General features: G+C 37.2%; 1 pseudogene; it reads right to left on the bottom strand.

The window, feature by feature from the left end:
- Nucleotides 1-78930: 78930 nt before the first annotated feature.
- Nucleotides 78931-216167, bottom strand: LOC122739319 (annotated as a pseudogene).
- Between the last annotated feature and the right edge of the window lie 72191 nt (nt 216168-288358).

The raw sequence follows: 288358 nt of genomic DNA, 5'->3' as shown, positions 1-288358 counted from the left end.
AAGCAGAACTGAACACAATATGCTATTTATAATCCGGCCAGGCAAGAAGACAGAAAAAGTATAACCTCCTGATTCATGAATGCTATTAATTTCAATGGAATCTATGATTCTATTAGCTTTCTTTTCCATCTGATCATACTGATGACCCATATTAGAAATCTGGTCCTTTAGAACCTCTAAAGCATTTTCAGATGAACTGCTACCTAAATGTGCCTCCTCTGTCTTATGCTTATAAAGTTAAATTTTTGAATCCAAATATAAGACTTCATTTAGGCTTATTAAATTGAAGCTTACTCCATTCAACCCAGTTGACATTCTACTCTGCCAAGATCTTTTTCAATCTGGCCAACTAGAAAAACCTGGAAAGACTTACATGAACTTATGCAAAGTGAAATGAGCAGAACTAGGAGAACATTGTACACAGTAACAGCAACACTGTGCTATGATCAACTATGATTGACTTAGCTCTTCTCAACTATACAATGACCAAAGACAATTCCAAAAGACTTATGATAGAAAATTATATTTGCATCTAGAGAAAGAACTGATGGAGTCTGAATGCAGAATGAAACATACTATTTTAACTTTCTCTTTTTCCATGTTTTTTAAAAAATATTTGCAAATTGTAATTGTTTTGCAAACTTTTTTTCTTTCACAAAATGAGTAATATGGAAATAGGTTTTACATGATTGCACATATATAACCTCTATCAAATTGCTTACCATCTTGGGGGGTATAAGGATGGAGGGAGAAAATTTGGAACTCAAAATTTTATTTAAAGAAAGAATGTTAAAATTGTCTTTACATATAATTAAAAATAAAATACTAATAACATTGTTTTTTTTTTGTTTTCTTTTCTTTTTTTTTTGGTGAGGCAATTGGGGTTAAGTGACTTGCCCAGGGTCACACAGCTAGTAAGTGTTAAGTGTCTGAGGCCGGATTTGAACTCAGGTACTCCTGACTCCAGGGCCGGTGCTCTATCCACTGCACCACCTAGCTGCCCCAATAACATTGTTTTTTAAAAAAAATACAACTGGCTAGGTAGCACATTCAGTAGAATGCTGGACCTGGAGTAAGGAAGGCCTGAATTAAAACCTAGCATCAGATACTTACTATGTGACCATGGGCAAACTTCTGTTTGCCTCAATTTTCCCATCCATAAAATAGGAATGATTATGATAGCACCTACCTCTCAGGGTTGTTGTGAGGATCAAAAGAGATAATAATTGTAAAGCACTAAGCATAGTGCCTGGCACATAGTAGACTCTATATAAATGCTAGCTATTATAACTATAATAAAATTATTATTCATCATGTCTCTGAAATCTATTCTGTTTGTTATCATTCCCAGCTTTGTTTTTCAACTTGAGTAGAAATGTTACCTATGCCTTCATCAAAATCATTAATAAAAATGTTAAATAGTATAGGGCCAAGAACAATTCTCTACAATATGGCACCAGAGGAGCTTCATGAAGGAGATAGAACCCAATCCGGAAAACTGTCAATAGGCAGAGATAAAGGGGTAGTACTTTTAAGGCATTGGAGAAGGAAATAGCAAACCACTTCAGTATCTTTGTCAAGAAAACCTTATTATGGGGCCCTTAAGAGTCAGAGATGACTGAACAAATGAACATTTCCAGGCATAGGTGAAGGCATATGGCCATAGAAAGGCATGGAATGGTATAAGGCATCAACAAGCCCTTCATATTTGCTAGAATCAGTTAATAAGTTTTTATTAAATGCTAACTATGCACCAAGCACTCTGCTAAGTGCTGAGGATACAACACAGGAAATATAGCACTATGAGATAAATATGGAAAGTTAAGTTGAAGCCTATTGATGGAAGGACTCAAATGCCAGGCTTTGAAGTTTGTATTTTATTCAACAGGCAATGAGGATTAACTGTAGGTTTGGGGGGGAAGGGGAATGGTGTAACCACACATGTCCATTAAGGAGAATGCTTTGGTGGAGCTCTTAAGGATTCATTGGATTGGGGAGGGGATAGAAACTCCTAGGCTCATGGATTTAGATTAGGAAGGGACCATAGATGCTATTGAGTCTAACCCACTCATTTTACAGATAAGTGTTAAAGCTAAAATTCTAGCTAAACTGTCTAAAATATCTAAAGTGGTCACCAATAAATTATAAGTTTTAGCAAGAGTTAGACTTTTAAGAATTTATTAAGGAGAATAAGAATTTGGTAAAGAGAGAAAGAAAGGCCTACATTCATCTATCTATTAAAGGGAGAGTGCATTTCTAGCTCTGCTCTCCACCAGAGTCCACAGGAAAGAGAGTGAGTCAGAGCGCCAGGCTCCCCCTTCTTCCTCCCACAAGCCAATGTCACTTCCTGATGCCAAAGAAAAGACGCATGGTCTTGCCCTCAGAGACGTTCACCTCAGAGTGGAGCTTTTCTACAGTAAGTCTCCAGCAGGTGGCATCATTCCAATCGTTACATAAGAAAACAGACCTAGAGAAGTCCAACAATTTACCCATGGTCACACAGGCAATAATATTAGATCTGTGATTTGAATCACGATCTTCTGACTCCAAATTTTATACTTATTCTACTCCCATGCTTCCTCCCTAGCAGGGGGACCAGTTTTGAGGGTATTATAATGATATTCATAATGAAGACCTGAACTAATGTGATAACAATGGGAGTGGAAAAGACATTTTGAAAGACATATTCAAATGACTGTTTGGGGCAATTCATTAGATAACATGGTAAGGGGGTAAAGAAGATAGTATCAATGGTTGTAAAATGTATTGGTGGAGGGGTTACCCATATTAATAATGTCAAAGATCCATTAAATTCTCTAAAGTCAAGTAAGAATAATTCTCCAAGTTTATACTTTCCTCCATCAAGGTGGATTGCCAAAAGCTGCTAATGTATTAAATGCATATTTCATAAATTTACATGGAATGCTTGAAATTTTGCATGAATACATTCAAAACACACTTTCACAATATGTGTATTAAAGTCATAAAAGCTGAGCAAAATTAATTATCATGTAAACCATTTTCTTTTTCTTTCTTTTTTTTTTTTTGGTGAGGCAATTGGGGTTAAGTGACTTCCCCAGGGTCACACAGCTAGTAAGTGTTAAGTGTCTGAGGCTGGATTTGAACTCAGGTCCTCCTGACTCCAGGGCCCATGCTCTATCCACTGCTCCACCTAGCTGCCCCTTATGTAAACCATTTTTGAACACACAATTGTCTATTTCCCTGTTGCTTCTACTTATTGGTGTTCGGTTATTTCAGTTCTGTCTAACTCTTCATGACCCCATTTGGGATTTTCTTGACAAAAATACTGGAGTGGATTGCCATTTCCTTCTTGGGCTCATTTTACAGATGAGAAAACTGAGGCAAACAGATTAAGTGACCTGCCCAAGAGTCACATAACTAATACATGTCAGAGGCTAAATTTGAAGTCAGGTCTTCCTGACTCCAGGCCCAGTGCTCTATCCATTGCTCCACCTAGCTGCTCTTCCTTTCCCTTCCAATACCCCAGTTCTGACTCTTATTATCCTTTGACTAAGGTATTATAAAAGATAAAAGAGAATAGAAGGGATTTTCTAGATGGGGAGGTCCTACCACAAATTAAGTTTCAGATTTTAATGTGGTGGAATAACCTTCACAGTGAGAAAAATATGTTGGGAAAAGAAATATTTGCCTTTGTGGTAGAAACAGTGCCTAGGTCCATTCTACAGAGTTCAGGAGTCCTTGATATACTGCAGTCCCTGCAAAGATATTTTACTTTGCGATTTATCATGTAGTGATATTTATAATAGAAAAAACTTTTAATATTAATGTTTCAAGTCTTTCCTTACACTAGTCCATCCTTTATATTGCTACAAAAATGATTTCTTAAAATAGATGAGACACCCTATCTCCGACTTCAGGCATTTCCACTGACTTTCCCCCCATTCCTGTAATGTTCTTCCTTCTCATCTCTGCTTCCTGGCTTTCTTCAAGTGCCATAGAAAATCCCACTTTCTAGAGGGAGCCTTTCCTGATCTCCCTTGATGCTAATAATTGCTAGAACATTGGGCAAACCATCTTTGACTGAATTTATTTCATGTAGCAATTTCGTGTGATTTTATTCGATTTCAAATTTGAATGGGGAATGAACTCTTCAGGAGGAACACAGCTTCAGAGGAAAATATGTCCTGGGGAAAGAAAATAGGATTATTGCTTCCCGAGCCCCACCCCACCTCTGCCCTGCCCCACACTTTGGTATTGTCTATCTCTATATAACTATATATAGAAATTTGAACCTTAGGTGCATATCTTGACATCACACACTGGAAGATTAGGTGAGATGGCATGCATGCCACTTAGCAGGTAGGTTTCTTTTCCTGTCCTTCATGACTGGAAGATCACATTGACAGCGATCTGTTGGATGTATAGGGAAGGGTATAGAGTGGTGGGAAGTCAACAATTTTCTATGTGTAAGAGTAGAGCTCCATTAAATCTGTCAATCATCATATTCCATTTAAGAGTAACTACCTAGGGGCAGCTACGTGGTACAGTGGATAGAGCACTGGCTCTGGAATCAGGAGGACCTGAGTTCAAATCCAGGCTCATAAACTTGACACTTACTAGCTGTATGACCCTGGGCAAGTCACTTAACCCCAATTTCCTCACAAAAAAGAGTAACTACCATAACAAGTTGAGAACACTCTAATTAATCAATCAATAAAAGGTTTTACTAGGCAGAAAAGCCAATGATCAGTTTAGAAGGTCTTAAAAGTCACTGGATGAACTGCAGTAATTATATACAAAAAGTATATTTGCATGGGTGGAGGAGGCTTGGTTATACACTATTGGACTTCTAAAAAACCAATGACCAGTTTTAGAATTGAGAATTTGGGTATGTGTCGCACTAGAGTAAGACTCTTAAGAAAGCCACTGAGAAGAAATTACTTGGAGAGAGGAGGAAAAGAACCCCCATATATGTCTCTTCCTTCCCCTTGGCAAGAGGAAGACCTTGTGAATTTTGAAGTGTTCAGAAGTTTTAGCAGTTTCCCAGGAATATCTGAGAGCAGTTTCTTCCTTAAACAACACAGACATGCTGGCTTGATGTGATAAGGAAAATCAGATTCAAGGTTCCACAAAAAGCCTAGTAAAATTGCTACACTATACCTAAGGGGAACATTTTTAGCACTCTATAGAAAGGACTTCTAAGATCTGTTATCTCCTTTGCCACATGTCCTCTAAGCTTGAGCCCATTTTCCTCAATAATTTATATGTACTGGTGAGACAGTATATCAGGGACTTTGGGGAGGATGTTTGTATAAATATAGCACTACAATTTGTATCCATTTTAAAATTTAATTGTGGGGCAGCTAGGTGGCACAGTGGATAGAGCACTGTCCCTGGAGTCAAGAGGTCCTGAGTTCAAATCCAGTCTCAGACACTTGACACTTACTAGCTGTGTGACCCTAGGCAAGTCACTTAACCCCAATTGCCTCACCCTAAATAAATAAATAAATGAATGAATAAAAATAAATAAATAAAATTTAATTGTCCTGGCCAGCTAATTGCTATCAACTATTGATCATAGAAGGAGCACACTAGTGGGGGCTTATAAGCTATAATATTAGAACCACCTCTTTCCCTTTCCCTTTGAATTTCTCAAAGATACCACTAGACACTGAGAGTACCAAGAGCCATTTGTGCCCAGGGGGACCCAACCTGTCATTTCAAGTAGAGTCTGGGAGATTAGCCCTACACCCTACTGTGATAATCTTGGAAGGGCTGGGCTCCATTTTGTTGAAGATCCACTAATGAATACCAGGAAGTATTTGGGTTAATGGACAGCAACCTCAGCTTTCCTTGTTTGAGTGAGAGTTCTGGCAGGAACCCAGAGTGTGCTGCATTGTCTATGTGAGATCAAGCACAGTTCTGAAGGGAGCCAGAAATGACAAATCCAAGGGGAAGGGAGGAGTGTAAGTCAAACATAAGCCAACTTGATGTGACACCTACAGGAGCAGACAAAGCAGACATGAAAACCAAGATAAAATGCCAGTGGTCAAAACCACAAAGAAACTAGAGGGTAAGAAATTCAGTTAAGAGAGAATTTCCATAGCCCTATTTGGATGAAACAGGGGAAAGGAAGAAAGGGAGGGGTGAAGGTAGTAGTAACTATATAAACCCTTAAATGTTAAAGGCAATATCTTAGAGAACTTTGAAGTCCTGAAATAACAACAAAAAATACATTGTTAAATAAATGATAAATAAAAACTATGATTTACCATTTGTGTTAAATCACTTTAGATGTACCTATGTCATTTGCTAATTGGAATAATTATTATCTGTTCATTTGTATTTCTCTATTAGATTTAATGAACATTTCACTTTGAACTGCCCTTTTTTAGATGAATGTAAATAAAAGCACATCTCAAAAACAATACAGTAGAATAAATACTTTTCATTCTCCTGGCCTGGCTTCTCTATCCATTAAAAATTAAAACAGTTTGAATCAGTGAGAATATTTTTTTTTGGATTTGCATGCTTGCTTTTGAAACTGTTCAAGTTTATATTATTTAATATGATAAAAGTCATTTCAACATGAAATCATGTGAAGCAGAATCAAGATTCTGATTTCCCAATTGATTTTTGTACATTCTTCTTTCTGCTGTGTTAGCTTTTCTGCACCTGTGTTTGAGTTACCTCACGCCTTCAGGGGGCATTTGAGGGATTGTTACAGTACAGTATTGAAAAATGCAGTGAATAAACAGTCATATATCTAGTTAATTGCATGCCCGCCCTAGATCAGGAAATAGGATGCGTAAGCAGAGGCAAAATGGCATCTTTGCTGCACAAATCCATTGAAGGGCTATCACCTCACTGTGAGGCACTGGCATTTAGAACCCTTTACTAATGAGGCTTCTGTCTAATTATTTTTCCAAAATATGAAAGTGAAGGGGCCTGCCAAAGACAGGCTTCTTGACACTGAAGTCGTGGCCCAGATAACTTTAAAGTTACAGAATGTTAAAAACATACAGAGTGACTACAACAGTGTAAATAGAAAGAATTAAAAAAGAACAAAACTCTAACCTCTGTGTAATTATAATGACCAAGAATCTTGGCCCTGAAAGAATTGGGAAAATACAGTTTCTTTCCTTTTGTTTTTTTCTTCCAGAAATAGAGAACTATGAATGTAAATATTGCATATGCTCTTATACCAAGTTGATGAATTCGTTGTTTTTTTCTGAACTGCTTTTGTTCTACTCTTTTTAAAATTGTTTGTTATAGGGATGACCTATCGAGCAAGGAGGGGAAGGGGGAATCTATTTAGAAATGAAGATGATGTAAAATCCAAATATATCAATTAGTAAATAAACATAATTCTAGTAAATGTTGGAAGGGACCACCTAGTTAAACCCCTTCCTTGTATGGATAGAAAGTTGGAGTAAGCAAATGAATTTACCAAGGTCTTACAGCTAGGAGTGGCAGGGTTGGAATTAGAACCCAGGTCTCCTCATTTGGGTTTAGTTAGTGCTTTGTCTATCCGGCCACTCCTTCAGATGTTTTCAGGTGTGATTGTAATCACTTGGCTCAGGAGTTCATGCACAGGCCAGAGATATGGAGGCTTCTAGCCAGAGCCCTATAAGCTTTATTAAAATCATGGTGTCCACCTTGGAAGCATATTTCCTGAAATACAGAGGCAAGCATGCTGGACCTGGACTTAGAAAACTGGAGTTGTATAATTTTGATCAAGATACTTAAATGTTCTGAGTCTCTGTTTCCTGAGACTCTTTCAAATGAGGATATCTGTAGTAACTGCTTCATAGCGTTGTTCTTAAGTTCAAATGAGCTAATGAAGGTAAAGTGTTTTGAAACCTTTAAAGAATAACATAAATGTAACTTAGCATTATTTTATTATTGATATTACTGTTATATAACACATGGCCTATCATCTCAGGCTCTGACCAAGATCAACCATTGGGGGTTGCCACTCAGATGAGATACCACTCTCTAGTTTGTTTTGTCTCCAGCCAGAATTTCCTTTGGGAACTACAGAATAGAGTTCATGTCAAGGTATCACTGACATGAGTAAATGAGTATCCAATTCCTGTGTGAGTACTCAGGGAACAAATACTACATAATAGGGCAGTATTTATTTCATACTATAGAAAATACAAAATAACACAAAAGATTCACAGTAGTCCTTCAACAGTTAAGTCTTCCCCTTTTGGTGAGTCCAGCTTTCACTATGATGAAGTATATAATTCAAATTTAAGGGTATAGATTTTCTAAGGTAGAGAAATAAATTTGGTATTGCTAGAGAAGCTCTTCTATTCTCTTCAGTCCTGTATCACCCGAATAACCGTCCTTGGGCCCCTTTATTATGCCTCTTTTTGTGAAAAGTAGTGTGGTATAGTGGCTAGAGAAGTGGCTTCAGAGTCAGGAAGACCACGCAAAAAGAAAAGAAAAGAAAACAAAAACAAAAACAATGGGGCAGCTAGGTGACACAATGGATAAAGCACCAGCTCTGGGTTCAGGAGGACCTGAGTTCAAATCCAGCTTCAGACAAGTCACTTAACCCTCATTGCCCTGCAAAAAAACAAAACCAAAAACAGAGTCAGGAAGACCAATGTTCAATTCCTACCTTAGGTCATAATGACTTTGTGACCCTAGGAAAGTCACCCAATCTTTCAGTGCCCCAGGCAATGTTCTGAGACTGATATGAAACTCAATCACCAAGCTACATCAACAGTTTCCTTTACATCAATCAAAAACTTAGTTTAGCTTAAGAAAAAAAGATATCCTGGCTCAATCTTTTGTTCCTCCAGCTGCTAGGACATATGGTTGATCCTCAGTCCAGGGACTCTTGCCAGTCCTTTAGCAGGTGAGTTTTCAGGAACTCTCCCTACTCCCTCAAACGGCTATGGTTAAGGAACTTTCACACTTTTCCATATTGTTCCCCTTTTCCTGGGACCATGAGGTTAAAGCATGTACAACTACAACATCTTTCTGTTTATTTTCATGTCAATGCTGAGTCAGATCAATGGAATCCAGGAACTTTTGCTACTATACTATTGTCCCTTCATTACCTGGGCAGAGAAGTTATATATACTGCTTCTTCACTGCTGTCATATGGTGTGGTCTGGTTGTTCGATAGAGAGTTGTGTTGATGTGGAAGCTTTAACCTTCTTACATCTCCATCCTCCAAACCTACTGCTCATAGTAGCCAGACTCTGCCCTCATTGACCCCCCCCCAGGACTCACTGAGTTACTCTCAGGTAAAATCAACAAACATTTAGTAAGTACCTACTTTGTGCCAATCATTGTGCTAAGCCCTGGACTCTCCTTTTCATAGGTCCTATTCAAAGAAGTGTCTCTGAGTCATGATATCCCAGGCCATTCAAATCATCCTCAGATACTGAGACTTATTCATACTCCATGAGTTGTCATTGGGTAGAAAAGTACCCAAACCTAAGAGATGTCCCCAACTCAATGTAGTATTAATGATAATATCCAATTTCTTTTTTTGTAACTTCATCAAGTTAACGCATCTTCATAGATCAATGCTCACCAGTTACATTAGCTAATTCACATGGTTATTGTAAGGATAAAATGAGATAATTTATATGAATTATTATATAACTAGAACGCACTATATAACCATGAATGACAGGAGTAAATGATCATTGTTGTTGTTACCATTATTATTGACTTAGTGTTGAAGGGCATGGTTGATGGGCAAGACAAAAGAGAATGACAATCATTTCCTAAGAGATGGATTTGTAGCCTCCATCTCCCCAAACTCAGGATAACCAAGGGAGGAGAAAGGGAGAGACAGTCAGAACATTGAGAGAGGGATATGCAGAAATAGGCATAAAAAACCAGAGGATATTTGTTGTGATATGTCTTTAAGTGGGGAGTGCATGGCTAAAAGTTGGTGGTCACAGCAGCACTGTTGGATAATGTTCCTCAGACGGAGGCATTAATTTTCAGTTCTGACAGCTGCATAAGAAAATCTATAGTGAAGGATAAACATTGAGGACAAAGCACAGAATGGAAAATCTGTACAGACAATGTTCTCATTCTTGGGGTTTCAGAGTTTGTTATAGTTGAGTGCTTTTCAAAGAGTATCACATCTAAGTCATAGATGTCAGGAGATATTCCCAACATCCTGGTTTAGGAGAAAAAATACTTGGTCAGAAATCTGGAAACTTGGGGCAGCTAGGTGGTACAGTGATTAAAGCACCAGCCTTGGATTCAGGAGGACCTGAGTTCAAATGTGGCCTCAGACACTTGCCACTTACTAGCTGTGTGACCCTGGGCAAGTCACTTAACACTTATTGCCTTGAAAAAAAAAAGAAATCAGGAAAACTTGACTTCAAGTGCGAGCTTTGTCCTTAACTGTGTGACGTGAAACAGATCAAATGAGAGATTACCTCTAAGGTTTCTTCCAGCTCTATAGTGATATGCTTTTTGAATGATGAATATGGTAGCCTATTTGTAAGTAGACTGTATGCCAGTTAGATTCTCCATGAGTGGTCTTTTGACATAAAGTCTTCTTCAACCTCATTCACTTTATTCGGGGAGGGGGGGTGCTTTTATAGACCTATAATGAGATGGAGAAAAGTATGGCTAATGGACAAGAACAGCCCTCATGATGAAAAATGCAGAATGTCTAAGACAAGTTTTGAACTTAGAGAGCATAAAAAAGTATAGCTATGTGCAACAATAGCAAAGTACTTACCTTTCTGTGCTCCAATCAATTTTTTTAAGTCTATAGGCTATACATAAATTGCTGGTATGCATTAGTGGGAAATTTCCACAGAAAAAAATTGCTTGAATCGATCAAATATATTGATATCTTCCCTATCCTGACCTTCCCACAAAAAATAGAGTTGAATTAAGAGACACATTGCTAAGGAAACATTCTATTACTAAGTAGGTCTTGACATAGCTATACTTTTTATGCTCTCAAATTATTTTGATGGTGGTGGAGGTGGAGGTAGTAGTAATGAAGAAAATAGGGATTATGGTAATCATTGGATTGCCTTAGGTCTAGCCCTTTGCTTGCTGTTGTGGAGTGTATGAAATAAGTTCTGTCCTCAAGGAATTCACAATATCATGGAGAAAAGACATATGCATGAAGCAATTAGAAAATGACATCCAAAGAACCCTAATACAAGATGGTTTATGTAGAATGATGAACTAAATTGAATAAGATCAAGTGACAAAAAGATAGTAGTTGGAATTTGTGTTTATTTTAGAACTAGATAAATTGAAACCCAGAAAAGTTAGATGACTATTTAAAGACACAAAATAAGTCTGTGGCACAACCAGAAATAGGACTTAGGATAAACATCTGTCTTGGACAGTTTAATCATAGACCTGTTGGAAGTTGGGGGATTGTTCTCTATATATTGCATACCAGCTCTTGGACTCAAGGATCTTATAATTTCTTGGTTTTGCCTGTTTGTTTCTCCTCTGGCACCAGTTCTTTATCATGTTGCAAATGAAGGGAAGCCAAAGAAAAAGGAGGGATGGAATCTCAACTCTCATACCCACATATGTTTCCTTCATGTTTCGTGTGAGTATTATATACAACTTAATTAAAAATTCTATCATAAGCTGAAGATTCTCAGGCCACCTGAGGGCCATATTTCATATGTATGAAATCATAGCTGTGAAATGGAACATTTTTCCCCAATGTGGGAAAGACCCAGAACAGCTGTTATAGTGTTTGTAACAATCTTGTAGGAGAAAGCAAACAACTCAATTGATGTCATAATGTTACCTCCCAAGAATCAGCTTTGTGTTACCATTTTTTAGGGAACTGCTAGTTCAAAAAATGGAGTTAGGTAATCTTTTTCTTCTTTACCTTTTTTTTTGGTTTTCTTATGCCCCAGAATCTTATTAACAAAACAAAACAAACAAACAAAATCTCACACAACTCTCAAACCACCAAGGAGGCAAAGGAAGGTATTATACATGATTTGAGTGAAAATGGAATCTAGCAATCAATCAATAAGGTCATGAGCATTTCTTGGTAAATTCTTGTGACAGTGTTCAGATCTATGAAATATAAAGGCTGTGTCCATGTCATCAATCCTTCTCTCTTTATTTTCCTCCTATTTGCAAGTATTGACTCTTTGTTAGGAGAATCTACTGGTTGGATCAATCAATTTAAAGGCTGAAGACAAACTAGCTCCCTTTCTTTAAAGTATCACTGGGAAAAGAGATGTAAATGACTACCACTTTGAAAAAAAATCAAGTGGTCCTGAATGTTCTTATTAAGATAGACCCCTTGGGAAGGCAAGAGAAATGATATTTTACTTCAATTGTTGAAATACTATTTTGAATCTTAACTATTTATGTTTCTTTTGTTCAAACCCCACCCTTGAAACAGTTCTACTGATATAACTGGGCACAGGAGATCAGAAATAGACCAGAACTATGACTTTAATCCCTAATGTTTTTCTGTCATTAATAGCATTTTTTTAACTTCTCTGTGCTAATTTCCTCATATGCTAAATAGGAAAGACAATTCTGATCTCTTAATCCAAACTCTCAATCTTAATTCAGAGTTTTAAGAAGTCATTATACCTTTCAAAAGTGTATGAGTGGCTGGGTAGCATTGGGGAAAGGGATATAATATAGGAATATGTAATCTTTAGAAAGACAAAGAAAAATAATTCATTATGCAATGTCACTAAATGCAAACTTCAAAATTTTATTTATTTACTAATTTTCAAGACAGTATTAGAATTTAAAAGATGAATTACTATATGACAATTGCACATGAAAGGAGAAGAGAACCTTTGGACAGATTAAAATCATTATACTTCTTTCAAAGTAGGAGTATTGTCCTTTCATATATATATATATATATATATATATATATATATATATACATAAATACAGATTTAGACATGCACACATATGTGTGTATATATCTTTCTACTATTTTACCTTTCTTTTCTCTTCCTTTACCTTTCTAGTCTCACCTACTTCTTTTATCTTCCTTTCCCTCCTTCTTCCCTTTACCCTTTTCATCCATTTTAGCTAAACATAGTCTTAACTTCCTCTGTTTTCTGTGCCTTATCAGATTTTATTTTTTTTTTCAGTCAGGAAAAAAAAGTTAGAAGAGTCCCCTGCCCCAGAAAAACTAGGTTAATTCTTATTCTAAATGTGAAGCAGTCAAATTGAATGCTCAGTATAGAAATGCAGATTACCTGACTAAGGACTTCTGTGGGAAGGCTCAGACCCTTCTTTCAGGAGTTGAGAATATTTTAGCTGTATGACTATCAGGATTAAAAAATAGTCCAGATTCAGACCTTTATATGACAACCTAACTTTTTTTTTAATGTTTTCACCAACACACTTTTTCACATAAGCCTGGAAGTTCAGAGACAGCAGATTTAATACATCAGATCAGGTGCAGTGGATAAAGCACTGACCCTGGATTCAGGAGGACCTGAGTTCAAATTTGACCTCAGACACTTGACACTTACTAGCTGCGTGACCCTGGGCAAGTCATTTAACCCTCATTACCATGCAAAAATCCCAGAAAACAAAACAAAACCCCCCAACTTATTAATACATCACATCTCAGAGATGTCTTTAGAGTACACCACATTGTCTCCTATTGGTTACTGGAAGGAACTATGATTTCATTTGTGTGACAAACTTTCACTAACAAAATTCCCCCTACAAATGCAGGTCAGTGATTGTCCTTCAGCTGATAGTATTAGATACTTTCTCGAGACACTGAGTTGTGGCTTACTTGGAGTTACAGAGCTAGTAAATGTCAAAGGTGAGGCTTGGACCCTGGTTTTCCTAATTTTGAGGACTTTCTCTCTCTCTGTCTTTCTCTTTCTCTCTCTCTCTTGCCATTATTAAAGTACAAGTCACTTAAAAATGAAATAGGAATACCAAAAAAATGTGACCTCCATGGTATATAACAATTTACTTTGGATAATTCATAATTATTTTTCACTATGTCTTCATTCTATTAAATGTCTCCTTTGTGGGTAGGGAGTAATGCTGGCTCTCATAGTTTAGAATGATATTACCCTCTGGCAGCTTATAGTCAAAGATTAAAAAACAGTCATAATTAGGTTGACTTACTTTAGTTCAGAAAATTTTTCTAACCTTTTTGAGTAGGAGGACTCTGTTTTTAATTTTGCCGACCAGCTTCCAAAATGATAGTTGCTTTACTAATTACTAATAGAATGAGGTTAGATGTATGATTTCATTGAAATAGAGAATTCTGGGATAAAGAAACAACTTATATAAATGCAGGTTGGCACTTTCCCTGAAACTTACATTCTTTTTTTTTTTTTTGTGGGGCAATGAGGGTTAAGTGACTTGCCCAGGGTCACACAGCTAGTAAGTGTCAAGTCTCTGAGGCTGGATTTGAACTCAGGTCCTCCTGAATCCTAGGCCAGTACTTTATCTACTGTGCCACCTAGCTGCCCCCAAAACTTACATTCTTAAAAGAATTTCCTGGGGTGCTGAGAAATTATTACTTTCTTAGGGTCACATGGCCTATATGTATCAGAGGCAGGACTGAAATCCACATCTTCCTTGGTTTTGAGGCCAATTTCTGAACTACTCTAATATCTATTAATAATTAATCAGACTGAATAGTCAATAGACTTGGAGTTTTGAAAAACCTTGAGTTTGAATATTGTATTAGACACTAATTGTGTGACCTATGGCAAGTCATGTAACTTCTCTCAGCCTCAGTTTTCTTCCCTGTAAAACACGGATGTAAACTGTATGAGGATAGGGACTGTATGACTTTTGCATTTGTATTCTTGGGGTACTGTGTCTGGCATATAGTAGTCCATTAATGTTTTTTCATTTATTCATTTAATATCTCATGCTGTACCTTCTGGGTGATTGTCCATTGGTAATATGTTGCAACCTATTCTTGCCTAAAAAATGTTCTTGTTCTATGACTTTTGGGTGACCCTTGACATTAATACTTCAGAGATGGGTATTCTGTGATTCACAGCTATAATGCATTGATGGAAGAATATTAGTGGTGAAAAGATGGGTCTACATTTCAGGGAGAAGTTGGGGATCATAGACAGGATGCTAGGATAATATCTCCGGAACTAGAAGAGATGTTAGAGACCATGAAGTCCAACCCCACAGTGGGGAAACCAAGACACAGAGAGGTTAAGTGACTTGCCCAGAGTTTCCCACATACACAGAGTATCTGTGGATATGAATAATAGGTCTGTTGACTACAGAGCCAGTACTCTTTCATTGTGCCTTGATGCTTCTAAAAACTCCTTATGATACTATAAATAACAGCATTATTTTTATCATGTGATAATATGATATCAGATAACATTATTGACCTGACATTGGAAGAGAATGGACTATGAATTGACTTACAAGTCATGATGTTGGACTTGATTTATGTATTTACACATGCTTTTATCCCAGTTTGACAATGGAACATACCATTAAGTTTTTCAAAAGCATCTGTTTAGCCCAACTCCATTGTCCCTGAGAGAGAGAGAGAGAGAGAGGAGAGAGAGAGGAGAGAGAGAGAGAGAGAGAGATTTAATGGGAAATTTAGGTACTTGTATTAGAGGAAATATTCTTTATATTTTGTTTCTTATTTTGAACTTGACAAACATTGATAAACAAAACATTTTCATATACAAAGAACAAGAAAAGAGGACCTGCAATGAAACCATGAATGACTATTACATATATTATTTTTAAAGTATATCTTAAATTTAATACAATAGTATCAATACTTACCTTGTGTCCCTTGGAACTTCTTCCTGCTTTCTATAGTGTAGTTCTTGAATAGTGTCTCTCTCTCTCTCTCTCTCTCTCTCTCTCTCTCTCTCTCTCTCTCTCTCTCTCTCTCTCTCTCTGTCTCTCTGTCTCTCTCTATCTCTACCACCCTAATTCTGCTTCGAGAATTCCCCCTTTCAAAGAAAATCTGTTTTATAACATATATGCATGGCAAAGTAAAACAATCTACACATTAGCTTTGGATCATAATATATGTCTTGTCATATAAACACCTTTCATCACCTCTCTGCCAAGAGATGCAAAGGTTGCATATTCTTAGCTTAATAATGAAATACAAATTCAGTATAATCTGTAACCCATCAAACACATGAACTTCTATGAGCTAATCCTAGCTCAGTATAAATATAAAACTATCAGCAATGATGGTCTTATAATAAAAACAGTATCTTAATAATTATCCTAAAAATTTAGGACCAGAATTATTCTTTGAAAAGGAATGCAAGACAAGATGGCAAAGTGAGAAAGGACCCATCTGAAGCCCTCCAAAATTCCCCTCCAAACAGCTAGAAAACCACCTCAGAATTTATCTAGGATCAGGGAAGCAGCTTACCAGCCAGGTAGGAAAGTTTTATCTTACAGGGTTAGGAGGGGAGTGAAGTTCAGGAGCAGATACAGAAGTTACCCAGCCTCATAGCAGGGGGCCTGCAGCAAGGCTCCAAGCCTGGGGAAATCCACCAGGGAGCCCTGCCCCTCTCCCTTGCAAACCAGCAGGCCCCTAGGCAAGTATGCAGTCCATACAGGGCAACAAGGCCCCACACCATAACCCCAACCCCCACAAGCCACCAGCAAGGCTTTGACAGAATTGCTAACCAGTAGTGAAGCCCTGTCTCAGGGCTAGCTAACAGCAAGACCCTGCCCCTAGGGCCTGCCAGCAAAGAGACCCTGTTTCAATGGCAAACCACCAGCATGTTCCATCCCTGGGATAGACCAGCAACAAGGTCCTTGTCATAGGGTCAGCTTAGTAGAATGACTGTTTTATCATAGCAACCCAGTAGCAACACCTCACCCTTGGGCAGACCAGGAACTAAGCCCCCCCACCCAGGGGGAGGAAAACAGGAAGGTCTCATCCCTTAGTACAAGTCAGAAGGGGAAGCCTACCCTCCAACAAAAGCTAGCAACTAAGCCCTGAAGCCCAGTGAAAGCCAGGATTAAGACCCTTAGACCCAGTACAAAAATCTTGGGGACAGTGCAGGATCAGAGCCCAACTCTCACATAAAAATGACAAGTCACAAAAAAGGGGTGTGGGGGTGAGAGTGGGCTCAGAAAAAAATGAAAAAGAAACAAAAAAATAACTTGACTATAGAAAGTGAAAGACAATACTGTAATATGTTGTTTAAAAGAAATCATTTGAAGCAGAGAGATATATACAGGGTAAAGAAAAGGGGCTGGAACAAAACCTATTATGCTTCAGCTGAAGCAAAGAAAGCAGGGGGTAGGCAATCGTGATCTCAGACAAAGCAAAAGCTAAAGTAGAAACTAATTAAAATAGATAAGGAAGGAACTATATCTTGCTCAAAGGTACCCACAGACAATGAAGTCATATCAGCATTAAAATACATGCACCAGGGGGCGGAGCTATGATGGCAGAGAGGAAGCAGCAAACTGCCTGAGCTCTCCTTCTGTTCCCTCAAAAAGAACATTAAATCAGGCCTCTGACAGATTCTGAAACTACAGAACCTGCAAAGGGACAGAGAGACACAGTCCTCCAACCAGAGATAATTTAGAAGACTTCAGGAAAAGGTCGGTCTGACTCAGGCAAAAGGAGAGGCCCAGCGCAGGGCAGCAACCCAGCACCAGCGCAGAAGGGGGTCAGGGCAAGTCAGCAGGAGCGCGGGCCACAGCCGAACAACTGAGGCCCCTGGAACCTGGTTCAAAAATCTGGTGGCCAAGAAGGACAGTGGAAAAAACCTACCTGCACTGGCCGGGAGGGCGACGAATGGGTCAGGCGGGAACGGATGCCAGGAGCAGGGCGCCTGGCTGGCCAGAGCGCACCCAGACAGGAAGTGCAGGGCGGGGGATCTCCACACACCATAAAGGCCTCAGAGTAAAAAGCCGGTCACACAGCACCTATAACCCTGCACAAGAAACCCAAAACAGGGACTCTGGTGCCCCGAGAGCAGACCTCAACTTAAAAAATAAATAAATAAGCTGCAATAATGAGAAGAAGCAAAAAAGAGCCCTCTCCATTGAGAGCTTCTATATCAATAGGGAAGAAGCCAACGCAAACTCAGATGAGGACAATACCCTCAAATTGCCTACATCTGAAGCCTCACGAGGGAAGGTGAATTGGTCTCAGGAACAAAAAGCCTTCCTGGGAAGAGCTCAAAAAGGATTTTAAAAATCAATTGAGAGAGGTAGAAGAAAAAAATGGGGAGAGAAATGAAAGCAAAACAAGAAACTATGAAAAAAGAATCAGCAGCTTGGAAAGGAGGCACAAAGATTGACTGGCCAAATGGAAAAAAAAGTGCATAATTTCACTGAAGAAAACAATGCCTTAAAAAATTCATCTGGCCAAATGGAAAAAAGGTGCATAATCTCATTGAAGAAAACAATGCCTTAAAAAATTCATCTGGCCAAATGGAAAAAAAGGTGCATAATCTTACTGAAGAAAACAACGCTTTAAAAATTAAAATTGGACAGTTGGAAGATAAGGAATCCATGAGACACCAGGAATCAGTCAAGCAGAATCACGAGAATGAAAAAATAGAAGAAAATGTGAAATTACCTCATTGGAAAGACAACTGATCTGGAAAACAGGTCCAGGAGAGACAATTTGAGAATCATTGGACTGCCTGAAAGCCATGAGCAGAAAAAGAGTCTAGATACCATATTCCAGGAAATTATTAAGGAGAACTGCCCTGATATCATAGAATCAGAGGATAAAATCATCTTTGAAAGAATCCACTGATCACCTCCTGAAAGAGACCCCAAAAGGAAAACTCCAAGGAATGTTGTAGCAAATTCCAGAATTATCAGGTGAAGGAGAAAATACTCCAAGCAGCCAGAAAGAAGCAATTTAAATATCATGGAGCCACAGTCAGGATTGCTCAGGACCTGGCAGCTTCAACATTAAAGGACCACAAGGCTTGGAATATGATATTCCGGAGGCAAAGGAGCTTGGATTGGCAGCCAAGAATCTATTACCCAGCAAAAATGTGCATTTTCTTTCAGGGGAAAAGATGGACATTTAATGACATTGGGGACTTTCAATCTTTCCTGGTGAAAAGACCAGAACTGAATAGAAAATTTGATCTCAACATACAAGACTCAAGAGAAGTTTAAAAAGGTTAACAGAGGGGGAGAAAAAAAAAGGTTACCCTATTAGGTTAAACTGTTTATATCCCTACATGGGAAGATAATACTCATAACTCTTAAGAACTGTAAATGTATTTGGGCAGAGAGAAGGATTTTACACAGAGGGTATAATATAAATTGTCTTTGATGTGATGATACAAAAAAATTTTAAGGGGTTAAAAAGGGAGTCTCTGGGGAGGAGAGGAAAGGGGAGGTGGAAGGGGATGAATTAGATCATATGAAGAGTTGAAAAAAAAACCTATTACAATAGAGGGAAAGAAAGGAGGGGGAACATGGTTTCAACCCTATTCTCATTAGATTTGATTCAAAGAGGGAATAACATATATGTTCATTGGATAAAGAAACTTAACTCATTCTTTAGGGAAGCAAAAGGGGAAGGGAAAAGGGGGGGGACTGACTAGAAGGGAGGACAAAGCAAGGGAGAAAAGGGTAAAGAAAAGAGAGGAGGGTGATAAAAAGGGAGGGCAGATTGGGGGAGGCAGGGGTAGAAGTAAAATGTCAGTGAGGAGGAATAGGGTGAAAGAAGGGGGAGGGAAAGTACAAAGGAGGTAAATAGAATGGAGGGGAATAGACAGTCAGTAATAATAACTGTGAATGTGAATGGATGAACTCTGCTATAAACGGAAGCGAATTGCAGAGTGGATTAAAAACCAGAATCCTACAATATGCTGTTTACAAGAAACACATTTGAAGCAGAGAGATACACACAGAGTAAAGGAAAAGGCTGGAGTAGAATATATTATGCTTCAGCTAAAGTAAAAAAAGCAGGGGTAGCAATCCTTATCTCAGACTAAGTGCAGGCAAAAATAGATCTCATTAAAAGAGTTAAGGAAGGAAATTACATCTTACTTAAAGGTACTATAGATAATGAAGTAATATCAATATTGAATATGTATGCGCCAAGTGGTATAGCATCCAAGTTCTTAAAGGAGAAGTTAAATGAGTTACAAGAGGAATTAGACAGTAATACTATACTAGTGGGGGATCTGGAATCTCCCCGTCTCAGAATTAGATAAATCTAGCCTAAAAATAAATAAGAAAGAAGTGAAAGAGGTGAATAGATTACTAGAAAAGTTAGACATGATAGATGTCTGGAGAAAATTGAATGGAGATATAAAGGAATTACCTTTTTCTCAGCAGTACATGGCACATTTTCAAAAATTGACCATGTATTAGGGCACAAAAACATCATAGTTAAATGTAGAAAGGCAGAAATAGTAAATGCATCCTTTTCAGATCATGATGCAATAAAATTACATGTAGAAAGAGCCAGGGAAAAGTAGAATGAAAATCAATTGGAAACTAAATAATTTCATTCTAAAGAATGAATGGGCCAAACAAGAAATCATAGAAACAATCAATAACTACATCCAAGAAAATGACAATAATGAGACAACATACCATAATCTATGGGATGCAGCCAAAGCAGTGCTTAGGGGAACATTTATAGCTCTAAATGCTTACGTGAATAAAAAAGAGAAAGAGGGAGATTAATGAATTGGGCATGCAACTTAAAAAGCTAGAAAAAGAACAAATTAGAAATCCCCAATTAGTCACTAAATTAGAGATCCTGAAAATCAAAGGAGAAATTAATAAGATTGAAAGCAAAAAAACTATAGAATTAATCAATAAAACTAAGAGCTGGTTTTATGAAAAAACAATAAAATAGATAAAAATATCAGGTTAATTTGTTTAAAAAAAAAGAAAGAAGAAAACCAAATTACCAGTATCAAAAACGAAAAAAGGGGATGTTACCACCAATGAAGTGGAAATTAAATCAATAATTAGGAATTATTTTGCCCAACTGTAGCCAATAAATTTGACAATCTAAATGAAATGGATGAATATTTACAAAAATACAAACTGCCCAGGTTAACTGAAGAAGAAATAAAATCCTTAAATAAACCATATTAGAAAAAGAAATTGAACAAGCCATTAATGAACTCCCTAAGAAAAAATCCCCAGGGCCAGATGGGTTTACTGGGTGAATTTTACCAAACATTTAAAGAACAATTAATTCCAATATTATACAAATTATTTGGAAAAATAGGTGAATGAAGGAGTTTCTACCAAATTCATTTATGACACAAATATGGTGGTGATACCAAAAACCAGGCAAAGCAAAAACAGAGAAAGAAAATTATAGACCAATTTCCCTAATGAATATTGATGCTAAAATCTTAAATAAGATATTAGCAAGGAGATTACAGCAAGTGATCACCAGAATAATACACTATGACCAGGTGGGATTTATACCAGGAATGCAGGGGCTGGTTCAACATTAGGAAAACTATTAACATAATCAACCACATCAATAAGAAAACCAATCCAAAATCATATGATTATCTTAATAGAGGCAGAGAAAGCTTTTGACAAAATACAACATCCATTCCTAATAAAAACACTGGAGAGTTTAGGAATAGGGGGAGCTTTCCTTAAATAATAAACAGTATCTACCTAAAGCCATCAGCAAGTATTATATGCAAGGGAGATAAAATTAGAGGCCTTCCCAATAAGATCAGGGGTGAAACAGGATGTCCATTATCACCCTACTTTTAATATTGTCCTAGAAATATTAGCTTTAGCAATCAGAGAAGAGAAAGGAATTAAGGAATTAGAATAGGCAAGGAGGAACAAAACTATCACTCTTTGCAGATGATATGATGGTATACTTAAGGAATCCTCGAGAATCAACTCAAAAATTACTTGAAACAATTAACAACTTTAGCAAGTAGCAGGATATAAAATAAATCCACATAATCATGCATGTTTCTAGACATGACCAACAAAGTCCAGCAGCAAGAGATAGAAAGAGAAATTCCATTTAAAGTAATGGTAGATAATATAAAATACTTGGGAGTCTACTTGCCAAGACAAACCAGGAACTCTATGAACACAACTACCAAACACTCTTCACACAAAACAAATCAGATCTAAATAATTGGAAAGATATCAATTGCTCATGGATAGGCAGAGCTAATATCGTAAAAATGACAATACTGCCTAAATTAATTTACTTATTCAGTGCCATACCAATCAGATTACCTAAAATTATTTTATACAGCTAGAAAAAATAATAACAAAATTCATCTGGAAAAACAAAACATCAAGAATATCCAGGGAAATAATGAAAAAAAATTCACAGGAAGGTGGGTTAACGTACCAAACCTGGAGCTCTACTATAAAGTGGCAGTCATCAAAACTATCTGGTACTGGCTAAAAAATAGAGTGGTAGATCAATGGAATAGGCTAGGCTCAGGAAATGCAGTAGTAAATGACACTAGTAATGTAGTGTTTGATAAACCCAAAGACTCCAGCTTCTGGGATAGGAACTCAGTATTTGACAAAAACTGCTGGGAAAACTGGAAGACAGTATGGCAGAAATTAGGCATAGACCAACATCTTACACCTTATACTAAAATAAGGTCAAAATGGATACACGATTTAGACATAAGAGGTGATACCATAGGTAAATTAGGAGAGAAAGGAATAGTCTACCTATCAGATCTTTGGAAAGGAAAACAGTTTTGACCAAACAAGAGATAGAGTATATTATAAAATGCAAAGTGGATGATTTTGATTACATTAAATTAAAAAATTTTTGTACAAACAGAAGCAATGCATCCAAAATTAGAAGGGAGGCAGAAAGCTGGGAAACAATTTTTGAGGCCAGTACTTCTGATAAAGGCCTCATCACTAAAATATAAAGGGAACTAAATCAAATTTATAAGAACCCAAGTCATTCCCCAATTGAGAAATGGTCAAAGGGTATGAACAGGCAGTTTTCTGATGAAGAAACCAAAGCTATCTATTCCCATATGAAAAAATGCTCTAAATCTCTAATGATTAGAGAGATGCAAATTAAAACAACTCTGAGGTACCACCTGACACCTATCAGATTGGCTAAAATTACAAAAAAGGAAGATAATAAATGTTAGAGAAGCTGTGGGAAAATTGGAACACTAATCCATTGTTGGTAGAGCTGCGAACTGATCCAACCATTCTGGAGAGCAATTTGGAATTATGCCCAAAGGGCGATAAAGCTGTGCATACCCTTTGACCCAGCAATACCACTTTTGGGTCTTTTTCCCAAAAAGATCGTGGAAAAGGGAAAAGGACCCACATGTATAAAAATATTTATAGTGGCTCTTTATGTGGTGGCAAAGAATTAGAAGTTGAGGGGGTGCCCATCAATTGGGGAATGGCTGGACAAGTTGTGTTATATGAATACAATGGAATACTATTGTGCTACAAGAAACGATGAGCAGGAGGAGTTCAGAGAAACCTGGAGTGTCTTGAGTGGGCTGATGATGAGTGAGATGAGCAGAATTAGAAGAACATTGTACATAGTAACATCAACATTGAGTGTTGATCTACTGTGATGGACTATATTCTTCTCACCAATGCAATGGCACAGAAGAGTTCCAGGGAACTCGTGATGGAAGAGGATCTTCAAATCCAGGGGGAAAAAAAAAAAGAGATCTGCGGAGTATAGATGCTAAATGAACCATACTATTTCTTTTGTTTTTGATGCTGCTGTTTTTATTCTATTTTGAGGTTTTCCATTATTGCTCTGATTTTTTTCTCTTATAACATGACTAATGCAGAAATAGGATTAATGTTATTATGTGTATATATATATATATATATATATATATATATATGTAAATAACCTATATCAGATTACCTGCTGTGTAGGGGGGGGGGAGGGAGAAAAATCTGAAATTGTAAAGCTTGTATAAACAAAGGTTGAGAACTATCTTTACATGTAATGGAAAAAAAATAAAATACTTTATTAATTAAAAAAAAAAGAAATAGCAAAAAAAAAAATACATGCACCAAATAGTATAGCATCTAAGTTTTTAAAGAAGTTGAATGAGCTACAGGAAGAAATGGATAATAAAACTATAGTAGTGAAGGACCTCAACTTTTCCTTCACAGAACTAGACAAATCTAACCACAAAAATAAACAAGAAAGAACTTAAGGATGTGAATAAATTTTGGAAAACTTAGGTATGATAGATCTCTGGAGAAAATTGGATAGAAATAGAAAGGAATGTAACTTTTACTTAGCAGTATATAGACAGCAGGAGGCAGATCCAAGATGGTGGGGGAAAAGCAGTAAGTGCTCAGAGCTCCTGACACAATTACTCCAAAAAACTCCAAACACAGCCATAAAACAATTCCTGGAGCAGCAGAACCCACAAAAAGATGGGCTGATATCATTTTCCAGCCAAAGACGGCTTAGAAGTTTAGCCAGAGGGGGCTGCTGTGCCAGTGTGGTAGTGGAGTCCAACCCCAGGTTTGCGCTGACACAGATCCAGCCCCAGGCAGCCTGTGCCACAGAAATTTACCCTGGAGCCTCAAGTGAGCTGCAGCATCAGCATCTTCTGGAACTAAGCTCATGGTCTGGTGAGAGGGCTGAATGGCTGGCAGAGGAGTGACTACAGGGGTGTCTGTAGGAGCTGAAGAGGAATTCAGCTGTCCTACCCCAGCTGGGAACCAGGAAGAAATTTTGAGTGGTGGCAGCCTGGGTGGGGAGGGTCACAGGCTTGTCATAGCTAACAGCCACAGCAAACAAAATGTTGTTGCCTGGCTAATTAGCAAGTTGGCCTGGGGTTATTTACAGACCAGAACATAGGCCAGGAAAATGAAGAACCTGCCCCTCCTTAAATCATACTAGCTGGGATCCCCTGAATCCTGGAACAGTGCAGCCTGGAATCAGGGCCCCCTTTTAAAGAGGAGTTAAAAGTCAAGTAAAAGACAGGCAAGATGAGCAGGCAGAGAAAGATGTGAACCATAGAAAGTTTCTTTAGTGACAAGGATGATTGAAGGTGGACCCTCAGAAGAGGTTAGTTAAATCAGGGTTCCTACATCCAAAGCTTCCAAAAAATATATGAATTGGCCTCAGGCCATAGAGGTGCTAAAAAGGACTTTGAAGATAAAGAGATGTAGAGGAAAAAATAGAAAATGAAAGTGATGCAGGAAAGTCATCAGAAAAAAGTCAACAGCATGAAAAGCCAAATGGCAAAGGAGATACAAAAGCTCTCTGAAGAAAATAATTGCCTGAGAATTAGGATTGAACAAATGGAAGGTAGTGATGTTATGAGAAACCAAAACACAATAAAGCAAATCCAAATGAATAAAAAAATAGAGGGCAATGTGAAATATCTTCTTGAAAAACTATGGAGCTAGAAAATAGATCCAGGAGAGATAATTAGAAAATTATTGGACTACCTGAAAACCATGATCAAAGTAAAAGCTTGGACATCATATTCCAAGGATTGTCAGGGAAAATTGCCCTAATATTCTAGAATCATATGGTAAAATAGAAATTGAAAGAATCCACCAATAACCTCCTGAAAGAGATCCCAAAATGAAAACTTCCAGAAATATTGTAGCTAAATTCCAGATCTCTCAGGTCAAGGAGAAATTATTGCAAGCAGACAGAAAGAAACAATTCAAATACTGTGGAGCCATGGTCAGCATAGCACAATATCTAGCAGCTTCTATATTAAAGGACCAGAGGGCATGGAATATGATATTCCAGATAGCAAAGGAATTGGGATTACAACCAAAGTTTACCTACGAGCAAAACTGTGTATAATCTTTCAGGGGAAAAATGGGACTTCAATAAAAACAAGGACTTTCAGGCCTTCTTAGTAAAAAGACCTGAACTGAAAAAAAAATTTGTCTTCCAAGTACAAGACCCTAGAGAATCTTTTTTTTTTTTTTTTTTTATGAGGCAATTGGAGTTAAGTGACTTGCCCAGGGTCACACAGCTAGTAAGTGTCAAGTGTCTGAGGCCGGATTTGAACTCAGGTCCTCCTGAATCCAGGCCTGGTACTCTATCTACTGTACCACCTAGCTGCCCCCTAGAGAATCTTAAAAAGGTAAACAGGAAAAAAATTATGAGGGATAGTAAAAAGACAAACTGTTTACATTCCTACATGGGAGGATGATACATCTAACTCATAAAAGCTTTCTGAGTATTAGGGCAGATGATAGGAATACATTTAGACAATGGGCACAGGTGGGAAATTTTTATGAAAAGATGATATTTGTAAATCATTTACTTTTCATTTATCTTTGTGTTTGTGTGTGTGTGTGTATGTGTCACTCGAGGTTGAGTAGCATACCTGGAGATGCATAGTTGGTGAATATCTTGTGTCTGAGGCTGCATTTGGGCTCTGGTCCTCCTGGGTCCAGGGCAGGTTCTTTGTCCACTGTGTTGCCTTGCTGTGCCATGATGACATCTTTAGGGTAAAATTGAGGGGGGAGAGTATTGCACTGGGGGAGGGGAAAGGGGAGAGGTAGAATGGGGTGAAATCTCATATGAAAGAAGCAACAAAGGACTTATGGAGTGGGGGGAGAGATGGGAGAGGAGTGGGGCAGTGAATAGGCCTAACACTCATCAGAATTAGCACAAAGACCTTACTCTCATCAGAGTTGTCTCAAGGAGGGAATAACATACACACTCAGTTGGGTGGAGTAATCTATCTAACCCTGAAAGAAAGTAGGAAGGAAAGGGGATAAGGAGGGTGGGGGGAAAGAAGGGAGGGCACAGTGGGGAAAAGGGAAGCCAGAAATAAAACACTTTTGAGGCTGGATAGGATAAAAGAAGATAGAAAATAGAGTAAATATCATGGGAAGGAAATAGAATGGAGAGAAACAAGGTAACAATAGTAATTGAGAAAAATTTTTGAAGCAGATGCAAGAGAAATGTAAGATGATGATGATGATGGATTGACTGATGGATTGATGATGATTGGAGTAAGATGAGGATTGATGATGAGGACTGATTGATGATAATGAGGATTGAATGAAGAAGATGAGGATTGATTGGCAATAATAAGGATTGACTGAGCATGATGGTGAGGATTGATGGATGATGGTTAATTATTGATTGATGATGATGATGGCAAAAGATATGGTACTTACTTTGCTGCGCTATTGTGAAGAAAATTCTTTGCCAAGTTTAGGGTACTATATAAATGTTATCTATGACTGTTGCAATAAAAAAAACTCATGGGTTTATTGTAAGGAAATGTCTCTTTAAAGTACTATATAAATGTAGTTTAATATAAAAAATGATGAGCAGGATACTATCAGAAAAACCTGGAAGGACCTCCATGAGCTGATGCAAAGTGAAATGTACTATATACAAAATAACAGTAATATTGTGAGATGATCTGCTATGAATGACTTGGTTATTTTCAGCAATGCAATGATCAAAGATCTTATGAAAAATGCAATCCATCTACATAGAGAGAACTGATGGTGCTTGAATGCAGATTGAAACATAATTTTTGTTAGTCCCTTTATTGGAAAAAAAATGATGATGAGGATGCCATTAGAAAAACCTGGAAAGACCTACATGAACTGAAGCAGAGTGCAATGTACTGTTTACAAAATAACAGTAATGTTATAAGAAGGGCTGTGTGAATGACTTGGTTATTTTCAGTAATGCAATGATCCAAGATAACTCTGAAGGACTTATAAAAATTGCAATCCATCTATAAAGATCTGATGGTATCTGAAGATAGATTGAAGCATAATTTTTTTATAGTTCCTTAATCTGAAGTTTTGTATTTGTCTGTTTTTCACAACCTGGCAAATATGGAGATGTTTTGCATCACTACTCATGTATAACTTATATTGAATTGCTTGAATTATTGGGGGAGGGGGGGGAGGGAGGGAGGAAGAGAAGTTGGAACACAAAGTTTTTAAAAAATTGATGTCAAAATTTGTTTTTACATGTAATTTGGAAAATAAAATTGTAAATATGAAATACTTAGCAGTATATGGTACCTACACAAAAATTGATCATGTATTAAGACATAAAAACCTCACAACCAAATTCAGAAAAGAATAAACAGTAAATACATATTTTTTAGATCATAATGCAATAAAAATTACATTCAATAATGGGCAATGGAGGGATTAAAATTAATTGGAAATTAAATAATCAAATTCTAAAAAAAAGTGGATAAAAGAACAAGTCATAGAAAAAATTGATAATTTCATTGATAAAATGACAGCAATGAAACAACTTACCAAAATTTATGACATCCAGCCAAAGTGGTAGTTAAGGAAAAATTTATATCTCTAATTACTTACATCAATAAAATAGATAAAAAGTAGAGCAGTGAATTGTGCATGCAACTAAAAAGAAACTATAAAAAGAACAAATTAAAAATTCCCTATTAAATACCCAATTGGAAACAGAGAAACAATTAATAAAACTGAAAGTAAGAAAACCATTAAACTAATAAAGAAAACTCGAAGCTTGTTTTATGAAAACCCAATAACATAGATAAACTATTGGTTAATTTGATTAAAAAAGGAAAGAAGAAAACCAAATTACTAGTATCAAAAATCAGTGGTGTGGGGGAAGCCAGGTGGCACAGTAGATAGAGTACCGGCCCTGGATTCAGGATGACCTGAGTTCAAATCCAGCCTTAGACACTTGACAATTACTAGCTGTGTGATCCTGGGCAAGTTACTTAACCCCCATTGCCTCACCAGAAAAAAAAAATCAATGGGGTGAATTCACCACCAATGAAGAGGAAATCAAGACAATTGTTAAGAAATATTTTGCCAAACTATATGCCAATGCATTTGACAATAAAAATAAAATGAATGAATATTTACAAAAAATATGAGAAGAAATAAAATATTTAACCCAATCTTAGAAAAAAAAATTATAGAAGCAAGCCATCAATGAACTTCCTAAGAAAAAGTCCTCAGGACCAGATGGATCCACAAATGAATTCTACCAAACATTTAAAGAACAATTAATTCTAATACTATGTAAACTATTTGGAAAAATAGGTGGAGTTCTACCAAATTCCTTTTATGACATAAATATGGTGCTGATACCTAAACAAAAAAAAAGAGAAAGAAAATTATAGACCAGTTTCCTGAATCAATATTGATGCAAAATTTTTAATAAAATAATAGCAAAGAGATGACAACAATATGTCACAAGGATTATACACTATGACCAGGGATATTTATAACAAGAATGCAAAGCTGGTTTAATATTAAGGAAACTATCAGCATAATTGACCATATAAATAACAAAACCAACAGAAATCATGATTATCTCAATAGATGCAGAAAAAGCCTTTGACAAAATAGAGCACTCATTCCTATTAAAACATGAGAGACCATAGTAATAACAGAGCTTACCTTAAAATCACAAATAATATTTATCTAAAACCATCAACAAGCATTAACTGTAATGGGGATAAGCTAGAAGCCTTCTCACAACAATCAGGGGTGAAGAAAGGATGTCCATTATCACCTCTATTATTTAATATTACACTAGAAATGTTAGCTATAACAATAAGAACAGAAAAAGAAATTGAAAAATAAGAATAGGCAATGAGGAAACAAAACTATCACTGTTTGCTGGTGATGTGATGTCATACTTAGAAAATTCTAGAGAATCAACTAAAAAACTACTTGAAATTATTAACAACTTTAGCAAAGTTGCAGGGTATAAAATAAACCCACACAAATCATCAGCATTTCTATATGTTATCAACAAAGTCCAACGGCAAGAATTAGAAAGGCATTCCATTTAAAATAACTGTAGACAATATAAAATACTTGGGAGTCTACCTGCCAAGGCAAATATAGGAGCTATATGAACAGAACTATAAAACACTTTTCACACAAATAAAGTCAGATCTAAACAATTGGAAAAATATTGGTTGCTCATGGGTAGACCGAGCCAACATGATAAAAGTGACAATTCTACCTAAATTATTCTACTTATTCAATGCCATACCAATCAAACTATCAGCAATTATTTTATAAAGCTAGAAAAAATAATATTCATCTGGAAGAACAAAACTCCAGGATATCAAGGGAATCAATGGAAAAAAAAACACAAAAGAAGGTGGCCTAACTGTACCAGATCAAATTATATTATAAAACACTAATTATCAAAACTATCTGATATTGGCTAACAGAGTGGTAGATCAGTACAATAGATTAGGTATAAATAAATTATAGTAAATGATCATAGTAATATGATAAATCTAAATATTCAAGCTTTTGAAACAAAATCTCATTATTTGACAAAAACTCCTGGGAAAACCAGAAAACAATATGGCAGAAACAAGGTACAGACCAACATTTCACATGGTATACCAAGAGAAGGTAAAAATGCGTACATGATTTACACATAAAGGGTGATACCATAAGCAAATTGAGAGCATGAAATAGTTTATTTGTCATATTTATTGATAAGAGAAGAATTTAGTACCAAAGAAGATATAGAAAGTATTAAAAAATGTAAAAGAGATAATTTTGATTATATAAAATTTTAAAGTTTTTGTGCAAAGAAAAGCAATGGAACCAAAATAAGCAAAAAAACTGGGGGGAAAATTTGCAGCAAGTATCTCTGATAAAGGTTTCATTTCTCAAATATAAAGAGAACTGAGTCAAATTTATAAAAGTACAAGTCATTTGCAAATTGATAAATGGTTAAAGGATATGAACAGGCAGTTTTTAGACAAAGTTATCTACAATCATATAAAAATGTTCTAAATCACTATTGATCAGAGAAATGTAAACTAAAACAACTCTGAAGTACCACTTCACACCTATCAGATTGGCTAATATGAACAAAAGGAAAATGTTGGATGTTGGAGGGGATATGGGAAAACAGGGACACTAAAGTCACTTTTGGTGGAGTTGTGAACTGATCTAACCATTCTGGAGAACAATTTGGAACTATGCCCAAAAGGCTATAAAAATGTGCATACAATCCAGCAATACCACTGCTAGGTTTATGTACTGAAAACATCCAAAAAAAGGGGAAGAATCTATTTGTATAAAAATATTCTGAGCAACTCTTTTTTGTGGTGTCCAAGAATGAAAAATCAAAGGGATGCCTTTCAACTGGGAAATGTCTTAAACAAGCTGCAGTTATGGAATGTTATTGTACTATAAGAAATGTAATGGAGTATTATTGTACTATAAGAAATGACAAGTAGGATGATTACATGAACTGATACATAGTGAAATGAACAGAATCAGGAGAACATTGTACACAGTAACAGCATTATTTAATGAAGAACTGTGAATAATTTAGTTATTCTCAGCAATATAATGATGCAAGACAATCCAATTCTAAAGGATTAATGATAAAGCTTACTATCCACCTCCAGAGAAAGAATTGATATTGTTTGAACATAGACTGAAGCATGCATTTTTAGTGTTCTTTCATTTTTTCTTTTATTCTAGTCTTCTTATGCAAAGGGACTAATATTGAAACATTTTACATAATTGTACATGTATAACCTATATCTGGTTGTTTACTGTCTCAGGGAAGGGGTAGAGGAGGGAGGGAAGGATAGAATTTAAAACTCAAAATTTAAATAAAAATGTTAACGAATTGAAAACATAAAATAAAGTGAGGATGTTAATTTTAAAAAAAGAAAAGAAAAGGTAGGTAATGGATTAATGATTGGCACTTGATCTTGGCCTACAGGGACAAGCCTTCACATAATCAGAAATCTTAAGAGTTAGTGAAATCTATCTGTATAAGAATCCTTTTTGTGTTTGTTTTTAATTTTACTTATTTTGTTCTGAACTTAAGAACTAAAACAACACTAAAGGAAACTAAAGTTCTGAGATGGGGAGGGAGTAGGAAGATGGGAGGGTGACCAAGGTGTACCAGCACCAGGCCCTTTATAAAGGAAAGCCTTGAGAGGAGGTTAGTGCTCTACCCTCCAACCCTGTAATGAAAGAGGAGAAGCAACTAGGGGTGAGTTGAGAAAGTTTGATAACCTGAGTCATTCTTCATGGTGATGAGATTTCAGGTGATCAGCTGAGGGGGTGTGTATGTTGTTCTAAGGAGGCAAGCACATGTCTAGGCATGATTTCCCTATCTTATACTTGTAAAGTTTATTTTTTTGGAACCTACTTATAATAGGTCACATTTATCCTCATTAAGTTTCATTTTTATCAGATTCAGCTTGTAGTTCTAGCCTTTTTAAAACTTCCTGAAACTTCATTCTATAACTGGGTGCATTAATTGATATAATGGATAGCCTTAACATAAGGCCATACCAATTTGCCAGAGAGAAGAAAGAAGATAAAGACATTTTAAAATGCTGGTCAATTCTCGGCTCTCTCAGAGAACAACCTTCCATTCACCTCTGTCCTTAGAGCAATTCACAAGCTACTCTTCTCTCTGTCCTCTAGAAGAAAAGAGTTGTAGAATAGAGGAAAATCCACTCTCCTTCAGGAAAAGAGAAGGCCAGAGCAGAGTTAAGATCTATTGCTTTCCAGGTCAACCAGAGGGCAAGAGGGAAGGGTTAAAGAGGAAGATCTTGGAAACTCTGAAGATCTTGAAATCTCACCTACAAATTCTGGTCAGATTAGTCATAATTCCTACATGTGTCCTTTATTGTGTAGATCCAAGCCTATTCCTTCAGTTTTCCCAACAAATGAACAAGCATTTATTAAGCATTTATTACTCTCTAGGCATTGTGCTAAGCACTGGGAATAGAAATACAGAAAAAAAAGAAAGAAAAAAGAAAAACAGTTCCAGCTTCAAGGTGTTTACACTCCAATGAGAGAAGACAGTATTAAAAAAAAAAAGGAAGCTGAAAAGTGTGGGAGGTAAAGTACCTATGGTGGGGGAAATGGATATGGTGGAGAAAGGTCAGAGACTCAGTAGTAGAGCCTGAAGAGGAACTAAGGAGTGAACATGGCTAGCCTGTGGCACATTCCTTAAAATGGAGGTTCCAGGAGAAACTGGCCAATTAGAAGAAGAGACTTGAGGCAGAGTGACCTTCCAAGGTGAGAAGGCTCTTAAAAGGGTAGGACAAGATCTTAGTCATCTATACTGAGCTGTGCTACTGAAGGAGAAATTTTTGAATCAAGGCAATCCTACCCTATTAATGGGCAGAAAGTTGCCTCTTCAATATAGTCCATCTGGTTCATTAGGGAATACAGCTTAAAATTAGGAGAGCCCTGTCCCTTAATGAACAGAAATTATAAAATTCAATTTTTGCCATTTCAGGAATGACTTCTAAACTGACGAACCTTGTGACAGAGGAGTGCACTATTTTATCTTACCCCCTTTTCCATTCAACAACTTCAAAATGTTAGGTGTTAACTATGATTTTACCTAGAATGGCTAATCTGGTGATGTCTTATAATCTTTGTTTCACTTCTTTCTATTGATTGAGAGGTTAATGATATCCATCATCATGATCACCACATCATGGCTAGTTCTTAACATATGAGCAAGCAGGTTGTATAATGCCCTATAGGCTATCTATTACACTGAATATTAGTCTGGATTAATATTCTAATAGTAATAGGTAGTCTTCATCCACTTGGTTTTCTATGTATGGTTTGATTTGGATTTCTATGGAAGGAATTTTTTTGTATAATTATGTGTGCATTTAGAAGCTCTTCAATATGCTAGGGTTTGATGTAAGCAATATAATTCTGTCTTGAAACAGGAAAATCTAAAGTACTTTAACATATATAGAAAAAATTTTCTTCTGTTTGGCTTTTGCTCTGGATATCCTCAATGGCAAACACATTTGGCAAGCATATATCACCCAGTTTCATGCCTTACTTGATCTAATCAGAGGACTATAAAACAGTCATCTCTGTTGTTAAATATTTTATGGAACCTTTTAATAATTTTAACATGTATGGGAAACAATTTGTTGGAAAGGGAGACTTTGAGGTGATATTTATTTAACTCTACCAAATCAAATGCTTTAAAGAATAGTCAATGACTAATAATGTCATGGGGCTCTTTTATGATCTACACCTTTCAGTCAACTAGTGTCTAGAAAAGTGAGGTCTGTTGAATATTTTTTGTGAAAGGTTGCCTATACATTCCTTTTTCAAGTGCAAATGTTTATGTCAGATAACTTGAGAATTAATAACTCAACATTGTGTTCATCTCTAGCCATGGACCACTTCTGTGTACATTTGGTCTTACTGTAGCTATGTTTCTGCTTTCATTGTTTCTGAATATCATTTCGGTTTTCTCCAGATAGTACATGAGAAACCTAACTGTATGAATCACAATAGGCATTGCCTCTACTTTTCATTGATAGAATAGTTTGAATAGTTTTACTCAAAGTATCTTTAAAATTTTTCCTGTTATCCTCTATCCAGTTTCATACTTAAATGTTATTTGAATTATCAGACTTAACTAGATTTCTTGGCAAGTCTTTATGCATCTGTTTTTTTTTCCCTTGCTGATGTTTAAGAGATGATATTGCTCATAGTTTTTCAAAATTCTCCTTTGTAATATTTTACATATGAGTCTTTATCCTAAATTCATATTTACTTTTAGAACCTTAATTTTCTTCTTGGCAAGGAGAACTTGTGTGTTGGTTATGGTGGTTTCTACACCTTTTTTTGTTGTTCTCCTGATTGTGTCAATTGATTTACAATGGTTAAATCTCCTTAGTTATAACTGGTGTTGATATTTGTTCTTCAATCCTTTCCCCTGCTCTCTTTTTGGCATCAACAACTTTTAAAAATAGTTTAGCTTGGAGTTGTTTCAATTGCATGTAACATCATTTCATATTTAGTTTTTATTCTGATTTGATATAATTTTGATCTTTGCTCTAACAAGTCAATGGTCTGATTCAGAAATGACTCTCAAATGAGTAAACGGTTATTCCTCTTTGTTAATATAAATGAATTTAATTTTTGATATTATATTTTGTGCTCACTATGTCTGAAGAATCCCAATTCTCTTCTTGAAATATTCATGATTTATAGATATGAAATTTCTGTAAAGTTTATAAACTCTTGACATTTTTATAAAATTCTAATTAATAAGCATTCATTATAAAATATGTAATATCTTATTCTGAGATGCTCAAGGGATTTCCAAAGCCTTAACTCATTTTGCCTTGGCAGGAATAGGTATAATTCTTTCCTTTATTTAGATGGAGAAGCTAAAATCCAAAGATTAATTGACTTGCATTTTAGTCTTAACAAGGTTGTCTGTTTATATAATATCAGTACCTAGCTAGTACAACATTGTTTAGATGTAGTGGAGCTGGGATTTTTGATGGACAGAGAATGACTCCGAGAGTTAAAAAGGATTACATTTTTTTCTTTTAGTCTCATGACTAGGACAAATAAAATTATTTGGAGAGATACAGCATAGAGAATCTGATATCCTTGAAAAATCTAGATAAAGGCTAAACACATTCTTATTTATGGAAGGGATTGTTTTTTACAGTAGTCTTCATAGATTTTTTCCACTTTTTTTTCGGCCTGATATCCATTAAGGGATTTTACAAAGATTATGAATTGTACTTTAGGCATCTTAAAATTTTGTTCCTTGACTCCCAAAATTTTGATAATTAGTTTGAACTTAGGTGAGGTATCTAATGATAAAGGGGATCATAGATTTATATATGGTCATTTCTCTAAAATACAGTGAATGGTCTGACAATGAATGCTATGTGGCAAGTTTTGCCTTCATGTTTATTCAAAGGTAATATTCATATAAATCTCTGCTCAGTTGTGATCTCAGGTACTAGCTAATGACAACATTCAGTCTTCTCTATTATAGTTTTGCTGATATCTCAACTTCCTCCATTTAGTTAAATGCTAAAGCCTTCTCTAGGGAAAATGGGAGAAATGGTGAGGCTTAGAATGTCTGGCTCCTGAGCAGTCTATTGCCTTCATAGAAGAGAAAGGAAAAATAATCGAGTACAGGTGAAAAGGGGAAACCGAACTGTATTTATATCCTCAGATCTTCACAACATGGTATTTATTTTGTCCATTAAGAATTCCAAGAAAATTAGCCACACATATTCTAAAGCAGGAGTTTTTAACCTATTTTGTGTTATGTTACTCCTTGGCAGCCTGGTGAAGCCATGGACCCCTTCTTAGCCTAATGTTTTAATACATAAAACATATAGATTTACAAAGCAATCAGGTTAAAATAAGTTATCGTTATCTATAACTATACTATATCCATATCTACACAAATATACAATACATGCATACATACATGTGTATACACACATAATTCAAAAAACCAAATATATATTCTTTGGCCAAATTTAAATGTCAAATTAACTTTTGTCTGGGATTATCCAGGCCTTTTATTCCCTTCTCAGAAAGTAACAATAATAGTTCCTTTCCTTTTTTTTTTTTTTTTTTTGGTGAGGCAATGAGGTTTAAGTGACTTGCCCAGGTCACACAGCTAGTTAGTGTCAAGTGTCTGAGTCTGAATTTGAACTCAGGTCCTCTTGAATCCAGACCTGGCACTTTTCCTCTGTGCCACCTAGTTGCCCCCAATAGGTTCCTTTCCTTTAATGAGCTCAAAGTACTAAATTAAGCACAATAAAGGCAGGGACTCTTAAAAAAGAAAAAAAAAACCTACCACCACTCACTAGTAGTATAATTAATTATGCTTATATTTAAGGTGGTCCTAACATAACTTTCTATAGTAGTCTAACTCCTCTGTCCCTGAGCATACTACAACATTAAACATTGCATGTATGAGACTAACCGCTTCTGTTTGGATTCAGTTCTCACCTTAGGGCTTAACATTTTATCTTGCCATTGTAAGTAGCTGGTTGAATGATGATAAGGTCTCTTGTTCTTTCTTTTTGGCACCATTTCTTTCCCTTTGAATGCCAAAGGAAGTATAGTTCTTACCAAAATATGTTTCAAACCACAGGGCTTATGTTTATAAACATTCTTTCAAAAGGATAGGAGGAAAACTGTTTTTGTGCAAGTTAGTAAGGAAAAGGGGAGAGACTAAACACCACGTATGTAGTTTTAAAGAAGCAGTTAGGGCTGCCTGGTGATTTGGAACCTTCACTGTTTTCTGCCATAGCCTATCCTTTTCCTATATGTGATCTGAGTATTTACTACAAGAATTAAAGACATATGTGAAAAAGGCAAAGCAATTCGAAATTTTCTAGCCTGAAAGGAGTTTTTTTTTTTCCCCTTTAATTTAATGAGCTGGCGTCTCAAAATGAAGAAGTTACTCCAGAAGAGTAAATTAGGCAATCTGGAAAACAGTATTAATTCTTCCAGGCCACCAAGACACTGCCCTGGAGCATTACTGTAAAATTGACTTAGTCCCTTTCCACAGGGATATATACCTACTTCATATCAAATTAAGTTCACTCATTCTTTTATCAGCAGACCATAATGAAGTTAAGCCTACCAGGATTTTGACTTTGGGTGGGAACATTGGAGAAGAAAGAGACTAGCTTCCATCCTCTCTCCTCTCCTCTCCTCTCCTCTCCTCTCCTCTCCTCTCCTCTCCTCTCTCTCCTCTCCTCTCTCTCCTCTCCTCTCCTCTCCTCTCCTCTCCTCTCCTCTCCTCTCCTCTCCTCTCCTCTCCTCTCCTCTCCTCTCCTCTCCTCTCCTCTCCTCTCCTCTCCTCTCCTCTCCTCTCCTCTCCTCTCTTCTCCTCTCTCCCTTCCTTTCAAACCCAGCTACTTAAGAAGCCTCTGAAATGCAAAGGAGTCCTGGTAAACATAAAAAAGTACCTCATAAACCCAAGATAGAGAATGAATGGAAACTCCTTAATTCAGCTATAGCAGGGTCCCTCAGGTTTTTAGGACTGTCTCCCCAACATTTAGCATAAGGTGTTGTGTGGCTTGAAGGGAGGAAGGAGACTTCTCTAATGTAGACTCTCCCCATGTTTTTCCAGGTGAGGCTGTAATTCCTGACAGGAGTACGAGCAGAAAATTGGGACAGAAGGTTATTTATGCACTCATCAAAGAAAGGTGGTACTGGACTAGAATTATATCTTATCTTCTTCCTCACATGTTATTGGTCTGGGAGATATGATTGGGTTCAATCTAACTGCTAATGATCTAACTTGGAAGGAAGAGGAACCCCAAGCTCTATAATCTAAGGCTTGACCCCTTCCTGCCAAATGCAGTTCCTCAATGAACATACATAGTACATAGCCAAGAAAGCCCATTAATCCAAATCAAATGGCAAAACAGAAACCAGAGAAAGTATACATATGAGAATATATAGCAGACAATACAAAGTGAAGGAGCTCTCCAAATGGGAGTGAGGTAACTCAGCTCAACCGAGAGTCTAAATCTCACCTAAGAGGAAACTCCCCACCTCTACTGTAGCTAGCTGGGAATAGGGACATGGTGGAGACAGTCAGCTCCTCCCATGTCTTCCCAGAATATTGTCTTTCAGCAACCTGAAGTGGGCTTGGCCTTTTACATCTTCCCTCTTGAAGCTGGAATCCAGAAGCACCTTAAGTGACTCAAAGTTGTAAAAGTCCTGAAGAGAACTGGAGGGCAGCAGAAACTCACTTGCTCTACCACCCCCCACCCACCCCCACCCCTCTCCCAGTTCAGGGCATTCATCTCTACCAGTGAGACAAGTCCCATGCCAATGGGCTTTGGGATAGGGACTCCACTTATAGCCTGAACAGTCATACCTTAGGGTATGACTAAACCCATTTCCTGACCTTAAGAAATTTATAATTGACGAATTTCAATATTTACTTCAATACATAACTCTTTAATGGAACTATGATCTCTGAGATATACATAATCCCCTTGCTCATGAAGATCATAACATAAACAGTCAGTCAAAAAGCATATATTAAGTACCTACTATGTGTTAGTAGGCTAGTTAGGTGACATAGTAGATAAAGTACTAGGCCTAGAGTCAGGATGACTTGAGTTCAAATCCAGCTTAGATATTTATTAGCAAGTTACTTAACCTTGTTTGCTTCAGTTCACTCATCTATAAAATGAGCTTGAGAAGGAAAAGGCAAACCATTCCAGTATCTTTTCCAAGAAAACCCAAAATGGGGTCATGAAGAGTTGGACATGACTCAATATGTGTTAGCCACTATATTAAGTGCTAGAAATGCAAAGAAGATAATAACATGGTCCTTGGCCTCAAGGAGCTTTGGATAGGCAAATATGTCATTAAAATTAAATGGTATCAGACATGTCACAACAAGATAGATATATAATTGATAAATGCCTAGAGAATGGTAGGAAATAAAAAGCATAGCTAGAGTTTAGTGGAGAGAGGGAGAACTGAGAGTAGGTATGGTAAGGGAAAATGGACAGGAGGGAGTGAGCAGTACATTCTTGGTAGGGGAATGGTGAGGAGCCAATATGCTCAGGTGAGACTGGATTAGCTATGCTCTGGATACCAACCTGCTTAGAGTGGAGAGGGATACTAGAAAATTATCCAGGGTCTTGGATGCAGAATAAAAGCTTGGCTTGTTTTCCATTTAGAAATAAAGAAGCCTTGGAGATTTTAAGCAGGAAAGTGACATGATCTCAGTGATATTTAGAAATTGAATTCAGTGATTCAATAGATGTTATATTAAGTATCTTCTATGTTCCAGGTATTGTTCTAGGCACTGAAGATACACAGACCCAAAACAAAGAGGCTCTGCTTTTATGGAACTCACATTCTACTATAAGATTAACTGCTAGGAAAGTGCAGGATGGATTAGGGAGGCCAAAGATAGGTCAAGGAATAGTAGTTAATTTTTTCACAATAATATGAGTTGAGGGCATAATAAATAAGAGAGAAATAAGAACACATTATAGGAAGAATTGATAAGATTGGTAACTGATTTCACATAACAAGGAAGAGTCAGAGAAGATTCGAATATGTCTACAAGGTATTTTAAATATCAATAGGGACAGGGACTTTGATTTGTGATGTCTTTGGTAAAGGAATTTCTAGATGAGTAAACTCCTTCTGCCAATACATTTAGAACTTCTGGCCAACTTCTAATATTACTCAGAAGACTGAGAAATTTATGTCACTTTTCCAGACTCACACACAACCAGTATGTGTCAGACAAGGCTTAAACTTAGGCTCCCTTTGGCTTAGGGGCTAGTTCTCTTCTATATTCTACAACAGCCTGTCAGCCATTGTTTGCCAACCCAAGGCCTATGATATGATTCATCATTCAAACCTAGATACCTGGGGACTATTGACAAAAAACCCCAAACAAGCAATAAAACAAACAAATACACACTAGATGGTGAAGTGTGAGACATATAATGAGTTATAGCTTCTTTGCAAGAATTGGACCCAGAAAATGTAAGTTTAGAATATGCAGGTGAAAAAATTAATGTTTCAAGTCCATCTCAAACATCTTAATTTATCTGCCAGGAAATCTGTCATGCCCTTTGTTTGACTATTTCATAACAGTAAGATGAAGCATCATATAAATGACTGTTATCATTAGAAGTTGTAGTTTGTGTTGTCTCCTACTCTCATGGACAAACTGCTCCCTGGAAATGTCAGGCATTTTAGGGACTCTTCAATCACTCAGGTACTTTGAATATCTCAACAGCTAAGTATTTGGACAGACATTTGCATGTTCCATAATGGTGCTCCCCCATGGAAATATTTGGCCATCCTAATGACTTAATGAAAAATGTTTGCTTTAGCTACAGTGATTGAAATACTGGCTTCCTGTAGTAGCAAATTATTTTCTTTTGAACAAAAGATCTGTCTGTTAAAGTAATACCACAGGGCTGCTATCAATGTATTCTTTCCCCCTGCATTTGACTTTCAAAAAAACCTAGAGAAATCTGTAATCCTACTCCTGACTATTTCACAAATTTTCTCAGATTAGTTTTGTATTCTCAAATTCTCTGGAAACCAAAGATGAAATGAATTTATAGGACAAGGAGCAAGAGCTGTGTTATACAAAGTGGAATGTCCACTCTAGGAAAATAGAATTTTGACTACCCTATGTATATTCCAGATTGAGGCTACTATGAAAGTAATTGGATTGAAAAAATAAGATTGTTATTAGGGTCAGTGAGATAGTGGCAAAAGTCTCCAATTCAATGCCACTAAACAATTTGGCAGAAATCACGTGAAAGGGAATCAGTGGCTTTGTATTTAATCTGTATAGATTATCTGTGTTATGTTGTTTCTATCCAGTAGATGTAAGTGTTTGAGGGCAGGACCACTTGCTTTGTCTTCATTTTTCAGAACTTTAGCACAGTGACTGAACACAGTATGTCCTTTAAAATAATTTTGTTAAGTTAGAATTGAACTGTAAATTATTAAGGGAACATTTAAAAAATATATTGAATCCATTGTCATCGATTCCTTTCTCACCTTTCCCAACCTATCTGATATCTCTGATGTTTATAAGGATATATGAGGGTCAACCGTTGAGGACAAAATTTTCAAGATACACTTAAATGTTTCAAAGCAGTTTTCAATTGTCCACCCCTAGTTCTCTCTTTCCCACCAAGTTTTCTTTTGCCTACATATGCAACTGTTGGGTACAGTGGATAGAGAACTGGACCTGGAGTTAAGAAAGTCACAGTTCAAATTTTTCCTCGATACTTTATAGCTGTGAGGCCCGGTGAAGTGACTTCTCTTGATCTGGTTTCCTTATTTGTAAAATAGGTGTAAAAATAAACACCTCCTACGCTTCTTGCACGGATGAAATCAGTGTTTGTAAATACTTTACAAACCCCTTAAAGCACTATGTAAATGCTAGCTATCATTACTATTGTTTTCAGATATATAATTATAATTATATAGCCCATGGACTATATATACAAATACATATACATTACAAACACATACATATTTATGTATATGCAATATCTATATAGTGAGGTGATTGTAATTCTTTTCTGAGGTTATTAGGTTCATTTAATAGTACTTTTAGGGAAAATGGGGCTAATGAAAACTATTAATAGGTTAATAAGACTATTCTTAACTGCATCACAAAGTTGTTGTGAAAATCCATGTGAAAATGTTTTATGATTGTAAAGCATTATTAAATGTAAATTCTTTAGATAGTCCAATTTTAATACTTCATCTCAGGTGCAAGAGATGATCTTAGGGTCATGATGGCCTTCTCTGGAAGTTAATATTTAGAACAAAATTCTCCATGTAGAGTTCTAGTGATAGATTGAACTTGTTACCTAGGGACTAATGTAACTAACTAGAGAAAGGCTCATCCATAGTGGGTTGCCATGACATGATGAATTCTTTTCGTCTAGTATCCCACAAAAACAAGGAAAAACATATATTATGTTAAGTTCCCCTTTATAAGGGGCTTTCAGACCATATGGACCTGTGTCCACCCTGGGAGTCGGGGGTCAGTTTTTCTCTCTGGCTCTGCCCCTATCCCAGTTAAAACTAGAAGGAAATCTCTAAAATAAAATGTTTGCATGGCTCATATCTAGGATTTCAAATGTGGGATATGGGTCCCCTTCTACAGCAGTTTCGCTGTATAATGTGGGCATTTGGTTAGGGATAGTTTTTTATTTCCTCCATCACAGAAAACCACATATGACTCAAAGGACTTAAAGGCATTCACAAACAGATACAGGAAAACAAAAACCCTCAAGTAGCCCTTTGCACCTCATTATACTTTGCCTGGAAGGTAGACTTTCTGTGGGAATGCTATAACAGATATTTCCATTTACTTCAGTTCTGCACTATCTAAATAGTGTATAGTGATTGTCATGGATGGCTGGAAAGTCCAGACTTCATGGATATCCACAATATGGCTTTAGTTTTACACCTGAAGGTTCATATTGTTAACCATCCTCTTCTTTAAAGAAATGTCTGCTACTTTATAAATCTTCTTCCTCTAAGTAACTGCATTACTTTCAAATTTAGGAGATCTGTACCGCACAGGCAACCCCCTTAGTTTGCAAATCTCCAGCTCTCAGGGATGATATTCACTGATTTGTGATCAGAAGAGGAAAAATAAAAGCAGAAAAAGACACTCAGTGCTCAGGAGGTTTAGGTAGTCAAGTCACAGGCCTCTCCTGGGCAAAGTGCCATGTGTTTCTGCTGTCAATCGTCTGTGCTTCTGAGGGTTTTAGCATGCATAAATATCCTTCCCATTTTCCTTGTTGCTGGAAGCTTAAGGAGAGGGAAAACAGCCCTCAAAAAGTTAGAGTAATTTCAATCATTTACTTTTATAGAACACAAATGATGGATTGTATTTCTCCTGACAATCGGTATCCTTTGAATACCTGTCGCCAGTTGTCTATGAAGACCAGTAGTCACTTCAGAACAATCAGGAACCCCATCTAAGCAGAGGGACAATGCTCACGTCTCACTTTCTGTTTCCTTGCTGAGCACAAGTAAACAACTGACAATACTGAGAGACAGACATTTACAGTCTAGAAGTCTAAGGGATGGGAAGCTCTAAAAAAGAATCTTAAGGATTGGCTACTCCTAAAGAACTAGAGAAGGAACTACTTCTGATAAGTATCAGCCCCTCCTAACTCTCAGTTTGAGACAGCCCCAGTCACTGGAGACAACTTAGGAGTTCATTATACTTTTCTCAGTAAAGGGCCAGTGGGCATTGTTCCCTAATCAAAGGGCCAGGAGGCATCTGTTGTTCAATTATTTCAGTGGAGTCTAACTCTTCGTGATCCGCATTTGTGTTTTCTGGCAAAGAAACCAAGTGCTTTGCCATTTACTTCTCCAGCTCCAGATGTGAGAAACTGAAGCAAACAGGGCTAAATGCCTTGCTCAGGGTCACACGGTGTTTGAGGTCAGATTTGAACTCAGGTCTTCCTGACACCAGGCCTAGAACTCTACCACTATGCCACCAGCTGTCCCAACTAAAGTTGGGGCACCAGTAAGGTGCTCACTTATGACAAAGATCCATATCCCATATTCTTATCAAGCAGATTGGGTAGATTTGATGAGATACTCTGTTCTCAGATATAACCTCAACAATTTCAGCTTTGAACCCACCAGTTCAACCATACACAGTGACAGTAGTGGAAAAGGGGACAAAGGGTGCTAAGAATTATACTTTTTAGATTATCTGTTAGCATTAGCTTAACTTTTATTGGCTCTAAATGTGAGATTCTTGTCTATAACCAGTGAGTTACATATCATGGAAGAAATGAATCATATTGACATTAACGTTCTTGAGATCAATGAAACCAGAAGACAAAAGGAAGTTGCGGTATGAAGATAAGTAGATGGGGGTATCAAAACGTAACATCCAGCTCAATTCTTCTCTTTTCCACAAATACTTTGGATGATTTAAGTCCTATATTTTTCTCTTTTCTGAAACTTCCAAAGTACTTTATATTATTTGAACCACACAATTTAGCATTTGATTGTACCTGAGCCTATCAACAAATTTCCTTCTCATCTCCCAAATCTGAAGATAGATAATAATGAGTAGCTGAAATGGAGAGTGGGTTACATATCACCCCTAATAGTTATTTTGGGAGAGAGAGACCTTTCTCATGCAGCAATAAACACAGCAACCCACTCTGAGAAACTATTCAATAATTGTTTCTGGATAATTATAATAGAAGACCTGTTTGCCTTAAAAACAAATAATCAGTCCCCTTCATTCTCTATTATAATCAGTAGAGCAGGTTCCAATTCTAGACTTGAGATCTTTAGAAACTATAGAACTTATCTGTTGTCTCTGTACTTGGTACCCTTGATGCATGTGGACTAAAAATTCCAACTCTCTACTTTTTCTTCTCTAATTTCTGTGATTCAGAACCATTTCCCCCTCTAGAAGCTACACAAAATAGACTTTCCCCCTATGCCTCTTCCTTCGTCATCCCTATCCAGCTCAGCTCTAGCCCTTCCCAGTCCTACCTTCCTTCTTACTCCCATTTCCCTGTGCCTTGTGGTACCCGCTACTATTATTGACAAACTCCCTTTTTATCCTAGATCTCTCCCACTAACATTTCTTCCATATTTTGGGTGCTCACTGAAACCTATATTTCTTCACTATTTCCTGGACAAAGCCTTTAAAGGATGACCTTTTCTTCCTTTATACCTCCTGATAATAAAACGCCAAGAGGAGCGAGCTGATATACTCTCCTTGGTTCCCATTGCTACCTTTAGATACTTCCTCTGAAACCATTAACTTATCACCTTTCCTCTTCCTTTTTCATATTGCTATTATCTATGGACCTTCATGTAAAGATATATCTCATAGGTATGAATAGATGGTTAATATAGAGAGGTAGTGCTCACTCATCAATGGAAACCCTAATGTTATAAATGAGTTTAACCTTAAAGTCACAGTAAGAAGAACTGGTTTTGAGTAGACACTAACTGAGCAATGGGTACAAGAAAGGAGGGAGAGGGAGTGATGGATTTTGGAACACAAAACAAAAAAAATTAAAAATTGTTTTAATGTTATTGGGGGAGAAGGAATATATATATATATGTATATATACACACACACACACATATATATAAGTATACATATATATGTGTGTGTATCTCTCTCTCTCTATATATATATTTATAAAATCTCACACCTAAAAAAACAAAATAAAGGTGTCTATATCTGCTTAAAAAAGAACAAAGGAAAGAAATTTGTGTACCTCTGAAGTGGATCAGATCTCCATACCCTGTGGAGCCTAAGTATGAACACTAATTCTTCTATAATGTTTTAGAGGCTGGTCATGGCAGAGGAAGCAATGAAGAGCTGTAATGATAGAATGATGCTACCTACAGGAGAGCTACTGTAGGAAAGCTCTGCCATGAGGAGAAGGCGTTTGAGGGCAAGCCTGTGGTCAAGGTCCTTGGTGTCAGGAAGTGATGTTTGCTTGTGGGTACTGTCTATCAACGTTACCAGCCAAGCAACTCAAGGAGCCTCCCTTTTCTGGGAGGAAGACACGAAGTAGGAAGTGGATGCTGGCAGAGGGCTTTTTCCTCTTTTGGTTCCTGACCTCGCCATGGCAAGTTGGATGATGGGGTCTCTTAGAAATAGTTACATTTTTACCTTTCTCTCTGATCCTAATGCTCTTTGATACATACTTAAACACTTAAATACTCTTGCTCTAAAGCTTATAATTTATTGGTGGCCACTCCTTAGATTTAGATAGTATAGCTAGAATTTTAGCCCCTTACAGGAGCACCATTTTACACTTGTGGAAGGTGCCTAGTGGTCAGTGTATCATATTTCTGTTCTTATCCACAGTGCTGACTTTTGGCTTGGAGAAGATTCTGCCTACTTCCTTGCTAGGATACACATTCAAGTAGCAAATGGAACGTCCAATATTTGGAACATACAGTATTTGTTATTCTTGTCCCTTTCCTCTCCCCCAGCCAAGTCCCCATGACTATAAGAAGACATAGAAGGTAGCAGAATCATTAACAACCACAACTGATCTGCCTAGAAATTCCCCTCAGGCAAGAGATGAAGAGTGAGACTGAGTTAAAGCCAGTTCCTTATCTATAAAATTAGTGGGTTGGGCTAGATGATACCTTCCCTTGCATCTTTTAAAGTTCTAAAAGAAGTTCTAAAACAGAAGGGAAAAAGCAAGAAAGATGCAAAGGTGTGGGACCATTGTATTGAAAATGCCATTCACTCATTTAGAGTTCTAGTCAAATCAGTTTCACTAGAATTTAATACTTTGGCTATTAGAGAATGAGGCCTCATACTTTGTTTCAAGATCAAGAGATTAATTCTCTGGAAAAATGTAAGGAAAATGTGGAAATATTGTAAAAAAATTGAATTATTTTTTAATTAAAAAAATTAAGGCCATTTTTCTCTTGGCTGATACTTCACAAAAGACTAACAAGAAAACAGTCTACATTACCAGAGAACTATAGTTGCTTGCTACCCTAGCACTTACTATTCCAGCCAGATGTTTTTAATTCTCATTACCTGCAAGTCTTGAGAGTAAGCTTGCTGGGATTGGCTCTCAGAGTGATGAGAAAGGAACAAAGGAAACTGAAGGTGCTCCAGAGTTAGTCTCTGTTCTTGCTATCCTGAATTAGTTGTAATTATCCTCCGGCCTCTTCTCCACTGGTATTTGTAGATGTATTAGTTGGTGTCTATTGAACCTTGTTCACCTGCCTTGGGTAGAAAGTTAAGCTGCAAATTACTGTAGTTCTTTCAGTTTCTTACTTTGAATAGAAATTGAACTTCCTATCCTACCCTATGATACTATGATTCTAGTCTCCCTGTCACTTCCCCAAGAGGCAGATAGGTGGTCCAGTGGATAGAGTGTTGGGCCTTGAGTTGGGAGATTCTGAGTTCAAATCTAGCCTCTGACCTCATATTAGCTGTGGGACCCTGGGCAAGTCAGTTAATCTTTGTCCAGTTTCAGTTTCTCAACTATAAAATGGAGACAATAAAGCACCCGATTTCTTAGGGTCTCGTAAGGATCACATAAACTAATATTTGTAAAAAGTCCTTAGCATCTTGACTTGCACATTAGTAGGTATTTAACAAATGCTTGTTTCCTTCCTTGAATTATTTTGTGGGGCAGAGAGGGAATGGAGCAGCAGAGTAGATAGAGTAATGGAGTTAGAAATATCTGAATTCAAATTCTTCCTCAGGACAGTTACTGGAGGTGTGGTTCTGACTAGTCACTTAACATTTCAGCCTCAGTTTCTTTATATTGTAAAATGGAGATAATAAAAGCACCTACTTTCCAGGGTTGTATATAATGAGTAACATATAAAAGCATTTTACAAACATTAATGCATTATACGAAATGCTAGTGGTTTGTTGCTATTTTTTCTATTTCTTTACATGTTTCTGGCTCATTGCTTCCTAATATTTTAAATTTCATGTCTGTTTTGCTTCCATGATCATTCCTTTCTTCACTAGCTGCTGCCTCCTGTGACACTTATGGAATTTGTGGCTAATAAATACCTTCATAAGGTTGTCCTTTCCAACTAAGTTTGATGGAAAATTGTAACTATTCTTAAATGTTAGACTTGGATTGAAATTGTTCCAGACAGACAATGTGTTTGGCATCTACTCATGTTTCAGCAGACCCTTGTCCCTGGATGACGACAGAGTGGAGGGGGAATGCTTCAACTAAGACATTGTTCAGGTGAAACAATGTGACTGGAAATAAAACCATAGAATCTTATGGCTGAAAAATCCATCTGCTCTGGCTCTAGACAGGTCTTTCCCTAATTCTAGTTCAAAAAGTTAATAGTTTATATTTTCTTTAGAAGGAAATTATATTCTTTGAAGGAAATTATGAAGGCTGGGCAAGTGGGCTGTGCATAGTGCATAGGAGTTCTGGGCCTGGAGTCAGGAAGACTCATCTTTCTGAGTTCAAATCTGGCCCCAGGCACTTACTAGCTGTGTGACCCTAGGCTAGTTACTTAAACCCCTTTTCCCCCCTTAGTTTCCTCCATATGTAAATGAACTGGAGAAAGAAAAAGGCAAATCACTACAGTATTCTTTGCCAAGGAAACCCACAAAGAGTTGGACACTACTGAAAAATGACTAAACAAGAACAAAGGCAGGTCCTTTGGTTTTGATTATTATCAAGAATTAATAACTTCATAATGTTCTTATGTAAGAATCTATGTTCAAACAACAAAGTAGAATTCCTAGACAAACCTGAAGAGCCTAGAAATAAGGAAATCTTCATCTTTTTTTGTTTTGTTTTGTTTTACCATATCAAGTCAAATAAGCCAATTTGCAGATAGTGGAAAGGACTTTAGTTGTATATTTAGAACTATGTTTGAATTCTCATTCTACTGGTTACTAGTGACTTTAGACAAATCACAACCTCATTTGCCGATCAGGAGACCTGCATTCAAGTCTCAGTGTCTTAGTTAACGGGTTTGACTAGAAGGCTACACAGGTCCTTTTTAAGTAGAAAGACTATGAAATTGTAAGAAGGTGGAGGTATTAAAGATGCATTATGTCTCATGCTGCATCCAAAAGAAATTGTAGGAAGTGTCTACCATTTTTTTTTTAGAGCAGAGGTATTAGAAAGAAAACCCAATGCATTTTTGTTTTGTTTTGTTTTGTTTTGCAGGGCTAATGGGGTTAAGTGACTTGCCCAGGGTCACACAGCTAGTAAGTGTCAAATGTCTGAGGCCAAATTTGAACTCATGTCCTCCTGAATCCAGGGCCGGTGCTTAATCCACTGGTGCCACCTAGCTGCCCCCAAACCCAATATATTTTTAATCACTAAATTAATAAAAAGTTTTAATAATAATAATAATTACATTTTAAGGGATTAATGAACACCTTCAATATTTCTTTATGTGAAGTCACCTTTTCTTTGTTTATTTGTTGGATGCTAGGTTGGTTTCTGTTTTATTTTGTTTTACACGCATTCAGTCAAAGGTATGTAGACTTTTCTTTCACAATACTGTGAAGATTTGCAATTTGTCTTTTGGATTCCCAGATACTTTTTCTCTAGTTTTCCTTAGCCCTCAATTGTACCTCTTTGGGCAAAGAGGGAACCTTCTCAAAGAGGAAACTTCCACCTTGCTCATTTTCATGTCTTTGAGAAAGAGAATTACAGTCATTTATATTCACCTTCACTGATTTGTTGCTGAAGTTAGAGTATTGTCTCCATCAAGCATTTTCATTTTGTTTCTATTATAATGTAAAAACCTTTTTCATTTGTTAAAGAAATTTCCAATATTGGTGAGATCTTATGGAAAGTTTCATTCTAGTCCCATTGAAATCCTGGTGGAGCCAAGATAGCAGAGAGAAGCCAGGAAGTTGCCTGAACTCTCCCATGTTTCCCTCCAAAATAACATTAAATAAAGCCTCTAAACATATTCTGGAACTACAGAACCTAAAAAAAAAGATGGAGAGACACAATCTTCTTTCTTCTGATATTTAGAAGACTTTATGAAAGTTCTGTCTCACTTGGTGAAAGGGGAGGGTGGCTCTGCACAGTGCAGCTTGGCCAGTGCAACTCAGCCCAGCTGAGAGAGGCACACCAGGGAAGAGGTCTGAGCAGGTCAGTAGGAGGCTCCTGGACATAGCATAAATAAATTGCTCAGGCCCCTGATTCTGACTCTGAAGGCTGGTGGAATAACTGGCCATTTGTCAGACTTTCCATTCTAGCTGGGGGCAAACTGCTAGCTAGAGAACTACCCCAAAGGATAATACAACTAACCAAGCATCCCAGCACAGGGAGCAAGCCCAGGGCAGTGAGGAATCCAAAAGCCACAGAGGCCTCAGAACAGAAAGCCAGTGACCTCACCCATATCCCTGAGCACGAGAAGCTTACAACAGTGTGCCCCAAGAGCAGACCTCTAACTTTATAAGTTTAAGTGTAGGGCTAGAATATGAGTATGAACAAAAAAGGACCCTTACATTGATAGCATCTATAGTGAAAGGGAAGGACCAAAACACAAACTCACATGAGTTTATTAAAATGCCTACAACTGAAGCCTCAAGTGGAAGATGATCTTGTCTCAAGACAAAAAGCCTTCTTGGAAGAGCCCAAAAAGGCATTTAAAAACCAAATGAGAAAGGTAGAAGAAAAAAATGGAAAAAGAAATGAGAGAAATGAGAGTTACACTGAAAAAGAAGAACAAAAATTGACTGAAGAAAACAATTTCTTAAAAAACACAATTGACCAAGTGGAGAAAAAATTGGCCAAATGGAAAAGGAGGTACAAAATTTACTGAGGAACAGAATGCCCTAAAAATTAAAATTGGGCAGATGGAAGTTAATGACTCCATAGACACCAAGAATCTGTCAAGCAGAATCAAAGACTGAAAAAATAGAAGAAAATGTGAAAACCTCATTGGACAAACAACTGACCTGGAAAATAGATCCAGGAGAGATAATCTAAGAATTATTGGACTACCCTGAAAGCCATGATCAAGTAAAAGTCTAGACACCGTATTCCTGGAAACTATCAAGGAGAACTGCCCTGATATTGTAGAATCAGAGGATAAATCTCATTGAAAGAATCCATTGATCACCTCCTAAAAGAGACCCCAAAAGGAAAACTAGAAGGAATATGTAGCCAAATTCCAGAATTATCAGGTAAAGGAAGAAATACTCTAAGCAGCCTGAAAGAAACAATTTAAATATCATGGTGCCACAGTCAGGATTGTACAGGACCCTGGCAGCTTCAACATTAGAGGATCACAGGACTTGGGATATGATATTCTGGAAGGCAAAGGAACTTGGATTACAACCAATAATCAACTACCCCAGCAAAACTGATTCTTCTCTTTCAGGGGAAAAGATGGACATTCAATGAAATAGGGAACTTCCAAGGTTTCCTGAAGAAAAGACCAGAACTTAAGAGAAAATTTTGATCTTCAAATACAAGACCGAAGAGAAGTATCAAGAGGTAAACAGGGGGAAAAAAGGTGTTCAATAAGGTTAACTGTTACATCCCTATGAGGAGGATATACTTGATAACACTTGAGATCTGTATCTCTATTGGGAAGTTGTTATAAGTTGACTATTGATGTGGTGATATAAAGAAACTTAAGGGTCAGAATAAAGGGAGACTAGGGGGAAGAGAAGGAGGGGAAGGTGGAATGGGGTTAATTACAGTCATATGAAGAGCACAAAAAACCCCTATTACAATAGAGGATAAGAAGGGAGGGGTGAGCATTGTTTCAATCTTTACTCTCATCAGATTTGGTTCAGGAGGGAATAACATATACACCCCATTTTTGTATAAAGAAACTCAGCTTACTCTTTAAGGAAGTAAAAGAGTAAGGGGAATAGGGTGGTTATTAATAGAAGGGAGGGCAGAAACAGGGGAAGAAAGAGGAAAGAAAAAGAAGGGTGGGTGATAAAAGGGAGGCAGATTGAGGAGGCAGTGGTCAGAAGTAAAACACTGGTGAGGAGGAATAGGGTAAAAGAAGAAAAAAAAGAGTACAAACAAAGGTGAAAAAAGATGGGGGAAAATAAACAGTTAGTAATCTTTAAAAAAATTTTTTTTTGGTGAGGCAATTGGGGTTAAGTGACTTGCCCAGGGTCCACACAGCTAGTAAGTTTTAAGTGTCTGAGACCGGATTTGAACTCAGGTCCTCCTGACTCCAGGGCTGGTGCTCTATCCACTGTGCCACCTAGCTGCCACAACAGTTAGTAATCTTAACTGTGAATGTGAATAGGATGAATTCTCCCATAAAATGGAAGTGAATAACAGAGTGTATTAAAAAATCAGAATCCTACAATATATTGTTTACAAGAAACACATCTGAAGCAAAGAGATACACACAGAATAAAGGTAAAAGGTTGCAGCAGAATATATTATGCTTCAGATGAAGTAAAAAAAGCAGGGGGTAGCAATCCTTATCTCAGACAAGGCAAAAGCAAAAATAGATGTAATTAAAAGAGCATAAGGAAGGAAACTACATCTTTCTAGGAGGTACGATAGATAATGAAGTAATATCAATACTAAACATCTGTGCCAAGTGGTATAGCATCCAAGTTTGTAGAGAAGTTAAATGAGTTATAAGAGGAAAAAGACAGCAAAATAATACTAGTGGGGGATCTGAACCTCCCCCTCTTAGAATTAGATAAATCTAACTACAAAATAAACAAGAAAGAAATTAAAGAGGTGAATAGAAGGTTAGAAAAGTTAGATATGATAGATATCTGGAGAAAATTGAATGAGATAGAAAGGGATATACTTTTTCTTCTCAGTGATACATGGCAAATATTAAAAAAACTGGCCATGTATACAGCACAAAAACCTCATAGTCAAAAGTAAAAAGGCAGAAATAGTAAATGCATCGCTTCCTCAGATCATGATGCAATAAAAATTACATATAATAAGACCCATGGAAAGGTAGATTGAAAATTAGTTGGAAAACTAAATATTCTCATCCTAAAGAATGAGCGGGTCAAACAACAAAATCATAGAAACAATCAGTAACTTCATCCAATAGAATGACAATAAGGAGACAACATACCAAAACCCTATGGGATGCAGCAAAGCAGTGCTTAGGAGAAATTTTATATCTCTAAATGCTTACATGAATAAAATAGAGAAAGAGAAGATCAATGAATTGAACATGAAACTAAAGAAAGATAGAAAAAAAAATCCCCAATTAAATACTACATTAGAAATCCTGAAAATCAAAGGAGAATTAATAAAAATTGAAAGTAAAAAAAAAACCCTATTTAATTAATCAATAAGAGCTAAGAGCTGGTTTTATGAAACAAATCAATAAAACAGATAAACTTTCAGTTAATTTGTTTAAAAAAAGAAATTAGAAAACCAAATTACCAGTATCAAAAATGAAAAGGGTGAATTCACCCCCAATGAAGTGGTAATAAAAGCAATAATTACTTTGCCCAATTGTATGCCAATAAATTTGACAATCTAAATGAAATGGTATGATATTTACAAAAATAAAAATTGTCCAGATTAACTGAAGAGGAAATAAAATCCTTAAATAAAACCATTTTAGAAAAGAAATTGAACAAGCCATCAATTACCTCCCTAAGAAAAAATCTCCAGGGCAAGATAGTTTACAAGTGAATCCTACCAAACATTTAAAGAACAATTAATAATAATACTATACAAATTATTTGGGAAATAGGTGAAGAATGAGTTCTCACCAAAATCCTTTTATGACACAAAACATGTCTTTGATAGCTAAACAGGCAGAGCCAAACAGAAAAAGAAAATTATAGACCAACTTCCCCAATGATATCGAATGCAAAAATCTTAATAAAATATTAGCAAGGAGATTACAGCAAGTCATCACCAGGATAATACACTATGACCAAGTGGATTTATGCCAGGAATGCAGGGCTGGTTCAACAATAGGAAAACTATCAACATAATCAACCACATTATAAAACCCTAACCAAAATCATATCATTATCTCAATAGATACAGAGAAAGTGTTTGACAAAATACAACACTCATTAAAAACACCAGACAGCATAGGAATAAGTGGAGCTTTCCTTAAAATAATAAGCAGTATCTACCTAAAACCACCAGTAAACATTATATGCAAGGGCATAAGTAGAGGCATTCCAATAAGATCAGGGGTGAAACAGGGATATCCATTATCACCTCTATTACTTAATAGTGTAACTAGAATGTTAGCTTTAGCAATAAGAGAAGAAAAAGGAATCAAAGAAATTAGAATAGGCAAGAAGGGAAACAAAACTTTCACGTCTTTGCAGATGATATGATGGGATACTTAGAGAATTCTAAAGAATTCAACTAAAAACTACTTGAAACAATTAACAACTTTATAAAAGAGGCAGGATATAAAATTAAACCACATAAACCATCAACATTTCTATACATGATTGAACAAAGCTCAGCAGCAAGAGATAGAAAGAGAAATTCCCTTTAAAGTGAACATAGACAACATAAAATATTGGGCATCTGCCTACCAAGGCAATGCCCAGGAACTCTATGAAGAAGACAATTTAAAACACTTCTCACACAAATAAAATCAGATCTAAATAATTGGAAAATATAAATGTTCTATGGGTAGGCTGAGCTAATATAATAAAAATAACAACTCTACCTAAATTAATTTACTGTATTCAGTACCATACCAATCAGATTACCTAAAAATTATTTTATAGAGTTAGAAAAAATATAACAAAATTCCATTTGGAAGAACAAAATGTCAAGAATATTAAGGGAAACTAATGAAAAAAAATGCACAGGAAGGTGGGCTAGCCACACCAAACTCTGAAGCTATACTATAAAGAAGCAGTCCTCAAAACTATTTGGTATTGGCTAAGAAATATAGTGGTGGGATCAATGGAACAGGGTGGGCACAGGAGACACAGTAGTAAATGATTATAGTTATCTATTGGTTGATAATCCCAAAGACTCCAGATTCTGGGATAGGAACTCAATACTTGGCAAAAACTGCCGGGGAAAAACCTGGAAGATAGTATGGCAGAAACTAGGCATAAACCAATATCTTACACAGTATACCAAAAATAAGATCAAAATGGGTGCACGATTTAGACATAAAGGATGATACATAGATAAATTAGGAGAGGAAGAAGTAGTTTACTTTTCAGATTTATGGAGAGGAAAACAATTTATGTCCAAACAAGAGATAGAGAATATTATAAAATGCAAAATGGATGATTTTGATACATTAAACTAAAAAGATTTTGTACAAACAGAAGCAATGCAGTCAAAATTAGAAGGGAGGCAGAAAATGGGAAACACTTTTTATAGCCAGTATTTTTGGATAAAGGCCTCATTCTAACAATGTATAGGGAAGTAAATCAAATTTATAAGAATGCAAGTCATTCCCCAATTGAGAAGTAGTCAAAGGATATGAACAGGCAGTTTTCAGATGAAAAAAATCAAAGTTATCTATTGCCATATGAAAAAATGCTCTAAATCACTATTGAATCAATAAAATCAAATTAAAACAACTGTGAGGTACCACCTTATACATATCAGATTAGCTAATGTGACAAAAAAGGAAAATAATAAATGTTGGAGAAGCTGTGGAAAAATGGAAGACTAATGCATTGTTGGTGGAGTTGTGAACTGATCCAGCCATTCTGGAGAGCATTTTGGAACTATGCTCAAAGGGCTATGTGACTGTGCATACCCTTTGACCTGGTAATAACACTACTAGGTCTGTATCCCAAATAAATCATGGAAGAGGGAAAAGGATCCACATGTACAAAAAATATTTACAACAACTCTCTGTGGTGGCAAAGAATTGGAAATTGAGGAATACCCCATCAATTGGGAAATGGCTAAATAAGTTGTGGTATATGAATGTAATGTAATACCATTGTGCTGTAAGAAAATGATGGAACAGGAGGAGTTCAGAGAAACCTGGAAGGATTTACATGAAATGATGCTGAGTGAGATGAGCAGAACCAGCAGAACATTGTACACAGAACCAGCAACATTGTGTGATGATCAACTGTGATAGACTTGGCTCTTCTTAGCAGTGTAATGGTCCAAAACAATTTTAAAAAACTCATGATAGAAAATGTTCTCCATATCCAGAAAAAAGACCTGTGGATTCTGAATACAAATTGAACCACACTGTTTCTCCTTCTTGGCTGGTCTTTTTTTAATGAGGTTTATCCTTGTGTTCTGCTTCTTCTTTCACATATGACTAATGTAGAAATATGTTTAATGTGATTGTACATTTATAACCTATCATCAGATTGCTTTCCATCTTAGGGGAGGAGGAAGGGAAGGTGGGAGAAAAATCTGGAACCAAAAATCCTATGAAAACAAATGTTGAAAACTATCTTTACATGTAACTGGTGTAAGGGGCTAAATTCTAGCTGTCTTTCTAAAGTATCTAATGAGTGGTCACTAATAAATTATAAGCTTTAGCAAGAGTTTAGTCTTTTAAGCACTTATTAAGGAGAATAAGAATTTGGTGAAGAGAGAGAGAAAGGCCTAGATTCATCTATCTATCAAAGGGAGAACGCATTTTAGCTTTGTGAGGGTCCTCACAAGAGAGCGTGAGCCACACCTCCTTCATCCCACAAGCCTCCTGTGAAACTGGGAACATCCCATCCACTCGTATACACATCTCCAAGCTAATTGGCTGGTAGCCTTGATTGACAGTACCCATGAGCAAACGTCACTTCCTGACTTCAAGGAAAGATGCATGGCTTACCCTCAGATACCTTCTCCTCATGGCGGAGCTTTCCTACAGTAACTCTCTAGCAGATGGCATCATTCCAATCTTTACACTGGAAAATAATAAAATACTTTTATGATTAAAAAATGAAATCCTATAAACATATTCATTGGCCCTGAATATAAAGATGATTTAAAATTTTGGGGATGTCTAGGAGAGAGGAGCCAGAAGTGTGATCTCTTCCCCCCCCACTCCAGAATGGATAAATACACCAATCCCCCACACATATACATATACATGTTCTCCCCACACATATCCACCCCTTATATCTCAGCCCCCATAGTAATTGACATCCAGCATCTCTGAGGCTGACCCATATGTTCTTGGAGATCTAGTACTAAGAACTATTATTGGTGGGAAAGAAAGGCAAAACAAAACAAAAAACCCTCTGTGTTTCTCACTGACGTCTTCCAGGACCTGGCACCCCACCTTGCCTTGAATATGTCTATCATAAGACTCTCTTACCCTTTTGCTGTCTGAACATTACGGTCTCCTCCCCCACTGCCCCTAACCTTAACCCAACTCCTGCCCTGCCCTCCCTCTTCCCCCACACTACCCCTATATATTTTGTGGTTTCTGGGCACATTTGACACTATTTTAGTTATTAGTTAATTATTTTTCTTACCATAACTCCCCTTATCTGATGTTCTGGAATGTAGTTCTGTGCCTCCTGTGTTATTTCTGTGTCTGATTATAAAGTTTCTGACAAAGAAGCCTGTCTTTGGAATGTATCCTCTTTGTTAACAGAGGTATTAGAATATTTCTCTGAAACATAAATCCATTAACTGCCTATGACACATTTGCTCATGAATTTTCCTATCCCTCTCATTTGATCTTTGTGACTATTTGTTAATTTCCTTATTTTTCTAAGAGTCAGATGTTCAGAAACATTTCCTGAGGGGTTAGGAGCAGGAGTAAAAACTTTAAAAAATACTTGTATAAACCACTTATAAATCTTGACATAAATTCTGTTGAAAGGCAGTGAAATGAATACCTAGTAATATCCTACTGAATTGTTAGCTAATGATGGAAGACAGGAAGTATTTAAATCAAAGCCCTTTCTTAAATGCTTTTATTTTTAATGACTCACTTTCTCCCTAAGGAAATCTTTGTTATCTTTTTTTGGTTTGTTTGCTAAGTCTGGGTCTCCCAATCCCTCCCTCCCAGGATATGCAGGGTCTACTCATTGGCTTGGACACTTTCTGATCAGTATGGGAGCTTTGACTAGTCCTATTTTACCACCTGGGCCAATTCACTCCTTTTTAGGTAACCTACTGATGTCTCCGTTCTGGAAGCTCACCATATGAATGCCAAATTTAGTGAAGATAACCAATTGACTAGCATAAACTGGGCTATTCACAATTCTCCAACCCAAGAGATATGAAAGATTCAGCCTCACATAGCCTCAGTTTCCTCAGTAGCAAGGATGATAGGCTAGTACCACTGTACCTTGCCTTTGTCTTCTTAACTCCAGTATTATTTTTAGTTCACAGAGAATATCCCAAATGAGGGTGAACTATTAAAGGCTTGGGATAGCTTTTTCTGAAATTATCTAAGATCTGGACCTCACAAACAGGAAAGGATACTGGGGGGTCAGAATTGATATATGCATAGAATTGAATTGTTTTGGACTATTGACCTAAATTTTATTTCTATGGGGAAGTTTTTAGTCAGGATATGGTTTTCTCAAATCACCTTAGACCTATTCATTGGCCCTAGATGTAAAATTGAATTAAAACATTTAAGGCAGCTTCATGGAGAGGAATTAAAAAGGTTTGACTCACAAAATTTCAGAGTAGAAAGGGTGCTCAGTGGCAATCTAGTCCATTTTGTATTATAGCAAGAATCCCCTTTATAATGGCAACATATTAATTCCATAGCACATTTAACGTAATTTAATGAAGATTCATTGTGCCTACTATATGCAGGGCATTCTGCTGTCTGCTAGGTTTACAAAGATAACAACATAATATTCCCTTTAAGGAGCTGACATTTTAAGTAAAGCACTTTTTAATCTCAGCCTGTTCTCTAAGACTTCCAATGAGGAGGAAACTATCAACACACACACCCACACACACACACGCACACACGCACATAATAACTTTTGGATAGTTTCCATTATTAGGGAATTTTCCCTTATAGCAAACCTAAGTTTGGCTGTTTTCAATATCAACTAATTATTTCTGGTGGTGTGCTGTGGGACCAAGCCAACAAGATGGTGGATTTTCCCTACCTTTCTAACTACTGTTTGTATTTGATCAGAGCCCGAAGAACTGAATTCAACATCTGTCTCTGACATATATTATTATATGACTAGATAAGACACTTAAACTCAATTCTCCCACAGACAACTTGCTAAATTGCAAAGTACATGGGGATCTACATGAGTAAGGGGAGGGTTTTTTTTGTTTGTTTTGTTTTGTTTTGTTTTTACTGGGAATGTGTTCCTACATCAATAAAATTATAGTTCTCCTACCCCATCTCTGATTATAAAATTCAGTTCTGGGAGAAAGCACAGAGATTACTTAATATAACCACCTCATTTTACAGATAAGGAAACTTAGAGAAGTGAGGTGGCATATGCAAGATCACACAACTAGTTGTCATTGGTAAACTGGACTTTGTACCTTGATCCCTCAGGATGTTTCTTTCAGAGACATGGGTTATCTGAAAAGACCCATCCCTGAATGAGATTAGTAGCATTACATGAGACCTGTGGATCAAGCTGAGAACTTTTTATCTGTTTGAATTAACAAGAGGATGATCCATACATAGAAATGTTTGATGCTTCATGGATCAGCTACTTAGTGGACCTGATGAAATGCTAGGTCCCTTCATGAGATCCCATTCAGTGAGCAAGAAGTAACCTTCAAATCATGTAGAGGTTGCTCTGGGTCAGCACCCACATGCTTGCCTCTCAGGACCATATTCCAGGGGAGACTATGAATTTACATGTGTCACTCTCTGCCATTGAGAGCATCTTGTGAGGTTATTCACCAGACATAATTATAAAAGGGCAAAGCTGAGATATTGATTTTTACACTCAGGGCAAAAAAAGGGAAAATTCTCCTATGCCACCCAAGTCCAAAGAAAACATCAAGTGAAAATGAGCTCTGTAGAAGAGAAAATATATATTGCAATTTCAGTTCCAGTTTCCATGGAAGCTTTTAAGTTTTCCCATTGCTTCAAATGAAGTATGAGTTTTTCCTAATCCTCAACATTTCCTTCTGCATGAAGAGCATTCAGAGAGGGGATTAAGAAGAGTTTAAGGACATGAATAGTCACAATACAGATATTTTCAACTCCCTATTCCTAAAAGAGTTTGATCTTGAAAGATTCAGTTTTAAACAGATGTACCAATGAAGTAGAAAAACCATGGAGACTTTGTAAAAAAAGACTTACTTATCAGGATAATTTTCCATATTTCAACCCTTTAAATTACTTTTTTAAAAGACTTCAAATAGGATTTAATTTGTTTTGGTTTTGGTGTCAGTTTCTCCCAAAGGTTTTTCTTTTTAATGACAATTTTCTTAATGTGGCACCATAGTTCTCCCAGTGTGTTAGTGACATTCACATGCTGCTGACTCTACTCACATCACCCCTGAAATCTATAGCAGGATGTCAGCATTTCAAAACTGATTGTGAAGATTGCATTATGCTACTAGAGATCTTGTGTTCACCTACCAAAGTTTTGACTGGAATAGTCCCTGGTTTCTGAGTTTCCCTCAGTCATATTCCATTTACTTAATAGTAAATAGGAATAGTAAACAGTAAATAGATCTTGTCAAATGAGGAAGTTAGAATAGATGTCTTTCTTCCAGCTCTAAATCTATGATCCACTGATCCTAAAAAACTGAAGGACATCATGCTAAGTGCATATAGATGGTCCCACCAAATTAATTACATACTTCAATGCCTATATCTTTGTGGAAGACTCCTAATTCTTTTTCTCTCTCTAGTCCTCACTTTTTTCCTGAACTACAACCTAATGATGTCAAATTCCTGCCTGATGATGTCTCACCGACAACTTAAACTCATCAGACCCCTATTTTTTTTTGCAATTCTTCCTTTTATCTCCCTACCCACAAACTAAATAAATTCTTCCTCCTGACTCCCATATTTCTGTTAATGTTCTTAGAATTATCCTGGGTATTTAAGTTCAAAAGTATGTACTCCTCTTAGATATCTCCCTACCATTCACCCCCTATTAGGGGAAATCAGCACCTTGGAAATTAGCAAATGCTATAAATCAGGGGTGGATTGATGATTTTGTTGATTACCTAGACTTAAGAAAGTGATGGAGAAAATGTTAATAATGTGGATTAAAATTTAAAATGTTTTGGGCACACCTCCCACCTTCCAGGGAGCTGGTTGTTAAACATTTACTATCACACTTCTGCCCCCCAAAATCCAGTCATTTTGTAAGTTCTATCACTTCTACCTCTGAAATCCATCTTTTTCTCCTTATTCTTAAAGTCCCCACTCTAATTCAAAATCTCTTAATATCTCTTTTCATCTTTAATATCTCTGCTTGAATTCATCTTCCCTTCCCAATGCCAGATTAATCTTCTAAAAATATAACACTTTTGATGTAACTTCTCCACCTAAAAGTATTCAGTGGATCCCCTGACCAACAAAAAAGGCCAAGCTCCTCATCATATGACATTTGAGAAATTCCCTGGTGCTTCTTAATCAATCTTGCTAATTTCACCTCTCATTTCTTAGGAAAATCTTACACTGTAGCTAAAGTTGATTGGTCTCTGGCTTTTATACACCTGTGTTTTCTAACTGTTGTTCTTGCTATTTTCTCCTTTGACATTTGTCTGTTTGAAATCCTATCCATCCTCTAAGGCCCATTTCAAATGGACACTTTCAGGAAATTTCCCCTTATTTTCCCATTTACCCCCACATACTGGATGGGATCTCTCCCTTCTTTAAATGCTAAAGTATTTTTTCCCTTTTAATTTTCACATTTTGTCATTAGCCTTGTTACATATGCATTTATTTTTAATATTAAGACTATACTGTGATTCCTTTCTTACTCATTCTTTTCTTACTCATTTTCATTTTTCTCATACTGCTGTGGCATTTTAAAAGAAGTTCAAGAGACAATTTCTGGGTAATTTAATAATTTTATTAATGAGGCAAGTATTGTCTCTCTTAGACCAAAGACAATCATGGTGGCAGGCTCACAGTTTATAAAGCCTTTGAAGAGTAGGTGTTCTTCAGGAAACCCTGATTGGTTAACAATTAACAAGACAATGAATATTATAATGAGGGGTTAAGAGTGAAATCACATCACCCTTGGACAGAGAGACTATCTCTATACCCAGACTACCCCCAGTACTGGGCAATTTCGACAAAAGGGTCTCTTTCCACCCAAGCTTAATTGGATGGAATTCACCTTAGATGAGAGATTCCTTGTAAGGTTGGTTGGGGTTGGATAGAGGTTAACTCACCCTTTGAACCCTTGAAATTTGTATAGTACAGAAAAAGAAAAAAGATGCTTTTTTGTACCTGAAAATATGAACCTTTCTATTATTCCTATATTAGCTAATTGATTTTTCACATGAGTTTAAAAAGAAAAAAAAATACACAGAAATAAACTCAACCTTCAGAGACTGAGGTCTTGAAAATAGAAAAAGAGGGAACACCTGAATCTCTCCAAATCACTACTTAATAATAATCATTTCTCTCAATGCCTACATAATAATGAGACGAAGTACTTAATCTATATATGTTAAATGTTATTAAATTGACATTGGATCTTCAGAAGTATGAACTAGGTAAAATCAGAAATCATTTTAGGGTAGGGACCAAAGACAAATGCATAATTGGTGGAGGGGTTTTTAGTGGAAATGAGTTCTAGGGAATGCTTGGGAATTCATTTGTTCTTTCATTCAGTTGAAAACGTGAATTTGCCATGTGCTCATATCACCTAGTTAGAGTTATCCATGTGAGGAGATGCTGGGAGACCTGGCTCTGTAAGACAGAAAACTATCCCCATGTTTGGACAGTCTGCATTTGTCTATAATTTGGTTGGAAGCAAACTTTTAGGTCACCTGGGCATTGCCAAACTCTCATTACATATTCATTAATTAATATATCTATTCATTCTTATATTTATGCATTTAGCTTTTCACCAAATATATAAAGATACCAATTCTATAAAATTCCCTGTTAATAGGCAAGTGACTTTTATTAATCTAGCAAGGATTCATTATTTGTTTGTAGATACCATTTCTTCTTTTCCCTCATTTCCAGAACAAATTGAATGAATAATAATGTCTCTTTATAGAGCAGTTTAAGGTTTAAGCCTTATAGCAATCCAGTGTGATAGATATCAGAGCCACCCCATTTTTATTGTTATTACTTAATTAATATATTATATCTATACAACTAATATATAATTCATTTTAATATTATATATCAAAGTAACACAATTACCACTAAAATTACATAATTATTAGATATTATGTGAAATATATTATATCCATTATGCAAATAACTATATAATTAAAAACTATAATTATTTAAAATCCCATTTTATAGATTAAAAAACCAGAGGTGGGGCAGAGCCAAGATGATGGAGGAAAGTCAGTGAATTTCCTAAGCTATCCCTAAGACCCCTCCAAATTCTTTCAAATAATGCCATAACACAATTTCTGGAGCAGCAGAACCCACAAAAGGATGGGGTGAAATACTTTTCTAGCTAAATAACTACTTAGAAGTTTGGCAGGATAGGTCTGTTGTACCAGGGTGAGAGTGGAGTGTAGTCCAGTGACAGAGACCCAGCTCCAGCAAACCAGGACCAGGCCTTGGGAGCCTCTGAATCAGCAGCAGGAGCAACTTCTTTTGGAACTCTTAGCCCACAGACAGAAAGGGGGTCAAACAGTTGGCCAGGAGTTCACAGGGATCTCTTTGCAAGCAGTGAGGCACTCTTTTATTTTGCCCATACTCAGATCTAGGTCACAGTCTTAGGTGGTGGTCCCAAGCTGGGGAGGAGCACAAGCACACCAGAGCTTACAGTCACAGTGTAGCAGGACTTTGTTCATAGTTCCAAGTCAGAAAAGCAGGCCTATGGTTGCTTGCAGACCAGAGCCCAGGCCAGGAGAGTACTAAACATACTTCTCCTTAAATCATACCACCTTGGAAGAACTAAAAACTTATAAATTTATAGAAGTTTCTCTGAAAGCAGCACACAAACCCTCTGAAACTTGGGACAGTGTGCCCTCCCACCCTGGAAGCAGTGCCCTCATTTTAACAAAGAGTTAAAAGTCAAGAAATAGGCTGGGAAATGATAAAACTGAAAAAAAAATCTGACCATAGAAAGTTTCTATGGTGACAAGGAATATCAAAATACATCTTCAGAAGGGAAGATAACAAAGTCAAAATTCCTACATCCAAAGTTTCCAAGAAAAGTATGAATTAGTCTCAGGCCATAGAGGCTCTAAAAAAAGGATTTTGAAAATAAAATGAGAGAGGAAAAAATGGAAAAAGAAATAAGAATGATGTCAGAAAATTATGAAAAAAAGTCAACAACCTGGTAAAGGAGACACAAAAAATACTGAAGAAAATAACACCTTAAAAAACAGACTAGGCCAAATGGTAAAAGAGGCACAAAAAACTGAGACTCAGCCTGCCCATATTCCCACAGCTAAATGTCAAAGGCGGGATTTAAACCCAAGTCTTTCTGAATAAAAATACCAGTACTCTATCAATTATTTCATATATAGGTGCTAAATCATGGTCACTAACTTCATGGTAATTTTTAGCAAGGCCTTTTCTTTGAGGTCTTCATGTTTATCTTCTACCTGGTAGAAATTAATAGGCTGTTTTGTTTGTTTGTTTGTTTTCCTCTTTTTTCTGAGCCTTGTCTTTTAGTTTAGGTATAATAGGTTCATAGTCCAGGTCCCTTATTCTGTGGATTTGTGGGAAATAATGAATTATTCACTCTGGCCAAGGTTTCTGAGGCAAAAATCCAGGGTTGATGTAGCTTTAGGGAATTCAGATAAAAATACATTTACTCACATAAGGATCATGGATAAGAGAGGAAGAGGAGGTAACGATATCTTTTTAAGTTCAGGTTCCTTTCTGTAAACAGATGTGTGCTACTATGGGTTATCAATCTACCACAGAGTTGTGGAATCTAGAGTTATTTTAAGAGCATTGTTCAAATGCTTGACCAGGTAGGCTAGGCCAGGTAGGTAGCAATAATAATTTATATTTATATAGTATGTAGACACATATAGGTATTGGAGGAGAGACATAGAGACTGTGGTGAAAGGTCCCTTGGTATATATGGGGTTTATGTTTTATTTACATTCCCAGCACTTAGTACAGGGCTTGGGCCAGAACTTCATAAACTGTCTCTGTCTCTGTCTCTCTTTTTTGTGTCTGTCTATGACCCAGTGATATTGGCCTCCTTGCTGTTCTTTGAACAAAATACTCTATCTCCTGACTCTACATGTGCTCAATAGCTTTCCCCCATGCATGGAATGTTCTCCCTTATCATCTCCGCCTCCTGTTTCCCTTAGTTTCTTACAAGTCCCAGCTGAAATCCTCACCTTGAGGGGCATAAGAAAGGAAGCCTTTCCTTATCCTTCTCAATTCTAGTATTCCCTCAAATTGTGATTGATCAGTAGTCAGTTGAGTCCAACTCTTTGTGACCCAGTGCACCATCCTTCATGGACACACAGTTATTCATGTTGAGTATATTACCTCAAATAGATAAATGGTTAATGGCTCATGAGGTTAGCACATTCCTGCTATGCTCAGTGATATCCAGTGAGCCCTACAAGTATTCATTTAAATTGCAATCAAATGCTTAAGTAAAGTTTTACAATTCACCACCTTGAAAATTATGCTTAAGATACTGGAGGGGTTTACCATTTCCTTCTCTGGGAGATTAAAGTAAGTGAAAGGTAAATAACTTGCCCAGGGTCACACAGGTAGTAAGTTCTGAGACCAGATTTGAACTTAGGTCTTCCTGACTCTGGGCCCAGTACTTTCTCCACTGAGTCACCTAGCTGCCTCAATTCCCTCAATAGAGAGAAATGAAATTCCTTCTATTGGTTATTTCTTATTTAACTGCACATAGCTTCTTTGTACACAGTTGTCTGAATATTGTCTCCTCCATAAAACGGTGAGTTCCTTGAGGGCAGAGACTGTCTTTTGCCTTTCTTTGCATCCTCAGCACTGAGCAGTACCTGACCCATAGTAGATGCTTCTTATTGATGTTCAGTCATGCCTGACTCTTCTTGATCCCATTTGGGGTTTTCTTGGCAAGGATACTGGAGTGATTTGCCATTTCCTTCCCTAGCTCATTTGACAGATAAGGAACTAAGGCATACAAGGTTATGTGACTTGCCTAGGTTACATGGCTACTAAATGCCTAGGGCTAGATTTGAACTCAGGAAAATGTTTCTTCCTGATTCCAGGCCTGGCATTCTTTCGTTTTTGTTTTTGTTTTTTTTGCAGGGCAATGAAGTTTAGGTGATTTGCCCAGGGTCACACAGCTAGTAAGTGTCAAGTGTCTGAGGTCGAATTTGAACTCAGGTACTCCTGAATCCAGGGCCAGTGCTTTATCCACTGCGCCACCTAGCTGCCCCCTGCAGGCCTGGCATTCTATCAGCTGTGCCAACCTAGCTGCCTAGTGGATGCTTAGTATATGAATATTTATCTCTGACTCTCTTTCTCCTTTCCCCCTAATCTCCTCTTTTCCCTTCTTCTTTTTATATGAGGTTACCTCATGGTCAGGAAGATGATGTGTTGTATGGGAACATAGAGTATGATATTTTTAAGCACTGCGATATGACTACATATTAAAATCACTCAGCATGTTTTTCCTCCGGCTTGAGAGAAGAAAAGCCTCAAGTGAGGAAATCTTGTCACAGCTTTAGCTGCAGTTCACCAGCATGATGTCATATAAATCATAAATGAATGGAGAACTGAATTTGCCATTTGATTCTAACTGACTTCATGGACACACAGTTATTCATGTTGAGTACATTACCTTAAATAGATACAAAGTTAATGGCTCATGAGGTTAGCACACTGCTGCTATTCTCAGTGATATCCAGTGAGCCCTACTGGTATTCATTTAAATTGCAATTAAATGCTTAATGTAAAACTTTACAATTCACCATCTTGAAAATAATGTTTAAGAAATATTACTTTTCCCTATCAAATGATTCCCCCCTTTTTTTGTTCCTAGTGAATACTAACTAGAGCTGAAATGGGATTTTTCCTGGCCCAGCCAATAAATCTAAGTGACAAGAGAGAGCTGTTGATGGGGGTTGGCCTTTTTCCAAGGGAGGTGAGAATTCTTGACATGTCTCAGTTATAAAGCAGATCTCAGGAGCTCTCTCTTGTCTATGGTCCTGGATGTGAAGAGCAGGTCATCTGCAGTGTCTTTGAGAAAAAGGGGTTATTTCACTCAGATGGTGGAAACCCAGTTGAGGTGAGAAGCATCCCTAGCTCAACAGGCTTCTGAAACAGTTTGCCCATCTGGCTCTGGCAGAGCTGATGCTCAATCATCATTGAGAAGTAGGGATGAGAACTCAGCTCTCAGCCCATGTGGCATTTTGTCCTTCAGGGTTTAAACACCAACATACAAAACAACTTGGCATTCAGAATATATTTATATTCCTGAAGCCACATGTGCCTAGGTTTACACACATGAATTAGCAGACATGCTCTACTGGAACATTTTCTCAGGAATGTCTTGCAAATGAGAACCGTGCACTAAATGTTCAACAGATATTTGAAAACTCTGTCAGCAGCCCCTTTTCCTATTCCATTAGGAGTGGGAGCTGTTGATTTTGACTTCTCATCTTGGGGCAACTTGGAAGTAGGAATTTCTCTTTGCAGACTAAAGCCAATGGTGTCATGTGCACAGACCAAACCCATAAAAATTAATAAACTTTGTTAGGAATCTTGTTGACAACATGACCATTTCCTCTCCTTCTTTCCTGCTCTAAAAATATGGACTACCTATTCTTGGGTGTCAGAGGTATTAATCAGATTCCCTTCTAGATTTTTGTCTGCTTCAGGTTAAAAAAATATCTGTTCTTGTATCTTTCAGGAAAAAAGTCATAACTAGGAAGAATGCCCAACTTTATTTATTTGTTTTTGATGGGGAGATGATGATGTGTGTGTTCATATATTCATATAAGCATGAAAGAAAGTAAGCCTTTTATATACAATCTATTTTGGGGTCAAATATATATACATATATATTGTATATTCAATATGAAATTTAATAAGATAGTAGCAAAATTATTCTATTTGTTTTGTTCCCTTTTTGTTTATTTCTGTGTGTTTTTTTCTTTTTAGACTCATGAGATAAATCAACTAGCTAATGTAGGAGTCATAGAAAGGATCATATTTTCATATTATATTTCTATACTATACAAATTTCTGGGGTCTACGAGATTAGGAGTGAGGGAAGTTATGACAGGGAGTTGGGAAATACAGCTAGTTGAAAGGTTGGAGTGGGGAGATAGGAATCTGGGAACACAGGGCTATAGTCTAAGAAGGAGAGGCAAGAAGCAAAGTGACTAGGATATGAGTTGTAATGGGAGTAGAGGTGGCATCTTGGGCATAGTAGCAGTTCATCCAAATGTTCAACTGAGGAAGGCGTTCCATTTAAATTTGACTACCTCTGAGAAGGGACAATTTAAAGTAGTTTCTTTTTTTTTTTTTCGGGGCAATGGGGGTTAAGTGACTTGCCCAAGGTCATACAGCTAGTAAGTATCAAGTGTCTGAGGCCGGATTTGAACTCAGGTACTCCTGAATCCAGGGCCGGTGCTTTATCCACTGTGCCACCTAGCTGCCCCAGTAGCTTCCTTTAAGAAACTATTTTAAATAGTTTAAAGTTAGATTTTATAGGAAATATGATATCTTTGAGATTTCCACATGTCTAATTGGTTGTTAAATTTTTTATCTTTGATGTGAATTAGTGGTTATGAAAACTATAATTTTATAAATCAAAAGAAGAGATAAATAAAAATAATGGATGATTGGGGGAGGGGGGAAGCAAGGTCCAGATCTGTAATTTCATCCACAGACAGCAAATTACCTATAATTTACATCCTTAGAGTTAGTTCTCTGCAGGCACTGAGAGCCTTGATGATTTGACCACAGTTCAGGTAGTTTCCAATTCTTATAGATTATAGTTCTACATCTACCTTCTCTTTACTTACATAGCCACCATCCTAATTAGTGCTCATCATTTTTCACTTTTCCTATTGCAATAACTTCCTAATTGTTTTTTCCTCCTTAATTCTTTCCCCATTCAAATACATCCTATATCCAGCTCCTAATGTGATTTACCTTAAGAATAGTTCTGTTCTTTACTCAATAAACTACATTTGGTCCCAATTACTCAATGGATCAAGTTCCTCTGTTTACTATTTAAACCCCTTTACAACCTAGCTTTACCTTTCCAGTATTCTTATATATTACTCTTGTTCATGAAATCTATAGTCTAAACAAACTGGTCTACTCACTGTTCCCTTACAACAGAGGTATCAAACACGCAACTCAAAATCACACCCCTCCTCATCCCAACCAGATTAAAATGTAACAAAATAAAAAAATAATAATTAGCAATAATAAATAACATGAAGATAGATGGCATTTCTTAAAGCTAAGTCACTATCTGGCCCACAGTGGCCTCCATTTCTGTTTTAGTTTGACAGCATCGTCTTACATAGCCCACTCCTTCTCTCATCTCTTTGTCTTATGCCTGGAATAGATTCCTTCTTTACTTCTCTAGTTTATTCAAAGTTCACCTCAAGCAACATCTTCTTTATTAGATTCCTCAGCTTCTTGTGCCTTTCGCTATGCCCCTCCAAAAAATGCCTTTTCTTTATTTTATCTTTCTATCTATCTATCTATCACCTATCTACTTACTTAATTACTTATCTATCTATCTATTCATTCATTCACTTATTTGCCTATTCATTCATTCATTTGTTTATTCATATATGTTTATTTTTCTATTTATTCATCCATTCATTTATGTATTTTATTTACTTATTTATTTACTTGCCTATCTATCTATCTATCTATCTATCTATCTATCTATCTATCTATCTATCTATCTATCTATCTATCTATTTATTTTTGCAGACCAATGAGGATTAAGTGACTTGCCCAGGTCTGCACAGTTAGTGTTGTGTCTGAGGCCAAATTTGAACTCAGGTCCTCCTGAATCCAGGGCCGGTGCTTTATCCACTGTGCCACCTAGGTGCCCTGTTTATTTTATAAATGTTTTTATCTAACCATGCAGACTCTCCCGTATAGAATGGACGCTCCATGGGAGAAGTCATGCTCTCATTTCTGTTGTTGTATCTCTAGTGTCTATCATAATGCTTGGCACATAAAGTTTTTTGATTGATTGATTGATTGATTTATAGAGTCATTAAGTGACAGAAATAGGGCTCAGAACCATATCTTCCTGACTAATTCTTGCTCTCTGCAGTGTCACACTTAAAGATGAAAGGTCAGAAATGTGAAGACAACAGAAGGAATAGGTGCAGATTGTTCGATAAAGGTTCCCCTAATGGCAAATGTTGACTGAACATTAAGATGGAAAATAATGGGCCAGAGTTTGATACTTGCACCATGGTTGTAGAAAGAATCTGGTAGCCACTGAGTGAAATTTGTGTCCCCTCTACAAAACTTTGCCAATAAGACAAAGCTTCTTAGGAAATGAACTATCATTTCTAGTTGAGAAACCTGTCCTTAAAATAAAGGGGGAAGGACCTGTTTTAGTCTTATTTGTGTGTCCAGAACCTCATGCAGTGTATGTAATATATATAATAGATACTTAATAAATATATATGTGTAGATTTAAGTATTTGAATTTATGTTGTTTGTTTAAAACCCCTTTTATTCTGAGAAGAGTATAAAGTCATCTTGTGTAAATGAAGCTGTTCTTTCTTTTTCCAGTAGGATAGACTTGGGTACACATCACACCTCTTACACTTAGTAGCTTTGTATTCATGGGTAAAGTCATTTAACTTTTCTGAGCTATCATTTCTTCATTTGTAAAATGGGGGTAACAATACCTATAACACCTACCTCACAGTATAATAAAGCTGAGATCACATCAATATGTAAAACCCTTTGCAAACATTAAGACTCTGTGTAAATGTCAGCTATTATTAGTATTTCTATGATGCCTCAAAGTAAGTGAGATAGGGTCATGGGCTAGCGGGAGAACACTGGTGTTAATGGATTTTTAGCAGTCAGGGAAATTACATAACAACTCCTCTTCATGGGTGAGATGCCATGCAATTGCTATTGGAGAAAATAATGATACCTGTCATATATTTCCTCCAAATAAATCTGGTTTTAATACCAAAAATCACTGTTTTCTTCACTTATATTTATTTTCAGTCACTCAAACTGACGCTTGCTGTCAATATCTCCTCACTGTAAGTGTAAGCAGAAGTATTTAAAGAAAGCTGCATTGTTTTATTTTGGGGTTAGCAATTTTCCAAAGCCTACTGGCAGGAGTGCTTAGTGCTAAAGAATTACATGTGTTTGCTTTGTTCTAAATATAGGGCTAAACAGAATACGGCACAGCTTGAAGGCTTCAGACCGAGACACTTAGGACAACCCAAAACTGGGTGAACCAATATCTTACATTCAGAAATAAACAAATAGGCAAAATTCTGCTTAGAATGCAGGAAACAGACTGATGGAAATCAGATTTTGCTCTCAAATCTCCTGCTATTCTTTTAAATTCATTTAAGGCTGGGAAGCCAAAGCTATCCAGTCAACTATGCACCAGCTCATTGCCATACTGGAAAATCACATTTCATATGTGTGTGTGTGGAGTACTCTCTTTATTGTACTTCATTTATTCATTCATTCACCAAATATGTATTAAGTATCTACTATGTGTAAGTTGCTGTGCTAGGTCCTGAATGAGATACAAGAGTAAAGACATCATAATTCCCTCTCTTCCGGAGTAGTAGACAAAGGAAAATAGATGTTTTAATAGTGGCAGATAATGGTTCTTTCTGCATTGGAAAAGAGAGCTGCTGGGCAGATTTGTAACTAGGAGATGAGGATTTGGTCTCGGTCTAAAATTGAGAGGACTGCTGACAGAACTTTCAGTTTTTTCATAGCTTGCAAACAACTGAGTTAAGCATCTTGTGGGCAAGAATAAGTTAAAATGGGACACTATCAGATGGTGGTTTCCCCCTTCTAGCCCCTAGCAAACCTTCCTCACAAAGACTTTTCAGTGTCCTAGGGTCTTCCCTAATTCCTCCAGTGACTAAACTGATTAAATTTATAGTAATAAAAGAAAAACTTCAAGAACTTTGAAAAACATCAATAATTTTATTAAGGGATTGAAAATATTGCTGACATGCTCTTTATACAAATAATGCTGTGACTTTCCATTACTTTCCTATTGAGAGACATATTATAATAAGATACACTTTTCTCTCTGCTCCAAATCTGACCCTCCAGACTTTTCTTTGTCACCACCAGGACTCTGGGGTGCCCTGCTTCCCTGATTGGTGAGTTCCTGCCTGGGTCCACCATTTCCTGAAGTGCCTAAGATCACTTCTCTCCTGGATCTAGTGCTGAGTCTTAGGACTTTTCCATTTTTCCCTCATAGTGCTACCCTTGGAACCCTTCCCCACTTTCTTTCCCTACTTTTCCAGCTCCTTTTTATTTATGGTCTTTCCTCATCACTAAAATGTAAGCACTTTGAAAGTAGTGACTATCTTGCTTGAATATATTTGTATTTCCAGTAATTAATACAAGACCTACCACATAGCAAAGAATAAATAAAATATTCTATCATCTACCCATCTTTCTCTTTCTATCTATCTAATCTATCTATCATATTTGCAGGAAGAAAAAAGTAGTGACATGGATAACCCAAAGGAGCAGATAATACATAATCATTTACATTTGATATAGTTTGTTTGTTTGTTTGTTTTGCAGGGCAATGAGGGTTAAGTGACTTGCCCATGGTCACACAGCTACTGAGTGTCAAGTGTCTGAGGTTGGATTTGAATTCAGGTCCTCCTGAATCCAGGGCCAGTGCTTTATCCATTGTGCCACCTAGCTGCCTTCTACATTTGATATTGAAGAAAGATATTTACAGATGTGTATATAGAATATCTATATATTATATGCAAATAAGATAACCAACATCTACATACATGTTTGACAGTCCATTAAAAAAAAAGACTAAATCCAGAAATATGTTTCTTTAACTATCTGCCTCAAATAATCAGTTTGGCTGACTTTTTAAAACTTTCCAAGTTATTTTCATATTCTAGACATGCATTTTAATATTCATGCTTTAAACATCTTAGATTAATTTCTGCAACTAACAGTTCAAATGCATTTTGACCTGAGTCCAGGTAGCCAGGCCTTCATCTTGGCTTATCTTTGGATACAGAGAGAGGAAATTCATTTTCAAGGGAAAGGGAAGATAAGGAAGAAATTTGAGCATTTTTTTTCATGGTTCATTTTTCAAAGATCTGAGTCAGTGCTGAAGTCAAGAGATGAGGATTTTTCAGTGAGCACATCATAGGCCTTGGCTTTCAATCCCATGTTTTTTTCCCCCTCTCTTTAAATCATGCAGCGTATCCCTTGCAAACTTAAGAGCAAAGTACAATGAATCACCCTGGGTGAAGTCAATGTGCATAGGTCTCTCTCAGAATGTAAACCTGAACGTCTTGCATATTGCCTCGAGAATACTAGAGGCTTCAATGGACCACTGTTCCTGGAGGGAGCCAGGGCCTGAGGAGCTCAAAAAAGCAATGGGATAGTCTTAACATGATTAAGCCACATAAAGACTCACAAATTTAGCACAAAAACAGAAATGTTGATATTGGCACCCCTGCACCCCACCCCACCCCCAACCCTGGAAAAGAAAGATCAAGGGCCTTCTCTCCCCCTGAAATTATTAGCCAGGAGTTTGTTTTCAGATCTTGAATGGAAAGTCGCATTTGCTTTCAAAGTTTTCAAGGCTCACCACTGTGGCCTTATTGTTAGTTGGGTCAGTGGGGCTTCTGTAATCAGGGAGTGCCCTCAGATTTATTTAGCTAACTTTGCTTCTTGGGAAATTTAAGAAGATGAAGTCTGACAGGAAACTGATCGTTTTTTTAAGAGACTAATTTCTTTGAGAATTAGACACTTACTATTGTTTATTGAACTGTCTCTTTGCCTGTCTCCTCTTCCCCCATGTCCATCCTGCTTGCTAAAATATTCCAAACACTGAAGCAGTCCCAATGCAAATCAAAAATGAGATTGTAGTTAAATGGTATATCCAGCTTGTTTCCATTTAGAGATAGTCCCTGATTGAAAATGTGCTTTGCAGTGTCATTTCAAAGATTTCAGTTCATGTTTTGCTTTGGCTGGTAAAAACAAAGATCAGTAGTTGCATATGCAATGTGGTATTTAACTTCTAACGGTCCCCAATCTGGCAGTCATGCCTAAGCTATTTCCCATTGCTATTGGTGTTATTTGGGAACCAGCAATGTGAAAGACATAATTTATTGTTACTAAATAACTGCCTTATCTTATCAAGGTTCCCAGCATAGGAAATGTAGGGAGAAAGCTTGGTTATATCAAAACATGCTTGGCTGGAGCAAAAGAGTCATAAACTAGGGGAAAGAAGAATAAGTAGAGGCTGAATTTTAATGACTTTTTGCAGCTTGTTTGCAATATACCATGGGATTGGATTTCAGGGATTTATTTTATGCTGTTCTGCTTTGACCTTGGCCATGGGATGGTGGGGTGGGTGGGTGGTGGAGTGGAGAAGAATCCCTTCAAATTGGAAGAGTTTCAAAGTCAGGGGAGTGAACATGTCTTAGTCTGGGCTTCCAAAAAGCCCATATGCTGCTAGGATTGGGTGGTGGTGGTGGTAGTAGTGTATATAGGTATATATGAGGACATATAGGCTCATGCACATTTTCACATGGGAGGAAGAAGGAGTTTCAGTCTTATTCAACTATAGAGGCTAAAGCCCACAGATAAAGTTTCAGACACAAAACCAACCAAGGGTTATATACTTTTGTACCAGAGACAGGCAGAGATTTTAAATTTTCTATCAAAGTCCTATATGTTGCTAGGACTCATAGGAATAAACAGGTCAGGAAAAGCCAACCTAATTTGTCCTTAATGTATCCTGATGTTAAAGAAAGATTCTATAGATCTGCTACCACCATTAAGGTCTTCCCCAAACCCTATAATAAGGGAAGTGATTCATATGATTGGGGAGAGACCTCTGCAGAACATACTTGGAAAGTGATACTGATGTGGAACAACCAAAAATGTAAGCAACAGATTCCATATCTGTCATCACACTTCTGTGCTCCTGAATGATATTAACATGGGTATGTGGTGCTTCTACATTGAATTGATTTCTGCATTTATTCCTTGTTAAATTTGGAGATTTTCCTCCCTCCATCTCCACCTACCTCATTTCTCAGAATCATTTTAGATTAGAGTTAGTGGAGTGGAAAGAGTTGGAGGTATAGGGACAGATATCCAAGTCCAGCCTTGTCTCCAACTGTTCCAATATACAAGAGCAACAGGTTCTAATCAAATGGTTCATAACATTATTTCTTCAAATGCCTTCTAGCTTTCTTGCCTTTGCTATATATTTTGGTGAGGCAATTGGGGTTAAGCAGCTAGTGTTAAGTGTCTGAGGCCAGATTTGAATTCAGGTCTTCCTGACTCCAGGGCTGGTGCAATATCCACTGCACCACCTAGCTACCCCCAACACTGAAGGATTTTGATATGCACGCTATATGCCTTTGATATATATGATAGAGGAATGTGTATGGAGCTTTACTATGAAGGAATAGAATGCATGTTGGTCAGATTTGTTGACTGGCAGGTAGAAGTATAACACGGAGATTAAGGATTTCCTAGTTCAAATTTTGTTCTTAAAATAGGAATAGTTCTAGGCAAATATGTCCTACTTTCCTAGTCTGATGCTTTGTTCCTTTCCATGTACTCCATGATTCAGCAACATTGGTCTGATTGTAGTTCCTTGAATAGGGCACTCCATCTCTCATCTTCATGACTTTGTACAGATTGTCTCTTATGCCTACAATGCTTTGTCCCCTCACCACTACCTCTTGGTTTCTCTGGATTCTTTCAGAATCAACTCAAGTTCCATCTTCTGCAGGAGGACTTTCCTGGTTCCCCCAGTAGCTATACCTTTTCTCTCAGATTAGCTCTCATAAACTCTTAATGTTTATCTTGTATGTAGCTAGTCATTTACATGTTATCCTTACCCATTAGAATGTAGGCTCCTGGGGGCAGCTAGGTGGCACAGTGGATAGAGCACCGGCCCTGGATTCAGGAGTACCTGAGTTCAAATCTGGCCTCAGACACTTGACACTTGCTGGCTGTGTGACCCTGGGCAAGTCACTTAGCCCCCTATAGTCCCGAGAAAAAAAAAAAAAGAATGTAGGCTCCTTGAAGACAGTGACTATTTTCTTTTAGCATTTCTTTGTATCCCCAGAGCTTAATTTACTACAAAATACTTAATACATGTCTTCTGTCTTCTTTCTTTTCATGCTCTTATGCCTTAATGCCTCCTGCCTTTGTCTACATTCCCCCAGAGACTTTGGTCAATACTCACTCTGGATCCCCAAATCTGAAAATCTGAAGGGATCTCAGAAGTCATCTAGTCCAACATGTACTTGGACAGCAATCTCCTAAATAATACTATTCCCAAGTAGTCATCCAGCTTTCATGTGAAGATTGTCAATATGTGGAGCTCCTTAGCTCCATAGCATCTCATTTCAGCTTTAGAAAGCAGCCCTTGCTGAGGCTTCTCTTTTTTTTTTTTGTTTTTGTTTTTGTTTTTGCGGGGCAGTGGGGGTTAAGTGACTTGCCCAAGGTCACACAGCTATTAAGTGTCAAGTGTCTGAGGTCGGATTTGAACTCAGGAACTCCTGAATTCAGGGCTGGTGCTTTATCCACTGCGCCACCTAGCTGCCCCCACTGAGGCTTCTCTTAATAGAGAGTTGAAATCTGCTCCTCTGCAACTCAGCCATTTCTCCAAGTTTTCCCTCTAAGGCAAAGAAGAATAAGTTGGTAATCCACATACTTTTCAATACTAAAAGACAGTCATCATCTCCTCTATGTTTTCTCCGAGTTAAAGATTAATGGCTCCTTCAACTGACTTTTACACAGCATGGCCCTCACTCAGCTTACATCCTAGTCACTTTTTTGTGCGTACATGCTAAGCTTGTTCACATCCTTCCTAAAATGTGGTACTCAGAATTGAACAAAGCTCTTTACATGCATTGTTGGGCTGATTAGGAGAGAGAACAGCAGAACCATCATTTTTCATTACCGTATTAGCATTTTTGGTCAGATATATCACAATACTCACATTATCGAGTCACCATGTGAGAGCAAATGACTTTACATTTGGGGAACACCTTAAAGACTATCATGGTTCATGATGACAGGTTGTATTCATGCTTTGGATAGTTACCCTTTTCCATAGCTAGGGACTGCAATGTTGTCTTCAGTCATCTCTGAAGATGCATAATAAGAAGACTACAACATAGCATGCTTCCAAGGAGCCTTGTCATCAGAGGCCTGCTTTTTTGGCTGTCGTTGGGATTATTCATTGAAATTCATTTACTGTTGGAGGTGGAAGGAATTTTAGAGATCATTTGCTATTTGGTGATGACAACTCAGTTTCCTAGAACACTCATCTGAACTTGCCTTTTATAGTTTCTACTCCCACGGCCATATCACTATCATTGTCCCTTTCCAGTATTTATATGTTCTTCTGTCTTTCAATCTGAGATTCAACTAATATGAGAAACTATAATCTGTCCTCATGGGAAAGAGTGGAAAAAGGACTCCAAAACCTTTGCTCTTGCTCCAAGTAACATAGACATTTAATTTAAAGAGAACATATGTTGATTTCTTTTGTTTTAAATATAATCCTAATTTTTGGATAGTTCTATCCACTTCCCCTTCCCAACTAGTCATTTCTTTCTTTCTTTTTTTTTTTTAGCAACAAACATTTATTTTATTTTTTCCAGGTTCATGTAAGGGTAGTTTTCAACATTCATTTTCATAAAATTTGGAGTTCCAAATTTTTCTCCCTCCCTCCCTCCCTTTCCTCCCCCCTCCACAAGATCACAACAAGGTTATATATGTACAATCCACAAGTGTTCTTTTGATCAGTTCTTTCTATGGGGGTGGATAGAAAGCTTCCTCATTAGTTCCTTGGGATTGTCTTGGATCATTGCATTGCTGAGAGTAGTTAAGTCATTCACAATTGCTCATTAAACAATACTGCTGTCACTATGCACAATGATCTCCCAGCTCTGCTCACTTCACTATATATCGATGTTCATTAGTCTTTCCAGGTTTTTTTGGGATTATCCTGTTTGTTATTTCCTATAGCACAAGACCATTCCACCATAATCATATAGCACAGCTTCTTCCATCATTCCTTAATTGATGGACATTCCCTTGATTCTCAATTCTTAGCCTCCACAAAGAGTTGCTATACAATTTTTCTCCCTTTTCCATGATTACTATTGTTGACTGTTTCCCTTCCATCCTATTCGCTTCCCCATGATATTTATTCTATTATCCATCTTATTTCATCCTATCACGTTTCAAAAGGGATTTGCTTCTGTCTGTCCTCTCCCCCACTCTGCCCTTCCTTCTTTTGCCCCTCTTTCTTTATCTCCTTCCCCTCCTAGTTTCCTGCAGGGTTAGAGCGATTACTCCACCCAATTGAGTGTGTACATTATTGCCTCCTTGAGCCCCAACTAGCCATTTCTTGAGACAAAGAATGAAAATACCCTATGTAAGGAATTCTGCAAAATTAATCGACACATCAACTGAGTCTAAAGTATCTATGATGTTTTATATTTATATTTATGATGTTTTACAGATGTCTTATAGTATCCCCCATCTCTACAAAGAAGAAATATAAGTGCATTTTCATGGGGCAAAGCTTGACAAACATGGTTATACAACATTTTAGTTTCTTTATTTCTGTCTGTCTTTCTCTGTCTCTTTCCCCTCTCTGTCTCTGTCTCTTTCTGTCTGTCTGTCTGTTTCTCTCTCTCTCTCTCTCTCTCTCTCTCTCTCTCTCTCTCTCACACACACACACACACACACACACACACACACACACACACATACATTCTCTTGGCATAAAATACAGCCTTACACACTTACTAGCTTTGTGAACCTGGTCAAATCACTTAACCTCTCTCTGCCTCAGGATTTTTAACTGTAAAATGAGATGATAATAGCCCCTACCTCCCAGGATTGTTGTGAGGATCAAATGAGAGACTTTTTTTAGGGGGAGGGGGTAGAAAAGAGGCTGCAGAATACATTTATTTTCACTTGAACATAGAAGGGAAAATTCCACAGACATCTCTAATGCTATAAGCAACCCTTCCCCCAATCCTATACACACTGGTACTTGTGCATGAGATTCTCAGTATGTCCTAATTCTTCTTCCCTTCTTATTGATCCCTAGAAGAGAGTTAAAAAAAAGGTAATTAATGAAGTCAGACTGGAAAAAGGACTCCCTAATCTGGGGTCTCTGGAAGATATTGGGAGGTGGAGAAGAAAGGAAGCACCAGGAATTAGGAGTAAGCAAATGAGGAGGTGAGAGGGCCATATCTTTTTTTTTTAATTTTTTTTTTCATTTTGTCCCTTAAAATTTTAGTATGCTATGGAATGTGGTGGTAAATTTCCATGATATGTCCCTGACTCCTACCCTCTACAGCAAGGTCCCAGAACACACAATCCTTTGGTTTCTCAGGCAAAACAAAACAAAGTCCCAAGGGCAACTGAGAAAGCCTATGACTCCTAAAAGAACTTCAACAGGGACTTTATGGACCACTGAGCTGACTGCTTCTTTCTTCATTGCCCAGGTTGTACGACTGCAGATGGGGGAAGGGGGAGATACACACCATTTTCTTTCTTTCTTTTTTTTTTCTTTTCCTTTAAATAAAGGAGCAGGGGGAGGAAGTTAACTGGAAGGATATGGAGAACTCTCTCCGCCCCGCCCTGCCCCCAAACAGTGTATGAACTCCAGAGGCAGGTGCTGAGCAGAGTCCCAAAGAAATGAGAAAGGGGAGAGGCTGAGGGCAGTGCCTGCCCCATTAGGCTCCTCAGGAATTTCTGCCGTCCCAGCTCGTAGTCTTCCTCGTCCCCATTCACCAACACCTTGATAGCCTCATGAACCACACGACCTGTTTAAGGCAGTCTGTGATGAACACGCCTTTGAGTGCCATCAGGAGGGAACCATTGATGTAGTTGTGCCAGTAGGCATCGAGGTAGGTGAGCTCAGAGAATTTGATGTCACAGATGATGCAACTCAGGTTCTGGGTTTCGAGGCTGGTGTTGGCCTCGCTGAAACGCTCAAACTGACGTTCCAGGGGGTCCTGCTTGTTCGAGAAGAGCCGGCTCATGCGGGCAGTACTCGGCCCTCATCCGAAGCCTGATGTCACCTGTCTCTTTGTCCTTGGGGGGGTGCTGTCACTGATTTTCCACGTTCACGCTGATTCACAAGTGGGGCTCTCCCTCGGGCCGGTGGTGGTTTGCTGCATATCTGTGGGCAGGAAGCCTAGCAGTGCACAGTAGAATAGAGGGGAAGCGTCGATTTAGGGGGGTTGGGAAAGGCTTGGCTTTGGGGGGAGGAGAAGGGGAGGGTCACTTATCTGATTGATGGGTCCTTCAGCTATCTCTCTATAATTTCTGGGCATACCGCCTTCCTCCACTCGAGAGTGACATAGAGCGTCAGGTCATTCTAGTAATGGCGTATGGCAGCTGAAGTACCTGGTCAAAGTGACTTCCATCACACCAGCCCTAGAGCTCCAGCGCCAACAGGAAATCGTGTCCCTTTTGGCTGGGAAGTGTTCGAGATCATCAGTTACATCAACAAAAGGAAGGAGAGGACACGCGCATCTTGGGGGGTTCCCACAATGTCAAACACGTGATTTGGTCTGTAGAGCTCATGCTCTTGTTTTTTTTGCTCCTATGGCCAAACCTGCCTGATCCACTACGTTGGTTAGTCCTCTTAGTCAAGGGCTCAGGACACTCTGCCTGCCAGAAGGCCTCCTCACTTGCTATAAAATCCACTCTGCTTTTCGGAGAGACCATGTTGAATCCACCATTTCCCCTCTCCTGGCCCACCTCGAAGAGCAGCACCCTTAGCTTGGGACTAAAGAAGATATATATTAAACACTTAGTAAGATTCCTGGCACATAGTAAATAAATGCTTGTTTTCTCCCTTTTCTTTCTTTTTTTCTTTTCCATTCCTTTTCTTTCCATTTACATGGTTGTAATTCTTGTGTGGTCAGCTGGGGGCATAGCAGACAGAGTGCTGGACTCAGAGTCAGGAAGACTGAGTTTAAATTCAGTTCAGACACTTACTAGCTCTGTGACTCTGAGCAAGTCACTGCACCCCTGTTTACCTTATTTCTTCATCTGTAAAATAGGGACACACTGGAGAAGGAATGAGAAACCACTCTTTTTTTTTTTTTTTTTTTTGCAGGGCAATAGGGGTTAAGTGACTTTGCCCAGGGTCACACAGCTAGTAAGTGTCAAGCGTCTGAGGCCGGATTTGATCTCAGGTACTCCCGAATCCAGGGCCAGTGCTTTATCCACTGCACCATCTAGCTGCCCCCCAAAAAACACTCTAGTACCCAAGAACACATGGGGTCACAAAAGAGTTGAAAACGACTAAACAATCCTCATGTAAATAAATTTTTAGTTCTGATTTCTCTGCATCAGTGTTTTCCCACTGTATTTCTGAATCATCCTACACTCAGTTGTATTCCACTGCATCATGCATGTTTCATTTATCACTACATGAAAAATGTAGCTCTCTAGAGACAAAGTCATTTCCTTTCACCTAAAGCTCAGCAAACACTTTTATCAGTGGAATCTGTGCTGTGCATGTTCCTTCTGACTCCACTTTTTTTTTTTTTTAAATGTTTCAGGGTTTTCAGTGAGAAGCAGGCTGGTGTAAAGAAATGAAGGAAGGGCATCAAGCCAGGAAGACCTGGGTTCAAGTCTTCTCTCTAAGACACAATACTTATGTGACCAGAGCAAAGAGAAGTGGCCAAGCTGCCTATGAAGAGAAAGTCTACACGGAGTTCCCTTTACTGATAAAGTTATGTGTGCTTTCCCCCCCATCCCGAAAAAAACTTGTTCCCCACAATTTAGCTTTTATCAAGTCCCCTTAATTTCAAAGATTCTGGAACATTACAAGAAATGTATTGTGAACATTCTCTCTCTTTCCACATATACATATATACGTACATACATGCATATATATGTATATAGATAATTGCCAACAGTACTCTCAAATTCTGTTCATTTTAAGGTGAAAACCTCATTGGGAACCTTTTCTTATAGTGGAACTCGATATTAGGACATTTGCATTTTAATAACCAATGTTGAAAATCAGTTTTTTTGGCAAACCAATTTAGATTTCTTCTGAATTTAGCCTACATGAATAAAAAACTATTAAAAATCAATAACCTGAATTTACATACTAGGAGACCTTGATAATATATTTATTCTTTAAACAGTTTTCTGCCAATAGCGAATGAAACTGTAATATGATATAGGATAACTGGAAAGAATCATAGGGAAAAGTTTCCATTCTATACTGTTTAGAGCCAGAAACTTGAGATAATAATACTGAAGGAAATATGTCAGAATATCCTGACTGCTTTGTACTTGCTGATCTGTGATGAGTGAACAATCATCTTAAGCAATATGGCTGCCATTGAACTGCGTTCTTTTCACATTACATGATTTTATAAAAATTGGATTGAAAATTCCCTAGTGCCTTAATCTCAGACTGAAATGGTTTCAGCCTGTAGTCTTCTGTTTTGAAGTTGTAATCTCCAATTATGGTAAGTGGGTCTAGAACTAGGTGTCTCTCTTGAGAGTTGTGGTAGTGATTTCTCCCCCTGGCAACTGAATTTTAGAACTTTTGTTAAACCTATGGACACCTTTCAAAGATAACAGCTCAGTCAGCCAGGATATTTAGTGATCAACTTCTTTTTCTTCTTTATATATTCATGTGTAATTTTAGGTTGCTGTATTGAATATAGCAACTGTCCAAGGAGATATTCTACCAGTTTCCCTTCATCTGATTTCACCTAGATTCAGGCACTTTCTAGAAAAATCCAATAAGAATGCTGTATCAGTGTGTGTATATGTGTATTCTCTCAATTCAAAGAACAAAAATGTAATCCTTTATAAAACTGAAGGATAAGAATGTAAAACCATATCCAGGACCACTGTCTTAGTATAGACCACTCAGTAATACCACTTTATGTTTTTCCTTCTATATCTGGCTGTAATATAGTGTCACGTTTTCTCCTTATCTATATCATTTATATTATAAAGTCAATGATGAATGTGACCAGTTTTGTGTTTTGCATTGTTTTGGACTGACATGTCATATAATTTTTATGGAATTAATTGGTTAATGGCCTCTAAACAACAATATAAACAGCATGTGGAAATTAACTTGGTGAAGCTGGACCTTTTAAATACTTCTTGCATGATCTAGAGTGGTAGGCTCAGATGCAGGGATACTTGAGTTAAAATGTCGTCTCCTTCACTTACTAGCTGTGTGATCCTTTTTAAGGCACTTGTTTTTTTCATGTCTGGAAACTTCCTAGGACTATCTACTAAAGTTGATAGGTTGTGATTTTATGCTGGTGGAGAAAGTTCCCACACTAGGAATTCCCTATTCTGACAAAATCACATACCTTTCTTTTATTTTCATTGGGGTCAACTGTGTCACTGATAGAGGGATTTTTTGTGGGGGGAATTGTATTCAGGATATTCATAAGACTTACTCTCCCTCCCAACATGGTACCAACCAAGTACAAATTGAATGCTAGTCTCAACCCACTGTTGTCTACCAACCTAATTACTTTCCCTCAGCAAAATACTGTATCTTGCCCATGCTGTTTCCATTGTAGCAAACAAAATCTCGTGCTGAGAAAATGACTTTTATGTGGAAACCATTAAAACAATTGGAGGTGAAACTGCAGGCATTTTTGCTCTTAATAATAAAACCAGCAAGGAGAAAAAAAAAAGGTGTTTGCATAGTTTGGTTCATCATAAAACATTATACAAAGATATGGCCATAGATACTGTCTTATATTCTGATGTTTTAGTTTTATTATCACTTGAATTTCTGATTTTCAAAATGGGAGAATAGACACACAGAGACATATATAGACTTATAAGGAACATTCAGACTCCTAAAATTATAGAGATGGAATTCCCAGTCCTGGAAGAGAAAGAGATGAATGAAATTCCCCTCTCAAAATTTCCCATCTTTTCATGTCTCCTATTGCCTCATTTCTCATAAATCTATTCTTTGTCTTCATTGCACCTTCCAGTCTTTTCACCAAGTCCTATAAGTTCACCATCTTTGCTCACCTCACCTTCTCACTTGAATGGGCTGGACCCCATTGTCAACTAGTGCAACAAGACAGTTTCTGCCCCCCCCCAATCTTGATTAATTTGTCTTCTAGTTCTATCATTCATTCATTCAATACTTAAACTCAAGCCATATATACTAATAGCCAACAACACTTTCCTCTATTGATCTCACTTGCATGGTCTAATTATCATTTCAATGGAGATAACTTATAAATTATATATCCTGCCCTTATCTCTCTACTGAATTCTAGTCCCTTCTAATTGCTAGCTGTCTTATTAGCACCTTAAATTATATATGTCCTAAATGGATTGCATCATCCTAACTCATCTCTAAAATTTCCTATTTCTTTCTTTTACCACCCTCTAGTCATCTAGGTTCATAGCCTCATGATTATCACTGAATCCTTCATCTTTTTCATTCCTTTTCACCATTTAATTGCTAAGTCCTGTTGATTAAACCTCCACAAAAACCTTACATTTGTCTTCTGTGAAGGCAAAACATAGTGGAAATAGCATTAAATTTGGAGTCAGAGGACCTGCATTCACATCCTACCTCTATCATTACCTGTATGACTTTGATCAAGTTATTTAATCTCTCTAGGCCTCAGTATACTCATCTGTAAGGTGCATAGGACTGTATGTCTCCAAGCTACTTTTCATACTCTCAATCTGTGATTCTTGTCTAAAATAGCCATGAACCTATTTCAAGCCCTTATCATCTCTTATGTGGATAATGGCAAAAGCTTCCTTATCAATTTCCCTGTCTTCAGTCTCTTCTCTTTCTAACTGAGCCTTCACAAATATTATGAAATAATTTTCCTCAGGATTTTGACCATGTCACTACACTAATCTAAAGCATTCAATGGCTCCCTATGAAGAATTCATATACATATATTACATGTACACATAACATGTAATATACTCACGTATGTAAACACATAAATACATATATATGCATGCATACCCACATACCTATATATGTTTATCCCCTATTCTATTTTTATTTCACTTTACTGCCCTTCATTGACATTATATATCCCACCCAAACTGGAATACTTTTTTTTTTCTCTCCAAAAGTTACTGTCTTTTTCCTGTATCTCCTACATTACTTCCTTTTGCATCTGCAGCTCTGCCCAATTACAACCCCATGGAACAGGATGCCACCATTCCAGGTACCCTGTGAGGGAAGAGACTGGTTTTTAATAAAATGTATTCCCAGTGCATGACACAAAGTAAGCAAATTATAAATATTTATTTAGTTCAATTGAACTGAATTGAAATCTTCACACTTATATCAGCCACTTTACATACCTGGAATACACTCTCTGCTGAGCTTTACCTTTCAGATTTCCTGTATTCCTTGAAGGCTCAGCTCATTTGCCACATTCTCTGTGTAGCTTTCCTTGATCCTTTCAGCTATTAGTGTTATTTCCTCAAATATCCATAGAGCAATTTTGTGATCTCTCTTTTCTTTTTTGTGATCTCCTTTTTCTTCATTAACCTATCTTGTATGGTACTATCTGAAGATATACACTATCTCCCTTGGAATCATGTCAAACTTATGAAGTCAAATAATGTTTTATTCTTTAAATCATGATGAGGGATTTAATGGCCTCTGAGCTCCATCCTAGATCGAAATCTATGAACCTGTGATGTATGAACCTCTGATCTTTCTCTTGTCTTTATATTTCTAGTGCTTGGCACATAGTGGTAATAAATGTTTGTTGAATTGAATTGGATGAAACCACAAAGTCAATCTATTTTCAGGAATACCTGAAAATGGGGCATGAGGTATGAAGAGAATGACTGTCAGACTCCTTAGGAATGGGCTTGAACCAGATTAAAATATATTTTCAAAATGTTTATCAAATAAATAAAAAAATACAACACAAATTAATGTTATTTTGTTATTTTATTATATGTTTGTTATAATGTTATTTTAATTTGACTACACTGCTCTAGATTTTAGCTTATTAAACTGTGGGTTGTAATGCCATATGGGGTCACATAATTGAATGTAAGGGTGACAAAAATTTGGCAACAGTAAAATGTTATGCATACCTATTTTATATACCTATGCACGTGGGGTCATGTAAAAAATATCTTGGGTGAAAAGGTGTTGCGAGTAGAAAAAGTTTTAAGAAGCCTTGCTCTAGAACATCTATAAATGTTACTACAACTCTTGGTATTCTAAATATAAGATCTTTTGTCTCTCTATAAATGAGATTAGAATAACTAAGGAAGTGGCAGCTAAATGGAAGGATATATTGCACGTTCAATGTGAAGGAACAAATAAAGGAGTTTGCAGCTTCAATTTTCATGTGTAGCTAAAGGCAACAAGAAATGTCATTTAATTATATGACCATAATTCATATATTGTAGTTCTCCATGATAAGTATTTGCAAAAATGCCATCATCACATTAAGTGCAGCTTATGGACCAACATCTATTGAAGAGATTAAGGCAGAGACCTTATATGAATAACTGAATTAAAGCTCCAAATTAAATCAACAAATATTTGATACTTGCTGAAATTAATTCAGAATTAGGAATTATGAATGAGATTATGGTGAAAATATATTGAAAAATATGAATCTGGAAGAAATAATTATGGAAACCATAGACTTGTAGACTAAAAAGAAGTCTCATTAATATAATCAGGCATGCTTTATCTGAGAAAAGAATGGGTAGTACAGACTGGAATTGTCATGGGGAGTACCAAATTATATAACAAAATCAAAATTGATTATATTTTAATGTAAAGGAAATGATGTTAGTCATTCTCTGTCAGCTTTCTATGTATTTCAGATCACTGATCTCTTTGAACAACAACCAAAATTAGTACAAAGCTAGGAGAATGAACAAAAATGAGAAAATATATAGAATGAAATTGAAACAACTCAGTCCTTATCTATTCAAATATGTTGATGATGAAAATGGATTATGCACTTAAATTAGTGACACAGAAATAGATAAATCAGTTGTCACATGCAGGAGAGCAAAAAAAAAAAAGCCGAAAAATCTCACCTTAGTAAAAACATGACTTACTATCCAAGTGGAGATAGAAAGATATGGCATCCAAAAGCAACATAGTCTAGATTATCAACTCATTTGTAAAATCTTATGGAGAAGTTTTATGTATGATTATTGGTAGTATCACTTCACAAAATAGAAGTGCTGAAGGATAAAATAAATTTAAAGAAATGTTGCAGAGAGACAAAAATAAGCAAAGTCATTCTGTGGGCAATGAGGGATGAGAGGAGAACAACAAACAAGTGAAATGGAAAACATCTGCAAATAATTTTTACAAACTTTTTTCACCATAAAAAGGCAAACAGATTCACCTGGATCCTAACATCCGGGAATTAAATGTACTTAGAGTTGAAAAACAAAGATGGCTTAAGCAGGTAGATTAGACCAAGTATGCTTACAAGAGATCTATGCTGGAAGCAACATAATTTTGAGAGTATTGAATAGCCAATAATTCATTACAAAAGAGAAAATATACCACTGTACAGGAAAAATTCCATACTTTATTTTTAAAAATATCAAAAAGGTGACCAAAAGAACATCAACAACTTCTGACCTAGACTATTTTCTTCTAACCACACATTGGGAGCTGTTTTGATTAGAGTGTTAGTAAGACATTCACAAGTGATATTCCTCAGTATACCATATCTTTACCAGCATACAATTAACTAAAAGATGTAGAAACTATAAGGATCCCACTTCATAATCAATCCCATAAATCATAGGATTGTTTATAATCAATGATTATTGATAATTTTTTAAAAATCTGATTTATTCCAGCAAAATGACAACTTAAAAAGCTCTTTCAACCAAATGTCTCCTATCCATCTGGAAATGATTCAAAATTCCATAAAAATTGTAACAAAGATAATATGTGCTCATAAATATAGTTGCAGTGTAAAACAAGAAAACATATACTTATGAAAGGTGTTCACAATTGTAATAGAGGAGTTCCAGCATAGAGTCCAAGTTAAAGGATTGTTTTTAGATAGGATACTCTTATTTATAGATGACATTTTACTGGTTCCCTAAATTCTTGGAATATTAAATGATCTCTTGGATGTAAGCACTTAGAGTTTTGCCTAACTATGAACACAGGAAAAACCATACAGATTAAGTTTTTTTGTTGTCCAAATTATGACATGTGGCTGGATAGGCAGCCTGTAGGACTCACTCTGTCTATCTATCTATCTATCTACTATCCATTCATCTACATAATATGTATATCTGTATATCTTGTCAAAACAGTACAATTGGACAAAATCTTGGGCCTAGAATTAAACAGGAGGAGAAGGTTAGGCTGGCTTCAAGAAATCACAAAGTTCCTTTAGCAACCCCAAACTTCTTCCAGGAAAAAAGGCCTATTAAAAATACCAATCTCTTACTGCTATAGTTATATGGCTGTGAGTCACAGAACACTAGTCTCTGAATAATTAGAAAAAGAGTTTTACAAAGGGCAATGGAAAGCCCTATAGTGGATATGAATAGGCTGCAAACATATAACAAGTCAATGAACGAAATTCAAAGAAGAAGGAGAGTAAAGAGAGACACCAGAAAAAAAGTCTGATCAAAAAATGAGCTGGGCACATGCAAGCTAAAAATAGCTGGTAGACAGACTAAATCTTCCATTTGATATCCTTTAAAAATTAGGAGAAAATGAGGAATTCAGTTGGTCTTTTAGATGGGCCTAATGTGGTGAACTTCAGGATGTGGACGAGAGTCCCACATGGTGGTCAGGCATGGATAGATTATAATCTGAATCATCAGAGTGAATGTTTAATTCAAGTAATTTATCAAGCAATACACATTTCCCAAGCACTTACTATGTTCCAGGCACTGGGGATACAGATTCGATTTATGAACCACACCTTACTCTCAAGACACTGACATTCTAATAGAGGAGATAATGTTACATGTAAATATATGTAGAATAAGTATAAATTAGACCAATAAATATAAAGTAAAATATAAGGTAGTATAGTTGGGAGTGTACTAACAGTTGGTGGGGGGGTCAGGAGAGCTTCATTTAGAAGATGGCACTTAAGAGGCATCTTAAAGAAAAACAACCTTTTTGAGAAGTGAAGTGAGGAGATGATCCAAGTATCGCTGACAGCCAGTGTGAAGGCACAGAGATGGAAGACAAAGGTATTGTGGGTGAGAAATGCTAATTTTACTGGATCCAAAGTTTGATAATGATAGTAATGTATAGAGGGGCTGGAAGGATAGGTTGGGGCCAGATTGGGAAAGGTTTTAAAAGCTAAGTAGAAGAGTTAATATTTCATTCTAATAAGAAGCCAATGGAGTTTATTGACACAGTTCAATCTTCACTTAACGAAATTTATTTTGGTAGCATTGCCTAGATAGGCTGGAGTGGTGAACAGATGTGAGAAAAAGAGACCAATTAGGAAGTATTGCCACAACTCAGGAAGAGGTGATGAGAACTTAGACCATGGTGGTAGTTTGAATAGAAAGAAGGGGTCAGATATGAGAAAATGTTGTAGTATTTGAAATGGCAAGGTCTAACATCTGATGGGATATGTGAAATGAGGCAGTGTGAGGGGAAGATGATAATGCTGAGATTGCAAAGCTGTGAGAATTGAAGGCTGGTGGTACATTTGAAAGAATTCATTAAGTTTGGCAGGGAGATGGCAGGGAGAAGTAAGATAATTAGATCACTGTGGGACAAGTCCTTTAGGGTTATATTGGATCATTGCCTTGCTGAAAATACAGTTGCATTTGAGATGTATCCATGACATCCAGTTTGATATTCCAGTCAACAATTATGGCTTGAGGCTAAAGATCTGGGAAGATACTTGGGCTTTAAATAAATATCTGTGAGTAATCTGAATAGTTAAACCCATAGGAACTGATGAGGGGTCCAAAAGAGAATAGTGAGAGAAGGATCAGGGCTGGGATGTAATTACAGTTAGGGGGCATGACATTAATCATGTTTCATCAAAGGAGACAAAGAAGAAAGTTCTAGACAGGTAGGAGAAGAAGTGAGAGAACTGTGTCACAAAAACCCAGAGAGACAAAGAGATATAAAAGGAGAGGGTGATTCATAATGTCAAATGCAGCATATACATAGAGAAGGATGAAGACTGAGAAAGCCCACTGGATTGGCAATTAAAAGATTTTTGTTAACTTTTGAGAAAGGAGTTTCTATCAAGTGATGAGGTCAGAAAACATATTACAAATAGGTTAAGATAGTGATCAGAGAGTCAATGGGGCAGTAAATATAGACAACATTTTCAAGAAGTTTGGTTGTGAAAGGAAGGAGAGACATGGTAGCATCTAGAAAGCCCCTTTAAAGGTTGGATAGATATGGGGCAAGGGCAGCCAGGTGGCACAGTGGATAGAGCACTGGCCCTGAATTTGGGAGAACCTGAATTCAAATGTGATCTCAAACACTTTCTAGCTGTGTGACCTTGGACAAGTCACTTAATCCCAATGACCTTAAACATCTAGGGCCATCTCCAGTCATCCTGATGTATATCTTGCCACCGGATCCATATGACTCCAAAAGAGAGAGTGAAGCTGGTGACTTTGCACAGCCCTTCCTCACTTAAATCCAATTCACTGCAAGTCATGACATCTGTCATGGTCCTGTTTTGAGAATGCAGGACAAAAAATACAACAAGACAGGGCCAGGTGTGAAGGCAGGCCTATAGTATAGGAAGGGAACTATCATATAGATGGGGAAGCTGAAAATTCAAGTGAGAGAATGAGTAAGGATACTTGACTTTGCAATCTACTAAAGAAGGCCAGAGGAGATGGGATCATAGATCCATTTGAATATTAGAGTAGAAAAAATATACTTTTCACATTTCTACTTACATCTCTGGTCAGAGATGTAATAAAATGAATTGTACAAGTTCCAATATTCTTCAGGAAGAATGAAATCATTGTGTATTATAAATAATTTATAATTATTAATAAATATATATTTATATAATATATTTACATTTAAATCTATTTATATAATAAATAATTTAAGTCAGGGCTGAGTTCAAGTCCCAAATCTATGATGGTCTATTTGAATTTAGGCAAGGATTTTTAGTGCTCTGGGACTTAGTTTCAGCATCTGTAAAATGAGGGATTGGAACTACATAAATTTTGCCTAAGGTCCTTTCCAGGCTCAAAATTCTGTTTTCTGTAAATGACATGGTAATATTAAAACTATTTTCCTTTGCTTCCTAGCAGGATGATTCCTAATTCCTCTATAGGTTCACCTTAGAGGGTACTTGAACGTTTTCCCTGGTGCCAAATTAAATGATTTTTATATTTCCATGTATTCAACAGTGCCTATGCAGCTCTGAATCTTTGAAGACTCAGCAGTATTGGTACCCCAAAACTCTAAGTCCAAAGCAGTAGTCTAAAGATGTGAGTACTTGCACAGAAATAATTCAACCCTCATCCTCATTTGTCCTTTTAAAAATGCTATTCATTCATTCATTCATCCATTTATTCATTTGTTTACTTATTTATTTATACATTCATTTGTTTATTTGTTTGTTTTTTGCAGGGCAATGAGGGTTAAGTGACTTGCCCAGGGTCACACAGCTAGTAAGTGTCAAGTGTCTGAGGCCAGATTTGAACTCAGGTGCTCCTGAATCCAGGGCTGGTGCTTTATCCACTATGCCACCTAGCTGCCACTGTCCTTTTTTTTTTTTTTTTAATATAACTGCTACTTATTTTAAAGTCTTGTTGTAAGAAAAGACATTTTTAAAATTGTAAAGCCCTCTCTATAAAAATCAGTTTCAAGACATTTAAAGATCAAAAATCATTTACTTTCTACAGAAAGGAAAAACCATGAAGCAAATATATGAATATGGGCAATTTAAAAGTAAGACTCCCATTCTTAATTAAGGTGATAGGACACAGTAGGGTTGATTGAGCCTTAGAATGAGTTTTCTCTCCACAATATGATGTCACCTGATGAGAAATGCAGAAATTTAACCACATCTGTGACAATTCAAATCTATTTTCATTAGCGTATGGGCACTCCTGGACTTAAAAAGCTCAGAGCATCTTAATTCATGAATTTGCTAATGGTCTTTCCTTTTTTGCAGATGTTAGCCAGCTTTTCTGTCATTAGTTTCTGCTAAAGCACCAGCATGGGGTTCTCATTAGCAAATTAAAAAAAAAAAAGGTTTTTTTTTTTTCTTTTCTTTTCTTTTTTAAGTGAGGCAATTGGGGTTAAGTGACTTGCCCAGGGTCACACAGCTAGTAAGTGTTAAGTGTCTGAGGTCGGATTTGAACTCAGGTACTCCTGACCCCAGGGCCGGTGCTCTATCTATCCACTGCGCCACCTAGCGGCCCCCAAAAAGGTATTTTTAATGATACCACACTATTAAGTTAAACTAAAAATTTTGGAAGGGGAAAGAAGAAGAGAAAAGAACAAAAACTTGAAAAGATTTTTTCAGTCATATTATTCAAAATATAGATGGAGAATATTTTATCTAAACCCAGAAGCTCTAGCCCAGAGTAGACCCTCAATTACCATTTGTTTGTTTTTGTATGCCCAGAGTTTAGCAAAGTGCTTTGGAATAATGTCACTTAATCAAGGTTTGTTGAATTACATTGGAATGGATTGGATTGGATTAGAATTGAGTATAAGAAACCCCAGGACTATTGAATGAGGCTACTCTTGGGAACTACATAGAGCAAGGAATTCTTAGTCTTTTTTTGTGTGTATTATAGAACCATTGGACTATCTGGTAAAATCTAAATAAATAATGTTTTAAAAGGCATACAGATAATATATAGCATTGCCAAGGAGACCAACTGTATAAAAGAGTTATCAAAATATTAAGAACAAAACAGTAAACAAATTCACTGACCCCACATGAAGAACCCATGGGATAGAAGTATACACAGTGATGAATGATTCTAGAAGCTTTCCTGCAGAGATATCAGCTATGGTCAGAGGAAAACTGCTTACTTTCCTGGAGAGGATCTAGAGAATGTCCCGTGCTCCGAATTAAAAAAACAAAAAAGCTATAGGCCCCATTGTTCTGTTGCTACATTCTATTCTAATAGTCACAGTGGCCATGATTGCATACTGGTTGGGCAGACACAGTTAGGCCCTAGCCCACAAGGTCCAAGAAGAGGGTCTGATTTGTAAAGTCTACCAACTGAGAGAAGGTGGTTTATTAGTTTGACAACCTCGTATCACAAGGCCAATGTCAACATCACAACATAGATGTCCAAGTGATGATGTTTAATGTCAGTGTATCACTGTCATGATGTCTGTGCCAATTTCAATCAATCAACAGTTAGATATGAAGAGATAACTAACACAAGACAGTGTATGATAAGTGCTGAAGGAGCAGTACAGATAATAATGAGTAGAGGAGTTCATAGGTTGGACAGATCACAGAGCATGGGACTAGAAGATAGGAGACCTGGTTTTAGCCCTTGCTCTGAGAGTAATTAGTTCTGAGACTATGGGGGAAGTCACTTGCCTCACTTCATAGACTGGTGAACCATGGCCCAAAGAGGGGATTTGGACTAAATGAGATCTAAGGTCCCATGTAGTTTTAAAGTTCCAGGGGTTGTTCATAAAAAGGCCTCTGGAGAAAGAACAATTTCAGCAGGGTCTTGAAAGCTGGATAGCATTTGGCTAAGTGGAGGAGAAAAATTTTGCTAGAAAAGGTTAAGAGGTAGGTACATTCAGTCAAAATATGTTTCATAGATAGTATGATAAATGAAGAATAAATGAGCATGTTTTTCTAGGCTGGTGTTAATTACATGAAGCTACTGATGCTAATGGGGCAATAGGTAGCAAAGTGGATAGAGTGTCAGGCCTAGAGTCAGGAAGACATCTTCCTGAATTCAAAACTGGTCTCAGTTGTGTGAGACCTAGGTAATTCACTTAGCCTTGTTTAGAGAAGGAAATGGCAAACCACTCCAGTATGGTCATCCTTATCCCAAGTCAGAAAGTTAGACATAACTTAAATGACTGAACAACAACAACAAATGATGTTAATGTTGGTTGGTGCTGCTTAAAATTGTCTGCTTAGTATCTAATCAGAATACTTACCCATAACTCCTTTACAGATAGGGAGCACACAGGATACCAGCATACCAATTATCTCCAGACATGTTCATTTATATCACCAAAGGAATTGCTCTTTGCCAAGTAATATTTGGGAATTGGCCATTCCTCTTGAACTATTGAGAGACTGGAATTATTTATTTATTTTTTGTTCATTCAGTAAACCTTCATTGAATATGTATTATGTACCAGACATTGTCTGCATCCATTGAGTCTATGAAAGATACAAAGAAATTATCCTTGCCTCCATGCAACTTACAGTCTAGTATGAGAGGGAGGGACTAAAATAGTCTAAAACAAGAAAGAGTGAAATAAACATTTAAGAGGTACAAAGGGCTATAGATATTTTGATAAAGGAGTGATCATTTTTCACATAGAGGAAAGATAAGGAAACACTTTATGGATGAATTGGCATATGAGCTGATCCTTGAAGGATAAATGGGATTTCAACTGGCAGAGATGTGGAATGTAGGTGTAGGTAATTGGGATCAAAGATATACAAATACTTAATTGGGGAATATGTTTGGGGAATGGCAAGTAGCCTAATTTCATTGGAATGTAGAGTATACAAACCAGAATAATGAAGAATAATACCATCAAGGTAAATTGGGGTCAGATAATGAAGGACCTTGAATGCTTGAGAGACAGGTAGGTGGCACAGTGTAAAGAGTGCTGGACCTGGAGTCAGGAAGAGCTGAGTTCATATTATACCTCAAATTCTTATTAGCTGTGTGACCCTGGATGAGTCACTTAACTTCTGTCTTCCTCAATTTCCTCAACTACAAAATGGGAAAAATAATAGCACCTGCCTCATGGGGTTCATGTGAGGATTGAATGAGATAATATTTGTAAAGCTCTTAGCATTTTTCTTGGCACAGAGTAGGTCCTCAATAAATATTAGTTTCCTTCCTGAGGAAAAAAAATACTCTGAAATCAGCTCAGATTTTTCTTTTATGTCCTTGGCCCTCATAAGTGATGCTATTGCTTTTTCTTTGGAATGACTTTGAATTTTTTTTCAGACCCAATCAAACCTTCATCCTGACAAAGTACATAGATAATTACTTGGTCCCTTTTATCAACTTTAGAAACACATATATGTACTTCTTATTTCCATGTGTCCTGTACAACCCAGACTTCTGCTTTAGCAATGGAAGGACATAGACATTAACTCCTCATTAAGTTACCAGCAAAATATTATAATGCCCCTGGAATTCCCATCTATGGACAATGGCTGGGTGACAGCTTGGTCTCTCAGTTCCTCTTTGTGTTGTTTATTCACCCTCTTGTTGTAAATTCTCAGTGACAAGTGATTTCTCTTGGACTTTACTAATGATATGTTTAATAAGGGAAAGGATGGAAAACAAAGGGCATCGAGGATCACAAATATTTACATCTGGCAGGAGGGTTGGGAGGAAAAATGATTACAGCTGCCTTTGAAAGTTAATGTTATTAAAATGTTCAACATGAAGTTTCTATTTTAAATAAGAAACACTTGAAAGAAATGGTCAGGATTAACAGGAACTTAAATTGAAACCATGTTGGTTGGTAGGTAATAGAATGCTGGAGACAAACACTGCCTTGAATATAAAAGCATTCTTTTGCCCTAAGTTATGCGTTATGCGTGCGGCCCTGTTTAGGCCACTGGTATTTGATTTGGTTTGGCTTTTTCAGGAAACCAGGAGGAGGTCAGCAGCACCCACTTAAAGCCCCTGTTAAGTGGTTTATTCCCTCCTTAAGCCTTTGTGTTGCTCACTTTATTAAACCTTTTTGAAATATTGGTCTGTAAATTTCGTTGATGATGCACCATCCCTATGCATGCCTTTTGGACTGCTTTGCAAACTTGCATGTGATTGGGCCAACAATGGGAGTAATAGAGTCAGCTTACAATTGAGGACCTTGTTAAAAGCCCCAGTTGGTGGGTAACAGCTCATTGTTTGGGCCATAGATTGTTAGCAGAAACACTGAGTGTTCCCATCTGGCATCTCCTTCAACCTGCATCTTTGCTGTCAGCATACTGTAACTTTTCCTGCTGAACCATAATCTCTGGCTGTAATTTTCCTAATGTGCATTGGAGCGTCAGTGCTGCTTATTAAAAAAATACATATATTGTATGACTGTATGCTACCCTATGATGGGCTAGGATGAGCTGGCACTGACTTAGAGACCTTTCAAATTTTTCTACCTATGACTGTATCCTGGCCATTCATAGATGTACTTTGTAAACATCAACACTGTACAGGAACATGGCTTTTATAGAGTTTTGAAGAACAATCCATTTTGTTACTCCTTGCAGTAGATTCCTGGGTGCTGGCTAGGCATTTCCTTTATAGTGTAAACTTAGATCTGGTCATCATAAGCCTCAAATCTCTCTCTCTCTCTCTCTCTCTCTCTCTCTCTCTCTCTCTCTCTCTCTCTCTCTCTCTCTCTCTCTCTCTCTCTCTTGGAAAACCATGATAGGATTGCTTGTTGTGTGACAACTTATTTTTTGGGGACCAATTGAACTTTCTCTGCTTCTCACTGTTTTCCCATTTCTGACCTCTGGGCTTTGTATCAATGCCTCCATGTCTTTCTCCATCTGGTTTGGAGTTGAGTTTCATGACTTCATCTACTTTAACTTGACTCATTTTATGGCTTCTGCTACTCCACATTGTTTTGGCTGTGGCATCTTCCAACTCTCTCAGCTGCCCATGGATCTCCCTATGAGCCCAGACTAGCCTCTTGATGGAAAGTCTGTTCTTTCTTTACCCCTTTCCTTCCTTACTGTCTTCTCATCCCTTAGGGCCTTGGCTTTCATCTTCTATTGGGGAGCTGAAATGCTTTTAAACTTTTTGGTCTCAGGGAGGCATAGAGATGCTCCCTTCTTTTGCTTTGCATGGAAACCTTGGTCCTACACAAACAGAATGCTACTCAAAAGGGCAGCTCACTCCTGTGGCTGAGGAAAATGTGACTTTATGGACAAGGATGATACACTTGTTAGAGGATCCAGCTCCTTCATATCTGAGTAGGTCACATTAACTCTACCCTATCTTTTCTTCCCCAATTATCTCCTAATGTACTAATCTCCAGTAAACTCCTCTGGGTTAATGGATTTTTTTTTCAGTTTTCCTTGCTTAATACTATCTGGTTTTGATTCTCCGGCTCTGGGAGCTAATGTTGGAGGAGGACAAGGTAGGGTTTCTATCAAACCATTTATAAGGGCAGGCCATTCATGATTTACCCAGTATATTAGAGAGACTAGCCCTTACTATACCAGATTGACAAATTAATAGAAAAAGCTCTAGCAGACTTTTGGCAATAGCCTGTAAAAGGAAGTTGGCAACCGAAGATTCAAGCAAGTCCAGCAGGGGTGGGGTTTTCATGAGACTACACCAACTCATGTTGAGTGCTCAGCCAAGATAACTCCTTGGGGGATTTCTTTTAGGAATGAACAAGTCTATATGTAGGCATTAACCACCACGCCTGAGTGAATGACTAGAGCAATTGCTGTCTTTGCTGATATCCAGGATTTGGTCAGCCCCCACACACCATTTTTAGCTACTGCTTTAGCCAGCCCTGCTCTACTTGAGGTATACAAGCCCCAGAAATTAAGAGCTGGGGGCGCTGACCCACATGGAGTGGATATGTCTGGTAGCAGACTTAATATCTACACTATAAATATACTAGCAATTAACCAACTAACTTCCCTGAGAAGAAACGGAAAATCCAGTAGAATTCAAGCACTTCTAATAGAATGTAAGCTTTCTGAGGGTGGTGACTTTTATTCAGCCTTCATATAGACCTCAGCTCCAGTATAGTGTGCAGCACATTCCTATGTGTATTCAATAAATACTTTCATTTTTTCATTCCATAGATAAAGGCATAGATAGATGCATGCTCATCAAATTGACAAATGACACAAGGCTGAGAGGGATAGCTAATATACTGGATGACAGGAGCAGGATCCAAAAAGATCTTGACATGGCAGAAGACTGACCTGAATCTAATAAAATGAAAAGCAATAGGGATAAAAATAAGGTTATTTCCCTCATGAGCATTTTGAAAAAAAAAGTTCATCTGTATAGACCCAACTTTCCATTAACAACCAGTAATAACTATTTAGTTAAGGAGAAAATCTGGAAAAAATACATATGCATGATTTGAGAGAAGTGGGAGTTGGGAGATGGTAGTGGTATTGGTGACCTTCATTCTTGTAAATTATGTAGTGTCCTCTCTCAAAGAAATCTAAATAAGTAGAAATCATTGAATTTTAATGTTTCATTCCACATCTTCTGAAAGAAAAAAGGAGGATGTGAACTATGGAGATACTTAAGGATTAGATAAGCATAAGATAATCATAAACTAACTACTCCAGAATTTGAGCTATGAGGAACTTTTATTTATAAACTTGGAAACACACAAAGTTAATTTCATTTTATTATGGCTTATCCAGGCCAAAACAAATGTTTCATTAGATTTTTGATGGGGTTTATACATCATCAGGGTCAGTATTTGCCTTCAGTGTCCCTCTAGTTTCCTGTCTTTATATTTAGTGCTCGTCAACTTCCTGTATGTGGTACCTATTCAGGACTCTTCTGGCATATTGTTGCTGCTCTTTTGATCTTCAGTGTCGTATGCCATTCATAAAGGCAGTGCCTTGTGCTCTTGACCTTTCTAATAGCCCTCTTTTGCACTTTTATTGGTGGACTTCCTCATCCATATTGATAGTCTCTCAAACTCCCTAACTGCATAGTTCTGTAGTTTCCTTAAATCCCATGACCCATTCCTTCATTCCACTTTAGCAACACATAAATTTGCCATACAATAGATCTTTCCATTACCTATAAGTGTTATACCTCCCTAATTAAAATCTCTGAATTCTTCTTTTAGATCATAATCTATCATTCCATCTCTCTCTATGCCTCACCTCTCCTAAACCCATTTATTGTTCTCATCAAGGTCTTTAATACTATTACTGTTAAGTACATTCTCAGGTTATTACTCATTCTCTGACTTAATTCCCCTCCTTTTCCAATTTTGACCACTTAGGAGCCAATTCCATGCTACATCATTCACTGATTTCAATCCCTCATCCCTCTGTCCAATTGCTGCTTATCCTTAGCAAAACATCAGCCTTGAATTACATTCACCATTCACTCATTCTACTCATCAGCTTCTGAACAGATCTACAGGAGGTGTACAATGATGCAAACTAGGTATATTATAATTTCATGTTATCAAACTTCAACTGTGCTTTCATTGCAACAAGGCGGTACTTTTTCTCTTCCCTTATTTATTCCCAAACTTACTCCCCATAAAAGGTTTTTCAGACTGTCTTCTCTCTTTTCAAGCATTCTATACTTTTCCTTACTCCCACCTCCTGGCAATGGACTTCTCCTATTTATTGAAAAAACAGACCATTCAAAATGAACTTCCTTTTCCCTCTTATCTCTTCATTTCCTTGACAAAACACCACTAACACTTTCCTCTTGTACCCTCAGTCTCTGAGGCATTCTTTCTCTTTGCCAAGGTCAATCCCTCTACTTGTGTCCTCAACTGCACTCCTCCCATCTTCTCCACCAGATTTCAACCTCAAAGTCCCCTCCCCTCTCTTGAATCACTCTTTAATGTCTCCTTAACTCCTTTCTCCTTTCCTATTTTCAATTAGGTTTATATCTTCCCCAACCTTAAAATCTTTTCACTATGATCCCTTCAAGCCATTCCACAACAAAACTCCTAGAATAAGGTGTCTACATTTGTTATTCCCTCTACTCTTATACCTTACTTCTTTGTACACATCTGTCTTTTGACTTCATCACTCAACTGAAGTTGGTCTCTCCAAAGTTACCAATGAACTCAACAAACCTACTTTTCTTAGTCCTCATCTTTGTCCATCTATATACTGCATTTGACACAAAATCACCCCCTCCTCCTGTATACTTTCCTTGCTATGGAATTTTATGACAGTATTCTCTGCTGATACTCTTATTACTTGTCTAGCCATTCCTCAATCTCTTACTGATTCTTCATCCAGATCATTCCACAGCATTTAGCAGAGTGTATCTGTTTCCCCAGAACTAGCTGAGTGGCTGCTACTTCTCAGGTTTTTTTTTTGTATGTGTGGATGTTTTCCAGAGCTCTGATTGTTCCCCTTTATTCTCTCTTGTTCCTTTCCCTATTTGTAACTTCATTAGTTTCCATGAGTCTATACACTATCTCTTGCACACTATGTAATCTCTATGTTGATTACTCTATATATTCAGTCCAAGTTTCTCCCCCATACTTCAACTTCACATCACTAGTTGCCTACTGGACATTTCAAAGTATATGTCCAAGAGATACCTTAAACTCAACATTTCCTAAACAGAACTCATCATCTCCCCCTTGCCCAAATCACCCCCTCTTTAAACAGAGACAGAGACAGGAAAAGAAAGAGAAAGGGAAAGACAGAGAGAAGGAGAGAAAAATAGAGAGACACAGAGAGAGGGACACACAGAGAGGGAGAGACATACAGATAGGCAGAGAGAGACAAAGACAGAAAGAATGGAAGGAAAGAAGGAAGAAAGGAAGGAAGAAAGAAAATAGAAAACGAGTGGAGGTCACAGTGAATATGAAGACCAAAGTTAGAGGTTGTAAGGTAGAGGGAAAGATGGAATGACAAATGCTTATGATCAGATAAAAGAATTTTAGAATTCACAAACATGGAAGTGGAGCACATGTGGTGATAACAGATTCAAGGTTATGCTCATCTTTGTCAGCAGTTCTATGTGTGAGGTAGAATAGTAGCAAAATGAACAAATAGAGGAACTGGGAATTTAGAGTATACAAGGGTGTGTCAGTATGTATGTTAATGTCCTCAACATGAAACGAGGAGTTGAAAAGGAGAGAAAGGCCCATGAGCCAGGTATTATACTCATTGAGGAAGGTAGGAAATATCCTGGAGGTTGGTAGATAACAGCTACCAGAAATCTTAATTGGGTGATAAATATGGATTAAATGAACCTCAGAGCAGGAGAGGTTGCTGAGGCATGTTAGTAGAGCTAGAGTCTGGAAATAGCATTGGGGAGTTAAGGAGTATTCTGACTTGGGGGAAGGGAAGGTGGTATGATCAAAAGAGCAAAAAGCAATGGAAATGAAAACCAGGAATCCTGGTGTCATAAGGAGGGAGCCAGACCTCAATGAATACTGAAAGATGGAAGAAGTAAGAAAGAAAAAGTTTTAAGATGAAAGCAGCTTTGTCACCTATGGAGCACATATCTCAGATAGCACACTGGAAAAGATGGGTAATCTGGAATGGGATATTATGGAGAAGGCAGGTTGAGTTTGATAGGAATAAGGGAATGAGATTTGTACAATGATATCCAAAAGTTCAGAATCACCGGGATAAGAAGATTATGACAGGGTGGCTAATCTTTGAGGAATGAGTTCAGGCAGACAATCATCCCCAGAGGGCAAGGCAATTGGTGTGAGGTAGGACCAGTTATTGTGCAGGTTTGGAGTTGGATTCCAGAGGGTAAGTGAACAGTATAGCTGAAACTCAGAATGCTAGGGTAGATCTAGGTAAGGAAAAATTTCCCCAGGTGCAAGACAACTGATGAGGACTTTGAAAATGGCATTGGATTTGGCTATTGAGAGATCATTGATAAAGTTGGAGAGAACAGTTTTAACTGAGTGATGACATAGTGTGTCAGACTGCAGTAGGATGAGAAGCAAGTATGAGGAAAGGAAGTAAGGGCAATAAGTTTGGATAATTTTTTACCCTGGTTTTTACTGTAAAAGGGAGGAGAGCTAATGGATGATAGCATGAGGAGATGATGATGTCAAGTGAAGATTTATTGAGCATAATGGTTGTTTAGGCATGTTTGAGAGCTGCTGTAAAGGAGCCAATAGATCAAAAGAGTCATACAAAAGAGAATAAACATTAGAAAAAGAGAATGTTGATCTGAAGGGCAATATTCAAGAGGTGGGCTATAGGGAAATGGGGAGAGGAAGGGATGGAATCAAGTATAAATAGAATTGGTCTTGGTGAGAAGGACCACCTCTTTCTCTTTCTGATAAATGAGAAGGAAATAGGTATGTTTACAATAAATGACAAGTAAATGAGAGTAAATTAGAAGAGAATAGGAGATGATGATGAAGTCTTTTGAGTTGTGGAGTAAAGAAGAATAAGGTCTCTGTTCAGTAAGATATCAGGTGAGGTTCTCTGTGGAGAGGGGTGGTAATGGGTGCTTAAGGAGAATTGAGAAATTTTGAAACAGTGAGACTAGTTTGGAGAATTCAAATGAAAATGAAGTCAGGAAGAGTAAAAGGAGAGACCAGTTGCAATTAGAATAAGGACATTTATAGTGTATCCATTTTACAAAGTTGTGTAACTTCTTTCTATAGCACCCAGTTAGCGATGTGTGAATTGGAGCAGAAATGGTGAATGGTACTAGGTGGTCTGAAGTTGGGGTTTGGCAAGGCAGGGCCAGCCACAGGACATATTGAAAATAGGGCCGTGGTATCAAACTCAAATAAGTATGATAAGATGCTAAGGTATACATGAGGATCTCTTCAGGCCACATATTAAGTCATAAGATCACATATCACCAATATCTGTATTCTACTGTAATTGTATTTATTTTGCTAAATGCTTCCCAATTACATTTTAATCTGGTTACTGTTATTTGGAAATATTGTGAGTGTCAATGCTGTTTTGAGGCTGCATGTTTGACACTTCTGGAGTTCAGTTGTGTCCAACTCTTCATGATCCCATTTGGGATTTTCTTGGCAAAGATATTAGAGGGATTTGCCATTTCCTCCTCCAGCTCATTTTACAGATGAGGTACTAAGGCAAACAGGGTTAAGTGACTTGCCCCAGGGTCACACAGCTAATAAGAGTCTGAATACAGATTTGAAAATATGAAGATGAGTCATCCTGATTTCTAGCCCTATGCTCTAGCCACTGTGTCAAGGACGGTCTAAAATTGAGTTGGTTCAATGAGATACTTGGTTTTTTAAAATAGTATTTATTTTATTTAAATAAACATTTTAATTTAAAGTTTTGAGTTACAAATTTTATATCTCCTTCACTCCCTCCCCTCTCTACTCCCTGACATGGTAAGCAATCAGATATAGGTTATACATGTACAATTATGTAAAAAAGTCACCATATTAGTAATTTTGTATAAGAAAACTTGAATAAAAGAAAAAAGGAAAGAAAGTGAAAATAGCATGCTTCAGTCTGTGTTCAATCAATATCAGTTCTTTCTTTGGAGGTAAATATCATGAGTCTTTTAGGATTGTCTTGAATTTCTGAGAATAGTTAAGTTATTCACAATTCTTCAAATGAGATATTTGTAAAAGAACTTTGTGCAATACCTAGCTTATAGTAGGCACCATATAAATACTATTATATTCATTATGATTATTGTTTGATGATGATGATGATATCAGGAATAAGAAAGAAGAAAAGTGATAGGTGATTGTCACAGCAAGTATGGATAGATGGAGGGACTGAGAATCACAGTGCAGATGAAGAATACATTTATAGAGAAACAATAGCACGGTGGTAGAATATCTCTCTTAGGGTCTATAATAGAGAACATAACATAATAATCATTTAACAAATATGTACTGAAAAAATCAAGTTATTGATTGCAATTTATCCTTACCCTTAAACTGATTGATACAAGAATTTAAAAGAATGGATCATGTTTTATATTTATCTGTATCCATAGTGCATTACATGTAGTTTTTCTGTCATGTTCAAAATTTCTGATAAGTATTGATAGAAAATAAGATAGGGACTAGAACTCATGATTTAATTGGTTTAAAGAATTACCAGATAAAGAAACTCAAACAATTCAGTGTAAGAGTCTTCCAAGAATCATCAGCCACAATCTGTAAGCAGTGGGATTTGTCCAAGAGACTGCACCAAACTTCTGAAAACTGAAAGCAAAGTACCATTTCAAAGAATTCACAGATTGCGTACAAAAAACAAACAACACCCCCCCCAAACAAAACATGTTGCAAACTCCAAAACATATAATAGTTAAATTTAACAATTCTAATGACATCTTATCCACAAATTTCCAGGAGAAAGATCTTCAAATATAGAGGAAAGGAAATTTGAACACAAGGCAATAATTATGCACCCACCAGAAACTCCAGGAAGGAATTGGTTATAATTGGAAAAGCAATGGAGCTCAAAATGCAACTTAAAATGACATTCTCCGCAAAACTGAGTCTGATCATTAAAGAAAACAATTGGTCAATAAAGAGGCATTTGGAACATTCCTACAAAGAAAATGAGACATAAGGAGAGTATTTGCATTTTAAGCATCAACATATCAAAGAATCACATGTAACTAAATAAATTGCATCAGAAAAAAAAAGAGGAGAAAAATACTAGAAAGAGAAAGACATGCATGAGGTTAAAAACAACAGCAAGGGCAGCAACAAAATAACAACAGAGGGCCATTGAGAGATTCTCTTCTAAAAGTACACAGACACAAGGGTGAAAAGAGAATGTCAATGGGAGAACAAGAGATAGAACAATAGGCCTAAAATATCACTGTTTAAACATAGCACCTGTGTGTGCAGGACTAATTAAGTTAAAGGTAAAGAATGGAGGGAAAGTAACTCCTGAAGTATCTCAGGAATAAAGCAGTACATGGGAGAATGGGTTATGTGAGCAAAGGAAAAATTGAAACAGAAACAGAGAGATAAAGAAAGGAAGAAATCTTAATTCACTGGTAGAAGAGGAGCCTAATGAAGAATGTAACATGTCAGATATACTAGTTGGGCCAAAAGTCATGAATATTTAATAAATACTCTATTTTTTTGTTTTTATTTTACAGTACCATAGCATCATATAAATATACATCAGAAATGAATTCATATTAAATGTGAAAAATCAAATCTCATAAACGGTGAAATAAAGAAAAATAATTTTAAAAAGTTATTAAAGCATAAGTCCCCTTTGTGACTTTTGGCCCAACCTGTATATTCTATGATGAGAAATGGCAATTTGTTGCTTGGAGGCAAAACTGATTTTGAGAAGGTGTTGGACCTCCATGAATAAGGATCCCATCTCAATGTAAAGGGAATCAGAGGTTGGAGTAATGAACACTCATGACTGGGAAAAACTGAATTCAGAGAGGAAATATCATGGGGAAAGAAAGGGAAGGATGCGATGAGTTTTGAGAGAAAAACATAATCCCAGTATTTAAATAAGAGAAGGATAAAGCACAGATTCATAAACCAATGTCATTATTGAATATCAGCTCAAAAATTTTATGTCATATTCTCTCAAGTAGGCTACAGCAACTCATCCAAGAAATTATTCATTGGAAATTATTCATTATGACCAAGCAGGATTTATTCCAGAGAAAAAAGAGTAATTTAATTCATCATTAGAAAATAAATCAATGTAGTTTACCATATAAAAAACGAAACAACCTAAAACACATGATTATTTCACAAGATTCAGGAAATGCATTTTACACATACAAAACTACTTTATGCTAAAAAAAAAAACCCACATAAACAACAGCATAGTCACAGACTTTTAAAATATTATAAACAAAATACACAGAGACAATAAGATAAAATGAAAGAACAACCACAAACCATCAGATTTATATATTGCAAAATTTCAAAGAAGAAGCATAGCTCCAAAGACATATGAGAAGACTCCCTCACCTCACTCCTTTGCAGAGGTCCACTTATATCATACATTTGTTAAGGGCTAAAATTCTAGCTAAACTGTCTAAAATATCTAATGAGTGGTCGCCAATAAATTATAAGCTTTAGCAAGAGTTAGACTTTTAAGCATTTATTAAGGAGAATAAGAATTTGGTAAAGAGAGAGAGAAAGGCCTAGATTTCTATCTATTAAAGGGAGAGCGCATTTCTAGCTCCCTTCTCCGCCAGCGTCCTCAGGAAAGAGCCCGAGACTGAGCGCCAGTCTCTTCCTTCCTCCTCCCACTAGCCCGCATCACTTCCTGACTCCTGGTCTTGCCCTCAAAGACCTTCCCTTCATGGGCAGAACTCTTCTACAGTAAGTCTCCAGCAGGTGGCGTCATTCCAATCGTTACAGTCCCCCCTGTTGTTCCTCAAGAAACAAAATGTTTCCTTGATGGAACACATTGCATATATTTTCAGTCTTTTTTTGTGAATTGATCAGTTTTGCTGATTTTTTCTCATCTTTTTTATAAATTTTATAAAAAATTATTTGTTATATAGATTGACTTTCAGGGAGAAAGGGAATACTGGAAAATATTGGTGATGTTAAAATAAATAATATATATCTCAAGTATATTTTTTAAATTATCAAACTTATTAAATAATTATTCATTTCTGAACACATGAGCTTTACTATAATTTATAAACTGTTGAAACATGGAATACATTTTATAGTCCCATTTGAACTTTTTCCCAAGGAGTTATCAAAGTACCAAAGTACCAAAAGCCCTCTAAGGGATAGTGATAGGGGTCCTATTGAAATGTTTTTCAAATCAGATAACTTCAGCCAACATTTAAGTTCTTCCTCTATTCCGAGCACCATACTAAGGTCTAGGTTAGACACAGAACTCAAATGTAACACTTCCTATCCTCACAGAGATTATTATTTTAAAAATGGATATTTACATATAGTATAATACAATACACCATAATCCCATAAAAGAACTGACAATTTCTTTTTTTCACAGTGATTTGGGAACTATGAGAGAAGTAGGTATTGATAGAGAGGGTTGAAAGAGAAGTGGTATCCTTAGGGGGAAAGGGTTTCCATTTAAAGGAGGGGGATCCCCCCCTTCTCTCCTTTTCACTCTACCTGGAGGTAGGTAGAGCAAAGATTATGGTTGTGTTGAGTAGGAAACAGACTCGAAAGGTGAATTGGCAGGAAACATATAGTTGAAAAATATAGATGAACGTTGATATTGGAAACTGTGTGCCTAACTTCAGTGCTTTTCCTATTATGCCATGCCATGTTCCTGGCTAGATCTTGCAAGTAATGAACAATATACTTGGGCAGATTGATGGAATTATGAAAGGAGTAACCCTTTGGGAAACTCTAAGTTACACTAGAGGTGAATCTATCTCCTGCTGATTTCCCATAGTTAAAAACAAAGCAATTTGTAGTTGAAACAGCCTTTTAATCTTAGCCATCTGCCTCTCACTCTGTCTTTTTATTCCCGAGGACTACAAGTCCAAGCTTTAACACAGGATTGCAAGCTAGATAAAATGACGTTCTTTGTGTTGCCAAAGTAGGAGAGATTGTGCCAGAGATGTAATCAGGTGGTGACATGGAGGACTAGGAAAAGATGTTTACGGACATGGAAAAAGTACATCTCCAAAGTGCTCAGTGCCAGTTTGCTATTTGCAGTCTAAGTTTCAGTAGCAAAATCAAAAGTTAAAATTCATTTGTAACTGTGCTAGTTCTTCAAAGAGCAGTGCAGATAATGCAAGGTGGAAGGTCCTATAGGAGCCCTGGAAAAGAAGGCTTTTTGCTGGGAAGTTTTAACATCATTTTGCCATTTACAAGCATTCTATAATGAAGAGGGAAGGTCTGGGTTGTTAATGAGTGCCAAGATTGAAACTGGTCTTCTGTTGGTGTACTTTGCATTGCACAATAGCCTAGAACTCCAAGGGCTGGGAATAGACTAGGGATCCCAGACAGAGATACTTTAATTGAAGGCTAAATGTCATTGAATAATCATCATGCTAATCAGGTAGCACAATCTTATTTTAATAAACCTGGGTTAACTGAAACTCTGGATTAAGTTCTAAGATATCACAGGACAGCAATTTAAATCAATCAATTTATTCAACAACAAAAACAATATGATGTTAATTATACCACCTTGCAATCTATATGGTTCTCTACTGATTTTTTTTTAATCTGTCATATGTATTCATTATCTCATTTGACAGTGAGAATTGACTCAGAATATACTGATGTCCCATTGCATCTCTTAGCCTATACACTTACCTTATAAATTTATTATTATAAGAAAAAAATTTTAAACTTTAAAGTACTATTGAGAAAGGAGTTGTTATTATGGCTTTAATCTGAAAAACTTCATAGAACATTCATTTTTTAAAAAAATGTTCAAAGAACTTTGCAATTGTGTCTCTATCTTATAAGCTCCTTGTAAGCTCCGGTTTTTAAAAATTTTCCTGCCTGTGTTTGTAGCCCCAACATAGCACATCAGCTTGCATTTAATAGGTAGGTGCTTAGTAAATGCTTTTGGAAATGTATTAGATGGGATTGACACCAATTTCCCATTTAGGACAAAAAACTTGTGATTGTTTTTGAGTTTCAAGAACATTTTGAATAGAATCAAAGCCTAGTCTAGGATCACAAGATTTGCAATAGAAAGGACCTGAAAAATCTTCATCAATAATCCCATCATTTTACAGATGAGGAAATTGAGATCAATAGAGATCAAATAATTTGCTTAAACTAACATGGTTAGATATTGAACAAGCCATCTTCAGTATCCCATTTCCTGGTTACTAGTACTGTCAGTTTTCCAGTAAACAGATGTTGTAAATTCCAAGAGCTGAATATAGGAATTTTTTTTTGCTTAACTATGTATATTTGTTATTTTTCTTTTTTTTTTAGTTGGGGAAATGGGAAAGAGAAACATCAAAGTTTAATAATTGAAAAATAAAATTAAATTTTTAAAAAGTATAAGGTCTTTTTAAAAAAAACTTTTAAGTAATAAATATTTTCATAACTCATCTTGTCATATTGGGCTTGTATCAATGTTTTGCTGCCAAACAGGTCTCTGGTTCCTACCTGATTGATTGCATTAACTGCCTATGATCTGGGTCCCTAAAATGCATTTGATTTTGCCCATATATGATTCAAATGTCTTTGTATTTTTTCATGACTTGACATAGTATCTTTCTCCAAGTATCTTGATATCTTATCTTTATATATCAATATTATTAAAATCAGATTTTAACACCTAAAGTTCAGGGGCCATGTCTAAGCAGTACTTTTTTTTTTTTTTTGGTGGGGCAATGAGGGTTAAGTGACTTGCCCAGGGTCACACAGCTAGTCCTCCTGAATCCAGGGTGGGTGCTTTATCTAAGCAGTACTTCAAAAAAATCACATGTAATTGGATGCAAAAAACAAAAGCATATCTTTTATTCCTCCACTAGTAAGTCAGGGGGAGGACACAAATAATATGTATCTGTAGTTAAGCAAGGTATGTAACAATCTATTTCATGCTGTCCTTGTGATTGAGACAGAGACATATGGACTAGATACTAGTACACTTTGGAAAACTGAGAACTCATTGAATGACTAGACCTAAAGAGTAGTCAACATCAGTCTGTGAAAAGTTCTTTAAAAGAGCACCACATGGAGCTTCTACTGGCTTAAGGATGTTCAATATGTTTTACTGACAACTTGAATAAAGGGAAAGATAGCATGTTGTACATAAGACTTTCAGATGACAGGATGGATGAATAACACATTGGGTGATGGAGTCAGGATCCAAAAATAATATCATAGGGCTAAAAGTTAGAACCAAATCTAATTACTGAAGATTTAATAAGGATAAATATAAAGCCCTACAGTTGTTTTCAAGAAACAATGTGATGGGGAAAGCATAGCTAGACAGCAATTTATGCAAAAAGATGAGTTATTAGTGTCCTACAAGTTCAATATGAATCAATTGTTCATGGCACAGTAGCCAAATGTTAGCATATATTTGGTCTGTATTAAAATAATCAGTGTTTTGGATAAAATATGATTTCTATTATACTCTGCCTTGGTCAAATCATATCTTGAATATTGTGTTCTAATCTGATTACCACCTATTAATAAAGGTGTTGATCCAATGGATTAAATCCAAAGAAGAGTGAAAAGATGAAGAGAGGTCCAGAGAACATGCTACATGAGAATTGCTTGATGGAACCAGGGACATTTATTCTAGACAAAAGAAGAGTTATTAGAAAAAGCTGTCTTCAAATACTGCTATATGAAGAGAGATTAGATTTCTTTCCCTTCCCTTTCTCTTAAAGGCAAGATCTTAGATCAAAGAGTGGAATTTGGTCCAAGCCAGATTTTTGTTCTAGGTAAAGAAAAACTTCCTGGTGGTTATAGTTGATAAAAAATGTAATGGGCTACCTTATGATACAGTGGGATTTCCTTCATTGGAGATCTTCAAATGGAGAATGAATGACCACTTGTACCAGATGCTGTAGAGGGGACTCTTATTCAGGTGGGGGATGGATATGTGATCTCCAAAGTTCCTTCCAACTTTTTAAATTCTATTTACTTTGGTTCCTCCTTATAATAACTCCCAAATCTAATCAACCCCAAAGTTGTCTTAATACATTATGTACCATGTCTCTCCTTTATATTTTATTCTTATAGCTGTCAACATATTTAAATCCTAATTGTCTCATGCCTGAACTAATATTTCCTATATAGTCTTTCTTTCTATAGTCTATGCTCCTTCCATGGAATGATATATATTGCCACCAGGGAAATAATAAGATTCATTCTATCAAGGAGGGAAATGACCTGGGAAGAATAAGACTGATATCTCCAAAGTAGGTCCGAAAAAGGACAGATATTTTATCAGGGATTCTCTTGCACAATAGTCTTCAAACCTTGACAATAAACATGAACCTGTGTTGGTATTTTAAGATACTGCTCCCAGGACATTGTGAATGCCCAGGTTATAATAAGCTTTCATTTGTCCTAAGTTCATACTTTAGGACAGCTCAGGTGTTTTATAGGGAAGGGAGGGGTCTCCATTTCAGGTGGATTTCATTGACTTTCTGTTCCTAAATTCACATCTGGAGGCACCAAATCACTTAAGAACCTTTAAAGATTCTATCCTGGAATGTTCCTGATATGCAGTAGAGTACAAGTACAAGTACAGGGAGATTCTAGGAAAAGTTCAGGATTGGAATAAAGGCAGTGGGGGGGGGGGGCGGAAAGTAATAGGCAGGAGGATGTGACATGACTAGAGAATAGATAGGCCATTGGACAGATAAAGGCCAGGTGACTTATAAGATACTTCAGGACAGGGACTTTATCATGCTTTTTTGTATATTTTCTATACCCCTTCATATTCAACTCACACCTGTGCCTTCTATCTAAATATACTCTATCCATGTGTAGTTCTTATTAGTTACAAATATCATCTTCTCATGTAGGAATGTAAACAGATTAACTTTTTACTATCCCTGATGATTTCTTTTTCTATTTACCTTCTCATGCTTCTCTAGGGTCTTGTATTTGAAAGTCAAATTTTCTATTCAGTTCAGTTCTTTTCATCAAGAATGCTTGGAAGTTGCCTCTTTTCATTGAATTACCATTTTTCCCCTAAAGGATTATACACAGTTTTGCTGGGTAGGTGTTTCTTGGTTGTAATCCCAGTTCCTTTGACCTGTGGAATATTATATTCTAAGACCTCTGATCCTTTAATGTAGAAGCTGCTAAATCTTGTGTTATCCTGACTGTGGCTCCACAGTACTTGAATTGTTTCTTTCTGGCTGTTTGACCTGGGAGCTCTGAAATTTGGCTATAATATTCCTGGGAGTTCTCATTTTAGGATCTCTTTCAGTAGGTGATCAGTGGATTCTTTCAATTTACATTTTACCTTCTGGTTCTAGAATATCAGGGCAATTTTCCCCTGAAAATTTTTTGGAAAATGATGTGTAGGCTCTTTTTTTGATCATGGCTTTCAGGTAGTCCAATAATTTTAAAATTATCTCTTCTGGATCTATTTTCCAGGTCATTTGTTTTTCCAAAGAGATATTTCACATTGCCTACTATTTTTTCATGCTTTTGGTTTTGCTTTATTGTTTCTTGATTTCTCCTCAAGTCATTAGCTTCAGTTTGCTCAATCCTAACTTTCAAAATGTTATTTTCTTCAGATAGCTTTTGTACCTCCTTTTCCATTTGGCTAATTCAGCTTTCCAAGGCATTATTTTCCTCACTGATATTTTGTATCTCTTTTACCATTTGGCCAAATCTGTTTTTTTGTTTTTTTGTTTGTTTTTTGTCCAAGTCTGTTTTTTAAGGTGTTATTTTCTTCAGGATTTTTTGAGTCTCCTTTACCAAGCTGTTGACCTTTTTTCATACTTTTCTTACAACACTCTCATTTCTCTTTCCATTTTTTCCTCTACCTTTCTTACTTTATTTTCAAAGTCCTTTTTGAACACTTCTATGGTATTTCACATTTTCCTTGGAAGCTTTGGATGTAGAAGCTTAGACATTTTTATCTTTTTCTGAGGGTGTTCTTATTGCCATAGAAACTTTATAGGGTCAGCATTATTTTTTTCTGTTTGCTCATTTTCCCAGCCCATTCCTTGACTTCTAACTCTTTGTTAAAGTGGGGCACTGCTTCCAAGGTGGAGGGTACTATCCCAAGCTTCAGGGGGTTTGTGCAGCTGTTTTCAGAGACACTTCTAGGAATTTGTAAGTTTTTAGTTCTTCCAAGGTTGTATGATTTAAGGGGATACATATTTACCACTTTCCTGGCCTGTGCTCTGGTCTGTAAGCAACCACAGGATTGCTCTTCTGCCCTGGAACTATGAATAGAATCCCACTACACTGTGGCTGCAAGCTCTGGTGTGCTTGTGCTCCTCCCCCACCTGGGACTGCCACCAAAGACTGTGACCTGGATCTGAGTATGGGCAAAATAACAGAGTTCTGCCTCAGTGCTGGCAAAGAGATCCCTGTAATCTCCTTCTCGACAATTGTTTGACCCTATTAGCATCTGTGGCCTGAGTTCCAAAAGCAGTTACTAATGCAGCTGATTGAGAGGAACCCAAGGCCTGCTCCTGGTTTACTGTGGCTGTGGCTGGGTCTGCACTGGGGTTGGGTCTGTGCTGGTATGGCCTGCTCTGGGCTGTGTTCTACTCTCACTCTGGTACAACAGACCTTTTCTGCTGACCTTATAAGTTGTCTTTGGCTGGAAAATTATTTCACTCTGTCTTTTTGTGGGCTCTGCTGCTTCAGGAATTTTCTTGTGGCATTATTTGAAGGTAATTGGAGGGGTCTTGGGGAGAATTCAAGCAAGGCACCGTCTTGACTCCCCCCCCCCACCAGATCTTGATGAATGATGATAGTCAATTCAAGTCAAATATACCAGTATTTATTAAGCATCTACTCTAGGGTAGGCACTATGCTAAGCACTTGGGATACAAAGAAAGGCAAAAGATAGTCACTGACATTCTAATGAAGGAGACAAAATACAAACAGCTACATTTTTTTGCTGGCAAATCTCAGAAGGAAGGAGGCAATCTCAGAAAGAAGGTACTAGTATTAAAGGCAACTAGGAAAATCTTCTTGCACAAGGTAGGATTTTCATCTGAGACTTGAAGGCTGCCAGGAAAGCCAGGAGGTAAGTACAAGAAAGGAGAACATACAAGGTATAAGCACTGGACTTAAAAGTCAGAATACCTCCATTCAAATCATTACTCTTACACTTACTGGCTGTGTTTGTTACCTTGGGCCTTGATTTACTCATTGATTAAATAAGGAAGTTCAATTGGATATCATCTAAAGTCTCTTTCATCTCTAAATTCTCTGATCTTATCATCTATGTTTAGAATTCAGATGATTTATAAGATTAAAGTAGGATTCATGTGATGGTATGTGAGCTATCCCTTATGCTTGAAATGCATATTTTCCATCTCTTCTCTTTTGAAATTCTTGTTTTACTTCTTGCCCAAGCTCAGTTATCATCTTCTCTATGGTGAAATTCCCTAATATTCCATGAATCAGTTTCCAAACTTTGGCTTTCTCCTTTACCCTCATTACAGCCTAGCATGTGACATATTTGTTTACATATATATTATACCTACAATTAAGCTATTAGGGCAGAGAGGGGACTATATCATTTTTCAAATATGGATGCTTAGCACTGAGCACACTGCCATGCACACCACAGGCATTTTATAAATGCTTCCTGAATGTATGACATTTTTGCATATGTATTGACAAAGTCCTTAAATACACACATTCCATTAGCTCTGTCTATTGGTGGCTCTATTCTTTTTCTTTATGGCCCTGGCACCAGAATGAATAATCTAAATGTCATGAAAAGACAAAACCTGATCTTGTTCTTTCTCTGTAACAGAGTGTTCTACATGAGGCAAAGGGGGTTGGATTTGGGGTCAGAGAGCCTGGGCTTGAATGCTGACTTGCTAGCTGCATGACCTTAAATAAGTCACTGAATGTCTCTGGGCCTGTAAAATGAGAGTTTTTGTTCCTAACCTTTTTTCCTTCATAGACCTATTAGAGAGTCAAGTGAAGACTATGGACCTTTTCCCAGAAAAACATTCTTAAATGCATAATAAAATATACACAGGATTATAAAACAATTATACTGAAATGTATAAGATACATAAATATATGCAATGTATGGCATTAATGGACATCTGAACTCTCAAAAGAGTGAGGTGAGGGAGTCTTTTATTATGTCCTTGAAGCTGTGCTTGTTCTTCATAATTTTGCAGATGGGATGGTTCATGCCTTTAATCCCTCTTACTGGGGGAGAGGGGAGCAGAGACTGGTGGACTTTATCTGAGAAGATCTAAACTACAGTGGGTTAAGCTAGCAGGTGTCTACCCTAAGTCTGACACCAATATGATGAAACTCCAGGATGGGAGTGTACCAGGCTGTCAAAGGAGAGGTGAACCAATCTAGGTTAGAAATGGAGTAGGACCTATCAGATTGGCTAAAATGACAAAAAAGGAAGATAATAAATGTTGGAGAAGCTGTGGGAAAATTGGAACACTAATTCATTGTTGGTGGAGCTGCGAGCTGATCCAGCCATTCTGGAGAGCAATTTGGAATTATGCCCAAAGGGCGATAAAGCTGTGCATACCCTTTGACCCAGCAATTCCACTTTTAGGTCTTTTTCCCAAAGAAATCATGGAATGGGGAAGGGGACCCACATATACAAAAATATTTATAGCTGCTCTTTACGTGGTGGCAAGGAATTGGAAGTTGAGGGGGTGCCCATCAATTGGGGAATGGCTGGACAAGTTGTGGTATATGAATACAATGGAATACTATTATGCTGTAAGAAATGATGAGCAGGAGGAGTTCAGAGAAACCTGGAGGGGTCTTACATGAGCTGATGATGAGTGAGATGAGCAGAACCAGAAGAACATTGTACACAGTATCATTAACATTGAGTGTTGACCTACTGTGATGGACTATATTCTTCTCACCAATGCAATGGCACAGAAGAGTTCCAGGGAACTCGTGATAGAAGAGGATCTCCAAATCCAAGAAAAAAAAAAAAGAACTGTGGAGTATAGATGCTGATTGAACCATCCTATTTCTTTTGTTTTGGGTGCTGTTGTTTTTTTTTTTTCTATTTTGAGGTTTTGCATTACTGCTCTGATTTTTTCTCTTATAACAGGATTAATGCAGAAATAGGATTAATGTTATTATGTGTATATATATATATATGTGTGTGTGTATAGATATATAGATATAACCTATATCAGATTACCTGCTGTCTAGGGGAGGGGGGAGGGAGGGGAAGGAGGGAGAAAAATCTGAAATTGTAAAGCTTGTATAAACAAAAGTTGAGAACTATCTTTACATGTAACGGAAAAAATAAAATACCTTATATGTTAAAAATTTTAAAAAATAAAATAAAATAAATAAATAAAAAAAAGAAATGGAGTAGGGCAAAGCTCCCATGCCAAACAGTAGCAGGATTACAAAAGTAAATGATGGTTACCCTTCTAGCTATGATAATATAGGAAAATTGAGTCTGAAAAAAACAATCAACTCTGTGGTAGTGGTTGGTGATACGATGAAAAAAATTGCAACACTCCCTGCCTTTAATATACTCTCATTCATCTGCAATGAAGCTATACATACATAAGTATGTAAATAGAAAATATTTACAAGGTAATTTCAGGAATATTGGTTATAATCAGAAAAAAAAGCCTCTTATGGAACACAGCATTTGACCTGAATCTTTAAAGGACCTAGGGAGATCATTCCAGGAATAAGGATCAGGCTGTGCAAAGACAGTAAGATGGGAGATGGATTATCAGCTATGGGGAGGCCAAATTAGGAGACATATTAGAGGAGGCAATATGAAATAAGGCTTGAAAGTTAGAGATTGTAACCAGATTGTGAAGGGATTTAAATGCTAAATGGAAGTGTTTCTTTTCCATCCTAGAGGAACCAATGAAATTTCTTATTGTTCTGATGCCCCTACACTAAAATAGTAATCATAATTGTTCAAGTTTAAACGTCTCATAGTCAGTCAACATGCACTTATTAATTGTTTGTTATTTGTAAAGCACTGTTGCTATGGTAACTGTGTGTTAAGTTCTGGTGATACAAGGCAAAAACATTGCCCCTGACCTAAAGGAATTTACATTTTAATAGGAGAGACAACATGGAAACAATATATATGTAAGATACATATACGGAGTAAATGGGAAGGAATCACAGAGGACAGAAATTAATGAGGTGTTTTATTTTTGTTTGTTTGTGGGGGCAATGAGGGTTAAGTGACTTGCCCAGGGTCACACAGCTAGTAAGAATCAAGTGTCTGAGGCCGAATTTGAACTCAGGTCCTCCTGAATCCAGGGCCGGTGCTCTATCCACTGCGCCACCTAGCTTCCGTGAGGTGTTTTAAACCTGGGTGAGTGGAAGACTGATGATGCCCTCAGAGGAAAGAAAGAAGTTTGGGAAAGGGGAGAGTCTTTTGGGGAAATATAGTTAATTCAGTTTTCAAAATGTTGAGTTTAAGATGGCTACAGGATATTTAGTTTCAAATGTCAAAATAGGCAGTTGGAATATTGAGCGTGAAGGTCTGGAGAGAGGTTAGGAATAAAGAAACAGAACTGTGAATCACCTGCCTAAAGATGATTCAAATAGTTATGAACTTCTTCTCTTTCCAAGTGTTTACAAATCATACCTTTAATCATACATTCCAGAATTTTGCCAGGAATTGAACTAAAGTCCTAGTTATACATAAGTTGGAGAATCTACTTATTCTCCCTTTCTGAATATCTAAACTTTTAAAATTTATATTCATTAACAATTAGTTACTTTTTTGTGTTTTTTCCTTCCCTATTTAGGTATTCAAATCACAAAAAGGAGTCTGGTGGAGTACTTTCTTTCTAAAATTTTAAAAATATTTTTTGTAAACTTGGGAAGACATATAAACTAAAGCAAAGTGAAGTGAGCAGAACCAGGAGAACATTGTATACAGTAAGAGCAATATTTTAATGATGATTAACAGTGAAAGACAGCTAATCTAATCAATACAATGACCCAAGACAATTCCAAAGGCCCTATGATGAAAAATGCTATCCACCTCCAGAGAGAGAGAACTAATGAACTCTGAATAAAGATTGAAGCATAGTTTTTTTTTTCACTTTGTTCATTTTTCTTTTTTTTTTAAATGTCCCATGGCTAATATGGAAATGTGTTATGTGATTTTACTTGTATAATTAATATAATGTTGCTTGTCTTCTCAATGGATGAGCGAGGGGCAGGAGGGAGAGAGAAAACTTGGAGTCCATTGTTTAAAATATTAAAAATAAAAAAAAATTTAAATAATTTTTATAGTATTGATAATGATTGGTTTTTTAAAAGTCTGATATAATTCTCTGTTAATAATACATTGTTGGTGGAGCTGTGAATTGGCCCAATCATTCTAAGAGAACAGTTTAGAACTCTGCAAAAAGAACTATAAAACTGTTCATACCCTTTAATCTTTCAATATACCTATAAGTCTGTACCCCAAGGAGATCAAAGGAAAAGAAAGGACCCACAATATAAAAATATTTATAGCATCTCTTTTTGTGGTGGTAAAAAGTTGGAAACTGAGGCGATGTTCATCAATTGGGAAATAGATGAAGAAATTATAGAATATGAATGTCATGGAATACTATCATACTATAAGAAATCATGAATAGGATGGTCTCTGAAAAAAACTGGGAAGAAATAGGAACCGATGCAAAGCAAAGTGAAAAGAACCAAGATAACATAGATGACACTCCATCTCCCATCTTATTGTCTTTGCACAGTCTGACCCTCGTTTCTGGAATGATCTCCCTATGTCCTTTCAAGATTCAGATAAAATGCTGTGTTCTATAAGAGACCTTTTTCTGATTGTAACCAATTATTCCTGAAATTACCTTGTAAATATTTTGCCTTTCACCATTGTGATAGCCTTCCTTTAGATGTTCTGCAATTTATCAGTCTCAGTATAATATGGCATCCCAAATAGAGGAGGAGGCTACATAGCACATATCCTGCTAAGTAGGCACTGGAGCTTGGTCAGACATCAAAGACATGAAGGCTATCCACTGTATCCTGGGCCATTACCAGCCATTTTGACTTTTGTCTTTCCATTGGACTTCAATGATCGGAAGAGAGAGAGTGAAGCCGATGACTGCATGCAACTCTGCCTCACTTAAATCCAAATGACTTGCAAGCCAATCTGTCACCAGTGATGTCATTGGTTCTCTTCAAAAATTAAGGATGAAGATGAACAATAACTGTTTTAAGGGTTGAAAATTGCTTTCTATGTAATTCCATTTTATCCTTACAATAAGCTTGCAAGAACATAGCTGGTAAGTGAGGCAGGATTCAAACTGAGATTCTCCTGAAGCTAAATTTATAGCTCTACCTTTCTACAACCAGATTCCAGGTGTGTTCTGCCCAGGGCAGGATACGGTAAAGACTATTGCCTTCAGCCACTGAAAGATATGGCTTGAGAAGTTTGCCTTTGAATAGAGGCTATAGGGTTTCTTTATACATATTATATATCCTTGGACTGAATGCCTCTGCAAAGTGAGGGATAAATGATGCTGTGGATAGAGTATTAGACCTGGAGTCAAAAAGACCTGAGTTTGAATCTAGCTTCAGACACTCAGTAGTTGTGTAATCCTGGGAAAGTCACTTGACTCAGTTTACCCATCTATAAAGCAAGTATAATAATAGCAACTACCTCCCAGGATTGTTGTGAAGATAAAATTATATAATAGGTAAAAGTGTTTTGTAAATCTTAAAGCACTATATAAAGGCTATCTAGTATTAATGTTGTCATCTTCATAGTAGTAGTGGAAGTGTTAGCGTTAGCATTACCATTAATGTTGTTAGTATTAGCAGCAACAGCAGCAGTAACAGTAGCAGTAGCAGCAGCACCAGTAGTAGTAGTAGTAGTAGTAGTAGTAGTAGTAACTGTTCTAATGATTTAGATCTTTGTGAGGATAACAGATACTCTTTCCAGTTTTTTTTGATCCTTTAAGTTTTTTAATTGTCCTTTAAGTTTTCTATTCAGGAACCTATTACTTTTGATTCAAGTTCTTCTTCTGAGTAATTCCAGGAGCAGCTACTTTGTCCTATTTTCTCAGGTTGCTCAATTGGTCTGGGTGACATCTGCCTGTTGCCACTTAAGCTGGAGGGATAACAAGGTAGTTTGCCTAGAAGAGGGAAGGAGGATAATTGCAATGTATTTTTGACTTGTTTTTGCAGAGATCCAGGTGTCTAACCTCTTCATCCCCCAAAACCACCAGACTAAATGCAAGAGTGTTGGCAGATGAGATGGCACAATGGGCAGTCTGCCCATCAGATTATTCAGCCTGCTGTTGATGTAGCACCTGAAAGGCTAGCATAACACATCAGGAATGCTCGTGGTCCACAAACACAGGAGATCTTCCCAAGTAGCAGCAGAATCGAGAGCATGAGTGTCCAGAAGCTCTATTTGGCCTTAGAGTGTGTGCTTTCAGGATGTAGGCCTAAAACCCCATAAACATAAATCATTTCCCTTTGACTAACTTTAACCATGAATTTTTTTTTCTTACAAGTAGTCAAAAATAATTTTCCTGGGCTACAGTCTATTAGCTAGGAGTTTATATGTGAGATTTAGAAAAGTAATCTAGAATATAACTGGTAAGTTGAAAACACAGGTTGGATCTTTTCAGCTGTGTATCTAGCTATCTTTCCTTTCATCATTGCAATATACCTGTTATTATGTACCCTGTTATACAGAACAGAGGCAGAATATGTTTTTTATCACATTGCCTAGTCACTAGCCAAGACCCAAAGATCATGGGGAAAAAACCCAAACAGCAAATCAACATAAAACACAAGTGCAGGACAGATAATCGGGACAATTCCCAGCCAATCAAGAGAAGGATGGCTATGCTCTACTGGGGGAAAACAAACAAACAAACAAACAAACAAACACACAAAAAAACATTGGAATTGAAATCAGAAGATCTGAGTTAAAATCTTAGTGATGTTATTACTCATGTGTCCTTGGGCATATCAATTTAAAATAGTGGTCATTATAATCTCTATTCCATCAGCTTTAGAAAGGGAGACCTCCTGTCCATTGAAAGACTGTGTATGACAAGGTAAAGATGAATCCTGGCAAAGATGCAGACACAGGAGAGATAAAAGCACCAGTATTACAAGTGGAATATGAGAAAGAGACTTGATCACAGTAGATAGAATTACAAAAACACTGTTACTAGAGCTTAAATAGAGAGTGAAATCAGCTGCCATGGCTCTTTATAGTCATTTCTAGAAGAGAATTGGTTTTGGAGTATGGAGCAGTTATTAAATCTTAGGTGAAGTTTCAATGATTCATGTCACAGGAACCTGAGGGCAGGAGGGAAACAGGTCTTGCAATGCGAATTGATCAATAGATATTTGAGTGATTAGTGTGATAATGTGTCAGAAGGGATCAATGCTCTCAAGATATCTACCTGCATAATTAAATAAGTGGCCCAGGACTCCAGCTGGTCTGAGATCTCATGTATATTGCTTATTCCTTCAAAGATGCACATTGAAACTCAACCATGCCTGCCTAGTGCCATGAAGCTCTTGTAGGTATCTCCTGTAAGCCTGTCCCAAAAGATTCATGTAATGTACTAGGGCTCTTCACATTCTCCTTCCTACATGGAGATATGCAGGCTATCCATCAATTACTTTTCACTTTCACCTTCATTTTTTATCAAACATTTCTTTGATAACATTCTTCAAATCACCTTTCCTTTGTAATTCCTTGTTTGAAATGTCTTGTAGCCTATTCCTGCCCACCAAGTGCCTCTCAACTGTGCTTTGGGTGATGCTAAGCTTAACTTCTTCAGAGTCTATAGTATACCATGTTTTTCAATCATGCACCATCACTGGAAAGATAAACTTTGATTTGCAACATATAATTTGATATTGGTTTAAATCAATACAAAAATGGCCATAGATGAGGATGGAGAAATAATATTTGGAAAAATATGCTTGAGGAGTATGGAATGAGAGAAGCCAAAGACTTACACAGAAGCCATACACTTATACTTGCATGAATAATTTCTTCAAGAAAGCAATCAGGGGCAGCTAGGTGGCACAGTGGATAGAGCACTGGCCCTGGATTCAGGAGGACCTGAGTTCAAATCCAGCCTCAGACACTTGACACTTACTAGCTGTGTGACCCTGGGCAAGTCACTTAACCCCAATTGCCTCACCAAAAAAAAAAAAAGAAAGCAATCATAAGGTATAAGACATGAAGAGTCTTAAATAACTGTATAAAAATGAAACTGATTATATTTTTAGAGACAGGAAGTGACTTGTTACTGATTCAGGAGTAGAAGGCTGTCTGACTCTTTCTTTTAGGCCATATTTTGTACTTCTCTTTTTATCTCAGAGATATAGTCAATACATCAATGACCTGTGGTTTTATCAGTGTGGAAACAGCTCACAACTGCTTTATAACTTATGGTGTTATAAAGTGGTATGAGGCTCTGAGAGATTAAATGGCATGCTCGTGGTCATCCATCGTGTTAGGGGTGTGATAAGAACCTAGCTCCCTGCTGTCTCTAAAACCCAGCATCAAGATGCTTCTCTTGAGGAATATATTAAGTGCTTAAACATAGGATGGAACTAGACTTGGTGGCAAGGATATGGATTATCCCTGAGACTGTCATTTAAACTAGTTCTTATGGCTAGAAGGTATTGGACACCAGGTACATGTGTAACAATAGTCTGTTCCTGTCTTTGATATATCAATGAGATTACAAATGGAATAGCATATGTATAGCACTTTGCAAAGCTTAAAGTGTCATAGAAAAGCTAGAAAACAGTGTTGTTGTTAGTAGACCATCAATGTAATATGCTGACTCTTTAAAGGGCTACATAGCCAGGGACTGTTCAATAATCATATAAACTTATTCAAATGGTATTGCAAGGAAATTCTAGCTAAGCCCAGGAAAAGGATTTCTTTGGACTCCTTTGATGGATTTCTTGTAAATGAAATTTGGCCCTAGAACACTTAGATAAATCCTAATAGAGAATTAGAAAAATCACTTTCATTTGTTGGCAAAGCTTCTTGCTTATATGGGAAATGGATGAAATTCTCTTACTTGTAGTTTTCCTCCACCTTTTCCAAGAGAAAGAGTGTATCATGGTCTAAGGAAAATGAGAAGAAAAAAAGGTATTGGAGCAAGATGTAATGTGGGTCATCCAGACAGACTGCTCTTCCTGTTGTTTCAATTTGTGACTGATACAATATTCTGTTTTTTCCCTTTTTCCTCCAGGATGGTAAGAAGAGGACTGTGGAAAGAGCCTTCTCTTCAATTATGAGCCTCAGTGGCTATCATCAGGCCCCACTGACTCTTCCAACTCTTGTGTTCTCAAACACTGATTCAGGTCTTTGTGGGGATTTGGCCTCATGATATGCTCATGTCTTAAAAGTTCAAGGGAGCTACCATGCTGAATATGTGGTATTGAGAAAAGAAACAAAGATGATTGAATTTCCTGGTATTTATCACCTAATAAATGTTTGGTGTTTGCTTGTTTCTGAAAAAAAAAAGTCACCAAATACTTAATTTAAAAAATAGAAAAGAAAAAAATGAACAGTTACAACTTTCTATTGAGGAAGAAGAAAAGGATAAAAATGGAAGAAAAAAAATCCCAGAAAGAGAAATGACAGATATATTAGTTTGTCTGTAAAGAAGGGAAAAAAACCTGGGCCAAAATTATAGAGGGAAATAGACGTGATTGTGATATGTAAAGCTGGTGTCAGTTACTGTACACTGTTAATCTACTCTGTGACAGTGTAGCTCTGTATATTAAAACCTGCATTTGTATACACATACACACACACACACACACACACACACACACACACACACACACACACACACTGACTGTTGATGTTGTCACTTGACCCTTTTCCTTGATTCTAAACAGTGGCTCATATTTTTGATGCTCATTACAATAGGGAAGTCAGAGGTTATTGCTCAGATTACCTCAGCTCTTTCCCCAGGTAAGTAAAAAACAACAACAGATCACTAGTCTCCCTCTTACAAAAGGAGTTGGGATGATTCTTAGTGAGTCACAATACCTCCTGGATGATTAGCGTCTTTTACTTTTGGGGATGAAAAGAGGAATTGAAAAAATAAATAAAATCATGGTATACCTACAGATAGAAGGCATTAAAGTTGAATTAGCCAATTGGAAATTAATTGTTGGACTACTTTGGATTTGCCAGGCAAGTCATTTAACTTCTCAAATGTAGCTCATTTTATTAGCCTGCAAATGGAAGCTGGTAGAAGAGCCCTCTTACCAAAATGCTCAGTGACTACAAATAAGTAGAACATTAGATACATAAAGACTAGATAATCATTTTCAAACAGACTCAACTTGATCAAATGCAGTGTGCCCTTTTACTCAGAGCTTAAAAATAGGTCCTGAACTTGTCTTTGAGATGCATTCAAATGGGTGATATTTGGCTTGAACATCAGCCTTGCCAGTGTGCCCAGAATTCCTGAATTCCTAGATAGACTATGGATCGTACTTGTCAGTGTGCACATGGAAGAACACTCAGCACTTATTGTACACATGGGATATTCCTTAAGAGGAAATGGCAAAATGGCTTGATTAGAAAATTGCTCTCTTACCAGATGTTATGTGTGCAAGATGAAATATTTTCACAAAATGGAGCTGAACATAACTGCAGCATGGAAACAATGTGCTTTTCTGTTGCTTCCCCCTCCCTTTCCCTTTCTCTTTATTTTTTTCTTCTCTTTCTTCATTTCTCTTTCTTTCTTCATCTCTTTTTCCTTCATTATTTCCTTCCTCCTTGCCTTTCTCTTTTTCCCTTCTCTCCCTCCTTTTCTTCTTTCCTTCCCTCCCTCCTTCCTTCCTTCTTTCTTTTTTCCTCCCTCCCTCCTTCTCTCGCTTTCTTCCTCCCTCCCTCCCTCCTTCCCTCCCTCTCTCCCTCTCTCCTTTCCTCCCTGCCCTCTTCCTTCCTTCCTTCCTTCCTTCCTTCCTTCCTTCCTTCCTTCCTTCCTTCCTTCCTTCCTTCCTTCCTTCCTTCCTTCCTTCCTTCCTTCCTTCCTTTCATTCCTTCCTCTTTTCCTCTCCCCCCCCCTTCCTTCCTTGCCACCAATTTATTACTAAGTGGTCTCTATGTTAGAGTAGAGAACAGAAAAGGTTACTGCACCAAAGGTCACTCTACTTTGGTAATTTGAGACTTATAAGTCAGCGAGTTTGGGATAGTGAGGTATATCATGGTCAGTTGTTTTTAAAATAGAGAAATGTAGGGGCTGCTAGGTGGCACAGTAGATAGAACACTGGCCCTGGAGTCAGGAGGACCTGAGTTCAAATCCAGCCTCAGACACTTAACATTTACTAGCTGTGTGACCCTGGGCAAGTCACTTAACCCCAATTGCCTCACCAAAAAACAAAACAGACAAAAAAATCCAAATAAAATAGAGAAATGCTTTGATTAAAAATTTGAGAATTCATATGTATGATGATAAATTGGCAAGATGGTAGTATTTTTTCCTTCACAGGGTATCCCCTCCTTTCATTCACTCTCTTAGCATCTTGTAGATAGTGCCTTGTCCTAATTAAAGTAACAATTAAATTATTATACTACTGTTTCTTTTATATTCCTTAAAAGGTCCTAATCAAGAATTATTCAAGGCATCTTTTCACAAAGCCTGGAGCTTGCTTAACAAACAGGCAAAGGAATTTAGTGAGCACGTTCCTGAAAAATACATCCTGGCTCTAATATCTCATCCACTTGTCCTGATACACTTTGGGGGAGAGAAATACCACACTGTGAGGAATTTCAGAAGAAAAAATGGACCACTTTTAGGCCATTGCTGCCATGCTATTTGGTCCAGGAGTTGTGAAAATGATCCATTGGGTCCTGCTACTCTTATGTGTGTTCCAGAAGAATTTGACTTCTTATAAAAGGGAAAAAAGATTCTTAAAGTTCTTCATAGATTTTCATTGTTCTAAGGTGTAAATTTTCCTTGTTAGTTTCCTCCCTAGCTTTTTCAGTTGTAATTTCTTGTTTCACTTCCTCCAGTTATCCTGCAGGTTACTTGTATCCAAGATATTTTTTTTCTTTGAGTCTTTACCTAGACTTGTTTTTGGGTCACTAATCTCTTGGAGGTTTACCCCATAGGAATTCTTTAAAAACAAGGTATTTCCTTATCATATTTAGAGTTTTCTTTGGTTTGATTATGAATGGGCTGCACTTGGGTCAAGCTCAACTTGACCAAGTATAATGGGCCAGACTAGTTCCTTCCTTACTCCTTTCAAAGGACTCTAGGGCTGTTCTGTTGCTAGGTTCTTCCAGAGGGCTTCCCTTTTGTTCCAGGACTTTAGAGATGTTCCCTTCTATAAGCTCTTCCTCTAAATCTCTGTAGGACCCTTGGGGTCACTCTATTTATTCTTAGGTTGGTTAAGGGAGTTTGGAGGTGATTCTTCCTATCTCTTGGTACAAAAGTATATCTTCAATCCCCAGTGGAGCATTTGAAGGAGACCATAAATCCTAGCATATGTCACTTTTTCACTCTTAAAGTATTCTAGGGAGAATCAATATTGGGGAAAGATGTCATGGGACAGTTGGCTATTAGAGCTAATATTTGTGGAGTAGCTTCTAAAAATGCCATGTTTTGTATATTTGAGGAGAGATAATAAAGGAGCACAGGACATGGCAAAAAAAGAAAAGAACCACTCTTTTTTTGTTTTCATTAATTGTTAATTTAATTAAAATAGTAGAGTGTGAATACTGCCTGTTGGACTGGAAGAAGGGAAGGAAATGGCAATAGTAAGGGCAAGGCGGGGGGGAAGATTATGAGACAAAAAGACCACTAAAGTATCCTTGTAGTCGTAATAGAAAAGTCATTTCAGGAGATTGCTTTGCCAAAGGATTGCAGAACCACAGCTCGATGGACAGATTCCCCAAAGAGACTGTTTCCTTCTGTAGAAATCAATATCCTTTTTAGTGCTCCATGTCCTCATTCCTCTCTCTCCCTCACAAACCAAGAACACAGTTTCAAAGAAAACCAACTGGCATCCCAATGAGTCCTTCCAATTCCTCCTGTTTCACAATAAATGGGAGTAGGGTAACAGGAGGAAACTGACAAATGGGCTATTTTTGAACAAGAAGTTGGCTCAACTGTCAGAAATAATAGCAACCATGTAATGTTTGTGGGATAGCTCACTCATGAAAGATGACTTTATAATTGGCCTTCCAGATTTCTAGGATAAGAGCACATGTTGAAATCAGCATAACTTTTGTGGGTTTTCAACATCTACAATCCAGAGGCTCAAAGAATGTCCTGGTGCATTTTACCCTTAATTGCCAATCTTATGATGGCACTGTTTGCTTACTTTCAATTGTTCTGCACATCTTTATTTGACATTCATTTATTTTCTTGTCCCTGTCCTTTCAGAGATTGAATAACAGATGATAATTCATCATGACATTTCTCCCATGGCATTTATTATTACTTTTACTGTTATAAAATTATTTTCTATTTATTCCAAAACACACCATTTTTTTTTTGAGGCGTGGTATAGAAGAAAAGAAAATTTCCAATTGAGGTGTATCCCACATGGGTCTGTATATTAGCACTTCACTCTTTTTTAAATGAAGATAACTGATTATTCATCTGATTGGGTGTGTCTGTGATTGGATCCAGCTTTTGAAATCCTTTCCCTATCATGAGCTAATAGAGTATTTTACCAAGGACAACTACAGAGGACCAGAAAACATAGCACATTCAATCCAGGAGAATTTACTATCTGCATCATTGAGTATTTTCTTGCTATTTGAGTTATTCTCTGGGCAAATATCTCTAGAGAACTTATTTATGAATCTTTAATGCAAAGGGCTAGATGAAATGTGAATACCCTTTCTTTGCTATAAAGGAGGAATTTCTGAATATTTGTTTCCTATTAGTATTCTTAGCAAGTTTTTACAATCAGGGATCTCATAAATTTTATCTAATCTTCACTTTCTAGGGAGAATAATTTCTTAGCTCTTAAAGTTGATTTAAAACTGGCTTAAATAACACTGGTACAGTTACATTTGGATTACTTTAAGGTTTATGAAGTGCTTTCCTTACAGAAACCTGCTAAAATAAGTAGTACAAACATTACTACCCCCTTTTTATAGTTAACAAACTGAGGTTTAGCAAAGATGACAGGACCAAGGTAGTACCTAAATAGGAAGTGTCAGAACTAGGATTTGGACAATTTTCTTTCTTTCAAGGCCAACACTCTTTCCTCTATCCTGTGCTGCTTTATCCAAAAAAATTTTGCCTTAACCCTTCCCAAAGAGTAACAAGAATCCAGAGCAACCAAACAAGTAATCAAATCACAAGTATTTATTAGGTGCCTCCTATGTGCACAGCACTATGATAATTACTAGGGGTACAAAGACAAAAAACAAATGACCCCTTCCCTCAGAGAGCTTGCATTTACTCTGGCATTATGACAAATAGTAGAAGTGGAAATTAGTGAAAGTAAATTTTCCCTTTCAGATCAGTGTTTTCAGTTGTGTTAATGTACTATTTTATTGAAGCTAAGAAGATTATGTATCAAATTAATATATACATGAGAGAAAAGAAAGATGATTTTTCCTTTCCTTTCAAACTCTCAGTCTTTTTGTCTCTCTGTTTCTGTCTGAATCTGTCTGTCTCTGCATCTCTTTCTGTCTCTGTCTGCTTGTCTGCCTCTGCCTCTGTCTCTGTCTGCCTTTTTCTCTGTCTCTCTCTGTCTCTTTCTGTCTGTCTCTGTCTTTGTCTCTGTCTCTGTCTCTCTGTCATTCTCTGTCTGTCTCTCTGTCTGTCTGTCTCTGTCTCTGTTTCTGTCTCTGTGTCTCTGTCTCTGCCACTCTGTCTGTCTCTGCCTTTGTCTCTCTCTGTCTCTGTCTCTCTGTTTCTGTCTCTTTGTGTCTCTGCCTGCCTGTCTCTGACTGTCTCTGTGTCTCTGTCTCTGTCTCCATCTCTCTCTCTTTCTCTCTCTGTCTCTCTGTGTCTCTGTTTCTCTCTCTTGCTCACTCTCTGTTTCTCTCTCAAAGGAAGAGCCAGGCTGCATTTGTATTTTGCATAGTGCCTTCCTTTATTTCCAAATGATCCTACCTATTTGTTTAAAGGAAGCAACATCAGTAATAATGATCTTCTCTTGCCAAAATACTGAGAAGGGTCTTGAGTAACCAGAACGCTCAAGGGAAAAGGTATTATGGCTATTTTTATTTTTATTTTTTTGTTTAACTGGATGTTAGCCAAAGAACTGTTCTTGTTTCAAGCCTTAGCTGTTAATTTGTTTAAATATATGTCTACTTTTCTGTCTGAGTCTGTACAGAGCACTGAAGAGGACTTAATCTTTCTTTGATAATTTTGTGGCATATGAGGGTCTTTATTCCAAAGAGCAACTTTCATTACATAGGACTAGAAATATGGGTTTGGGTAGTTAGGCAGAGTTCTTAGAGTGCTATGGCATACCCTGAGCTGAAAATATCACTTATTTTACAAGCTTTATTTCCTTACAATTCTATCACATAAAAGCTTATAATAACAACTGACATTTTAGAGAAGTTTAGGGTTTGGGTACAGTGAGAAGTCTACTGGCTCTGAAGTTCAAAACTCCAGTATAAACCCTGACTCTGACAAGTACTACCTGTATGACCTTGGGAGAGTCATCTTATCTCCCTGGGTCTCAATTTCCTCTTTTGTAAAATGAATGGGTTGTGATTATATAGTCCCTCATGTCCCTTATGCTCTAAATATATAATCCCATGATCCTCACAACAAATCTTGAGGTAGGTAGCAAAAGTATTATCTCCATTTTGCAGATGATTTTAATTGAGGCTTTAGAAAGGTGAAATATTAAGAGATAGCATTTATATGTCATTTTTAGGTTTTCAGTGCTTAACAAATATCTCATTTTATCCTCAATAACCCTGGGAGGTATTTTACAGATTGGGGAAACTGAGGCAGAGGGGTTAAGTGACTTACCCAGGGTCATACAGCTGGTAAGTGTCTAAGGCTGTATTTGAATTCAGGTCTTGTAGACTCTAAGCCCTGGGCTCTATTCACTGAATCATTTAGCTTACCTATAGTTACTCACCTAGTGAGTGTCAGTGTTAGACTCAAACTCACATCTTTGAACTCTTTTTTTTTTTTTTTTGTGGGGCAATGGGGGTTAAGTGACTTGCCCAGGGTCACATAGCTAGTAAGTGTCAAGTGTGTGAGGCAGGATTTGAACTCAGGTCCTCTTGAATCTAGGGCCAGTGCTTTATCCCCTGTGCCACCTAGCTGCCCCCTCTTTGAACTCTTAAATTCAATGCTCTTTTTCACTGGGACATGCTGGCTAACTTTGAGTTCCAGTTAAGTGAAGTTTCACTGTTAAGGACAGAATTTTTTTAATTGGTTGAAAGGGGAAGCAGCTGCTCTTGACCCAAGGTTGGCATTTGCTACCTCTGCTGTCCAGACACCTCTTCTCCACCCCATGGAGCAGACAGCAAACTAAAGTACTCAGAGTCAAGGTAGTTTTCATTTTCTTTCACAGAGTATCCCCTTTGGGTCAATGATTTGTCTGCTCTCAACTTTTCCCTCCTAGGCCTTTGAATCCCAACAGGTGTTTCACAAACCTTCTAGAACTAATAGCTGTGCTAATCTTTGCCCTTCACAAATGGATCTTTTGTGCTGCCTGCTGGATTTGGATTTGAGTCTTTCTTTTTCCTTCTTTTTCTTTTTAAATGAACAATGAGAGCAAACAACCTGAGGTGGTGGGGGGAGAGAATGGGTAGGGAGGAAGAAATGGGCAGCTCTGGTTGGTTGATCATGATGACACCTTTTATTTGGTGTAGATGATACAGTACTCAAGGGATGTGATGAGGGGAGGCCCCCCCTTGTAAGGAAATAGTGTGGTTATATGACCAAGGGCTAAGTAGGAGACAGACCACAAGGTATCTGCTACCAGAACAATGAAAAGTTCATGGGTGTAGAGACCTTGGATCTCAGGTGCAGTGAAAGAGAATAGGCCTTTATTGTTAGGACAGGATCAGCACCGGCCTTTGTTCATTTTTTCCCTTGGCACTACTATAATGATATCTTGTCAATCTGGAGACATGTTGGCATAGATCGTAACCACTGATGGATATTTAGCCAGTCAATGCACTAAAATGGCTTGTCCCTGTTGATGTGTGTCTTTGTAGAATCCTTTAATGGGCGTATAAATAACTGAAACCTTCAGCAGTTACTGCATTTCACCATGTCAGCTTTAACCCCTCATCTGCCTTCTCCCTTTGACAAGATTCTATAATCTTAAGAGCTGATAACATTTTTGTTTGTTTATAGAAATTGGAATTTCAAAGTGCCTTTCTTTGACAAAACAAAACAAAAAACTAGCTGGGGACTAAAAGAAAATAAATTTAGGAATTGTCCAAATTCTTAGATCAGTGGGAAATAAGAATATACTACTTTTGTATTTATGTTCCACTGAACCAAAAGACATAGGAAAAGAATAGGAAAAAAGCTTTTGGGGGGCATCATTAGCTAATGGCCCAGCTGGCACAAAGAGAGGAAATTATCATTAAATTTTAAATTATTGTAAAATAACAAAAAAAAATCAGAGAATTAGCTACATGCTTTTCAATTTAATTGCTTCAATGGACTTGTAAGTGATATGCAAAGCTGCAGCTGTGAAATGCCAATACTGCCTTAGATTATAGATTGAGACTTTGTTAAATTTCATGAATCCCTGCCTCCTGTTGTGATTAAGGAAAAGGGGATAGGAGCAGGGTACTACACTGCTCTCCAAAAAGTTGTTTGGGATACATGAAACTTTAGAAAAAAGGCCTGTTGTAACTTGGAAGCAATTTTAAACTTTTTTGAAGCACCTGGTCATTTCTTCCTTTATGTCATGAAGACATAAAGAATATAACATTGGAGTCAATAGAATCCTGTGGATACCCCTCAAGGAGGGCAATGACAATAACTTTTATTGTGACTTCAGTACCGATTATTACTTTGATGCCTCAATGTCTGGTGGTTTTAGCTAAGTGAATAATCTACTGCTTTGGTTTGAACGACCTCTATGTACCCTAGTAGATTGTCTTTATGAGTTTCTGTGGCTGAAAAACAAATCATCATGTGTTGGCCAACCTACTAGTGGTGTACCTCTCTGAACCTAACTCAGCAAGGCCTCAGGAAAGAAGATTTCAAAAGAGTTCAGAGGAGAAATAGTAGGAGCCCATAAATGAAAACTTCTACCAAGAAAGTCAAAACAGGCAGGGTAGAGAGCTCTTAAGAATAAAATTCTGAAAGATATAGAAAAACAATTCTGATGAGGAACAAAATGACTTTGCTTGCAGCTAGGTGGTGTAGCGGATAAAGCACCAGCCCTGGATTCAGAAGGACCTGAGTTCAAATACGGATTCAGACACTTGTCACTTACTAGATGTGTGACCCTGGGCAAGTCACTTAACCCCTGATTGCCCCCCCCACTTTCTCTGTGTGTGTAGATATAGATATAGATAGATATAGACATAGATATAGATTAGATAGGTATAGGTATAGATATAGATATAGATGTGTATGTATATGTATATATATGTATATATGAAATATATATCTATATATGTGAAAAGAGGAGGATCACAGTAAGAAATCTAGAACTATAAAGGAACAATAGAGTTTCCCTTATTTTTAAAATTTAAAGTTATTGTTAACTTATGTTTTTAATATCTCTATTATTTATAAATACATCCTCCCTGAAAGCTAACCCCTGCAACAAAGAACAAGAAATAAAGAGAAAAGAACAAAACAGTTCAGCCGAATACCTTGAAACATTTACTGAGTCTGACAACATTTGCAAAATTTTATACTGGCAGTCTCCTATTGTGGGACCAATTTTTAATTGGGGAGTGCTAAGTGGCTCACCGCAATATTGGGGCAAGGAAGGAGACCAGCAGACTCCCTCAAAACAGAACAAGATTTATTTTAACAAGAACTAACTTAAAAAAACACACAAACAGGATCAGTAAGATCAAGGGAAAGGAAATAAAAATGGGGAAAGGGAAATTATAATACCTGAAAAAATCCCACTGCCCAGGAATCAGCTGAAAATACGCAGCAGAAAGCCTGTTGCTCTCCAGCTTCCACCTAGAATGTCCAATTCTCCTCCCCCAAACCTAGAAACACCCCACACAGCCCCAGCCAATGGGATGGCCGCTCTGACAGTCACATGACTGCCCTCACCAGGCTTCCAATCATTATAATTTTGCCAGGCCCACAGCAGCGAGTGGTGATGACTTGAGGTGCCAGAGCCCTGGCAATGGCTACAACCAGTGGGTGGAGCACTGTGCGGTTTGCGGAGCCCCAGGCCAGTGCGCGCCAAGGCATAAAAACCTCAAATAACAATTAATTCTTTACACTATATAATAATTAGGCCATTTCCCGATTGGTGCATGCTTATGGACTTTGTTGCCAGTTCTTTGCTACTACAAAAAGTGCTGCTACAAATATTTGGGTGTTCGTGATACCTTTGTTTTTTTGATCTTGCCTTGCAGTGGGATCTCTTGGTCATAAGATGGACATTTTAATCACTTTCTTAATACAATTGAAATTATTTTCCAGAATGGTTAGATTAATGTGCAGCACCACCAGCGGTGTTATTGTGCCTCATTTAATTTTTTTTATGATGACCTTTAAATTGTTAAGTTGTTAATTGTGAAATTTTCTCCTTTCTCCTGGCTTCCTTGCTTCCTTTAAGTCTCAACAAAAATCCTGTTTTCCACAAGAAGTCTTGTGCAATCCTGCTAGATATAAATACCTTCTCTGTGAGATTATCTCCAATTTATCCTTTATATATCTTGCTTGTATGTAATGGTTTGCATGTGGTCTCTCCCATTAGATTGTGAACTGCCTGAGGGTAGGGACTTTTTACTTTTCATTGTATCCCCAGTGCTTAGTAGTCTCATAAAAATGTTTGTGTACTCATTGACTTGATCTTAACAAGCATGAACATATACAAGCGCGCGCACGCGCACACACACACACACACACACACATATATGAACAGAAAAATAAATTCTGTTACAGAGCTTGTTTTGAATCACTGTGTGCTAAATTCAAATCTATAATATTGAAGTGGTTTTCATATCTGTTTTTTCTATGTATTTTTAATATTTCATTAACATTCTTGTCTTTCTTTCATTTTTTTAAAATTCCCATCAATACTCCAAGACCCCCCCCCACAAGTCCTCCTTTCTAAGAAAAAAAATAAAATCAAGAAAAACAAATCAACACATTGCCTATGCATTAAAAAAAATCTAATTTCTACATCTGTAATCTATTACTTTTCTGCCAAGTGGTGGAAAACATGCTTCCTTATTGGTCTTCTGGAGTCATGGTTGCTCTTTAGTCAATTCTTAAGTCTTTCACCGTTGTCTTGTACAGAGTTATAGTGACTGTTTCAATTGTTCTCTCGATTCTTCTCACTTCACTTTGCATCAATTCATACAAGTACTCTCAGCTTTCCATGGATACATCACATTCATCATTTGCTATGGGACAATGATATTCCATTAGATTCATATACCATAATTTGTCCAGGCATTCTTTGATTGACAGGCAATTATTTTTCCTAGTTATTTGCTACAACAAAAAGTGCTGCTACAAATGTTTGTTGCACATACAGGTCTTTGTCTTTCACCACTTTGGGTGATTTGTCTAATACTAGTATTATTTGTTCAGAATAATTAAACAATTCACCAATAGTACATTAAAGAATGTTTCCTGTCACAACCCTTCTGACAATTGTCATTTCCCTTTTTTATATTATTTGGCAATCTAATGGGTATGCGATAGAAACTCAAAATCATTTTATTTTCATTTCTCTATTTAATAGTGATGGAAGATTTTTCCTGTATTTATTGATATTCTCTTTTTTCTTTTGAAAATTTCCTGGGGGAACAGCTTGGTGGCACAGTGGATAAAGCACCAGCCATGAATTCAGGAGGACCTGAGTTCAAATCCAGCCTCAGACACTTGACACTTACTAGCTGTGTGACCCTGGGCAAGTCATTTAACCCTCATTGCTCTGCGCATATATATGTGTGTGTGTGTGTGTGTGTGTGTGTGTGTGTGTGTGTGTGTGTGCATAATTTTCAGAAGATGGGAAAAGTGTTAGGACCTAAAGGAGACCAGATGCCCCTCAAGTATTTTAGTAAAAATCTACCAGATAGTCACTTAACCCTCACTGTCCGACAAAAAACAAACAAATAAAAAATCGACCAGAAGTAAACAAAGGAAAACAAAGAGAAATCATGAAAAAAACCCCTTTCATTTAGTCCAATACTGGACAAAAAGATGATCGGCACTGTGAGGAAGCTCTGCTTTAGGGTAGACTGAAGGCAAAGCACACAAGCAGTATAGACCTAGGGATAGAGATGGGGCCAGCAGTCTCCAAGGATGCATAGCAGGAGACAGACAGTGTAGCACTCAGACAGAGTAGCTGCCAAGACTCCAACCTCAAACACAGAAGGAGGCAGCTCTAGCCAGTATATAGACAATAGATCGATCAGGCAGCTCCATCCATGATACAATAGGAGAAATGGCCACACCAGCTGCCAGGTCTAAGCACCTAAGTAGTTCATGTCCAGGCCACAGTAGAAACTAGAATAGGAGAAAGAGCCAGCAAAGCACTCAACGGAAAAAAACACCCAGGAGGCCTGTTACGAGCAAAACACACCATCTGTCAGTCACAGGGGGGAATGGAGTCAATTCCAGATACAGGACTGTGAAAGAATAAGGACACAAAGAAACAACCAAGGCCAAAATATCAGTTAATGAAGAGACTGAGCCCAAATCCAGGAATCCCCAAAAAAGTTGGATCCTAGTTTTAGGCCTCCACTATTTAGGACTATGAGAAGGAACAGAATCAAACCCAAGCACAAAGCCCCAATCCAGAAATTAAGGCTAGAGATTTGAGTAAACAGAAGAAAATGCCAAATATAATGAAGGAAACTATGTACTGAAGAAAGCCCAAAAGATAAATTGAGAAGAAGAAAGTAATTCCACAAGTCCAAATTAGATCTTCAGAGACAGAATAGTCTGTCTATAAGGACTACAAGAATACCTGGAAAAAATAAATGAGATACAAAATATAATGTTAAAGGAAATGACAACTAGGGAAGAAAGAATGGCAAGGAAAATTAATATTATATAGCGGTGGTAAACCTTACCCTAAAATTGAATTTTGTGAGAATTAGAATGTGTCAATTAGAAAGCAATGATTAGGGGCAGCTAGGTTGAGCAGTGGATAAAGCACTGGTCCTGGATTCAGGAGGACCCGAGTTCAAATCCAACCTCAGACATTTGACACTTTCTAGTTGTGTGACCTTAAGCAAGTCAATTAAACCTCACTGCCCTGCATAAATAAAAAAATAAAAAAAGCAATGACTTTGGAACAAAAATAAATATTAAAAGAAAATCAAAAGATTAATAAAACATAAAATGTGAAGTGTACACTATCAAAAGAAACTGAACTGGGTTAAGAGGTCAAGAAGAGATAATCTAAAATCATGAATACATGAAAATCATATTCCTCCTCACCAAAAAGGGGAAAATAAAGCCTGATAGAATATTTAAAGAAATTTTAAACAAAGCTCACTCAGATATATTAGAATCAGAGGGGAAAGTGAAAAATAGAAATAAAAACATAACCCAACCATCCTAGGAAGAAATCCACAAATGAAAACTCTCAGGAAAATAATAACCAAAATCCTGAGGGTCCAGGTCAAAGCAAAAACAACAACACAACAATAGTGCTGCAAGCTGCAGGGTCGGGGAGACAGACAAAAACAGAGAGACAGACAGAGATAGACAAAGACAGACAGAGATTAAAGAGACACACAGAGAGAGACTTAGGAAGGCAAATTAATTGGATCAATTGGGAGTGCATTATATGATGGTGAAGTATTTACATTCTAATTGTGGAAGAAGAAACAAGTAGCTCACAGAGCTTTACTGTCTTCAAGTATCACAAGGAAATTTTAATAAGATCGGCAGAGGGCCCCAGGAATAACTTTCATCTATTTTGATGGTCATAAATGAACAAGGAAATGGGAGGGAAAGGGGAATATACTGGGAAGGAAAGGGGAAGAAACTTATTATCTCACATAATAGAGTACATAAGATGAAAAGTATACAAGCATATAAGAAGTGATGTGAGAATCCCGCAAACCTCATTTTCATCTGAACTGGACAAAGAATGAACATAATCACAAACACGATTTGGCACACACAAATATCTTGGTATACAAGTTTAGTAAACTCAACAGAGAATAGCAGAGCCATGGAGAGAGAAGTTTAGAGGAGGGGCAATATAGGAGAAAGTGTGATCTTTAGAAAGCTTCCTTGTGACCATTTATCTATTTGGAAATAGATTCTGTTCATATTTATTTGTATTAATTCATTATATATCTTCAATAGTAGACTTCTATCAGAGATATTTGTTAACAATATTTTTTTCCACTTGTTTTCCTTCTAATTCTAACTACCATGGTTTTTCTTGTGTAAAAGCTTTTCAATTTTAAATAATCAAAATTGTCCATTTTATCTTCTGTGGCCACCTATATCCCTTGTTTGGTCAAAAACTCATCCACTACATGTATAGTTGTGAAAGTTATGTCTTTTCCTATGCTAATTTGCTTTATGATATCACCTATTTTTTTAAAAAAATCATTTATCCTTTTGGAACTTATGGTATATAGTATATACAATTGGAATAATAATTTTCCCAAACTAATTTCCAATTTTCTCCATACTTTTTGTCAATTAGTGAAGCTTTACTCTTTGTTGGTGTCATTGGGTTTATTGAATACTGTGCTTCCATTTTTGATAGCTTCTAGATCTTATTTAATTTATTATCCTGATCAACTAGTACTAATTTTTTTTATTATTATTACTGCTTGATGTATTAGTTTGACATCCAATATTGATAGATTCCTTTCATCCTACTCCCCCCTACCTTGTTTCCCTTAAGGGTCTTCATTTTGTGTTCTTCCAAATGGATTTTGATATAATTTCATCTAGTTCTAGAAAGTAGCACCTTGGTAGTTTATTATGCCACTGCATCTATAAATTAATTTGGTTAGTGTTACCATTTTTACTATATTAGTATAGTACAATCATGAGCAATTAATCTTTTTTTTCTTTTTCTTTCTTTTCTTTTGGGGGGGGGAAGGGCAATGAGGGTTAAGTGACTTGGCCAAGGTTACACAGCTAATAAGTGTCAAGTGTCTGAGATCAAATTTGAACTCAGTTCCTCCTGAATCCAGGGCCAGTGCTTTATCCACTGTACCACCTAGCTGCTCCCCAATGAATCTTTCTAAATATTTGCCTGCCTTTATTTTTGGTAAAAAGGGTTTTGTTGGGGCAGCTAGGTGGTACAGTGGATAAAGCACTGGCCCTGGATTCAGGAGGAACTGAGTTCAAATTTGATCTCAGACACTTGACACTTACTAGCTGTGTGACCCTGGGCAAGTCACTTAACCCCAATTGCCTCATCAAAAAAGACAAAACAAAAAAAAAACTTTAAAAAAATAAAAGGGTTTTGTTATATTCCTGTAAACTTTGAGTATGTCCTTGACAATACACAATTGTACAGATTTTATATTTATTTTGAATGGAATGTCTTTTTACATATTTCCCACTTTTTTGTATAGTAATTTAGTAATAATATTCTGTGGCTTTTTTTATTTATTCACATTTTTATGTGTCCCCCCTGCCTGACACATAGTAAGCACTTAATTAAAACTTATTGACTGAATGGCTGACCTTCTTTGTTTTCCTAAGACTTAGAACACTGCCTGGAAAATAGCAAGCACTTAATAAATATGAGTTGATCAATTAACCTTATTGTTAATCCTACTACTTTACTGAAGTTACTAGTTATTTCAATTTATTTTTGTTGAATTTCTAGGGTTCCTTAAGTAAATCATTTGAAAAATATTCCCCTTTTTATTTGTGCTTGCTTCCTCACTTTATTTTGTATTATTGCAATATCAAGGATTTATAGAACTACATCAAAGAATATGATGACCATTGGCATCCTAGTTTTGTCCTCAATCTTGTCAAAGAGAGGTCTCTAGAATTTCTCCATTACAGGTTACAGATAGATACTGTATATCATATTAAGGAAAAGTCCATTATCTTTAGCTTTTTAGGTTGTTTTTGTTTGTTTGTTTGTTTGTTATTGCAGGGCAATGAGGGTAAAGTGACTTGCCCAGGTTCACACAGCTAGTAAGTGTCAAGTGTCTGAGGCCATATTTAAACTCAGGTCCTCCTGAATCCAAGGCTGGTGCTTTATCCAGTGTGCCACCTAGCTGCCCCCAGGTTTTTAAAAATATATAAATGAATGTTGTGTTTTGAGCCCGCACATATATAACTCAATTGATTGTTCCCGATTTTGTCATCTTTACCAACTTCATGCTTGTAAAGTATGAACTCAGATTTTATGAAATGCATTTCCTTTTAGTTATGTGAAGCAATATTTCACATGGTTCTCTATAGTTTTCAATTACTTTATTAACTGTTTGTCCATATGTATATGCATATGCATATATGTATTTATATGGTTTTATTAGTTATATGTCTACCTCCATCTATCTATCATCTATATATCTATGTATCTATCTATCATCTATAACTAATCCTTTGGAATAGGATTCTGGGTTTTAAATATTTGTGTTAGTTTCCCATATATCTTGGATGGTACAGCTATTTTGCCTTAAATGACTGCTTCCTTTCTTACCATGATTTCAATGATTTTGTTCATGTACAAGTTTTTCAATCTCATATAATCAAAATTATTCATTTTCTCTTTGTGATCACCTCTTTAATTTGATTTCTAATATTGTTCCCTCCCCCTAGACTTAACTGTGAAAGGTACATGATTTTGTTCTCTTCTACATTTTTTTATTTTTGGTGGGTCAGGGTGGGTATGACCTTTACTATTCAGATAGATGTCCCTTTTGAGCTTATTGTGGTATTTTATGTAAGATGTAGTTCTTAACCTAATTATTTCTGCCAAATTTTCTTTCTAATTTCCTAAATAGTCTTTATCACACAGAGAATTCTTCCACACATAATTTATGTTCTTGGCCTTATCAGAAACACATTATTAAATTTGATTGCTAATTTCTCCTTATTTCTTTATCCCAAATCACTGATTCACTTTTCAATTTTTTTTTACTAGTAGCACCTAGTTTTGATGATTACTGATTTATACTGTTAACTTGAGGCCTAGAAATGCAATTTTCTTTTAATTTCTACCATTTTTGGTCATTATTTTTCTTGCTAAGGGCTCAAATTTTTTCCTTTTAATTTATTTACTTACTTTTGTAAAGAGAATATTTACTAAGAAGACATAGAAAGAACAGAAGAACAAATATTAACTTTCAGCTCCTGGGGACATACTTTCTACCATACACCCTGATCCCTGGAGAGAATGGGCTTATGTTCAAAGTGATTGCTACAAGGTATTTGCCCTACTGAGTTCACTTCTGAATGTGGCATAGCTAATGAAAGAATCACTGTCACTCTCTTTGGCATGCTATGATCTATGTTGGGTCAATCAAGAAACTTGGGACTTCACTCCTCACCATCTCAGCTGACTGAAAAAATTGGTATGAACTCTGGTTCCCAGATTTCTGTTGGCTTGCCATTCCAACCTTTTGTAACTCACATAGCCATGGTTTCCTCCAATCTGAGGTCTATGAATTTTATTTAAAAATTTATTTTGAAAATTATATTTCAGTGTAATTATTTTCCTTGGTAATCCTCTGAATTTTATTTTACACTTTAAAAATCATTATTATTAGAAGGTGCTCCTAGTCTTCACCAGACTGCCAGTGGGGTCCATGGCACAAAAAGGATTAAGAAACCCTGACTTAAAATCAAAAAGAGACAAAGAACTGAAGCCATATTTATGGGCCACATGTTGGCAATAGGTGGGAGGGCTCAGGGTCTACCCCTATTAAGAGGTTCATAGATGTCTCTTTTCTCCTTGAATGCATCCAGGGAGGAAAGAGCAAGACCCTCATTTTAAAAAGTTAAGAACCCTGAGGATTAGAGCAGTCACTTTGTCCATTATCACAAGGTCTAGGTTTACTGCTTCGAGTAGATGGAATTATGGTAACAGATGACAGAAAAAATTCAGAGCTTCTGGTTTTTTTTTCTGCCAAGAGAAATTATTGTGAAGCTGACAAAAGACAGAACAAAAAATGAGCATTCAGAATTTTTTCAATATTTTGAATAAAGGCATGGATTATATATTTGTGAAATTTTACAGATTGCACAAAGCTAGGAATGATATCTAAAATACTGATTGACCAATTCAGGATTAAATATATTTATATCTTTATATATCTTGGAGGCAGCTAGGTGATGCAGTGGATAAAGCACTGGCCTTGGATTTAGGAGGACCTGAGTTCAAATCCAGCCTCAGACACAACACTAAATAGCTGTGTGACCCTGGGCAAGTCACTTAACCCTCATTGCCCTGCCAGGAAAAAAAAAAGAAGTCTTGTACTTGAGTTCCAAAAATTAATCTCAAAAGTACACTATGGGAAAAGTATGCTTTAAAAAATATCTATATCTATATCTATCTATCTATCTATCTATCTATCTATCTATCTATCTATCTGATGATTTTTGTGACTCACAAATGTATTCTGAGTCAATATGAATATGGAAACCAAGAAAAATAATTGTTTTAATCTTCATTGAGAGGCAACATATCTTGGACTAGGGAGGTGATATTATGGCTGTACTTTAGGTGAGAATATATATTCTCTGAGATTATTCATATTTTCTAATAAATAGCTTTCCAGAGGGATATACTGGCTGTTATCATGCTTATCATACTGGTAACCTTTCCAACTTGACAGGACCTTCTAGAGCAAAGACACAATCTTTCTTTCTGTTATTGTCCCCTTTTAATCAATCAATCAATTAATCAATCAATATTTATTAAGCACCTACTATATGCCAGGCACTGTGCTGAGCTCTGGGGATACAAAAGAGAGGCAAAATAGTTCCTGCCTGCAAGGAGTTTACAATCTCCCGGGGGAGATAACATAAAAATAAATTACATGTATATGTGTATATGTATCTGTATGTATGCATGATATGTAGGTATGTGTACATATATACCCACATATGCATGCATACATACAAACACACAGCAAGATGTATAAATAGGAAAGAACAGAGGAAAGGCACTAGAATTAAGAAGCATTGGGAAAGATTTCTTATAGAATATGGGTTATTAGTTGGGACTTTAAGGGAGCCAGAGAAGTCAGTAGTTGGAATGGAAGAGGGAGAACATGACAAGGGGGGGTCCACCAGAGAAAGTGCCCAGAGCCAAGAGATGAAGTGTCTGGGAAACAAGCAGGAGGCCAGGGTCTTTAGATTGATTATTATTTGAAAGGGAGTAAGTTACAAGGAAAATTGATAGGTTAGGAGGGGGCTAGGCTATAAAGGACTCTGAATGCTAAACGAAGTGTTTTATATTTGATCCTGGAGGCAATAAAGAGCCACTACAGTTTATTGAGTAGGGGAGTGACATGTTGAGAGATGGCTTCTTTAGTAGTCTGGTGATGCTTGTGGACATCTCAGAATAATGTTTATAAATTCATAGGATTAGGGGGCAGCAAGGTGCTGCAGTAAATAAAGCACCAACTCTGGATTCAGGAGTACTTGAGTTCAAATCCAGCCTCAGACACTTGACACTTAACTAGCTGTGTGACCCTGGGCAAGTCACTTAACCCTCATTGCCCTGAAAAAAAATATAAATGCATAGGATTACAAAAGAAACCAATTATATTAAAATATAATTATCAAGATATATTTTAAAAACACCAAATTCATAATGCTTAGATAAAGAACTGCTCTAGGGAGCCACTGGAATTATATTCAAGAACTCAAGGTCACTTTTATGTTATGGTGAGGCATCAAAGGAAGACTTGAGTAGAGGTTCCCAATATATATTCACTATTGCAAATAACTTTTTATTTGACTTTTCTACCATGCCCTGGAACTGAGTAACTTCTACTCTGTCTTCTGATTTTCAGTTTCCCTTTCTGTGTTGTCTTCCCCCATTCAGTCGTAAGCTCTTTGAGGGCAGGGATTGGTCTGTCTGTCTTTTTCTGTCTCTCTCTTTGTCTCTCTCTGTCTCTGTCTCTCTCTGTGTATCTCTCTCATATGTGTCCCTAGTGCTTAGCACAGTCACTAGAACTGAACTGAACATTTTGAATCAAAAAAGTACTCAGGCAAAATATTGTAGGTACCTTGTCAGATATGGTCATCATATCACGTGTTTTGTTAATTTATTTCTTTGTTACAAGAAATATATATATATATATATATATATATATATATATATATATATATATATATATATATATATATATATATATATATATATACACATATTTTCTCTTGGAAATATTTGCTGGGAAAAAGACTTACATTTTTTGGGGGGGGGCTGGGCAATGAGGGTTAAGTGACTTGCCCAGGGTCACACAGCTAATAAGTGTCAAGTGTCTGAGGCTGGATTTGAATTCAGGTCCTCCTGAATGCAGGGCCGGTGCTTATCCACTGTGCTACCTAGCTTCCCCCAAAGATATACATTTTAAAAGAAATGTTTAAAAAAATAAAGGAGAAGCTCCTTTTTTAAAATTCTTTCTTACCATGAATTTTAAGACTAGTCTGAGGAAAAATCAAATAACATCTGACATTTCTATCCTTCTATAACCAGGGCCTCCTGACCCTTTGTTCCTTCTTCACCAGCCATATTTCAAGGAAAATTATTACAGAGGAGTTTCATTTTGATTGAGATAGGTTTAGCATTCTGCTTCTGGTAAATTAAATATTTACAACAACAAAGGTTTACATCATTTTCATTTATTTTAAGACAGATGGTTCAAACTATAGCTCAATATCACTCCCTTTTCCTTTACTTTCTATGTCTCCTCTTCCATGTTTTTCTCATCTCTTCCTTAGCCTTCTGTCCTGACTCTTTGCTTTTTTTTCCCCTAAAACTATTTCCACCATCCTATAGCTTTCTCTATTCTAAGATTTCTTAAATCTTGAGGACTGTTGAGGAAATGATAAGGTTTCAAAGTCCAGAGATTTCATCTCCTTGAGGCCATTATTCTACTGAACCAAAATGGATCCTGATTTGATTAGTTTAAAAACACTTGTTGGGCAAAGTCTTATGTAGCATGCCTAACTATTTTGAATTAGATGGTGCTTGGAAAGGCTTTCATGCTGAAGAGTGACTGTTAGAGAATTTAGAAAGGGCTACACTACATAGCCTGTCAGGGGAAGAGATAAAGTTTAGCAATGATCTGACCTCTGGGTCAGCAAGTTAGTCTGGAAAGAGACACTTTAAAGAGTGGTTGAAGAACCACTTGGCCTTTCTGTGCCCTTCTTGAGGTTCCTCTGGATATAGTCATATCAAAGACCAGGCTGAAAGAAGCAAGAATACAATGAAGCTCATTGGCTCTATGCACGGACCCCTAGGGATGGCTGCTTTTTTATTTTTGACCTCATAAGCATACCACCATTCTTAAACCTGTGGATGTTGGGAGAGAAAAGGATTGCTCCACCATCAAAACTGAGGCAGTAGAAAGAGTTAGATCATAGTATCATAGACTGAGAATTGAAAGGAACCTTAGAAGTCATTGAGTTTATGTTGGATATGGAGTCAGAAAGCCCATGTTTGAATTGTTTCTCTGCCCTTTATTAGAGGTGTATAATCCCAGGCACATGACTTCAACTTCCTGGGTCTTAGTTTTCTATAGAATGATAGCATTGGACTGGGCGACCTCTAAAATCCCTTCGAGTTCCAAGTATATGAAGATGGATAAGACAAAGTTTTAATGTGATATTTATAGATCAGTTTGGGACTCTTGAACTCAATTTTTCTCTTACTTAAATGAAATCTGATTTGACTACATCTTATTCTGACATTCAAGGCCTCCTGCCATGTCTCCAACCTCTCTTTCCAAATATCATGCCCTACTGCTTCATGACATATACTCTCCAATTCTAGTAAGACTATTTTCTTCAATGACTCCTGAATAGAACTTGTACATTTTTTACTTTGGTAATTTTCATCATGGGGTTCTCCTAATACTTCTTTTGGGTTGGCTCAAGTACTTGAAGGGCTGGCTCTAGTTTCACATTCTCCAAGAACCCTTGATCCATCCTGCCCTCCATGATCTTTCCTACAAACTGTTCTAACACTTATTTCCTGTATTACCTACATGGCACTTTTAATATAGTTCATTGTATACATACAGGGTACTATAGTGAAAAGAACTCAATGTGGAGTCAGAAAGAGCCTGAAGTTCACATCCTGCTTCCGGCAGCTAGGTAGTACAATGGATATAACACTGTGTCTAGAGTCAGGAAAACCTCACCTTCCTGAATTCAAATCTGGCCTCAGACACTTAACTAGCTGTGTGACCCTGGGCAAGTCACTTAATCCTGTTTGCCTCAATTTCCTCCTCTGGAGAAGGAAATGACAAATCACTCCAGTATCTTTGTCAAGAGAATCCCAAATGATATGAATAGGCAGTTTTCAGACAAAGAAATCAAAGCAATCTATAGTCCTATGAAAAAATGCTCTAAATCACTATTGATCAGAGAAATGCAAATAAAAAGAACTCTGAGGTACCACCTTACCCCTATCAGAATGGCTAATAGAACATATAAGGAAAATGTTGGATGTTGAAGGGATTGTCGGAAAAGTGGGATGCTGGGGGGCAGCTAGATAGTGCAGTAGATAAAGCACCGGCCCTGGATTCAGGTGTGAGGTCCAAAATTAGATATATTGAGTATTATTTGGGTGACTTGCCTTAATATTAGGGTCCCAGAAATATGAGGGACCTTTTTAGGTTTAATCTCCCCTCTGAACTATTCTTTTTAGATATTTCTTCCAGGCCAATAAGAAAGGAGCCTCTTAGCTTTAGTTCACAAAAGAATCAGATTTTATTACTTGGGAATTAATTAAACAACAAAGGTGAAACTAATAAAAATCAAAGATGAGGAAATGGGAAAAGAGAAATATAGATAGATGCTCTTAACTCTAAACTTAGCCTAAGCTGGTTCAAAAGAATTTAGGGTTTTCTGTAAGTAACTCATCCAAGCCTGAACAGCCTGTCAGACCAAGAACCAGCACACATGCCACCACCACCTCAGTCAACCACCGGAGAGAGCATTCTGCATTCCGCCAGTCCGGAGATCTTAGCATACTGGAAGTACCTCACCTCCCTGCAGGTCGCATTCAATTTTTCCTCACCCAAAAGGGGAGGTCCTTCAAAAGCTGTTCATAGAGAGTTCTCCTTCTGACCTCAGTAGCATATATAATCTCAGGGTGGGCCAGGTGTGGCCCCTCTCAAATGATTCAGCTAAAACTTGTAATATTAATCTTTACCACAAATAATTTTTACAACACAGGAGGACTTGAGTTCAAATCAGGCCTCAGACACTTGATACTTACTAGCTGTGTGACCCTGGGCAAGTCACTTAACCATCGTTGCTCTGAAAAACAAAACAAAACAAAACAAAAAAACAAATTAAAAAAACTGAGATGCTGATTCACTATTGGTGAAGTTTTGAGGGGATCCCACCATTCTGGAGAACAATTTGGAATTATGCCCAAAGGGCTATAAAACTCTGCATGTCCTTTGAACCAGCAGTACCACTGCTAGGCTTATGTCCCAAAGGCATCCCTCAAAAGAGAAAAAGACCTATTGGGACAAAAAAAAAATTATAGCAGCTCTTTGTGGTAGTTAAGATTTGGAAATCAATGGAATGCCCATCAATTGAGGAATGGCTAAACAAGTTGTGGTATATGATTGTAATGGAATATCACTGTGCTTTAAGAAACAAAAAGTGGAATGACTTTAGAAAGGCCTGGAAAGACCTATATGAAGTGATGTATAGTGAAGTGAGCAGAACCAGCTGAACATCATACACAGTGACAGCAATATTGTTTGATGAAGAACTGTGAATAACTTAACTATTCTCAGCAATACAATGATAAAAGACAATCTAATTACAAAAGGATTAATGAGGAAGCATACTGTCTACCTCCATAGAAAGAATTCATATTGTTTGAATACAGACTGAAGCGTGCATTTTTCAGTTTTTTCTTTCATTTCCCCCTTTTATTCAAGTTTTCTTATGCAAAATAACTAATATTGTAGTGTTTTACATAATTGCACATGTATAACCTATATCTTATTGCTTATCCCCTCAGGGAGGGGAGAGAGTAGGGAGGGAAGGAGGGATAGAATTTGGAACTCAAAACTTTAAATAAAAATGTTTATATTAAAAAAAAGAAAACCCTGAATGGGGTCCTGAAGAGTTGGACATGACTGAAACAACTGAATAACAATAACAAATTATGTAGCTGTAGACAGGTCACTTGATCTTTCTCAGCCTCAGTTTCCTCAGCTGTAAGATGGGGGATAATAAACCTGTATTACTTACAATGGGTTATTTGCTCTGTGTATCAAATGGGACTATATCTATAAGATACTTTGTAAACTTTATTGCCTCTCTATGTGCCATTTATGATTATGTTGTTATTCATCTTTTCATGTATATGTTATATCTCCCCAGCTAGGTTTTTCCCCCATTACCTGCTTTTATATAATGCTTTATAAGATTATATTCATAAGAACTTTTGAAGTCAGATGTCATTTTTATACTGTTTTATAGCATTTATATAACACTTTAATGTTTACAAAGAACTTCACACTCAATTTTATCCTCACAGCAAACCTGGGAGGTAAATGCAATTATTACTGCATTTTTTTGGCAGGGGGGGGGCAAAATGGAAAGCGGACTGGATTCTATGCCATACAGAATGAAATAAGGGTGTTTAGCCTGAAGAAGAGAAGATAGAGCTGTTGTGTGACCAAGGGATTTAGAACAATTTTGTCTTACCCTGAAGAGCAGAGGTATGAGAAATAAGTGGAAGTTAAAAAGAGAAGCAGATTTCAAATTAACATAAGAAATTTTGCTTCTCTGTTTTTTGAAATTAATTGCTATTGCTATATACACAAGTTTTGGGTAAGTATATATTAATTTATTAACATTATACTGGTAAAGGATTGACCACGTGTCTCCCTAACTTCTCATGGTCACAGGCTGTGTGGTAGAGAAAGCAGGAGGAGAGCTACAGCATACCACTTAGTGCAAGCCAGAGAAAAGTCCCCAAAGACCCACAATGCTGATAGCATGTAGAGAGCATGTGGTCTCAAAAAGACCCAAAAGAACCCAGAAGACCTAGAAAGACTGAGAATACCCAGAAGACCCTGAATACCTCCAAGGGCTTTTTTTTTTTAAACCCTCTTTTGATAGAGGCATTGATCAAATCTAATTAGCATCATTCAGTTCCATTGGTTACATGACTTGAAGGTAGTCTACATTAAAATGAACTCTAGAGATGACATCAGGGGAAAGAATGAAAAAAGACCTTCACTCATGCAAAGTCCATTATCTAGGTGTGGTTTAATCCCATCAGTCCTTCACTGATCTAGACAAAAGAATCTATCTCCATTCCTTTTATTCCCTTGGGTTTATTTGTCTGTAACTTTCTCAAGGAGAACTGGACATTCTAGAGGGCAGGGTAGGGATGTGGGTGAGGACAAAGGACTGAGAAAATGATCTCTGAGTCCCCTCCAGAAATCCATTAATTATCAATAATTATTTTCTAACAATCCCTATCTGATTTGTTGAGAAACTACCATTTTCTCAATTAATCAAACTAATATTACAAATATTTTACAAATGGTTCTTAACTATGGGGCTTATGCTGGTTAATAATGTGAAGAAAAAATATGAAAAAAATATTGAGTGATGCATTGACAAAACTAAAGGGGGAAGTTCCCTTTAGGAGGTAGATCTTACAGATAGTGTAAGAAAAAGGGAAAAGGGAAACAAAAAGGAAAATGTCCATTTAAGTCTCTGGAAGTCTCATCTCCTAAAGATGATTCTTAGTACATCTTGCTGTAGCTCTGTATTCCACGTGTGATCTTGGGTGTGATAATAGAGCAGTCTTTCCCAACTTCTTTAGATCCTCTTCCTCAGCTAAAAATCTCCTAGAAAATTGATCTTAACATAATTTTAAATCACTTTGTCAATAACCAGATCAGATAATCAAAGTTAACCCAAAGCCTTATGTCAAATGAAATTCAGAACTTTTAAAATTAGATATTTTCAAAATTATAGATTATCCAGTTGTTACATATTAAACTCAGATACAAACAAACAAAAAAATTAGAACCCATTTTTTTTATACTCAGCATTATTCAATCCCCCTTTGGAGGATGAAATTCCACAGCCTCCTATTTATAAGATGTACTCAAATACAAAAATAAAATCATGTAATAGTTGCCAGATTAACTTCTGTAATAAAAGATTCAGGGATGATATACAAAAATATATTAAGTAATTAATTTTACAGCAGTGCATATCAAGTAAGTTATAGAAACATTTTCAACTTCTAGACATGTCTAAATGAATAACCACTAACAAAAATGGATGTCTTCTTAAGACATTTGCAAAAGAGACCACAAGTTGTGCGGACATACCCTTCTTTAATACAGGACTGAGATAATTGTGATATTAACTGAGAAACATTCACATCTTGGTTTCACCATACTTTTGCATCATTTGCTTAATTATCCCCATTATGAAAAATTAAAGAATTTCACATAGCTAGTAACAGATGTCAAGGGTAAATCCAATATTGTGTCCATCATATGATTATAGGAAGTTACCACAAAAGAATAAATAAACTATAAAGTAAGGAAAGATACATCTTTCCCTAACTTCATGACAATTCCAGGCAAAAGTTATTCAAATATCCAAGTACACTGAGCCAGGCCCAAAGTCAGCCAGGTGGGATATAGTTTTTGCCAAAAGTCATCCTCCCAACTTTTCCCACAACAATTCCCCTCGCAATTATGCATGTAAAACCCCATAGGCTTGCTGACACCAGGGGCTCATTGGTTCAGTAGTATTCCTTGATGATCATACCTGAAGTCAGACTCAGAATAATATCAGTTAGCAGTCCAATAATGTTTTAAATAGTAAGTTCCAATAAATAAAGCTTCATATGGATTTAACTATCGAGGATAACTATGATAACAAAAAATGTGAATTAGCTTCCTTGACTCAGGATATAGGTGAAATATACAATAATTCCAAATATTACTACAAATATATAATTACAAATCACACATAAATTAAATAACAAATGTGAATGATTAGCTACATACTATCATCACCATATTTCTCTTTTGGCAAAAAGGTATAGCATATCCTAGTACAACAAGTAAAAGCACAATTTTAAAAGAAAAACAATACCCATGATAATAAAAACCCATTTAATTAAAACTATCAATAGATCAGACCCCCATAACCAGGTAAACATGAAGAGGCGTCCCACCATGACCCCTTATCAGGTGTTCCATAGATTTCTTTCATAATTTGAACAATGATAATGTATCTCCAACCTTAAGAATTATGTGGGATTCTTTATTTTGGGGAGGTGAATGGACTGGGATAATAGAGGCTAGGGCACATCAGGTTCTGGGACGATATTGCATAGCCTTTTCCCCTCCACCCACACCTTCAGGCATCACTATTCCTCTGAAAAAATCTAGAATTGTTTTGGTTTTGCACCCTCTGGGAAGTCACCAAATCTCATTTGTCTAAGGTCTTGCTGTCTTCTTCTACACTCCTACAAAATATGCCCTTGCTTATTGCAATAGAAAGAAATTCGTGAAGGCTGGCCATGAGTCCCTGCCACTCAAACTAGATTTCTAGATATTTCCTGTAGGGGATCCAAAATAGTTTGAATTGTATTTGTTTGCTCAGGGGTAGTGGTATTTAACACCTCTTCTTTGTTTTGCACCTCTTTTTTCTAGTTTCTCCTCTATTTTCCTCACTATAATATATCCTATCAATTCTTTCTCTTTTTCTCATGTAAATCTCTCTTGCACTTCCTTTTCCACCTTCTCTCTCTTTCCTCTCACTCTTCCCTGTCATTCCCCTCATATACATATAATGGAATTTATTTATTTTTTCTTTTCTGTGCTCAAAGAATTCCATCCTGGACACTGCCTCTCAAAATAAACTCTTTATTTCTACATTTTTATACTTCTTAACTAAGCGATAGTTACTTGAGTCACAAAGGCCTGAGTTTAAATCTAGCCTTAGACACTCACTATCTGTGTGATCCTAGACGAGATTTTTATCCTCTGCCTGCCTCATTTTCCTTAACTGGAAAATGGGGATAATAATAGCACCAACTTCACAAGGTTATTATCATTATCACCAGCATCATCATCACCATTATATTACGAGTACCTTTGAGAGCCCTGAGAATAGAATAGGCATTTAAATATTCATTGATTAATTAATGGAAAGGGTCATAAATATAAATCGAGTGATAATAATTTCAGCTCATTTTTGTTGTTGTTAATATTGTTCAGTCAGCTCAGTCATATCCAATTCTTCATGACCACATTTGGGGTTTTCTTGGCAAAGATACTGGAGTGCTTTGCCATTTCCTTCTCCAGCTCATTTTACAGATGTTAAAACTGAGGCAAATGGGGTTAAGTGGCTTACCTAGGGTCATACAGCAAGTAAGTATCTGGGGCTGGATTTGAACTCAGGTCATCTTGACTCCAGATATGGTACTCTATCCACTGTCCCACCTCACTGCCTATCTATCCATGCCTAAAACATATAGAATGGTATTTTAATATGACAAGTTTTTTTTGTTTGTTTTAATTGTTCTCTTTTTTGGTGGGGAATTTTGTATGCAGCATAGAATACTTCACAAGTGTACTAGAACACATTCTTATTGTCCTATGGATCTATGTTTATAAGTTATGGGGCAAGAAGACTCCATTTTGTAATTATCCTTGATTTTATTTGTCTGAAATAAGTCAACTTCACTCACTGCATTTCTGTTTCAGGAAATAAAAATGAAATAATAAATGGATACTTCTGAATAAAACAAGTGATTCAGTTTAGTATATGGGAGGTTTTGTTAGATCCATGATGTTAGAACACTGCCCGATGCATGCTCTACTTCCGGTGTGATGAAATGCTTCTTTTTGAGCCTTTTGGTATAGAGAGTAAAGTTATTAAGATACCACTAGGGCACCCATTTAGCTGCACACTAGGGTGCCTCTTCAAGAGAAGGAAATAAAAGAGCTTTTGTCACTTCAAAAAAAAAAAAGATACCACTAGGCCACCATTCTTGTTGTCTATTTTCTTGTCTATTCTTACCTCACTTTGGTCTGCCTCCTTCTTTCGCATTGGAACTTACTTTGGTTCATTAGTATCACCTATGGCATACTGACAATGAGGAGAGAGAGTCATCTCTTCCTTTCTCCACAGATTTTATCTCTGGGATTTGGGGGTTTCATGTGTGATGGGAAAGAAGGGTCCTTACTTTAACTCATGGAGGCCCTAGTATCATTTTCATATCATTGTCAGAAATGATCATCCCAAGTCGGATTTATCTTCTCAGACAAGCTACTCCCAAAGAACTTAGAGAGACAAGAGATAGCAGAGTTGTTGGGGCAAGAAAACTATGTTAAAGGTAGGGGCCTGTGTTAGGCAATCTGTTTTATCCCAACATGAGAAGGTTGTATGAATGCATGAACAAGTCTGGGTCTCACACATGTGCATCCATGGCTCCCTAATGAGGGCACAGTAATTGGTCCTGGAAAGATAGCTTGTGTAAACAAATGAGGCAAGACAATGGGGCTCAGGCTCCATGGAACACATTCACAACAATGAGACAGATGAGCGGTTTGGAAGACACTCAGTGATTCAGAATCCTGGGGCACAGAGGCAAAATGTCATCCTCCAGTACCCTGGTCATTCTTTGCCAAATAACTACCCATGAATCATCACTTGATGACTCACTAATGGAAAGTAGGTCATAGAGGATCAATAAACCCTGCACAGTTCACATTGGAAGCCTATGAGTCTCCCCAGTTTCATGATAGCCAAGGTTTTTACTAATGTTTTCTAGGATGTGATAAGTATTTATTCTTATTTACCTTTGAAAATCACGACTGATTTCTTTACAAATTTTATTAAGGAATTGAAATAGAATTACCATTACTTAAAATGTCTCTAACATTTATTGACACATGATTTCATTGGTTTGAGTGCCCCTCCAATCATCCAGATGAAAACTCTTCTATATTCTAGTAAAAGCTCTTCTTGAGTTACTATGGCTGGAAAAACAAAACAAAATGACGCCCTTTGATTAACTTCCTTAAACAGTAGCTTCTTTCTTTCTCATACAATCTTTTTTTTTTTTTTTTTTTGCAGGGCAATGAGGGTTAAGTGACTTGCCCAGGGTCACACAGATAGTAAGTGTCAAGTGTCTGAGACTGGATTTGAACTCAGGTACTCCTGAATCCAAGGCCAGTGCTTTATCCACTGTGCCACCTAGCTGCCCCCCCATACAATCTTAAAACTGAAGGGGAGCTTAGTCAAGTGCCATTATTTTACAGTTGAAGAAAAAGAAACCTCAAAAGATGAGATAATCTACTGAAGATCACACAGTTAGTAGTAGAACCAAGGCTAGAGCCCAAATCTCTCTCTCTTTTTTTTTTTTAGTAAGGCAATTGGGGTTAAGTGACTTGCCAAGGGTCACACAGCTATTAAGTGTTTAAGTGTCTGAAGCCGGATTTGAACTCAGGTACTCCTGACTCCAGAACTGGTGCTCTATCCACTCTGCCATCTAGCTGCCTGAGCCCAAATCTCTTGATTCTGATTTCAGAGTTCTTTCTACTGCACTGTGATGACTGAGACATGTCATTCATAATCAAAAAGAATCATGAAGGGGGGGTGGCTAGGTGGCACAGTGGATAAGCACCGGCCCTGGATTCAGGAGTACCTGAGTTCAAATACGGACTCACACACTTGACACTTACTAGCTGTGTGACTCTGGGCAAGTCACTTAACCCCCATTGCCCCGCCAAAAAAAAAAAAAAAAGAAGTTATTTAAAAGAATAATGAAGGGGGCAACTAGGTGGTGCAGTGTATAAAGTATTGGCCCTGGATTCAGGAGGACCTGAGTTTAAATCCAGCTTCAGACTTGACACTAGCTGTCTGACCCTGACCCTGGGCAAGTCACTTAACTCTCATTGCCCTGCAAAAAAAAAAAAAAAAAAAGAATCATGAAAGTACCTACAGCAATGATTCTTGTTTAACATTACAATCCTTCAGCACACTTAATCTACCAAGCAACTGGCTTACAAATCATTTCTTCAACTCAGCCAGACATCTCCCACCTTAATGAATGTTGAGTTCCAAGACCAGAATGAATACTCCCCTCAACTCTATCAGACAGAATTTTTGATTTCCTTCAAAGTTCCACCTCCTCCATGTTGCTTTGCCATTGCCTCTAGATTATAGTCTTTCCCCTTCCTCAAATACTCCTAAAATATCTTGCATAATTTTCTTTGAACCCTCCACTGCTTGATTTGCATTACAATATCTTTATGTAAACAAGCATACATATTTTTATTTAAACTCCTTGAGGGGGAAGACTGGGACATTTTGATCTTTGTATTTCTTGTACCTAGTGTAGTGATTTCTGCTCAAAATATCTTTGTTGAATTGATTTTTAAGAATGTCATATTTAAACATTGTCATGGACTATATGTAGAGACTTGTGTTAATGTCTGAGTAAGGTTCCTGATGATAGAGAGAGATAGGATCAGGGAGTACTGAGATTCTTTATACTGAGTGATTCCATGGATCAAAAGTAACCACCTATACCTTGAGATCATTGGGTGTCCATTGCCAGCTTTGGGCAGAAATCTTAGTTGTTTTGGTTGTCTAACCACTTAGGTAGGATAAAAGAATGTGTATGGTAAGACAGCATACTTTTTTTGCCACTGAGTGAAATTTATTAGAATCAATGGCAAGATGGTTAGACATTAATTAGAAATGTCATTAGTAACATTTATAGAGACCTATATACATAGTTCAAGAATTTGTGTTTCTTCTGAATACAAGTGTGAGACCTCTATAAACTGATGTAGATTAAAATACACTGGTGCCTTAGCCATCATGACTTAATATGCCCCATTCGCCTCCAAAAAAAATAGTCATTGGCTATTGGTCATTGTTTTGGTGATGATCCTTCCCTACCTTAGCTAAACTAGTCTTGGGATGGCTGGCATATAATTCATTATCAGGCTCACACTTCAAGTCTTTAAATATAGTAAAGGCTTACTGACACAGACTTTATATTCCCAGGGTCCCTTCCTTATAATGGGCACTCATTGGAAGTAGGATTTAGTGACTGAAGCTTAGAATCTATTGAATTATAAAGAGCAAATATAATGGCCCTAGCACACAGACTACATGGAAGAACAACATAGATCCACAGTGGTACATCAATGGAGTAAATAAGCAGCACAGTTGAAGCCTGGTTTCACAATTCTGAATGTAGGTAAAGAAAGTTGAGTGTAGTCTGTATGGCAATATTTCAATGAATCTTTGATCTCATTGATGAGGACTGGAAGCCATCAGCACCTTCTTATCCAATATGATTTTTTTTCTCCATATTCTTTATTTTTTTTTCTCTTGTGGGGAAATGAGGGTTAAGTGACTTGCCCAGGGTCACACAGCTAGTAAGTGTCAAGTGTCTGAGGCCGGACCTGAACTTGGGTCCTCCTGAATCCAGGGCCAGCACCCTATCTACTGCACCACCCATCTGACACTTTTTCTCCATATTCTACCATAAATTCTTTGCACAGGGTCCATCCAACATGCATGCTGGCAGCCCTCTTCTATAGCTGTTGACTCATGGATGGGTCATGCTTTACATAGTTGGAGGGTATACCTTTATCAATGAACTCACAGATCACTAAATTATTGAAAGAATATAAACTAAGATATTTGCCCTAATTATTGAAGGAATGTGGACTATGGCTCCCCCTACCACAGCATCTGTTATTCTTCTCTCTTTCAGCTTGAGAATTGATCCTTCAGTGTCCTAGACATTTTGCTACGTTTAGCATAGACTTTCTAGGTACATGCTTCTAGTACAATGGATAGAGTCACATACTTGGAGTCAGAAAGACCTGAGTTAAAATCTAGCTTCAGACATTTACTAACTGTGTGACCCTAAGCAAGCCACTTAACCTTTATCTACCTTTTCTCCTCATCCATAAAATTCAGATAATAATAACATGTACCTCTTAGGGCTCTCATGGGGATAAAAATATGATATCTATAAAAAGACTTTTTGGATCTTTAAAGTATTATATAAATGCTAGTTATGATAATGATGATGACAATTTTCTTTTCATTTTTGTTTTCTCCAGTACAATTTTTGTTGGGTACTTCGAGAGTAGAGTCCTAATGTATTGGTCACCTCTGAGAACATGTGTTCAGGCTAACCTATATCTTGGGAACAGTAGGTAACTATGTACTGGGATTTTAGGGGTCTCTTTTTATGTACTTATGCCTGGAATTCCTTTAATAGGGAATAAAGCCATTCATTATGTAACTAGAAAAGATTTAAAGTAAAAGCATATTTGATAATCTAAGTAAAAATATATTGCCTGATTGCCAGTCCATTCCTGAAGGTAAAAGAATAAGGAAGAAAGCATGAGAGCACAGGACACTTGAAGGTGATCAATACCATGGGGGAGGAAAGGTCAAGGAAATAAAGAGGGAAGGGTCTGGCACAACTTTGTCTTGGATCAGCCCTATTCATGATCATAACATAATTATACATACTCTTTGGTCACTCTCCAGGGCCCTTTCATTCTCCTTCCTCTCCCAGATTGACATTTGGCTACTTCTTTTTTTTTTTTTATTGCTCATTAGCAGTGTCACTAGAGCATGAGCAGGAAGAAGAGTGAAAACTGAAACATAGGCAACAGGCTGTTTTAATTCATTTAGTTTCCTAAATGGCTCACAATTAAGCAGAAATATATTTGTCCAAATAAATCTTTTGAAAAAATTAGACTATTTTCCTTTTTGGTCAGCACAATATAAGAAAAATAATTGACTGAATCTTAAATGACTGAGCATCTTACAGGCCTGAAAGGTCATTATTCTGGACATTCACTGGACTCAGGACAGGAGACTTGATGTTCAAGTCCTTTGCCTTTGGACACAGACAAGCTACTTAGTTTGTGTGCGTATAATAGCCATTTAAATGGTTGTTTGAGTTGAATGTAATTAATTTCCAAAGATCTAAATCTCCTCTTATGCAAAATAATCATATTAAATGAGATAATACATAAATTCATTCATCTTTCAGATTTAAATGTTTATGAGACAGTATCTGTTAGTCATTACCAAGCATTTAAATGTAGATATAAGAGATCAAGCAGAATCAGTAGTGACTCTAGGATAAACCTGGGGATATACTGGTAAATACTTAATAACCATCTCTCATGGTTGGGGGGGGATTTACAAACAACATACTTTTTAGTTTAATATTCATTATTAATTTTTCTCTATTACTTTATTAAATAATCTGGATAGTCAACAAAACAAAAAAAATGAAGCCCTAGTTTGTAACATTTGCCTATTTCTAAGATATAAATGCTTACATTAAATATTTAACAATTGTCTCTCTTGAGTCAGTTTGAGGTGACTGCAGTTATACATATCCTAGTAGTCAATATTGTTATTTTGTTTATTGGATCCCTCATATCATCCTGTTTTATATAATTTTATTCTCTCTAGAAAGAGTTTATGTAGGTGAGGAAGAGGGATTCTGTAAAGCATGAAAAGCTGGTTAATTGAAAGATCTTTTTAGATGATCTTTGTTAAGGATCATTTTTGCCTTAGTTTCAAGTAGCTATGTGTTGGCAGCCTCGATTGATGGGGAATGAAATTGTATGTTGACTGGCACTGAGGAATTATCTGTGGATTTCAATGTTTTAAGCCATTATTAATAGTTAGCATTTCGGGGCAGCTAGGTGGTGCAGTGGATAAAGCACTGGACCTGGATTCAGGAATACCTGAGTTCAAATCCGGCCTCAGACACTTGACACTTACTAGCTGTGTGACCCTGGGCAAGTCACTTAACCCCCATTGTTCCGCAAAAAAAAAAAAAATAGTTAGCATTTCTATAGTACTTTAAGGTTTAGAAAACTGCATATATGTTAACTCATTTGATCCTCACAACAATCTTGTGAGTTAGGTGCTATTATTATCCCTATTTTACAGATAAGGTAACTGAGGCTAAGAGCTTATATGATTTGCCCTTGGTGACACAGCCAGAATCTAGTCTGAACTCCTGACTTCCTTACTGCAATGGATAACTGAAAGTTTGCTATGTTTCTCTGATGCAAGCAAGTATCTTTTTTTTTTTCTTTGCGGGGGTTAGGGGGAGATACAAAAATATTCAAGACAAAAAGAAAAGTAAACATACATTGAGCTCTCAGAAGACATAAAATTAAGACAACTTTGGCAGCTCAATCACCCTGTTGTATCAGTCAGTTCAATTTGCCTCTTAGGTGTTGGGGAGGAGCCAAGGAACATTCTGCCACACTAACCATTAGCAGGTTGAATCAAGGTATTCATTAGGTAGGGTATGAATATATGCTACATGAGCTACATAATTGCTTCCAGATACCAGAATTCATGGAGTCTGGAATACCTAAGAGCACATATGTAACTTTCAAAAGATAAGACAGAGGTGGCATGGCAGTGAAGCCCAAGCACACTTAACCCTGGTTAATCTTGAAGTCATCCTCAATTCTTCACTCTCCCCTATATTCCACATTCATCAGTTTCCAAGTTCTCTCAATTCTTTCTCAAGAACATCTCTCATATCCATTTCTTTCTCTACCCATACAGCTGCTTTCTTAGTTCAGGATCTCATCACCTTTCAAAGCATAATTACAGTGCCCTTAATTTGTCTGCTTGCCTCTTTTCTACCTCCTCTACAAGACCCTCTACATATTTCAAGAGTATTCATTTTGGCAGTCATTACCACTTCCTCTTATCTCTTTCCAAAGAGATAAGATTTTGCTTTTTAGAACAAAAAGGGACTTTCATTGCCAAATGAATATTCTTAAAATAGAAAATTTAACCATGTCATTCCCTTGTTCAGGAAACTTCAGTGGCTCCCTATTGCCAGTAGGATAAAATGCAAATTCCTGTGATATTTAATTACTTTCACAGTTTAACTCTAAAATATCTTTCTGGATTGATTTTACATTATTTTTCCTCTTGCCTTCTATGTTCTGGCCAAAATGGCCTACTTGATGGTCCTAATAAACAACATTCCATCTTCTACCAGTGCATCTTTCCATAAGTTACCTTCCATATCTGGACTGCTTACTTTTCTCCTCCAACTTAGAAAACCCTGTTTCCTTCAAAGGCTCAGCTCAAGAGGCACCTCTTATGTGCACCTTTCCTTGGTTTTCCCCCTCCAGTTATTAGTGCCCTCTCCCCCTAAAAGCCCCCTTTAAATCATATCTAGATCTAGATCTCCACATATATATACACACATACATACATATATGTACACATATGTGTACATATACAGCAAATACATACATTACATTTACTGACTTGTGCATATGTTTTTTTCCCCCAATAGAAAATAAGCTCTATGATGACAGGGGGTAATTAGTTTTGGTCTCTGTATACCCTATACTTAGTACAGTGCCTGGCACATGGTAAATATTTAAAGTCTATTTATTGACTTGTATTGAGTCTTATTGAGGTCAAGTAACTTAGCAAAGGACAGTGGCAAAGCCATGACTAGAACTGAGGTTTCTTGCCTTCCTGACTGGGGTACTTCCTGCTATATCATAAAGTTTTCTCACAGTTCTAGCCAAGCTGTCAATTCACTGCTGCTGAAACACACCTAGATGACTTACCAGAGATATGAAAAAAAAAGAGATGTTGCAACTGTAAGCATAACCCAGTGGCCCCATGGAAAAATGGTTGAATGGGTACATACTGTATCTACCAGCTCACTCGCTGTGCAGTCTTTCCATCTTGCCCTACCCTTCAAAACCAACTATACTCATCTGGAAACTATGCATTCATTCTATTCATGGTGTCCCTCCAGTCATCCTTAGGACCAGGGTGATTGTTTGCCTTATTCTGACCATTACACAGGTTTCATTCATTTCTTTGTTTAAGTGAAAAGCTTCATGGAATAATAGAATCAGAACTGGGCTGGATGTCAGGACACCTTTGGTTTTATTTCTAGCCTGTTCATTAACTATCTGTGTTACCCTGGTCAAGTCATTTAACCTTTTTAAGCTTCACTTTCATCCCTGAATACTCAATTTTATGGCATTATGGAGAATTACATATTGGAGCTAAGTTAATGTATGTTTATTGAATTGAATTGTTCTATTTATAAAATAATGGAGTTGTAATACATAATTCCTAATGTCCCTTACCAAAGGGCTTCTTAAACTTTTTCTACTTGTGACCCCTTTTCACCAACAACTTTTTATGCAACCCTGGGTATATAGGTATATAAAATAGGTACAAATAATTTATCATTGCCAAATTTTTCAGGATTCCCACATTCAGTTACATGACCCCACATGGAATTGCCACACACCATTTAAGAAGTTTTGCTTTATAAAATCAGCTGGTGGCAAACTGGTCTTAGAGTCAGGAATACCTTAGTTCAAATTATTTCTCAGACATTTACTAGCTGTGTGACTTTTAGCAAGTCACTTAACCTCCATATGTCTCAGTTTCCTTATGTGTAAAAAGGTAATAAGAATAGCTCTTACCTTATTAAAGTGTTGTTGTGAGGGTCAAATGAGATAATATTTGTAAAAGCACTTACCACGGTGCCTAGAACATAGGAGGCATTATATTAATGTATATATCCTTCCCTTCTTTTCCCTTTCCCATGTAGTTAATTAAAAAACATTTATTAAACACTTGCTATGTACCAGGTACCAGCTGTAAGAATCTAAGAAAGGTAGGGGCAGCTAGGTAGCACAGTGAATAAAGCACTGGCCTTGGATTTAGGAGGACCTGAGTTCAAATCCCACCCCAGACACTTGACACTTACTAGCACTTAACCCTCCTTGCCCAGCCAAAAAAAAAAAATCTAAGGAAGGAAACAGAGGAAGAAATTATGACCTCCAAAATGAGTTTGTCTGTGAAATTGTCTATTTCTTTCCTTTTGGTTCTATACTTCAGAGACTTGCTCGGGTCTTGGGTCCCTCAAGCTTAAAACTTCTTAACCTTTTTTGTGTGTGTTTATGTGTTGTGGACCCAGTAGTGTGCTAGGAAATGTTCAATAACTCCCTCTCCAGGAAAACTTACATATTTGTTGTTTTGTTCATATCTGTCTCTTTGTGACCCCATTTTGGTTTTTCTTGGCAACAGTACTGGTGTGAATTGCCATTTCTTTCTCCAGCTCATTTTACGGATGAGAAAACAGAGGCAAACAGGGTTAAATGACTTGCCCAGGTTCACACGACTAGAAAGAGTCTGAGGCTAGGTTTAAACTCATGAAGATGAATCTTCCTGTTTCCAAGCCCAGTGTTCCATCCACTGTGCCACCCAGCTGCCCCAAACTTACATTTACAAGTGTATATGTATGCATGTATGTATGTATTCATACATATAGTGTGCATGTGTGTATACATGAATATAAATAATGTGCATGTGTAAGTTATACACATACTGTTAATATCTATGTATGTATACATAAACATATACTCTTTTAAATTTAATATGTATTATTAATATTTTTCCTATGCATTTAATAAATCTAAATAATCATCAAAAAATAAATCAAGCCCTGATTTGTAGTTTTTGCCAATTTCTGAGATGTAAATCCTCACACACAAAAATTCACAGTCAGCTTTTACAAGCCAATTGAATCTGGTTCCATAACACCCCTGCATGGACCTCTTTGGTAATCATTTAAAGTCTATGGACCTATTTTCAAGATGATGCTTTTAAATAATTGAAGGAAATGAGAAATTTCATTTAGAGGTTAGTTAAAGCAAAGTTGTAATTTTTTTTCCTATCCAAGTTCACAATCCCTTTGAAATCTACCCACAGACCCCTTGACCCATGGTAAGAACACCTGTCTTCTTAGCTGTTTCTAAATATTACACTATATTGGAGAAATGTTCTTTTGGGGGGAAAAGATTACATAAGAATGGGAATTCTGTTATAATTGTATAAAAAGAAGAGGAGAGTTTATGATTTTGACAGATTGCTAAAAGATATCCAGAATACATTTTTCATGTTATTTTATGTGGTTAACTGTTACAGCTCTGGTTATGTACAGATGAAGTTTCTACTGTGTTATAATGAGGAAGTTATAACTTAGGCAGGTATAAGTAGAATTTTGAGTGGAACACTCGAAGTGATACAGAGATAGAACAGAACGGTGGGAACATATTATTATAGCGTTAGAGACCCTTTTCTCCTCCAATTCCTAGAGTATAGGAAGAAGGCATATTATAAAGTATTATAGGTTTTTTTGGGCTTTGGGACCACATCTGAGAAAATTATATCTCATCAGGAGTAACTTAGGTCTTTTCATGCTCTCATTGTTCACCCTAATAGACACAGGGAATGATTTTCTATCTTCCTCTTAGGGAACCTTTTTGGGTCCATGTTCTTCTTATTCCCTATTCTGAAGAAAAAACAGCTAAGTGATATTTTATATGTCTATATGATGTCAAATAAAATATTTTTTAAATAAGGCAAGCTAGTAATTTGATATTGAATAATAAAAACAAAAACAACAACAAAAAACAAGCCAATAAAATTATATGTTCTTATAAGGAACTAAAACTGTAAAAGCAATATTTTAAATATGTATTGATATAAAACTAAAGCATGTGAAATTTGAGAAGTCTGTAAAATGGTGTAGCCTCCTATGTAATATGGTTTTTAAAATGTTTGATACTCATGTATCTTATACATAACCATGGTCCTTGAAATACAATATCTACAGGAGGCAGTATGAGTCAATGAAAAGAACAATGGCCCAGAAGTCAAAAGGACCACATTCAAATTCTAGTTTGATAATTTATTATTTGTTTGACCTTTGTCTAGTCACTCTGGATCTGTCTCCCCTTTTGTAAAATTATGGTCATGGGAGGAAGGGAATTTGAATAGATGAACACCATTCCATCCATTTATGAGTCATAGAGATAAAGCCAGATAATAGAATATATATGTTCCAAGGCATGTACTAATCTGGTTCCCCAAAATTTAGATTTTTAAAGTATCCCACAGTATAAAAATAGAATTGTTATTAATATCTGGCATTGAACACATTGTGCAACTGATCATTCAACAACACTTTTTTTTTTCTGGTGAGGCAATTGGGATTAAGTGACTTTCCCAGGGTCACACAGCTAGTAAGTGTCAAGTGTCTGAGTCTGGATTTGAACTCAGGTCCTCCTGACTCCAGGGCCAGGGCTCTATCCCCTGTGCCACCTAGCTGCCCCCCCAACAACACATTTTTAAAATGAGTATTAGTATTGTTACTTTAAAATTTAATGACAATATTTAAAGATACATGAGGTAACTATAACCCCTTGTATGTCTGGTCTGCAGTTTTGTGAGTTTTTGCAGACAACAATATTTCATCACCTGTTGTCCAGCCCTCTGGTGATGAGCCTGTTTGACCTTAGATGGACTACTCTTTGGATGACAGGAATAATCTGTCACCAGAGCCAGATTCAAAGCTTTTCCAGCTTGGTAGTACCTGTCAGAGCTTGAATTCTTTGGGATTAGCCTTTGAGAATCTGAGTTTATCTTCATGGCACACCAAGGCAAGAGCTCCCATTTAAAAAGATTAAAACTGCAGTAAGACTTTGGGGACTCCACGGATCCATTAGATTGTGAGCTCTTTGAGGGCAGAGACATCTTTTTATTAATAGTATTCCCAGTGCTTAGCATAGTGCTTGGCACATAGCAGGGATTTAATAAAAGTTTATTGGATTGGACTGGTGCTTTATGTTTAATATGGGGAAAAAACCCACTTTACTCCTCATATTCTTTCATGTAGGTAGTGCAAGGATTAGTATCTCCATTTTGCCAGTAAGGAAGAAAAGCTACAGAGGGGTCAGTTGACTTGCCCAGTGTCACATAAGTTGAATTATTATTATAGTGACTACCATAATGTTCTGAAGCAGTATCCTGAAGGCCGAGTTGTGTTTCCTAAGAATGTTCCTGAAGCTATATCTTTCTCTTGGAGAAAAATAAAAGAGGACCATAGATTTAGACCTGGAAGTAAAACTTCTGGACAAAGCATTCAACACACTGATTTCATAGATACATGATTTTTATAAATATAGAGAAAACTGAAGCAGGGATACATCAAGTGACTTGCCTTGGATCAGACTAATAAGTGTCTAAGGCAGACTTTGAACTCAGTTCTTCCTGACTCCATGCCCAGGGGTCTATTTTCTGCATCGCCTAGCAAATTAGGGTTTACTTTCATCCATGTATTACAAAAGGCTTTTCCCATCTGAATCCTTTATATAACACACAAGCAGAAGTTATTTAGACTTAGCTTAAATATCTTCAGGAAGAGAGATCCTATTAAGAACAGTTCTAATTAGAACTCTCACCACCCCCACCCCCTCCCCCCAAAAACATGAAGTCAAAATCGCCTCTGTGATTCCCATCCATTGTTTCTAGTTCTGCCTTCTGGGGTTAAGCAGGGAAAAAAAAAAAAAAGTCTTGTCATTCTTCCAGGTGACAGTGCTTCAAAGTCTAGGAAGCAGGTATTATATGTTTTCTTCTCTAGGATAATCAATTTTTTTTTGGGGGGGGGGGCATGAGGGTTAAGTGACTTGCCCAGGGTCACGCAGCTAGTAAGTGTCAAGTGTCTGAGGTTAGATTTGAACTCAGGTCTTCCTGAATCCAGGGCTGGTGCTTTAGTCACCTAGCTGCCCCTAGGGTAATCAATTCTAATTAAAAATGTAGTTTAGATTACTGGCTCACTGTTTTTAGGGTGTGTATTCTGGATGCTGTTTCTCCTTCTTTGCTGTGAATATCTACCAAGCCATCCACATTTTCTTGCTTAATGATTATCAACTCACATTTATAAAGTAACTAGCTAGGGATGCATTCCATAGCTATATTACAGAACAATATATTTCACATAGAGATCTAAAAAAAGACTGGGCTGATTTAGTACTGTTCCCTAATCAATTGAATGAATTGACTAACTACAGGTTTGAAACAAATAATCATAATCATAATCATAATCAAATAACTTGGCGTATTGCAAAGTCTTCCCATCATACCCAAAGTCCAAAGAATCTTGAAGTGTGCATATGTTGAAATATCAGCTATCACTTAATCACCAAAAATGTCTTAAGTACCTTCTATGTGGCAGCCACTGAGCTGGATTCTGCCAATACAAAGGCAAAAATTGAACTGCTTTTTTTTCCCTCAAGGAGCTTACTTTCTATCAGGAGAGTGCACTCTGGGCTCACTCTTCAACTGCCAACTCATTAGAGGGCCAGGTGCCAGAAAAGTAAGTGACTCTCTTCCTTTTAAGATTCTAGGGATACACCTGAGGGTTTGAGGTTTTCTAGTATATTTATTCACAAGCACCCATCTGGTAGTTCCTGATTATCAATCAATTAATTATCTTTTAGAAAGCAGAAATAGCAAGTTGTTAGGGATATATCCTTACCCTTCCGACCCGCCCCCCCCATCCCAACTCTGCCAAACATTCTCCCTTTGAACATACAAAGTCCCTGGGGATAATAGGCCCAAACTTAGACAGTACATGTGGCCAAAGGGTGAACTAACAGCTTTGGGATACAAGGATTTATGTCCTTGTAAAATCCTGAAGCTGCCTTTCCTTGGTGCATTTGATTTTTGTTCGTCTCAGCTCCCAATGCAGATTCTTCTGATAGGAACTCAAAGGTTGGTATCTGGGCAATGGTTGTGAAAGGAGGAGAAAAATTCTATCTTCTATTTGTCCCACTAAGTGGCAATTTCCTCTCAGTAATTGTTCGACACAGATTCAACCAATACATGATTGATCTGATGATATTATTTGTGATTTTAAACTAGCTTACTATGTCCCACATAATCTCATTAATGTGTCTGATTCTTCTAGCCAATCACAAGGCATTTCCCAAGTGGTATTATCTTCAAACAAAATGAAAGCAATGAAGTCTTCCCAAAATGACTAAGGACCTTTTTCAAGCTTAGTTTATACCTTTGATTAATCTATTGATTCATTTGAGAAGTCTAGGTCTTCTTTTTTCATTTTAATTAGGGTGAGATTTCTATACCTACTTTTACATAATTAAATACAAAATTCAGTCAAAGTAAATGCAGATGGGTTGCACTAGCACCTCATGTAGGAAGCTAAGCTTGAACTGAGCTTTGAAGGAGGCTAGGGCTTTAAGAGACAGAGGTGAAGAGTAGATATATTCCAGCATAAATACATGGAAATAGGATATGGATTGTTGTGGTATAGTTGACACTGTAACTGGGCCAGTTTGGCTGGAATGTAGAGTGAATAAAGGAGGTTAATGGGTAATTATCCTCAAACCAAGTGGTTTAGGCTTTAGGAGTTTGCATTTTATCCTAGAGGCAGTTAGGGAATCAATGAAAATGTTTGACCAGGGAAATGATGTGGTTGGAACCATGCTTGACAGCTATAAGGAGACAGGATTATAGAAAGGAGAAGAGGGGGGAGCCATAAGAAGACTATTGCAATAGTGCAGTCATAAAGTGATAAACTCTAATGCTAGTGGAGGTGAAGAGACAAATGCAAGAGGTACTATGACAGTGAAATAAATAAGACTTGGCAGCTGACTGGATATGGGCCATTGAAAGGGAGAGTGAAGAGGTGAAGCTGATTCCAAGCTTCCTACTTGGGTGACTGGCAGAACGGTGGTGAACTTGAGAAAAAAAAACAGGAAGAGCGTAGAGGAGGTTTTGAGTGAGAGGTAAAGTCACATTTTGGGCATGTGGAGTGGGAGATACCTAAAGGATATCCCTTAGTAGTTGGTAATGCTTTCATCTATCTACTCCTTTTCATTTTCACTCAGCGTTTCTTGTTTCGGGACTTCATTACCTCTTCTTGTTTGCACTATTCAGATGGTCTTATAAGTGGTCTCTCATCTTTCATTTAGTGCCCTCAAAGCAATCTAATGTGCAGCTGTCAGATTAATCTTCCTAGAGCCCATCACTTCCCTTCACAAAAATTTCTAATAATTTCAGTCCATGTTTGTGTAGCAGTTTAAGTTTGACAAAGGCATTTTCTCATGACAACACTGTGAGGTGGTCAGAATAAAAGAAGGCATTTAAGACCTTCCAAACTATGATCTCAGTAAATCTTTCTGGACTTATTTCCCACTACCATCCTACATGGGATCTCTGCTCAGGCCAAACCAGACCACTTAGGCCCCACAAGGTTCCTTCCTGCAAGGCTTTGTGTATTTCATTTTCCCTGCCTAGAATGTGTCTTTCCCCAACCTCCACTCTCATCCTAGGTTCCTCTTATTGAAATCCTACTTATAGTTTCATGTTTAGATCAAATACCACCTCCTCCATGGAGTCTTCCATAATGCTCAAAACTAATGAGCGCCCAATGTGAATTCTTAGTGAGGTGTTTCTAATTATAGTTAATCATTCTCTGTGTTACACAAAAGTTATTTCCATTTACTTGTGTTATTGTTGTTGCTGTTCAGTGGTATTGGTCATGTTCTACTCTTCAGAACCCCATTTGGGGTTTTCTTGGCAAAGATACTTGAGTGGTTTGCCATTTTCCTTCTCCAGCTCATTTTACAAATGAGGAAACTGAGGCAAACAGATGTAAATGACTTGTCCAAGGTCATACAAGTCATAAGTGTCTGAGGCCATATTTGAACTCAGAAAGATGAGTCTTCTTGATTCCAGGCCCAGGGGTCTATCCACTAATTTCTGCCAAAAGACTGTGTACATCTTTTTCTTCTTTGTTTCCCCTATACCTCTTACATGGTACCCTGAACATAGTAGGAACTTAGTAAGAAACTATCAAAATGAATTAGCTCTGCTCTTCCTTCCACTTACCATACTTGGCCTGGTTGGCTCATGCACTTACTTCTTAATGTGTATTTCAATGAAACAAGTTCTAATCCCAAATTCCTATTAAAGGAAGGGTGCCTGGTGATTATTTATCTTTGTATTCCCATGTAAAAGATCTCTAAGGCTGCCTACATTGATAGACTCTATCTATGTAAACTTCCCTTTCCAGTGGTGGATAGATAAAGTCAAGCATCTACTAATGTACCCGATTTGGGTCCAGATAAGCAGAGGCCTGGTGATACAAAAGCACAGCCATTAGCACCCTCGCCTTGGCAGGAAAAGCCTAAGCAATTAATCATGTACTGCTTCATAATCTGAAACTTCAATTATCCCTGTTTAACTGGAGCTCAGCTTGTCCCACGCCTGCTGAAGTGACGCAGCCTTCTATTAGCCCACATACAGAGAAGGGCACAGAGTCCATACTGGCTAAGAAAAGCTCCTGTTGTCGGCAAGGGAAATGACACCACCTTGGAAGCATTTTATCACAAAGTGTATATGGACGTCTGAAAATTCCCTCATTGACACGTCCATAGCCCCTCACTTTTCCTTCCCTCACCCCCACCTTCCTGAGGTGCCAGCCTGCTTTTTAGTTGGCTCTTGCTTTCTCCAGGATAAAGCACAGGTCCATTTTTAGATGATGTCAGCAGGCTGATAAGCAGGCAGCTGTTAGGAAGATGATGATTGTGGTTAGAAGTTACCGTGGTGCTTTTTGGGGGCTGCTGCTAACTTCAGCTTGGGTGTGTGTGTGTGTGTGTGTGTGTGTGCGCCAGTCTCTACCTCAGGGAAACATTTGATTCCTTTTGATAATAAACCTAAAAATCAGAATGAAGATTCTTTCACAAACTTGGCCATCATTGAATTTCAGAATTGAAAGAGACATCCAGGACCATGTGGTTGAACCCACTTCTGAATGAAATATCTTTTCTCTAACAGATGGTTAGCCAGTATTTGCTTGAAGGACTTCAGTGAGAGAGGAAGCTACTGTCTCCTGAGGCAACCTACCCTACTTTGAGACAGCTCTAATAGTTGACATTTGTTTTTACCCCTTACTGTTTTGCCCTTCCAACCCATTCCTCCTAGTTCTTCTTCCTAAGGTCAAATAGCGCAAATCAATCCCTTTTCTACATGTTAGCCAAACACTTAAGATATCCCTTATATCCTCTCATTTCCCACCTCCCTCAGTCTTCTCTTCTCTGGACTAAATATTTCCTTTCTATCTCTTCAGTTTGGTCTTGTATTTCAACACCCTTTTCTCTTGCTGTTTACATGCCTGTACCTTGATTAAAGCTATTTCTTCCACTTTCTAGCCATCCACCCAACCCCATCCTCCAAACATCTGAATGAATACTACTACTTCTCATCCATCAAGGCCTTTTCAAGTTTTTCTTCCTTAAAAACTCTGTAGCCCACCTCAGGACTCAGTCATTATCTTTTCCACTGAACTCAAAATACTAAGTGGCTTACTTATTTGATAATCATTTTAATAATCCCAATAGTTTGGGAGACCTTATAGCTGTGTGATCCTGGACAAGTCACTTGATCCTCAGTTTCCTCATCTGTAAAACTGGGGGGTAATATTTGTACCTATATTTAAGGGTGGTTGTGAGGATCAAATCAAATATATGTAAAGCCTTTTGAAAAAAATTAAACTACTATTTACTATTAGTACTCATCATTGTTATTAAACTCATATCACTATTTAACTTTTCATGTCTTATTGCACTATTTTTAAAATCATATTTTAAGTTTCTGGGAGGTAGGGCACATAGCTTATAATTGTTGTTTCATATAGGTGAAGGAGCATTTAACATTAGAAGATTGTGTTCTATTCTGCACCTCACCCCCAAGAGGCCCAGTTTTTTTATTTTTAATCAAGGATGTTGTTGCTGTACAGTCATTTCTGACTTTTAATGACCCCATGGGCTTTACTATCTATGGGATTTTATCCAAGATAACAGAGTGGTTTGCCATTTTCTTTTCCCATAGATGAATGCAAACAGAGGTTAAGTCACTTGCTCAAGGTCATACAACTGGTAATTCCCTGAGGTTGGATTTGAACTCAGGTCTTCCTAACTCTAGGTCCAGCACTCTATCCACTGAGCCGCATCATCAAAGATGCTAATGACTCTAATTTTCTTTCTCTAGAATAGGTGGTCAACTAGATTTTTCTTAATTTTAAAGTTCTATAACTAGAACAATGTTTTCAATATTCATTCATTCATTCACTCATTCATTCATGCATCCATCTATCCATTCACCAAATATACATTAAACCTCTCCTATTTGCAAGATATTGTGTGTAATGTTGTCAGCCAGGCAAAAATATATGCTGTATTGATTGGATCAAAAGGACTGATTAGCATTTTAAGGCATTCTAAGATAATCAGCAATAAACCATGTTTTGTTTTGTTTTCTTTTTTCCTTGTGGATAAAAGTCCATTTCTATTTAAACTTAAATATACTTAAACAGAGCTGTGCATTTCATACTTCACATTTTATTTGTAAAAATAAAATTTCTAATATCCTCTTTTGGGGGAGGCAATGGGGGTTAAGTGACTTGCCCAGGGTCACACAGCTAGTAAGTGTCAAGTATCTGAGGTCATATTTGAACCCAGGTCCTCCTGAATCCAAGGCTGGTGCTTTATCCACTGTGCCACCTAGCTGCCCCCTCTAATACCCTCTTTTTCCGGTTCTGGCTGGAATCCTCCATGTCCACCAAACAAAAGGAGTTCATTTTCATAGTTCATCTGATGGCATGAGGAAAACCACACAGGTGTGAGATATCATTGGAAAACACCCTGTGGAGTGCATTTCCTACATCATATAAAAGAGTGAAGAGCAAGCTTCTCTCATTTTCAAATTATTCTCCATGTTGAGGGAGGAGGTAAAAAGCATATTGAAATCCCTTCTCAGTAGCATTATCACCTTAAGGCAGGTTTGCACTGGGAAATGACACATAGATGTCAGTCACTGGATTGAAGATATAGAAAGCCAGTTCATCAAATTTGTAAATGACAAAGCTGAGAGAGGTGGTTTGCTGAATCCAGTGCAATTTAATAGGCATAAAAGCAAAGTTCTATGCTTGTGTTTTTAACAAAACAAAACAAAACAACTTCGCAAGTACAAGATGAGGAAGGCATGTCTAGACAACAGCATCTGTGACAAAGATCTGGAAGTTTTATTGGTCTGTGGGCTCAATGTGAGTCAACAGTGTGACACGGAAGCCAAAAAGCTATTATGCTAGACTGCATTACATAAAGCATTATGTCCAGAATGAGGGAGGAGGTCTTTTTGTGATACACATCTCTGCCCTGGTTAGGCCACATTTATAATGCTGTGCTCATTCCTGGTCACCACTTTTGAAGATATTGATGAACCTCACCCTTTCTTAAAGTCCTTATTATATTAAGGACACCACCATCCTCCCAGTCACCGAAGCTTAAAACCTCTGGTATCATCCTAGACTCTTCACTCTCTCAACTCCTACATGCAAGCAGTGGTTAAATCCTACTTTTCTACCTTCACAATATCTCTTGTCTACATTCCCTCTTTCCCCTGATATGGTTACCACCCTGGTGTAGGTCCTTATTATCACATTGCTACAATAGCTGGCTGCTTGCTTTCTTTGCCTCAAGTTTCTCCCCACTTCAATCTATCCTCTACTTTGATGTCAAATTGATCTTCTAAAGCAAAAGCATTTATCCGACCATATCACACTCCTCCCCACCCTGCTCCCCCTCCTCCCATTCAAAAAATCCCAGTGGCTCCATATTACTTATAGAACCAAATACATAACCTTCTATTTTGAGTTTTTAAACCATTCATAAGCTCTTCTTACATTTCCAGTTTCGTTACACCTTGCTCTTTCTCATGTATTTTGCCTTTCATTAACATGTCTTGTTGCTGTTCCTAGAACAAGACACTCCATATCCTGATTATGACCATTTCACTGGCTTTCATCTATGGCTAGAACACTCTTCTTCTTCATTTTCATCTCCTAACTTCCATTCTTTCCTTCAAGTCTCATCTTAAATACTTCTGCAGAAACCTTTCCCATTCTTCCTTAATCTTACTGTTATCCCTATAAGACTGCCTCCAGTTATTTTATATATATATATATATATATATATATATATATATATATATATAAGAGCAGAGACCATTTTTTTTGCCTTTCTTTGTATCTTTGTATCCAACTTATCATAGTACTTATCACTTAGTAGATTAGCAACAGTGCTTGGTACATTGAAGACATTTAATAAATTCTAGTTAACTGACTAGCTGCATCATAGACAGAAGAGAGTATTTAAGATGATGAGAGAGCTAGAAATTATTCCATAAGAATGAAACAACCCAGAATGTAAAACAGAGAAAATTTAGGAAGACATTTTAGTTAACTATATCCAAATATTTGAGTTTGTGTCATGTGGAAGAGGGAATAGTTTTGTTCTGCCTGGTCCTGAGTGCTAGAACAAGGGGCAATTTGTAAAAGTTCCAAAGAGGTAAGTATTGGCTTGACTTAAGGAGATGGATTCTGAAGTGAATGGGTTGTCTTGGAAGTCGGGGAGGGGATTCCCCTTCATTGGAAGGCTTTCACTGGTTTTCAACAAAGGCTGTTGAGTACATCTTAGTGAGGATTCTTTCTTATATATAGATTGAGCTAGATGAGCTCTGATAACCTAGCACATTTCCTCCCTCCTATCTTGAGAGGAGATCACTAAATGTTTGTTGATTGATTGCTATCCCTTCAGAGTCAGATTTTGTATTTCGTTAAGAAAACTGTCCAGTTGACTAACCTTCTCAATGTCATGTAGCAGAAGCAGTTCTAGAAATGGTCGTCTTTTATTCTAAGTCAAGCCCATAGAACGCCACCTATTCTGCAAATAATAGATACTCTTGACTACAGGTCTAGGAGGAACCAATGTTTAAAATAATGACAGGCATTTTATTAAAAATTAGTAAACAAAAAAAAATGTGGCCTTCCCCTCTGCTAACTTTTGATGGATTGAAAGTCAAAACGTTTGCAAAACAAATGAATCAGACTGGAGAGTACCAGTTTATCTGAGTATAGATGGACATTAACCAAATTGCTGCTTTCTTCTAATAGCAGTTTCATTCTTATATTTAATGGTGGTAGCTCACACACAGCCTTACATCCTGGTGTTTGTTTTATTAAGGAATGTTTGGAACTAAACAGTTGCTCCATTAATTCCTTTAAATTGGCAACAGGTGATCTTAAAGGCTTGTGGGCTTAATGTGAAAATGTGAGCCAAAATGTAGCATGCGAAGGTTAGAAAGCTCGTGCAATGCTTTAAGCCCATACTGCTTTCCTCCCTTCTGTCTGGGAGGTATGTTCCTTTCATCCCTCTTTTCCATGACCTTTTTCTCTCTTACGTCTTCCTATTAGGGTCAACATTTTACCTTTCCTCTTCACTCCTTCAGTCTAGTTATGAAAATGTCAGGCTAGGTGCCTATGGCTCAAAGGCAATTGGACAGCTGCGCCCTAAGGAATTTCATGTACTTGGCCCCTCTCCTGAGTTCTTTTTTCAATTCATTTTCATATGACTCCATGTGTAGAGCTCTGGGTGAACTTTCCATGGGCAGATACTGACATCTGTTAAGATCTATGAGGGAGAAACATGAGAAGGAGATGGAGAGGCAGAGGAAGGTAGAGATGCCATTTGTAAATAGGCACAAAGCCAATATAACTTTAAAAAACACACCAGAAAGTCCTTTTATATACTCTGACAAAAGACATTTGGAGTCAGATAAGCCACCTTGATGTTATTTAACAAATAGGGTTAGAAAGTAGTTCAAATTTGAAAAGATTTTAAAGGCATATTAGTGAAGATCACCAACAAGAAAGATCCAGTTAGTAACTGGCATGCAAAGGGGAACTCGTAGAGAAATGTCAACTTCATCTTAGAATCTTAAATGTAGCCTCCCTCCTCACCTTATGAAAATATCTTGTCAGCAGGGCAGGATATAGAGATTCCTGTTGTCTCTGTGAGAGGCCCAGTTTCCATGTGGATGGTACTGTTTATGCTATGAGCTGATCATGAAACTAAGTCAATAGAGCAAGAGGCTGAGATTGATCAGATCATGGGTGTAGTTTTATTGTCTCTTAGTAAAAACATATTGGTGGTAGGAGTTGGGGAGAAGGGGTGTGTGCAGCATAAGAAATGCTGGTAGATATTAGTCCTGTCACACACCACCCCGTAGAGTGGTAAGGGCATAAGCATCTTCTAGAGAAGAGGGATCATTGGGAAATATTTAACAAAATGAATAAAAATACAATAAAACATAGAAAAAATGACATTTAAAAACTAAATCAATATGTGGCCAGCAGGGATCATTGTATATAGATTAGTGGCCCTTAGTTCTATTTGAGTTTGATGCCACTGTCCTAGAGGACCTTTATCCATTTAAATTCTTTCAGGGCATTTACTAGATGATCCTCCTTGACAGAGAACTAGGGAAAAATAAGAAAAAAGAGTATATTCTATCCCCTTCAACCCTCCACCAACCCTAAGAAAGAATCATCATAGTGGGAGAGAGACAGAGACAGAGAAAGGGGATATGAACAAAAGCAAGAAATCTTAAGTTTTTCTTCTGTTTTTCAAAAGAACCAAGTCTCAAATTTCAATAGTCTGATCCATGTGGTGGGTAATTTCTTCTTTTGCTGTAATGTGGTGACACCGAGCAAGAGCAGCTCTAGAAACATCAGGGCCACAGCAGAGACATTTCTGGCACAGTTAGAAATCCATCATTCATCAAGGTCATTTGTAATCAAATGACTAAGGGATTGTAAGCATTTTGCATGCAACCTGTTCTGGGATCTAAGCTGATCCAAAGGCTCTCTCCCTGTACTACTATCTACTCAGTGTTTCTAAGCCTACCGACCATAACCTTCCCTTTCTTGGGGACTCCACTAGGAGGATGATACCAAATATTTTCCTTCTACAAGCCTCTGCTAAACCTCTTCCCCCTACTTCCACAAGGGCTGGTTAAAAGACTCTTCCTCACTTTTATACAGATAGTCAGGATTGCCACTAAATGTGCTAAGGAATTTTCTTTTCACCATGTAAATTCAAAATCAATATAATTTCTCACCTCTCCCATGCCATCAGAAAGCAGGACATATCCTATAAATTCTAGCCCATGTTCTCCAAAGCCATTTATGTAAAGGAGTTGTCTGACCCACCCAAAGAGAAAAGACATCTGCCACTTGAAGGAGGACTTGAGATATTTCCCCCAAATATACAGAGCCTACTAAATGAGAAGGGATGTTTGAAGCCAGGGTAACTAGAATGGAACAAAGAAAGACTTGAGACTTAAGAAACCATGTCTGAAAGCAGCCTCGAGGTGGGAACCAAAAAAACACTAGACTGAAGACCTGTCTCTTTTTCTGGGCTAGTGTTGATGTATTAAGCACACAGCCCCTGGGAGGTGGGGAACTCAATCATTATAGTCAGGCTAATTGCAAGTAAAGTGATGTTTCAAAAACCTATTCTGATGTTCAACAATTCCAGCTTCCTGCGAATGGAAGGGAAGGAGAAACTGATGTGATAGCAATGAACTCAATCTGAGACCTTCTTTACTGAAAAGCAGGTCTCCTGATCAGAGGAAATTGTGCAGGTAAAGAGCTTATGTTCTGCAAGAGCTTTGATGATTTCTACCGAAGTAGAAGACTTGACTGGAATCACAAAGCCATGGATATTAATTCTAGTAGGACAACCCTCCTGCTCTAGGATTACGGAAGAGGAAATTTGGAACTCAAAACTTTAAATAAAAATGTTTATTATTTAAAAACAATATTATGGAAGAGGGTCAATATAAAAAAAATTGCCAGTTGGAGGTAGGATGAAAATTAAGTGTAATCATGCTATATTTGTAGGCATTCTGATTGACTTAAAGAACATAGGCAGAAGTAGCTGCCTCATTCTTTGTTAGGGGAATTATATTGTCCTGTGCTCACTACAACATAGTATCACCTCCCTCCCCATGTCTATTTTGGCAATGGACTTATTCCCCGGCTTCTACTATTCTCACAAGGGCATTAACCACCTAACCTAGTTCAGCTGAGGGTGTATTTATGATGTCTCTGATAGGCATACCCCAGCAACAACTTCATGTGATGATAGACAGCAGCAATATTTCTCCTTGACCCCAAATGGGAGAACTTTCTATTGTCCAATCCTGTTTTCCCAGGCTCCAGAAACATAGCCACTACTTGGGAGGCAGTGAAGAATGCACCTAGCAGCTTCCACTGGACTACAGAGTACTAAATAAAATCAGCATGCCAATATCTACAGCTATTCCTAACCTTGTCAATATATTGGACCTGGTAATCCAGTCCTTATCTGCCTTGCCTATCAAGGTCTTCTCCCATGCCAGACATGCAGTCCATGGCTCAGCCCACTGGGAGGACTGGACAGGGTTCCCATCCCTCAGAGGATTCCTTGTATTAATGGCTGCTTAGATGCCGTTTTGTATGCCTCTCTCATAATGGGCAGTGCTGTTAGTAAACCAACCAATATGAAGCTCCTCAGGGAGTCAGGTCCTCCTAGGCAGGAGCCAATTCATCTAGTAGAAGAGGTAAAGTGTCCAGACTTGACTTGAAGGATTTAGTGTCTAGCAAAATTGTAATGCATTCATTAGGGGTCCTAATTCCCTAGGAACCTGAGTAAGCTCTTTCTTGAATATATAATTTAACCATAGAAGTCTCGTGACCATCCCCTTGTTAGAGGGCCCATATTATAGCTCAGCTTGTAATAGTCAACTCTGGGTGAAGGACCTTGTATCCTCTGCTCAGTGGCAATTAGGGCCCAGTAGTAGGAGAGTAATTGCTCTTCATGCCATAGCAAGTGGCTGCTTTGGGAAACTTCTTGCTCAAGACACTTACATAATGTTTGTAGGGTCAGGACAACCCTAGGTACATGGTTCAACTCCATCTTATCTTTGTGTACTAAGATCTCTAAAAGCATGGACCCCATAGAGTCATGAGGGCCCAACAGGAGAGACTGTTGGACAGCCTGATTTATATCATCTAAGCCTATAGCCTGTTATGGGTTCCACTTAAAAGAGACAAATTTGCTGGAGACTCAATAAATGGGGGGCCATCAGGATACCCAAGTAGGAATTGTGGGTTCTCTTGAACCCCCCAAGTCTAACAAACCCCTCAATTTCTCTTTGGATTGTTGGAAAGAAAGTATCAGTAGCCTATTATGAGCTGTGTCCATAATCATCTGTGTTCTTCCCATCCACTGTATTCCTCAAAACTTTACTGAGTAGGCTGGACCCTGGATTTTCTTGGCATTAATCCCTTGACCTTTGTCTCTCAAATGAGTCACCATCTAATGAAGTGTGCCATTGCTGCATGATCTAGCATAGTCAACATTATATCATCAATGTAGTGGTGTGCACCAAAGGTCTCAAGAAGTGAAGTCTCTTTCAGGTCCCAGCATACCATACAGTACAAGGGTAGTCCACATTGTCCTGGATAAGGTCAGTGTTCCTTCCCATGTGAAAGCAAACTGTTCTCAAATGATCTTCGCCACAGGAAAAAAGGGGGAAAAAAAACACTGATAAGGTTGATAACCAATACCATTCACCTTGGACTAGACTACCTGGTTCACCACACTGACAGGTCAGGAATAGCTGTAGATATGGCCTAACGATTTTGTTTAGTACTCTAGTCCACTGCGAGCTGCCAGGTACCATCTTCATTCTTCAACAGCTGCACTGGATATTCATAAGGGAAGCTGGAATAGGGAAGTACTACAAATCCCCTCACCCCCATCACTAGAGATGAACTTTATTTTGCTACTTACTCCCTTCCAAGGATATAGTATTTTCTGGCACAGTGTATAACTACACTAGATGGTTTGGGTAGCTCCCATATCCATTTTATGTTACCCAGAATGATCTTGCTAAAGGACAGATGTTGATATCTAAAGGCTTGTAAGGGGCTAAAATTCTAGCTATGATGTCTAAAATCTAATTAGTGGCTGCCTTAAATTAGAAAATGTATAGCACCAATCTTTGAGTATTAAGTATTTATTAAAGTATATTAGGGGTAAGTAAAGAGAAACATATGGTTCGAGTATGAAATTTGCTTGTTCTCCCTATCCTGCCTGTCTCTTGCTCCCCTGCTGAAGTCTCCAACCAAAAAGCCCCCGCTTCAGCTGCTTCTCCATGAAGCCTGCTGAGAAACTGGAAACAGGGTCATCCACACACATCTCCAAGCTAATTGGCTGGTAGTTCTGATTGACAGGTCCCACAGGTGGTTCTATAGATGTAACTTCCGGATGCCGAGTAACTTCAGGATGTTAAAGTCACATGGTTTCTAAATCACATACTTTCTCCTCATGGCGGAGCTTCCCTGCAATGTTTTTCCCAGCAGGGGGTGTCATTCCAATTCTCACAGGCTCATAGTGCCCATTCCAACAAATCACTCTATATGATAAAGTCACCACTACTGATGCACACAGGTGGCCTTCTGCACATTTGGACAAAGATGCCCCTCTAGTGGTTGGTCCTCTAGGGCTTATTATGAATATCAGTGATTCTCTCTGTAACTATTTGTAGTCCCCTGGTATGATGATAACATCCTAGCAGTCTCTTCTATCCTTGAAGTCTGCCCCCTCCCCCCTTTCCAAGTTACTATGACTCAGGCATATAGCCTATCATCTTGAGAACTTACAGTTAAATGGCAGAGAGAAGCCAGGAAGTTGCCTGACCTCTCCCATGTTTCCCTCAAAAACAATATTAAATCAAGTGTCTAAATGGATTCTGGAACTACAGAACGTACAAAAAGACAGAGAGACACAATATTCTTACTTCAGATAATTTAGAAGACTTCAGGAAAGGTCTGTCTCACTTGGGTGAAAGGGGAAGGCAACTCAGCACAGCTCTGCACAACGACAGCTCGTCTGAGAGTGGCACAACTGAGAGTGGTAAGAAGCTTGCAGCAGTGATCCCTGTGCCCCAGGAGCAGACTTCAACTTTATAAGTTTAAAAATAGGCTACAATATGAGTGACTCAGGGTAACCTCAGCCTTGGACCCCAAATTTATCAAGTCTAAATACAGAAATTTGAGTTAATTAGGACTGCCTAATGGTGTGAGAGGCTTAGGGAATGTCAAACTTGGTAAGGATCAAAGGACTAGTGTTGTCCTTGGTTTGAATGTCATAATACATTTTCTTTTTTTCTTTTTCTTTTCTTTTCTTTCTTTCTTTTTTTGTGAGGCAATAAGGATTAAATGACTTTCCCAGGGTCACACAGTTAGTAAGTGTCAAGTATTTGAGGCTGGATTTGAACTCAGGTCCTCCTGAATCCAGGGCTGGTACTTTATCCACTGTGCCATCTAGCTGCCCCCTATCATGATACATTTTCACTGAAATTCTCAAAGGCTGCTGATCAATTGTTTTATCAATCCCATGTTTCATAAATCATAGTCAAGACCCACTATGATATCAGGTCATCAACCTCTGTCCTTCTGGTGAGGTGTGGGGTGGTTATAGGGTCTCTTTTCATCACCCTCAGAGAGCCCTTTGCACTCAGAGCATATTTTCCTTGACTCCTATGTCCCACTCAAATTTCACCATTTGATCTGTCCACACCTGTGTAGTTTTGTGGTGAGGAAGATTGTTGGCTAAAGCCCGGTATCATTTGGGTGAGATCCACCCAGAGGTGGAAGTCTAATTGCCCCAGGGGCAGACCGGTCATAGAGTTTGGTAGGCCATAGAGGTGTTGGATATATCCAATCTATCAAATCCATTCCCTTTAGGAACTTTACTTGCTGTCTTGGAGATCCCCATTGGTGAGCCAGGTGCAATAAAATTTATCTCTATGGGAACAGGGATGAGTCATTCCCCATCTTAGCCACCTTAAAAAAAGGACAAATGTTAATCCCTATCTGGATCTTCTAATTGATTTAACTGACTATATAGAAGTAAATCCTCATAGACCTCTCTAAGCCTATGGAACTCTGCTAAAGAGAAATTCTCTTAATTGCCTCCATTAGACCATGCCCTCAGGGACTATTGTTCCAGTTATTCATCAGGTTAGTCTTTGAACTTTTCTTATAACCTCAAATGTTCCTGGGTGGTAAAAACTGGCTCACCCCCTGCTCCACCAGTGGAGGAAAGCATACCAATAATAAGGTTAGCCCAGGGCTGTCTTACCACCCCTTGCAGGTTCCAGGCTCTTCTTGACTTCCATTCTCATTCTCCCATTTTACAGTTCTGATTTCAGCAGGATGAAGCACAGCTTCAGAGGCAGAGAGACCTTATTTCCATCCCCAGGCCCATGGATTGTTGGTCTTAACCTTTAAGTCCAAAAATCCATTAGAAGATCTCCCTTCTCTTGTATAGTCCTCAACTTTATTAATTTCCCTTAGGTCTTCAATGAGAGGTCTGTAACAGCTGAGAGCTATGTGTCTAGTTGTTCAATTTGTTGTTGTTCAGTTGTTTCAGTTGTGTGAAATTTTTTGTGACCTCATTTGGGTTTTATTGGCAAAGATAATTTTCAGTCTTATTATGGTGGCAGACTAACTTTTGGAGGATGGCTAACAAATACCAGAGAATGCTGGACGTGACACTCTCAATATGCCCTCTGTCAGCTTCTTCCAGTACCCTTTCAGCCAATTCTTCCACATCAATGGGAGCCTGCTCCCTATTTTGTTGGGAGAACTCTTAATACATGACTAGAAAGGCTCTGGCCACTGGATGCCACTGTGGTATATCCAGTCATATCAATACAACCAGAGGCTACCATGAAGTTTCAGCAAGGGAGGCAGGGGCCAATAAGGCCTCAAGGACATGGAAAATTAATTCATGTTACCATGTCCCCCAGGAGGGGGAAGGGGGAACTCTAAGTTATTGTGCCCCTTAGGACCTTGACAAAGTGGATCAAATCCAAAGGATTTATGTGAGGTTCAAAGAATTGGGAATCATCAACTGAAGATGACTGACTAGTCATGGCATTGGAGTGGAGGAGGGGAAGGCCCTTGTATTAAAAAATGAATTATGGGGGTAGCTAGGTGATGCAGTAGATAAAGCACAGGCCCTGGATTCAGGAAGACCTGAGTTCAAATCTGGCCTCAGACACTTGACACTTACTAGCTGTGTGACCCTGGGCAAGTCACTTAACCCTCATTGCCCTGCAAAAAAAAAATAATTAGGCTTATTCTATTTGCATCTGACCTAGGAACAAAGGACATACAATAGGGAGAGATCTGTTCAGGATCAGTGTGAGGAAAAACTTTATAATTATTAAAGCTTTTGTGAATTTAGATGAACTCTTTCAAGTGACAGTGAGTTCTCTGTCATTGGAGGTCTTGAAAAGAAAGTGCATAAACTTTCTTTGGTGGTGTTGTAGATGGGAAACATGTCTTAGCTAAGGGTTGGACTGGATGACTTCTGAGTTTCCTTAAATGTTATGATTATATAATGAATCTTGGAAGAGTTGACAGTGACTTACAAGGACTTTCCAATTCCTTTTCTGAGTCATAATTGATCAGCTTAGTTATAGGTTAAAATAGGCTACCTCACTGTTCTTTGGAGGTAACCCTGGAGTCTCAAAGTCTATGCCAACAAAGTACAAGCTCCAACAGGTCCTTCCAAGTTTAAAAGACTTCAAGTTCAGGCCAAGTGGTGGACTGCATGTTTGCCAAGTTTTAAAATCTCTTTATAAGAAGCCTGCTGATAAGATGATGATCTTTTTGGACACAATAATTTGTGTAAACAGAATGACAAAGTTAAGAAAGGTTGCAATCAGGATGAAGTACATCACTTCAGTGAATTCAAACGATTGATCAACAAGCACCTATCATGCGCCATGCACTGTGTTAGGATACAAAGGGATACAAAAATAAAAATGAAAGTCCTGATGTCTACAAGTTTAGAATCAATCCATGGGTTATATGTACATAGGCAGCTATACCAAAACATTAAAATAGATGTAAGACAATTTTGTGAAGAAAGGGATTAGTGGGTGCAAAGTACCACAAGGCTTCATTTAGTAGGTGGTGCTCTAGCTGATCTTGCCTTAGGATCCCTAGAGGTGGATGTGAAGGCATGTACCTCAGGCATGGAGGTAAGCCAGTGCAAAGGCAATGAGATGGAACATGAATCTCCATGTATAAGAAACAGTAAGAAGACCATTTCTGCTAGGCTGTAGTGTGAGTTAAAGAAAGTAATGTGCCTGATGCAAAGTAAGCACTTTATAAATGTTTGTTGACTGACTGAATAGGAACATTGTAATCTGTGTTTGCACATAGTTTCCATTAAGAGTTTCCTATTTATGAAATCACAGATTCGTTACAAATCCATGTGTATAGGGCTTTAAAATTTACAAAGTACTTTCCTCACAATGCCTTCAACTTATTAGGTACTGAATGAATGTGTTTGTTGTTAATTGAATTGTGGTAGATTATTCAAGTATTAATATACTGTTTTAATAAAACTGAAGCTCAGCAAAGTTAAATTACTTATCGTGACTGAGTAGGGATTCAGATCATGTTACTATTTCCTCTCTCATATAGTCCAGTCAAAAATAAAAGTGGACAAGATTGAGGTTTGAATCGTCATAGCTCCTGAGCAGCAAAAGTGCCCAGGAGAATTGTCTATAACCTTTTATTTGTCATGTTTATCTTTTTTGACACAGCTAGTAGCAAAGTATCTCCTTTAGAGGTAAAGGAGATTGACCAGGAATGATATAAGGTAGTGGAAAAATTGACCTAACAGATCGGTATCATCTCAGGTTGACTAAGACAAATATGTGGGATCCAGGCTTGTCAGATGGTACATCAAGTACTGGCTGATGCAATGCGAAAGAGCAGGGTTAGTTACCATAAAGAACCCAGGGTTATGATGGAGATTTGGCAATCCACCACTATTCTAGGCTTTGCAGATTCTAGTAAGAGACATGGAGAAAATTAGAATTGAGTACAGGACGAATAAATAAAATAGGCTCAATGAAGATAAAATTCTGTATTCATTTGAGAAGCAAAGGTAAAAAAAATAACATCTATTAGAGAGTGAAATTCCATAGTTTTTAGTCAGTTCAAGAAAACAATAATTTATTAAGTACTTAGTATATACCCGGCACTATGGTATTTCCTAAATTGATAAACTTAATTTCATATAAGCTGATCATCCAGAAAATCACTGTATCCCTAGATTGTCAAAATTTCCACAGATTTTAAAAAAAAATTCTTTGCAAATTTTGTGGCATATAGTCCTATTTCTTTCTTCTTGGCACAGCTAGCATGCTTCCTAACTAGATAGAGCCAAAAAAGAGGGAAACACAATAAATAAGTTACTAAGATACTAGAAATTCAATAAATATCCAGTAAATGTTTAGTAAATGCCTACTATGTTCCAGGAATAAACAAGAGTTCTTTATGTAGCACAGACTCTGGTGATACTATCCCAACTCCCGCTTCCACTAGCAAATCAGGCCCCAAGCTTATGGCTGGATATGTACTCTTAGGCTTCTAGAGGTACCTATGAAGGGTTGGCAGTATCTTTCTGTTACAGCTCATCAGCACCCTACTGGCATCCTATCCCCATGAGTATCAGGTAACATCAATCAGTCCAGAGCCTAGAGAAAATTGGGCTCAGGCTTAGAGTATATTTGATAAAAGGAGTGAATCATAGTTCCAGAATTCCTCTTTCCATTTCTCTGAAGTTATGCAGGTCTTCTCTGGTGAAGGGGAAAGGAAAAAATAGACCTTGTCTGAAAGTGAGGTCAATGTACCTTCCTCCCCACTACTAGGTGGGAGGATTCTACCACTAAAATGCCTGATAACTACATTTTCAATTACAAATGATTTTGCTGGGACCAAATCCCTCTAAAAATCCTGATACTTCCTGTGCAACATCAAGGATTTTTTGCACTTAGTCTAAAGCCTACAAACAAAGCATTGATTGATTCAAATTAGAAGCCCCGGTCTGGTATTCACCCAGTGAAGAATCAAGGTATATTCTCACCTGGTTAAACTATCTGAACATAACATCTTTTTCCTTATTCTAAATGGGTGGGTTAATTGTCTAGGTACTTTTTTCCCATTCCTGCCTCCATGGCCAAGCCATATCATTGTTGTTCTACAGAAGCCATTAAAAAACACTATCCTAGAGCTTTTGCCTATAGAAAGTCAAAGGCAAATCAAAGAAGAGATGTGAAAATTTGTTCCCATACCTTCTTCTTCTTTTTTTATTTTTGTGGGGCAATGGGGGTTAAGTGACTTGCCCAGGGTCACACAGCTAGTAAGTGTCAAGTGTCTGAGGCCGGATTTGAACTCAGGTACTCCTGAATCCAGGGCCAGTGCTTTATCCACTGTGCCACCTGGGCACCTCCTCCCATACCTTCTTTATGAAGTTGGGGACTAAGGGATGCAACACATCACATACTGAGTTCACATAACAGTTGAACTTGATTAATTAGTTGATTAGTTTCAGTGAACTTTTTTCCTTTATTCTTTTTAAAAAAAAATTATTTATTATAAGAGATGGTTTTCTGGGTGAGGAAGGATGTATAGGTATTAAGGTGAAATAATAATAATAATAATAAACCAATACCAAAAGCTAACATTTTGAGTGCACTTGCATCACCTGCACTTCTGAGGAAGCCTGTCATATAGTAAGAGAATACTAGAGGGAGCCAGTATGGCATCATGGCTAGAGAGCCCTCTTTATAGAGTCAGGAATGCCTGAATTCAAATTCTGCTTCTGACATATGCTAGATGGGTGAACATGGGCAAATCACTTAATTAACATGTTTGTGCACCCAGGAAAATCTCTAGCTATAAATAACAACAACAACAACAACAACAACAACAAATTACATTGCTAAAAGATTTCCACACTGGAAGCTCCCTATACTGATAAAATTATAAATCTGACCTCCCCCCTCCCCCCCCCAAAAAAAAAGCGAGTCGGAAAGAATTTTAAATGTCTTTGAGTGCAACTTTTTCTCAAAGGAAGATGCCCTTCTAAAGCACCCTTTATAAGTGGTTATAAGACTTTTAAGTTCTGAGTCATGGAGAATTTATTGCTTCCCAAAACAATCCATTCTTACTTTTGGATAGTCCTAATTGTTATCGATTTCATCCTTGAGCCTAAATTTATCTTTCTTTAATTTATACCCATTGGTCCTATTTATACCTTGCTTGCCATTGTAATCAGGATCTCTTTGACCTTGTAAAGAGAATGACTCCTGGTGAATTAGAAAGCTCTCAGCTTTCTAATTTTGAAGCAATAGATTGTAAGAGGAAGACAATCTTTCTTTTACCCGTCTTAAAGGAAGGGATATGGAAATTAGTTTGCCTGGTATGTTCTGCCGTGGACTAGGTACTGCAAGTATGAGTTGGACTAGTTGGCTTCTGGGGTCCCTTCCAATACTGATAGCCTGTATTTTTGTCATTCTAAGTATCACTATATGAATCCAGTGGGTTAGTTGATTAAAGGAAGTTAAATCCCTCCTGCCTTCCTGGAGTTTAAAAATTCAATTAAAGCATTTATTAGGCTAATTGTAATAATATCATTCATATAGTCTTTTAAACTTTTTAAAAAATGCTTTACAAACATCAGCTCATTTGACCTTCACAACAACCCTGGGAAGGATGGTTATTATCCTAAGGTCACACAGCTAGTAAGTGTCTAATTCAGGATATGAATTCAGGTCTTCCCGACTCGAGAGCCAAGGCTCTATTCACTTTGCCATCTAATTAGTTCTAAGCAATTCTTGTATGAGGAACTATTCTGTGGGCAAGAAACATAAAAATGAGAATTATGTAGTCCCTGATCTCGAACAGCTTTCAATCTACCAAAGAAAAAAGGCTGGGCTATAGAATGTTGGTTGAGGAAAAATATAGACGTTTTCTTTTTTTCAATTACATTTGTTCATATCTTTTGCTTTTATATATCCTTCATTTCTGAATATGTCCCTCATCCCCTCACATACTTAGGAAGCAAATAATAACTAGCAATAACAACTACAATAAATAATATAGAAGAAAATCATTTCCACAAAATCAGCCAATATATTAATCATATCTGACCAGATATTCAGTATTTTATAATTTATATATTTTATAATCACTTTTGCTAAGACGTGGGGGGAAGGATGTAAAATTTTTATCTCTTCTCAAAGTTAGTCAACAAAATTTTTGTTTGTTTTGTTTTTCAAACCACAGACTGCTAGAGCTAGAAGAGAACCAAGAGATTATCTAGTCCAATCCTTTCATTACATAGACCTTGAAATTGTGTTTCAAAATTAATGAATTATCTAAGTTCACACTGAAAATCAAAAATAGAACCAATGCTTGGACTCAGGTGTCTTGCTATCTGGTATAGTGTTCAGTCTTCTATTGGTACATTGGTCCTCAGAAGTAATTTGAACAGTTTCAGGGAATAGTGTGTTCTAAAAGAAATGGAGGAAACAAAGTTATAGAAAGATCCTTGTCATGTGGCCAAAAATTTCATATGGAGACAAAAGCTACTTCTTACCCAATATGGTCAGCGTCATGGAAAACACCATTGTCTTTTCAAAAGCACCCCAATATTCCTGTCCCCTACCATTTAGTTTGATTGCTGGGTTTCTTCTTCTTTTTTTCTTTTCCCTTCATGAGTTTACCTACTTCCTTTCTATATTCTCCCTTCCCAGAACAACCAAGTAAGAACACCATTGCTGATGCTTGTTTAAGATGAAAGAACACTTCTGATATCTGTGGCCTGGTGGAGAATGGAGTTGGTGAATGAACATCTTCCCTAGGATGCCAATATTTGGGTGGGATCATTTCTTCTTCTGGGTAAGACCTGCATCTTCTTCAGAGCAAAAGTTGGCCCTGTGCTTCACCTCTCTCAGAGGGAATGGGTTTTCCTTTCTCCTGATGAAAGTGAACCAGCTCTTCTCTGTGCTGTTGCTGTCCTCATTGTCTCATGTCTTTTTGTGCTAGATGAAAATGTTCTAATTATGTTTCCAATTTTTTCAACGGTCCTGACATCTTTAACCTTCAAGCTGTTGTAGCCGCTGCGAATTCTCATAAGGAGATCTGTGAGGACAAAGGATTATCTATTTTGTTACTTTTGCCTATTATACATGTGTAATTTTATTTGAGCCTGACAACAACCCTATGAAATATACATGATTGTAGCTATCTGAGCCTCAGTTTCATCAACTGTAAAATGAGGATAATTTGACAGGGTTGTTGTCAGGCTCAAATAAAATTTCTCATATATAATGTGATGTTTTATGTATATGAAATATGAAGTATACACATATGTATATATTTCATTTATAGGATATCACATATATAAAAAACATGGAATTATAAATATATTTGTGATGTGACTTCCTCATGGTCTCATAGCTATTAAGTGGCAGAGACATTTAGTTAGTTAGAGGCAGGATTTAGAACCAGGATTTTGACTCCAAGTACTGTGCCCTTTTTACTACACCATGTTGCCACACTTTTTAAGGAGCTCTTCTTCAGACCCTAGGCTTGTTTTTTTCTATCACAGGTCAATTAAAATTTCTCATCCTTCCTAGACCTATCATTTTTTCCCAGTCATTATGAATTCCTTTTTTCTCATATCTAAGCATAAGTAAGGTTGGCTCCCATCCTCTAAACCTTACCCTATTTCAAACCCTTCCTTTTCACGTCCTTACTACTACTAGGTTCATGTTTTCTGATATATCTGCCATTATATTTTATTGGATATTTAACATTTTCCCCCTTTTTTGATATTCTGGAATGTATTTCTCTGCCTCTTATATTATGAAGAAGCAGTATGGTGTGTAAAATAGAAAGCCATTCAGTTGGCAAGTATTTGCTAATGGTATATTTCATATATGCCAGGCATGTGCTAATCTATTGAGGTATGAAGAAAAGAAAGACCTGGAATTAAGACCTGTCTCATACTTTTAGCTACATGACCTTGCTCAAACCATAGTTTTACCTTTTGGGACCTCAGTTTCTTCATTTGTAAAATCAGAGGCTTAGATAGCATGATCTCAAGGGTTACTTCCTCCTCTAAAAGTAATGAGCCTATATATTCTAACAAAGTGTGACATACCTCCATTGACAAAAATGCACAACACTTTTTATTACACTAACAATGTTCTATCCAATTGATGGTCTCTTCTTTTTAAGACAGTCTGGTTTCTGGATGTATTGAGCTATTATTACAGTCTCTACCAACAGTGGGAAAGGCATAAAAGGAAATGGTTCATGACACAAAATCTTAACTATACTCTGCTCTAACATTCCTACAGAATTTCCAACTGGGACCAATGGGAAGAGAATGGAAGCTAAGCAGCAGTAGCCTGACTTTTTAAAACAGGTTGTTGACTGACTGACTTGTGAGAAAACCGGCATTTCAGTGAAACTCTTAGGGATACTTCAAATTGGTGGATTATATGGTCCCTTGATTAAGTTTGGGTTATGTAAACAGAATAGTGTTTAGATTTAGTCTTTGCAGTTGGAGTCTAGGCAGCTGTTTGTACTTAACTCCAGCAAGAATCTCTGTTAATCAAAGAGCTGACTAGAATTTTTTTTTTTAATGGGGGGTGGTGGTGGTTACCTGTGTTGTTTTTTCTTCTGTCCCAATACTTTGTACTCAGAGATTGTTGGGAGGCAAATCGAGTCATTTTCAATGCCCCTCTAAGGACTGGGAACCTATTTTTTGATTATGTGATGACGTGCCCCACAGATTTTCTCACTGTGAGGTAATCACTTCATTTATCCAAGTTTTACAAAGCCTTTATTATTTTGGTTAGTCCATATTTTTGAAGTTAAGTCACCGGTTTGATGCATTTGTTGTAAAATGTGGTTTAACAGCTTGTTAGCACATTTATTTTTTCTAAATGAAACCCAAAGATATTTTATGCCTGAACAGCAGCAGATTTAAGAGCTGCTGAAAAGCATCAGAGCATTGGGCATGTCAGTTGTATAACAATGGCCCTGGAACATCGAACACGCGTGGTAGAGGTTGGGACCAGCAGCAGAGGGAGGCATAAGGCATGTCGTTTGTAGAAACATCAAGTCTTCGTCTCTTTAAGGGTGCCTTAGAAATTATCAGAGCTGCATTGTGTTTATTGGTTTCAGGTTGTCTGGGATGCATTGAACCATTTTAGCAGGCTGAGTTCATGTGGTTTTCTACCCACTGAGATGATTTTTTTTTCCTTGTCCACAGAGCAAAGTAGGAACTTGGTATGTTGAGTTCCGTCTCCTGCATAGGGCTTTGTGAAGTTGTCTCAGAGCTACCGGAATGGAACTGAAAGCTATTATGAGTCTCAGTGAGTGCCGGAGGTACTTTGGAAAGCAAATGTGGGAAAGTTGACTATCTCCCAAGTAAGAGTTATATCACAAATCTTCTGAGACAGGGCAGTGAAAAATGGACATCCTGATTTTGATAAAAGAAAGTATGTGTGTGTGTGTGTGTGTGTGTGTGTGTTGTGAGGGGTGAGGGGCAGAGTCAGACTTGAAAACTTTGGGATGAAATTGTGGTAGAATATTCTAGACTTAAATCTAGCACCAACTTTGCATTGAGTTTGGTTTTGGGGGGGTTGATCAGTTTGCAGAATGTGAGATGCAACCCCAGGAAACAAACATCAGTTCTTTCAAAGGATTTTTCAGTTGCAGCTGAAATCAGTTGCCATATTATTCTCTTCTTCCACATAGCCATATTACCATTGACATCAAGTGGCCACCAATCTCTATCTTGCAAACCAAAGCCTACAAAAACCCCATATTATGTTTAGGCCATGTCAGGGTGAAGGGAGGGGAGTCGGCAGGGGCTGAGATGTTGAGAGAAGGAAGGGAAAGTTTGTTATTTAATAGTATATATGAGTCACATATGTTTTCAAAGATGGGCTCAATACTGATAAGTTGTCTATAATCTAACTTTAAAAAAAATTATATTAAACAAGATTGAAGCACTTATGTGGGGGGAAAGCCCCATATGTGAAAAATTACAAGTTACTCCACCCAGTGATTACTGAACAATGAATAAGATCCATATTTCCGATCCACCCACTGCCACAAATGCCCCTTTGAGGTTGAGAAAGTTAAGTAGAACCCTGTGTGGAATACTTGCCTTTTACTTAAATGTATTGGTGATGAAAATGAAAGCCTGTCTGGAATGGTAATAGGGCTGATTCATAAGACCACAAAATTTTAGACCTGGAAGAGACCTTGGAGATCACGTAGTCTAAACCTCTTATTTTATGAATAAGGAAACTGAGGCTCAGGGAAAACCAAACTTACTCGTCCATGATAATACTTCTTGTTCCTCGGAAAACACGTGTAGAAGTCAGGCATTTTTGTTCTTATTGTCTTCCAGTGCTCCTTCTACCAAGCCATACTACATCCTTTGGAGTATTGGACTGTGAATATGATGTAGTCATACATCATACATACAATGAAGATTGTTACTAAGCCCACATTCGTTCAAGCTTTGAGGTTTTTTTTTTCCAATAGCAGCAATAGATGGACAGATATTGGAATCTTTGGTTCTAAAGTAGGGAAGGGAACATGATTCACCCTAACAATTGTTACTGATGATCAAAATGCAATGTTCTTTATTTCATTTGCTTAAGTAGTGATCCATAGGCTCTTGTGGCTTATTTATCTATTTCACATATGATCTCTGATCCTCAGGATATGTTTCATTTTTATATTAAAAATTATTCTTATTGAATCCATCAGCATGCACTTCTGGGTAAGTACATGACTTTACTCAAGTAAGAAAGTCATGATGTTAACTATAGAATATTAAGCAAGGGGTCATACACCTTCCTAGAGGATGTCCACAGAAATGTCAAGTTCTCTCTGTTTCTCTGAATGTTGCCACCTTTTTTTGTGGGTGGCAGGGCTCATGTCATTAACCCATGTGTATGGTATATGTAATTTTAGTTAAATAAACTTTTTTTTTTTTTTTTAGTGAGGCAATTGGGTTAAGTGACTTGCTCAGGGTCACACAGCTAGTAAGTGTTAAGTGTCTGAGGCCAGATTTGAACTCAGGTACTCCTGACTCCAGGGCCGGCGCTCTATCCACTGCACCACCTAGCTGCCCCTAAATAAACTTGCGAATCAACTTCCTTAACTTATTCTCTGCTGCAGTGGCTTCTAATCATGGGAGCAAAGCATAAATAGAGTGAATCACATAAATAGAATTTAACTCATATAATTTTTTTTGATAGGGGGTCTCCCTGTCTTACCCTCTCCCAAGCTTGAAATGTGGCAGTCACTCACTGCTGGCACTCTTGTTCCTACTACTGATTGGCATGGGATCTTTGACCTGCTCCATTTCTTTTTCTTTTCTTTTTCTTTTTTTTTGTGGGGCAATGAGGGTTAAGTGACTTGCCCAGGGTCACACAGCTAGTAAGTGTCAAGTGTCTGAGGCCAGATTTGAACTCAGGTCCTCCTGAACCCAGGGTCGGTGCTTTATCCACTGTGCCTCCTCCATTTCTAACTAAGGCTGGTTTGTCCCCCTTAGGCAACCTGGTGGCCTGTGCTCCCATGCATTCAGAATATTGATGCCCTACTTAGTGCAGATACTAGATCAACTGCAGCTCAGAACTCCTGAGCTCAAGTGATCCCATTGGCTTTATCCACCTCAGTAACAGGGATTACAGGTATATAATATGACATCTCATCAAACTGCATATGCTTTCACATATTACCACAGGCACCTAACCCACAAAATACTGCAGTATTTGCACCAAGATGTTTGGAAGACCCGATTGAAACTACCGTACATGCTATATACCTGTAGTTTTAGCCTTCGCCTATCTACTAGTACACTCCAAAATTCCAAAGCCATGGAATTTTTAAGAACAATTCAGGTGCCTAAACTCAGGCAATCCATTACTGAGTCTGAGCAGGAAAATATACCCAATGTTTTACAACTCTTGTGATTTCCTACAAGGTCAATATCAGTTGAAGGACCCAAAAGACAAAGGAGCAGCTAGCATGAAAATGAAAAGCATGATTTCATTTGAATTGAAGGAAATGTAAAAAATACTGGGAAATAGAATTTTCACATGGTAATTTTGCATTTTTAGCATCTACCAATATATTTTTTCCCCAAAAAGACTTCATATTAATTCACAGAATTATGTCAACAAGTATATGACATATAGTAGTCATTTGATTTTCTTCATAAAAAAGTTATCTCAAATATGGTTTCAGTCAGTCATTCAGTCAAGACAGTCAATCAACAAACCTTTATTAAGGGTTCCCAGTGTTTCCTACACTCTGCTAAGTCAAATACAACAGCAACAACATATTCCTGCCCTCAAAAAGCCTGTGTTCTAATGATGGAGACAAAATGCAAACAACCATATACATAGGATATAAATACAGTATAAATGGGAGGAAATCTCAGAGGGAAAGACTAGGAAGGAATGGGGTAGGATGTGGTCATCTGGACAAGGCTATTGCAGAAGATGGAATCTGAGATCAATATTTCAGGAAACCAGCTAAGCCAGGTGTCCCATGATTATAAGAAGCATTTCATTAGAATATGTGGCTGACATGATGGACAAATCCAGCAGCATCAATTAATAAAAAGGACACTAGACTAAGAATTAAGAATCCTCAATATTGGGACAGATTGCACCAAGCTAAAAATGGCTAATCGCTTATCCTCTTGGATTCTTCATCTGTAAAACAGAGATTAACAAACATATGCCTTTCTCCTTTATACTGTTGATATCTTCTCTCCACTCACACAGTTATCATCCTAGTTCAGGTCCCTATCCCATTTGAAGTAGACTATTACAATTGGTTTCCCTGACTCCAATCTCTCCTCCATCCAATTCATTCTTCAAATAAATGACAAATTGAAGTTCCTAAAGTACTATAAAAATTATTAACTATAATCTAGTCTAAAAATCATATAATGGTACTTATAAAAAATTATAAGAATATGGGGGGCAGCTAGGTGGCGCAGTGGATAGAGCACCGGCCCTGGATTCAGGAGTTCCTGAGTTCAAATCCGGCCTCAGACACTTGACACTTACTGGCTGTGTGACCCTGGGCAAGTCACTTAACCCCATTGCCCTGTAAAAAAAAAATTATAAGAATATGAAAAAATATAAATTTAGAAAAAATATAATTTGACTGTAAGTCCTGCTGCGGTTGCCATTCATATGTAAGAATATTGTAACTGACTATCTTGGGCCTAATTTGACTGGGGGCCTAATCTGGGACTTTTGACTGACTGGCTATCTGACTGCTACTAATTTAATATAGGCTGTTTAAAAATTTCTCCACACTGCTCCCAAATTGATAAATAAAAGATTAAGAAGCCTTTTAACTAAATATTCAAAGGAGAATTTATTGATAAAAATCAATGTAAAAGATAAGGGTTAAGAAATGCAAATTATACAACCTGTCTGCTTTTAATATAATAAGGGCCACCCAGCCTCTTGCCTTAGGGTATGCTCCAGCTTTCTCTAACTTTCACTCTTTTTCTCCTTCACTCCAGCTCCCCTGTGCTTTCATTTTCATTGCTCAGCTCCTTTCTTCTAACTCCAAGCCCCTTTCACTTTGTCAACCCCCTTTACCGTCTGACTTTCCTCTCTGTTCTGCGGCTGAACCCCTGCATCACTCTCTCTCACAGACCTGCTTCTCCTTGTGTTCTCTTAGTCCTCTGGCATCCACCTGCATTCCCCCAGAGTAGCTTTTTCTCTGCCTCCTCTGTGCTGACTGCCCCTTTCTCGCTTTCTCCAACCTCTTTGTTACATCCCCCTTTCTCTTGTCAGACCCCTTTTTATTAACCTGTTCTCCCAGCTGAAATGTGGCTCGACACCCCCAGGGCTGGCCCAGCCCTGTGCTTCTCAAGCCTTCAGCTGGGGCTGGGCAAAGCAAACCCCAGTATCCCTGAGGGTTTTCATGGGCTTTTCCACTGTGTGAATGAGGCCCAGCTGTGCCACACCTGTGGCTTGGGGCTTTTGTCTGCACAGTTTGGCCTGGCTCAGAGGCCCCCTGCAGCTGAAATGGAAGGGGAGGGGCCCTAGCTCCTCTTACACAGAAAAAAACCCCTGAGGGCCTAAGGCTTTTTAATCTCAGCCCAAAGGCAGGGTCCCCAAACCAAAATAAATTTTCCCAATACAGTTTACAAAAGTGTAAAAGATGCAGCCTCTTCTTATATTAAATTTTTTTTTTTTTTTGCAGGGCAAGAGGGTTAATTGACTTGCCCAGGGTCACACAGCTAGTAAGTGTCAAGTATCTGAGGCCAAATTTGAACTCAGGTCCTCCTGAATCCAGGGCCAGTGCATTATCTACTGCGCCACCTAGCTGCCCCCCAAAATTTATCATTTTAAAAGCCCTTCACAACCCTGCTCCAAACTATCTTTCCAGGCTTACTGCAAATTACTTCCCTTCATGCATTTCAATTTCCCTCCACATTGGGCTATTTGCTGTTCCCTGTTCACAACATTCTGAACAAATGAGATATCTGTAAAATTCTTACAATAGTGCCTGGCACATCATAGGTACTTAATAAGTGTTTATTCCTTCTCTTCTCTTCTGAGCCTCTGCACAGTAGCTAGTATTCTCTACCTAAGAACCCCTCCCCCAATTTCTTTGTATTCTTTGTAATTAATTTAACTGTGTGCACTCTCACACAATGATAGCTTAAGAAAGCAAGCAATATTAAAAACAAAGTCAAAAGGCTAAAAATGGGGGAAAATATAAGGTATCTAATTGCAAAACCATTGACCTGGAAAACAGATCAAGGAAAAAAATAATCATTGGACTATCTGAATGCCATGACTTCCTGGACCCCTCCCTCCTGAAAAGATTCTAGACATTATGTTTCAGTTAATCTTGAATGAAAACTATCTTGTAGGAGCAGAGGACAAAATGGAAATAGAAAGATTCTACTGGTCATGTCCTGAACGAAACTCCAAAAGGAAATATCAAGAATTTCCAGGTCAAAATAAAAATACTGCAAGAAGCCAGAAAGAAATAATTCAAGTATCAAGGAGCTACAGTAAGGATCACTGACAATTTAGCAGCCACTATTATAAAGGAGTGGAGTACTCATAATATGATGTTTCAGAAGGCAAAGGACATGAGATTACAGCCAAAAAAAAAAAAAAAAAACCTGACACAGGAAAACTGATTATAATACTTCAAGGGAAAATGGATCTTTAATTAAATAGATGGCTTCCAAGTATTCCTGATGAAAAGACCAGAGCTGCAGAGAAATTTTGAAGTTCAAACTCAGGAGTAAAGAGAAACATTAAAAGAAAGTCGTGGGGGGGCAGATAGGTGGTACAGTGGATAAAGCACTGGCCCTGGATTCAGGAGGACCTGAGTTCAAATCTAGCCTCAGACACTTGACACTGTCTGTGATCCTGGGCAAGTCACTTAACCCTCAATGCCCTGCAAAAAAAAAAAAAAAGAAAAAAGATAATCATGAATGATCAATGTTAAATGACAATGATAAACTACTTATATTCAAATATGGGGAGATGATATGTGTCCTCTCTGAACCCTATTATCATGATTGTTAATAGAAGGGATCCAATTAGACAAGGCCTGAGAATGCTTTTATGGCTTGATGGTCTTAAAAACAGAATAGGGAAGAGGAATATAATAGAAAGGGGAGGAAATAGAAGGGAAAGGAAACTTTAGGAAAAATATCTCGCATAATAATGGTGCACAAATCCACATGTATACAAACAAAAAGGAGGGGTGAGAGAGAATAGCTGATACTTGAAGTTTACTCTCATTTTAACTCTCCAAAAGAAGGAAGAATATCTACACACACACAGAGTTGGGTACAGAAATGCATTTCACTCAGGAGTGAAATAGAAGGGAAAGCAGAACAAGAAGGTGAAGATTAGAGGAAGGATATATTAAGAGAGGGATTCATTCTAACCAAAATAAACTCTAAGGATGTACAAAAATATTAATAGCTCTTGGTGAGGTGGCCAAAAATTGGAATTTGAGGGCGTGTTTATTAATTGGGGAGTGGATGAATAAGTTATAGCATACCAATGTAATGGTATATTATCATGCTGAACTTTTATTAACAAAATGACCAACCACAAATCCAGAGGATCAGTGATGAAGCATGCAACTGACTTCCTAAAGGAAAGATTCAGAATTTAGAATGAGACAATTTTCCCCCTGACATGGCCAATGTGGAGAGCTGTTTTGGTTGATCATACATATTTAAATTTTCTTCTGTTCTTGTTTGAGGGGGTGAGAGCAAGAGTAATCGGGTGGGAAGGAAGATCTTGGATAATTAAAAGAAATAAAATCTTATTTTTTAAAAGACAACCAAAGCATCACCTTTTTCTAATAGAGACCTTTCCTGAGGCCCCCAGCAGCTAGCACTGTCCTTTGACAAAGACCTTATTTCTATTTTTGTTTTTTGTATTTACCGATATATGTGCAAGGGCAGCTGGGTGGCACAGAAGATTCAGGGACTCAGCTATATGACCTTGGGCAAGTTACTCAACTCTATTTGCCTCACTTTCCTCATCTGTAAAATGATCTGGAGAAGGAAATGACAAACCACTCTAGTATTTTTGCCAAGAAAACTCCAAATGAGATCATGTGGTAGTAGGATGAAACTGAAAAAAACTGAACAACATATATGTTCATGTCATTTACCCCATTTAGAATGTAAGGTTCTGGAGAAACCTTTGATTTTGTATCCCAAATATCAATCATAATGACTGGAGTATAGTAAACACTTAACAAATGAATCTTTTTTGGTTGGGCTGTGACATAGGCTACTTGGTTGATCATGGACAATAATAATAATTCATAAAAGCTAGCATTTATATGGTAATTTAAGGTTTACAAAATGCTTTACAAATATTATCTTTTGATCCTAATACTTAGAAGTAAAGATTAATATTATTCCCAATCTTCAGATGAGGACACTATGGCAGACAAAGAGGTTAAAGGACTTTTAGCTAGTAAGTGTATGAGGTTGAATTTGAATTCTGCCTTCCTAACTCTAGGCCCGTGCTTTGTGCAGAATGGCACCCCTAACTACCCTCTTATTAAATTGCTTAACCTCTGAGAATCTTGGTTTCCTTATTCATAAAATGGGTCTCATTATCTTCCTCATAGATTATTGAATGGAAAATTATTTGTAAACCTTAAAGTGTAATAAAATAGAAGTTGATATTTGAAAAATATTCATCAGTAGAATGATGTCTAGTATTTTAAAAAGGGAAATTATTTAATTAGGATCAAAGGTACCAAAACTATCTTTTAAGAAAATGTAAGTATTTAGTTTGGGGAATTAATTTTGTAAGTAAAGATATGTTGAGATCAATGCTATATCATATTATTCTCTTAGGACTTTAGTAATCAGTGATACCCATGTTTATAAACCATTCAAAAATGGAAGATTTTACAGTTCTGCTATTTGCTTTAGAAGCTTTTTGCTTTAGGAGCCTTTGCATTAGAAGGACCTTCTGAGATCCTTCATTCCATTTTATATTAGAATATCAGCTCTGTTGAGTAATCCTCCTACTTTTTGTTGAGGAGGTTCAGTGTGAAGCAGCCTTCTTATGTTTTACAGTCATCCATTCCACTTTTGGAGAGTTCTAATTGTTGGAAAAATATTTTCTCCAAAATAATAATGATAATAATAATAATAACAATAGCTAACATTGAAATAGTGCTTATTGTGTGTCACACACTATGCTAAGCTCTTTACTATTATTATCTCATTTGATTCTTACATCAGCCTTGGAAGGTTAGGTGTTATGATTGTCCCCAATTTAAAGATGTGGAAACTGAGGCAAAGAGAGGTTAAGTGACTTGCCCAGAGTCATAGAGCTAGTAAGTGCCTAAGGCCAGATTTAAACTCAGGTCTTCCTGACTCCAGGCCCAGCCCTCTATACATTGCTCCATCCACTTCAAGCCTCAACATGTTTTTCTGAATCTTTTACCCATCACTCCTAGTTCTGTCCTTTAGGACTAAATAGAACAAGTCTAATCCTTCTTTCACATGATAGCACCATTGCCCATGGTAGGCACGTATTGGTTTAATATCTGTTGAATTTTCTTTCAATTTTCTAGAATGTCTAGTCCTAGAAGGCAGAATTCATGACATATCATACTACATGAAACTCTAGCAGTGGGACCACTCACAGGTTACCTTGATTATAGTGCTATTTTTGATTCTTTACATCTGGGGATTATGAGGAGAAATGTTGATATCCTCACATCTCCATTTGTACAGCACTTCATGTCCAGAATCATGACCTATATGCACAATATTGATTCTGGTCTGAGAGTGTTTCCCTCAAAATTCATTTCAGTTCATCTCTGTGCCATCAGACTACAATGTGAAATCTGAAATTTGGAATCTATTTTTTTCTTCCTAGGTTGTGACTGGCATAACCATTAAAAACAGGGACTGAAGAGTGTTGCTAATTAGATTCTAAAAGTGCTTTTTGCAAGATCTGGTGTTCAAAGGCATCTCAACACTTAGAATTTTTTATGTTCAAAATATACGCAGAGTTAGCATAAGGAACTGGGGTGTCAGCACAGCTGACAGATTTAACAAAACAACCTAATTAACAAAAAATAATTACATTAATCTACCATTAAAATGGTAGATTAAAAATTTTGAGATCCTCAAAATCTGGCTCTCACTTTCTTTCTTATTTTATATTAGTCCCCCTTCTTATTTTCTTATTCTTATTTTAAATTAGTCCCCTTCATGTTCTCTCTGCTTCTGGAAAGATGGTCTGCCAGTTGTTCTCCACATATAACACTTCATCTCCTGCTTCTGTGACTACAGGGTGGTCCTCAATGTCTTCAATGAATTTCTTTACTTTCTTTCTCCTGAAACTTTTATCATCCTTTACAGAATAACGCAGGTGCTACCCTTCCACATGAAACCTACCTATCCTGAACCTTCCCATTTTAGTTTCTCTCCCTCCCTCCCCCCCCACTCTCTCTCTCTCTCTCCCTCTCTCTCTCTCCTTACTTATGTACATGTTGTTTCATTTTGGTGGATTATGGTCCTTGCATCCAAGAACTGTTTTATTTTTGTCTTTCTATGAACAGTGCCCAACCCAATGTTTTGTGCACAGCACAGTAAACATTTATTTAATTGAGGTGAATTCCTACCATAAATATTCTCTTCAGCAGATAAACTTAATTAATCTGCTAGAAAAATTCATTTTCTTAAATAAGTCTATTTTGATATGCCAAGAAATCTATGATCTTATAATGACAATATCCTTCATCATTCTTATTACCTATTTCTAGGTCAGGGATTCTTAACTTTTTGACATCATGGATCCCTTTGGCAATCTAGTGAAATTGGTGGACATCTCAGAATAATTTTTTTGATTCATAAAATACTCATGATTACAAAAGAAATCAATTTAAGTATAGTTGTCAAAATATTTTTAAGAAACACATTCACAGTCCCTTGATTAAGAAACCATATTCTAAAATAGACACACACAGTTGGTTACAAAAATATATTTCACTTATCATGGTAATAGAAGGGAAAAGAGAGATGGGGGAAGGGGTAATTAGAGGGAGAGTAGATTTAAGGAAGGATTAGTCCTAAGAAAAATAAGCTCTAAGCATATATAAAAATATTTATAGTTCTCTATGCTGTTGCAAAGTATGGGAATCTGAAGGGGCACCCATAAGTTGGGGAATTACTGAACACATTATGGTACATAAATGTGATCTGATGCTATTTTGCTGTAACAAACAATGAAATGGATAATTTCAGAGAAATCTGGGAAGACTTTTATGAAATGACACAGAGTGGAATAAACAGAACCAGAAAAAACAATTTATACAAAGACAATAATATGATAAAGACAAACACCTTTGAAAGAATTAAGAAATCTGATCAGTGTAACTACTAACCATAAATCCAGAGGACTAATGATGAAATGTTACAAACTGCTTGATAGAGATAGCTGAAGGACTCAGAGAACAAAATGAGAAATGTGTGTTTGTGTGTAACATTCCTTCTCATGCTTCTGACTACAAGATGATCCCCATGTTTGAAATACATTTATTTAGTCTGTCTCCCAGAATCCCTAGTATTGTTTAGGACACAGATCAGATGCCATCTCCAAAATAAGATGGGCTACATATCTATCTATATCTATATCTATTTGTATCATGTCTTTCCTAAAAGGCTGTGTACTAAACTATATATAATAGTCCAGATCTGTTCTAACAAGGACACATTATAATGGGACTTTCAGCTTCCTTTTTAAGGACACCTTTTTAGTTACCATATTATTGTTGACTCATATTGAACTTGCAATCCATCAAAACCTCTGGATAGTTTTATGATGATCTATAATCTGGGCATATACTACTTGTAAATCTCTAGTACTTGAAAAGCTTTTTTTTTTAATGCAAGTGTAAAAATAATTTCCATTTATCACTATTTAACTTCATCTTTATAGATTGGGTTACATTCTAGCATATTCATCATTTCTAGGCCTCATCTCTGTCATTCATTATGACAAGTCAGGAGCATGATATCTTTTTCTTTTTTTATGTACTGATCAGGATGGTAAATAGTACTAAGCTAAGCACAGTTCTCTGGGAACCTTTACCCAACAGACTGCATTCTGAGGTAACATCAAAGCACTACAGGCTATTCCTTATTTCTGCCCCTTCAACCAGTTCCAAATTCACCTAAGTGTACCATTTATCATATATCTCTCTATCTTTTCCACAAAAATACTGTGAAAAACTGTGCCAGATACTTTGCTGGCTGAATTTAGGTAAATGATATTAACAGTATACCTTTGATTTGATTGGCTAACACGAAAAGGGAAGAAAAAATGGCAAATACTGCATAGGATATGGCATAATAGGTATAATAATGCAGTGTTGGTGGAGCTGTGAACTAGTCCAATGATTTTGGAAAACAATTTAGATCTATGCCCAAAAGGCAATAAAACTGTGCATACCCTTTGACCCAGAAATACAACTACTAGGTTTGTAATCCAGAGATGAAAAGGGAAAAGGACCTATTTGTACAAAAATGTTTATAGCAGCTCTTTTTATGATAGCAAAAATTAGAAATTGAAGGGCTGCCCATCAAATGAGGAATGACTAAACAAATTGTGGTACAAAATTGTGATGAAATACTATTGTGTTATAACAAATGACAAGTAGGATGGTTTCAGAAAAGCCTAGAAAGGTGTATAGGAATTTATACAAAATAAAGTAAGCAGAACCAGGAAATAATTGTACACAATTTCAGCAACATTATAATGGTGACCAACTATGAAAGACTTAGGTGATCTGACCAAAACAATGATACAAGACAATTTCAAAGGGCTCATGATGAAAAAATGCTATCCACCTCCAAATAGAGAAAGGATGAACTCTGACTACAAATTAAAGTATACCTTTTTCAATTCATTTTTCTTATGGAAATATATTTTGCATCATTTCTCACGTATAATTAATGTCATATTGCTTGCCTTCTCAATGGGTGTGAGAGGTGCTGAAAGGAGGGAGAGAATTTGGAACTCAAAGGGTTTTTGTTTTTGTTTGTTTTGTTTTGGTTTGTTTTTTTTTGTGGGGCAATGATGGTTAAGTGACTTGCACAGGGTCACACAGCTAGTATGTGTCAAGTGTCTGAGGTCAGATTTGAACTCAGGTCCTCCTGAATCCAGGGCCAGTGCTTTATCCACTGCACCACCTAGCTGTCCCTAAAAGTTTTTTTTTTTTTTTTAAAGGCTAAAAATAAATAAATAATAAATTAGTAAAATTTAAAAGAAAGAAAAATAGTCTTTTGATTCATAATTTTAGAAACTCTGCCAACAAGTGAAAGTTTCATTTCCCTAGAGGTAAATTTTATTTTTTTTCTAGTCTGAGCATTATTTTACTTGTTACAGAAGATAGAAGGAAAAAAAGCATTGAGTAGTTCTACCTTCTTTCTGTCTTCAATTACCACACTTACATCTACCCTAAGCACTATTATATTTTATCATTTGTTATTATGGTTAAGACTCTTTTTTATCAGAATCATACAAATATGGGTGCAATCATGACTTCTTCCTGGGCATGGAATTTAGGAGATATAATACTATTTCTAGTCTTTTAGCCAATTGGAAATAACTCAGGTTCTCATCCAGTTAGTAAGAATAATTAGTTAAAATAGGAAATTCCAGAAGGTTCCTCCTCCTAGTGACTGAGGTCTAGGTTAGGTCTTCCTGGGTTCCACTCATTGCCTCCACCTCTCTATATCTTTTCTTCAAGGAATAAGAAACTGCTAGCTTAGGACATTTCAACTGTTTTTTTTAGCACTGTTTTCACTTGGGAATAGCTAGCTGGAAATGTAGCTAGAATGATAAAATTGTAATCAGAAATAACTATCTGAATTAAACAGACACTTCCTGGCTGTATGACCATAGACAAATCACTTAGACTCTCAACCTTAGTTACCTCATACCACTTATCTCACAGAATTATTCTGATGTTCAAATGAGATAACATATGTAAAGTGGTCAGTAGATCTAAAAGTACAATATAAATACATTGACCTTATTGTAGTGATGTTGTATATATGGTTTTCCCATTCTTATTGTATCCATTCAAGTAGGTTTTCCCATGCTTCTATGAATTCTTCATTTTATTAATTTCTTATGCAATTATATTCATATACTTTTTGTCTCTGGGTTATAGTCAAATTGGGTCAGAAGGATTTTGAATAGTATAATGAATTTCCCCTATATAAATCCACATGTAAATCTGTTTTCCAGAATGATTGAATCAATTCACAATGCCACTAATATTGTATTAGTATATCTGTTTTCCTATCCACCCCCCCCCCCCACACACAATGTTGTCTGTTTCCATCATTCATTTTTTATGCCAATTTACTGTTTGGCAAAATCTCAGAGTGATTCTAAACTGAATGTCTCTAATTTGTGATTTGGAGTATTTTCTTTCTTACAATTGTTTGGGTCGAACTGGAAACCATTCATCTTTTATCATTTGTCTCTTAAGGAATATCTCATTACATATTTTTATTAATTCTCTATGTATCTTATAGAGAGACTTTTATCAAAGATGTTTGATTAAAGTATTTTCCACTTGGTATTTTTTTATATTCTAACTGTACTAATTTTGCTTATATAAGAAATTTTGAGTGCCACATAACTAAAATTCTTTATTTTACCCTTTATAAGGGTCAGCTAGGTGGTGCAGTGGATAAGGCACCAGCCCTAGATTCAGGAGGACCTGGGTTCAAATCTGACCTCAGACACGACACTTACTAGCTGTGTGACCCTAGGCAAGTCACTTAACCCTCATTGCAATGCAAAAGTAAAAAGAAAAAGAAAAAAAAATACCCTTTATGCTCTCTTCTAGCTTTTAAGTATTTTTAAACCTAACCTTAGTTGTAAAAGGTACCACCTTTAACTTTTTTCTTGTTTGTATGCTGTCACATTTTTATTTGGTCAAGTATACAACTGGAACTTATTGTCGTATTTGGTTTAAGATCCTGGAACAAAGTTAATTTTGACAAATTACTTTCTAGTTTTCCCACAGTTTTTGTCAAATATTTAGTCCTTACTCCAGTAGTTGATGTTCTGAGTTTATTAAACATGGATGGATTGCTATGTTCAAGTGATCTTATTTCTCTTGAATGCTTTGCTGATCCAGTTTTCTATTTTTAATCAGAACAAAATAGTTTTGGTGGTTATTACTTTATGATATAGTGTGAAATATGTCAAATATTTTTATTATTGCCCTTGAAATTCTAGGCTTTCAACAAATTAATTTTGTAGTTATTTTGTTTAGTTCTACAGGATAACACCTTGATATTTTGAGTGGTATAGTACCAAATCTGTAATTTATTTAGGTAGAAGAGTAATTTTTAACATATTGTTGAAACTAACAAGGAAAATTATTATCTCTCAAATTGTTTAAAACTTAATTTTCTTGGAGTATTTTGTAATTGAGGCTGTCCTGGCAGTTTAAGTCACATATATTTCATACAGTATTTAGTTATTTTGAATTGACATTATCTTTCTATTATTTCTTTCAGATTTTTGTTAATCTGCATAGAATACTTATGGCATTTTTACTTATTTTGTATCTAATAAAGTTATTAATCATTTTGATGTATACTTTTTCACTTATTATATGGGGTTTTACAAGTATGCATATCATGGGTAAAAGAAGGTTCTCCCCTCCCTTTTGCTGTTATTTTAACCTTGAGTTCTTTTTTGAGGGGGTAATCTTTCAACTAGCATTTCTAGTATTTTGTCAAGGCAAAGAGGGAGAGAAGACACCATTGCTTTACCTCCTGAACTTACCGGGAAACCTTCCAATATTTCTCAATTGCAAATAATACTGGCTCAAATAATCTATCTATCTATCTATCTATCTATCTATCTATCTATCTATCTATCTATCTATCTATCATCTGTCTATCTTTCTATATTTTTATTATTATCATTATTATTATTATACTGAGAAATAGCCTTTCTGCATGTGTCATTTTGTGTTCTTAAATGATTGCAATACTTTGTCAAAGGATTTTTTTCTTTTCATATATCAATGAAGTTATATAGGTTTTATATTTTTTGTTTATATGATTAATTATCCTCAGTATTTTCCTACTGGGTTTCTGGACAGCTAAGTGACATAGGGGATAGAGTCCAGGTCTGGAGTAAAGAACACCTTTGTTCAAATTCAGCCTCAGATACTAGCTGTATGACACTGAGCAAGTCACCAAACCCACTTGCCTCAGTTTCCTCATCTGTAAAATGAACTGAAGAGGGAAAGGGCAAACTACTCCAATATCTTTGCCAAGAAAGCACCACATGGGGTCACAAAAGACTTGTACATGACTGTAATGACTGAATGATAACATTGGGTTTCTGATCATATATCAAATTAGAGTTGAACTGAGGAATATACAGGGACAGTAAAGAGAGGTTAGTTCATAAATCAGTCCTAAGAAGACTTCAAAGAGTAGATATGTTCCACGCCTGGTTATCTGTTACCTTCTGTGAATAGACTTGTTGAAGGAAAAATGTTTGATTGCCATTGATTTATAAATCTTACTTCAGGGCAGCTAGGTGGCGCAGTGGATAAAGCATTGGCCCTTTATTCAGGAGGACCTGAGTTCAAATCCGGGCTCAAATTTGATTCTTACTAGGTGTGTGACCCTGGGCAAGGCACTTAACCCTCATTGTCCCACCAAAAAGAAAAAAAAAAGAAGAAAGGAAAAAGGAAAAGAAAAGAAAAAGAAAAAAGGAAAGAAATCTTACTTCATATTGCCCAATAGAGATGACTAGCAAAAGCTCCAGTCTTCACCGCATGGGAATTACCAACCATAGCAAGCAGCAGCTAATAAAGGACAGAATGTCCTATCAACTGGAAGCCAAAAGAGTGGGCTGAAAGAGCTATACCTCTCTTTTATAGGTGAGAGGCATATTAAAAACAGCATCTTCCACTCCTCCCAAACACTAACAGATGGTAAGACTGACTAAAAGAGGGGAAAGATATGTTGTTGTTTTTTTAATCAGAGGGAAATGGATTAGAGGTGGCCCTGGTAGTAGAAGTCAAAGAGGATTGAGAAGGATCTACTACAGAGAAGGATAGCTGAAGTTAAGCTAAAGCTGAGATGTAATGCCATTTGAGATCTGTTGAATTGTGATGCCTTATAGGAAACAGCAGATTCTAATGTGGTAGGTCCAGCAAAAAGTAGTATGATGGCATAATAATAAGTAATCATCTATGTAGTGTCTAAGGTATGAGTTGCTCCATTATCTGGGTGCCCTGGCCATATATATTTCCAGTATATGCATACCCAATTGTAGAACAAGTTTTCTCACTGAAAGAATTTGTGTACTGAAAGAGTAAGCTCAAAGTTAAGCCTTGTCATTTATAACTAGGATATTTTACTAAATGCCTTTATTTTGAACTATGCATATACTCTAGTGAACAAGTAAAAGTATATGCATTGATGAGAGCTTATGAGCTATGAATTTCAGGTCATTCTGACTAAAAAAGTACCTAAAATTTGAGGAGACTTCCTAGAGGTCCACAGTCAAAACAAGCCTTTGGTGCTATATTTTTGTCTTTTGAGAAACCTTCTTTTGATTTGCCTCACTCTTAGAAGTATTAATTCATGAAGGAGAATCTATGGCACAATTGAAGTGACTCTCTATACCAGGTATAGAACTGTTAATAAATCCTAGGTAATTGATTATTTCCACTTTGTTTTTCTGGTTTAATCTAGATCCATAGTAGATTCTACTCGACCTCTAGTTTTAATGGGTTTGTTATAAAAACATTTTGTATTTTTCTTCCAGATCTATTCTCTTTTTCCATTTTATCAATAAATTAGTTTCATTCATTTTCATGGTTATGATTATTACATTTTCCCCAGCTCATTGCCTCACTACCTCACCTTGCTGTTGTTTCATAAGGCTTTATAATATATCAAGGATGTTTTCCATATCCTTTGATTGCTTCAATTTTAATTATTATATACCTGGTATGTCTTTGGTTCCAAGGTAGTAAGGTGTGGGTGTTATGTTTAAAACCAATATTTAGCCATCTTGCTAGTTAAATCTTTCTGACAAATACATTTTTATCAGTTCCTTTTAGTTGTAGCATTGCATTTATGGCCAAGAGCCCAGAAGCTAAGTTCCAGAAATCCCAATCAATCAATTAGCATTTACTAAACACGTAACATATGCCAGACATTGTGCCAAATTCCATTCTCAGATTTCATGATCTTAACCAGCTGTTTACTTCCCAAATTTTTTTCTTCTAAAACACATGATCCCAAGAGATGATAGTGATGAAAACACTATCTATACCCCTAAAGTCTTCAGTTTCTCATTATTCACAATTCTACATTTCTTTTGGTAATGCATTTGCATTGTAGATTGCATGAGTCTATAGAAATAGAAAGTAATCACTAAGACTGAAAAAATTTGAGGAGGTTCTTCAAGTCCTGGATGCCTCACAAGGAAGCCAGCAGACCTCTCAATTTTATTTTATTGGCAATAGGATTTGGATCAAATGACATCATATTTGTAAAGCACTTTGCAAACCTCAAAGCACTATATACATGCTAGCAATTATTCATAGGAAGGTAACAGGAGATTTTTGAGTAGGGGAGTGACTTGGTTAGGACTGAGCATCCAAAATATTAATTAGGCCACTGTGTAAAGGATGGATTGGAAACAGGAAAGGCTGGAGGCTGGATTAGCACTTAAAAAGCTATTAGATCAAATGGTACAAGTGATAGGTGATAGGATCCTGAATCAGGGTGGTGGAAATTTCAGTAGTGTGATTTTACCAAAGGATAAGAAATTGTTTTTTGCTTCTGTTTACATTTTAAACGAATTTTAAAACAAATATAAATTAAAAAATTAAAAGTCAAACTCTTGAAATATTTAAACAAAAATGTGAGGGCTTTAATAAAACCATTTTAGATATTGTTTACATATTTCTTTTAGAAAATAAAATATTTAAGTAAACAAATTGTTAAATGCTGAATTATGTAAAGAAAGTAGAATGTGAAAATGGTTAAGAAGCTTCTTACTCGGTATTGTCCATCATATTTATAGCAGTCTCAATTACACAGAACACTGATTGTGAACAATTGCGTCCTTATTGTTAATCGCTGGGTAAATTGCTTGCAAATTTGTTATATTTGGGAAAATGCATCTAACAATATTATTTTAACCTATTTATTATTTATCATTAGGTATTAAAGGACATTTTATAAGATTTTACTGCAAGTTTTTTACTGTTTCATTTCATGTGGAGGGTGCCACTGCAGTGAAAAAAAAAAAAAAGAACCATTGGATTAATTTATGTGAAGCCTGTCAGTGAGCAGCTTAATTTTAGGCCCATATCCAAAATGATGTAGTTATATGGATGGAATTTGGGGCTAGGGACCCCCAAGATTGAAACAGGATGACTGCCTCTTTATTATGGACTTCAAAGGAAGCCTACATACAAATGCCTAAATTGTGATTTTAATGTTCTTTTGTTTACTTAAACTAGTCTCCTACAAGGGAGGGGTAAAGCTAAAGGGATTTGAACTTTGACCTCTTCATATGTTCTTGGAACTGAATAGGCTCTTTTTTCTCCACAATGTCAATATGGAGGAGAGAATGACACATAAGTCTAACTATCTAGTATTTATTAATACAGGCCCCTACACCAGAGCAAGACCGTGTGTTTTCTGCCTTGAGATGGCTTTGCAGTATTGTTTCTCAGCAAGATGCCCACTGTATAGACACCACTTTTAGAAGACTTTCTTGGCCATGCCCAGCTCCACATCCAATTTACATATGAGACATGTTATAATGGTGGTATGTCCCTGTGAGTGTGTACATGTGTATAGGCACATGTGTATGTTTCTGAGAAAAAGAGACAGAGATAGAGAGGCTATCATTATTTAAGGTCTTATATTCAGTAAGACCTGATGTCAGAGCAGCTAGGTAGAGTGGTACATAGAGCACCAGCCCAGGAGTCAGAAAGACCTGAGTTCAAATTTGGCCCCATCCACCTACTAGCTGTGTGACTCTGGGCAAGTCACTTAACCTTGATTGCCTACAAAAAAGAGAAGACAATGTATATGTAAAACTTTAGTTTGTTCCACACTGGGCAAAAATGGCCTTATGAAGTATAAACTTTGGCTGTTATCAACAATTCAAGCAACTTTGCTTCTAACTCCTAGAAATTCTAGGTATAAAGCAACAATTCTTTTGAGAAACAAAGTCTTTCAGTGCTCTTCTTGTATAGGAAATCCTTTATTTTATTTGTAGTTTCTGGAAAGGAAGGAAAGGGAGCCTCTAGTGTACATGATGAGACTATCATTACATTCCTCTTGGGACTATGTTTTATTCTTAAGTAGCTCTGTGCTCCACACTCTAGAGTAAAAAGGATTTCTAATTTTATTAAAAAATTTAGATAATTAACAATGAAGCCTAAATTCTTAGGGTTCCTTAGGTTTTCCCATTCATGATATGGAAATGAATGGAAATTGCCATTCAACCCAGTCAAAAGATGGGTTGTGGTCAGTATAATTCTATTCTTGAAAAGTGAAGGTGGTTATTGGGCAGATATAACAGCAATTAAATTTTAATTTTTTAAAAAAATCCTATTACTAGTCAGTCAACTAGTATTTAGTAACTGCCTATGGTATTCTAGGCACTGTACTAATCACTAGGGATAAAAGGAAAGGCAAGAAACAAATAGTCCATTGTCTCAAGTTGCCCAGTCTAATGGGGGAAGACAAGCAAGCAATTACAAATAAACAAAAAATATGCAGGATAAATCGGGGATAGTCTCAGAGGAAAGTCATTAAAATTAAGGAGTACTAAGGAAGGTTACTTGCAGAATGTGAAAATTTAGGGAAGCTGGGAGGCAGAGATATAGATGGACAGCATTGAAGTGAGTGAGGTCCTCTCATGTTGGGAGATGGGGGTATCTTTTTGGAGAAACAGTGAAGTAGCCAGTGTCACTAGATCACAGTGTTCTTGGAGAGGAGTAAGGTATGAGAGGACTACAAGGGAGGCTTATGAAAAGCTCTGAATGCCAGGGGATTTAATATTTGATCACAGAGGTGACAGGAAGTCAGTAGAGTTTGTTGAGTAGGGAGGTGACATGGTCAGACCTGCTCTTTAGGAAGATTACTTGAACTGCTTTCTCCTGCATGGAGTTTCCACTTCAGGAAATTGTTTCAGGGGCTTTCTTCATAAATGTTTAGTGTCTTTTCTAGTATTCTCTAACTTTTTCTAGTGATATCTGAAATTAATTGCCATCATGCATTTGACCTGCAATTAGAATTTTTCTATTTGTGTTCATGTGTAAACACAATAGCTGCCCTCAATGTTGTCTGGAAAGATCTATATAGATTCACTTGTCAACATGGTCCTTTTTCTCCTGTCTTCCAACTTTGCTCAGAATTCAAATATTTTCTGGTCACAAATCATAGCATTTCCTCATTGCTTCCCTAGAATCATCAGTTCCTATCTTTCTTGGTTCATTTCTTTTCTTCCAATATCTTTTCCTCACAGTTCCCAAATTGTTCCCTGTTCACCTCCTATGTCTCAGCCTTCATTAGACATATAGAAATTGATTCACTCATTACATTTAAGCTTAAAGCATTTATGTGCTGACCTTATACTCTTGGACTGTATGTGTGTGTGTGTGTGTGTGTGTGTGTGTGTGTGTGTGAGAGAGAGAGAGAGAGAGAGAGAGAGAGAGAGAGAGAGACAGAGACAGAGAGAGACAGAGAGACAGAGACAGGCAGAGACAAAGACAAGAGAAAGAGATAGAGAAAGAGGTGAGAGAATCAGAGACACACACACACACACACAGATAGAGACAGAGAGAGATAAAAGGGAATCATGTGGTTAGGTGAACATTGTGAAGCTGAAGCCCAAGATTGTGAGAAAGTTAAACCTCTGCTTAAATCACAAGTATTTATTATGTTCCTAATATGACTCTAGTACAATTATGGATGCAATGATATTGTTTGTTTTATAGGGATGATGTAAAATTTTGCCTTTCAAGAATTTATAGTAGAGTTGTAGATATATATAGTTTCATAAAAGCAAGCTTCTACCTCCATGTCCTTCCTCTCCACATTTCTCAGTCCTAGACCTCCTGTTTCTCAATTTATCTTTGCCTGCTCTTTCTGTTGTGCCCTCTGGGATTCCCATTCCATAATCAACAAACCAACTCATTTTAAACCTCTTCCTCTTTGATTCCTTCAATCTTCTGGCACTCAAAGAGACCTGGCCTCCCCTAGATGATACTGTATAACTGATCCTCCTCTCTAACAGTGTCTATACCCTCCATCTAATACTTCCCATCATATTAATCTTGGCAAAGCAATTAGATTTTTTTTACTCTTTTTAAACTTTTTTTTCCTCATTGCCACTTTGAGATTCTGCTCTTGATACTATTTCTCATTAAACTCTTCATTTTTTAAGTTAACTCTGTCAAAACCTATCACTCCAGCCAGATCATGGAGGTTGTAATCCATAATTTTCTAGATCATTCTTTCTACTTTTTCAAGTAGTCCAAAACTTAGCTCATTATATTCCTCTTTCTCAATTCTGGCCTTTATGCAGTAGTACTTAATTATACGTGTTAATTATATCTAAAAAACTCTAACCTTTTGTAATGAGAAAAAATTTGTTGCCTTGACATAACCAACTCCTTTTTTGCATTAGGTCACCATTTTGTGATGAATTGTTTTGATGTTTGTTTTTCATAATTTTTTCAATATTTAAGATATGCACATATGTGGTATATAGATTGGTTAACAAAATGCGTGTGTTCATAAGCAACTGGTAAATATATGAGACCTCTGGATAGGACATATCACCAAAGAGATTGTAAACAGCATCTTCATTAGTTTATGCCATCAAGAATCAATGAAATTAATTGGTAAACAAATTAAGTTGTTAACAACCAATCAGAATTTGACTATAGTCAGTCAGATTCCCTATCTAGAAATTATAAGAAATCCACTGAACACCCCCAGTTTGACCTTGGGTCATAACTGAGGCAATTCCCATGTCTTACACTCTGGAGACTCAAGCATAAGTCATATTCACCTGAGTGAATTTGCAGTGCATTGATTTGTTGACTTGCACAGCAATCCCCTCTGAGGAAATCATGTGACTTCTGGGTGACCAGTGAATGAATCATGCCACTATCATCAGTATGAGACAGCTTACTGGGAAGGCCTGAGAAATTAGATTGATAGTTTGTTTATTGTGGGGTTAATGTTTGTTTTCCTTAATAGAGAATATGAAGTGGTGTTTGCACAGATTTGATTAATAAAGTTTGATTGCTAGAATTGAGAAATGTAATTTCTAGTTAGTGACTCCATTGCACTAGTTAGCATAAGTAAGAGTAAATCAGTTTTGTGCATGAACTGTACATTATACCTCTCAATTTCTCTGCCTTTTCAAAATCCAATACCAAATCACCTTATCTATCTCATTCTCAAAAAAGGATCGTTACATCCTAATTTTTTCCACCATCCCCAAACTACTTTTGTGGCCAGAAACACTGACATCCCTCTATTTGATCATAACCTTCTATCATTCATTTTGAAATATACACTATATAATTGGTGACAAGACTGCAGTTCTAGAGAGAGGCTGGGACTGAGAATATCCTATAGATTATGGTAGCCATCTGTATAGAGATACTAATTAAACACATGCTATCTAAGGGTCTCATGACCTGGCTATTAGATGTTAAACTGGCAATTCCATTTCCTATTTCTGTGAAGGGTGATCCTTCCAGTGTCCCTGGTTCAGAAATTCACCATTGACTTCAATTCTCACTCTTACTACTTCTGTAACATCTCTGCTATCTCTATCCCCTTTTCACTATTCCAGCAATAACTACATAAGTTCAGGCTCTTATTACTTCTTACAATGGTCTTTGAATTGATCCCCCATTCTTGTCTCTCCCCACGCCAGCTGCCAAAATATTTTTCTCTTACTTCAGGCACAGGTATGATCATGCCACTTAAATAATCTCCAGTTTTAAGCGCTCTTAATAAAGTCCAGTGGTTTCTATTGCCTTTAGGATCAAATGTAAATGTCTCATTTTGGCTTCTAAATCCTTTCATAGCCTGGCCTCATCTTCTAATTTCATTATATATTATTCTCCTCATGTTTTATGGGCTAGTGAAGTGGGCTTTTTGCTGTTGTACACACATGCGCATGCATGTGCGTGTGTGTGAACTCACATACACACGCACATTCCATTTTGTCTCTGTACTTTTTCCCAGAGGTATCCCCAATCCTTGCATATATATGCTCATTCTTTCCATCTTGTATAATCCCTAACTCCCTTCAAGGCTCAGCTTTAGAACCACCTTCTGGATGAAGCCCTTTGTAACCCACCCCTACCCACAGCTGCTGGTGCTTTTTCTCCCTAAACTACCTTCATGTATATCCTAATATATGTACATGTGGTCTCCCCTGAAAAGTTTAAGCTCCTTGAAGGCAAAGACTGTTTCATTTTTATTTTTATATCCCCAAATACCTACCATGGTGCCTGGAGCTTAATGCGAACCTAATAAATACCTACCATTTGATTAATTTATTGATTGACTTACCGACCATAAGAAACAATGAGAGAGATGGAATACATAAATGCTAAATCATGTGATCAGTAATCAAGTTGAATGTACATAGAAACTCTGCTGGGTTCTCATCCCTTTCTTCTATTCATATCGTCTTCCTGTTGGCTAGAATCATGGAGTAATAGATCTGGGGAGGATGTTAACAAGCTTCCCCTCTACCTCTTCATTTTATGGTTGAAGAACTAATATCTAGGATGGTCAAAGTCATAGGATAAACTATTGGCAAAATCAGAATTCCATACAATGAAAATACAATAATAATAGCTAATATTTATATATCTCTTATTATTTGCCAAGCACTGTGCTAAGAACTTTACAACTGTTATCTTATTCAATCCCCACCACAACCTGGTCATGTAGGTACTATTATTCATTTTACAATTGAAGAAACTGAAGCAAATGGAGGTAAGTGACCATTGGTGATCTTTGAGCTTTTTAGAAGACATTTTATATCTGTTTGGTTTCCTTATGTTGAAACCTTGCCATATTGATAATATTATTTAAAAAGATAGCAGTTTGAAACCATGAATGTCCTTTTTTATATAGGGAGTTTGTAGCAATGGACTAAGTACTGAGATCTGAATGGAGAGGTTCTGAATTCAAATCCCTCCTCGCATTAATTACATGAGCCTGGGCAAATCCCTTAACTTTTTTCTGCTTCAGGCAACTAACTCTCTTGGATTTATCTCCTAAATCATAGACAGGTTATAATCTGTGTTGTTGGAGGGAGTTCTCACACAGGGAATTCCCTTTGCTGACTAATTCTTGTCTTATTTGAAGGCTTGGGGCCTTTTCCTTTGAGCAATATCAGAATGAACATGTAGGGACTTCTTGAAAATAGACATGTTGAGAATGGAATAAAGTAGCTAATTCCTGATGACTTTGGGATTTGGAGAAATAACATGATAAAATAGTATTTATAAGACTTAAAGCAAAACACACATGATATATTCCATTTCTGTGAGGATGGGAAGAAACAGATGCCACTATTTAAAATAAGTCTATTAGCCAATACATATATAATTTTTGGGTGTGACATGTTAGACTTAATATGTGAAATCAGATTTCTCATGCTTTACCTATGTAACTATGAAATGGGAAAACTCTGGCTTGCTGACTATTCCCAAACTTGTAGAAAGATATTTTTTGTAACAACTAGGGAGGATAAAACTTAGCTTTTAGTAGATATATTTTTTTCTGAGCTATTAGACTTTAAATTTCCTAATTAGACTATAAGCTACTTGAGAGTCCTTAGCTGTTTGTTTTAACATGAAACCCAGCTTTACTATAGTATATTTAATAAAATGAATGAGTAATACATACTTAATGATTACAGAAGATGGGCAGGGGCCACATTTGGGGCCTTCAGTTGGATGGAGAGAGCCTTGAGTCAGTGGAAACCACCTTCTTCTGTCATTGTCACAATTATTTTCTGAGTTGGTTAAAAAATACTTGTGTTGGCATTTCCTAAAGGCCGTTCCTACTTCCACATTACTCTCCTGACACACAAAACAAGCAAAAAAAATACTTTAGTAATTTTAGGTATTATTTCATACTTTTCAGGTAGAAAGTCTATTTAAATTTTCCTCCTCAAAAGGTCAATCTCTTCATACCTGTAATAAAGAGGTATAATTTTAATTATATATCAGAGTTAACTTTCCATTCCAATGATCCATGGTAAAAATTTGCCCTTCTCTGGCATTTCCTTTTCAGAGTAGTCATGCTACTAACCACCTTCTCTAGCTACTTCAATCCTATATCTCTCCACAAATGTAAATGTTCACATGCATATAATTTAGCAATAAGGAATAGGCATGTGTGGGCATGCATGCATGTATGCATGCTTGTAGGTATGTTCAGAAGGTATAGTAGAGTTTACAGTTTGGCTAATATAGATAGATTGTATAGAATAATTCATTGTAATCCCCATTTTCACCCGGAATAGTCATTAACCTATGTGGTTATCTCTGCCACAATTTTATTTGTTATTAAAAAACATTGTTTTTATACTCTGAATTCCAAGTATCGGCAAAATCCAGAGCTGTGAAGAAATTAGCTTCCTCATATGAAAAGGGGGGATAATAAGCAGCTACCTTACAGAGTGTTACAGACATGATGTACTTCACAGAGTTTAAAACACTATATGAATTGCAGATATTGTTATTAAATAATGGAAACAAACATCCACTTCAAGTTAATGTGCTGCTCAGAACTACTGATTCAGGTGCTTCCACTATCAGCAAAGCCCCACTTTTTTACTTTTTTTACTTTTCTCCATATTAAAATATTACAGTGGATCTAAGTCTCCTCTCCAGTGATGCCAATTGTAATGCATCTGGGTCTTGCTCACCCTGTGGAACTCTTGTCCCTACTCTACATTCACCATGGTGGGGGAGGGATCCATCCAAAATACTAGAGGGCTCTTTCTCTTTCTCTTGACAAAAGATTTCAGATCTTTTGCCCATTCACAACAAGAATAAAAGCCAATCTCATCAACCCAACTGACGACAGTCCAGAAAATGTTGACATCTTTCTAAAAGGGTTGGATAGTTATTGTGAAAAGGCCCAGAATAATCCCATAAAAAGATATTGGTAATATCAACATTGAGCTCAGTCTACTTGGAAAGAAGAGAAGAAGGCTATAAATTGACAAGTGATGGGACAGTTGAAAGGAATTTGCAACAGTTCACACAATCTATAGTCATGCAAAGCTTGATCAAAGACATTATTACTCTGAGTTTTGGTACAAGGTGAGGTCTATGCGTGCTTATTTTCGGGCAACATCATTATTCAAGAGAATGGTTCACTTGTTTAAAAAATAAACTTCTTGGGTGAAAAATATATCTGAAAAGCAGACACGAGATCAGATTTTACTTAAACTAGTCCTTTTGTTCAAAAAGATGAGTTAATTCTTGACAAAAATGATACTGAACTTGTGTCAAACTTAGCTATCCCGATCCAACAAAGCCACAATAATAAAATAAACAAGACTATCAGAAAAGTTTTGGATGCTATTTTTCTGAGAAACAGTGGGACAGGCTGATGCAAAAGTTTGAAAAATTGTACAGATGTTGAAGGAATTGTCCCGAATACTCAACATTTAATCTTAAGTATATAGATTTTTTAAAATGATAAAAAGAAAAGGACCCTTGATTTCACTTTCCAATGATAATTCTTTGTCCTGGTAATTGACAAATCTTTTTTTCAAGTTAGACATTTCTTTGATGATACCCTTTCCTTCAGTAATTAATCATAATTCCTTGTTGTTGTTTTTTAAGTTTACTCACACACACTTTCTGCTTTTTCCCTTGCCCTCTGGGTGATCTAAATTTTCAGTTTTTCACAGGTCATAGTGTTCTATGACTCATAACCAAGTAACAATTTTAGTATTAAATGGGCAGAAAAAGGTTGTCTCCCTCTAGAGCTCTGGGCTTCAGGCCGACTTACCTTTTGAATCTTTTCTGGAATTACCTGAGATCTCCATTTCATTTGAAGTTCATCCTTTTTAATGCAGTTAGACTGAGTATTCTGCTGAGACACATTGAAATTCATGTTGTTTAAATGTGTCTGAATATCACAATGCAGATTTCATATGTATGCAAATATATACATGTACATCCACAAGTATATAGAGATAGTGTTGATAACATACATAGACAAGTCATACTTTAGCTTGATTGATGGTCTAATGTTGAATATAAACATCATAAACATGCCCAGATTTCCTCTATGCTTAAAAACCTTCACTTGACCCTAGCATTCCCTTAAGCTACTTTCCTCCTTCTCACAGACAAATGCCAGAGAAAACTCTATTTCCCCCATGTTTTAGTAACATTCTCTTATTTGCTAAATCTGATCACTCTCACTCAGCTGCCATCTTTCCTGCTCTCCTTAGAGCTTGGATATTATGGATTATCCCCTTCCTCCTGAATATTCTTTATGCCCTCACTGAGCTATAACTAGGAATTTTTGCTCTCAGGTAAAGTAGCAGAAACCTTACCCAGGACAAATAGCATAAAACATGCTCTCAGTTAACTGCTTCTAGTGTAGCACAGTCCACTTCTCTATGTGGGAGGAAAAAAGGAAAAGGAAAGGAGAAACAGAAACACTGGGACACAAGTGCCCATTTCTAAGGAGGTTGACACATCTTATGTGGTTAAAAGAGGGCAGGAAGGGACCTTACCCCATACTGGTAGCTTCCTATTTTAATTTTCTGACTAAGTGCCAAGCTCTGTTATTTTTATACTGCTAAAGGACTACAAGTCCTGTCAGCACCCTTTAAATTTGATGCCCTGGGGGAAAGTTCAGTAACCCCACCCTAGTTATGGCTCTGACTATACTTACAAATTCCCAATTCATAGCTGGCTTTTGTCTGGAACATATACTGGTAAGTATTTACATATTTTTTTTCTTTTTAGTTCTTCTAGAGTTTATAAAAATGTTTGAGGTTTTCTTGAGGACTTATGGAAGAAAGCTTCTTAAGGCATGTTTTATTGACAAACCAGAATTCTAAGCTCCCATCTATTCTTCAGATAAAAATATTCATTTTGAAGAAAAATGGCATGCTAACATATAGATTGGTATCTACATTTCTGAAGCTGACAATGATGAATGTTACGTAATGTAACCTTAGTAGTGCTTATTAGCATGGTTTGAGTCTAAAGTCAGTCCAAGGGCTTCTTTTAAAGAAAAAAATTATCAAATTAAACATCTACAAATTAAAACATGTTCAATTTCATTATTTATATTTCAACCCCAGTATCATTTTTTGCATGAAATGAATACAGCAAAATGTAAAGAAACATAAAATGGTAATTTTAAAAATAAGTTTTCTTCCTACAAGCCCACATCCCAGATGAATGCCAGGAAGAAAATGTCTGGCAACTTACCATGCCCATCAGGACAGCTTGAAACTGAAAATGGAGGAGGAGTTAAGAAACTTCTGACATGCATCCACTAAGCTGAGTACCACAGGTATGAAATAGGTAGAAGAGTATCACAGAAGCCTGGTAATTGAAAGAAGATAATATTTAAGATTAAAGGCAATTAATCAAATTCATGGCCCCGATTTCTATATACAAATATATAGAGTGTAGCTAATAAAATCAACAAGTGATCTTGATGCAAAGAGAGAAATACTATCTCATAGATATATCACTGAGAACAAGTAAGCTATGAATCATGACCAGAGCAAAGGAATGCAACAACATACTTTATTCAAAAGTGACAGATTAGATAAAATATAGAAGTTGGACATTGCATATAAAATGATGTACTTGAATGAGGGAATCCATGAACTGGAAGGAAGAAGAAACATCATGGGGAATATTTTAGCAAGGATGAATGGACAGAGAAACAGAAGCAATATTGTTGTGGGAGAATACTGCAGACTCTGGCCAGAAGGAGGAAATGGATGATGAATTTAGGAAACATCACAAACTTGGCATGAAGATTTGACATAGTACTACAGGGGACTTTGGCTATCTGGCCATCTGCTAGAGCACTCTCTGTCTCTGCAAAAAGTAGCATAGTTGATGAATTCTTGACTTGCCTTAATGATAATTTCTTTCTTCAGAAAGAAAAAAATGATGATGGGGAACCACTATCATAGGCCTGATTCTGGTCAAGCTTGGCAAAATAACTATATATTATACAAACCTTGGAAGGAATGTCATTTTAGAATTAGTCAGAGGAAAAAGGAGTTAAAAACATGAATATTATCATACTAGATTTGGGGAGTCAAGTTCAAAGATATCAGATAGAAAATAGGTAGTATTTCATGTCCTGGGAGCTCCTTGAAGGCAGAGAACATTTTAAAAATAATCTTTCTTTATGATCCCAATGTTTGTGCAGTATAATTGCTTAATCAGCACTTCATCACTGACTGACTTAAGAGCTATATGAAACTAGTTCTTAAAAAATGAAATTAATTTGAGAATCTAATTCTGATGACCAAACCAAAAAATTTAATGTGAGAGGGCAGCTAGGTGGCACAGTGGATAAAGCACTGGCCTTGGATTCAAGAGGACCTGAGTTCAAATCCAGCCTCAGACACTTGACACTCACTAGCTGTGTGACCCTGGGCAAGTCACTTAACTGCCATTGCCCTGCAAAAACAAAACAAAACAAAACAGAACAAACAAAAAAATGTAATGTGTATGAGAGGGGAAGTGGGGGGGTGGGGGGGTTGTCAGGAGTCATCCAAAATAGTAGATAAGCATCAAAAGGGAACTTGTTAACACACTTATATTTTGAAAAGACACATATAAAGATTAAAGTACAGGATAAATACTAAAGAGTGGCTTCAGTTTTTTATCATAAAAGTATTTTATTATTATCCAGTTACATGTAAAGATAGTTTCCAACATTTGTTTTCATAAGTTTTAAGTTCCAAATTTTTCTCCCTCCTTTCCTTAGCTCCTCCCTCCCCAAGACGGAAAGCAATATGACATAGGTTATATAAGTACAATCACATTAAACATATTTCTGCATTAGTCATATTGTAAAAGAAGAATTATAACAAAAGGGACAAACTTCAAAAAACAAAAAACAAAAACAAAAGTAGAAACACTTTGGTTAATCTGCATTCAGATTCCACACTTCTTTTTTCTGGATGTTGAGAGAATTTTCCATCATGAGTCCTTTGGAATTGTCTTGGATCATTATATTGCTGAGAAGAGCTAAGTCTTTCATGGTTGATCATCCCACAGTATTGCTGTTACTGTGTACAATGTTCTCCTGGTTATGCTCACTTCACTCACCATCAGTCCACTTAAGTCTTCCCAGGTTTTTCTGAAATCTGCCTGCTCATAATTTCTTATAGCACAATAGCATTCCATTACATTCATATACCACAACTTGTTCAGCTATTCCCCAAATGATGGGTATTCCCTTGATTTCCAATTCTTTGCCACCACAAAGAGAGCTGTAATAAATATTTTTGTACATGTGGGTACTTTTCCCTTTTTTATGATCTCTTTGGGGTACAGACCTAGTAGTGGTATTACTGAGTCAAAGGGTATGCATAGCCCCATAACCCTTTAGGCATAGTTCCAAATTGTTCTCCAGCATGGTTGGATCAGTTCACAACTTAGTGGCATGGTTTTTTCAGAATATGTCTAAAGAAAGCTAAAACTTAAACCATGCTGATGCTTATGATAAACTTAATGGATTTTACAGTTACTTTATATTGGGACCAAGAGGAAAATTAGAGATAGAAAGGACCTTTATCAAGATGGATGGGATGAAAATAATAGGTGACAGAGAAAAGACAGAATTACTAAACTAATATTGTTTCTACTCTGCTAAATATAAAATAAGGACTTCAGACTGGGAAGGAGAGAAATATTGTTAATAGAGAATTGAAATCCAAAACACTTGATAAGAGAGCACCTAATTCCTCTCAATGACATCAAGTCATGGAGTTCAAATTATAGATCAGAATAATAATGGCAATATGATTGTGAAATTATTGTTGTTGACCCCTGAAAAATCTTGTAGGATTGGCAAGTTGCTGCTATAGAATTGAAAAAATGTCACGTGTTGTGATTTTCAAAAGTGAAAAGTGGTATATAGATTCTTCAAATGATAGTGCATGTATCATAACTTTGATTAGTAGCAAAATCATAGTACTAAAGGGATGGTTTGTGATCACTTTAAGAAGAAAAAAATCATGCTCACTATGACCCAGCATAGGTTCCTCTAGAACAAGTACTGCTTGATGAGCTTCATTTCTTTCTTTAACAATATTTCTATGACAGATAAAAGGAATGTGATATAAAAGTACAACTTTTATCAGTATATAAGTACAACTGAATATCAACAAGGTATTTGACAAAGCCTTACATAATATCTTTGTGGACAAGACTGAGAGAAGCGGAATGCATACTAATAGGGTTCTGGATATTCCCAACTGATTCAGTGATTGGAACCAAAATATATTAACATTGATCAATGTCAATTGAGAATGAGGCTTTTAGTGAAATGCCCCAGATCTCTCCCAATGACCCCTCTAATAATCAAAGTTCTTCCAGAATAGATGAACTGTTTCAGTGTTTTAGTGACTTCCCCATCACTGCAGATCTAAGTAGTTCCTTGGGCAGCTGGGTGGCACAGCAGATAGAGCACTAGACTTGGTATCTAGTAGACTTTTCTTTATAAGTTCAAATCTAGCCTCAGAAACTTACTATCTGTGTAACCTTTGGAAAGTCACTTAACTCTGCTTGCCTCAGTTTCCTTATGTGTAAAATGAGTTGGAGAAGGAAATGACAGATAATTCCAATATGCTAGCCCAAAAATCCCAAATGGGGTCATGAAGAATCAGATATGACTGAAACAGCTGAAGAACAATAAGTAGATCCTAGATAATGACTTGTCAAGAGTATTGTAAAGGAGATTCCAACTGAGATAGATATGAGTTGGAGTAGCTGATCTCTAAGGGCCTATTCAGCTGTCAGTTTTGGTGATTATGGGATCTTGGTGGAGACCAGTCTAATACAATAAACATCTTGCATTTTTAATTCATCCAATCAACAAATGTCTATAGAACTCCAACTATTTCCAAAGCATAGTGCTGGTTATTGCAAGAGTTAGAAAAAAAATATTTAAGTTGTTGCTCCTACCTTGAAGGTTTTTTAAAATTTTTCATTATAATCAAAAGACAAGCCAAGAATTTGAGTAGCTGAAATATATGGTAATGTGCATATGTGTCATATTATGTCATATATGACAAAGTTCAGAGAAAGGAGGTTATCTCTGGTTTGGCTGACTATGGAGACTTCATGAAGGAGGTCATATTTAAGCTGGGCCTAGAAGGATTAATAGGATTTCAGTTAGCAGAGATTGTAGGATATAGGCAGAGAGAATTTCTTAAGTAAAAGAAACAAAGCAGGAAGTCCCAGGAAGTGACACAGTCAGAGCTGTACCTCAAGAAAATTAACCAGGAAATAAAAATATGAATGATACATTAGAAAGCAAAAGTAATCAGAGGCAGGGACACTGATAAGGGATTTGTAGTAATCATGATATGTGATAATCACCTGGAAAATGGTCATGTCAGTAAGAATGTCAGTCAGAGAGATAATGATGGCAGAATAAAAGGATCTGGTAAATTGACCAAATTGGGGTAATAATAGAAAGGAAGATATTTTTTAAATGACATAGGTTTTTCAAGTTTTGCATCTGAGAAAATGGTGGCCCCCTGAACGGAAAAGGGGAATCAAGGAGGAGGAAATGAATTGAGGAAAAAGAGAATATGCTATTAATATGAAGTTAAAGAGGGGAGAAGTAAAGTTAATACTCACTTGTGACATGATGTTATCCAAAGAGAAAATGATGATGCACGATTACTAATTATGATATTGCAGTTAGCCTCCCAACAGTAAGTTGATATTTCATAATGTCACTTAGTATAGGTAACATAAAAGCAAATGTGTGTAGGGGCCAAATTTTAATTGGGGAGTGTTAGTTAGGTGGCTCACTGCAATATTGGGGCAAGTAATGAGACTAACAGCCTCTTTCAAAAACAGAACAGGGTTTATTAACAAGAACGAACTTAAAAACACAAGTAATATTAGTAGAATTAAGGGAAAGGAAAAAAAAAAAAGGAATGGGGGAAGGAAGACAATACGACCTGAATCACATCACCACCCAGGGCTCAGCAGTACAAAGGGCTGTGTCCTGTCTTTTTCCAGGTCAACGCCAGAATGGCCAATCTCCTCCCTTTTCCTTCCCAACAACCCTGGGCTCCCAGGAAACAGGGCAGACAGACACACAGCCCCAAGCTTATTGGCCAGCAGCCCTTATTGACAGAATTAGCAAGCCGCTATACAACTGCCAGCCCCCCTTCAGCTTCTGGATGCCTGAGGTCACCTGACTGCCCTCGCCTAGTTTCCAGTCATGGCAGGGCTGCCCTCATTATAATTTGGCCAGGCCTATGCAGGCGCTTGGTGTGTGCCAGAGCAAGGTCAGGGCACACTGGGTTTCCAATTTTAGGCAAAGATAGGGTCATAGAAACCTCAAATCACAATTAATTCTTTACATGTGTAAGACTTCAAATTTTAAGGCAGAGAACAAAATCCTGAGGAAGTGTGATCCAGGGCAGGCAGGCAAATTTTAATGGAGGAATGAATAATACCTGAGCAAGTTTGATGGGGGGGGGGGGAGCCAATATTTTTCTTCTTAAAACATCGTGTTATATAGATTTTTCCCACCTTCAAATCCTGGCAAAAGGGAAGTGTTCAGAAGAGAAAGGAGAGGGAAAGAGAGGTGATGAAAGGTAAAAGTTTGTTTTTCCCTAGAACCAGTGAAGTGGATAGAAGAGCTAATGAAAATAATGTTGTTATATAGGCTCAGATAACAGAAGGTTCTGTTGCTCTAGGATGGTACAAGATGAAGGAGCTGACCAGTATGCTCAGTAACAAAGCTTGGAGTCAGGCCCACATGACTAACAGCTTCCCTTGATATTTTACCATAGAGTTTCTGTTGGTTGGTGGTAGAAAAATGGCCAGGGGGACTTGCATCCATAGATATCTGTGTAGCTTGATTCATGGGGAGCTCAGCATCCAAAATTGGGGCTCCCCTTTCCAGCTGGAAAGTTGGTTGGAGTCTTCATCATCCAAAATGAATTCTGGCTTCATGAATTGGAATTTGTTCTTAAAGGGTTTCTAAACAACAGACCTATTCTTTCCACAGTGTGAGATGCTGGCCTGATTCCTTATCACAAAATCTAAGGCTCTGGTTTTCAGGAGTGCAGTTCAAAGGCTTATCAAATCCTTCCATTCTTTCTCAGTTGGAGGAGAGAGTTCTGAAATATCTCATAGCCCCTCCCCTATGTGTTTTCCATGGTTCCAAGCCTTTCTAATTGCTTTAGAGCCCACATTTCACCTTGGCAAATTTGGCTACAGACCTTCTATTCTCTCTCAATTGCTGTGTTTGTCTCTCTCTCTCTATCTGTTTCTCTGTCTCCCTTTCTTTCTCTTTGATTCTGTCTCGCTCTCTCATTTACTTATATGAAAATCTCAGTAGAGAGGGACAGCTTGAGCTTTTCACCCACAGCCCCGTCTTATTTCTTTACTAGCCTGCTAAGGACAGACCCATGGAAAGAGTCAATTCTTATGTTGTTATAATATTCTAGACTTTTCCAGCTCAAAATATTGCCAATGCTTGTTGAGATAGATGCAGAGGGAAGTCGTTCTCTTATCTTACTGGCCTGCATCTTCATCTAAGGCCTTCACAACCTGGAGTCTTCAAATTTCCTTAAAATTTACTCTCCTGTTTATATTGGTTTATTTTTTTGTTCTGCATACACAACACTCCATCTCCCTAATCTTTGCCTTTGCACTGATTATTCCTCATTCTTGGAACGCTCTCTTTCCTCACATCCTATTCCTAGCTTCCTTCCCTTCATTCAAAGCTCAGCTCAAACTTGACCTTTCTAACATGGAGAAATTTTTCCATTTCCCATCTGTTCTTCCTCTCCTTCTCTCCAGTTCTTTTCTCTTTCTTTCTTTCTTTCTTTCTTTCTTTCTTTCTTTCTTTCTTTCTTTCTTTCTTTCTTTCTTTCTTTCTTTCTTTCTTTCTTTCCTTCTTTCTTTCTTTTTTTTTGTGAGGCAATTGGGGTTAAGTGACTTGCCCAGGGTTACACAGCTAGTAAGTGTTAAGTCTGAGGCCGGATTTGAACTCAGGTACTCCTGACTCCAGGGCCGGTGCTCTATTCATTGCACCACCTAGCTGCCCCTAGTCCTTTTCTTTTGACATTATTTTTCACTTTCACTGTATGTATGTGTATATATATACATATAACCATTCATGTATGCACATACATGATGTAGATATTTGTACCTATGTGATTGCGTGTAATTTAAATGGTTATTTGTATGTTGCATCCTCCATTACAATGGAAGTTCATTGAGAGCAGGGTCTGTGCTTTTGCCTTTCTTTGCATCTCTAATGCTAAGTATGGTGCCTGGTACATAGAAATCACTTAATAAATTCTCATTGACTTAGCTTGACTTCATTTCACTTCTAAGGATAAGTGAGTATTGATATCTTGATGTTTCATTTGGGGAAAAAGGAAAATTTTTGCTGATAAATTTACAACTTGTACTTTTCCCTTGTGCTAATTTTTTAAATCTTTTGCTAGAATGATACAGTAAAGCTTTATTATTGCCCTGTGCTGAGCATCCACAAAGTTCTTTTGACACTATGATGCCCAACTAAATACCCTTGAAAAAGACCCTAAATGGATTCACTATAACCCAATATACTTTTTTTGGAGAATATTTATTATTATCTTGAGTTTTCCAGGTTTTTTTTCTTTTTTACTTACAAATTAATAGGCACTCTTTTTTAAAAGTACCTCAATCTCCCACTATGTTGATGGCTATCATCTCTAATTTGTTATTCTTGTCTTCATTCCTTGCATTTCTTGCCACTTAGCAGCTTTTTGGCACTGGAAGGAAATTTATTCTATGGTGCCCAGTCAACTAAAGCCAGGATACAAATAATCTAATTTTATAAGGAAGAGAGTTGGCACCATGGAGAATGCAGTGGCCTTTCTGAAATTGAATTCTCAAGTGAAAGAGAATTTTCTCAACTTGGCTGACATTTTTTCATGTGATAGCCCTATTTTACAATTATCCAGGGCAACTTCTATGACAAAGGGGTACAAAGCTAGAAGGGCAGTCTTAGTGATGAATAATCTGAATGGTAAAGATTAGATATCTCTCACAAACAAAAATTCTGTACCATTTCAAGAAGAGACCAGTCATTGGGGAACAAATTTTGGTAAGACACATTAAAGCTTTCCTTTTTTCATCTGCATATTGGCACTCTTATTAATTAAAAGCTCTTCATTTTATTTGTGATAACAAAGAATTGGAAACAAAATAGATGCCTATCAATTAGGAATGGCAAAACAAATTGTGGTATGTAAATATAATGGAACATTGTATACAGAGACAGCAATATTGTTTGTTGAAGAACTGTCAATGACTTGACAATTCTCAACAATACAATGATCCAAGACAATCCCAAAGGACTATTGATGAAACATACCTCCAAAGAAAGAACTAATATTGATGCAACAGACTGAAGAATGCTATTTTTCATTTTCTTTCATTTTTTCTTTTAATCAAGTTTTCTTATACAAAATGACAAATATGATAATGTTTTACATAATCATACATGTATAAACCATATCTGATTGTTTGCCACCTCAAGAATGGGGGGAGGGAGGGAAAGGGGGATAAAAATTGGAACCCAATGCTATAAATAAAATGTTTATTAAAATATATATAGAATAAATACTGAAAAATATAGAAAGATAAACTGATTCAGGAGGAAGCAAGCACTGCCAAGAAAACAGTATACACAGTAACTACAACAATGTAAATGGAAAGAACAATTACACACCAAGAAAAATCAAATTTGAATGTAACAAAATGATAAAGATCAAGTAGAATGCAAATGAGGAGATATGAGAGCACAATACCAACATACCGTTTCATGGAGGTGGGAGGTCTACAGTTGTTACACATTGCACATGATTTCAGACTTTTTAAAAAAAATGAATTGATAAGTTGTACTGATTATTTTTCCTCTCTAAAAATATTTTTATATGGAATGACTTTCTGGAAGGAGGAGGGGGACAAATATTTGGGACAACTATGGTGCTATGAGAAACAGAAGGTATCAATGAAAACTTATTAAAAATAATAAAAAGGTTGGTCATCTTTTAGAGATAGCCACCTCTCCATGTTTCCCCCGGCTGTACTCCTCTGGACTTCTCCATTATGCTGCTGTGCTAGGAACCCCTGACCTGACTCTTTTCATCTTCCTTTAGTGTGCTGCCTTTCCCCATTAGATTATAAGCTCCTTGAAGGTAGAGGATGTTTTTTGTTTGTTTGTATTTTTGTATTTGCATCTCCAGCACTTAGCACAGTGTCTGCCAAATAGCAGACACCAAGTAAATGTTTATTGACTGACAAAAAAACCAAAACAAACCAAAACAAAAAAACAAACAGAAAAAGGTTATGATTTTATAATGTCTCCTTATCTCTTAAATACTTTGCCCCCCAAAGTGCTATCTTTCAGGGAATATTTATTAAAGCAATCATGATTAAAAACCTGTTATTTAGAGACTTGACTGTAATGGGGCATACTTTAGGATCAATAGTGCTTTATTTTCATCCATATTAATCCACAAAAACCTAAAGAATTTTTTTTAACTGCGGCAATTGGGGTTAAGTGACTTGTCCAGGGTCACACAGCTACTAAGTGTTAAGTGTCTGAGGTGGGATTTGAACTCAGGTCCTCCTGAATCCAGGGCTGGTGCTTCATCCACTGAGCTACCTCGTTGCCCCCAAGAAAATTTTTCTTTTTTTCTTTTTCTTTTTTTTTTCTGTTTTGTTTTTTTTTTTTTCCCCAAGAAAATGTTTTTAAAGAAATGTTACCAGTCAGTTATTCATAACTTGTAATCTGTGTGGGATGAAAAGCTCTGAAAACAGAAATTTAACAGAAGAAACCAAAACCATGTGGTAACAAAAAGAAATATATGGAACATCTCTTGCCCTTTCTGCTCCTGGAGTTTTCCAGAAAATGCATTTAGTGAGCCTCAAGCATGTGATCTTAAACAATTGTTATTTAATTACTAAACAGCGGGGCAGCTAGGTGGCACAGTGGATAGAGCACCAGCCCTGGAGTTGGGAGGACCTGTGTTCAAATCCGGCCTCAGACCCTTAACACTTACTAACTGTGTGACCCTGGGCAAGTCACTTAACCCCAATTGCCTCACTAAAAAAAAAAAATTAAAAATTAATTACTAAACAGCAATAATTTCTACACCCATGTAATAGTCTGTTGAACATTATACACAAAATAATAGTAAGATACCAATCTGTCAAAGAACTCTTTATCTGGTCTTTATTATAAGATGAGAAGAAGATGACGATGATGATGATGATGAAGAAAAAGAAGTAAAAGGAAGGAGGAGGAGGAGAAGACAACAATAATAACTGGCATACATCATTTTAAGTTCACAGTACATTATATACCTTAAACTCACAACAACCCTATCAGGTAGGTTTTTTTGTTGTTGTTGTTTTTGCTTTTTTGTTTGTTTTTTTACAAAAAGATGTTGCTATTACCATTTAATACATGAAGGAATGGACTTTTAAAGAGCTGAAGTGATTTGTCCATGGTTATATAGCTAGTGATTTATCTAAGGTAGAATTTGAACCCATGTATCTCCTGACATGAAGTCTGCTGCTTCCTCTTTCTACTAATAATGTCTGTGACCTTGGGTTACTCAGTTTTATCAATTTGGGCCTTGGTTTACTTAATCAACATATATTAATACTATCAGAAAGAGCACTTCAATGATGGTTTCCTGATTCCTAGTTGGGTGTTCTTTCTACCAAGTCACAAAAGTTTTGTGAAAAAGAAGGTTGTTGACTATGTTCTTGATCAGTTTTATGACTGTGTACTAATTTGCACATCTGTGTATTTAAGAATATGCACGCATTGTTCCTAATGCTTATAGAGAGAAGTTCATATTTTTTAGCTTGGCATTCCAGGTCCCCTGTACTTTCCCCAAAGCTCCCTACAGCCAAATTGATCCAGTAGATATTGCTTCAGTTGTGCCTTGTGCTTTTCAACTTCACATTCTTTATTCATAATATGCCCTTTACATGGAATGATCTCCTGAAATCCATCTCTACCTTTTGAATAATACTTATCTTTTAAAGTCCAGGCCAAGAACCATCTCTTCTAGGAAACCCTCTTTGATCATCCCAAGAGCTCTTTCTCTTCAGACCTTGGAAAACATTTTTTGTCTCATCACTCAAATGATACTAATCAAACACTTGATAAGCCTTTGGAGGGCAGGAACTACTTTATACATCTTTATATCCTTGATCATACCTCACAATAACATAACTATCCTAAAACAGAATTAACAAGGCAAACAATGGTAGGTTTTAAACATTGCTGCTGGAGGCATTAACCATGCCCTGTATCTCCAAGTTCCATATTTTATCAAGTAGTGATCAAATATTTATTCAGTGATAGGCACTATTCTAGGCACTAGAGTTACAGTGAATGCAACCACACCTACTTATAATGAGCTTTCATTCTAATGGGGGAGACAACTATAACATATAATATACATATATATGCACATTCATGTATACATGTAGCATAAATATGATATTTATATATTTACATGAAGAAGTTAAATACAAGGTAGGAAGAACATCAACACCAAAAAGATAAGGAAAGAATTTATGTGTAACATGATGTCAGAGTTGTATGGTAAAGGAGAAGAAGAACTCCATAAGGTAGGGATAAGGAGTGAGTGTATTCTAGGCATAGAAGATGGCCAGTCCAAAAGCACAGAGAGCTGGAGTGTCATGAGTGAGAAGCAGAGAGAAGGCCAATGTGGTTGGATCATAGACTATGGGAGGAGGAAAAACATCCATCCAGCGAGGCTGGAAATATAAGTTGGGGCCAGGCTGTGAAGGCATGTTGTCCTAAGGCTTGCATTATAATGAAGTTGAATCATTGAACTCAATTGTAATGAGAAATATGTATGTTCCCTAAGTTTCCATGAATGGCTGCATATTAAAATATGTTCTTTGTGCTTTCGTTTACCTAGCAAATTCTTCTTGTTTTCCACCCTTAATACCATTAAAGTATGTACCTCAGTGAACCACCATTTGTAAAGCTGAAAGCTGATATTTACTTAAAGTAATAAAAATTGGACTTCCTAATTCCTTTTAAAGGGAAAACCCATTTAAAAAAATAAAAAGCACAGAGGATAATGCTCATATTATTTTCAGACAATAAACAACTTTCTATAATCCTATTATGGACATTAGCATACATTTCACAGTCCATCTGGCAAACAATAAACATTGTGACTCCGTGTATTTGAAATGCTATACAAGGCATTGTCTCCACAAAATGACAAAACCTACAGCTGTGTCAGTGGGTCATGAAGAGGTCATGGAACATTCTCAGCTATTGCAGATTACATGAGCAGACTTTTGTGAAGACAAGCTGTGTATTAAGAAATGTGTTTTTAAAAGGTAAACAGGCTTAAATGAATAGTCGTGGGGAGAGAGAGAGTAGAAGCCAGTCTGCTACATTTCAATGTTTTCAGTGATCATGTCAAACTGAACTGAACAAGTATCATGTTTCTTGTGGTATGCAAACCACTATGGAAAGAATGCCCTTTAGGAGATGGAAAAAATACAGTATCTGCTTCAGGTTAAAGAATCCTCATTTACTGGAAACTTAAAAAGACATAGAGGCCCAAATATGCTGCCTGAGAGATTTTTACCTAGTGGACTGACTTATTTATAGTTTCGTGGATTCATACAAATCTTTCTGTTTAGTATCTCAGAGATCATCTAGTCCAAACATTTCATTTTGCAGTTGAGGGACCCAAAGCCCAGATAGATTCTGGAATCACAGGGAGGATATTAGAATCTCAGGGTTGGAAAGGACTTCAGTAGCCATCTAATCCAATCAAGTATCTGAAAGGTATCCCCACTTGACCAACCTCTGATTAAGGATATCAACCAGCATCTGCTAGAAGACCCATAATGAGAAAAACTCCTTTCCTCTTAAGACAGTTCATTCCATTTTGGGAGAGTTCTAGTTGTCAGGAAGCTTTTTTTTTTTTAAATGAAATGAAGCTGAAATTTGCCTCTTTGCAGCTTTTTCTCGTTGCTCTTAGTAATTCTTTGGGAAGAAATAGAACAAATGTAATTCTTCTTTCATCTGACAGCCCTTCAAATATTTGAACATAATGATCATAACCCCTTGAGCTATCTCTTTTCCAGGCTAAACAGCTCCTGTTCCTTCAACCAAATCTCATAAGACATCAGACCAAAGGTTCTTTAGTATCCTTGTACTCAGCTGGCTGCTCTCCAGCTTATCTGTGTCCTTAAAACATGGCACCCCAAATGTAAGACAATACTCCAACTGATATCTAACTAGATAAGAATATAGACAGACTACCACCTCAACAATCCTAGAAACTAAACCTTGTCTAACATAACCCAAGATTTTATAGGTCTTTCTGGCTGCATGGAAACCCACTGATGTGTTTTTCCCTTTCCAAAGAATAACAGAAACTTATCTGTGGTAGTATTGATCCATCATTTGGTAGCATCATATTTTCTTTATGTAAATGGTATAGCTCCAAGCACATTCATAATAAAGTGGTATTAGATATTTAGTTATAGATAGATTCCAAAAATGAGCCCTAATCTAAGGAGTGCTGTGAATTAATTACATGACTTTAGGCCACTCACATAACTTATCTATGCCTGTTTCCTGTTTGGTGGAATTTTAGTTCCTTGAACACGAAAGATGCTTAAAAAATGTTGGCCGAATTGAATTTACATGAGAATTCAATATAAAATTTGAAATAATGATTCCCAGGAATATGTTCTTGTATACTGTCCAGCTGTTTATAATGTGCCCTTCAAGTATAAAATTATATAACATGGTTCCAGAATCCCTTTCCGCCAAGACAAAGCTAGGAAGTGATGTTCTGCCTTTAATAATGTTGCTCTTATTAAAGTGAGCTTAGTTATACATTCCTTTTACAGAGTCACAGAATTTCAAAATTAGAAGGAAGCTCCGTGGCTATCTATTTCAATCGGTACCTGAATAAGAGTACTTACTCTCTAATAGTGTATCTGACAAGTTGTTATCCAGTCGTGGCTTGAAACACTCCAGTGAGGTGGAACCCAATGCAGCCTTCTCCACTTTGGAATAGATCTAATTGTTAGGAAGTGTTGTGGGTTTTTTTTCTTGTTTTTTTTTTTTTTTTCCCTTCTCCTTACACAAAGCTTAATTTGCTTGTTTGCAGCTTCCCCATTTCTTCCCATTCTGCCTTCTGAGGCTAAACAGAAAAACTTGAATCCCTCTTCTATGGTAGAAAACAACTTGAAAATTGTTCCTTGTTTCCCTAGCCTTTATTTTTTTTCGAGGTTAAATTTTACTATTTTTTTCTACTTATCTTTGTATAACATACCTTTGAGGCCTTTCACCATCCCGATTTCCCTGCTGTGGATACTCTCCAACCTATCAAGATTCTTTCTGAAATGGGGCACCCCAAACTACACAGAATAGTACCGATATTATCTGAGTAATAAAAAGTAGAATATGACTATTACCTTCCTAGAGCTCAACACCACTCTTCCCACAATGAATGCAAGCTGAGATTGAATTAGCTTTCTGGTCTGCCTATTTATATGTTATTGACAGGTATTTTGTGTTGTTTAAAAATACTACTTAAGGATTTAGTGATTCTATTATTTAATCACCACCCAGTGTAAGTAGAATAAATGACTTGGCAGCCCAGACTGTTCCAAAGCATTTTACGAACATTTGGTTACTGTTAGGGGTCATGTAGTCCACCACCTCCCCCCCGCCTTTTTTTTTTTCTCCAGATTTAATAAAGTGAGGCCCAGAGAGGTTGTGATTTACCCAAGGCCACATAGCTAGTTAGGAACAGAGCCACAATGAGAGCCCTAGTTTTTTCATTTTCAGTCTATTGCTCTTTTAAGTACATTACCCTTTCTCTCACAAAAAAAGATAAATAAATATATAAAATAAAAGATGAGCCTTTTTTTCATCAGTATACGTTATTACTCTGATTTAAACCAAAGCTGTCTGAGTCATAAACTCTTTGTCCTGTTGAGCCCAGTACACAATCCGACAAGCTGGTTTGGGCAGCTTACTTACCTATATCTGTCTTTTGATGAGATCTTTTGTTCATGTGATTTTTCCCCAACACACACACACACACACACACACACACACACACACACACACACACACCCCTACCCCAAACCATGAAAGAGTAGATGGTAATTCCAATGAAAACTCACGTTGTAACCTGTGAGCAAGCTCCCACAAATGTCTAGGCAGGAGATGAAGTTGAAATGCTTGGCTAATGACATTTGATGGTTACCTGGAGAGTGAATTCCATGTTTCTCCTGGTTCCCATGATAATGGATTTTCTGATCCAGGTAAATTTGGTCATATGTTGATTAAAATATTAGATTCAACTAGGAGGCACAATGGGTAGAGTTCTAGACCTGGAGTCGGGAAGTCTTAAATTCAAATCTAATCTCAAATACTTACTAGCTGTGTGACCCTGCTCAAGTCACTTAATCTCTGTCTGTCTCACTTTCTTCATCTATAAAATGGTGATGATAATTAGCCCTGATTCCCAAAGGTTTTTTTTTTTTTGAGGATAACATGAAATATTTGTAAAGTGCTTTGCACAATTTTAAAGTGCAATATCAATGCTATTATTATTAAAGCATGAAGACTTTCAAAGGCAGTGAACCCTTCAAAACACTTTTTTCTAATTATACAACAATAGATTTGGTGCTAAAAGAGTATCTAGAGGCCAAACACCTTCATTTTACAGATGAGGAAACTGAGGCTCAGGGAGATGAAATGAGCTAGTCAGGATCACTCGATGTCAAGCTGAGATTCAAAATCAGATGTTCTGATTCCAAAAGCAACATTATTTCCATTATGATACATTACCTCCCTTTGTCTTTTAAATTCTAATGTGTAGGCCCAAAGCCTTTCTTAAATGTCTTTTGGTAGAGTAGGAAATGAAAAACCACAGATTTGTCAGATTAAACATTTTGGCTCAATTAAAATGCTTATTCTTATGTATGACACAGTTCCTATCTAAAATTTTCTTTTCTTCTGAAATTCCAACTATCCTCTATAACCAACTATATAATAATAATACTTTATACAAGGATGCAAGTAAACTGTCATTAACCCAAGTAAGAAGAATCCCCAATTAATGAGAACCACAGGTCCTTTCTTTCATTCCTCCCCCTTACACCCACTACATTCATGAAATCACTTTTAGGAGAAGGCAAATTATAGGAACCATATCAGGGCCCTACATGTTGAACCAAATTTCAAAGCTTTTCTTGGATCAGAGTATAGTCACTTATTTTTTTTTAATATTTTATGCTTCATACCTTCTATATTTAAGAGTAGTGTACAATGAGATTTGATGCTTAGAATGATAAGCCTGGCTATTTAAAAATGTATACATACATATATATATATATATATATATATATATATATTCTTTTTGTGAAAACAGAAGAATATACTATTTTAGAAGTTTTCAATAGGGGCTTAAGATAATTGATCTTTACCTTGATCTGAGATGGAATAAAGCTAGACATTATCAAAGACAAAAGTGAGACAGGAACCCTTGTAGGCATGAAAATGCACAGAGAAGAGAGATGGATTATGATGTATGAAAAATAGTAACTAGGCCCTAGAATATTGTTAATTATTAGTTGCTAGTCAATTGTTTCAGTTGTTTTGCCTCTTTTTGACCCCTTTTGGGATTTTCTTGACAAAGATACCTGAGTGGTTTGTCATTTCCTTCACCAGCTCATTTTACAGATGAAGAAACTAAGGTAAACAGGGCAAAGTGACTTGAGCAGAGTCACATGGCTAGTAAGAGTCAGGGGGCAGATTTAAACTCAGGAAAATGAGTCTTCCTGACTCCAGGCCCAGCATTCTATCTACTGTGTCACCTAGCATTAGTAAAACCATTATAAAACTCTCACTCATTTTTAAACTAACAAACCAGTTCAAGTCCATTAGACTATGTTCTCTGTAGTCAGAAGGCTATTTTTCCTCTCTAACTTGTTTGTTTGTTTTTTTTCTAAAAAGGAGCCTCTCCTCTTCTTTTAAGGAGTTAAGCTTCTAAGCAGCTCACAATTGAAATATCACAAATAATCCTAAAAATGATGGTCTCACATAAATGTTGACCTTCTGCCAAGTATTTTCAGATCAGGTCTCCTGGGAAGAGGAGATAACACCCTGTACATTAATGTCTGCAGGACTGTCTTACAACCAGTGCAGTGGGAAAAAAAAAAACAACAACCCACACACACACAGCAGCTTAATCAAATCATTCATCGAAATAGTTTCAGAAAACCTTTAAGCTGACCTAAACCTGGAGTGGACTTGGCATACTTCCACCAGCTCATCCTATGCTTAGCAATTTCTTGAAGATACTCAGGATCTTGTGGAACCACATAACTGTAATTTAAAAGATGACAGTGCTCTGTGAGTTCTAATTTCAAATTTGATTAAGTCATTACTTACCCAATATACGATTTCCTATGTGGTCTTTGGTGCTATCAATCACTGATTATCTGCATAACAAACTTAATTATTTCTTTTTACATCTGGCATTCCCAATACAAATTAATAAGACAATTTTGAGGTTTTGTTATATCATTGATTTTTGTTATATCCACCCTCTCTTGCTATGGTTCTCAATGTGTGGTAGCTAGGCTACAGGCTTCCTTGCGCTGTCCAATGGACAAATCTCTTGTAACATTAGTATATAGACTATAATCATGTGGATAGTTTCATTTCTGGTTTCAATTAATACTTTATTTAAGATATTTGATAAATACCAGACATGACATCATTGGTGGCTCATTTAAAGAAGCATCAGTCTTCCCTTTAATTCTAGTGGAATTTTTTTTTTTTTTGTCATGCTGGTGGTGTAGGTGGTCCATATATTCCAATACTTTAACTGATCCATGATCTCAATATAGATGCTCCCATAAATGATGGTGATGCCACAGTCTGGTCTCCTTGCTTTTAGAAAGCTAGTTTAAATGTTTGTGTCCATAAAGTTCCTATGATATAATCTACCGCTGACAGCTTCTCAGGAAAATGGGATGTTTGGGGAGTCTAAACCTCTCATCTTGGCATTCAAACCTCTAAAATATTGACCCCATTTTTATTTATCTAACCTTATATCTCATGACTCCTTAGCATAAATCATTATATGCGGCAGCCAGACTGATTTCTGGATTTATGCTCTTCTTCTCACTTGTAATGACCTACCACCTCCTCTTTGACTACCCAGATTCAGATTCTTCAAGGTCCAGCTCCAGTCCTATTTCCTCCCTGAAACTGCCTCAAATGATGTCTGACCTCTCTGGGCTTTTCATAACATATGTTGTTCGTGTAACTTGATATTTTGTTAACTTAAAATTAGTACTTTGTTATATTGTATTTTATATTCTTAAATAATAACATAGGTCAGAATCTTTTCTCCCCAATAAGTTTTTGAGCATCTTTGTATTACTCACATTACCTAGTACAATCATGGGCATTCATCCCTTCAATAAATATTGATTAAGCATACACTATGATAGATTTTAAGGAAGATACAAATATAAATATCATGTAAAGTCTTTAATAAGGTGGCATAGTGATCACTGTACTGGCTGTGGCATCAGGAAGATCTGAGTAAGAGTCCTGCCTTAAACATTTATTAGCTATAAAGTTGAATTACTCTGGGCAAGTCACTTAAATAAGCCTCAGTTTCCTCATCTGTAAAACAGTGAAAATAATAACCTTTACCTCTTAGGGTTCTTGTGGGATAAAGTAAATGATGGCTATAAATAAAACAGACATGCATGCTAACTATAAATGACTATATACACCCATACATACTGGGATATGACTTTGCAAACCTTGAAGCGATATATAGTCATTAGCTATTATTGTTCTCTCCAGTAGGCAAGATAACACATAATGATGTTAAAAGAGAAAAGATATACCTTGGTAAGTACATAAGAAAAGTATGTGTAAAATGAGAGTTCTGTAGAGGGAAATAACATTGCTGATGAGGAAGATCAAAGAAGGTTATATTTAAATCAAAGGATGGATAAGATTTCAACAAATGGAGATAAATGAAGGTCATTCTAGGGAGAAGCTACAACATGACAACAATGACATGGAGGTAGAAAATTATATGTTGTTTTTGCATTTGGCTAAAGAGTAGAGTATATGAAGGGGAGTAATGGTAGACATGAATGAAATGACAAATGATTTAACCTCTTTCTTAGTTTCCCTATCTGTAAAATGGGGATAATAATAGTATCGACCTCCTAGGCCTATTGTGGGGATCAGATGAGGTAATGTTTGTAAAGCACTTTGTAAAACTTCAAGCGCTGTACAAATTTTAGCTATTAATATGATTATAATTACGATTGGTGGATGATTTGAATGTTCCTGTGAGGCCTTGAATGCAAACTAAGAAGTTCAAACTTTATTTTGTAGGCCTTAGGGAATCCCTGAAACTTTTTGAGCAGTGGAGTAATCAGAATTGTAACATCAGAAAGATTAATCTGGCATCAGTATGAAAGATGGATTAGGGATAAGAAAGAAACTGGAGGTAGGGCCACTGGTAGGGAGGCTCTTCAATTAGTACAGAAGAGAGATAATAAGTGAAAATAGAAAAGAGGGGGTAAATGTGAAAGAGATTATGGCAGGAGAATCAACAGGGCTTGGGAACTGCTTGGATGTGAGTGGAAGAGGAGAAAATGGAGTTAAAGAAGATATGGAAATTTAAAGCCTGGGAATATTAGGGTACTATTAATAAAATTGTTCAAGTGAGGAGGTTATTTTTTCAGACATGTTGATTTTGAGATGAGGCATTAAGATGAAGAGCAAGAGGCATTAAATTGTAGATCAGGAATTCAAGAGACTGATAAGAACTGAGATAGAAGGTGAATTTGGGGAGACATTGATGTGGAAGTGAAAACTGAAGCTGGGAGAGACAAGTTGTTCAAGGGAAAAAAAGTATTCAATGAATACTGATTGAATGAATGAGTTTCCTTGCCTCCAACTCTGACGAATTCCTGGGATGGAAAGAGAGAAGTAATCTATAGTGCTTCCTCTTTGCCTGCAGAGTCTGCTCCCTTGACCCAATATGACCCAAAGGTGTTGGGTTGCTTAAGTGTGGAGAGGAATTTTCTCCCTTGTCCCTGTCTTCCAAACACACATTGAGTGCAGTCAGGATTAGACACTCTTGGCAAGAGACTACCCATGGGCAGTGGTGGGGAAAAGGTCGTTCCCACCTTGGAAAAAGGTTCCTCATATCTTTCCTTCAACAAGGGGCAAAAAACCCATCAAGTACCAGTAGCTGCTGAGATTATGTCTGAGTGGGGGAGAAATGTGAAAAGCGATTGAAGTTAAAAATAAAGATCACTCTGTGTGTATGTATTATTCCTGAAAGGCTAACTTAAATGGAAATTAAGCAGTGTAGCACTGAGTATCAGGAAGGCTGATTTCTGAATGAATAACAAACAGTAATGTTTATCTTTTATGACACCAAGCTTTAGAATACTGTTTTTCATGTCCATGTAAAGCATTCTAGCAGAAAGCCCACACATTCGCCATTCCGCAAAATGTGCTTTTTTTGCAAATGTTTCGTGTGTAATGATATCTGTGACCAACTTTGGCTGCTAACTTATTGCATTATGTCTGGATTGGGTAAATCAGAGTCTGATTTCTTCAAGGTGAAAATGTCTATGTCTCCCTTGTCTTTAAGAATAATACATGATGTGAAAAGAGTTGTTTTTTTTTCTTTTTAAAAAGTAAATTAATATCGTGCACATAGACCACTCAACATTTTAAAAAATGTTTACTGCTTGGCAAAATTACAACAAGGCCTCACATGGTGCTGTCAGTTTCAAAAAAGCATTTTCCTTACTGTGCTCATTTTTACAACTATTACAACTAAAGTTCAGGGAAGTAAGTTTCTTGTTTAGAGTCACACAGTTGTCAAGTGCCGTGTCTGAGACTTGAATCCAGGTCTCTTTAATGCAATACTAATAGTACTTTTTATCCTTACCACATACAATGATTGCACCAAAAATAGCTGAATATTTTAGGTTTTACTCTCTTCTGTGGTTAGGTTTCTTTACTCTGACTTCACAGAGAAAATTCTCTCTTATGTTCTTATATTTGGCTTCCATTCTATTGTGCATTAGTCTTTAGCAATCCACATGTGGATGTGTATAGTCTTCTGCCTAATAGATTATAAGCTTAATTAATGAAGACATTTTTATTTTCTTTTTGACTTCTTCAGAACTGGAATAATGTATTACATACATAGTAGGTGCTTAATAACTGGTTGTTGAAGCCATACATCATTGAATCAATTATATAGACCGAAGTTAAGAACTGCAGTAGATTATTTGAAGGAGTTATTGACTATGTGACCTTATTTTCATTCTTCTTAGCCCATGAAAATAATAGTGAAAAGTGAACATAAAGTGGAACTGAGATCATAATCTTAGGGGATTCCCCATTGCTCTTTTTAGCTTAAAAGAAAGATGTGGAGGGGCAGCTAGGTTGCACAGTGGACAAAGCGCCGGCCCTGGATTCAGGAGGACCTGAGTTCATATCCAGCCTCAGACACTTGACACTTATTACTTGTGTGACCCTGGGCAAGTCACTTAACCCTCATTGCCCTGCAAAAAAAAGAAAGAAAACAAAAATAAAGATGTGAAGGGGGAATAGTAAAGGAGAAAGACGTCAGAGCAGTCAGAACTGTGAAGAACTGGGGAAGAGCAGACTCAGGAGGCATGTGAAAGCCATGTTCAATTATGTGAAGAGTTTTCACATGGAAGGGGAATTTGTCTTGCTCTGCTTAGCCCTGGAAGGTAGAAATAGGAAAAATGGAGTGGAATTTGCAGAGACAGATTTCTTTTTGATATAAGGGAGAACTTCTGAATAATCAGAGCTCTCCAAAAATAAAATTGGCTGGCTTTGGAGGTGGTAGTTTCCCCTTCTTGGAAATCTTCAAGCAAAGGCTGGATAGCCATTTGTCTGGTATGTCATGTAATAGATTCTCTTTTGTGTCTACAAGATCTGGCTTCTGTGTAATTTTGTTAATAATTCTGTAAGCAACTTATACAACACAATCTATCCTTTTGATATCCTATTCATAGTTTTAAAAGTTTAGTTTGCTTAGTAAAATCATCTAACTTTTGCAGGAAAAATTATTTTGTTGGGGCAGCTAGGTGGCTCAGTGGATAGAGCACCGGCCCCGGATTCAGGAGTACCTGAGTTCAAATCCGGCCTCAAACACTTAACACTTACTAGCTGTGTGACCTTGGGCAAGTCGCTTAACCCCAATTGCCTCACTAAAAAAAAAAAAAAAAAATTATTTTGTTTTGCTAACATGTACTGCATGTACATTTTTAAGATTTCATTTCAGTTTATTAGGAGTCATGCTGGAGCATTTGGATGAAGCCACATATGAATCTTTCTTCTCTATCAATAATAGTACTTAATAATATTCTTATTATTAATAATACTTAATACTTAAAAATAATAGTGAATAAGCATGATTGATACAACAGAGCATGTTAAAGAACTACTGAAGAACTGAGTACTCTGCATTTTCTTGCTTAGACAAGACATTGTGTTTTTATTGCCTTTAGCTATTAGGGAGAAGACAAGAACAGCAAATTGGTGCCTTAGCCAACTTCTTCATAAATAACTGAACAATTTATAATGTTTTTAGACTATAAAAAAATCAAGTGAGATTGCTCTACACTAAGCTGAGAGAGGTACATACAAGGTTAGCAAATCAATGAAGATATTGGGAAATAAATGAAGGTGTTAAAAATAGTGAGAGATTCAGCAACTGAGTCATATTTTTTTGGTTTTCCAAGAAAGAAGATAATAACAGAAAATGTATAATAAGTTATACATTCATGGTACATGGGCACTTTCCATTCTTCAGCCTACATGCAGCAAGGTTTCCTATGGAAAATGACTTTTCCATATTCTATCAGCATGGTAATGCCTGAATGACTGTTGACTGAACTGGACTATCCTTTTGAAAAAAAAAAGTTAAGCTCTTTAGTAGCAGAACAAAATAAAACAGGTCTAGAATCCTGATTCTAAATCACATTTTCTGAAATTTGGCCTTTTAGTTTGTGTTTCCATATTTCTGCTTTTTAAATTGCCAATTCCCTTTGCTTATACCAGTTTCATAATACCAGTGGATTTTTCTCTTCAAAACAGCTTTCTTTTCAAAACAGTCACCCTTTATGAAGGGATATGATCATAACTAAAATATGGAAAATTAAAATTCTAAAAAAATAAATAAACAAATTTAATTATTGAAAATTTCAATTATAATAATTCTCCAGTTATTCCATTTTTAAAAATACAGCCTATTTGGTATTATATTATGGTTACAAAAATAGATGATGTTGAGAAATATAACATACTCTGATTCTTTAACAGTTACACAAAGATTAACTGTGTGTTATGCTCCAATATGTGACAAGCATATTTTTATACTCAAATACAACAAGCAGTTCAATGACACAACTCATCTCTGTCATGAGCCTATGCAGATTTATGGTGAGAGTTTCAGATTGCATCTGTCAAGATTTGACACATAACTAACTCCAAGTTTGCTTCATGTGCTTGTACAGTATTACAAACACAGTGAACTGCATTCGCTGTCATTTGGAACAAATTTGCCAAGTTAATCTTGCTTTTGTTGGCTTTGATTTGAACTTTACTTTCATTAAAAAAAAGTAAATCTATTTATTTAGGAGTAATACTCAAAAGTATCTAATAAGTTTGTGCCTTATTTCATGGCCCTCTCCTTTCCCTGTTTCAGAAGATCTCATTCCTCAACTCTACCTCCTTGGGTTCATAGTAGTGCCTTGCAGTTTGGAAAACTATGGTTTAAGAACTATTGTGGGCAGTCCATTTTGCTCTCTATTGACAGGAAAGTGAAACATGGATGCTCAACAGGTCTGGCTTTATTCATTTTATTATGCTCAGCTTTGTCTGAGTAGTGAGGAACTTGGAAGTTTGTGCCAATTTTCACTTCTATTCTCTGGAGAACTATTGTAGGAATCATTGAGGAGCTTTCCTGATTGTGTTCTGGAAATTAACACACCAGAAGAGATTATAAATCATAAGTGACCACTTTCTGCCCAAAGAAAGCCAAAATTCCAAGAATTAATTTTAGCTCATAAAGAAACTTTTCAGGGGTAGCTAGATGGTGTAGTAGATAAAGCACCGGCCCTGGATTCAGGAGGAACTGAGTTCAAATCCAGCCTCAGACACTTGATACTTACTAGCTGTGAGACCCTGGGCAAGTCACTTAACCCTCACTGCCCCTCAAAAAATAAAATAAAATAAAATAAAAAATAAAGAAACTTTTCATTTTTTCTATATAGAAGATTTTTATACGGTACTATATAGAAAGAATTTTTAGCTTGAAGTGACCTTGGTAATCATTTTTGTCTAGTCCCTTCATTTTAGAAATAAGTAGGCTATGGTTGAACTAGTTAGCAATAGAAATTACACTCAAACTCATGTATTCTAACTACTAGTCTGGTACTTGTTGTATTATATTGGGCTACTTTAATTTTGCTAACTGTCATATCTCAGGCTAATCACTCACTCTCTCCACAATGACAGTTTTCTCATCTGCAAAAATTGAACTAGATTATTCCAAAGGTTCTTTCCAATTGGATCATTTTAAAATTTGGTGATACGTAATTTTCAAGGATGTATGTATATATGTAAGAGTCAATAATTAAGATGAACTTAAGGATATTTTTAAAATACCATAGAGACATCTACAAAAAGTTTTCTTATATAAAACTTTAAGTATTACATATTCAGATAAAACAATAAGATTATTCAGTAATGTATTGAATAAATACAGGAGATATGATTATATAATAATTCATAGGAAAGACTATGATTTTAATGAGTTGCCATCACAATAAGTCAACATTGTGATATGGAAGCCAAAACAAAGGTTATGATACTCTCCCATATAATGTCTTAGGACTTATCACACCTAGAATAGTCTCCCCAGTTCTGCAAAGCAGATTTTAGGAATATTGCAGGAAAAATATACTATAGCAGACCCTGGTCCCATCCAGAAATCAGGACTCTGGGCATGTGGCTTATCCCCACCTGTCATGTGCACTACTTAGTACTACAGGGAACAGTGTTGGATCATCCAAACGCTCTATGTTTCTCTTAGAATCTCAGAGAAGGTGGATGCCATTTAACCCTTGGGTCCTCCCCTTTGTGGGTGGCATCAATTTCTCATCTGTTTATGGATATGGGCTGGTGTCAGACCAACAGTCCCTATCTACTTAGGAAAATCTGATCTCTTCTTCCACTTCTTGTAAGTTTTCTTTCTATGCAACATTACCTTCATCCCGCTCTTGCAAGTTCTCAGATCTATGTAACATTTCCTTACAAAGACATAATTGTACACAGGCCTTAACCAGAGAAGCAGAAATAAATCAAAGCAGGTTAAGATCAATACACCTTGTACACACATCCACTGCTTGCTACGATTGCAGTTTACCTACATCAGCCCCTAAAGGTCAAGCAGGGCTGATGCACAGAAGTTCAAATCCCTATTGTTCCCAGCTGAAAGCAAGCAACATTTTCAAGTGGGAATAACCACAGATGTTGGCCTCTCTCAGAAGTACCACCACTTAGTTGCATATTCAGGATGGCGGTAGAGGTGTTTATGCTTCCAGGAGACTCTTGTCCTTGACCTTTGACTCTCAGTCTCTTTTGCCCAAGGTGTATGAGTTTAAATTTGTCTTTTTTGGGGCAGCTAGGTGGCACAGTGAATAAAGCACCAGCCCTAGATTCAGGAGGACCTGAGTTCAAATCCAGCCTCAGACACTTGACACTTACTAGCTGTATGACCCTGGGCAAGTCACTTAACCCTCATTTTCCCGCAAAAACAAAAACAAAAACAATTAAAAAATAACCCACAAAATAAATAAATAAATGTGTCTTTGTCACTGTCATCCCAGGTAATTCAAAATGTTATTTTATCCATCCAGAGACATATGTGTCCTGGATATCACAATCTGGCCACTAGAGATGAAGGGAGGGGAAGAGAGGCTTTACTTGTCACAAGCAAGGAACCATTTTCCAACCTTTGCTTTCCAAGTTCAAGTTCAGTCCCTTTTATCAATCCCTACTCCCTCATGCTTGACTGGCTCCATTATGTGCATGTTTTGAGTTCTCTCTAGATTAGGATTGCCCCAGGTCCTTTGAATGGGTATGAGACAGGTGCTGAATCAAGGAAATTCATGAGCTAGATTATGCCCAGGGAGGATGGCTAAGATGGTGAATGTTTTCATAGCTATAACATGCAAAGATCAGTTGAAGGAAGTGGGAATGCTTAACTCCAGAGAAGACTATTTTGGGGGGGGGGTGGAGTAATATTAGGTGTTTTAAAAGTAGATGAAAGGTTGTCTCATGGGAAAGAAACTAAATTTATCTTACTGGACAACAGAGAGTAAAACTAGGAGCAAGGGGGTATGTGAAGTGACAGAGAAATAGATTTAGACTTGATATGAGGGGGAAAGAATATACTTCCTAATCCTTAACGTTGTACAAAATTAGGGGTTAGTTTCTCATCTCCCATGTCTTTAGGCAGATGCCATGTGGCTGCTTGTGGTCAGACATGTTAGAAAAGGGATCCTTTATTTGAATATGACTATGACCTCTGAAGTTTATTCCAATTTTGATATTCTTTGGAAAAATGGCCATGGAAAAATGTACTGGCTTTGAGTCAAGGGTCTTGGGTTCAAATCCCTCCCGTCTTTCTCTCACAGGGTGAGAAGGAGGCAAGTCACTAAATTCTCTGGGTTTCGAGTTTCTTATATGTAAAATAAGGAGGTTGGATTAGAGGGCCTCTGGAACCCCTTCTATTTCTTAATTCATAATCCTATGGAACTCATTTAACCTAATGACTCCCCTTTATGTGTGTACATGTAAGCATCCAAGTATACATTTCTGAAAACATACTCAATTTAATCTTACAACCTAGGAAGAGAGAGGGGTTTTTTCATTTGGATTTCACTATTCCAGAAACCAGGACAACAAAAAGTTCCCAACCAGTTTGCTGCCATTGAAATCCCTGTGAGACCAAAAGCACACATGGATTTTGTATAAAAACTTTAATCTGTCCCAGAAGTTGCTCAGTCACGTCTGACTCTTCATGACCCCATTTGTGGTTTTCTTGGCAACAATACTACCGGGCTTTGCCATTTCCTTCTCTGGCTCTGATTTACAGATGAGGCAACTGAGGCAAAGTCAAGTAATTTGCCCAAGGCCACACAGCCAGGAAGTGTCTGAGGTAAAATTTGAACTCAGGTCTTCCTGACTCTAGGCCCAGTGCTCTAACCACAGTGCCACCTAGCTTTCCCTCTCCCAGATGAGCTTTGGTTCAAAATTGGAAAACAACAAGGTGGATTTTCAAAGTCTATGGTAATAAGTTGAATGCTCCCATTCCTGGGGGGGGAAAAAGATATAACAAAAAGATTGGGAAATTCCTTGAAATGGTAGACCTGATCTGTGCCTGACTTTGCTGATGAATTACCTGATTTTAACATACACTTTAACAATTACCCATGAGTCTTCACATTAAGAGTCTTATCATTCATTAACAGTGGTGCTGGAAAACTGATACCCCATCTCTTACTTGAAACCCCTACATCCCCCAATAAATCAAGCTTCATTGGACAGACTTGGAGATAGTCAAGTTTTCTTTTATTGCCTGATTTCTGACCTCAAAGGTCTCACTCTAACCTGAAAGTGTAATTGATGTCTGTAGAAAGCAAGACTTTTCCCATTCATAGGAACTGGTCGAGTCAGAGTTAGACCTAGAAAACAGCCTTCATGTATTATTATGTCAGAGGGGAGAGCAAAATCAGTTCCCTCCCACCCTTTTCACCCTAAGCCCCCCCTCCCCCTTTTCTGAAACTGTGGCTAGATGCAAGGTCTGATTACAAGGTCTGGTATTAAAAGCTTTAAGCTGCTATTGTATACGGCATACTGTAAATGTTTAATAGTTGACAATATGCCACAAATGCTATTGTTGAGTCAAACTGGTGTTTGTTTTAACTACTGTACATTAGAGTACACTTCCTTATTTCCTAGTATTTGCATTACTTTGAATAAATCTGGACAAATACGCATAAAATGTGTATTCAAAAGATATTTCGTTTAAAAACAAAGAAAGCCTTGTTTCTTTAGATAGCACCAGGCCCCAAAGGCTGAGAATTATAAATAAATGCGGCTTCATAGGCCCGCAGCCATAAATTACTTTTGGGGAGGGGGAACTTGAGCACTACAGAAACTTTCCCTTGGAAAAATGGTGGCATAATTTAAAGAACATTATACTCTTACTCTCAGATGAAAAGAGGCTTTTGATTCCTGGTTGTTGGGAAGAAACTGAACTGTTTAAACCCATGTTTTGTTTTGTTTCAATCTGTGCAGCAGGAATAAGGACCTGGCCCCTTTAAAAAGCTAGTTTTATCACCTTTTGGCTGAAAAGAACAGTCCTGAATGGTGGAATTAGGAACAGCTGGAACAGACACAGTATCTCCCATTTAAAAGACAGTTCAAAGCCACCATACAGGGGGAAAAAAAGGAGAGAGAGAGAGAGAGAGAAGGAAGTAAGGCACATGTAGTAAGAGCAGATTTACAGGCTGGGAGCTGCAGAACAGCAAAGAGCAGGGGAGCAGAAACAGAGTTTGGATGGTCCAGGAAGAGAGCTTACATGAAGAGAACCTAAGAGCCATTTGAGGACATTTAGGGTTCAGTTGTGGGTAGCAGAAAGTTGCTAATTTAATGCCTTTTCTCTAACAAGTATCTGAGTATAAGCTAAAACACATGGGTTGGCTAGAAGTGAAAATGGCCCTAGGAGAAAGATAACAAGCCAATGTTTAGAGAAGCTGATTAGAGTTAAAGTTAGGAATCAGTCCGCCATTTATTTGTACTTCAGGACTTTGGGTTCTTTTAAAAACTTATTGTATAATTTTTTTGTTGCTTATAAATAAAAAATTTTTTAAAGCTTAAAAATAACCTCAAACGCTAATTAATGCTATTGTTTAAACTGGGAGGCAGTGTGGTGATGTGGATATGGTCTTTGTTTTGGAATCAGAGGAGCTGAATTAAAATTCCAGCCCTGCCCATTACCTAGTTGGGTAATCTTAGTCAAGTCACAACCTCTCTGGGCCTCAGTTTTTTTATCTGTAAAATGAAGAGTTTGGACTAAATTAACCCATGAAATCCCTTGTTAGCTGTAAATCTCTGAGCTTATGATGATTATTTTTATATTTCATAAATTTTGCAAAAGTAAAATAAGTGGGTTCTGAAAAAATCATAGATTTAGAGTTGGAAGTCAACTTTAGAAATGATCTTATTCAATACCCTTATTTTATAGAGGAGGAAAATGTGGCATAGAGAGATTGAGTAATTTGACTAAAATTATGCATGTGGTAAGCAGAAAGCTTGGATTCAAACTCAGGTCCTCTGACTCAAGAAATAGGGACCTTTCTACTACACCACATTGGAAAGAGCATTGAGCTTATGCCATTGGTGTCAACATATTACCCAGGAGGAATTTCAACCTTTCTAGGAGTTTCACTGAAACCTTATCCACTTTTAAATGATGGGTGTGTCACCTATACCTATTGGAAAGGATGGTACTGCTGCAGAGAATATATTGACTTATGATCTAAATTATGTTTTTTTTTAAGAGTTTGAAAGGGCAGGGAAGAGGAACCCAAAAAAACAATGGTCAATACTTTGTCCAAAAAGTAAAGATGGAGAGCCAAAAGCTAGAAATAATTGTTTTATATAGTCAATAATGGTGAGCATAATTAAAATTGATGTTCTCCCTCTCCCCTAATTGAATGAATAACTTGAAATTTTTTTCCCCATTAACAAAAGTGTTCCAGCCAAGATTCTGTATACCTGCATGTCATAGATAATACAGGAGGTTCTCAACTATGTTCTAGAAATCTCAGTCTGTTGGATAAGTGACCATGAGATATGTGAATCATTACAACTTTCAATCACATCTCACTGCTGAATTAATGCCACCCCAGAAGGATAAATCAGACTGCTAACCCTTCTCCAGTCCTACTGACTTTATAAATGGGCCCAAAGGACCTACTTGGAATGAATGAAAGTTCTTTTCAGCACAAACATTTGCAACTCTAATTATCTCCCCAGTTTGTTCAATATATGGGATATTCAATAGCTTTAGTTGAATGTTGGAGTGTCTGTGCATAGATTTGATTTGAAGGCAGGATTAGTCTAATCAAATAAGTAAAGTTTGCCTCTGTCCTTCTTACGGATTCCCCAGATACTTAAATCACACACCCTCATTCATTGTCTCTATGTTTTGGTTTCTTTGTTGGTAGAAAGAAAATGATCTCCCCACGAGCTTCATCCTCATTATTTAGGATCACAGATCACAGGATTTCTGATTTAGAGCCGGAAGAGATTTTAGACGTCTCAATCCAATTTTCTCATTTTATAAATGAGGAAACTGAGACCCAGAGAGGTTATTTCTTTTTTTGTATGTGTAAAATGAGGATAGTGATAGTACCTACCTTACTGTGTTGTTCTGAGGATCAAATTAAATAACATATAAAGCTCTTTGGAAATCTTAAAATGCTGCATAAATGCTAGGCATTATTAAGAGATCAGTCTGTGGTCACACAATTAGAGACAAATGGGATTTGAGCTCCGGTCCTATCACTCTAACAGTGACCTGCACAACACTATTTCCCATTTAGCCCTCATTTGCACATTGGGTACTGAATGAGGGTGTTGACAGAGTTGGCTGTCATTAGACGACATTGGTTGTACCAATGCAAGGTGTCCTTATGTAAGGACCTAAGTCATGCAGGGCCTACAATTGACCAGCTGAGCCCTGCCCAAATTGGGAGCTAGTTCTTCTAGGACTGTTATCTTTGACTTGAACTAAGCAGGATAAACAAAGCCCTGCTCCAGTGGGAGCTAGTTCTGCTACATTTTTCTGCCTTTCCAAGTCATCAGAGTAAGATATTCAGGCCTCTCACAAGTACATCTAATGCTTTGCTGGTTTGTTTATTCTGTTTAGCTCAAGTACTAAGTACCTTGGCATTTACATTATTAACAATCTCTTTTCAAAGCTAGTGTGTATGTGTGTATATATTTATTCACTTGGCTTTGAATGGCCTTAAATGGTTTCCTCAACTTGGGTTGGGCCTGACTGGTCATTCAGACATAGGCATGCCTATCTATGCAAAGGGGGCAGGTCTTTCCACAAGAACAGTAGCATATATCCAAAGTGTGAACAGCTATTGTAATATGTATGCATCATTCTAAGTGAGAATGGAAGTTCACAGGAAGCTCCCAAAATTGTGCTTTGTGTCTTCTAGATAGCAAATACCACAATTTAAAGTCATTAACAAAAGATTGAACTTGTTTAGAATAAAACCCAATTGGGGGCAGCTAGGTGGAAAGGTGGATAAGCACGTGCCCTGGATTTAGGAGGACCTGAATTCAAATCCAGCCTCAGACATTTGACACTTACTAGCTGTGTGACCCTGGGCAAGTCTCTTAACCCTCCTTGTCATGCAAAACCAAACCAAACCAAACCAAAAACAAATACAAAAACAAAAACAAACAAAAAAGAATAAAACCCAATACACATGAGAAAGAAAGGAAAGGAAAGAAAAAAACAGAGGTTGTCATGTGGTATAGTGCAATATACTTGAAGTCAAAGGATCTGAATAACAATAACAATAACAACATTTATATAGTGTTTAGAGTCAGCTAGGTGGCACAGCTGATAGAGAGCCAGGCCTGCAGTCAGGAAGACTCATCTTCCTGAGTTCAAATCTGACCTCAGACACTTACTAGCTGTGTGACCCTGGGCAAGTCACTGAACCTTGTTTGCTTCAGTTTCCTCATCTGTAAAATGAGCTAGAGAAGGAATTGCCCATCTGCTGCAGTATTGTTGCCAAGAAAACCCCAAATGGGGTCATGAAGAGATGGGCACTACAAAAAAAAAAAAAAAGACTGAACAACAATAGTGCTTTAAGGTTTGTAAAAGGGTTTTCACATAATATCTTATTTGATCCTCACAACAGCCCTGGGAGGAAGGTGCTATTATCATCTCCTTTTTTAGAAATGAGAAAACTGAGATAGAGTGGCTTGCCCAGGGGCAAATAGCTAGGAAGTGACTTAGGTCAGATATGCACCTGGTTCTTCCTGACTCCAAGTCCAGCACTCTATGGATATTCAAATCCTACTTCTGCTATTTACTGTTTGGGAGACCTTGGGCAAGTTACTCTCTGAGACTCAGTTTCCTCATCTCTAAAGTTAGACTAGATTACTTCTTAGATTGGTTTCAACCCTAACAATAATAATAACAAAAATAATAATTTATAAGAATACTTTCCACAAGTATATTTTCTGTTTTCATCATATAACATTAGAGTCTATAACAATTTATGTTAAAGTATAAGATAATCATCTTAGAATAAAAGATTTAGAACTGAAATGGACCTGAAAAATCATCTAGCCTAAGCCCTTTATTTTACAGCTGACACCCAGAAAGATTAAGTAACTTGGCCAATGTCACAAAGATTTTAAGCAGAGCTGGGATTCGAAATCCAGGGCATCACATTCCAAATGTGATGCAGCTTCCTTTACACCATACCACGCTGGATCCTGATGACTAATAATCATCTTCTTCCATGCTATATTGTGAAGCAATTGGAATGAAGATTGATTATAACTGATTAGTGCTCAAAAAGAAAGATATACGGTTGTTGACTAATTCAAGTTGTGTCTGTCCTAATTGAAGTCTCTGGGTAATCCCTCCCTGGCCACACCTTCTATCAAAATGACTACTGAAGAGCAGTAGTATTGACAATGTGAGTTTCCCTTCTCCCTACTTCTCATATGATAGTGATGATTAATTCAATTCAATAAGCACTTATTAAGTGCTTACTGTGTGTTAGGGACTATGCAAGGTTCTTGTAATACAAAAACAAAATTGAAATTCTCCTTGCTCTCAAGTAGTTCGAAGGGGGTTAGTAAAGATAATGCAACAACCAGTAAGATTAAGGTTAGGGTTGAATATGTCTTGATATTATATTTTCCCATTCTGAGAACTAGTATGGTATAGTCATGTATGAAATTCTAGACTTCAAATCGAGATAACTTGGATTTGAATCTTGCAGAGACTTACTAGCTGGAAATGTGAAAACCATACCTGTAGTACCTACCACACCTATGAAAATTGTGGTGATGATTAAATGATATAATTTATGCAAAGTGTTTTGCAAAGCTTGAAATTTTGCACACATTTCAGATTATTATTAAGTTCTAGATAATTTTAAAAAAACTACCAGGAGAGATAGTATGATTATTAATTAAAGAAGTTATAGATAGAAATATTATTGGGGAGAGGCCTTAGTGGAATAGACAATCATTGAAGTTCGATGATTCTAGGATGGCCAGCAGTAGGGTGAAGAAGGAGGAGGAAAAAGTGGTTGTATAATCTCTGGATTGGAGAACCTTCTCAGAAGAGTCAGTTAAGGCCAAAAGTTGAATTTGCGGTCAAGTTTGCATGATGACAGAGTTAAGAATTTCTTTTGTGTTCAAAGAAGAGACAGAGATAACTTTGAGTATAAGTAGTATTATGGTTAGAGTTCTTCAAGGATCTCTCTAAGAATTTAATTATGAAAATAGCTGGTGAGTAAAAGGCTAAGGCTCCCTGAACTTCTTTGAATATGTGTAATTAGATGAAGAAAAGAGGTAATTGTCCACTGTGTATTTAGAGGTGTTCATGGTAACCCATGAAGGGTCAATTATTGCCAAGGGAAGAGTGGTGACCCTATCATTGATGAGTCCATCTTCTAAAAAACAAAACTGACACTCAGCCCTCCTCTGCCAGCCTCATGCTAGCCCCACCCTTCACTGTCTGCCAAGCATTGTTCCTTGTATCTGTCCAGTGCCTGGTTTCTGCAGCCACAGATACCTAACCACCTTTTCCTTTTTCCGAATGGACCTCACCCACCTTACCTCAGCCCCACCCTGCCTCATCCCTTAGCCAAGCCTGTAATTATAGGACCTGAAGAGCAGCCTTCCCAAGGGTTTTTGGAAATGCCATAACAGGGCTGGTCAACTTCCCACAAGCAGGTCAGCAGCCATGCTGAACATTGAGTCGTGTAGGATAGAAGGAGATTCTCTAAACTCAGAAGGCCCTGGAGGTTGAAAGGTGTGGCTCCAGCTTCTGTTTTTTAACTAGGCCAAGAACAGGGACTTCAGGGGTGACAACAACACCCAATGCAGTCCACACTCCCCCTTTGTAACACCTTTCTCTAATTATTTTGATGGCTAAGCTCTAGAAAAGCATGCCATTCAAGTTCAATCACAGACTATTAGTGCTAGAAGGAACCTAAGAGATCATTAATTCCAGTGTTCTCCTGTTATAGATAAGGAAACTGAGGCACATGAAGGGAAAGTTCTCAAATGGCAGTGCCAGGGCTAAAATCCACTGCTATTGATTTCCAGTTAAATGACCCCCCCTCCCCTTTATACCAGTGTGCTTGGAGTAGCGAGGAAAAAGGAGCTATCTTCTTGAGACAGAGACTGTTTTGTTTGTTGATTGGTTGGGGTTTTTGGGGTGGGTATTCCCTGTGACTCTCTTGTACTAATGGGCATTCAATAAATGTTGTTTAGAGTTGGCTGAGACTCTCAAGAACCACAAAAACTGATGTGGTTGACATACATAATTAACTAATCAAGGTGCAGTGGACAGAATTCTGGCCTTGGAGTCAGGAGATTTGGATTCAAATCCTGCCTCAGATATTTACTAGTTCAGAGCCACTTAACCTATCTGACTTTCTCACAGGGTTATTACATAAGAATTACATAAAATAAGCTTAAGATATTTTATAAACCTTAACATTAAATTTAGGAACCCTCCACTTTGGCAATGTGATGAAGCCTATGGACCTCTTCTCAAAACAATGTTTTCAAATGTATAAAATAAAATACTTAACAATTATAAAGGAAAACAATTATATCAAAATGCAGTTTTCAATAAAAACCAAGGTAAAGAACCCTAGATAAGAACCCCAATTTAAATGGTCTTTAAATGGGGTGAAGAGGAAAATCAAAGAAGGGATAAGAACAGATTTGGTGATTATAAAAAGTGAAAAAGAGAAGATAGAACTACTCAATGATGCTTTCCCCCCTTTTTTTCTAACAAGGAAAATACTCTGAAAACTGGAAAATGGAACAAGAAATGATTAATAGGGGGCAGCTAGGTGGCACAGTAGATAGAGCACCAGCCCTGGAGTCAGGAGTACCTGAGTTCAAATCCGGCCTCAGACACTTAACACTTACTAGCTGTGTGACCCTGGGCAAGTCACTTAACCCCAATTGCCTCACTAAAAAAAAATAATAAAATTTTTAAAAATGATTAATAGGATTTATGAGAGGAAAAGAAAATACTTAGGTGATTGATCTTAATGCAGTCAAGTCATCTGGATGAGCTAATGAAAGAACTGGTAGATGGAATTGCTGAGCCACTGTTGATATTTGTAACATCATTAGGAATAAAAGCAGTATCTCAAGCTAGAAAATGGTCCCACTTGTTCCAATTTTTAAAAAAAAAGGAAAAGGAAAGAGGGCATATTCATCAGGTGAGATAGCAAGGTGGCACAGAAGATATAAAGACTTGTTCAAATCATGGTCCAGACACTTACTAACTGTGTGACTCTGGCAAGTCACTTAACCACTATCCGCCTCAGTTCCCTTATCTATAAAATGCATATTATAAGGTGACCATATTCCAGAATTGTTTCTAGAATAGAATGTGATAATGTCTCTAAAGCACTTTGTAAGTCTTAAAATGATGTATAAATGATGCCATTATTATTGTTGTTTTTGTCATATATTCCTATATACAGTTACATATGTGTATCTATATATTGTTTCTTGTATCTACATACATAGGCATAGATGCTTGTGTATAAGAATATGCATTATTATGGGCTGGTGAGGTGGATTTTGAATCCTGACAAAATTCTGGGACAAATTATCCAGGGAATAGTTTGTAAACATTTTTAAAGGGAAGCAGGGACCACCTTGTGCCAACATCAATTCATCAAGCAAATTTAAACCAGACTAAGTTCATTTTCTTTTTTTTTGACAGGGTAATTATATTGACAGATTAGGGAATCTCAAAGACATTTGAATTTCAGTAAGACATTTGACAGCTGTGTGGAAAAGATAAAGAGATGAGGGTTCATGACAGTGCAGTTAGATTCAGAATGAATTGACCATATCGGTTGGAATAAACTACTCTAGTGGAATGCCCCCAGGTATCTATACTTTGTCCTGCTCACTTTAAAGTTTTTGTAAAGTATTTTGATGAGGGCAGAAACTATACAAATGACATAGATGATCAATTAAAAGCATTCAATAAGTGCCTACTATGTGCTGGGCACTATGCTAAGCACTGGAGATACAAATACAAAAAGGAAGACAGTCCTTGAATTCAATGAACTCACATTCAAATATGGAAGGGGTCATATAGGAAGGTGATAGACAGGGAAAGGTATTTTGGTCTGGGAAGTCACAGGAGTAGTATGAATGGAAAAATTGATTGACATTCCTTTTCTGGAATAAAAATATTGATTTAATTACTGCTCTTAAATCAAGATAGTGAGGTTAGAATAGGGGAAGGAGAAAGACTGATGTGCTTGGTGGCATGGCAGAAAGATGGCTCTGGTGTATTGGGTATTAGAGTGATCTGACAGTGATTGGATATAGTCACTGGATATAAAGGGGCTGGGGGGCCCAGGGTAGAACTTGAGGTGCTGGATCTAAGGGGAGTGAGGTGTCATGGCATGAAGATATTTGGAGTGCGATGATAATATGAGAATGAAAATGAAACTTATGCACTACATTTTAAAAAAAGTTTTGACCACCCCCACTAATAAAATAGTCATTGGCTTTTATCAATCACTTACTAAGTGTCAGACACTATGAGGGATACAAAGAAAGGCAAAACCATGGCTATTGCAGTAGGAGTTCACATAACATATGGAGAGATAGCATTCCAATAACTTTACTTACAGTCTAAATGTAAAGGAATTTCTGAGGGAAGGCACTACCAGTTAGGGGAACTGGGGAAGGCCTCTTGAAGAAGATAGGATTTGACTGAGTTTTAAAGGGTTTCCAGGAAGGCAGGAGACAGAGATGAGGAAATAAACAGTTCCAGGCATGGGGGACAACCATTGCAAAAGCATGAAGTTGTAAGAGAACTTAGTGTGAGGAACATCATCAAGGCCAGTGTAGCTTGATCATAGAGAATGTGGTAGGGAGTAAAGTAGTGAAACCTGGAAAGGTAGGAAGGGGCAGGTTGTAAAGGATTTGAAATACCATGCAGAGCATTTTATATTTGATCCTCGAGTTAATAAAGAACTATCAGATGTTTAGTTGGAGGTGGGACTGTTGTCTATGACATGGTAAGACCTATGCTCTAGAAAATCACTTTGGCAGCTGAGGGGAGGTTGGTTTGGAGTGTTCCTATGAGAGATAAGAAACTGCTGGAATTCACTGAAGGAAGAACTAGCCAGAAGGCAATCATCATAATCCAGGTTGTGAATTCATGAGAGGCAGTGCCAGGGTGGCAGCTGTGTGAGTGGAGAAGTGGAAAAGTATGAGAGATGTTGTGAAACCAGAATAACAACAACAATAATAGAAATAACAATAATTGCTAGCATTTATATAGTGCTTAAAGTTTGTAGGTAAAAACTTTAGACTTGACAACACTCTGGATATGTGGGGTGAATACAAGTGAATAGCCAAGAATGACACCAAGTTTGCTAGCCTGAGTGACTAAAAGAAGTTTGGATAAGGGATGGTTTTGGAGGGGAGAAAAAATGAGTTCTGTTTTTGATGTGTCGAGTTTGTGATGTCTCCAAACCAGTTGGTAATATGGAATTGCAGCTCAGGAGAGTCATTAGGGCTGAGTGTATAGAGCTGGGAACCATCTGCATAGAAATATTTTTTGAATCCATGGGAGGTAATGAGGTCACCAAGGAAGATAGTGCAGAGGGACAGAAGAAAAGGATCCATTACAGATCTTTGGGAAGGATGACTATGAAGATAGGAATAGGAATATAACCTAGGGTGAAATTATGAAATGGGATAGTTTTACCCATTTTGAATTTCATCAGACTTTGTATTTTGTAAAAAGAGTCATCATTCTTTTATATTTTGTTCAAAGAGTAGCTCTTTAATAAAGGGGAATATTTATGATTTCCAATTTTAAATTTATTGCTTTTTAACACTATACTTGGCATCACTCCAAGATTGGATCAATCCATCAGTCAGTTGGAGGCACTGATCCAAAGACCATCTGTTAGGTGAAAAGTTCCATATTAATGGAATCCTACAATCCTGTATGAGGAAGAGGGTCTGACTATTTTATACAAAATTATTTTATTTTACTTTCCTCATCTGGTCCTAGCACAATCACATATGAAAAAATATTGAAGCAATGTTTTCATAAGTAATTGTAGAATGTTAAAGTGGTTCATCTAGTCAGTCAAGTAGCATTTAAGTGACTACTATGTGCCAGTCACTATACTATGGGTATACAAAGTCAAAAGGCAGCCCCCATCTCTAAGAACTGATATTATAATGAAGAAACAACATGCAAACAGCTATGTACAAAACACATACAGAATTAATTGGAGATGATCAATAGAGGAAAGACCCTATCTTTAAGCTATATCAAAAAAGCCTTCTTGCAAAAGGTATTTTGGCTGAGACTTGAAAGAAACCATGGAAACCAAGAAATAGAAATGAGGCAGAAGAAAATTCTGGCAATGGGGAAACAATAGTGAAAATCCCCAGACAGGAGATGTGTTTTGTGTGAGAAGCAATAAGGAGATCAGTGTCACTGTATTGCAGAGAAGTTGGGAGCTGGGAAAGAAACTGGTGAGGTGTAAGAAAACTGTTGTTTGTCCTTAATTCTCAAAGAGGACCATGATATCGGGGTGATGTCATGACTTTCAATAAATTGGATTTAAGTGAGGGAGGGCTTTGCAAGGTCAACAACCTTGCTTTCTACTCCAGAGCTATCTGATTCCAGTGGCAAGCTATATATCAGGACAACTGGAGATGGCCCCAGGTATTTAAGGCAATTGAGGTTAAGTGACTTGTGCAGGGTCATACAGCTAGTAAGTGTCTGAGGTGATATTTGAACTCAGTTCCTTTTGATTCCAAGGCCAGAAGTCTATCCACTGTCACCTAAAGAGGTAGGAAGGGACCAGGTTATAGAAGGCAAATAGAGGACTTTACTAAGTGTCAGACACTATGCTTAATACTGGGGATACAAAGAAAGGCAAAACCATGGTTATTGAAGTTTAGGAGTTCACATTACACTGGGAGAGAGAACATTCCAATGACTTTATGTGCAGTCTAAATGGAAGGAAATCTCTGAGGGGAAGCAATTAGTGAAACTGGTAAAGACCTCTTAGAGAAGGTAGGATTTGACTGGAGGCAATAGGGAGCCACTGCAATTGATTGAATGGGGTGGGGGGGCACAGAGTCAGATGAGTTTCAGGAAGAAGAATTTGATAGATTACTGGAGGGTGGATGGGAATGAAGAGAGACTTGAAACACAAGATCAAACAGCAGGCTATTGCAATAGTTCAGGCATGAGGTGATGAGGGCCTGTGCTAATACCTTCAATTTATAAATGAAGAAACCCCAATGTGTCCTAAAAATGATGAACATAACACAGCAAAAAAAGTTCTTTCCTAGCTTAAAAAAAAGTTGTGATCTTAGTATGCAAAGAGGAGCTTTACAGAGGAAGGTCATTCCAATTTAACAATTATTAAATATGTACTCTGTGTAGAGCTCTGTCCTCGGCACAAGGGGGACACAAAGTTTTGGCACTGCTTTTGACCTCTTGGACCATGAGGTTTGGTAGGGGAAGATAATACATACAAATATGACTATGAAAAATAATACATGTTAATGCAAGAGAGATACACAGAGAAAAGTGTTCTATATATAAGGTTTATGGGAGGCAGGGAGGCAGTTATTGTTTTCAGGGGAAGGTGATCAGGTAAGATGTTCACAATCTAAGAAAAAGAGGAGGCCAAATAATCTGCACTGAGGATTAGAGAAAGGAGAGACAGGACAGTTGAGATTTGAGGAGAGAATAAAGATTTGGAATAGTCACTCTAGGAAAAAGATAGGAAGCTGTCAGAGAAACATCAAGGGCCTAGCCTCTCTACACTAGATTTATGCACCATAAATTTGTGGTGAGTGAAATCAACCTGGTTTTGTGCTTTTTCTCTCAGGACATTCAAGCCCCAGAAGCAAGGATCAAGGAATGAGGTGTTGCTTACCCAGGGGATAAGGATTAGCTACAGATTGTTAATTACCTGTTTTCTATTTCCACTGAAGATAGAAAAAATATAATCCAACTATTTTAATATGAAGAATATAGGTTTTGTTTTTTATTTCAGGATAATTTAATGAAGGCCAGATATTTCTTCTCTTAATTTAATAACAAAATGAGATTATGGAATCCCTTTCTCTTACAAGAGTGTCCAGCTGTCATTGAGATAACTTTAATAACTCTAGTAAGTAATCTCCAAGGTAGTCCATTTGGTTTTGGGTAGATCTAAATAGGACACTTTTTCTTACTTCAAGCCTAAATTTACTTCTTTGTGATTTCCACATTTCTCCTAGTTCTACCTTTTTGTGCTAAGGAGCAAAATACTTTTGCTTCAAAACACTTCAAATGGGGCAGCTAGGTGGTGCAGTGGATAGAGCACCGGCCCTAGAGTCAGGAGGACCTGAGTTCAAATCCACCCTCAGACACTTGACACACTAGCTGTGTGACCGTGGGCAAATCACTTAACCCCAATTGTCTCTCTCTCTCTCTCACACACACACACACACACACACACACACAACCCAAAAAACAAACAAAAAAACCTCTTAAAATATTTGAACACTTATTAAGCATCTTCAAAAACTGTTCCCCCACCCCTTCAAGCTAAACATATGCATTTCCTTCAATCAATTACTTGTAAAGAATTAATTGTTATTTGAGGTTTTTATGCCTCAGAGGCGCACACTGGCCTGGGGCTCTGCAAACCACATGGTGCTCCACCCACTGGTTGTAGCCGTTGCCATGGCGCTGGCACTTCTTGTCATCACCACTCACCAATGCCTACATGGGCCTGGCAAAATTATAATGATTGGAAGCCTAGTGAGGACAGTCATGTGACTGTCAGAGCAGCCATCCCATTGGCTGGGGGTGTGTGGAGGGGTTTCTGGGATTGGGCGAGGAGAATTGGGCATTCTAGCAGGACGCTGGAAGGACAGGAGGTCTGCTGCTTATTCTCAGCTGATTCCTGGGCGGTGGTATCTTTTGAGGTTGTATAATTTCCCTTTCCCCATTTTATTTCTTTTCCCTTGATCCTACTGATCCTTGTTTGTGTGTGGGTTTTTTTAAAGTTCATTCTTGTTAAAATAAATCCTGTTCTGTTTTGAGGGAGGCTGCTGGTCTCCTTCCTTGCCCCAATATTGCGGTGAGCCTCTTAGATAACACTCCCCAGTTAAAAATTGGTCCCCACATACTCAACCCACAAGCATTTATTAAGTGCCTACTATGTACCAGAAACACTTCTAGGCACCAGAGATACAAAGAAAAAGTTTAAACAATCTGACCTCAAAGAACTTAAAATCAATCACAGTATGTTCTTCAGTCCTCTTAAAATCTGGTCTCCCTCTTTTGGATGTGATACAACTTACTTATATCTTTCCTAAAACTCATTGTCAGGGGTAGCGAGGTGGCTCAGTGGATAAAGCCCTGACCCTGGAATCAGTAGGACCTGAGTTCAAATCTAGCCTCAGAAAGTTGACACTAGCTATGTGACCCTGGATAAGTCACCAAAAAAAAAATTGAAAACAAAAAAGTCATTGTCTAATCATTATGCACATAAGCATACCAGGTGATGTCTGACCATGCTAGCCTATTATCAGTGCTTTGCTTTCTGTTTATATGGATTGGAGGTCTCATCTCTGCTCATCTGAAATGTTATAATCATCTTCCAATTGATAAAATGAAATATTTATAAAATTCTCTGCACAATGTCTGACAATAAATTCTTGTTCCCTCCTTGCCATATGGTCTCATTTCCTGGATATCCTTCCTACAACCTATTTTCTACACCACTACCAAAATGTTCTTTCTAGGCAGAAGTCTGATAGAATTAGACTCTTGGAATTGGAAAAGGACCTTAAAAGCTATCTAGTAGGGGCAGCTAGGTGGCGCAGTAGATAAAGCACCAGCCCTGGATTCAGGAGTACCTGAGTTCAAATCTGGCTTCAGACATTTGACACTTACTAGTTGTGTGACCCTGGGCAAGTCACTTAACCCTAATTGCCCTGCAAAAAAAAAAAAAGCTATCTAGTAAGAATCCCTTCTGACAAATAAGTAATATATTCTTTGCTTAAAGGTTTCATGAAGTGGCCCATTCTAATTTTGGATGGCTATTATTTTTCTTAAACCTAAATCTATCTATTTGTAACTTGCACACACTGCTCAAGCACCTTTTGGTGGGGCAATGGGGATTAAGTGACTTGCCCAGGGTCACACAGCTAGTAAGTGTCAAGTGTCTGAGGTCGCATTTGAACTCCGGTCCTCCTGAATCCAGGGCCGGTGCTTTCTCCACTGCACCACCTAACCGCCCTCTCAAGCACCATCTTAACTATGAAGTTTTCCCAGATCCCTCCCAAAGGCCAGTGCCCTCTATCCCAAACTATATTGCATTTAACTATTTGATGGTATTTATTTGTCTTATATCTATATTTAGTGACTGATTGATTTCATAAAAGCTGTTTCTCATATCTGAAATGCATGTCCTTCATACCTCTAGCAGTGAATCTGCATCCTCAAGGATCCACTTCAGGGGTCACATCATCTGGGAAACTTTTCCTGATCCCCAAAGCTGTTAGTGTTGTCTTCTTCTTCAAGTTATTTTACATTAGTTTATTTGTGTACAAATTGTACTACTTCAGCAAGAATGTGAATTCCTTTAGGGCAGAGTTTTAATTTTGTCTTGAAACCCCAGTGCGCACCACATCTTACACAAAGGAGGTACCCCGTGATTGTTTGAATTGATTTGATTGGGTTCCCATTTGGAGAGATGATAGCAGTGCAGTAGATATAGCATAAGTGAATTTCAATGCATTTAACCAAATGGCTCATGTCTCCTGTGACCAAGATAGAAAAAAAAAAGCAGACTAAATGATAATATAACTCTGTTGTAAGGAAGTTTCCACTGGCTTGCCATAGGGCTCTATCCTAGACCCACTCTATCATGTTTAACATTTGTATTAGTAATGGAAGAAAACATAGATGCCGTATTTGTCAATTTTATAACTGACACAAAACTAAGAAAATATAAGATATGTTAAATTCCAGTATAAGTACTCCAAAGAATTTTAGCAGCCTAGAAATTAGGGGCTACATCTAACAAGCTGAACTTTAATAGAGATAAATATAAAATTATTACACAGGTTTAAAAAATCAATTGCATGAGTACAGGTTGGAAGGAATAAGGCTTAACAGCAATTTATAGGAAAAAAGCTTGGTTTGGGATTTGTATGGTTATGTGTATATACGGGTATTTCCACATATTCTACAATATCATAAGATCATCAATACAGAGATGAAAAAGACTTCAAAAGTCATGTAGTTTAACGTCCTTATTTTAGAAATTAAGAAACCAAAGCCTAAAAAGGTTAAGTGATATGCCCAAGATCATCTACATGGTAAATAATAGGCCTAGGAGTTGAATATTCATATATTCATTAATAATAATAGTTTCTGGGGCATCTAGGTGGTGCAGTGGTTAAAGCACTGGCCCTGGATTCAGGAGTACCTGAGTTCAAATCCGGCCTCAGACACTTGACACTTACTAGCTGTGTGACCCTGGGCAAGTCACTTAACCGCCATTGCCTGCAAAAAACAACAACAACAACAAAACAAAAACCAATAATAATAGTTTCTGCCCCACCCCCCTCTGCCCCTGAATAAGGCTAACGTTTATGTGCTCTGAACAGTGATAAATGTTATGCGTAGGATGTTAAGAAGACTTAAACCCATATCATATGAGAAATGATTTAAGGAACTGACATATTTAGGCTAAAACTGGAACAAATTATATGGAAAGTTTGGTGAATACATTCAAATATTTTCACTTTATTTTTATCTTTTAGAGGCAATTGAAGTTGTGACTTGCCCTGGGTCACACAGCTAGTAAATGTCTGAGGCTTGTTTTGAACTCAGGACCCCTTGACTCAAGGGCCACTGTTCTATCCACTATGCAATCTAGCTTACCCCACATTCAAATATTTAAGATGTTTTCACGTGGAAGAATATTACACTTTGCCTACCTGGCCCCAAAGGGGATGATTGATGGTCAATAGATAGAAATTGCCAAGAATCTCAATAATAGTATGAATTTTTAATAAAGATGTCCAAAAAAGAGTAGGATGATTTATGAAGTAGAAAGTTTCAAGTCAATGGAAATGTTCAAGAAAAGGTAGGATACTTTAAGTGGAGTCAGGTACAGTAGGGTAGTTCTATGGTATGGAAGGTGACACTCACTATATCATCTCTAAAGTTCCTTTTCAAATCTAATATTTTATAATTGTATTGAGTACTAACCTATGTGATGTTTTGTATTATAAAGATTAAGAGCTATACCTTTCATGACACAGGTTTTATCACTATTTCCCCTTCACTATAATTGATGAAGTTGTTTTTCTCTCATTATCTTTTCCTGGAATACTTTGTTGCCTTATGCCTGTGTGGAGGCACTGATGCCAGTCAGTCAACTAACATTTATTATTTATCTACCATATGTGAGGCACTATGTTAAACACACATATTTATTTGTTGATTTGTCATATATTTCCTAGTAAATGAAAAGCTCCTTAAGGACAGGCCTTATTTTTCACAGTGCCTAGCACAGTGTCTTATACATCATAGTCACTTCAATCATTGTTGAGTTGAATTGAATAAACTGATGGACAACTTCTGAAAAGTGCTTTCTCCTGAAGAACTGGGTTGGGTCACCATTCCTTTCACCTAACTCAACCAGTCTTTTATCCTCTTCTCTACTCCAAAATCCATCTCATGGTCTGTACTCACTAGAAGAATCCCATTTGTGCTATACAACTTCTTATCTGGGGGGTGATTTATTGCAGGTGATGGATAATCTTCACTCCACTTAGTAGTCCTACACTTGAATCTATATGACTAATTTTCCTATTGCTTTGTTTTGCTTGCACTCTTTCCATTCATCTTTCTGACATTTTTCTAAGTGTTCTTTATAATCAACTTCACACCAACCCAACTTTCCTTCCCTCCATCCTGACTCAAGCCTCCTGTTTCCCTCTCCTTTCTCCTCTCAGGTGTACCTTATTCTCCCAGTAGATGGCAGTATTCAGTTTAGTTTTCCAGTTTTGCATTCTTTTCCTGTTGTAGATGGGTCTGCCAAATTGCCCATTTTACTTTATTTTTTAGTATTTATTGAAATTTTTGTGTATTATACCATAGTCGCTTTCTAATTACAGCCTTCCCCACTTTATACTCCATTGTACTATCTCTTAAAGTGACTAATTCCCTTATGACTGAGGCTAAAGTAGTAGTAGTAGTAGTAGTAGTAATAATAATGAATTCAAAGCCAGATGGGACTTTAGAGTCATCTAGTCCAAAGCCAACATTATACAGATAAGGAAATTGAAACTTTGAGATGTTTATAATTAGCCTTAGGTCACACAGTGGCAGAGCCTGGAAATAAATTTGGGTCATGTATTTAGAGCAGAAAGGGACTTTTGAGGTCATTTAGCTCAAACCCCTCATTTTATGTTTGTGGAAAATGAGGCTAATATAAGTAAGTGACTTGCCCAAAGTCATACAGGTAGTAAATGACATAGTTATTACTTAAACCAAGGTCGTCTGACTCTAAATATAGCCCATGTTGCAATATACCAATCAAAACTTGAATGTATATCTTTTTTCAATCATTTACTCATTCATTTGTTCATTCGTTTATTCATTCATTGATTCATTTATTTGTTTTTTATTGCAGTGGAACAACAGGAATTACAAGGGAAGCTGGTGAGTGCAGCAAGGTATTAGGCTTGGTTAAATAGCCCAACTTGCCAGGTAGAGGAATGTTTGGTGACATTTTATTTTTGGAGGATGGTGAGAATAAATGATAACTTGTATTTCTAGAATCATATATTTTTCAGACTGACTAATCAATTTCATACTCATTAGCTTATTTAATGCTTATTTGAGGCAACAGGACTTCTAGGTCCATCAGTTTCTTCCACTCCATGACCCGCACCTTTAGTTCACCTTTGCTACACACAGAAATGGTCATATCACTGATCTTACTATCACCTACAAGTATTCCACCTCTAGGATTTACAACTATGAAATTCCCCTATCTGACCATAACCTACTATCTTGCAATCTCTCCTGTGCCTCACTTCTGTGTAACCCCCAGTTATTCTACCCTTCACTGTTTTCTCAGTCTATCATCCTTATTCCAGCCTCATTTTTTTATTCATAATTTTGCCTGCTAGGTAACCACTTTAACTTTATACAACCCTATACCCTCAAATCCCTTGTCCCCTTGTCTTACTACAGTTCATTTTAGATTATTATATTCTCCCCTTTCTCTGCTCCTATTTCTTGCAGTGCTTTTCAGCATGGCTAGAGGAAATATCAGAACTGAGCTCAATAGGAATTTATATTATCTACTCTCAATTGGGCCCTTACTGCTCCATAATAATTTTGATAATCCTTTTGCTTTTCCATGATTAACTTTCTCTCAAATATTCCACTATGATAATTCCAAACCTTTTCTTCTTTGATCTAAGCAGAATGCAGTGTCTCATATGTTAGCAAGACAATCAAAGCCTCCTCCTCCTAATTTTTATCTTACTAAAATCCTTCTTTATTTTCTCCTCTTTTCTTTCAGTCTTGTAGGAAGAAATGGATCTTCTTGCTAAATCCAAAACCTCTACTTTTTGTCCTTGATCCTTCCCCTTCCTGTCTTTTCTGACCGTTCTGTCATCACCTTTTTCTTTCTAATCTCATGACTGTCTTTATCCAGTGGACCCTTCTCTGCTGCCTACAAATGTGCCTGGGTTTCCTTCATTCTTTAAATAAAACAAATAAATAAAAACCCTTCATTTTACCCTGATATCCCCCAAGTTACTATCTTAAATATTGCCTCTCTTTCACAGCCAAACCCCTTTTTAAAAGCTTCCTACACTTACTACTTATACTTCTTCTTCTTCTCTCACTCAGTCAGTGACCTATCACAATCTGGCTTCCACCATCATCACTCAACAAAAATTGGTCTCTGTAAAGTTATCAATTACCTCTTAACTGCCAAAACCAATATATTTTTCTCAGTCTTCATCTTTCTTGATCTCAGTGCAGCATTTAACACTCTTTATAGATAGCTGAAGTGTGGCTGATTTATTCACCTTCCAGACATCATTAAAAACTTTGTTCTAGACCCTAGCTGAAATGTTGATTTTATTTTCTTCTCCTAGATATGAGACTATGGATAATGCTGGGCCAGATGGATTGGTGGTAAGGATACAAGAAAGAGGTTGGATGGCAATAGGTATCTGGGACCTGGTTTACATTGTGGGAGCCACATATTTTTTTCCACAAGGACACAACAACATTTTCAAGGATACATTTATTGTCAATGAATAGACAATATGGGATAGTAGGTAGATGGTAACTTGGGGCTAGGAGGACCTGGGTTCAAGTTCTGCCCCTAAACTTATTAGTTATGTAACAACACTTGGCAAGGAACTCTTAGAATATGATGACTCCCTTAAAAATTAGTCTTCTTTTCCATAAAATAGGAGTGATAATAGCATCTACCTCTCAGAATATTTTGAAGATCAAGAGACAATACATGTAAAGTGCTTTGTAAGTCTTAAAATACTATATAAATGTTAGCTACCATTAATAGTGAATTTAAGATTTGATATGCAGAATATCACCTTATGGATACTTTTAAAATAATTATACTATAAATTATATCCTAATAGAAACTCTCATGGAAACAAGTACTGGGTTTTTATGAAATTGGCTTTCTTTCTGTTAACAGAAGCCAGATGAATAGGATTCCCACATGAATCAGCCACACCTGCAAACCTCACAGGGACCACATTTAATCTTTCTAGTTTGATTGAAAAGATCAGTGTTGAGTATTTCCTTAGCATTGTCAGTGAAAGATATGGTAAGTGACTTCTGAAGGACCAATCCCAATTCTTTGACTCTTCTGGCAAACTACTTCCTGAATGAATTTCTTTTGTACTGAACATAGTTTACTATCATCCTAAAGATTCATTTTTTTTCAAAGTAACCTCTATTTACAAGTTAGAACAGACTTTACAACCATCACCAAAGTATATAAAAATTTACAACCTTACTCCAAAAGTACATACAAATTTATAGCCTTCTCCCACAAAGTATATAGAAATATAACACACTACAAAATATATGAAACATTTAAAAAAAAAACCTGTAAGTATATGTAAATGTGTCCACTCACTTCTAGCAACACAAATTTATGACCCTGTCCATCACCAGATAGTGGGTACATTTATAGTTGGCTCTATAGGGTATTTGCAAATTTATCACTTATCCTTTTAAATTGATAGTCCATTTTGCCATGTATCTTATTACCCACATTTAATGTCATAATTAGCATGAAGGGAATGGGGCTTTTCCCTATTGAACCAGCTAGAGTAGGGAACACTTCCCAGGGTATCATTGTTGTGGTATAGCTTACATATAGAATCTTCCTTCCCCTTTCAATCCCTACTGGGACTAGTGCCAAGTCATCCCTTCTTCTTATGCAGATATACCTGTGGTAAGGGTTTCTTCTGTATCATTCCTCTCATTTCCCCCAAACTATTTCTGTCCCAAGTGAAAATAACCCTAATTATAGGTCTGCCCATGTTATTTTCATATTGATAAACAATGTATACTGGAATTAACCAATCTTCCCAAGATTGGTAAAAATAACCTCTCTAGCACCCAATATGCCTGAATCTCCACAGAGCTTCTAGAATGCCCTCCAAATAAAGTTCAGTTATTATTCAGCCATGAAAAATGTAATCTGGCAAGCATACCTATATTCAGATCTACCCAAATTTACCAAATAATCTTCTATGCTTCATGAATATTTCCACTAAAATATTCTTCAAATTACTTCTGTAAAAGGGTAAATTAGTTCTGGAGTAGACTTGGGATCTAGTGAGACCAAATCCAGACATATGATCCTGACACATGACCAGTTGGCCATACTCTCAACACACAGAATGCAACTTTGATCATAATTAGGCATCTCTCTAAAAAAAATAGTTCTACTCAGCACTAATTTGGTTCAACTGCTGACAAAATGCTGAAAGTATAAGTTACCCTGTGGCCAGTCCCACAATTTGAATCTTTGGAAATTGAAGTGTTGCATGATATCTACAGCCATATAGCATTAAGATGAAAAAAATTTATTTTCTCTCTTCTTCCTCTTCCTCTTCTTCTTCCTCCTCCTCCTCTTCTTCTTTTTCTTCTTCTTCTTCTTCATTCTTTCACATATGCATATAGAAACATGTATACACTGAGGAAATATTAATGTTAAAAAAGAATTTTATGTATATGTGTCCACATATTATAGTACTTTCTATAATACAAAGGCTGCACAGTTTCCCAAATGCAATCCAGCTCACTTTTTTCCTTCCTATTAATTTCTGAACCAGTTTTTGTCCAACATATGTGTTATATTGGACTAAATCATTAGGCTTCCCATCCAACTGCATGTCAGAGATTAAACAATAGACATACTTCAAGCACTTCATTTTTCCTGTAATAGACCTGTAGTGTTTGGGAACTTTATGCAATCAGCACCATGTTATCTCTAAAAAAGAGCATTTGGAAGATTTCACCATTCATAAAACATCTCTCTTTTCAACTGCTCTATGCTTTCTCTTACTGACGGTATCAGTTTACATGGGTTCAATGATCATTTCTATGCAGATTACTCTCAGATCTATATATTCAAAACTGGTCTCTCTCCTGAGCCTCATTCCCATATCACCAGTTGCTTTTAGAAATTTTAAACTGTATGTCCTGTAAATATCTCACACTCATCTTTACCAAAATGGAACTAATGATCAATATAAACTATCTACAAATTCCCACACTTCTGTCAACCTCTTCTAGTCATGCAACTTTGAAACCTCAGAGTCAACCCTGACTTCTTTCTCTCTCTCAACTTGCCCCTACGCTGACCAGATCAAATCATTTGTCAAGTGTTGTGTGGTCTCCACTTCCACAAATTCTCTGTCCTCTCTCTCTCTCTCTCTCTCTCTCTCTCTCTCTCTCTCTCTCTCTCTCTCTCTCTCTCTCTCTCTCTCTTTCTTCACAATGTTTTCTGTTCATACCACCATAGTTCAGTTCCTCGTAGCCTCTCACTGGACTTACTGCAATCATCTAATTGATCTTCCTACCTAAAAATCTCCTTCTACAATCCAACATCCACTCAACTGGCAAAATTATTTTCCTAAAAAACCAGTATGACTTTGTCTCTTCCTTGCTCAATAAACTCCAGAGGTTCCCTCTTACCTTTGATATCAAATATAAATTTTCTCCATAATCTAGGTAATACTGGTAATTTAGTCTCTATTCCTCTGCCTCTTTGAAAATTAGTGTGTTCTGGTAATTCACAGTTCACATATTACTTGTTGATTGATTGAATTGGGCTTGACAGCTGATCAGATGTTGGGGCTGAAAGATAGTGAGTGTTGATATATTACTATGTTTTCAAGCTTAAATGGATGAGACAGTGGTTACTTCACTAGAAATAAAGAACTTAGAGGCAAAGTCAGATTTTGTGGTGAAGATTGTCTTTGGACATGTTGATTTTGAGGCTCTTGTGGAACATCCAGATGTAAATAACCATCACTTGATTTGAATTGTAGGATGAATCTTTAAGGAGATATCATAAGTGAAGATATTTAGGAATCACTTGCACAGAGCTTATTGTTGAAACTATGGGAGGAGATGAAATTACCATGGGAGAAAAGAAGAAAGAGGGAGAGTCAGGGGTAGGGGCTCCATGCTTGAGTCCAAATAAGAAGAAGGATCCAATGAAAGAGATGAAGGAGTAATCATAAAGATAGAAAAAGAACCATGAGGGGACATTGGAATTGGAGTCAGAATACCTGGGTCCCAGGGGGCAAGTAGGTGGCACAGTGGATAAAGCACCAGCCCTGGATTCAGGAGGACCTGAATTCAACTTTGGCCTCAGACACGTGACACTTACTAGCTGTGTGACCCCGGGCAAGTCACTTAACCCTCATTGCCCTGAAAAAAAAAGAATACCTGGGTCCCAGTCTTGGTTCTACCCTTTTATTTGACATGTGACCTCAGGCAAGTCAATTAACTTTTCTGCTTTTCAGTTTCCTCAGCTGTAAAGTGAAAAAAATTATATGAGTCACCTGTAAAATCCTTTCCAACTATAACTTCTCTGATTCTGGGTTATACTCATCAAGGAAGAGACCTACCTCATACAATGAAATATAGAGGAACAGAGGACAAATGAGGGAATAGAAATTTTTAGATTAGAAGAAGTGACTTGAGGACATTTTTGCAGGACATCCTGAGATCATTTGCTGAGAATTCAAAGTAGGATGAAAGGGTGGGGCATAGCATGGAAGGATGTTAAGATCTTAAAGAAATAAGAGAAAGTTTGAAACAAACTGGGAGAAGTAAAAAAATGGTCTTTTAGCAATTATGGCACAGTTGTGGTTTGAAATAGCATAAATTTATAATGGCTCTAGTCAGCAAGGTTTCATGATTTCCTTTAACAGGGTTTGGTTACTCCCTGGTAGGGGTGGGAGAAGATGAGGGCATTCATCCAAGGTTGAAGATTAGCAGGGTGGAGATGACAAAAGGCCAAGATATTAGTAACTCATTTTCTCTGATGTTTTCTTCTTTTCTACTATCTAGATTGTAAGTCCTTAGAGGGTAGGGACCCTTGTTCATGGTTCTATAAATTCTCATGCTACTGAACATAAAAAATGCATTCATTCAATTAATACTGGTAGTCTGATTAAAAATTAAAATTCCATTATGCACTATACATATGTATTAATTTCTCAGTTCTCCATATTATAGAAACAGTTAAGCTTTCAAAGTATGCTGCATTCAGAATTTGCCATTTATAATTCTCACCCCTCTGATTTACAGGCTTCCTCTTATAACATAATACAAACAAACCGTCTCCAGCAAACAATATATTCTGCTGATTGTCAAACTGTCCCTGCAGAATAAACACAAATAGATCATTTCCCCACTGTGTACACAAATTCACTGTGGTCTAACTGAGTACCTACATAGTTCAAGTTAGTCCTAACAAATGAGAAGCAATCTGTGCCCTGCCTCTGTGTTGCATATTAAAACAGAAAACAAGCCTGATTCTACTGTGTGCACATTCAATTGTCTTTCTCAAAAAATTAAAAACTCTTCTAGCATATGCAAATGTTTAAATGTATACCAGGTTAGGTGAGGTCCTCAAAGTAAGCTGGGAAATTTTCCAGGAGGAAAGCATTTATTAGGCAATATGTGCCAGGCACCATGCTCAGTCAACATTGACAGAGTGATAGGCAACTACTATGCCATCTCTCTGCATTGAAAAAATTGCAGAAAAGGGCAGGTCATGCTGCAGTCCCTAGCAAATATTTTTTGGGGTTATTCTGATCTGGATTGCCAATGGTATGTAAACTAATTGCCCTAGCCCAAGGTAATGGCTGGAACTCCCAAAGGTGTCATCAAGGTTATGAATTTCCATTTCAAAACCCTTCCAAAATGCACAGAGAATCATATACTTTATAGAGCTAGAGAAAAAAGAACTTTTTAGTCAACCCATTATTTTATAGATAAGGAGCCTGAGCTCCAACCAGCGTATATGACTCATTCAAGGCCATGCAGATAGGTAGTAGTAAAGACAGGATTATGTTCTTTTCACTAGATCATACTGCAGAGATTTAAAATTTGTTGAGATTTTAAAACATGATACTATCTTGAAAATATATTTTTTCTTTTTCTCCCTTCACCTCATGTTGCCATTTAAATTTGCACCCCTCCTCTCCCACTTCCACCCTCAGGCTACATAAAGATCCTCTTACTAGTGGGTATCTTATTCTCCCCTTTACTGGCATGGATAATTATAGTTAAATCTTGGCTGTTTCTGATAATGAGGGATAAGGATAATAGCATGGAAAATTGAAATAAAAAGTAAACCTAATACCATGTTTCAGTTCAGCCCAAGTTTCAAACTACTCTCCCACAAGCTTTTTACTGGAGTCCCTAACAAGGAAACAACTGCACTGGTTTGAATTTTAGCTCTTTTTAGGTCCTCTGGTAGATATGCTAATGAACAGTGAAATGTTCCAAAAATCTATGAAGCTAGACAGGGAAGAAAAAGTAAGGGGACCTGAAAGTCTAATTGCCCTGGAATAGGCTTGAGTTGACTCTTTTCTATTTGCAGTCAGAGAATCTGTGAATTTGAAAGGGTTCAGAAGTCATCTTTTCCAACTCCTACCTTAATGAGGATCTCAGGTTACTTTACAATCTGGTCCTATGATAGCCCTTCCAAATCTTGTATATATACACCCACACACATATGTATGCATGTATATGTGCTTTCTACATTTTAAAATTGTAACTTTTAGGGTGATGTGTCTTAGTAGAGACCTAGCTCTTATTGGCATATGCATGTATATTTGTGTAAATACATTTGTTGAAATATTTAATAAAAATATACTACTATATATAATGTAGACTATATATAAATATATATTATGATAATATACTAAATGTAGCACATGTACCATATATAGTATATATAGTACATACTATATACATAGATACCCACACCTATATAACGCCACTGTATAAGTTACAGATTATTTGCAAATCTTTGTCTTCATCAGTAGGAGTCATATTTATTACAGGGGTGATTAACCTTTTTCTGTGTTGTGATGGTTTCCTTTAACAATTTGGTCAAGCATAAGATCCTCTTTTCAGAATAATGCTTTTAAAGGCATAAAATGAAATGGTTAGAATTATAAAGGAAATATATTTGAATACTGTTATCAAAGTGTTTCATTGAACAAACTCATTAATTTTTCAAATGAAACAAAGGGGGTAATGTGGTAAAAAACGGAAGTTTTAACTGAATCATTTGAGAATTGAGCTCATGCTACTGAAGCAGCTTTTGAAGGACTGCCCTTTTGGGGAGGAGACCGCAAATGGCGGGTGCACCTGCTGCTGCCCAGAGAGCATGGCCAGGCACAGCCATACTTCTGGGACACCAGCTTAAAAGTGAGAGTAGAACAGAAGTTCGCTCTCTGTCTCGCACACTCTGGCTTCTCAGTTTAGCAGTGACGGTTTGGTGGTGGGCTCTGGTTCTCGGCCTGGCAGGCAGTTTGGGGATTCGGTGAGTTTTATAAAAGAATATAGACTAAGTTTAGATCTAAGATTATTCATTTGTATTTTTACTTTCCTATTTCCCTAATCGGTATCACCTGTTTGTTATCTAATTAATCCCCAAACAATAAAAGCTAATCCCTCACTGATTAAAGCGTAGAGGCTTCTTTTACTTAGTGGTCTAGAAGATATATAAGGGAAAAGTTAAAGGGGGAGTTTAATGCTTGTATATCCAATTTTAAATCTCACAAAAGTGTAAATGGACAGTGTGGTGGTGCTGTGATAAAGTTCTAGACTGGGAATCAGGAAGATTCATCTTCCTGAGTTCAAATCTGGCATCTGATATTTAGTAGCTATGTGGCATTCGGCAAGTCACTTAATCTTTCTTGCTTGCCTCAGTTCCTCATCTGTAAAATGAGCTACAGAAGGAATGGAAAAAAACACTCTACTATCTTTGCTAAGAAAATTTCAAATGGGGTCTCAGAAAATCAGGATTGAAACAATTCACTGACAACAATGAAATACCACTGTTAGCCCAGAATAGAGGGTGTGGTAGACTTTAAAGTCTGTGAAATTAGGGACCAAGATTTACCTTGCACATGGCTCTCTGTAGAGTAGGTATTTAACCATTAAAAATAATCTCAACTGAATATAGAAATGAACTACACATAGTACCAGTTTCTCTCTAATTATATGGATCCAGCAACTCCGTGAATGGAGGTGGTCTACATGTGTTCAGTCCACTCACCTTATAGTTAATTTACTGGTTAAATTTGAAAATGGACATAGAATTCATATGTCTATTATATAAGATGAATATTTGAAATGTAAATGGCTTCCTCTCCCAACCCATCTACCACCCTTGTGGTCAGAGTATGCCCCTTATCCCATCTCTTACACAATCTATTTAATCTTCTTAAACCACAGGTCTGAGCCCTCTTTAAAAACAGAAAACAAAAACAAAAGAATCCAAAGCAAAAAACACCTTTAATGGTTTTCCATTGTGTCTATAGGATCACATATAATCCTAAACTAGTATCTGAAGGTCTCTGCAGTATGTCTCTGGTATCCATTTCTAGCCTAAATTTACTTGACCATACCTCACACATTCTACCTTAGATGCCAAATTGGACTAGTAGCTTGTTCATTGATCTTGTCCTGCTTTTTCCTTCCTGTGCTCTCTGAGGTCATCTCTTATGCCTAGAGTGAACTCCTTCTATAGTTCTACATAATGAAATTCTTTCTTCTAGGCCCAGTTCATGACTTTCTTGATTTTTTTTTGCTAAAGCTGATTTTTCCCTACTCATATTTATTAAAGCACTTTCCATCTCATTGTTCTTATGATATTGGATATTTTATTATTCTATGCATTCACAAACTTCTAAAGGTCAGAAACTATTATTTTTGAAACATATTCCCAGTATATAACACAGTATGAAATACATAGTCATTAATTATCATTTGAATTAAAGGAAGAGCCCTGGAGAGAATGGTTCACTTGTCAAGTCTTGGAGCACCTTGCTCTATCATTCTGTCTCAAGGTCACCTTCTCCGTAAATCATACATTATTTAGAATAGCTTTTATGCAAAAGTCCAGATAAAAGAAAGTTGTACAGACTAGGAGTATAGAAGCTCTGATTCTAGCTCAACTGGGCTATTGACTAGCTTAGGATCCTAAGGGTTAAAGCTGGAAGGGACCTTAGAGATTATCTAGTTCTTTGTTTTATAGATGACAGAAACCCAAGAAGTTAATTGAGTTGGCCAAAATCAGACAGATAGAGAATTGCAAAGTCAGGATTTGAACTCAAGTCCAGTGGATTGTAAATCCTATATATACTTTGTTTTATACCATAATAGTCACTTTACCCCAGTACCTTTGCTTTATGGGGGTATTCCATTTCTTTCAAGTCACTTCTGGTTTATTATGACACAAAATATGGAACACTTTAAGGACACAATGAAAAAAAATTAAACAGAAAATGTGCATGTTTGTCTTGGATATCTTGAAAGTTCTGCCAGGCATGGTTGGTATGTGGTGGTAAATAGCTTTAATCTCTGATGCTAGGAAATTGAGGCTGACAAAGAAAGAGACAGAGAGAGATAGAGACAGAGAGAGATGGTGAGAGACAGAGACAGAGAAAAAGACAGAGACAGACAGACAGAGACAGACAGGGATAGAGACAGAGAGACATAGAGACAAAGAAAGAAAGAGACAGAAATAGAGACAGAGGAAAAAGAAGGGGAAGCAGAAGAAGAGGAGGAGAGTAGGAGAAAGAAGAAGGAAAAGAAGGAAGAAGGGAAAAGAAGGGGAGGGAAGGGGAGGGAAGGAGAGGGGAGGGAAGGAAAAAGATAGTTGTACTCATTTTTCTTAGAAGCCCCAGGATATGGCATGAAGCTTCTTACCCTTACTCTAGGATGAAATGTTTACCTGACTTTTGCTATTTCTATAGAAGATATCCTTTCACCACAGAACAACATAAGGAAAGAAGAAGGGTCTTGGAACCCTATAAAAGGGAAACCATTTAAACACTTAAGTAGATCTTTGACCTGGATTCAGGGAAATTTCGTGGGGAAACTCCCATCTCTAAAAAGGGGAGTACCCTGTAAAAACCCCTGCTATATCTAGCGGTGAGAGAAAATCAGCAGAATGGAATGTTGGGAAAATGGGCCAATCTGATTGGCATATGTGGGGCATCAATTCTGCCCCAAACATGGGCATGTATGTGATTCACACGCACATACACATACACACAAATACATATATACACACACCTTTTTACATTAAAATTGCTAGGCTACAGTGGATTTCCTAGGGATTAATATCGAGTTGATTTTAATGGCCCAAGGCCAATCACCTCCTCTTAGCTGGTTATCACCATCTCCAAGAAAAGATCTTCACCTCTGATCCTCATCCCCATCTGCTTTTTATTTTTATTCTTTAACACAAATCCAACTTATACCATTGATAGAGCCTGCCAATTGGTAAAATTAGTATCTTCTGCTTTACCTGGAAAGCCAAAGCCTATAGTATAGGATAGGGGTATTGAGAAGAGAAGCTCACTAGCTGGGTCTCTCCCAGCCTTTCACACCTTTGAGTCATCACTGTAACATGCTGAATGACTCAAATGAGTCTGGTCATGTTCAGGTTTGTCAGCGAGGAGGATACTTTGTATGACTTGCATGAGGACACAAAATGCCAGCGGGATCTATATAATCACCATCATGGCCTGAGCCAAGAAGAGTGGGTGGAGTCGTGTGCCACATGCGAGAGATCCTTAAGTGTTTACTCTAATTTGCTGCCTTGTTATATTTGACCTCTGTGGGTTGGCAAAGCAACCAATCTATTTAATTCTGGTTCTTAATTGTTTAAGGAACAGGAGAGGACTTTTCAAAATATACAATTATTTTGGGGTCATCAATCATTCTACCTGGTGCAAGAGTTAGGGTTCAGAAACATGGTGTAAATAGTTTAGGGGAGAAAAGTAAGTAGTTAATTCATTGAGTTCTATGTTTCTGTTAAAGCTCTGCTATTATCTAATTGTTGAGCTAAAAATGGATGATCAATCAGCCAATCAATCAGCATGCATTCATTAAATACCTACAATTTACCAGGCACTGTACTAGACTCTGGCCATGCAACAAATAATTAAACAGTTTCTGCTTTTAAGATCCCAACATTCCTCTTGGATTCAATGCTTCATTCCATTTCTAATTCACCACGTGAATGACCAAACTATTTAACCTCTAGGGTCAAATTTCCCTAACTATGCAAAGGTCTTAGTAGTGATTTGAAAGCTTCAATAAAGAGCCCTGGATGAAATGCTTCCGACCTCATGCCCTTGTGTCTAAACTGTTTAACTCACTGTCAGGTTGGTTTTAACATAGATAATAATGATTCATAAATAATTATCTCACTTGTGAAACAAAGTGCTCCATGCTTTGCCTAGCAAAGCTTCTTGCATACACCTTGGACATCCAGCACTAGGTCTGTTTGAGGGCAGGGGGCAAATAGGGAAATCTATGAACATGCTTTTACTGTTATTCTTAAAGACCACAGTTGGAAGGGACTTCAGAAGTGATCTGAACATTGGTTGTATTATACATATTGGTTGGGGGTGGGCAAGCTAAGAAGAGAGAAAAGGGCAAAAAATGTGGCTATTTACCAACTGAGGTATGTGTTAGTAACTCTCTTTTCAGGCCATCATGGTGTAGAAGCCAAGTCATCCTCTAGAACTGTCAGATGTATTCTAATTGCATCCAAAAACACATCTACAAATGATGCATAGAAAATCTATGGGTGGGGATGAGGATAGGGATTATCTTTGTAGAAGCTTCTCCCTGGGCATATATTTGCATGGGTATATGTTTATGCAGACACAAATATGTGCATTTATAGGTAGTGTGACCTAGTTTATAGAGAGCTGGTCTTAGAGTCCTACCTCTGACACATAGTAGCTTGTATGACCTTGGCCAAGTCATTTAAGCTTTTAGTGATCCTTGAAACTCTCCAAGACTACAAATGCAGGCTTGTCAACCTGCATTGGTAGAAAGAGTTTCCTTATCTAAGATTTCCATATACCAATGAAATCCCAGGTCCATTTTCCATGTTCATGCTGCTGGACTCTCATTAGAAGACCAAAAATTGCAATAATTTCAGTGGGAAAAAAAAAAGAAGGTGGTGTCTGAAGGAACAAATATGGATCAAGAGACATTTTAAGGGGCAGCTAGGTGGCGGAGTGGATAGAGCACCGGCCCTGGAGTCAGGAGTACCTGAGTTCAAATCCAGCCTCAGACACTTAACACTTACTAGTTGTGTGACCCTGGGCAAGTCACTTAACCCCTATTGCCTCACTAAAAAAAAAAAAAGGAGACATTTTAAAAATGAAAGCAAGGTCAGATAAAATGGTGATCACAAATGTGTGATATAGTTCTATGAGAAAAATAGCAGGAATGCTAAAGTTTAGAATAAGTTCTATCTGGTGATCAATACAAAAAATGCATTTAAAAATCCCATACAGTTTTTTTGTTTTGTTTTGTTTTTTGTTTTTTAAGAAAAGGATAAGAGAAAAGTTAGGACTACTGTTTGAGGGGAATGGGATGATTGTAATACATAAAGAGAAGAAGGTAGACTATTCAAACTTTTTTGTTGTTGTTGCTTCTGTTTTCTTTACCAAGGGGAATGATCCTTTGACGGAAAGGACAAAATGTAAATGGCTATCAGGGAGCAGAAACTCAAAACAAGTGAAAGATAGTAAAAGAGGAGCTCACTGCCCTGACACCACCGGGCTGGGTATTGCAAGAACTGGTCGATCTTATTGATGAACCACTGTCAGTGATCTTTGATATTTCCATCTGGAGTCCTGTAAGTCCTGTAATTGAGTGTGTCACAATCCGAACAGAAATTATCATCTTTATCCTCAAACTTGCACTTCTAGTTAACATTCTTGGTTTTGTTGAGGGCAATATAAGTAGATAGATAGAGTGCTCAATTTGGAGTCAAAAAGAACTGAGTTCAAATCCTGCTTCAGATACTTTCTAGTAATGTGACCCTGGGTAAATCATTTAACTTCACTTTGCCTCAGTTTCCTCCTCTATATAGTGGGGAAAATAATAACTCCTGTCTCCTAGGGTAATTATGAGGAAGCAATGAATTACTATATGTAAAACCATTTTATAAATATTGTGATGATGATGATGAGGATAATCTAGACACCCAAATTCACAACCTGAAGTCATCATTCCATCATCAAGAGTTATAAATTCTCCCTCCTCAATATGCCTGTCATCTGTCCCCTTCTCTCAACTACCACAAAGCTTTAATCCAGACTCTCATGCCCATTTCTTGGAGCTACCTCCTAACTGTGTTCCTGTTTTCAGTATCTCCCCTCCCCACTTCATCCTCCACACATCTGCCAAAGTGAAATTTCTAAAACACAGCTATGATCATGTCATGACTTACTCAAAAAATGTTCCAGGGACTCCCTATTGTCTCTGTTTAACATTGAAAGCTCTTCACAATATGACCCCAGCTTATCTTTCCAGATTTATTATACGTTAGTTACTCTCAAACCGGCCTACTTGCTGTGCCTTACACATGACATTCCATCTCCCATGTCTGGGCCAGAAAGCCCTTCCTCATCTCTGCTTAGAATTCCTGGTTTCCTGCAAAGCTTTGCACAATAGAAATTTCTTATCTGTGGCTTTACTTGATCCCCTAGGTGCTAGGACTCCTCTTTGCCACCACAGAAATTATTTTTAATATCTTTGCATGTATTTGGTACTTGTTTACCTGTTATTTCCCTCAGAATGTAAGTTTCTTGACAGCAAGGTCTGTTTCTTTTTGTTTTGTATTCCAGTATCCTTTGTTCAGGTTCTCTCTCTCTCTCTCTCTCTCTTTATACATATATATAAAACAGACATGTAAATACATAATTCAAACATACATAATATATACAAACAGGGAGTATCTATGTATATAAGCAACATGTTCTGCATGTGTGTATATCTATATTCATATACATATAGATATGTACCTCTCCATATATCTTCTGGTAAACCTATACATGCATATGTGCATTCGTGTGTGTCCATGTATATATATGCACACACAGTACTGGATCATTGATCTGGGCCCCAAGTTGAAAAGGTAGAGTGCAGTCTGGATTGCTTTTAGGAAAATTGCAGGGCTCCTTTACTGAACTCAAGGTTCCCCTGAAAGTAAAATTATTATTATTTTCCTAGATTTTCTATGCCGCAATGGGACATGGAACATTACAGCCTCTGAAGAACTAAAGATGAGGATCACAAAGAGGGCAATGGAGAGATGCATGGTGGGTGTATGTTTGCTTGAGAATGTTGCAACAAATAATGGACTACAAATTCTCTGAAGAACAGGAGTAACAGGATTTCTACTTGTGTACATTATAGAGGGAATTTCCATTCAGATAAAGTCTTGAGTAGATGACCCCTGAATTTTCCTACTTTTCAGAAATTCTGTAGAAAACATGACGTAGGGCTCAAGTCAAAGTTTCCATGAGATGAGATTTCTGGTCTAATCTCACAGTCTTGGGATACTCTTCGAGGGTGTAAATTTTGTACCAAAGAATACTTAATTCAAATTACCGTCCTTAACATACCTTAAGGAGAAGAGATAGTGAAGTTTGGGTCAATGGTCATCTGCTTGGTTTAGTCTCCAGAATCTACTAGCGTGAACACAGTTTTAATTTGTGCTGAATTCCTATTAAAGACCATGATAGTGACTATTCTTGAATTTCCTAACTTTAAAGCAAGGATCATGAAGACAGGTATGTTATTTTCTCTGTACTTAATAAGCCACAATAGTTTCTGACTAAAACAGGGCACCTAGGTGGCACAGTGCATAGAGTGCCAGACCTGGAGTCAGGAAGACCCATCTTTCTGAATTTAAATCTGGCCTCAGACATTTCTTAGCTTTATTACCCTGGCAAGGCACTTAACCCCGTTTACCTCAATTTCCTCATCTGTTAAATGAACTGGAGAAGGAAATGGTAAAGCACTCCAGTATCTTTTATAGAAAATCCCAAATCATGTCATGAAGAGTCAGATAGGACTGAAATGACTGAACAACAAAACATAACATTTCTTGGAAAGTATGCAGTAATAAGGATGAAGAAATCAGTTTGCTAAAATGAAAATTTGTTTCTTTAAAAAGGGGGGGGGGCAGCTGGGTGGCACAGTGGATAGAGCACTGACCCTGGAGTCAGGAGGACCTGAGTTCAAATCCGGCCTCAGACACTTAACACTGACTAGCTGTGTGACCCTGGGCAAGTCACTTAACCCCAATTGCCTCACCAATAAAACAAAACAAAACAAAACAAAACAAAAAGAGGGAAAGGAAAAAATGGATTCATCTTATCATTATAAGAGATAACTTGTAAGCTTATTAAGAGAAAAGGAAGAGGACTTTCCCCTTACTTTGAGTGACCAGATGCATTACTGATATGAATAGTTAGGTATTTACCTTATTTAATGGAAAATCAGTGACTGCTTCTTGTGTATTTAGAGTGCATCAGAATTAACAGGTTACTTTGGTACTTGAAAATTCCAAATAACCAAGAATTCATATCTCCTAATGCTAAACTCAGAAGAAATAAACATTCATTCTAGGATACTTAAAATAATGTGTACCCTCCTCTTACGACATTTCCCATAATTCAAATATGTTGTGGAAGGTGATCTCTTCACATCTAAGCCATTTTATCCAGTGTAGGTAACCATTATCTAGAAATAATACTTTGAGCTACTCTGGGGACAAAGTTCTATTTTTTTTTCCTAAGTAGAAAATGGGTTCCTCTCTTAAAATGTCTTGAAGGTTTGGGATAAAGAGAACATGGTACTTGGAGAAAACTAAAGTCATGTTCTAAAGCAACCTCAGGATTGAGAAAAAAAATGAAACTTGGAATTATGTTCTGGTGGAGCAGCTATCAGGCAAAACCAGTAACACATTCAGATCTGTTAGAGCCAGACTACCATGTGCTCCGATCTTGAACTGTGATCATTATCCTAATCAGATGAAATAGCAGCCTGAACAGGCTATCCAGGTAGGTGTTATCTTAAAGGAACCAGTGATAGCCCTTGACCTTAGATTCTGCCCTTCTAAAAATATCTCCTCTGCACTGGAGAATTTTGAGTGACTTCTGTTTGAATCAGAGTCCAGATGAAGTTTGAAACCTTGACCATAGGGCTCTTAAATGTCTTATCAAGAAAAGATATCATTTGGACCCTTCTTTTCTACAATTCCTAGATTCTCTAAAGATTGGAGGGCATAGTTTCTCACAATTCCTGTGAAGGGAGCAGGTGAGAAAGTGATGTGTGTGTTCCCTAAAACATTTTCGCTTTCATATAAACTGACAGGTTGTGGTGTGTGGTAGACAGAACACTGGAGTCAGAAGAACTGGATTTAAATTACTAATGCTATCTTATGCAGCCATGGGTATGTTAATTAACCTCTCTGAAACTGAGCTTTCTAATTTATAAAATTATGATAATTCTTATCCCACTTAATTTACTGAGCTATCATGGGGGAAATGCTTTGTAAACTCTGAAGTACCATCTCAGTGTGTTTCCCTGGCCTATTCAGAATAGCCATATGGGAAGTATTCTATAAATATGGCAAATAGATTAATTTTCATGCTGTCCAATAAAGAAACACAACTGTGTAGTGCTTTAGTTTACCAAATACTTACATAGGCGGGATAGCATTTGATCCTCCCTTTGACCTTGAGGTTGGTAGGACATTTTACAGATGGGGAAACTGAGGAACAGGGAGGTGATATGACTTGTCCAAAGTCACCTGTGTAGTTAGTGGCACAGCCAAGACTTCTTACTCCATATCTACTACTCTTTTATAAGAAAGTTAATTAATATAGGAGTTTCTACTGAAAGAAGATGTTGAGATGGCAAACCAAATATGCTACATACCCTTTCATTCAAGTCATTGATAAAGCTGTTAGAGCATGGCCAAGGACAGATCCCTAGATTAATCCAATGGAGACCTGTGTTAACATGAATTATTAATGATGTGAGGTCCTTCACTATCTGAGAATTTCAAAAGTTTAAGGGATTTCAGAGGCCAACCAGACTAAAGAAGATTTCCGGTTGCCCTCCTCTGGACACTTGATAATTATCTTTCCTAAAATGTGATGCCTAAGAGAGATCACAATAGGGGCAGCTAAGTGGTGCAGTGAATAAAGCACCAGCCTTGGATTCAGGAGGATCTGAGTTCAAATCCGGCCTCAGACACTTGACACTTACTGTGTGACCCTGGGCAAGTCACTTAACCCCAATCGCCCAGCAAAAAAGCAAAAAAGAGAGAGAGAGATCACAATATTTCAAATGTAATCTGACCATCCTACCTCCAATAGAATGTAAGTCCTTTGAGGACAAGGCCAATTTATCTTTCTTTGTATTCTCCCCTTTCCCTTTCCCCATACTTACCATGGTGTTTTGCACATAGTAGGCTTTTATTGAATTTAGTTCAATTGCAGTCCATTCATCCTTGGTGGTGGGCAGTAGCTGAGGCATGGGGAGGTGGAGTAAGGAATAAGAACTAGTGATAGCTGCAGGACACAGAAGCTCAGTCCATATTTCCTGTTTTTGAACTCACCAAAACTTCCCAAATGGAATGTGAAGCTAAGGTTCAGCCAGGGAACTGTTAGCAGTGAGTGAGAGTTAATGGATCAATCGGCTGTCTTGTCAGTGCTTTTACTGCTGACTTCTGGAATGTGTTTGATGAAAAGAAAGAAAGCGACTTCTTAAGACAGAAGATACAGATGTAACATGTGGAGGTTAGGACCTACAGGAACAATAAACCATGTTATCAGGGTTTCAGTTGCCTTCTGCCTGCTGCCAAAACTGACAATGTAAGGGAAAGCTTTTTTTTTTTTTAAACGCCTACCATCAGTTTGCATTATTAGTAGAAACATTTGTGCTGCTCCTTGTTTGAATTAGGTCTCTTGTTCAAAAACTCCTTTTAGTTGATGTGAACAATTGAACTTGTACAAAAAGCAGTTCTGCTTCTATTTATTGTTTCATAGCTCAGGACCTTTTAAAAGTAAAGGTGCAGAAATCAATAGGCCATGAGAACAACACTAGATTTGACTTATGCTTTCTGTTGATGAACACTTTTCAAATAGTCACTTCCATTTGGATTTCCATCTCCAAAGTGAGAAGGGTTCACTTGACCAAGTTAGACCAAGTTCACTTGATCACTGGGATATTTACATAAATTGATACCAACCATGTACTTTGCTATTAGGTGACCTACCAGCTTAATGGGTCCTTACTGGGAAAATTAAGTCTCTTTCAGATGGCCCCAGATTTCAGAACTGTTGCCTGAGTAGTTTGGGGGTGGGGAAGGAGAAACCAGAGGAAAAGGAGGAGGGGAAAGGAGAAGAAAGGAAAAAGTATAGAAGGAGAAGAAAGGAGAAGAGGATATAGGAAAGTGGAGGAGAAAGAGATAGAGAAAGAGGAGAAGGAAGGAATAATGTTCTCAGACTCCTTGGAAGTTTCCCTGCAAGGGACAACAAGCAGAGGTTTTCCAAAGAACTCATTGTATACAGTATGATTGCTTGTCTTCCTGTATGTGTGTTTTTAACTAAGATAACAATATTGACACCAATTGCTCATTTAAAAACCACTTATCTGAATGCCTTTCATGTCCTAGGCACTGGGAAAAAACACAAATACAACTAAGACATGGTTTCTGACCTCAAGGAACTTTCAGCATAGTCCAGTAGGGAAAAAAAAAAAAAACAAGTAACATGGAGTAAAGCATTCCCATCCATACGCATGCTTTCCCCAGGTTTCTATGTGTATTCCTTTACCAGATAGCTTCCTGAGTTTAAGTGCAGACTAGAAAAAAATATTCAGAATGATCTTTACAGGCTAGAACATTGGAATAAATAGAATAAAATGGCATTCAACTGGGATAAAGGTGACATCTTATACATGGATGCAAAAATTAGCTTCCCAAACACAAATGAAAGAGGGTTGGTGAGGGTGGAGGCTCAACACTATTTAGTGATGTGAAATAGCAGGTAAGAAAGTAAATGTGATTTTCAGCAACATTAAGAAAGGGAGGCCTTCCAAGAATAAAGACATGGCAGTTCTGCTGCGCTGTGCTCTTGTCAGAAAAATAAAACCATACAAAAACCTGAACATGGAGTTTAGTTTTAGGCCACCATATTTTAAGAAGTGCTTTAATAGATTGGAGAATATCTAAATATGGATGCCACAGAGATGATTAATGGGCACTAGTCTGTGACTTGTGAGAATCAATTGAAAGAACTCAAAATAGTATGCTGAAAAAAGAAAAGAAAAGAGGACACAGTGGCTATCTTAAAGTATTTGAGGGTCTTTCATATGGAAGATGTATTAATCCAAGAAAGCAGAAGTAAGGGTAATACATGGAATCTGGGAAGGCACAAACTTAGGCTTGATAAAAGGAAAAAATTATCTCCCAGTAGAACTATTTGCAAATGGAATAGGTTGCCCCAGAAGGCAATAAGCTTCCTCTCACTAGAAGTCTCTAACCAAATCCTGGATGACCACTTGTCAGGGGAATTATTTTTCAGGTATAGGTGGAAACAGTACCTTCCAACTATGCAACTATGCAATTCTGTCATCTGCAAAAGCTAACAACTCCTCAGAAATTAGTGGGAATACTTGATCTCATTACCTCTCTATGACTGATTTAACAACCAGCCACACACTGTCTTGGTACATGTCACCAGGCTGATAAATCAAAACCTTAAATTTGAGACCTAGAATGAAAATGACTGTTCGAAACTCAGTCCAGTCAACAAACATTTATTAAGCACCGACTCCATACCAGGCACTGTGCCAAGTACAGGGGATACAAATAAAGGGAAAAAACCAGTCCCTCCTCTTAAAGAGGTCACAGGTCTAAAGGCTTACAGGGACTTGGAATGATGTGAAACTGGTACTTTGTGCAAGATGAAAAAATTCCTTCCCAAGAAGTCCTGTTCTCTATAACAAAGAATCTTAACCACCTTTTCCCACTAATAAGGCCTGTTAACGTCAAGGACTTTTATTAGATTAACTCAGCCCAGGAATGGTTTTTGAAATTCAGGTTTCCTGTTGCTAGTTGTCAGCCATGGCCTGTATTCGTTCCCTGCCCTCCCTTCCTCCTCCCCCCTCTCCAAGATAAATGTAGTTCTCAGAAGGCTAAGGGCCCTGACCTTTATTTAATTACAAGAGCACACAGGAGTTGAGGGACAGTGGCCTGGTTCTGGTCTTGCCCACTGATAGACTTTCCTTGAGTGTGCTGCTGGAATACACAGGGGCCTTTGTGTGGGGGATGGTCTTGTACTAGGAGCACACCTGATTACACCAAACCCGACTTCCACAGAGCCCTGCACAGTGTCAAAGGAAAATGTTTTATCGTAAATCTCTAAAAGCTGGCTAGAAACAAACAAAAAAAAAAAGGTCATAGACTCTCCTCAGTAATTAACCTGCTGAAACACAGTGGTTCTGCTTTTTTTTTTTTAACCTTTTAAAGGAAAAGTTCTGTCTTGACAGGCCTCAACAAGTAGTCTTTATCATATAAGATCCCCACACACCCCCAAGCAAATAGTGTTTTATTTGCTAAATCGTTTGGCCCTTTCTCCACCCTTCCCCATGGACCATATCTTGTCTTAACTACTGCAGCTTTATGGTATTGTGTCATTACAGCACAAAAATCAGGCCTTTATACCTCAGACTATGTTTAGATAAATTACTACTCCCTGAAGGGGAAATATTGTTTTAGGCAGTTGAGTAAATTTGTAGTCATCTATCAGTTGTATATACTTTATCCACTGCACCACCTAGCAGCCCAGTTGTATATACTTTAAAACAATTGATTCATCAAAATAATGTTTTTGAGCGCAGGTTGATTAAAAATGTTAACTTGAATTTCTCCCTGCAGAATTCACCTGGAGCTTGGGTTTCCTCAGCAATTACATATACATAGACATGCATATAAACGTACATGTATACACATACATATATTTATTAAAAAGGAGTATAAGAGACTGCCAACGTTGGATGGAATATCCCAATCTATAAAGTCAGATCCACTGAAATATAATCAAAGCAAAGATGGAGAATTGCAGTATTTCATTATGCTAGAAAATACATGAACAATAAAGTTTGGGGGTCTGGCTAAGCTTTTGCAGGGGTATGGTACTATTTGGTATTTTTTTTTCAGGGCAATGAGGTTTAAGTGTCTTACCCAGGGTCACACAGCTAGTAAGTGTCAAGTGTCTGAGGCTGGATTTGAACTCAGGGCCTCCTGAATCTAGGGCCAGTGCTTTATCCACTGTGCCACCTAGCTGCTCCCTATTTGGCATTTTCTTATCTATGACTCAGTGTTGCCATCTAATTGGCCATGTGGTGAGTGACTTGTCTCATATTTCTCTCTATTCTCTACAGTGCCTAATATACTGCTCGGAATATAGTAGACAATATTTAAAAAAAAAAAGGTTTATGGTTAATTGATTGGGACTGCTGATAGGTTATTCAGGGTACTGATAGATTTCTTTCATTTCCATTATAGGAGATGCTACATGAGGCCATCACTACATCATTATTCCAGTGGTGGCTCTCTTCAAGAAACTCAAAATGGATGACAAATAAACTCAAGTCAGTTTTGGAATTGGGCTGATGTTTTCTAGAGCCCTTTCAGGCTTTCTGATCCAAAGTGCTTTAGGATGACTAAGCATCTACCTCAGAAACATTAAGATGAGTTATTAATAATAAGTTATAAATAGTCATTGATAATATTATTAATAATAAATAATAAATTAATGAGTAATAATAATAAATTAAAGCCTCCAACCATGCTGCCTTGGGAAGTTTCTATTCTATTCCCCAAGCTAAATATAGGAAAAATACCTCACTTCTGATCATTTTGAATGTTGTTTCTGTTCAGTTGTTTTTTTTTAAGTCATGTATAACTTTGTGACCCCATTTGGTCTTTTCTTGGTAGATACTGAAGTGATTTTCCATTTTCTTCTCCGGTTTATATTACAGGTGAGGAAACTAAGGCAAACAGGGTTATGGGACTTGCTCAGTTAGTCACACACTTAGTAAGTCTCTCAGGCCAGATTTGAACTCAGGAACATGAGGAATCTTCCTTGACTCCAAGCCCAGCACTCTAACTACTGTGCCACCTAGCTGCTTTATTTCTGTCTGATTTTTTTTTTCTATTTAGTGTCGATGTGTTTGCTTGCAGCCTATGTAAGTTTGTTCATTCTGCTGAACAGCCACTGTAGCACAGTGAATTCCTTTAACAATGATGTTTTGACATAGTACAAGGGCTCCAAGCACAGTAGCATGGTCAGTGGGATTATTGGGAAGGAAGCAGCATTTTTGAGGGCTGAAGGGAAACTGCTGATGGTGGCATCCTGACTAATATTCTGTTAAACAGGTATCCTCAAAGTACTTGGGGAAGCAGAAAAGACTTAGGTTGATCCAACAACTTGGCAGGACAAGACAAGTATTAAGTTGAGGGACAACTCCTTTGACTTGGAGAGGCCCCATTTTGTAGCTTCAGGACAGGTCCCTTATCATTATTTCAATTCAATATGAAACACCTGTTTCCTCTAAACATTTAATTTCCTGTCCCTCACCTCAACCTGTAAAGAGTTTTCCATCCAGGTCACTGTGTCAGTATTCCAGAATGTGCCTCTGAAACGCGTCACCATAAACTGGGCCTTGGAGTAGGGGTGTGCCATTGATATATATTGATTTGGTTAAATTTGGGCTTTCTGGTTGCAGGTACCACAAGTAGACTCACAAGTAGGCAAGTAGTGGCTTAACTGAATCCTGTTGACTCTCGAGACTGGGTATACACCATGTCATGGAGTGGCTCCACAGATACTCAGAGCCCAAAATCTGGTTTGGTCCCTTTCTCTCTGCCCAGGTTCTGCCCCTAATTAGCATAGAGAGAATTCAATTTTAATTAATTCCATTCAATTAAAAGAAATAAAACCCAGATAGAATACCTCCTATGTGCAAGGCACTCTTATACAGGTTTACTACTACATAAACATTATTAAATAGATCAAGCTTTTAACATACCCTACTTATGAGGACACCTGGCACACACCAGTGTCCCATGTTCTCAGAATGATTTTGGTTGCCTGGACCCTCTTAATAGAGCATCCTACTCAGCCCAGGCCTCTCTAAGGAGGACCTCATACTCCACATCTTTCCCAAATCCCCCTCTTCCTGTGTTCCATGTTCTTAAAAGCCTTGCACTTTGTTTTCCAAGGTGAAAGAACTAATCTGATAATCTGGCTGGGGCTTCCTGTAGACAGAATGCCTTAGTGCAAAGGCAAAATACAAATAGCAGAAATTTCAGACACTGTAGCAAGCCAGTGGAAGAGATACTTTGGGGCAGAAGACTATTTCAACATCATTTAAATCCCATTCCTCAGGTGACTACCTATTTCACCTATAAATGGGGCTGACCCTCTCTCCACCATCTCTGTGCCATTCTCTGACTCTGAAATATGATCTCATCTACCCCACAGGCACCATAACAGGCTGTAGAATATGTACCTTCTATTCTTCTGAGAGGACAATGATTTGATATAGCAGGAACTAATCTCCTTTCTCCTAGTTTCTTGCTCAATTTCTTTAATATTTTGTCATCCTCACTTATTGCCTTGGCCCTTTGCTTCCCTATTTGCCATAATTTCTCATCCACAAAATTTCAGGAGAACCTTGCCCCAACTCTGCAAGTGATAAAATAAGTTTATTTTTTTTTATCTCCTAATTTTAGATAAAATGCCTTTCTTTTCATTACTTTGGGTCTTTCAGTCACTTCTATTAGGCT

The sequence above is a fragment of the Dromiciops gliroides genome, chromosome 2 (assembly GCF_019393635.1).
Source record: "Dromiciops gliroides isolate mDroGli1 chromosome 2, mDroGli1.pri, whole genome shotgun sequence".
Classification (NCBI taxonomy): domain Eukaryota; kingdom Metazoa; phylum Chordata; class Mammalia; order Microbiotheria; family Microbiotheriidae; genus Dromiciops; species Dromiciops gliroides.
Note: the sequence above shows the minus strand (reverse complement) of the source record. Positions and strands in the feature narration are given on the sequence as shown.